General features: G+C 41.8%; 1 protein-coding gene across 10 annotated transcripts; it reads left to right on the plus strand.

The window, feature by feature from the left end:
* Positions 1-109,378: 109,378 nt before the first annotated feature.
* BCOR (BCL6 corepressor) lies at positions 109,379-243,397 on the plus strand. 10 transcript variants are annotated; one of them, XM_070750542.1, is made up of 15 exons: positions 109,379-109,497; positions 175,518-175,649; positions 177,165-177,249; positions 183,414-186,236; positions 186,852-186,905; positions 187,293-187,476; positions 191,798-192,076; positions 192,390-192,743; positions 203,397-203,722; positions 204,150-204,287; positions 215,136-215,302; positions 238,312-238,457; positions 240,690-240,767; positions 240,951-241,101; positions 241,659-243,397. In XM_070750542.1, the coding sequence occupies exons 2-15, from the start codon at positions 175,564-175,566 to the stop codon at positions 241,945-241,947; spliced, it is 5,160 nt and encodes a 1,719-aa protein (XP_070606643.1). In that variant the 5' UTR covers positions 109,379-109,497; positions 175,518-175,563; the 3' UTR covers positions 241,948-243,397. The 10 variants fall into 10 exon arrangements, with proteins under 10 accessions (XP_070606643.1, XP_070606645.1, XP_070606641.1 ...); XM_070750544.1 differs by lacking the exon at positions 109,379-109,497 and adding an exon at positions 123,465-123,547; XM_070750540.1 differs by lacking the exon at positions 109,379-109,497 and adding an exon at positions 124,649-125,145.
* The last annotated feature ends 31,700 nt before the right edge of the window (positions 243,398-275,097 follow it).

Here is a 275,097-nt window from a genome sequence, read left to right on the forward strand (position 1 = left end):
GGGGGGGGAAGGCGCTGGAGCAGAGGGGGCGCAGGGACGGGGACAGGGGGGGGAATTGTCTGAACGCGGTTCCGAGTTGCTGGAAAGCCCCCCAGGCCGGCTGCGATCTTTTAAAACAGCCGCGCCGCTTCCCAACTGACTCCTGAAGCCAAAAGCCAAAGGCGAACTTCCGTGCTTCAGGAGTCAGCTGAGAAGCGGCGCGGCTGTTTTAAAAGATCGCAGCCGGCCTGGGGGCTTCCCAGCACCCCCCCGAACCCGCTTCCCAGCTGTTAAGTTATTCTGTTATTGTAATAAATATTTTAGCCCACTTTTTGGCTCAAAATATTTTTTTTCTATTTTCCTCCTCTAAAATCTAGGTGCGTCTTATCAGCAGGTGCGTCTTATAGAGCGAAAATACGGTACTTTGTTTCTTCTTGCATAGCTTGAGTTGACTCTGTAACTCTGACTACTCTTCTATCTCGTCTTTCCAGTGCTCTGGCCAGAAGATTTGTAAATTGCAAATTTGAATTCCCCATCTATCTTCTTGTCCAAATCATTGATGAAGATGTTGAAGAGTACTGGGCCTAAAACAGAGCCTTCAGATACCTCACTGCATACTTCCCTCCATGTAGATGCAGTTCCATTGAGCACTAGATGTTGAGTGTGGTTGGTCATCCATTTACAAATCCATCTGGTGGTGATGCTGTCTAACTCACATTTTTCTATCTTATCAAGTACAGTACTAGTTTATGGTCTATTTGATCAACTATAGGTTGGGCTACAGTTCTTTTTAACTCAAAGAATGAATTAAATAGATCTGCTTAAAATTAGCTCTGCTAATTAATGTATCCCCTTTTCTGACCATTAAGAGTTATGTGTGGTTGTGACTGTATTGTATTGATTGTTTTTTTTTTAAGATAGCGGGTTTTTAGTCATAGTTTTTTAATGATTAGATTTGTATTGTATTGTTTTATTGCTGTTGTGAGCCACCTCGAGTCTTCGGAGAGGGGCAGCATACAAGTCTAATAAATTATTACTATTATTTCCCTCTGCTGCCTGTTATTTCCTTGCCATCTTCTTTCTTTAATGGACTATTTCCTTAATATGTTGGAAGAAACTTTTTTATTATCTTGGACTTTAGTTGCAACTTTAGTTGAATGAACTTTAGTTCATTCGGAGCCTTTGCTTTCCTGACTTAATCTTTGCAGATTCTGGCTATCTGCTAATATTCTGCTTTAGTTATGTCTCCCTCTTTAAACTTTTTGTACTTGTCCTTTTTGTTTTATCAGAGAGACCTTTATGCAGCTGTTTTTTTTGGGGGGGGGTGTTGGATTTCTTGTTTTTTATTTTCAATAGAACTGTGCTGGGGTAGGCTTTTATGGTCATATTTTTCCGAGTTTCCCAAGCTTCTTGAATAGTTTTCCCCTTTAGGATTTTGATCTAAAATGCCACCAAGGGCCCAGCTCACCAGCATGGGAGCAGTTGCTGTGGCTAGCCAGTTATTTCTGCCACTGCTGCACCAACTGGGAAGCAGTCATGGGAAGAAGTGGTGGAAAGGGGTTGCACAGGGGCTGGCTGGCTCTTCTAGGGTGCCCGAGCCAGCCAGGCACTTCAGACCACAGATTCACATCCACAGGTTGGAGGGCTGGGGCTGTGCAAAAAGCCTCCTTGGGTGGGGAGGGAGGCCCACCTGTCCTGGATGACATTTCTGCTTCCCCAAGAAGTGACCACTGGAATCCCCTCTCTGCATCTTTTGGCATACATACCCATTGGTCTTCTGATTTCTGATGCGCTCGCACGCATGGGCCAGTTGGTTTTTGCACAGAAACCAGAAGACCAGGTGGCTGGCATGAATGCACAGGCCTGAAATAGGAGAATTATTGTCTCAACATGTACATGCGCACTGACAGCTGCTCTTCTGCTTTCCAGCACTCCCACATGCATGAAAACCCCAAGCACCTTCACACTAGCATTTAGATATCACCTGGCAAACCAACATAATGTACATATGTATTCTATATGTACATATCTGTATGCATCACTCTTTCACACAGAGATATGTGCATGTACACATGCCCTACCTACACACAGGGAACCTTTCTTTCAATGCCAAATATAAGACCACCCTATCATTAGCATTTAGATAAGAGGATGCTAGAAAAGTAATGACTTTACAATTGGAGTGTGGTTCAATATAATTTGAGATCACCCAGATTTTATTTCAAGTCTTTCTAACAGAGAGCCTTTGAGTCAGTTTACACTTGGGTTTTTGGCTAGAGAATAAATCACTTAGCCTACACAACTTTGGTGAAGCTTTAACTAGATGACAAGAGATTTGTGGGTGCATAGCCACACAAGCGGCAGGAGGGAGTTTCACCATACAACCATTCTTCTCCACTCCCCCTTTCTACCTCCATGGAAACCTGCTGTGCGATTTGCTTGCTAAAGGGACAGCTTTGAGAAAAGCAGGCTGCCTTGCAAAGCGAGTGAGCAAGCGGGGCCGTCCTCCCTTGACAAGGACAGTTGGCATGTGTGACAGCTGCACAGTGGCCGGGGATTATCTCTCTGGCGCACACAGCCGCCTTTGCGTGGCAGGCAGGAAGGAAGCCAAAGGCGGTATCTCCCGGGACTCGCACTGCAATTTTCGGCGCGCCCGAGAGAGGCCGCCTGAGCAAACCAAAGCCTCCGCTTTTTCTATCCGTAGCTCGGACGAGGTTTCGCACAAAGACGTTTTTCCTTGCCGTTTGACCCAGCTACCTCCGCCTGCACTGAACTTCTTGCGATCCTAACCGCGTACGCGCGCAGCAGCTGGTCACATTTGCTTCAAAAATCGAGAAGCAGAGTGTCCTGTGCCTCTCGATTGCGTTGTGGCTGGTTGACCGGCCGGCTTTTCACAGTTCGCTCACCCCAATTTGCCTGGCGCTGCCAGTCAGCAGAACTAACAACGGCAAACTCCCATTTGAAGGTCTTGGCAGAGAAGAAAGAGCCAGTGTGTGGCCGGACCCCACGGTGGCTGAACGCCAGCAATTATGGGTTCCAGCTCTGGCGCTTCCCTCTCCAGCTGGAGGTGGAGTTGGAAAGCGAGCTCGTCGATTGCAAGCGGCTTGCGTGATCGCGCGCAGGATTAGGGCGAGTGGCTGAGTGAGGAAAAAGACTGAGGCGCCATTTGCTGCCGCAACACTCCACCTCTGTGATGTACGAAAGCGAGTGGCAGTCACAGGGCGCACTGAGTTGGGGAGTGGGAGGGGCGGAGCGGGCTGTTCACAATCTGCTAGGTAGAAACTTACTAGCTCCCGGCCAAGTGGGAAATGCGGGTAGTTTCCAGTTTCCAGACATAGTAATAGGAAACCACATGGCGGAAAGTCCTCCCTTAGCCCTATTTGAGCTGCAGGCTAGCGCAATATTTAAAGGACGAGACGACCGCTTGCATTTCTTAATGGAGACGTTGGTTTAAAAATGAAAGGAGGTGGAGGAAAAATGCACCTAATCTCCCCAAAGAGACTGACAGGACGGTAGATGGGACGGTAATATATATTCAATAAAAGCCGCTTCCCATAAACTTCAATTCTTCTCAGTTTAAAGCAAATGGGGTGGTGGTTAAGGAATCGGCTAGCGCTAGGCTGTTCCCAAGCCTGTAGTGTTAAATCGAGACCGACTTAGTCAACCTCTCCGCTAATCTCCCATACGCTAATTGAGGGAATGTCTATGAATGAATGCGCCCGACTATGCCCTTGAGGCAATTGGCGTTGCCTACCTCTGAGAGGGGAACTAGTAAGGAGTCAGGCACATTACGTCAGGCTGAGTTTTTTTCTAAAGAAAAAAGTGTGGAAATAAAGCTTGAGGCTTTGGTTCCTGATGAGCGACCGTGGGTTCGAAAGGATGGGGGAGTGTGCTTCACAAAGACAGTCCACCCCCCGTCCTTCCCTTTCCCGCGGATTGTGTTGAACTGCCTTTTGTTTTAGTTGGACAGGATGCAGATTATTAATACTCCGGCTGCATGAGTGCTTTGCCGGTGGATCCCTGAGATGATACACTGAACTAACAATACACTGGCAAAAGTTAAGAGGCTTTCCTCTGCAAACCTCCCTATTGTTGATACCAGGTTTCTGTGCTCAATAAACAGGAAAAGCTTCAAACTTGAACCTGCCCACCCACCAATTTATCACTGGTAGGCCAAATGTTTTTCACAATGGTGACTTCCTCTGAAAATCTAGCCCTTGAAAGCCACACTTTCCACCCTTCTGCTTTGGATTGGGTTTTGTTTTTGTTTTGCCAAGAATAAGCTCTCATGTGAATGTTGTTTACCATTTGCAAACAACACAACAACAGTAATAGCCTCTGACCGAAAGACTAAACAAGGTTGAAGTGACAGGTGCCGGGATGTACTCACTGCTGCTCTCTTGAAGGAGCAGACGATTTAAGAGTGCAGTTTTTCCTGCTTTCACAGTGGGATTTGCCCTTGAATTTGTACAGCAGCTTGACTGTAGGTTCAACCTACAAACATTTCTTGGCAAGACAAAATATGGTTGATTACTTATGTCTGTTTTTGAATTGTGTTGATGGAACTGGGTGGCCGAAAAGAAAGATTTCACATTTGGAGTTTTACTTGCCAGGCCTCTTCAGTCTGAGTCATATTTGGTGAACTTCTTAACAAGGCATGCTGGTATTTTGTTTGGTTTTTCTGTGGTTTTTCACTAGCAATAGGATTTTCTATAAGCAATAATTAAAAAGCATTATGCTTTGGAACATCTCATCAAATTTTGAGAAGAAATCCATTTCAGTATTAATCCTGCAAAAAAAAAAAATCAATGTGAATTTTAAAAAAAATATTTAATTTATATGCCAGTCTAGCATTCAGTTCTCCAGTTTAAGAAATAATGATATGCTTCCTGGGTTGAGTAAAATAAATTAAATATTATTTTCCATGAAGTTAGAGATAGAACCTATTTAAAAACATAAAATGTAGCAGACTTTAAGATTACCTGGTGTCTTGAGAAATGTAAATGGGATAATTATTAATTTTGACTGTTACTTGTGTCTGAATCTTACTTACAGATTATATCCAGTTTAACTGGATGCTATTTATTTAATAATTTGATCAAATGACAAATTCCTTTGAGACAGCTTTTGGTCCACATAATTTTATTTTCCTTACAATACATCTGAATAAAGTACATTAATACTCTTCTCTTTCTCTTTCCACTTCTAGTCAGAAGGGGGATGAGAAACCCACACATCACCAGCAAGGCAGAGTTTCAGAGTAATCCTTAGGGACCTGATTGTTAATGAGGTAAGTAGATTTGACCTGTAATAAAACATTGTGCTGTCCTGCGTGATATATTGGAATCACTGTAACATTAAAAAGAGCAGTAAGCAGCCCTTTCAAACTACTCAAGCCAAGAGATTCTGATAAATGAATGCAACAATGCTTTAACAATTTCTGTGTAAAAAATCTGATAGGCCAAATCTTTCAAAATTTTGATTCTCACTATTTAAAAAAAATTGGGAATGAGTACACTGTATTCAATATATCTATATACAAACAATAAAAAACCTAATTTTTTTTCCAGGGTCAGAGTGAGTGGTTTCCACTGCAAGATACATTACCAAAGAATCAATATAAATAAGCAGATTTTTCTAATTGAAATAGGTAAGGTCTTCATATATAAGCAAAATAAGGAACATCTGAAAGATAGTAGACCAGCATAAGTTCAACTGAATACAATTTATAACTACATACTGTATAGGCAAAGAATGGCTCCATAGCTACATCATACAATCTAATCCACCCTAATTCTTAAGAACCAATGCCAAAGATTTATTTCCAAGCAAATGCTTGATTGGCTTAGAATTGCAGTCCAGTCTCAATTGAGTTCTTTCTGATGAAGACTTTGATGAGAATTGGAAGCTTACATCACTTTTAGAAATTTTACTTTCTTTTAAATTAATATCCCGTGGGTCAAACCAAACAATAGTCCATATAAGTAATAAGATTGGCGCTCAGATTTTCTAATTGTAAAATCAGGCCAAGAATAAGAAGTCTGGCATGGAGACAATGTAGCTTTCATTCGGGAGAACAAACACGGTGGTGCAACGTTAATAACCGGGCCTTGCCTGTCTTTTAATAGCTGTTAACGTCAGTGAAGGCGCGTGAATAAAGGTGTTAAAAAGAAGTGGAGTTTTTTTGGGGGAGGGCTTTTTTCTTTTTCTCATATGCACCCCCGCGCCCCCCCTCCCCCCACCAAGCAGGGCAGCATCTGCTGTATATTGCATAACGATCTTTCGGTTAGTCCTTTCAATGCAACCTTATTTGCATCAAGGAAGAAAGGCGAATGTTTTTCGGCTCTCTTCGCGAGCCCTCCCCCACCCTGCCTCTGAGCCCTGATTTGCAAACTCCTCTGGCGGGAGAGCTCTCCCTAATTACAAGATCTTTTCCAACAGGGGGCGTGTAAACCCAGCAGCAGTTTGACTTCAATTCTGCCTTGGCGACATTTAATAGATTCTGGCACCGTTTTCACTTACAGCCCTTCGTTAGGAGGGGGAATCGGGAATAATTACCCGGCAATAAAATATCTCTCGTGCACAGAACCTCGTGGCGCGTCGTCTTCGCTAGGAGGCTATTACTCTTGTCAATATTTTTTAGAGAAATATATTTGATTGTGGTTCCCCTCCCCCTCCTTCCAGTCCTTACACGCCTAACAATTAGAAGAACCGGTGCGCATACACAGGCACTCCTGCTGATTCGCACTTATTTCTGTGGAACGTGTTTATTCTGCCATTTGCATCGGAAGCGGATGATAAATTTCATGTCCAGTTAAAAGGGGCTTTACAGAATGAGGATGAGTAGGGCATTCTTTTAAATTGTCCTAAGTATTAAATGCATTATGTCTGACTTCCAGAAAAACTCAGGTGAATGGTGATTTGATTGAAGGACTGTGGCCTTTGCTCTAGGCTGGGATAATTGGAATAAGAATATTTCGAGATCTCTTTTGCCGGGGTGTTATTTCTTTTATTAGGCCCACAAATTATTGGTAGTTGTTGTATTCAGGGTTCTAGGAAAATTGCTTTCAGTACTTTCAGCCTTAACCTCAGCCTTCCCAGTGACTGGACAGTTTGTCAACAACAACAACAACAACAAACCTGTAAACCTCCTCCCCAATTGGAGAATTCTTCCTGATTTAATGTGTGCATTTTATTTCATAAAGGAGAGCCAGGGAACATGTTAATCTGGAGGGGTCAGAGTGCTTGTTTGTTTTAAATGGCCTCCCTGATAGAATGGAAGGAAACCCCCCCCCCCTTCTCAAGAAGGGCTTTTTGCTTTTTTCTATCTCATAATTCATAAAGGGGCACCTAAAGAGAAATAAAATGTGATGTATTTAATTTTGATTTATGTTATATGAATCCAATTGCTTGTTATATTATGAATCAAGTTAAGAAAGTGGTGTTTTAGTATATGTTATTGATCCAAACTTAGTCTTACAACCTTGAGGTAGAAATTGTAACTTTCCAGTTGGCTTGAAATCTGGCATTTTTGTCTATATGATTAATGGTTACCTAAAAGTCTGTAACAAACATTGCAAACAACTCTCTGCCCCACCTCTGCCCAAGAGATTGGAATGGGTGACCCATTCTAATCTGTTCCTGGTACCGGTATCTGTATCTCTGCTGCCTGCTTTCCCATCTTCTCCTAGAATAATGCTGGTTCTCCTGAGGCCCAATGCAAAACTACATTGCTCAGATTACTCACCAGAATCTAGCTAGCAGCCTGATGAATGTAAGAAGAAAAGCATAGGCCAGCACTGCTGCACATACCAGATAGGACACATTCAGCATGTCGAAAAATATAAATGTATGCATTCATTCACATCATTTATGGGAACTGGAGTGGCTCAGGAAACCTGAGCAGCAAAAGAACTGCCTTCCACTGAAGTATCTGGGCCAATTTGGGATCAGCTACCATATAGTTGCTTCCCCCTTTCCTCTGGTCATGCTGCTCTAGACCGGGAATCCGATTACCTCACCCTCCTTACATTGACATGCTGGTAGTAGCTGCAGGCCACTGGCAGACCTTGTTCTGTCAGCAGCAGTAGCCTCTCAGTGGGCTCCCTGCAAATGCCGAAGGCTGACACTCTTCCTCTCCCCTTCCCACCCGGCCATGAAGTTGATCGATCAAACAAATTATATTCAATAAAAGCTAGCAGGAGGCAGGAAGCTGAATCCAGGCAGCGCAGCAGCTGCCTACACATTTTGGAAAGGCTGCCAGACAAGTAAATAAGAGGAAAGGAGGCTTCCCACACAAGCAAACTGATTTGTTCTGACTCCCAAAGAAAGTGGCAATAATGGAAGTGATCTGTAAGACTGGCTCTCTAGTTAGAATCAGCCATCATACTTTCTTGAGCTAAATGGAATGAGCTGCTCTGGATGCCAGGTTGTCAATGGACTCACACAATCATAGCACACCAGCCCTGGGAGCACATTTATTTGGGAAAAATATTACTTCATCAAGTTCAGAAAGAATATTTTTCCCAAGTTAAAATATTTCAAGTTAAGTTATTGACAGCTACAGATATATTAAGTTAAATTTTATGACCATTATTTTCTTCAGATTTTGCACCTAGTCAACTATGATTGATGTTTTAAAAAAACTAAACAATCAAATGAGAGATACTCAGATAGGAGATTCCTAGGAACATCACCTATGGACTAGACTAAAAAGTCTGAAGGAAGTGCTTGCAGAGGTATACACACACCGATACACATCAGAAGAAGCCAATGACAAATCCTTTTGTATCGTTGCCAAGAAAATTACAAGGCTATAAGGTTGTAGTCACCAGAAGTCAAGCTCAGCTGGAGGAGTCTTACCACTGCATTTGTGCTGTTTTCCATTCAAAAACCCTTTTATTTCCTACTGTGTGGATTATTAGAAGTTGTATTTATGTAAATACTGAGTACTTGCAACATGAAAACAAATTCCTTGTCCTGTCAGAATGGAATAATGTGAATTGCAAAAGGAAATGTTATGGAAAAATGTGAGATATGCTGGTCAGAATCTGCTCAGTCCCTCAGAGTCAGTCTTTTCACAATCCTTGTTCCAAAAAGGCAGCCTAAGAACAGGCCTTCTCCTTCAATATTAAGCCTTCTGATTTTACCTTAAGCCCTGTCCTCATTTGCACCAAAGCCTGACATCTTTCTTGCTTTAACCCCAGAATGTCAATCTTAGTTTCTCCCAAGCCCCTCAACAAAGCAGCCTTAAGTCACTATTAGCAACCATGGTATGGAAGAAGATTTCCCCCCTTACTCTTCTTAAAGTATCTGAAGCCTGTTTTGCTTCAACACATGTTATTTCAAAGTAGGTGTAATCAAAGGTGTGTTTTGCTTTGTATTTTTGGAGTTTCTTTTCTTTCTCCTCACCACACCACTCCCCTGGTCCCCTACCTACAATTCTGAAAACAACTTTCCTCTAGGCTTTCAACAAAGTTGAGAACAGCAAAATGAACTTTACTTATTTCATGGGGTATGGTGGGGGAAGAGAAAATGATACTAAGCCATCTGAATCCTATTCACAAATGAATCTTTAATTGGAGGCTAGGGTTAAAATGCAGGCAGATCTGCTTTTCCTTGGTGCTTCCACTGGCGCTACCTAATAATGACAGAAGGTTTTGCTTCCATTCTCTCTGAGGTTATTTTTCCCCTAGTATAGGGGTAGGCAAAGTTGGCTCTTCTATGACTGTTTAGTACAGTGATGGCGAACCTTTATTTCGTCATGTGCCAAAAGAGCATGTGCGCACACTACTGTGTATGCGCGAGTGCCCACATCCATAATTCAATGCCTGGGGAAGGCAAAAACAGCTTCCCCCACCTCCTGGGAGGCCCTTTGGAGGCCAGAAGTGGACTGGTGGGCCCAGTAGGCTCATGTTTTGTCCTCCCCAGATTTCCAAGGCTTCCCTGGAGCCAGAGGAGGGTTAAAAAGTCCTCCCAGAAGATAAGAAAAGAGATTTATAAAGTACAAGCATTTGCAGATGATGTGGTCCTAATCCTAGAAGATCCCATAAAATCTATTTCAAGGCTAATAAATTTAATTGAAGAATATGGGAAAGTCGCAGGATTAAAAATAAATAAAGATAAGACACAGATTCTAACAAAAAATATGACAGAGATACAAAAAAAACATCTAGAAGATCTATCAAATATGAAAACCACAAAAAAGGTGAAATATTTAGGGATTTGGATGACCTCTAAAGCCCTATCTTTAAAAAATGATAATTATTTGAAATTATTAGGACAGATTAAAAAAGACTTAGAAGTTTGAAACAATTTGCAATTAACATTGGTGGGAAGAATATCTACAATTAAGATGAATATCCTCCCTAAAATTTTGTTTCTTTTTTCAAGTTATCCCAATAAACCCAGGATCGAATTTTTTTTTAGAATTAAATAAGACAATAAAAAAATTTATATGGCAAGGTAAGAAACCAAGAATAAAGTAAAATGCGTAAAATGTTAGAAGATCGCAAAGAAAGAGGAGGACTTGGCCTCCCAAATTGGAAATTATATTATTATGCCACCACCCTAACATGGATAAAAGAGTGGTTAACCTTGGATAATCAAAGATTACTTAATTTAGAAGGCCATGATTTAATGCTAGGCTGGCATGCCTTTATATGGTATGACAAGATTAAAACACATTCATATTTTAAAAATAATATAATTAGAAAAGCACTGATTGATGTATGGATTGAAATAAAGAAAAATCACTTCTTAGTAATGCCAGAATGGATCTCACCTATAGAAGCCATTACATATCCAAACTTAGTAAAGGAAGGTAAGATTTGGAAATATAGGGATTTACTGGACAATCAATTAAACTTAGAACAAAACAAGAGTTACAAGAATTAGGTATTGAGTTAGATTGGTGGCAATACATACAGATTAGCTCCAGATATCAAATGGATGTAAAAACTTATATCTTTAGAAAAGAAAACAATATATTAAGTAAATTATTCCTTCAAAATCAAGTAAAGATAATTGGAAATGTATATAAATATTTAATAAATCATAGAACAATAGGGTGGATATTGAAAGATAACATGATGAATTGGTGCAAAAATTTTGGCAAAGAGATAGACTTAGAAACATGGGAAAAGATTTGGGTATATAATTGGAAAATAACAAAATCAATTTCCTTTAAAGAAAATCAAATTAAGATGTTCTAGAAACATAGAAACATAGAAGTCTGACGGCAGAAAAAGACCTCATGGCCCATCGAGTCTGCCCTTATACTATTTTCTGTATTTTATCTTAGGATGGATATATGTTTATCCCAGGCATGTTTAAATTCAGTTACTGTGGATTTATCTACCACGTCTGCTGGAAGTTTGTTCCAAGGATCTACTACTCTTTCAGTAAAATAATATTTTCTCATGTTGCTCTTGGTCTTTCCCCCAACTAACTTCAGATTGTGTCCCCTTGTTCTTGTGTTCACTTTCCTATTAAAAACACTTCCCTCCTGGACCTTATTTAACCCTTTAATATATTTAAATGTTTCGATCATGTTCCCCCTTTTCCTTCTGTCCTCCAGACTATACAGATTGAGTTCATTAAGTCTTTCCTGATACGTTTTATGCTTAAAACCTTCCACCATTCTTGTAGCCCGTCTTTGGACCCGTTCAATTTTGTCAATATCTTTTTGCAGGTGAGGTCTCCAGAACTGAACACAGTATTCCAAATGTGGTCTCACCAGCATTCTATATAGCGGGATCATAATCTCCCTCTTCTTGCTTGTTATACCTCTAGCTATGCAGCCAAGCTTCCTACTTGCTTTCCCTACCGCCTGACTGCACTGTTCACCCATTTTGAGACTGTCAGAAATCACTACCCCTAAATCCTTCTCTTCTGAAGTTTTTGCTAACACAGAACTGCCAATACAATACTCCGATTGAGGATTCCTTTTCCCCAAGTGCATTATTTTACATTTGGAAACATGAAACTGCAGTTTCCATTGCTTTGACCATTTATCTAGTAAAGCTAAATCATTTACCATATTACAGACGCCTCCAGGAATATCAACCCTATTGTACACTTTAGAGTCATCGGCAAATAGGCAAACCTTCCCTACCAAACCTTCCCCTATGTCACTCACAAACATATAAAAAAGAATAGGACCCAGAACAGACCCTTGTGGCACACCGCTTGTAACCTGACTCTGCTCAGAATACTCACCATTAACAATAACTCTTTGATGTCTACGCTTCAGCCAGCTGCAAATCCATTGAACTATCCAGGGATTAAGTCCAATCTTCACTAATTTATCAGCTCTTTATGTGGAACCGTATCAAAGGCTTTGCTGAAGTCCAGGTAGGCAATATCCACGGCACCACCTTCATCCAACACTTTTGTGACATAGTCAAAGAAATCAATGAGATTAGTCTGACATGATTTGCCTTCAGTAAAGCCATGCTGATTTGGGTCCAATAAGTTATTGTTTTTTAGGTGCTGATTTATCCTCTTTTTGAGTAGAGTCTCCATTATTTTAACTACAACTGATGTCAAGCTAACTGGCCTGTAGTTACCAGCTTCTTCTCTACTGCCCTTCTTGTGAATAGGCACAACACTGGCCATTCTCCAATCCTCAGGAACTTCTCCTGTTAACAAGGATTGGTTAAACAAATCAGTCAGGGGGGTAGTAATGACAGATCTGAGTTCTTTAAGAACTCTGGGGTGGATGCCATCTGGACCCATTGCCTTATTTATCTTTAATCGTTCAAGTGCTTCTAAGACATCGGCTTCTAAGATCACTGGAGCTGAATCCGTACTGCTGGAAGCAATGCTATATCCCTCTATAGTATTATTTTGTAAGGTGTCTTTTGAGAAAACTGAACAGAAGTAGCTATTGAAATGGTCAGCGATCTCCTTATTCCCATTAATGCATGTATTATTCCCAGTACTAAGCTTCATGATGCCGCAGTTTTTCTTCTTCTTATCACTAATATATCTGAAGAAGGTTTTATCCCCCTTCTTTACAGATTTGGCAATTTCTTCCTCTTTTGAGGCTTTAGCAGGTGCCTTCCACCATATAGAATTTCCAAAATGTTTCCAACAGTCTCACCTATATGTTGGAAATGTAAAAAAAGAAATTGGCACATATTACCATGTATGGTGGAGATGTTTAGAGGCAAAAGAATTTAGAACTTCTTGAACTCATAGTTTTGAAATTTTATAAGTTAGAGTTTAATAGTTTAAAAATGTTTATAGTAGAATAAACTTAGATATGCTATTCATTATATTATATTTTTTGAATAAGTATTTTATAGATAAAGTAATTAAATTAACATATAGAGTTAAATTTAACAAATACCAAATATAAATGTATGCTATTTTTGTATTGATCTGATTATATTTAGGTTTTTATTTTTTGTAGTAGTTAGACTTAAGATAAGCGGAGCAATGGCAACTCCTTGAGTGTTTAATGTTGTCTGTCTTTGTTTGTCCTTTAAAAAAAAAAAGTCCTCCCAGAGCCTCTGTGCAAGCCAAAAATCAGCTGCCAGCACACATATGCATATTGGAGCTGAGCTAGGACAATGGCTCATGTGCCAGCAGATTATGGCTCCACGTGCCATCTGTGGCACCCATGCCATAGGTTTGCCATAGTACGTTCCTATACACCATTTTGTTTAAAATCACATGATTTTAACTTGGGAGATAACCAAGGATATGTGGAAAGTAGAGTAGGTTCACCAATTTAGAGAATTCCAGATAGAGCCTTAAGGTTAGACTTTTTCCATTCCTTCTGCAGTGCCCTCCTTAGTGGGTGTTTTACCATTCGGTGGTGATAGCCTGAAAAGTGCAGGCAACACAACCAGAAGAGAAAAATAATTGTCTTGTTTATAACTATTGCCACATTCTCCATCTATGACAAGACCGTTTGGCTTCATCTTGGGACAGATACACTAGAGCAGGGATGTCAAACTCAATTTCATTGCGGGCTACATCAGGATTGTGTTTGACCTCAGGTGGCCAAGGAGGGTGTGGCCAGCTCGACATCACTCATGTTGGGGGCACCTGTGGTGGCCCAAGCACTCTGCCAGTGAAAATAGGCTCCTGAACTCCATTTTCACCTGCTATTTTCTCCTGCAACCCTTTGTCAGCAAAAAAATGGAGCTGGGGAGGGCCACCCATGGGGGCCATCTACTTTTGCTGGCAGAGGCACTGCAAGCTGGTCCTTCACTATTTCCAGGGCAGCCCCGTGGGCCAGTTCTAAGCAACCCATGGACCAGATCTCCCCACCCCCCCTCACCCCCCCACCCCGAGCCTTGAGTTTGACACTGCTGCACTAGAGGCAGCATAGATTTTAACAATGGAAACAGCAACTGTTATATTGGCATTGTTTGTGCTGATTCAAGGAACAATAGGAAGCACTTCAAGTCTTCCTTATTTTCTTGTTTTCCCCCTCTTTTAGAATGTTCTTTAGTGACTCTCAATTAAATGGACTTTTCTGCAATGCTCTTGCTACAAATAAACAGCTGCAAGGTAAAGCATAATAAAAACTGTAGGATCACATTGCTTTTGGAGTGCAACAGTGCCACTGATCACTCATCATGTATTTTCCCCCTACTCATTTAAAACAATGGGCCTCCCTCAGTGTCTATCTTAGATGTAAGGTAAATGAGATAGCATTCTTCACATTACAAGGATTATTTAAAATAAAGTTTAACTTTCTGAATCTCTTAAATATGCTGGGTAATCTTTACTGAATGGCAAAATTGACTTGTTATTGAAGATAATGCATGTAACTTTATAACAATCAAAATAGTAACTTGCCAGCTCAAAAAATAAAAAAAACCATTTAATATTTTTCTTTAAAAAGTAATATTTCTTGTGAATTTATAGTGACTACCATTTCTTATGAATATATTTGGAAAGTGTTGCTGAGATAAGGGACATTGGAAAGGCTTCCAGACTGATCTTCCTCTATCTAGTCCTTTGTCTTTGTTGATAAAATGCAGATATTAGCCAACTAGACTTGAGAATAAAAAAATGCAAAAATGAAGGTGGACGTTCTGTGGTTCACAAAGATTGGTGGTCTGCATAAATCATCTTAATTAGTCATGCTGTTTAACGCTGTTACAAGTTGGAATTCAGCAAGTTCTGGAGGGCACAATTTATCCACCCCTGTTTTAAATAAGGCTTCATCAGCTGTTGTCTACAGAAATCTTAGCCAAAACTCTGGTTATCTTCATTTGCCATTCTGACTGGAGGATTATGGAAGTTGAAACCTATTACATCTGGAAGTCATAAATATATAGTACAAAATTTGAAAGAATAGAATTACAAAGCTTATTATTGTTCTGCCGGGCTCTCTGATAGGAGCCTCCCGAAAATTCAAGGATACAAATTTCAGACATACACACAAGTTTGAAAATTCAAAACAATGTTCTTTATCACAAAAGTCAAAATAAACTAAGCACTCTTTTTGTACTGCAAAGAGTACTCTTGCCAACACAATCAGGTAGTCTGTACAATTTCCCTTAAGCAGTCATTAAGTACTTAGCCAGCAGCTGTGGAGAAACTTCACACCCCTTCTTCTTCCAAGGAAGGGTCACACACACACACACACACTGCTCTGCTTTGGTTTCAAAGGGTGAAAAAGGGTGAAAAAGCAACAAAGTCCAGCACACAAGATTCCTGACCATACTGCAACAGATATTCTTCCACAATGGCCAAACCCACATGCTGCTATTTATAGCAGCAGCCCTAATTACTGGAGCCCCACCCAAACACAGGTGGCCTCCCTTATTTCCTGTAATATGTTCTTACTTGGTCTCTTCTATGCATAATTCTGCACTTGCGTGGGTCCAACATGTCATCATCTGAAGCTATAGAAGATAAGGAAGATTGACTGCCTTGGCTGTGTGCCAAGCCCTCCTCTGCCGAGTCACTCCCACCTTCTTCTTCGTCCGAGGAAACTAAACTCTGATCTGATTCTGTCGACAATAACACAGGCCTGTGACATGTTGAAGTTTCCCCTGCATCCTCCTCTCCATTCCCCGGGGCAGGAGCTGGGCCAGAGCCAACCACAACAATTATAGATGGATTCTTAGTGTGTGTGGGAGGGGAACATTTTCCTAACCTGAATATTAATAACTGCCTAGAAAATGTTAAATATTAGCCTAGCTTTACCAGCAACATTTTGCCCGTAGATTAGATTAAATCCAACTCCTCAATGAGTTAAATAAGAGTTGTGTGCATATGCATAATTTCCACTAAAGTTCATGTGCATGTTCAGAACTGTGGCTTTAATCAATAGTACCCTCATTACAAAAGAGTAGTTTCCCTTAAACATTTATGCCAATTTCTTGTAATGAGGCACTTGCGCACACGCATATACACACACAAGCTTTTTGAAACAAACTTGAAAGATTAAATACTTTACATCTCAGGTATAAATATATTTCCCAGTGCAGATAAGTCACCTTTTTGCCTTCCACTTATATGCCACACAGTAGATATGGTGCTTAAATAGCTATTAGGAAATGTGTTTATTCAAGGTATGTGGAGGGTGAGACCTGAGGATTTTAATACAGTATACTTGAATGATATCCATTTGAATATATCCTTATTAGGTATCTATAAACAAAAAAAGTATGGCCACCTCCTGGGCTAGAACCACCTTTTCTTGAATATAGATTCCTTATTTATTGATATTTTATATCTAATACCCTTCCTTCCTCCTATTTTCCTCACATCATCTCTGTGAGGTGGTTTAAGCTGTCAGAATATGACTTGTCCAAAGTCACCCAGCCAGCTTTCATGCCTAAAGCAGGATTAGAATTCTCAGTCTCCTAGTTTCCAGCCTGGTGGCTTAATCACTAGACCAAACTCGCTTTCATGCCAAGTACAAGAATCCCAGTTGATCAGATGTGAACTTCATATGGCAATGAATAATGTAATCTGCTTCTTCCCTTTCAGCCTAGTGCATAAGGAACGCATTGGAAATGCAAAATACAGAAGCATGTATTGAAAGATTCACACAACCTGGGAGGGTGCATATGAAATGTTCATGCTTGCCTAAAGAGGAGTATAGAATGTGATCAGTATATTGCAGTTGAATGTTTAGCATTGAAGCCAGCCTCTGAAGGGGTAATTAATAGGAAGGCCCAGAGTGACAGAGACTTTGCCTTGGGGACACAATGTCTGGAAAAAGACAGGAAGATTCCCTCTTTTATTTTCCTTAAAGGGCTGTGAAGCTGATTAGCCTGTCCGGGAGAAATGTGCTGGATATCTCATCAAATCTTCTTTGGAAGGATTTCAAATAATGCAATAGGATCTCTCAAATAGCTTCCAGGATATGTGGCCTTGCTGTTAACAAGTTTCAATTTGAGGTGGAAGCTGTCAATTACCTGCTGTGCTGTGAGTCAGCCTCCCCCCTCCCCCAGACTGAAAAGAGTGCTGTTGACCTCCCAAGCCTGGCTCCAGCCCCTTTCATTTCCTCCTCCTTTCTTGTGACATATTCTCTCTGCCCCACCCTCTAGCGAGCAACCCCTGTCCCTCCCACACCAAGAGAGTGTGCTTGCATAGGATTAGTCAGATATTTTATCTTGTGAATTATCACTATGTATATATTTGAACCATTGCAATAGGTCATCCTTTGCTAAGGAAAGAGGCTGTCTTCCTCCCACCTTCAATCTGGCTACTTTCTCTGTTTTCTAAAACCAAACTGGGAAAATATTATTTCCAAAAAAAAAGAGAGAAAAGGATAAATCTCAACACCCCTCAGTCTGAAACAGTGAAGTGTTGGTGTGTTGGTTCATCTACAAATATTCAAGCCTTAAATACAGAAATACAAATTTTAGGTTTGCCAATGACTTGGGGTTTTTTCTTTGTAAACAACCGGCCTATGTCATTTAAATGTGCCATTTATTCTCCAGAGTCAAAGCAGAGTCAAATGGAGAAATATCACCAAGCTCATTTTCTTGCAAATTGTCTAAATATTCCAAAATAAAGCAATTTATCTGTAATTTACCTGGAAACAAAATCTATTAATCTCCTTGGGAATGAACTTTCTGAAATGTCACAATCAATACAAGAATTTAAAGCAGACTCTTGTTATGGGTGCTGGATCGAGCTCACTGTCATTTGAAAGGTAAGGAGTTCAGAGAAAAAAAATTAGTGGATATATTTTGGAGAGCCATTTATTTCGTCATGCCTATCTGCCTTCCACATATAAAGCAACAGATTTGCAAAGGACCTCCTGTTTGTTCGTTCCAGGTGAAATTTCACGGCCAGCTTCTCTCCAGCAAGTCGCCTGCTATTCCGGACCCGTTCCGCGGGAGATGCGTTTTCTCTCTCGACACGCCGCCACCGCTACTTGCCTTCAGGCTCTTTCGACAATGCTTTGGAGATCTCGCCGGATCTGAACCCTCCGCGTCTCCTCTTCACCCATCGCTTCGCCCGCCTCCCCATCGACCACCCCGATGCTTCTCTGACGGTGAACGCCACGTAGGCGGCAGCCTATAAATAATTTCCATTATGTTCAGCTGACAGCGCGAGGCGATTAATTTTAATAGCTGTATATTTGCCTGGGTCGCTTAATGCCCGGTAATGAGATGAGAAGCCACCTAGCCCCAGATGGTTCCCTCTTTTGAGGGGGACGGGGAAGAGGAAAGGACAAGCAGGCCGGGCTGTCGTGGATACCGATCCTTCTTAGCAGGAGCAATTCAGCCGCCGGGCCTTGCAGCGTCCTGGGCTTTTGAATCCCACCCCCTTTCTCAGTGCCCGGCCCATTTTCTGCCCTCGGCGTGTGAGGTCTCGGCGGTCGGGAAACCCGGCTCCTTCCTCCGCTTGGAAACCTTGGAAGAAATGGTGGATGGCTGCGCGCTCGCGCTTTTTCTTCTGGGTGCGATTTAACTTTTGCGCTGCGGTCGACGAGGCTTTGAAACACGATCCCGAATCTCGTGGTTAGGAGCGGGAAGGGATCGCGAATCCCAGGCCCTCCGATTAACCTAAATATCCCGACCTCCGGGGCTAAGAGGCGAGAGATTTTTGCCTCCTCTAGCGCGCGGTGTCTGCGCGCGGTGGCGGAAAGGCTGCAAGGAGCGGTCGCTTCTTGGAGGAGGTGCTGCTGCTGCCCTTGTTTCGGAGCGTGCAACGGGCGCGCGCGAGGGGGCGCGCGCTTTGGTGGAGCGGGAGCTGGGAATAAACAGCCGCGGCCGTTCCTGGGGCGGCTGAAGGGGGAGGGGGAGTTCCTCGCTTCCTCTCTCGCTCCCGCGCTTGACAAAAGCCGAACTGAAGAGGGAAGCTCGCTGGATCAGCACGCCTGGAAGGAGGGCGGTGGGGGAGGGGGAAAGAGAAGGCAGAGATTGGAAATGGCTGGGACGAGCAAGCGCGCCGCGAGGAGCGACTTCTAGCTCCGCGGTGGGTGGGTGGGTGGGGAGGGGGGCGGACTTCCTGATCTCCAGCCCCAAGCAGGCTGTTCCTAGCTTTGCCTCCGGAGCCAGGGGGGCTGGTTCTGCGGCGGAAGCGAGAGAGCACCTGTGCCTTTTTCTCTGCCCGTCTCCTTCCCCCTCCCGAAAGACACAATACTAATTGCCGCAGGTAATTGCGTTTCTCTGGAAGATCATTTGAAGTTCTAGGCTGCGCGTGTGCTCCATTCTTTGCTTTCTCTTTCATCCTGGCAAAAGACCTCAGCCGGCGCTTTCGCGTCCTCCTTCCCCCACTCACCAAGCTCTTGCTGTGTTTTAAATATAAATGGGCGGTGGGGGTGGAGGGGTCTCTCTATAAGGCTACGGTCGGCGCGGAAGAGCTGTAACCTTTTTTTTTTCTCTGCCAATTTTGAGGTAGACCCGAAGGGAAAACGCAATAAATAAATCTCCGACCAGCGCATTCTGTCCTAATTCTCAGGAAGAGAAGAAAGTAAAGAGAAAGGCGCGCGGGGGGTGGGGGTGGGAATAGAGTTTGAGAAATGGGTGCTAGAAAATGCGAAGAGATGGATGTGTGCTTTAGAGCAGCGTTTCCCAATCGTGGCAACTTGAAGATATTTGGACTTCAACTCCCAGAATTCCCCAGCCAGCGAAAATGAGCCCCAACGGGACGCTGCACCCCCTCCCATGCTCCAATTCACGCGCAATTCTCACGCATATGCATCTCCCGCATGTGTCCCACCCCCATGCATGAGCAGCAAAGACCTGAAAATCAGCTGGCTTGTGGTAGGCGCATGCACGGTGGAGCTGAGCTGGGGTGACAACTCGCATGCCCACAGAGAAGGCTCTGTGTGCCATCTGTGGCACATGTGCCATAGGTTCACCAATACAGCTTTAGGGTCTTCATTTGCATATTTCTATTTCATCTGAAATATGCATGCATGCAAGTTTGGCAGTACAAACTTTTACTTTCGATTAAACATGCATAAAATTTCTACCAGCCTCTTTTATTACCTAAGTCCACAAGAGTGTTTCCTTCTATTTTTTAGGTGTTTCAAAGTTTAGGGGAATGAGAAAAGGCCTTTCCCATTCCCACTGTCTCGTATAGCATCTCATTCTACAACAGACTGGTTCAACAATCTTAATAATCTAAAAAAAAACAACCTTAAAGAATGAAATTGACAAAGATGATAAATGAGGGAAGGAAGCACTCTCAAACAGGAAGTGGATTAAAGATGCAGTTCTGACTGTACCTGATCTATAACAATACAGCAATCAATCCTGGCATACATATGATGGTTTAGAGTACTATAGAGTAAGAAGGCTTCTGGGCAACTAGATCTTTAGCTTCATCTGGGGCAGAAAGGGTCAATTTGGATTAAGCAGGGATAAACTGGGGTTGACCTTGTTTTGACTGGGAGTAAAAGAATAAGGTCCCCTTTTGTTTCTATATTCATTTTCTCCACACCAAAGTTATTAATAATCCATAAATTAATTCAGATAAATCATTTTGTGATTCATTGCCTGAGATTATTTTCAAACCAAGTAAAGAAAGGATTTTATACCACTATACTTTTAGTTACTTCTCATTAAAAATAATTTAACTCAAGATCAGGGAAACATATTGAGCTAATTTTAAATATGTCTTCATTCACAAAAATACTTTGCATTACAAATGAGTTCATTTGCACCTCTCTATCTGTGATATTCAAATCAGTTTAATGACTATAGGGGTGAATTTTGATCAACCCCTCAGCAGAGGCCCCAGATTAATGGAATTGCTTTTGGTCCACTGTTTGTAGGAGTTTACAAAAGGCTCTTCAAGTTGCTGCCTATTTTCCTTTTCTGAAGATTAAGTCACATAGGAGATATGATGTATCTTAGTTTTGTGTTTATACCAAAACCAGACCACTTTCTTGCCTATTCTATTTTGTTGTCCTTTGTATTATATTATTACTAACCTTACTATTATAGGGTCCATAAATGATAGATGGAATAGTATGGTATGCTTCTTTAGCTGAAGCCAGTGGAAGGAAAACCAGTGGAAGGAAATGTTGTGAACATAATATACTTAGACTTCAGCAAGCAATTCAACAAAGTAGACCACAGCCTACTTCTTCCTAAACTAGAAAAAAGTGGGACAGATAGCATCACCACCTCATTATCAGTGGAAGATAGAGAGATTGATAGTAATTGGCTGAATTAGTAACTGGCTGACAAACCATACTCAAGGAGTAGTCCTTAATGGGTCCACATCTAGTGGAAGGAAAGTAAGCAATGGGGTACCACAAGGCTCCATTTTAGGCCCAGTAGTCTTCAAAATAATAATAATAATAATAATAATAATAATAATAATAATAATAATAATAATAATAATTATTATTATTATTATTATTATTATTATTATTATTATTATTATTATTTATTGGATTTGTATGCCGCCCCTCTCCATAGACTCAGGGCGGCTAACAACAATGATATCTTCATAAATGATTTAGATGAGGGAATAGAAAGGGAACTTTGCAAATTTGTGGATGATAATAGGTTGGTAGGAATAGCTAACACCCTAAATCCATGATAGTGAAATATGTATTTATTTATTATTATCATTATTATTATTATTATTATTAATAATAAATAATGGTGCCAGAGATGGCATACAGAGCCCTCTCTATGGGCACATGCACCATTGCCAGCTGCTATTCTGGGTCCTGTCATGTGCATGTGCTCTGGACAGCTGCTCTGGCATGCATGCACACTGGCCAACTGGCCCAGTGTGCATGCACACTGGCCAACTGCTCTCTTCCAGGTTCCAATGCATGCATGTGCATACCAGAACCCCAAAGGGAGCAACTGGCCAATGTGCTTGCATGGCAGACCAGTTGGCTGGCATGCATGCACACATTGGAACCCTGAAGAGCAGCTAGCCGCCATGTGCATGCGCATAAGCCAGCTGCTCTCCTTCAGGTTCTGGTGCAAACCTGTGCACATGTGCATGTGCTCCAGTTTGGGCAGTTGGTGCCAAAAAGGTTATCTATCACTGGTCTAGATCAGTGTTTCCCAACCTTGGCAAGTTGTAGATATTTGGACTTCAACTTCCAGAATTCCCCAGCCAGCGAATGCTGGCTGGGGAATTCTGGGAGTTGAAGTCCAGATATCTCCAAGTTGCCAAGGTTGGGAAACACTGATCTAGATGATAGGCTCAAGATCCAGATGGGACTTGACAGACCTGAATACTGGGCCCTATCTAACAAAATGAAATTCAATGTAGAGAAATATAAAGTCTTACATCTAGGCAAGAAAAACCAAAAGTGCACATATAGACAAGGTAAAACCAGGCTTAATAGCAGTAAGTATGAGAGGGAGTCTTAGTGGACAATCAGTTAAATATGAGCCAGCAGTGTGTGGCAGTAGCCAAAATCCCCAAATCGATGTTAAATTGCATTAACACAAGGATACAATCAAGATCAAGTGAGGTACTAATACCAGTTTATGAAACCTTAGTAAGACCACAACTAGAATACTGCATCCAGCTTTGGTCACCACACTATAAAAAAATAAGTTGAGATTCTAAAAAGAATGCAGAGAAGACTAACCAAGATGATTAGGAGATGGAAACTGAAAGGAAGAACAGTTACAGGAACTGGGCATGGTTAGTCTAGTGAAAAGAAGGACCAGGGGAGACATGATAGTAGTTTAATTTGAGGGGCTGTGACAGAGAGTAGGGGGTCAAGATATTTTCCAAGGCACCCAAAGCCCAGACAAGGAACAATGGATGGAAACTGATAAAGGAGAGATCCAACCTAGAAATAAGAATAAATTTTCTAACAGAAAAATCAGGCAGTGGAAGAGCTTGCCTTCAGAAATTGTGGGAACTATAGCCAGCAGTTAGCAGAAGCAGCTTGCAGTACTGCACTCTAACCACTGTGCCACCAAGTGGTTGTAGCTAGTCTAGTGAAGAGAAGGACAGGGGAGACATGGTAGCAGTGTTCCAGTATTTGAGGAGCTCACAGGAGGAGGAGGAGGGGGTCAATCTATTTTTCCAAGGTCAGGCAAGGAATAATGGATGGAAGCTGATCAAGGAGAGATTCAAGCTAGAAGTAAGGATAAAGTTTCTCCAACAATCAACCAATGCAACATCTTACCTTCAGAAGTTGTGGGAGCTTCATCACTGGAAACTTTCAAAAAGAAATTAACTTGGTTTAAACAAGGCTCCAATTGTCCCCATTAAAAATCAAATTGCCCCCTGGGGGTGTGGGCCCCACATTGGGAACACTGGTGGAGGGTCTCCTGCTTGGATGGGTGGGTGGGGGTTGGACTAGATGACCTACAAAATCCCTTCCAACTCTTTAATCTGTAATCTGAACTCCTAAGAGTGTTCCAGAATCTTTACTTCTTTATATTTAGGAAATCAGCCTCACTTCCTTGGTTAAAGTGCTGATACAACACTTCAGTCAGATTATAATTCTGAAAAGAAAATATTGAGAATTGAATTTCCTTTCAGTAGGGTTGGAACATGAACTAAAGGAACCTCAAAAGCAAAATTCACAACTCTGGTAACAGATATACCACAGTTGCAAATTTTTCTGTTGAAATTCATTCAGTTCATGTTCCAACCCAACTAGTTTTGAAAAGTTAGTGCGGTATTGAAAAAGTGCTACTAGATTGCATTCTCTTTTAGAGTTACTGTACTTCTACTTTTAACTTAATCAAAGCAGTATCAATCTCTCTATCTTCTACTGATAATGAGGAATAGAAATAGAATATACCCCAGTAGGAATTTGGAAAAGACACTATTCTAAGCAAACTCTCTTCCTTATGACTCACATAAATACCGCAGCTAGAATATCGCTAGCGCAAATGTGGAAAAACGAACAGACTCCATCAGAAAGCTTAATTATTGACAAAATATATAGATGTGTAGAGATGGATGAAATCACAAACTCAATTAAGGGAACTAAAATCAAAGAATCAAAATGATCATGGTACAAATGGCATGAATGGATTCAAAAGAAAAACTAAAAATGATATAATACAAAGTATCAGTATATATACAAATACCTTACAGATGTCAATAGAAACGAAGTACAAACATTTTCCCTCTTTCCTTTTATTTCAAAGATGTGTTATACCAATGATATATATAATTGAATGTATACTATTAAATAAAAGATATAAAGAAATGAAAGATATATACAAAAGGTAATAGAGATGGAATAAGATCTGTAAAACCTAAACAAAACATGTGAGAAATATTTTTGAAAACAATAAAGAAATTTTTAAAAAAGAAATAATTCCAACCAATTTATTAGAATATAAGGATAATTTCATATGTGCATGTGATTCTAGCTGAACAAGATCGAATAAAATAATTGTCTATGAAGAATGAGAGACCATATGAAGACTTGTGAAGACATTTCATGTATAGATTTGGTGATTTATATTTTGACTTGTGAAAGGCACCCCAGTTTCCCAACTCTTAGTGTCATTCCATAGGCATTTCCTGATACTCACATAGATGTTTCTGTGATTTTGGCGTTTGCTTTTAGCAGCATGCAATTTTACTTCCATAGGAAAGGCTTCATATAAGGATATCAGTCTTTTGCCTTTACTTTGGGACAGTTGGGATTACATATCCCCTGAATGCATTTAGGTCCTTCTACCAGCAGGTCAGCTAGAGTGCTCTACTATTGAGAAAAGATGTGCTTGGTCTCCTCTTCTTTACTCATCAACTTGGTCTGTACAGTATTTTGCTTTTAAGACTGTTGCCCTGCCTCAAAGTCTTATTTCCTGCCTTGGTGTAGTGGTTAGAGTGCAGTACTGCCATCTACTTGTCAGTTCAAATCTCACCAGGCTCAATGTTGATTCAGCCTTCCAGCCTTCCAAGGTCCCAAAATGAGGACAGAAATGGTTGGGGGCAATATGATGACTCTGTAAACTGCTTAGAAAGCACTCTAAAACATTGTGGAGTAGTATTATAAGTCTAAGTGCTATTGCTATTGCTGTAGAACATTACTCCTAGAAAATCTCCTTCATTGGTGGTACAACAATAAAAAGCAATGTGAGATTACTTAAAAGAAGGATCAAAGTGGAGATGATGGTAAGCCAATTATTTCCACTTTCCTAAATAAATAAAACTGGGAAGAGGAAAGGTCTTCTAAGAAAATAAGCTATTGCTCAGAGTAGACCCATAACCTGTGGTGAAAACCCAAAGCAAATAAACAAAAAGGTGCTTTTTACAACAACATTATTGAAGCAGTTTTCAGAGAAAACCCAGCCTGGAAATGGAAATAGTGGTGAATAAATCATAAACTCCAAATGGTAATTAGGAAAGGGAATGAGCAAGACCAGGGAACATTTTGCCTGGGATGGACACCTGCGATTGACTAAGCAAGAAAGGAGGAAAGAAGGTGGGATAGGCTGAAATGAAGCAAACCGGAGTCACCACTATTCACACTGCCATCCATTCACTCAGTTTGTCATGGATCAGAGAACAGTTTAAAAAAATACAGAAACCTCTTCGTAGAGATCCCGAGAAGAGATGGGTCTTCTTAAAAGTAATATATGGGCTGCAGAGGTGTTGCGAGAGATGTCTTTGTAAGAGGTGGATCCTCCTAGAAAGCTACCATTTTATCCTAATAAGCCGTTTGTATCCTTCGGGGAGTCTCCTGACGCCTTCCTTTTACTTGGACACCCGCTCGTTCCCTGGAAACCCTCCCTCTCCCCACCCTCCACTTCCACATTGTGACCCTGCTGTCGTAGCGAGGCCTGCTCGGAGTGTCAGCCAGAGCACTCTGCCTGCAGCACCCTCTGCAAAGAGAGGGAGGGAGCCGGATAAACACCTTCTGCCGGGTGAAAGGCAGCAGGAGTCCGAGGGAAGCTGGGTGATAGCGAGGATCCTAAGCAAAAACCCGCTCGCTTTGCCCCTCCTGGGGCTTAAGGATTTACAACACCGAGTCCCGCCTAATAGGCAGCAAGTAGAAAAGACAGTCTGCCCCCTCCCCGCCGGAAGAGCTGGTGGTCCTGCGAGGGCCTTAAGATCTTGTACAGGAGACCTTCCCGCTCTTCCCGCTCCTGGCCAGCTCAGCCCGGCCCAGCACTTCGGCTCGCTCTTGCGCCCGCAGCCCGCCTCTTGTTACCCTGAGGCAGCCGAGCGCGAGGTGGACGTGGCGGGGGCCCTGCCCGGCTCCGCTTTCAGCGCACTCGAGCGTTGCTGGAGAGGGAGCGTCTGCCCGGGAGGATAAGCCAGGCTTCACGCGGCCCTTATTCGCCGAGCAGGCAGCTCTTGGCCAGATGCCAGAAGCTCCCTCCTCCCCGCCGTGCCCTGAAGTGCCCTGAAGTGCAGTGAAACTCCCGAGAATTCAGACCCGGATGTGGCAGGCGCGATCCAGCCAAGTCTGCCTTTTCTGAAGGGAGCAATCCACTCACTATTCTAGCTCCTCGTTCAAGGGCATTAAACGCTTATACGAGCACAAGGGAGCAACTTAATGACAGTTAATGTTTGGGGGTTTTGCTATCCGTAACTGGGTGGGTGGGTGATGAAGGAAATCCTCCCAGAACCTGGCCTAGTCCTCTTTTACTCCAAAGAAAGCCAATTCCGCGGAGTTCAGCGAGGCTTTTGCTTCAGGCAAAATCTACAATCTGGAAAGACGAATGCATGCCGAAGTACAGTTACGAGGGAGTAATTCCCAGTGCTCAAAAAGGAACTTGGCTGGGCATATTCAGGGGAACGGAATAGATCTGAATTAAAATCGGCTAAACTTATGAGTAGCGATGATTAGCAATTAGGGTTGGTTTCGCCTATATTCAATGGCCAGGCTCCAACATGGGGCAGCTCCTGTACATTTGCCAGTTCGCTCCCTAGGCGGGCCGGTCGTGGGCCTGGCATTGTATTTATGGAAGCAGCAGACAAGACCACAAGAACATGGTTGACTCTCGTTGTGCGTCCTAGGCTTGGCTGGGACCCAGAACCCTAGCTAGCTCGCCAGCTCGGGATCCCAGCCAAAGCAGCCAGCTGAGGGGTACTGCTGCAGCTTTCCTACTGGTGTGTGCTTTGCCGCCGCCACCGCTGCTGCTTCCCGCTCCCCCCTTCCTTCCCCGGCAATGCAGAAGCGCCTCCGCTCCGAGCCCCCTCGCTTCGCATGGGATGATGGATCGTGCCTGGCGGGGGTGATTTGGTGTTGATCGCACATTATCGCTGGCAGGTTGGACTGGTTGCTGATGGACTGCTTCCACCAGCGACGCCTGCCCGCACAACCCTAAAGAGAAGAATAGAGAGAAAGCTGCTCTCGCTGTTTTTCTGTTGTCGCTCTTTCTCGTGAACGAGAGTTAGCACATCTAGGAGAGAGACGGGTACCGCATTCAATCCCCTAGTCAAGAGAAAGTTGCATCGGGGTCTGCCAGGATTCGGGATCTGCGGAAGCTCCCGTATTTATCGCTTTCCCTTTCCACCATGGAATCGATACCGTCGATTCTAATGTGTCTCCAACACCTTCCTAGGAGATCAATCGTTTGACATTAGCCCCGAGTTGACGTCGACTTGTCTTCTCCGCCCACGTCCCAATGCTGGATTTCTTCGGGCAGCATCAAGAATCTCTCGGCGTCCTTCGCTGTCAGGGTCTGCCGCTGACGCTGTGGAAATTCCCAACACTGTATCTTTCTCCCAGATCCCTGGTATGATTTCACCGTCCTCGCTGGTGTCACTGAAAAATGAGCAGGATTAGAGATTGGCAGCCTGGCACCTCTGCTGCCTGCTAGACGGAAAACCCAGTCTTGCCAATGGCACGTTTCTAGTCAGACTGGAAAATAAACAGTCCAAACATATCCAAGACCTAGAAGCAATGTTTATTGTGATCGAAGGCTCCCTGGCAGGGATCCCACTCACCAGATGCTCCCAACACATTGGAAGGAAAATTAGCTACTGCCTTGCAAGGTACCTTGCACTGGTTTGTATGAATGTAGTTCAGAAGCAGACCAGTTTCTGTGGAATGAAAAACAAGGCTTATGACTCATCCCCGAGAAACAATTGGATTTTGGTCAAGAATCCGAAGTTGAACAAATTATGGCTCAGCACAAGATGTGAATTCAAAAAATGGCCCTTTCCTTTCTTCCGGTATAAACAAACAACCGAATACCATAGCAATCCCTTTCTTTCACTCTAGTCACAGAATACCGTCCCTCCCTTATTTTTAGCCTGTGCTTTAAATAATATCTGATCCAGCCTTCTTAAAATAGCTACATTTTTCCTGCTCAATATGAGGGATAGTATGTGTGTACATTTTCTTCTCCTTTATCCCATCCGTTCTGGGTAGACCAACCAGAGCTGTCTTATAGAGATCTGGACATTGGCAAAGAGAGATAAACTTCAGTTTCTTTGCTGGGGACCCAGTAGTCGTGGTCCGGAGTTTTAATTCATCATGACTGTTGAGTCTAAGAGGAAGTGTCTCCATGGTGTGAAAGAGGCAGGAATTCATCAGCAAATCACGCCCTTAAAATACCCATTCACCTGGGGGGGGGGGTTACCCACAGACAGACAGACAAGGGCAGAACAGTTTACTAGCTAAAATCTCAGTGGATCTTTCTACAGGCAAGAAGTTAAGCAGGAATTTCTAGGGCCAAGTTACGAGGAAGATCCCTGTTTCCTCAGTCTTTGCTGTCTTATGAAGGCAGCACGGATTCAAACGATCACTGCTCTTTTTACTACTAGTTCAAATATAGTTTTCCCGAATTGTTTGCACATAATATGAAAACAGAGAGGTTCGAATATTTTCTAAGTTCCACCTAGGCAACCCTCTCCCCAAGGATTCCCCACCCCTATCAGATTTCAGCTTCCCGTTTGTGGTGAATCTGATGGCTTATGTATGGAAATTACGTGGACTGTGCGAAAGAGCAGCATCCCCTGCGAAGATGAATGTTTCGCTTATCAATCCTCAAAGGTGCCTTTTCCAAACCCTATTTGGAGGCACCCGCGCCTTGTTTGGCAACCAATCCGGCGGACATCCCCGGGATTTGGGCTTGGAAGATGGAGAGAAGTTCTTGGATTTCAGCACGAGTGCGATGACCCCACAGGACTGCGCAGGCGCTGGCAGTTGCCCTGAGCCTCCGCTCTTCGAAAAGCCCTTTAGAATGAATGGCGGTGGCGGGAGCGGTGCTGGGCGTACTGGACCCTCTCGGAGCAGGTTAGTGGATGCAGAGGAGGCGTGAGTCTGCCAGAAGCAGGCGGATCGAAGCAGGGAAGGTTAACCCCTGAGCTGCCGAGCATCGCCAATCCGCCAGCTCGCTCAACCACGAGCTTTCTCCCCTCAGTCCAGGCCGTCCTCTTGGGCTGCTGATGTCAAACGGGGGGGCGGGGGGGCTGTGGAATAGGGGGAGACCTTCCACCATTCTTCTTGGCTAGGAGAGGGTGCCGGACGAGCATGGTTTCCCAGCTCTCTGGGGTTAACTCCTCCCTGCAGGTTCAATTCGCTAAGGATTATTTTCTGTTTAGAAATCGGAGAAGCGGGGACTGTTGACAGGGTAGCTTTTCCTCTGGAGAGCTCAACAGCTGCTCTCGGGCAGGCAGCGCCTTGAAATCTATTTAAAGGGAGAGAAAGGGGAGGAGAACAAAGCGGAGATGGAAGAAGCCGGGAAGACGAGCTGGGGGTGAGGATGGGGGTGGGGAGCAGAGAGCAGCCACGAAGCGTAGCTTAGCTGTGAGCCCCGAGCTCTCACATCTGTACATGCGATCGATGGCGAGGATAATCCCGGTGAACTGCAGACCTTCGCCTTCTTTGCCTCACCTTCTCATTCCAAGGAATAAAAGACGGCGGTGATAGTAATAAAGGCTTTCTGCCTCACAACCACGTCCTCTCTGTTTAATAGTACTAATAAAATTATTTTTTTTTAAAGAAAAGAAAAAGGGGGAAATCCTCTACCTCGTTCACAAGTGAAGTGAAATCCAAAATCTTAAATTGAAGCAATCTGTCCTGGCTTGGTAACTGGCAGCTTGTGATTATGGCTTTGATTATAGAACATATTTTCCAAAGGAGTGAATTTAGGGTGTGTTTTGTAACACTAAGACGATTGACCTCGGACCAGTCTGATGGACAAAAACAAATGCATGCTTAATGCAAAGCCCTCTAGATTGGAGAGCCCCCCCTCGCTAGTTTTTACTAGATGTGCATAGAGCTGTGCTATTAAGGATAAAACCGAACTGCCTCATCCTTTTCAAGGCATAATTTTTAATGTGGTTTTTGTGGGAAACCCTGGTATTGAGCCCCAAGCCTTGAGGTAATCAGCATAAATCTATTATTTCGATCCAATTGGTCTATGAATCTTTTCCAACAGAATGCACAATACTGTCGACATTTATCACAATTTATACAAGGCCTACCCTTTACTCTTGAAATAAACATGGGGAGAGAAGGGAAACGATTTCTAAATTGGTGTCACACAATATGAATAGTGCAGTCTTGTCTTGGGTAGGATTGCAGCCTTATCCGTGAAGCTCACCCCTTTTCCACATCAGCAAGAAAATTCTCAAATGCATCTAAACCTGGTCAGGCAGACCTTTTCGCATGCTTCCTGGTATTAAGAGTTAGGTTTCTTAATTCCTAGTGGACTGGTGAAGACCTTCGACTACTCTCTAGGATGGGCATCCTTGTCCCACGCGACTGGTCTCAACTCCAACTCTCTAAACAATGCCGTTTGGCGGGACCCAGGGGAAGAGCCTTCTCTGTGGCGGCCCCGACCCTCTGGAATCAGTTCCCCCCGGAGATTAGAACTGCCCCCACTCTCCTCACCTTTCCTAAACTCCTTAAAACCCACCTTTGCCGTCAGGCATGGGGGAATTGAAACATCTCCCCCGGGCCTATACAGTTTATGCATGGTATGCTTGTGTGTATGTTTGCTTTTAATAATGGGGCTTTTAGTGTTTCTTTTAAATTATTAGATTTATTATATATTGTTTATTATTGCTGTGAGCCGCCCCGAGTCTACGGAGAGGGGCGGCATACAAATCTAATAAATAAATAAACTCACCCAGCTGCGTAATTGGGTTACAGGGCAGATTACTGGGTCCTATCATGCACACCCCAGCCAGCCCTTGGCCTCCCAAAGAATAGTTCACGCACGTGGTCCGCATTTGCAGAGGTCTGTTTCCTTTCGCTGCAGGCAAGCAGGCAGGAAGGCAGAGAGGGAGAGGGAGGGAGGGAGCAATGAGGCTCCGGATCAGAGGAGGCCGAACTCGAGCCCCAAGGGCCTTGTGCACACACCACTGCCTTCACCACAAGCGGATCTCGGTCTCTCCGTTGGGCTGCGTCTCGGGCAACCTGCTCTGTCAACGCAGGAAGCAGATGTCCCTGCACGTTTCAAAGACCCTGCTGCCGCGGCTGCGAACTAATCGGAGATCCTCCATTAGTTCGCGTCGGCCCCTCCGAAGGAATGGCGGAGGGAGGAAGTGGGAGCGTCTGTGCCTCCCTCTTCGCTGTATTGAAGGAAGGTGAGCCCTGCTCTGGGAGAGGAAAGGAGAATCAAAGCTTGCGTTGATCAGCCAAAATAGAGGCTTTTCAGGTGAGCACGAAGAGAGCAAGAAAGATCGTAATTGGTCCTATCCGCTGGACCTAGAGTCGAGCTAATTTTAAAATATAATCTCCCTTCCCCCTCCATAAAATATTAGCTGCAAGTTTGCTTTCAGCCAACAGTGATTGGAAGCTGCAGTTCAGAACATAGGAAAATCCCCCCCCCCATTTCCAAGCCAGCACACTGAACGGTGCTATCTCAACAGTAGAGTGGGTTAGCAGGATTGATAATACCAGGTTGTATATCTGGTACTATATTATATGGAATGCAAGTTGTATGGAATAATTCGAATGCAGGGACATTGGGCTCATTTTTCTGAACTAAGGTCCATGGAAATCAATGAGATATGAGTTCCTCCTAGCTAGCAGATTTGCACTGAGTGAGTAAAAGAAAACTCATGATCATGTGCTTGTTCTTCTGAATCATACATTAATGGCATGCATCCATCCAATAAAAAGACATTTAATTTCCAATAAAGTGGCACTTTTTCTTTAAAAAGAAATTAATTTCAAATTAATATTGCTACTTTTTTCAAAATGAAGAACTATGTTTCCCAGTTTGTCACCCAATATTACACAGAACTTTTCATTTCACCAGTGACCATGAAACAATATTGATCAAGGCTTAGATTAAGATCTGAGCAAAGATTATGGGCCAGTCCAGAATAGAATCACACCTTCTTTTTCCTGCTGCAGAGGCCTGTTTCCTGCATATAGGAAAATGCCAGCATAAACAATCTGGACTACTAGTCTTGAATTTAGAATATTTTTCCCAGCACCGAAGCTGCCAGCCAGGAACTCTCAATTCAGATTTGCCCTGAATTGGCTGGTTGTTTGCATAAACTGTTTTACAAGAGAAGAATGGCATCAGGGGGTAAAATTGCTGTTTAAGCACAATCATTCTACTGCAAAGATTTTTCTGTCAGCCAGGGCCCAAATGCAACACCCATTGAAGATTCCTGAAAGTAGCAAGTTGTTTCTGAAACAGAAGTCACAATCACAGCTGAAAAACTGAGAAGGTATAACCAACTGGGTGTCATATTATTGTCATCACCACTGTGACAAATTACCCATAAATGAAGTTGCCATTTGCCTATTTGTGCTTGGTATCTAGAACAACAAAGACAATTTGATGGAAAAGACAATAACAGCAACAGTGGTGCTGCAGCAAAGCCATGTTGCATTTCATGTATTCACAGAATTTATTTAGTGTCCTTTTAAGAACAGCCCCACCCCCCAGCAGTTCTGTAATATTAGATGAGGGATATGTGCTCTGCAGATATTAACTACTGCTTCTCCACTATATAATTTGTTGAAGGAGAGAGGATGCAGGATCTCAAAAACCCCACTCCTCCGGCAGGACTAGTCCAGTGATTGTGTTGCCTAGAGCAGCCTATTTGTTGGTACCTCTTCGAAGCCAGAGGCCTTCCTCAAAAGTTCTGCACTTTGCCTTCTCTTGGCCTAGTCTTGCCATGCTGATTGCCCTTTTCTTTTCTGACCACTGATTAGTCAGGGGAGCCCCATCCCACCCCATCTCTTCAGCTCGCCTTCTCTGCTCTCTTAAGAAACCCCCTTTGAACCAGTTCTGCTCTGCTTTCCTATGAAACCCCCTTTTTTCTACTCTGGCTTTTTAAAAGAGAAGGCTTGTTGTATTCTCCCATACAGAAGCCCAAGGTTTTCCCTCACAAACAATGCTTACATTCAGCCTATACAGCTCCCTTCTGTGGGACTCTGGCAAAGAGAAGTACCATTCTTTATAGTTTGTGACAAAGAAATTGAAGCCCAATGGGACTAAGAGAGGCTTGCAAATTGGGCTTTTGCAGAATCAGAGGCTGAGATCTGCAAGCCACTGTCTTAAACACAATGGGCTCTGCTTGGAAAAAGAGGGCTCTTGAAATCACTTAAGCTGGCCTATCTGATGGGAATGCCTCTAACAGCATGAACCACCCAACCGCCTAAGAGGAAATGCACCCATGTGGAGTGGTTCGATCATGCAGTCCTTGAAATCCATGGGTCTTTTCCCCAAGATTTTGATTGTGATGGGAATATCTTAGTTCAAACCACCTTATTGTATAGTAAAACACAAGGATTCTGTAGTTAATCAGACCAGTAGGAAGGGGTCTAAAATTGCCAGTGGATCATTAAGATGCAAAGTATCTTGGTTTGTTGTTGATTTTTTTCCAGTTATCTGGGGCTTATTTCTACATTGCTTACTTTGTTTTGAGGGAGGAAAAAGGGCACATTAGTTTTTGGATGGAATGTTTTTTTCTCAAATAATAAAATTATTTATCATTTCATGGACCTGCATGCTTTATACATATTACCCAGTTTAAGATAAAGGAAAACCTAACTGTATAGAATTTATTTGTGAAGTTTGAATGTGACAATGGAGCTGATTTTATTAATTCTGGTGGTAAGGATATTATTAATATTGCTAATCTTATATTGTTCAGTACAAATAATAGTTATGGAGTTATAGTAGGTCATGAGACATATTCCATTAGGTCATTCTTCAATGTGTTTCGGGAAAATGTGTTTTCCCCCATATCTTCCTGTATCCCATTCACCATCTGACTGTATGTGTGTGATATTTTCAGAACTACCACTTATAACAACTGACTTGTGAATTTAGGTCTTTCTACCAAGAACCCATGGATTGCACTAATCACCTTTTGGGGTCACCTGGGGCAACTGTGGCTGGCCCTGAGTGCCTCCTGTTATGCTGAGGGCTCAGGGTAAGCGAGCTTGGAGGCCAAAGGTCAAAGGTCTTGGCCTTTGACTGGATGTATTGAGGCAGATATTGGAGGATTTAACACTTGGGTCACTGACTTGCAGCAGAGCAGCAGCAACAAGGTGGTAAGAAGGAGCTTGGAAATGTCTTTAGTTAGTTCATTAGGAAAAAGCCCTCCCTCCCCATACCCACCCACACCCTTAAAGTGGGCACATTGGAAAGAGAAAGCATTTGATGGACTGGTTGAATGGGAACTGTTCCCCTCTCAGGGGCACAGGGGAGGTGAGTATGTGCCTCTTTATCAAATGTACTCCAGATATGAGCAGAGCCCAAGGAATGGACATGCCATGAGAAATGATCTTGTAGGGATTGATAGGGCTGGGGGGGTCGTTACTTTGATTCTCCTGCTTAAGTAAAATGCTAATCCACAGGAAGTGGTCTTGGGCTCCAAATGGCCTGGGCTAGCAAGACCACATGGTAGTACAGTATTCTAATCATAGTTCCCTCTAAGCTGAGCAGTGAGCAAGCGCTCACTTAAAAATCATCATCAACTCAGAGTTTTCCAAACCTGCCCAGAAGCCGAGAGGGAAAGAGTGAGAGGGAAGGAGAGAGAGAGAGGAAGAGAGAGAAACAGATAGAAAAAAGAGAGGAAGAAAAAGAAAAAGAATGGGAGTAAGGAAGAGAGAAAGAAAATCAAAATCTAGTTTGAAACTAGCTCAACTATTTAAGTGGCATTTTGATATTGATAGAGTTGCCCTATTATGAGCTCACTGTTATAGACACACAGTACAGTATTTTATTTTGAAATTCTCTGAGGCAAAACAGGGTGGGTTTTTAATTTGCTTGTTTGTTTGTTTGTTTGTTTGTTTGTTTGTTTGTTTGTTTATTATTTCTGTGCCGCCCAGTCCCGAAGGGACTGCCACTCAGACACTATACTTTTCTGCCCACCCCAAAAACAAATTAGAGGGAACACTGATTCTAATCCAAGAGTCAGCAGAAGGTTAATATGTCCAGATAAAATGTGCCTTTTGTCAGAGGTTGTTCTGTGCTGCACTCCTAAAGCTCAGGTCATTTAGCCGGTATCTCTCTTAGCCAGTCAGGAAGTTCTTCTCTTTCTCAGCAGACTGTGTTTGACCTTGAAGCTGAAACACCCAGAACATTTTTTCTTCCTCTCCCCTGCCTCACAATTCCTCTTTCTGCTGCTCCTCCAGCAACTGGTCTTGGGGCATTATTTCTATCTTTTGAGAAGACTCCATTTCTCTGTGTGGCAATCCCTTTCCCTCTTGTCCATAAAGAGATGTGAACCAAGCTTGTAGAGAAGCGTACTGCGGAGAAGCAGAAAAAGCAAGGTCTAAGGAGGATCCTCTGCTGCAGACTTTTAATCTCTCCCCCATCCCAAAGACATTGCCACACAAATCATAACTATGTTACATTCTCACCCAAAAGTGCTCAAGCTTGGATTTAAATATGTGTAAAATGGAAGCCTCTTCCACTGCGCTGTTACACCAACCGTATTCTGGCGTAATATCTTTGGGTAGGCCATGGGGACATTAAAGAATAACAATAAAGGAGAGGCACCACCATTGCTTGGGAGAGACTTCTAGGAAATGGTAGGTGAGGGCGGGGTCCGTGGGTGTCCATGAGTTGGCGTCTCGGGAATAAGATTTTTTCCCCTTTCCCCTTCTTTCTTCTCTGTTTTTCTCTTAAGCTCTCATGACGACACGCACGGACCGCGTGCTTGCTGGCTGTTACGTGCAAGGCATAGCTGTAAAAGCCGAGAATGTAAATAGTTGCCTACGCATTGAAATGTTAATATAAAGGCAGAGCGCCGTGCGTTTGACAGCCTTTGGCAACTGAACTAAGAAAATGCAGCACGACATTTGGAGAGCGAATGGATTCGAAATGGAAAAGTTGATTGCCTGCGAATCGCAGTCAAGCCTCTGATTTAAACCAGCGGCTATGTGGTTGGGACTACGGTTCTCAATCGATTTTAAAAGTCTCTCCTTGTGGGAGATGGGCGGTCTTGAAACATTAAATAGAAACAAGTAAAATATTTGAAAGAGGGGAGTTTGTTGCATCCTCGGATTTCAGAAAGGCATGGAGCGGGCATGGCCAAGCGTGACTTAGCTCAGATCTTTGCGAGTAGAAGTTCGGAGAGATTACAGAATTCATCTTCTGCTTCCCGGCTGCCTGTTTGCCCGGAACATAGAGCGCCTGCGCACAGATCCCCTGAGGAACGCCTGTTCAGGAAGCGTGCCCTGAGCTTTCCCTGCCGCCCTAAGCAGCCTCTCCGGCATCTCGTTCCAGCAAGGCATAATGCCACATTAATATGAAACGGCTTGCTACACAAAAAGGCGTTGCTAATTAGGAAATTGATGGGAAGGGGGTAGGGGGTTGCGCTTTGTATGAGCTGCCTGTCGGGAAGATGGAACAGACGATTCCCCTTGTTCTGAGGCTTCGCAGCTTTACAAAGTTTTAGAGGCTTTAAAAAAAAGCACCAAGAATTTGGACGTGCAGATGGAAGACCCAAGGCCGTTCTAACAGCTGTTATGCTCTGCAGTTGGCCAGCTCTGCTCCTTTTGAGTCTCCCTACTTGGATCTGAGCGGGTATCATTCTAGCCACTGCAGCAAAATTCCAAGGCCTAGTTCTTGCTGAGCTGGAAAAAACATTGCCAAGGAAGGTCTTACATTGTTGAACACCTTACCCTGGCCATTAAGACAAAATATTCATATTCACTGAAGATGGAAATCTCATGGGCCACAGAACACCCTTCTTTGGATAGAATTTTTGCTGTACAGTAATCATGTCTCTGACTCTCTCTGTTTCTCCCTCTCCCTCTCCCCCCTCCCTCTGATATTCCCTCCCCCCAAAGTTCTGTAGCCTAAAGTCAGGTTTTCTGTCTTAGTGAGGAAGGGTGTTTATCAGATTCTCTGGTCATTTTGGAAAAAAAAATGTCCATTCCATTTGCTTAACATGTTGCATGTCAGATTCTGTTATGTTTTCTTTCTGCCACTTTCATCTGACCTTCTCCCTTGACCTCAACTTGCAAAATAAATAGAAGAGATGTCACTCTTGTATTTGAAGAACAATTTACTGCATAGTCCTCACATCTATAGGGATAGTATGCTTGAATTTTAATTGGTTGTATGTCATTGATTTCTGCAACTATAAATTGGCTTGAGTAAAAGCACATTCCTGTCTGTGGATTGGTTTAAATCACTACAGTTATAATCAAAATCTTAGAATAATGCAAGAATATGTTAAAAGAAATACAAAACACAAAAACATTCAAAGTTGAATAGAACTAGACTTTGAAACCTCTCAGGGTTCAGCTTCAGCTAGTATATTTATATACAGTATTTCACAACTTTTTATATGCCAATGTGTACAGGCAGTTCATTTAATGATCATTGAAAGTTACAACAGCATTGAAAAAAGCAACTTATGACAATTTTTCATAGTTACGACCTTTGCAACATCCCCATGATCATGTGATCAGATGCTTGGCAACTGGTTCATATTTATTACTGTGTCCTAAGGTCATGTGATCAACTTTCACAACTTTCTGACTAATAAAGTCAATGGGGAAACCAGATTTACTTAATAACCGAGTTACTAACTTATCAACTGCAGTGATTCCCTTAACAATTGTGGCAAGAAAGTTCATAAAATGGGGTAGAACTCAACAAATATCTCACTTAGCAACAGACATTTGGTACTCAGTTGTAATCATAAGTTAAAGACTACCTGTATATGCATACTAAATATATGTCATATTGGTTCTATAGAGCTTTCTCCAAAGAAGGTGGCAGAAGACTGCAAGCTTAATTTTTCATTATATCTGTCAGGACAAATTTTGGTTAAACTTTTTAGAAGGAAGTCATGATAACAGTGGAATAACTGTTAATTACATTGTTTAGAAAATATTCAGTTTCAGCTGATCTACAAAAACAGTTCAACAAAATATCAAATATTAGGTACTTAATTATTAAGAGTCCCTTATACCAATGGTTTTCATTTATTGACTGCCTTGTTTAGCAATTGTTTGAAGTTACAACAGTGTAACAAAACCTGACCATTTATGACCATTGCAAAGTTCTATGGTTACATAATTACAATTTGTCTGATTCACAACTGATCTGCATTTGTGACAAATATAATTAACAAAGCAGGTAGAATTAAATCATGGTCATGTGAGGTTTTGCTTAATAACCAAAGGACAAGTGAGATTGCAAGCCCATTGTAATTACATGATTTTCCATTTGGCAGCCATGGTTTTAGTGATGGGCTGGCTGGCTCTAGTTGTGGTTGTTAAGCAAGGACTATCTGTGTTATGAAATTAGTACATGTAAGTATTAAAATTTGCTATGAGAATTCTTGATACCTTTTGCCTGTAAAATGTTTTATAATGTGCATTATTGTTGTTTTGGTATTATGATTTAATTTCCATTGGGGATCCATCTAGAGGGGACAGGTCACATAGAAAAATATATGTGTATATAAAAAAAATCTGTGCATTTCTTTATAAGGAAAGTTATTTTTCATGTTTGAAGTATTTATCATCAGAATTTTGTTTTAGCAAAGTGTTTATCCTCTAAAGCCTAAATAATTGCTTCTGCACAAATGTGTGTTTGTGTGTGTGTGTGTGTCTTTATAAATATATTAACTGATACCCATGCATAGCTATGAAACTATGTGATGGGGCTTGATAACGGGCTTGATAAATTGACAGTAAAGCTTGAAAATGAATGAGTAGTTAAAATGTGGTTAGAGATGGTAAGCTAAGTTTCTATTACAGATGAAGACATTACAGTAATATCTCATGATACGAACTTAATTGGTGCAAGGAGATTGTTCGTAAGACGAAAGGTTCGTAAGACGAAACATTGTTTCCCATAGGAAACAATGTAAAGTCAATTAATCCGTGCAACCAAAAAAACCCCCACAAAAAAAACGGCTTTCCGCGACTGCTGGGAAGCCGCGCGGCTGTTTTAAAAGGTGACAGCCGGCCTGGGGGGCTTCCCAGCACCCCCCGAACCCGGGTTCGGGATTGGGGGGGGTGCTGGCAAGCCCCGCAGGCTGGCTGCGACCTTTTAAAACAGCCGCACCGCTTCGCAACTGTCTCCCGAAGCCGAACGCGGAAGTTCGGCTTTAGCGTTCGGCTTCAGGAGACAGCTGCGAAGCGGCGCGGGTGTTTTAAAAGGTTGCAGCCAGCCTGGGGGGCTTGCCAGCACCCCCCGAACCCCAAACCCGGGTTCGGGGGGTGCTGGCAAGCCCCCCAGGCCGGCTGCGACTTTTTAAAACACCCACGCCGCTTCGCAGCTGTCTCCTGAAGCCGAACGCGGAAGTTTGGCTTTATCGTTCGGCTTCAGGAGACAGCCGCGAAGCGGCACGGGTGTTTTAAAAGGTCGCAGCTGGCCTGGGGGACTTGCCAGTACCCCCCGAACACACACACACACACACACACACACACACACACACACATATATATATATATATATATATATATAGAGAGAGAGAGAGAGAGAGAGGGATGGATGGATAGATAGATAGGATAGATAGATAGAGATAGATAGATAGATAGATAGATAGATATAGATATAGTGATAGATAGATATAGATAGATATTTGTTTTCATAGATTTCGTAGATATATAGATATATATAGATATACCAGGGTGATCCCACATAAAAAAACATATAGCCTCTCCCTGGTACAGAGCTGAAGGGATCAGGTCTGGTGGCTCAGCTGCTAATTCTCTGCCTTACAAGGCAGAAGCTGCCAGATCAAATCCCAATAAGGGTGTGGCTAGCTGATGAGGCCAGAACAAGGCCGAAATTGTGCCATCCTAGTCTCCCTTAATTTTAAAATTTCAGCAAAAAATATGTGATACATATAGATATATATAGATATAAATATATTTTCTAAAACTCATGGCAATGAAGAGATCTAATAGTCCTGCCTCCTATTTTCAGCTCAATAGCAATCCTGTTTAAAAAAAGAGTTGGACAATAAACATTCAGTGAAAGAAGGTTCCAATTTGTATAACTGTATATAACATGCTCAATATGAGATACTGTATTGGCAAATGTAGGTATACAGCTTTGAGAATACCCTATATACCTTTTCAGATATTATAAACCATTGTTTTATTTCATCATAATAACTTTATGCTTCCCTTTATCAGTGCAAAACAGGTGTTCCAAATGCACACACTACATAGATTGGACAAAAACTAGTGAAAATAGATTTTTAAAGAGTAGCATAAGATTGTCCTCTGAGTACCAATAGGAGATATAGAAAATGGTAGACTATTAACCACAAATACCTGGAAACCTGAATGAGACATGGGCTCAATAATTTCTGTAGAGGTAATCTGAATGAATCTAATTTGACTTTTTTGACCTGAATTTGAGCCAGACAAACAACCATTTGACAAACTAGTTTTCTTCCACAGCTGTTTTGGTTCAGGTTCTCACCCACCTCTTTTAGTCCTCCTTATTCATCCCATAGCCCTTGATAACTTTCTCCTGCCCTCCAAGAATCATTTTCTTTGTCCTGGCTACCATTCTGCTCAGCTAGATTGAATAAAGTCCTTAACATGTAGGCCGCAAGGTATTCCTTCCTTGGATTGATTATCCAGATCAGATCAATGAAGACTTTGGGCTGGCAAAAACCCTATTATGAATCCACTAATAGATGTGCATATGTCCTATTTTGAGAGCTTGTGCTTTACACTTTACATTTGCAATCTGTCTGGCAATTTTCTAAGACTCATTTTGAATGTTGAGGAACGTTTGAGGAAAATTCACATGAAGTTGAGTTGGGTGCAGCAATTCTTCCTTCCCCACATCCCAGTTTGTTCAGCCTTGAGTATTAAAGCTGTCAAATAGTAATTCCAACAGCAGAATGTGATGGTATTAAGATGGGAAAGAGGGGGGGGGGGAACCCTTCCTCGGATAAGGCTAAAAACAAGAAGACAATGGACCATTTAAAGAGTCCAGGCTTCAGTAATGTGATTCCTTCGGCAGACAGATCGTAATCTACAATGTGGCATCTTAGTTCCTTTCTTCCCAGACAACACCTCAGCAGGTGGCAGCACCTGGCTGAAGTTGTCTAAGTTCAAATGCTAAGAAGAGTCCAGCTGCTTTAAAACTCGGACGGGATTCCTTCAGAGAATAACAGGGCTGAAGTCAAAAAAGAAGAAGGCGGCGGCAAGTAACCTCCGAGCCTCGCTGCCAAAGAAACTCTACCGATCTTTCACGAAAGAGTCAGCGATTGAAACTTTGTTAACCCTAAAACCCTTCTTTATACAGCAGAGCTCCTTTAAAAGCGCACCTGCTGCCTGGTGATCTTAAGCCACCTTTGTTTACTTAGCCAGAGAAGCATTTAATGTGTGTTGACTTAACCGAAACCGCTTTCCAAATTTGCTCGCTTTGAATCGGGAGCTGTGCCCTGCCGAGAGGAGTCTGAGCTCGCTCGGTGTTTTCATTCCCCGGCCCTCCATGTTGGCTGCCCCCTCCCCCCACCCGCCCGAGGGTGGCGGCGCTTCTCGGCTGCCTTGGCTTTCGCCTCCCCCGCCGACGCAGCGCCTCCCGGCTTGGCCAGTTGGGCCCTGGAGCGAAGGCGGCCGGCGGTATTGAGAGTCACCACAAAGACAGAGCTACTGTCGCGCTTCGCCTGTTGTCAGTTTCATTCCGCGGCCACCAGCGGAGGCGGTGCGGCAGGGAAACACAAAGAGGGGAGGAGGGGAAGGGAGGGAGCAAGCGAGCGGCGAGGCAGGCAGAGAGCGAGCGAGGAAACAACAGTGGCGGCGGGGGTGGGGGAAGAGAAGAAAGGAAGGAAAACCCGGGCGCGGGGAGGAGGGAGCGATCTGGCAGCTTCTAGAGAAGGGGGAAGGGTTGGATTCCAGCCGGGAGGTTTATCACCTCGTCCTTGGTTGCATCGCACACTCGGCTGAGAGTCCGCTTTTAGCGAGCTGCGGGCTGGCGATCCTCCGGCACGAAACGACTGGCTGCTGCCTCTTCTGCTGAGAATAGCGCTTAGCTGTTCATGCATCATGTGTGTCAAATAAATGCCTGATTGAGGCCCTCAGCGGAGGAATTAGCTCGCCTCGCGCTGTAAATGAACAAGAGGCGGGGAGGCAGAGGAGAAAGTGCTGAGGCATCCTTCTTTCGCCGTTTATCCTCGCACACACCGGGCTTTTGGATTGCTCCGGTGCGGTTGCCTTCTCTGCTTCCCACTCCTCCCGGTGCATTCCTCTCCGCTCTTCCCCCACAAACAGGGGGGAGGGAAGAGAAAGACAGCTGGGTCACAGGAGCCTCAAACGAGGCTGAACGACAAGCTCCGTCAGAGCGCTCAGTTTAATTAAACCTAACAGCATTCCCGCGGTGCACGCTCGGAGGCGGAACGTTTCGGCCCGGCTCCATTCACCAACACCCGTTCCCTGTTCCTTGCGCCTAGTCCTTGAATCCAGACAAGATTTGGATTCTTGGGATCCTTGTCACATCGCTCTCATCTCATCCCAGGCCATGAAAGAGCCGGGTTAACGTGTCCTGAAGTCGTGTTTTCCACTTATTCGGAACCCGTCAAGGGCAGCCTGTAAAATCTATTAAGCTTCGGATCCTTCCCTGTTGCTGAGGTGGTGCTTTCAACTTCAGCTGGCAGAAAATTCTGCCTCGACTTCCTTTCAGGGTAATGGGTGACAAAGGCTAACAAATCTCTCCTTCCTTGGAGCTGATCTAGCATGTTGCCAGAAAAAGAGGGAACCCCTACTTTTTAAAAAAACACTAGTATAGCTAAGCATGACTTAAGCCTTAGAGTCCTTCCCCGCTGCTGAGCTGATGTGGTGTCCACTAAGCATTAGGGCACCTTGGATTCAAAGACAAAAATTGCTTGGTAACAGAAAAGATTCCCTGGAATATGTGGCCGAATATCATGCCATGTAGAAGACCTTGTCAAAACGCAAACTCAAGGGTTGTGCTTGTGTGTTCAGAGACTAGTTAGCAGCTGATCTGCTAACATATTTGGCTTCTTCGGGTCAGATAGAAGAAAAGCACTTTGCCATGCCAGCACTCCGGATGTGAAGAGCGGCATCCGGAGCTTATGCCCTTGCAGCTATCTGAAGTTGCTCTTCCCATTCCCCCTGTAAGAATACCACATTTTATTTATTTTCTTTTTTCAAGTACGTATTCGTATTGTACATAGATATAACATAAGATGGATACTGATCAGAGGGAACAATTGGACAGGGACGGTAGGTACCCTAATGCGCTTATGCACGCCCCTTACTGACATCTTAGAAATCCGGTGAGGTCAACAGTGGACAGTCTAAAGGTGAAGTTTAGGGGTTTGGCGATTTCTAAGACAACTCTCCAGCGATCTGTTTTCTTTTCGGAATGCGGACAAATCACCACGCCAAACCCTAAGTTAACTTATTTGATAAATAGGGGATGGGGGAGACGGAGAGGAAGGATAAAGGAAAAAGGCGAGGAGGTGGAACCAGGCAATTGCTTTAGGCTACTATCTGTGTTTCAGATTTCAGCCTTGGCTGATATATCTGGCTGAACGCCAGAGTCCTGCAAATGGAAAATCAGATGGTGCTGAGACTGAAAGGGAGGAGGAAGTGGAGCGCGGGTATGCAGGCGCTGTACTCTGTTGGCAAAAGGACCAGACCACTGCCAAATTCTCGCTTGTCTCCATCTCCTCAGCACAGCGGCGGCGGCTAGTCCGTCTCACCATGCAACAGATAGACTTATCTTATAGCGTGGGCATCTTCTACAATCTGCTTGGGGCAGACATTGGAGCTTCCGAAAAGCTTCTGATCGCTGCCATCATCTTCAACTGTACGTTGGCGGAAGCTCCCAGGTCGGTGTAGCTCTCTCTATTGTGCTCAGCAGTTGCTCGGCACCTGGGTCAGATCCCCTTCCCTCTGCTTTCCTCTCCGCCTCCACTGCCTAGAGTAGGATTGCCGCGGTTGCATTTTTAGGCTCGGTGCATATCTCAGAAACTGGACTGATTTTTGCCCACCTTGTTAAAGCTTAAGTTTTTGCGAAGCCTTGAAGCCCTAAAGACACAAACCCCGATCTTTGCAGTTCTCAATAGCCTGGAGAAAATGAGTTCAGCCGCTCCTGTTCTCGAGCGCCTTAACACAGAATGCCATACAGCAAGTAAAGGATACATACCCTTGCTCCTTGCTATTGTGTTGCAATAAATGCGTCTTTTGAAAGGTCTGGCATTAAACCTGTAGACATAGAGGTAAGACAAGAAAAGATAGTGCAACCTTCGGCTTGTCGGGGGTGGGGGGGAAGCAGAGCGGATTTACTTTCAAGCAGGTGGGCGTCAAGTTGCAGTCTTAACCGGGGGCGTGCAGTAGGCCCTACTAGCGATTCGATTGCTGAAGACCTTTGAAATGACCCCAGGCAGTGAAGATACACTGGCCAGGAATATTCACCAATCTCCGGGGCTTAACTGCAGCTGAAATCCGGAGCTCTACGCGGTGCCAATGAAAATTGATCGCCTTCTTGAAGGTGCAAGGCTGTAAGCTGTGCCTCTCACAGGAGAGAACAGCTGTTTCCTGAAGGTCTCCAGTGGGCAGCTTTCCTGTCATGACCAACCTTCCACACTCTTTCAGTTTAGGTGGAGCCATATGGGTAGAAAGGGACAACATCTCCTTACCCAAGTGATGTCAGACTATTAGATGAAAGCAATCTCTTAGGGATTTAAATTACAATCACCCATCAACTGGGCTAAAATAAGTTAAGAGTATTTATTATCAATTTTATCATAGTTAGCTTAACTCTAGAAAATAGCTTGTTCTTCTGGTAATTTTACTGCTACCATAGTTCATTTCCAAGCCAGGTTTAACCACACATTGTCCCTGGCTTCTTCTGAGAAATAAGTTTGAAAATTCACCCATTAATTGACTTTTCTCTTTTTCTGAAGGAGCAAGCTTCTTTGACTGCTTTCCTGAGACGTAATTCAAATCCACTCCCACAAGACTGAAAGAAATGCTAATTTCTGCTGCTCAAGGAAGAAGCAAAGCTTGTTTTGCACCTGGCAGCCATTAGACTTAAAGGGTGTTCCCATTTGCACTTAATTTTAATATAAACGTGCCCTGCAAACCTTCTTTGCTGTGTCCCCATGACACTATTTTATGATGACTTCAGCCCAACAAGTCAGAGAAGCTTAAGTTATTTTTAGCTGTGCAAGTGTTGAAGTATTGTTTATTCTGTAAGCAAACGGCAGCCAATGATAATTGCAATGTGGGTAAAATAACATGCTTCACCATTCATTGCATCAGAGATGATGACAAATAGTGGGTGGGATCAAAGTGACACTTCTTGGACATTCCTGGCTGTGCAAACCTGTTCCTTTCCTCCAGGCCCACTTGATCTACTTGCTGTCATTCTACTGTCCTCTTCCTAAACTGCTGGATCCAGTGTCACACAATATGTAAATAAAATTCCCTTTCAGAGCTTGAAATCAGCTAACAGAGCATGTTCAGCCTAGGAGGCTGAAATAATGTATTATTAAACAACCCAACCAATTCCATCCTGTACTGGTGGAGAAAATAAACCTAGCAAACAAAATGGAGGTTGCACACCTTTCCTCCTTTTGATGTAACCAGGGTCAGACCTAGTCCATCTTTTTGTCTAATCCCACCAGAAATAATTGTTCCTATCTGATCCAGACAAGACCCTGCAAGACCATCTAACTGGGGAATAGAAGCTGCCCTACCAGTTTGCAGTACAGCCAAAGGATACCCCTTAGAAAGGAATGGTTTGACCCTGGTTACATCAAATGTTCATCTTCCACCAGCTCCTAATCCCAGCATTCCATTTTCCCCACCTCTGCTGCCTTCCTGAAAGGCCGTTTTGCCCAAAGTAGCAGAGATCTGCCTCAGTTAGTTTCCCCTAACTGACCACCAATCAAATCCCTAAGATTTCCCTTCTTGTAGCCTTCAAAGTCTATAATAATATTTTTCATTGCTTGGGAGCTCTCTTTCTTGTCAAATAGATACTGGGGGCCCTTGCAATAAAGCTTGATTCAATATTGTGTTCCTACTTCAGACAATCAACAGCACCCTCTTAGTTGTTAGTCCCAATAGAATAATGCGGTCAGTGGTTGTACTCAGTATAAGGAATGGAAAAGGAAACAAACTCTGCTGAAAAGTGCTGCTTGTGACTCACCTTCTTTAGCTTCAATATGACTTTGTTTTGCTTTCTAAATTTTATTCAACTCAGGTAATGAAATAATATTGTGTAGGAGGAAGAAGAAGTAATAGGTAGAATCCTATAACCAGACCTACTCCACTCCTGCTGCAGCACCCTCAGGATTGGCGGATATATTTTCTGCTGATTTTCTGCTGCTGATGTGCAGAAAAGGGAGGGTAGCAAAACTGAAGGACTTAACCAGTTGCTTTGCTTACTGCATGGTGAACACCCAGAGCACCAAGACAACAGTATTCAGTAATTAGTCTGAACAGAGACAGAATAGGGACAGTAGATGGAATCCTGAAGTTGTTTTCTGCTTCCCAAGGCTGAATAGCTAATACTCAGGAAAGGTCCTAAGAGTGACAAAAGAGTATAAGCTCAGGCCCTGTTGATGCTTGAGTATATCATGCTCTGACAACCTATCTTCACCCTTGATTACATGACAGATTGTGTGATAATGACCCAACAGTATCCCCATTATCCCACAAAAACTTTAAGATGTGGATGATATATACTGCTCAAAAAAATAAAGGGAACACTCAAATTACACATCCTAGATCTGAATGAATGAAATATTCTCATTGAATACTTTGTTCTGTACAAAGTTGAATGTGCACAACAGCATGTGAAATCGATTGTCAATCAGTGTTGCTTCCTAAATGGACAGTTTGATTTCACAGAAGTTTGATTTACTTGTAGATATATTGTGTCTTATTTATTTATTATTAGAGTTGAAAGGGACCTTACAGGTCATCAAGTTCAACCCCCTGCCTGAGCAGGAAATCCTACAGCACCCCAGCCCAATGGCAGTCCAATCTCCTCTTGAAAATGTCCAAAGTTGGGGAGTCCACAACCTCCGCTGGCAGGCTGTTCCACTGGTTGATCGCTCTCACTGTCAGGAAATTCTTTCTTATCTCCAGGTTGAATCTTTCCTTGGTCAGTTTCCAACCGTTGTTCCTTGTCAGGCCCTCTGGTGCCCTGGAAAACAGTGTGTCCCCCTCCTCTCTGTGGCAATCCCTTAAATACCTGTATACAGCTATCATGTCCCCCCTAGCCCTTCTTTTTACTAGACTATCCATACCCAGTTCCAGCAACCTTTCCTCGTATGACCTGGTCTCTAGTCCCCTTATTATTTTAGTTGCTCTTTTCTGCACCCTCTCTAGAGTCTCTATATCTTTTTTGAAGTGTGGTGACCAGAACTGGATGCAATACTCCAGGTGCGGTCTGACCAGGGCCTTATAGAGTGGTATTATTACCTCTCTGGTCTTGGAGTGTATTCCCCTGTTCATGCAGCTTAGGATTGTGTTGGCTTTTTTAGCCGCTGCTGCACATTGCTGGCCCATGTTTAGCTAGTTATCCACTAAGACTCCAAGATCCCTTTCACAGTCACTCATGGTGAGTGTGGTTTCGCCTAATTTGTATGCATGCTTTGGGTTTTTTTTTGCCTAGGTGCAGATTTTACTCTTCTCTACATTGAACTTCATTTTGTTCACTTCAGCCCACTGTACAAGTCTGTCTAGATATTTCTGAATTCTGTGTCTATCCTCTGGGGTGTTGGCCATTCATGCCAGCTTGGTGTCATCTGCGAATTTAATTAATTCCCTTTCTATTCTCTCGTCTAGGTCATTGATAAATATGTTGAAGAGTACTGGTTGCTTAAGTGTGCCCTTTATTTCTTTGAGCAGTGTATAATGCCTTGTTACCCTTATCCTGAAAATCAGAAAATGTATTGTAGGATGACCAGATGTGTATTTTCAGAGTTGGGAAAACAGAGGACAGTGTTGGTGAATCTTTTTGGCACTGAGTACTGAAACGGAGTGTGTATGTGTGGGGGGGAGTACTGGAAGAGCAGCTCCCTGTCATGCATATGCGCACTGGGAAGCTGAGCTTCCAAGTTCCCTGCATATTCATGCGTGCAAATCACCTGGTTTTCTGGTTTCTGGCGTGCATGCATATGCAAAGACCAGCTGGCCAATGCACACATGCACACCGGAAACTGGAAGAGCAACAGGTGATGGCTGGCATGCCTGGAGAGATAGCTCTGCTTGCCACTTCCTGCATGCGTGCCATACGTTCACCATCACAGACATAGGGCATTACTAGTTTTGTCATCATTGGCCAAGCATAGCCCTCTAAAGTAGCATTTTACACATCACTTCCATCACTTCCCTCTCACTATTTGTTTTTTAAGTTTTATTCCCAATTGTCAATAACATAGAGGCAAGCAGATTACAAGCATCCAGTGAAGGCTACCAAAATGTTTACTACCACACTGTGGGCGTGGCTTATTTTGTGAGTGTGGCTTGCCAGCCATGTGACCAAGTGGGAGTGGCTTGACAATCATGTGACTACCAAGGATTTTCCAAGAACCTCAAAACAATACTCATATCAATGGACTCAAAACAAGCAGGTTATTGAATTCACCCACATTCTAGAATTGAGCAGCTGTAGAACAATGAAATGACAAAAACATCTCACTTAGAATTTCGAAAGCACATTTTGAACATTGTCATAAAAGTGCCTTCATGATTAAAATGGCCATTCACAAAATAATCACTTACTCAAAGGCAACAATCTAAATTGTTCATTGCTAGTTTCATAGCCCAAGTGAATATTCCAAAATGCTTCATTCCACATAACAGTCTTAAACCTCCTTCCTGTGGACTAGCAAACAAAATCAAGGTTTCTGGCAAAACATTAGGTTTCAAGCATTGTTCATTTTATTTTCTGGAGTAGGGGGTCCCCAAACTTGGCAACTTTAAGAGTTGTGAATTCATCTCCCAGAATTCTCCAGCCAGCTATGAAGATTTCTGTTCTAGAGAATACTATAGATATTTGGAAAGGAAGGGGAGGCAGAAACCCAGATCACATAGAATTAATTCCAGATCTTATCTCCTTATACTTTTACTAGACACTTTTGCTTGTAGCAGAATTGCCACTTTTTAAACGCTTTTGGAAAGAATGCAGAGGCTGCCCAAAGAGGATGTCCTCAATTTCTTTCAACATCTTTCAGTACAAATTGGGTGCTCTGGGGTGGAGCTCCATTTTCAGTACCCCACTGATTTCCCCCACATCCGGGCAGTAGCCCACTCCTGCAAGCATCTTATATAGATGAAGGGCAGTTTTATTAGTGCTATTCCAATTTAATGGTGATCTGAAATTTATTTTTATATGCAGCAATTCCATTTTTTTCTTATTGCAATGGCAAGAAAATAAGGAGAATGTTGAACTAAGCCTATTTTGCTTACCCTTTTTGCCAGTTTCTCTGTATTTGTCAGTTTCAATCACTTTCTTCTCTCTGCATGTAGAGAAATGGTTATCCAGCAGCCAATCCTTATCAAGTCTCCTGTCTTATAGAACTGAGCTAATTACATAGTTATAGAAATGTCTGCCTGCCTTTCTGTACTCTGAGGCTATGTCTGTTCTAGGGTTTTCCCTTAAATTTATTTATGTCACCTTACTGTATTTTAGTTTGGAAAGTCTGAAATTAGGGTAGGAGGAAGAATCCATAGACAACTTTGAAAACCATTGCAACATTCTGAAGTGAAACCCATCTCATTCTTTTTTGTGTCCTAATTAGACAATTCTGTTCCCTACTGGGTTGCAATGTGCTGAAAGGGGATAGCAGCCAAGCCAAAGGAGGAAACAAATTACCTTGAATCTAATTATTGGTGCAGTCTCAAATAGGACAATTGGATTCTGCAGTAACTCAGAACACACACAATAAAGGCAAGATAGGTCTCTGGGGGAGGGACGGCAAATAGTATGCTCACATTCTCCCAGAGAACTTCCGATAACAAGGAAACGTCTGGAAATTGGGGAGCTCTGATCAGAATGGAACCCTCTAGGGAGGCTAGGTGGATGGGTGGCAGATAAATGTAATAATAACAGTAGTCAAAGACAATCTTCTTGTTTCAGGACAGTCTCACAAACTAAAACCCTATACACATCTAGTTTGGTATAAAATCATGTAGGGATATTTCTTTTTTTAAGCATGTCTGATTCTCAAAGACTGCCTGGACAAGTCCTACAGTTTACTTGGCAAGATTTTTCAGAAGTGTTTTGCCATTCCTTCCTTCTTAGGGCTGAAAGAAGTGACTAGCCCAAAGACACCCAGATAAATTTATGCTGAAGTTAGAATTAATAGTTTGCTGGTTTCTATTCTGAGCCTCAAACACTATACCAGATTGGTTCTCACACCATACTTTGATTCCAAGCATATGTACCCAAAATGTGCCAAAGGAAGGTAAAAAATGTATGTCATGAGCAAGTGAATGGTATTCGGGTGTTTGTTTGCTTTTTCTTTTTCTTAATTACTGTTCCATTCCTGGTAGTCTTTTTGTCTGGTCAAAGATTAACCAAACAGGAGGCTCCTGGAAAAACCATTCTTGCCCTAGGCTTTTCCTGTTGAGGGAACTTGGAGGAGCTCAGGGAAGCCTAGTTTGCAGAAGAGGCTAGCAAAAGGAGAGCAGTGGAATATTTTAAGGAAATCACCTTTTGAATGTGGTATCATTGCCTCCTGGGGAAGTGAGGCCAGAAGATTAGCTATTCCAATGAGTGATACTTTTCAACCCCAGGCTGAAAATGTAGAAAGGAACCTTGTCATTTTGCCTGATCTGTCATGTAAATGAAACCCTGCAAGTTAGCCATGCTTAGACTTAAGATGTCTGATTCCTACAAGTCTTAAGACCATTTCCTCAGGAATGATTTATAACATCATCCAACCATCACTGCAATAAGATAAGTTTGTGCCAGTCCACAAATGGGGTGGTGGGGATGGGGACCCCTGATTCGGTGGATTCAGTGAGTTACCAGAACTAAGTTTAAAAGAACTTACATTTCAGAACTGAAGGAAATGGGGAACTGGCAACATAGTTTTAGCTGAGGAGTGAGTTATTCAATTGCTAAAGTTTTGAAATGCTAGTTTGGTCAGGTCAGTAATCCATTCCAAGCAGGCCAATGTGAGACTTCTGTTCCATTCCCTTCTACCACCATTCTGCAAAATATATTTTATGCTGTAGTCATCTTAAGAGCTTTAGAATTTCACCTTTTTAAAACCAAGAAGTAAAACCTTTACCTTGTTTGTAAGAATCAAAGGATGCCTTCTGGGTTTTTTGGAGGATTGTTTACTGTGCAGAGCTGCATCACCACTAGCACTGATTAAGTTACCTAGTTTGAGTAATGAAACATGCCCCCCCAAAATAAGCAACTCCAGAGAGTACCAAGGACCCCTCATTGTCTATTAATCTCTAAAATGCAAATTATTGGTCACTCCTTGAGTAAAACCTTGACTTCGGTATGGGCAAAACATCCACAGGAAGAAGAGGGAGGATTTTAGAAAGGGAAAAAAATAGCCTTTCCCCCCTCTCTGTGAATTAAATTTAAGTAAAGTAACTACTCTTTGCTCAGATGGAACATATGCCCAGGAGAACAGAAGCTGTCTGTTTCTTTCACTTGCAGGGGAAGGTTCAAGAGACTAAGTCTTCAGCCCCAGGAAGCCTGAAAGCTGCTTTGGACAACCATGAGGTGTCTGCCCAGACAGAGAAAATGCAAGCACTGTTTGAGTGTTGCTGTGCAGTCACATTTATTGTGCTTTTAGGGGATTGATTTTCCACCCCCTACTTTTCTGCACTGGTGTGTTTCAAGCTAGTCTTGTAAACTGCTAATGATTTATTACTTAAGCTAAGTGCTTAATTTGTGAATATGAAATAGATTAAAAGGCGATCGGCATATTTTAGCAGGCAGACCATGGCAAGGCCAGCAGCTGTTTCAAATTTGGAAGAACATACAGCCTTTTGGAGAATGTGAGCCAAATCCATGAGGAATGGAGATGGAGTGCTCCTTCTTAGGATTTGATCCTATGAAAAGACCATACTCACCTTCCACTGCTTGGTTGGCTAGGCCAAAATCCCCCCCTCCCACACACACATTGACTTTCCTCCACTAAATCCACCTAAAGGGATAGCTTGAACTCATCCTAGGCATGCCTACATGGAAGTAAGTCTCATTAAATTTAGTAGGTTCTGCTCCAATAACAGGGTGTGAAAAACAATTCTTCAGGGTTCAGAGACACTATAAAATGTTGGGGCAGTGGTGTCACAGATTATTTGGCATTGTAAAACTGCCAGTGAGTAATTTATTACAGAAGTTTGGGGACAAAATTTGGGGACAGTAAGCAATTTAGTAGGCATGAACACTAATGGCTGTATCTGTAATAACCCAGATTTACCATTCAGTTATCAACCAATTTAAACTACCTTGCTGGAAGAGCAAGCATCTTCTATATTTCAATAAGAATTACTATTGAGATTTTTTAAAAAGCAGGGAATTCTGCATTTTCAGCATACCACCATTCTACAAAGTCTGAATATGGACTACATTTTACACCTTGATTCTAGGGTTAAAAATAAGGGGCATTTATCACTGCATGCATTAACTGTATGCTTATTAATGAAGATGAAATTACAAACTTGAATCTAGAAGTATTTAGTCAGGATATATCAGCAGTAACTACTAATAGCGAGACTGGATTTATACATATGGCTTTAAAACACAAATTGTTCTGTTATGGGCTTTCCCTACAACTCTAGATCATAAGACATAGGAAAAATGTATGATAGAATTATGCTTAAGCTTGCTGATGTGAACCTGGGCCAACAGAAAGGCTGCCTAACTGTAAGATCAGGAAAACCTGAAATGATCAAATATAGAAAAAAAAAACCACACACACACACACACAAAACCACAGGACTGATCTTTAAAGAGTTAACCAAATAAGTGCAATTCCTCCTCCCCTTCCTGGCCCCCTTCCTTTTCCAGGATTAACTCCAAATCAAGGCAGTGCAGTCAGGACTGGTGGTCCCAGCAAAAAAACACATGATTCTAAGAACAAGGTAAACATCCAGTGGAGAACAAAGGTAAACCCTTACAGTCAGTTCTGCAGGCAAAACATAAGAAGTGAGGAAGGAGGAAAGTTCTTGCCAAAAATAGCCAGGAGATAATCAAAATAAATGCTTTGATCTTGCCCTGCTCAGGCTGGCAGCCACTTTGTGTGGAATTCCCTGCAGCTCTCTCCCCAGAGGAGGAACCTGCACAATTAAGCATTTTCCTTTGAAAGGAGGCCTAGCAGAGAAGAAAGCTTGGCTTTTGTCACTTCCAGGCAGCACCTTACATCAAAGGGGAGTGGCTGCTCCTTTAAGGTTCCTTGAGCTGGGCACTCCATTGAAGCCACAGACTTAGCCAACAACTTCCCTCCCCAGGCTTAAATAGTTTGGTTAAGAGCAATCATGACCACACTGAAGTTACTGGGAATCTGGAGAAGACCCACAGAAAAACAAAAGGGAGGAATAAATTAGCACTTGGATAGAGTTCAGTGATGGAGCTCCATCCCTAGGACCTTATGTTGTCTCAGGGGTGATAACCTTTGAAAAAAATATAACTCTGCATAGCTGGCTATACTTAGTTTTATTAACTTCAACATGGTTTATTCAATTTTACCCAATGTTGGAGGAAAACCTTATTAATCTATGATGGAATAAATGAATGAATAAATAAATAAATAAATATAAACAAACAAATAAATAAACAAACAAAGGAATGATTCCATTGCTACTTTACCAGGAAATCCTTACTTACTGCATCTCCAATACCTGATTAATTGAAAGTTGGTGGGAAAAGATGGACAAGTCCCCTTCAGCCAGAAATGTCTTGCATGGAATACACCAACATAGCTGTGGATGTATTGTGTGGTATGTTGGCAAATCATATTAGTGACAGCGCTGGCTGAAGTAGGGGAGGTCCATTTCGACCAGTCCATTAGATCACTCAACTATCCAGCTGCCAACATAGGTATTAATAAAATGGGGGGGGGGGAGTGAAATGACTGTAATAGAAAATTCCTCTGGCTTTAATCAGTGCCACCATCAAGAATAACACCTGTGTCAACTTTTTTGGGGGGGGTGTCTGGGGAGGGGGAGGGAAATCCCTTGCTAGCATGGCAGAAGATAGGTAGTGCTGTCTGACTAAAGAGGCCATCTGAAAGAGCAGGGTAAATAAGCTTTCAAAGAGTCCTGTTTTCTCATACATGAAGTAACTAAAAGCTGTCAATATGATTTGGAAGTATCACACCCTCTGCAGCATCACAGAGTAGCTGTAGCCAGTGTTCCCTCTAATTTTTTTGTGGGGTGGGCGGAAATGTATAGTGTCTGAGCGGCAGTCCCTTCGGGACTGGGTGGCACAGAAATAATAAACAAACAAACAAACAAACAAACAAACAAAAACCCCACCCTGTTTTGCCTCAGAGAATTTCAAAATAAAATACTGTACTGTGTGTCTATAACAGTGAGCTCATAATAGGGCAACTCTATCAATATCAAAATGCCACTTAAATAGTTGAGCTAGTTTCAAACTAGATTTGATTTTCTTTCTCTCTTCCTTACTCTCATTCTTTTTCTTTTTCTTTTCCTTCCTCTCTTTTTTATATCTGTTTCTCTCTCTTCCTCTCTTCCTCTCTCTCTCCTTCCCTCTCACTCTTTCCCTCTCGGCTTCTGGGCAGTTTTGGAAAACTCTGAGTTGATTATGATTTTTAAGTGAGCGATTGCTCACTGCTCAGCTTAGAGGGAACTATGGCTGTAGCAGCTCCAGATATCATTCAAATAGATTTGTGTGTGTAAATTTATATGCTGCTCATCTCACTCTACAATGTGGGCTTCTCTAAAGATGGGAACTAACTTTATAGAAACATAGAAACATAGAAGACTGACAGCAGAAAAAGACCTCATGATCCATCTAGTCTGCCCTTATACTATTTCCTGTATTTTATCTTTGGATGGATATATGTTTATCCCAGGCATGTTTAAATTCAGTTACTGTGGATTTACCAACCACGTCTGCTGGAGGTTTGTTCCAAGGATCTACTACTCTTTCAGTAAAATAATATTTTCTCATGTTGCTTTTGATCTTTCCCCCAACTAACTTGAGATTGTGTCCCCTTGTTATTGTGTTCACTTTCCTATTAAAAACACTTCCCTCCTGAACCTTATTTAACCCTTTAGCATATTTAAATGTTTTGATCATGTCCACCCTTTTCCTGCTGTCCTCCAGACTATACAGATTGAGTTCATTAAGTCTTTCCTGATATGTTTTATGCTTAAGACTTTCCACCATTCTTGTAGCCCGTTTTTGGACCCGTTCAATTTTGTCAATATCTTTTTGTAGGTGAGGTCTCCAGAACTGAACACAGTATTCCAAATGTGGTCTCACCAGCGCTCTATATAGCGGGATCACAATCTCCCTCTTCCTGTTTGTTATACCTCTAGCTATGCAGCCAAGCATCCTACTTGCTTTTCCTACTGCCTGACCACACTGCTCACCCATTTTGAGACTGTCAGAAATCACTACCCCTAAATCCTTCTCTTCTGAAGTTTTTGCTAACACAGAACTGCCAATACAATACTCCGATTGAGGATTCCTTTTCCCCAAGTACATTATTTTACATTTGGAAACATTAAACTGCAGTTTCCATTGCTTTGACCATTTATCTAGTAAAGCTAAATCATTTACCATATTACAGACGCCTCCAGGAATATCAACCCTATTGCACACTTTAGAGTCATCTGCAAATAGGCAAACCTTCCCTACCAAACCTTCCCCTATGTCATTCATAAACATATTAAAAAGAATAGGACCCAGAACAGACCCTTGTGGCACACCGCTAGGTAACTTGTCTCTGCTCAGAATACTCCCCATTAACAATAACTCTCTGATGTCTACGCTTCAGCCAGCTGCAAATCCACTGAACTATCCAGGGATTAAGTCCAATCTTCACTAATTTATCTATCAGCTCTTTATGTGGAACCGTATCAAAGGCTTTGCTGAAGTCCAGATAGGCAATATGCATGGCACCACTTCATCCAACACATTTGTGACATAGTCAAAGAAATCAGTGAGATTAGTCTGACATGATTTGCCTTCAGTAAAGCCATGCTGATTTGGGTCCAATAAGTTATTGTTTTTTAGGTGCTGATTTATCCTCTTTTTGAGTAGAGTCTCCATCATTTTAACTATAACTGATGTCAAGCTAACTGGCCTGTAGTTACCAGCTTCTTCTCAACTGCCCTTCTTTATGGGCTAGGAATGCATTACAGGAAGGTGTCCTTCAGAAAGGTAAAGGGGCAAAGTTAGGGAAGTATGTGTGTGCTCAGAAGTCTTTACAAAAGAAGCAATATGAGGATGGCACAGTCATTTGCAAGTAAAAGTACCTCAAAGTGTTTATATGTACAAGCAGTTCAACTGATCTATTTTTTTTTTTAAAAGAGGGAGCAGTTTCCTTACATGCTCTCATTTTTCCCCTGGGATGTAGTCAGGTCTGACTTTAAGAATCTCTAGAAAGTGGTAGTTGCAATTAATCCTCCTGCTTATCTCCTCATCTCCATCCTCCTCCATTTTCTTCACAATACTTTTGTTTTTTTAAATCTCTTGAGGAAGACAACACAACTCATGCTAATTACAGGTGAAATTGGAATATTGTGCAAACGTTCATTTATTTCACTAATGCAACTTAAAAGGTGAAATGTAATATATGAGAGAGACTCATAGATGCAAAGCAAAATAGTTCAAGCCATGATTTGTCATGATTGTGATGATTATGGGGTACAGCTCATGAAAACTCCAAATCCACCATCTCAGAAAATTAGAATATTACATGTAATTAATAAAACAAAGATTGTACATAGAATAATATTGAATCTCTGAAAAGTATAAACATGCATTTGTACTCAGTACTTGGTTTGAGTCCCTTTTGCAGCAATTACTGCCTCAATGCTACATGGCATGGAAGCTATCAGCCTGTGGCACTGCTGAGGTGTTATGGAAGACCAGGATGCTTCAATAGAGGCCTTCAGCTCTTCTCCATTGTTCAGTCTCATCTCCCTCATCTTTCTCTTGGCAATGCCCCATATACTGTATTCTCTATGGGGTTCAGGTCAGGTGTGTTTGCTAGCCAATCCAGGACAGTAATCCCAAGGTCATTGAACCAGGTTTTGATGCTTTTGGCAGTGTGAGCAGGTGCCAAGTCCTGCTGGAAAATTGAAGTCAGCATCCTCATAAAGCTTGTTTGCAGAAGGAAGCATGCAGTGCTCCAAAATCTCCTGATAGATGACTGCTGCATTGACCCTGGAATTAATGAAGCACAGTGGACCAACATCAGCAAATGACATGGCTTCCTAAATCAACATAGACCAGACCTGGGCAAGATGTGGCCCGAGGGCCGGATGTGGCCAGCCCGCTGTCTTTGATCGGCCCTTGGAGGTCAGTCCAACTTTTTTAGATAAGAACCGAGTGTTCAAGATATAATATATAATAATATAGAATATATAATAATATAGAATATAGAATATATAGAATATATAGAATAGAATATAATTTTATTGGCCAAGTGTGATTGGACACACAAGGAATTTGTCTTGGTGCATATGCTCTCAGCGTACATAAAAGAAAAAGATACATTTGTCAAGAATCACGTGGTACAACGCTTAATGATTGTCATAGGGGTCAAATAAGCAACAAAGAAACAATCAGTATTAATAAAAATCTTAGGATACAAGCAACAAGTTACAGTCATACAGTCCTAAGTGGGAGGAAAAGGATGATGGAATGATGAGAAAACTAGTAGAATAGAAGTGCAGATTTAGTAAAAAAAAGTCTGACAGTGTTGAGAGAATTATAATATATAATGTATAATGTATGATACATTATATATACAATATTGGGTAGAACTGAGTTAATTATATTAATCCAGCCCTCTAAAACCATCCCAATTTCTTATGCCGCCCTATGGCAAAATTAATTGCCCACCCCAACATAGACTGTGGAAACTTTTGCATCTCATTTGGAAACCAAGGATGAATGGAGAGGCACACACAGCAAGATGCTTGAAGTCCAGCGAAGTTTCCATAGTCTGTGTTGATTTGGGGAGTCATGTCATCTGCTGGTTTCGGTGTAATATTCTAATTTTCTGAGAAGGTGGATTTGGGGTTTTCATGAGCTATACCCCATAGTCATCACAATTATGACAAATCTATATTACACTTCACCTTTTAAGCTGCATTACTGAAATAAATGAACTTTTGCACAATATTCTAATTTTTCGAGTTTCACCTGTATATCTCGTTTGCTAATGTGTTATCCTTTTATGGAATCGCGCTTTCTATATGCTTGATGTAGACAGGGCCAATTTCTTTGTTAAAATCCTTCCGAGGTCTGTTTCCTCTCCCCCTCCCCCAGCCGAGTGTCGGATGCTAAATGCCTTCCTTCTACTCTATTTAAAAGAAGGAGTATCCCTCTGAAAGTAGATTTAAGGTTATTATTTGTCAACCAGATTAAACAGTCAAAATGCCTAGCTGCAGCCCAAAGGGAACTCTGGACTCCGGGACTCGCTTCTCTGCATTGATCAGCTCCTAGATCATTGGGGACCACAGTGGAAGAAGAGACAGTGCCTCTTAAATCAGCCAGGCTTCTATCCATTTGAAGATACAGCAGCATTTACCTCTCTCATATTCAGGGTGTTCAAGGTACTCCATGGGCAACTTTAGAAGAGACTCTGAAACACACACATCCTCCTTTTAGCCATGTTACTATATAGCAGCGGTCCCCAAACTACGGCCCGGGGGCCACATGTGGCCCGCTGAGGCCATTTATCTGGCTTGCAGGTGATGACAGGAGCACAGGATGCATCCGTATCCTGTGCTCCTGGCCACTGTTCCCTCTAGCCTGTGAGGTTGCATGGCTGCGCAGGCAAAAAACAAACTCCTAGAGACAGCGCCATTTCTCCCGCCCAACAGCTGATCTGCTGTCAGCCGGGAGAAACTCCCGTAGGCTCTGAGCCCCGCCCAGCTTCTCCGGCTGTTTCTGGGGACCACGCCCTGCCCACTCCTACCAATATTCTTCCCACCACCGGGAAGAAACAGGAAGCAACCCCCCCCCAGGAAACCAGAGGCAGCGGTTGGATGGCCTTGCCACCTGTGCGCAGAAGCAGCGCCCTGGGGTAAAAGTGGCATAGACTTGTGCCTACACCAGAGCTGTCGCCTCGCCCTCTCTCCACCTTTCCCATAAGTTGACTTGTGGTGAGTCTCATTTTTTCAGCAGGGAGAGAGACGCACCCCGTCAAGTTCATGGCCAGGCACAGCAGTTTTGTGTGAGAGAGGGAAAAGAGAGAGAGAAAGAAAGAAGGGAAAGAGAGTGAGGGAAATAGAAGTGGAGAGGAATGAAGGAGGGAAGGAAGGAAGGATGGATGGATGAAATGAATGGAGGGACAGAGGAAGGAAGGACTGTTTGGGGGGGGTAATTTTTTTTAAATTTCTCTTAGCATACATTCAAACAACACAGTGTACCATCTAATTTTCAATGAAAAAATGCGGTATTGGTAACTAATATCAATCATCAAAAAAGTTATTTTTGTAATTTTGTCACCCAGTTACATTCATTTTCTTTTAATTAAATTCCCTCCTTAATGTTCCTTCAAAAAGTACAACACCAATTATATTTCTAACTTATTACCCATTATGCCAAAGTGCTTCCTTCTTTCTTTATACATTTTTCTATAAGCCAAGAAAACCTTTTATAGCCAATGAGATGTTAATAAAAGAAAATTAAAAACAAAACATAAACATATATGAATTTCAGACTTCTTCCCCCTCTCTAAATAGTATGTTCCCATTTTGTTTTTACTTTAAAATAAGGTATGTGCAGTGTGCATAGGGAATTGTTCATAGGGGGTTTTTTATAGTCCGGTCCTCCAACAGTCCGAGGGACAGTGAACTGTCCCCCTGTGTAAAAAGTTTGGGGACCCCTGCTATATAGTTTTGGTTCCTCACTAAACACAGGTTCGGATCAAGTTTGACATTTTATTTTATTTTATTTTATTATTTTATTTGTTTGTTTGTTTGTTTGTTTGTTTGTTTATTTATTTATTTATTTATTCATTCATTCATTCATTCATTCATTCATTCATTCATTTATTTATTTATTTATTTATTTTGTATGCCGCCCCTCTCCGCCCCTCTGATGTTTACACATTGACAAGGAAAGAAGGCAAATATACATGTCTCAGGATAGCGTTGCAGGATTCAGTCTGAGTCGGTCACCGGGACCAGACATTTAATGTTCCGAGCTTTCAGACTCATGCTGGACACCATCTTCAGGAAACTTCTCTCTAGAAGACTCTCTGATAGAGGTTCCCTGAGCATGGGCTTCAGCACGACTCCAAAAGTTCGCAAGATTAAATGTCTGGTCCCGGTGACCGATCCAGATTGGATGCTACAATACATTGGCAAGTTCCTCTAACTGACCTTGGACAGAAGCCAGATACGTTCAAGTTGTTGTCTTGGCAACAATCCCGGGTTGCCAGTCTTATTCCAGGAGATAGCTAGACCGATTCTCATTCTCTCCCTCCGTATCCGGTCGCTTTAGCTTTTGCCATAAATCACTCCCTGTGGACTGCCAGATACCACCATTTGCCAAATACTTCTAGTTCGAATTTTTAAATATTTGTTCGATTTCCTCCCTGCTAAAGTTCTTTTTCTTTTTTGGAAACTTAGCTCCCTGATATACTAGTCTAATTGGAGACTAGAAGGTCGCCTTTGGTCTGGTTGGTCTAGCTGAATTTTGCGCCAGTTCTCTCGGCTGTGCCGCTGGGTAATCAGGCCACCCTCTCCGAGCCCCGTGGAAGACTATCAGATATGAATAGTCTAAGCTCGTTTCCTCCCGGTATCCCATCGGTCAGACGTGCATGGCGAATGAGAGGAAGATTTTTGCCAAGCTCCGAGACCTTGGGGAAAGGAGCATCAAGCGGAGAGTGGGAAAAAGCTTTGCGTGGTAGAGGGGAAGCGGGTTTATAACTGCGAGCTGACCAAGCAACCGCAGTATTTATATACAACATCGCCCTTTCTGTACTGAGGAGAAAGGGCGTCGGCGGAGGGCGCTCCCCAAGAGGCCCTGCTTTCCTTGTTTTGGACATTGCTTCACTACGCCGAGAAAAGCTTCGTGTCGTGATCAACGGTTGGGAACAGACCGTGCTGGCGTAAGACAAATGGTCGCAATGCCCTTGTTGCGCCCAAAGTTATTGCTCTTGTGAGCCGCGGACGCGCTTGGTGCCGGTGCGGCATAAATAGTTGGAATGGGATGAGAGAGGATGCGCAGACCAGGTGTGTCATGTCACTGAACAGATTGCAAGCAACGGCTGATCCCTTGTCAGATGTTGCTGCCAATTACCAGGAGAGAGATGACAGAGAACCGAACAGCCTTTGCTTAAAGGAACCAAGATTGGGAGTGGGGTGATGGTGGTGTTTAGGAACTTGGGGCTAGAGTTGACTACGTAATCGTATTTGGAAACGAACCTATGAACCAAGATATAAAAAAGGGGAGGCTTTATTAAAATTAAGTTAAAATTAAGGTTGAATGCAATCTAGAAATACGACTTCATTTCATTTCCCCCTGAAGTTTGTTTCTGTATTTGTAGCTTCAAAAAGAACAAAGTAATATTGCTCTGCTCAGCACAGTAGGCAATTCACATCTAAATCCTCATCTAGCAATGTAATAAGCCTGAGGAAGCAATTCTACCTAGAAATAATTTCTATAGAAATTTATATTTTATTTCTGAATAAATATATTGTTAAAAGTCTATCTGCAACTAAATAACTATACATAGGATCTGGTCGCAAGTAGAAATATTCTTGCAATACAAGTTGTCTTTAAATTGCTACAACACACATTTAAATTCTTAGACTTAGGAATGTGTCTGAAATTGTGTCTGAAATGGAAGAACACTCTTTCAGCTAGGTAGTAACAGGTGTGCAATAGAAGGAAGTTTCCTGGGAAAGTCACTTGAATTTGTCAAGGCCTCTTAAATAGAACTGGACACTGTAGTAGGAGAAGTATTGTTAGTCTATGGTAACCAAAAACCAGCAGGAGTCTGGTAGCACCTTTTCAGACTAACACATTTTAAGGCATAAGCTTTTGAAAGCTTTTGATAGCCTGAAAAGGTGCTATGAGACTCCTGCTGGTCTTAATTTTTTTCATTAGTGACACAGGCATACATGCTGACCCCTTTAAAGGGATTTTTTTTTGGTCCTAAGTGTTGATAACTCATTCCCAGATTCCCAGATATCTGGAGATGCAACTGAGAAAGGGACAAATTAAAGATGGAAATACAATATATATATATATATATATATATATATATATATATATATATATATATATTAAAAAGTATGTTAAGATGTGTGAACAAATATACTTTGTGTGCCCCTTGCCATGCATAAATGCATTTTTGGTATTCATGACATTTTCTCAACTCAGGTATAAACCTTTGATCATTCTGGCAAGTTGCTGAAATGTTCTGTTTTGTATAAAAGAGTTTACTTAAGCTAAGATTTATATTGAAGCAATATCCAAAACAAAGCTAAAGCACACAGTCAAAGATTGTGTTTCTTTTAGAATTAAATTGAATATGTGTTTGTGTGTATATGAAAGAGTAAACTGTCATAATCACTTAAACAAATTGCTGGCTGATATGGAAGCTTTATTGACAGCAGGGTATTTATGATATACAAATATAAAAGCCCAATCAGCACCAATAATATTTTTCTCAAAAATGTATTGGATTAATTATAAAATATTTTTCCTAACTGTGGGCAAACACTAGAGCCCAAACAAATTAAGGATAGTGTCTAAATGCTCTCAGTTGGGGGGGGGGGGAAGAAAAGCAACATTCTATTTACAACAGTTTACAATATAAGGAAATATTTCTCAGCCTTGACCACTTTTAAGATGTGTGGACTTTGACTTACAGAATTTTGGGAGTCTAAATTTACACATATTAAAGTGCCCAAGGCTGCAAAATACTAATGTAAGGTACAGTATTCCGTTTTAAAATTCACTGCTAAGATTTGATAGTGCAGGACATACCTTCCAACATCAACTGGCTGCAGTTTCTAAGCAATGCCCAGTGTTGCTAGAATGATTGCCATTGTGCTATAAGGATTCATGAGAGCACTAAGCAGGGCTAGAGATATAGCAGCCCTAGATCATACTAGTGTGCTTGTGCACTGCCAGTGGAACAGAGGTTTGCCTGGTTGATTTGCTCATTAGAATATGAGTGATGTGAAAACTCAAGTCATATAATACCTATTTTGGTTATATAGTAATAATTGTGTGTGAATTTCCTTTTCTAAAAAAAGTAAGATAACGGTCCAATTTTAAGTCTATGCAAACTCTTACCAATATAATGGCAATCAAATGAAGGCAAATATACATGTCCAAGGATAATGTTGCAGAATCCAATATCTGTCAGTCAATAGGATTAAAAGTTTAGTCTTTCAAGCTTTCAAATTTGTTCTGGATCCCATCTTCAGGGAACTTCTCTCTAGTGGAATGTGTGGCAATCTAATGTCAAAAAAACCATCTATAATACTTTACCAGTAGGGTAAATCATTCCTGCTTCCTTGAGATCTGACAAGACTTTGGGACAAGCCTAAAACAAGTATTCTTAGTGTTCATGTAATTGAAATTGCTTCAGATTTTTGAGGAATGAATCCAGATTGGATGATTTTATGAGCCTATTGTCTAGTACCTAAGCAAGCAACCTCTTAGCATTAACATTCTTTTCTGTTTGTCCTTCAGTGTTCATCTGTATAAATAGAAGTACTCATGAGATTTATAAACCATCTAGAGCAGGCTGAGAATTTTTTAACTGAAAAGATTTTTGAAAAGTCAGCAGGCTGAACCACACAATGTGTAACTGGAGCCAGATTAAACAACCTTCATTAGTTTGATAAAAAAAATGAAACAATATCTTTTGTAAATGTGTAATTTTTAATATTTGCAAAAAAATATACCTGCCAATCTTCTCATTGGAATGTTTCTTGACTCAGTACTTCTTAGGGGTTTATCCTGCCATGCACTGTAATGAAATTGGCATTTGACACTGTTTTTCAGTGCTGGCTGACTAGTGCTTTGTTTACCTGAAATTTCAACTGGAAAAGAGTAGAATAGGGAAATGAGTTTGAAAAGTAACTTCTAAATGGGACAATCTTAAAGCACTTATTTTCATTGCTTCACTTATTTACCTGTACTATACTGTACTTAAAAAAACGGATGTCTTTCTGGAAACTGACAATCAATGTGAATAATAAATCTGCCTCACATCTTTCCCTAAAGTGAAAACAAATTTATAGAGGAGAAAATTATACTGAACTTGGTAGGGTACACATCTCTAATACAAAGGACACTACTATCAATTCCAAATGTTAGTTAATATGCTTCCTAACCATGTTTATATAGTACTGTTATAATCAGTATTTCAGTGATCCATTAAAAAAACGGTGCAACAGACACTCTGTTACAAGTGGATCACAACTAAAATAGCAAATGATGATGCCTGAGAAGTTAACCTTGAAATCAGAATCACCTATTGGCCCTAAATAAAATGCTAGCTACTTTCAAAATAAACTAGCATTTCAAAAGCTGTCTGTCAAATATTACGGTGTGTCTTTATCTGCAGTTAGAAAATAGAGAGATTGGCATATCACCTACATATGCACATTTTGGCATTCCTAAAGTAGCATTATGGATCGTATAGATCAGCAAATGCTGGCTGGGGAATTCTGGAAGCTGAAGTCCAAATATCTTCAAGTTGCCAAGGTTGGGAAACACTGGTATAGATAATATACCTTACAAAATTACTGTAAACTTCATGTCATCAGCCTGTAATGTTTGACTACTCTTCCTATAGAACTATAAATGACAGGTGAAAAAAATGAGTTTTGCCCTAATTCTAGATTTGCTTTATATTGTGTGTGAATATGTGTTTTTTATCTCTTTTCACCCAGTGTTTCCAACTGGTAGATGCCATAAACGTAGATGACATTTATGGCACCTACCAGTTAGCAAGATTTTGTCCAGCTTGACTTCTGATGTTAACATGGACATGTCTGTATGAGTTTTTTTGACAACTCTAGAGAAATAGCTTGTCACTGTTTTCTTCCTGGATGCTTAAAAAAAAAACTTCATACTTTTGATGTGCAGCCTTGATGGTTTCCTACCAGAGTACTAACCAGATTTGATCCCATTTGGCTATTTTTGAAATCTGCAGGGTCAGGTAGACATAGCCCCACTGCATGGAGAAGTTAGCATATTGAGAGGGTTTGCTGTGGGAAAGAGGCTCTAACTTTCCTTTCTAGTGATTGTGCCCTCAATCTGCCCAAAAGCTTGATCAATGTGAAAGCTGGTGTTGCAGTTCGTTTTTGGGCCTGAAAAGTTTTCTATTTTGTCCTAAATCAAAAGAAGAGTTGCAAGCCCCCCCCCCACAAATAATGTGTTAATCAGAATCCCAGTTTCCCCAAAAACATTTTGAGGACCAATATATGTTTCTCTTAGACCAGAATTATTTAAAGATTGATATAATTCTTAGATGATTTGAAAGTCTTTTCCTTAAATATAGCTACATTTTGTTCCAAGAATTAAACTAAGATAGGTGAAGTCAGGACTGACTTGGTGGATTATAACAACTGTAACAACATTTTCAAAGAAGAGAAGATAGAAGCAAAGCATTTAATTTTGGTCATTAGTGAAAAAGTGTTATTCTCCAGACAGGTACAATGGAGTTGTCCCATTCCAGCTCAGACTGATTCACTTTGAGATTAAATGGGGAAAAACTCCTTTAAGGAACAACTGGGTTGTTTGCAAATTACAAGCAAATTGGAATGTTCCAAAAATATCACAGATAAGTAATTATCCAAGGCAAAAATATATATTCTGCATCAGCTGAAAATTGGACTAATGGCGATTTTGTATGTACTGTATGTATGCCTTGGAGTCAATATTGATTAGTAGTGATGACCTGTACATTTGCCAGTAGTATACATGGCAAGATTTTCAGAAGTGGCTTGCCCTTGATTTCTTCCTAGGGCTAAGAGAGAAAGAATGATGGGTTTAAGGTCTTTGCTGGTTTTTTTTATTTAAGGTGGGATTAGAACCCATGTTCTCCTGGTTTCTAAGACTTAACTACTACAGCAAATTATCTAAGGGAGGGAGGGGGGAAGGAGGGAGGGAGGTGTTATGTGGTTCCCTGACAAAAAGATATATAATCTGCTCTGCTTCTGTTACAAAGATTTCTTCAAATTCCATTTCTAAACACGAAAATTGGAAAGAGAATACATGAGAGTTTTACATTTTGATGATTCCACTCAACATATCTAAGGAGGGATATAATGCCTACAAATCACTGGATTGCATCAACAGTTTCAAAAATCCACAGGTACTTCCTGTAACAAAACAAAACAAAACAAAACAAAACAAAACAAAACAAAACAAAACAAAACAAAACAAAACAAAACAAAACAAAACAAAACAAAACAAAACAAAACAAAACAAAACAAAACAAAACAAAACAAAACAAACAAAACAAAACAAAACAAAACAAAACAAAACAAAACAAAACAAAACAAAACAAAACAAAACAAAACAAAACATATAATGAATTGATTGTGCCAAAAATTGATATTCTATCAGTAAGTTACTTTGGCAAAATTTAAAATGAAGTAAATAAGAATTGTTGTTTTCATTATGGTATATATAATCCAGTTTGTAAACATTTATTGTTTATTTATTTCTTCAATTTCTATGCCGCCCAACTCCCTAAGGACTCTAGGCAGTTCACTGTGAATATACAAAACATCAATAATAGTACTAAAACCTTTAAAATAGTTTTAAAACAATTTCAATACAACAATTAAACCCCTGCATATAAAACATTTTGGGGGGGGGTGAAACTGATAAAATTGTATTAATTGTGTAATTAATCTATGTAGCTGTTACATTTGTGCTTCTTTTCCTTCGCTATTCTTACATGACTCTTGGAAATGTCAGTGTTATGTATGTGAAATGGGCAACAATATACATTGATTAAATAAATAGATGTATATATGGCAGACGATGATTTTGAATGAAGATTAAAAACAAAGTTCTTATTTTCTACAAAGCAAAATAGTGTTGGAGAAATCAGTCAACAATTATAATGAAAAAGAATATGAAAAATGGCATAGACATTGAACATGGGAATAGAAAATAATGTCAATATAGAAGGGAGTGAGAAATACATCCAGGGTCTATTTCATTTCAGCAGGGTCTTTTGTTTATATGTTATACAAACATATAAACATTAAAATCACTCTTCAGTATATATATTGGAAAATAGAAATGATAGCAGTAATTTGATGCCTATTCAATAGTTAGCTCATTTAATTATCCTCAGTGGAAATAAGACTAGTATTTACCAATACGTTCATCTGGCTGAGAGATCAGTTTCATTTCCCATATAGTGTTCTAAATGTGATCTTTTAATTTGAACCTAGGTTAACAGTTGAACTCAACCACTAGAAATCATTTTCTGCTGGGAAGAAAGATAGTGCTATTTCTTGGTGATTCCATTTTCCCTCTCTTCTCTTGGGACAAATGTTGAGATAATTCTATCTACCCAATCATAACTGGAGCTACTGCATAATTCTAAATAAAGATTTTGTTGAATCCCGACTCCAGAGGTTGGTTGAATCAAACAGGCATTTATTGAGTAATCAAGACAGAAACGTTCACCAACAAAGTAACTCCCGAATCAGGGCAACGGCTAATCTGTTGCCCTATTTATACTCTCTAAAACGGCGGGCTTTTTCCAACTGACAACTTTTTAACTTTCGCGGCTATTTTCCCAATAGCCGCGTCTTAACCAATCAGTGAATTTCCTGCAATATTTTAAACAAACACAACACCCCTCCCTTTTTAGCAAAGACTACTGACTACGTATTTATCCACGTGACGTAGTCCTGCAACCGGATTGGTGGCTTCACAGTTCTTTGAGACCTGCGCAGTTCATTTTCTTGGGAGCTGCCTGCCTGGACAGCCGGCGTTGTTACTGCTCCGCTAAGGCTAGTTTCTGACGGGCCTGTCTGCGATATTGCAATCGGATCTCCGCCGGCCTCCAGGGGCAACAGGTAGCCATCGCTGGAGTCCTGAACTGGTTCGGGTAAGCTTTCTGTTGATTTTTCTACAGTGGGTAAAATGTTTATGTTAGCTTTAATTCGTTTGCGTAGTTGGTCAATATGACGGTGCCAACTACGCCCATCTGTTAATAATATTAAATATGTTTTTGAACCCGTTTTTTCCACTATCATTCCTTCTTTCCAATTGTCATTTGAGTCATAGTCTTTTGCATAAACTAAGTCCCCATTGATAAATTGTCTTTCAGTTTGCATTTTGATTTCTTTTTGTTCATTTTGGTAATTTGGGTGAATACGGTCTAGTTTGGAGCGAATGTTTCTGCCCATTAACAATTCTGTTGGGCTTTTGTGTGTTGAAGCTGATGGTGTTATGTGTTGAATGGTTAAAAATTCATTAATTTGTTGTTGCCAATCTCCTTGTGGTGCCTTGTTCAATGCCTCCTTTGTTGATCTAACCATTTGTTCGGCTTGTCCATTAGCTTGAGGAAAATGAGGGGGGGTGAGCACATGTTTTATGCCTTGGTCTGCAAAAAACAGCTCCATTTGTCGGGCTGTCAATTGAGGCCCGTTATCAGAAACCACAATGTCCAGGATGCCATGTGTGGCAAACATTTTCCTTAAGGCTTTTATGGTTGCACTGGTAGTAGTAGATGCCATCAGTTCAATTTCCAACCATTTAGAATATGCATCTACTACTAGTAGAAAGGATTGGCCCCTGATTGGTCCTGCAAAGTCAATATGTATTCTAGACCAGGGCCCTCTTGGTGTTGGCCACTCTGATGGTGTGGTCTTTGGTGGATTGGGCCTTGATTTCTGGCAGGGTACACAACCACCCACCCACAACTCTATGTCTTTGTCCAATCCAGGCCACCAGAGATGACTTCTGGCTAGTGTTTTCATTTTAACTATTCCTGGGTGTCCTACATGTAACAGTTGTAGAGCTCGTTTTTGTAATGCCTTCGGAATTACTACTCTGTCCCCCCATAAAATACATTCCTTTAACACACTAAGTTCAAGTTGTCTGTTTTTAAATGGCTGGAATTCCTCTGGTGGTTTTTCATCTGGCCAACCTTTTAATACCCATTGTTTAATGTTTTTTAAAATTGGGTCTACCTGTGTTTGTTCAGCTATGTCTAATGCTGTCAAAAGTGATTGATTGTTTGTTTCGATTAGGAGAATGCTAGAGGCTGGAGCAGGGTCAATGACTAGTTCTTTTTGTGGGCACCTGCTCAGTGCATCGGCGTTTCCTATGTCCTTCCCCCCCCTGTGGATTAAAGTATAATTGTAACCAGCTAAAAAAATAGTCCATCTAGTCATGCGAGGGGATAAAAAGGCGGGAGTTTGTTTGTTCCCCGCCAAGATGCCTAGGAGAGGCTTGTGGTCCGTAATTAAGGTAAAGGAACGGCCACAAAGGTAATAATGGAATCTTTTGACGCCGGCCACAGCTGCAAGTGCCTCTTTATCTAATTGGGAATAATTTCTTTCTGCCGAAGAAAGGGTTTTAGAATAGTAGGCAATTGGGGCTTCTGTGCCGTCTGGAAAATTATGGCTAAGAACGGCGCCTATGCCGAACGGCGACGCATCGCATGTTAATGTTAAGGGCATGGCGATATTGTATTGAACCAAAACGCTATTGGATGAAAGTAAATTTTTTACTGCAGTAAAGGCGGCATGTTCTTTCAGTCCCCACATCCAGGCAGTGTCTTTCTTTAGAAGATTATGGAGCGGCTCTGCCACCGGCGCTTTCTGTTTAAGAAAGACGGAATAGAAGTTAAGAAGTCCAAGGAAAGCCTGCAAGTCTGTTTTGTTAGTGGGGGTTGGGGCGTTCTTAATTGCCTCAACTTTATCGTTGGTGGGGTGAATGCCAAATTTATCTATGTTAAAACCCAAAAATTCAACATTGGGAACCGCCCAGGAACATTTATCTGCCTTTAAATGGAGCCCTGTCTCTTTAAATTTTGTTAAAACAGTCCTGATTCTGTCCCAGAGTTCAGACTTTGATGTGGTCGAAATTAATACGTCGTCAAAATATGGGACGACCCCGGGAATGTTGTTTAAAATGCGTTCCATGAGGCCTTGAAAGATCCCTGGGGCAGTAGAAACTCCAAATTGGAGTCTAGAGCATTTAAAGGCGCCCCTATGAGTGACAATCGTTTGGGCTTCTGCGGTGTTGTGATCGACGGGGAGCTGCTGATAAGCCTGTGCGAGGTCCAATTTCGCAAAGATGGACCCGTTTCCCAAAGTGAGCAGGAGTTGTTGCACAACTGGTATTGGATAAGCATTGTGTTGCAATGCTTTGTTAATGGTGGCCTTGTAGTCCGCGCAAATTCTAATAGAGCCATCTGGCTTGATGGGGGTAACTATAGGTGTTTCCCATTTGGCATGGTCCGTTGGGATCAATATGCCTTGAGCTATCAGCTTATCTAATTGTTCGTCTACTTTTGGCAATAGTGGTATGGGAATTCTATGGGGTTTTAAACGGATAGGAGAAACGTTTGGATCTAGATTAAAAGAAATAGGGCTGCCTGTATATTTGCCCAGTTCACTAGAAAACACTTCAGGAAATTCCCGCAATAAGTTGTTTGGGTCATACATTTCACATACATTATGGACTCCTGAAATCGAGATGCCTAAAGGTTGTAGCCATTTAAGTCCCAATAATGTGTGTCTGGGACCATCTACCACAATAAGAGGTAAACGACCTCGAAATTCCTCAAATGCAATTGGTACATTTAAAGTTCCTAACACAGGAATTTTCCAACCTTGAAAATCACTCAAACCCGCATCCCAAGGTTTTAAATCGGCTTTTGTTACACGGGGCAAATAGAGAATAAGTTTTTGCCAAGGCATTATGGAATGTCTCGAGCCCATGTCCAACTCCATTTCACAGGGAAGATTGTTTAGGAAAAGAGAAACAATTAATTTGTCCTCCGCGGGGGGAGAATTGAAGTTGACAGGAGAGGGGCAATTACCTCTTTGGTTGAAAGAGCGCGAGTCGTCGGCTGGTCGGGAAGCGTTGCGAGAAAATGGAGGTCATCTATTTCTAGGTGAAGAGAAAGGTTTTGGGTTTTGTGGGTTTGCTGAAATGGGACACACGGCGCGGCAAACCTCTGCGATGTGTCCACGACGCTGGCAATAGCGACAGTAGGCATCTTTGAAGTGGCATCGGTAGCGTGGATGACTTCCGTTGCATCCGGCACACTTGTCTTGGTGAGGTGGCTCTTTGGTGTCACGATCGGATGGTCTGCGGATCTGAAGGAAGGCGTCCTCTGGCATGCTGGATTCCAGATGTTTGTCATCGTTTGGGCAGCTGGGCCATTCGGAGTCGTCTGGAATGTGGTGGACGGTAGATGTTGTGCGCTTGATTTCAGCGACAGAAGTTTCAGATATCTCGGAAGCTTTTGCGGCTTTAAGGATGTCTTGAAGGGAAGCTTCTTCGTCCACCAGGTATTTCTTCTGTAGTGTAATGTTGGTTAACCCAAAGATGAGGCGGTCAACCAATTGTTCCTCCGGATCCTTAAATCTGCATTTCGGGAGAACGGCACGGAGGCGGATGATGAAGTCGTTGGTGGATTCCCCCTCTGATTGCCGCATCTGGGCGAATTGGTGACGGTGTACACAAACGGGAGTCGTGGGTTGGAAATGTGCAGTGATCTTGGTTTGTAGAGTTGACCATGCGACAGTTTCCAATGTGTCTGGGTCAACGAGAGTTGAAGCCAAGCTGTAGATAGCTGGTCCACAGTAGCTCAAGAATATGGCTCTTTTCCTTTTGTCCTCTGCATCGTGCAGGTTGCTTGCTTGGAGAAAAATTCTGAATTTGGACATATATGAGGTCCAAGATTCTGAGTCAGAATTGAAGAAAGGCGGTGGTGGAGCCATGGCTGAGCTCATGGTTGCGTTCGCGGGAGTTCGACCTCCTCGTCGCCACTGTTGAATCATGACTCCAGAGGTTGGTTGAATCAAACAGGCATTTATTGAGTAATCAAGACAGAAACGTTCACCAACAAAGTAACTCCCGAATCAGGGCAACGGCTAATCCGTTGCCCTATTTATACTCTCTAAAACGGCGGGCTTTTTCCAACTGACAACTTTTTAACTTTCGCGACTATTTTCCCAATCGGTGAATTTCCTGCAATATTTTAAACAAACACAACAGATTTCTTCATCCAAGCTTACATATATCCATCCAAGCTCACATATATCTGTCCTGATTGAAATTGCAGAGATCAACATAAACAAATACCTATCACTTTATAAACAAATTTTTTTGAAGTTGTAACCATGAAAGAGTTTAATACACTGCTCTGGCTCAATGTAGATATGCTGTTGAAATGGGAGCAAAAATTAAATAATTTTACTAAAACTCTTTTGAAAATTTGTTAGCATATCTCTCCTTTCACTGCTGTTGAAACAATTCAGGCCATTCCATTTCTGAAAGGATATTGATATGTTGGAAAGGGTAAGGCAAATGATATAGAGACTTGCAGACAGTTTTTATCTGCAAGGCCAATACAGATGCAAATGCATATCTGGATATCTATAAACATATGCTAGGATAGAGTGTACACAGCATTTAAATGCTAAGAAACAAATGAAATAGAGTTGAAAGAAATGGACAGTTGGAGATGATTAAATTCATCAATAGCAAGTTACTACTTTTTCTGTTTTACTAAAAGAAAATTCTGTTTGATCTCCATGAAAATGATTGGGATTCCTACGTGTAACTTCCAACTCAGTTCTTTTTCTGGCTGATGGAAATAATTATATAATTTTTACACATGTTGTGGATGCCCTTGCAGAAGTGTTCATGGGGTAAGGGCAGGATAGTTATAAAACCAGGTGCCATTATGGGCAGGACCAATCCTAAAAAAAACCCAATTTATCACTCGTTGATTTTCTTTCCCATTCCTTCTTTCCTCCCAAGATATTTGTTTTTGCCCAGCTTCCTTATGCTTTTTCCATGTAAAATGTGTACATTTTCAAAAAAAGTATTTTGTTCCTATAACTTTTATTGCCTAAGAATTGGGGTTTTTCTGGGGGGGGGGCTGTTATTTAAAAGCAGTGCCATACCTAAATTATAATATTAGTGGGCAGAACTTTGTTTTTCAACTTGCCAGATTCTTTTTTTATGATGAAGAGAATATAAATAAAAATAAAAATGAGATAAGACAGGGAGCCTAACAGATGCAAGTGAGCTATTGCTGGGCACAATGAGCTGATTTGTCCCAGCATGCTCTAGTTAACATAAATATTAATAGTAAATGATAAACTTGAATCAGATATACATACATACATACATACATACATACATACATACATACATACATACATAATCTGCCAGCGTGTACCAACTGCCTGTAATTACAGAGTAATTGGTCCAAAAAAGACATACACCACACAATAGAAGGAAAATCAAAACTCTTTATCAACAGAAAAGCAGAAAAAACTCCCTTTTTAAATGTCAAAGGAATTTTCTGGTACACACAAGGCACAGGTTAAATGCAATCCAATTTCTCACCCAGTAACTGGGAAATTGAGTCCAATTCCAAAGTCCAGAAAGTCCACACACAATCTTGAACAGGGAAACAGCAAAACCATGATCTTGACAAAACTATGAATCAGATAAACTTCCACGAGGTTAAATCAGCACGCTGCTCTTTTTATTTGTAGCACTAATTACAGCAGCCCCACCCAACAACAGGTGGCCTCACTTATCTCATGTAATAATCCTTCAGTTGTTCTGTCCTGTGCATCACTCTATGCATGTGTGGGTCTGTCATACGTTCTTGTTCAGAATCCAGGGATAATAAGGATGATTGATCTCCTTCTGGGCTGTCTGCCAAACTCCCCTCTTCCCTGCTACTCACGCTTCCTTTGTCAGAGGAGCCTTCGTCAGGAGACTTTATGGGGAGCAAAACTGGCCTGTGGCATGTGGATGTTTCCCCCACATCCACCTCCACATTCCTTGGGGCAGGAGCTGGGCCAGAGCCAACCACAACATATATATATATATATACACACACACGATTATTATATATATATTTCACATGTTTTTTTGCTGAATTCGAAAATGAAGGGAGACTAGGATAGATCTATTTCAGCCTTATTTTGACCTCATCAGCTAGCCATACCCACTGGGACTTGAACCCATATTATTTATATGTGTGTGTGTGTGTGTGTGTGTGTGTGTGTGTGTGTGTGACATGTTTTTTTTGCTGAATTTGAAAATTAAGGGAGACTAGGATAGATATATATGTGTGTGTGTTCGTGTTGTGGTTGGCTCTGGCCCAGCTCCTGCCCCAGGGAATGTGGAGGTGCATGCAGGGGAAACTCCAACCTGTCATAGGCCTGTGTTATTGCCGACAGAGTCAGTTCAGAGTTTAGTTTCCTCGGACAAAGAAGAAGGTGGGAGTGATTTGGAAGAGGAGGGCTTGGCACACAGCCCAGGCAGTCAATCTCCTTTATTTTCCATTGATTCGAATGAAGACGTCTTGGACCCACGCAAGCACAGAATTATGCATAGAAGAGACCAAGTAAGGACATATTACCGGAGATAAGAGAGGCCACCTGTGTTTGGGTGGGGCTCCAGTAATTAGGGCTGCTGCTATAAATAGCAGCGTGTGGGTTTGGCTGTTCTGGAAGAGTATCTGGTCGCAGTTCTTCAGGAATCGTGCCTTGACTTTGTTGATTTTTCACATCTTTGAAACCAACGCAGAGCAAAGTATGTGGGTGTTTCACTTTGTGGAAGAAGGGGTGTGAAGTTTCTTCACAGCTGCTAGCTAAGTAAAGACTGATTAAGGGAAATTATACAGACTACCCGGTTGTTTTGGGATGAGTGCTCTTTGCTCAGTTTATTGTGAATTTTATGATAAAGAACATTGTTTTGAATTTTCAAACGTGTGTGTCTGAAATTTGTATCCTTGAATTTTCAGGAGGCTCCTACCAGAGAGCCTGGCAGAACAGTATACTCTTCTACTCCAGACACACACCATTCCAGAGTGAAGTGTTTTGGATTGTTTGCTTCTCTTTTTTCTGGCATTTATCTGATCATGGCTGCTGGTATGGCAGAAATCCACACAGTCTTCGATGCTCTGAAGTTGGAAATCCAAGGGTTGACGCAGATAGTGTAGATACATTATCTCAGCAGCCTGTCATTCCACCGGTGCAGCCAGCAGCTCCTGCCCCACAGCCCCTACCAAGGAGGAAATACTTTGAGGCTCTGCCTGAAAAATTCTGGGGTGACAGACGCATGTTTGCAGCTTTCCTCAATTAGGTGCAGTTGTTTATTAATGCACAACTGCCCCATTTTCCAAGAGATGCAGAGAAGGTGGCGTTCCTCTGCAGTTTGTTGGCAGGCCCCGCTGCTTCCTGGGTGCCCCATTGCTGGACAGAGATGATCCGATACTGAAGGATTACACCACCTTTTGTGCCCAGTTGCGCTGGCAGTTTTCGGATCTGGTGCGGGAGCAGACGGTCACGAGGGCGTTGAAACAGCTGAAACAAGGTTCGCACCCATGAGTGGAATATTTAAGTGAGTTTCGTAGCCTCAGTGAACAGGTGCAGTGGAATGAGGCTGCCTTGATGGAGGCATTTCAGGATGGCTTGTCAGAGATTATGCTTGATGAGCTGGTGCACGAGGCCCTGCTGGGCACCCTGGATGAGCTGGAGCAGCATTGTTTGGCCATTGAGGCTCGGCTGCTGGCTCGAGAGGTGCGCCGGGCTGGGCGGTCCTCCCCCCATGTTTCAGGTGTCACGCCAGTGTCTGCTCCACAGTGGGGGGTGTCTGCTATGCCTGTGCTGACCCCGCTTCCTGTACCCTGTCGCTTCCTGCCTGCCCTGCCTCCTCATCTAGCGGATCGTGCCCCTGCCGGGGAGCCTATGAAGGTGAACTTCATGTGACCCCGTTTGTCTCTGGAGGAGAGAGTGCAGTGACGTGCGCAAGGCCGGTGCTTCTATTGCCACGGGGCAGGTCATTTCACGAATGCCTGTCCCAGCAAACGAAGGAGCACGGTTGTTGCCACGGTGTTGAATCCTCCCAGTCCTCCTGTTGCCACGCCGACTCTTGCAGGACAGCTCCCAGAGTCATCAACTCCTGTTCCCACCATGGTTCTGGATACCTCGATGGCTGTCCCCATGCCCCTGGTTTCCCCGCCAGAGGTGCAGTCGGGAAACAAGGGCAGCCCGGCTTGGTGGCAACGCTAGGTCAGGCTGGCATTTCATGGGTTAAGGATTCTTTGGCTAATGACCCCAGAACGTACCGTCACCTCACAATTAATGTCAAGCTCCTGGTGGATTGGCGTATGCAATTGATTTCTGCTCTTGCCCTCGTGGATTCGGGGGCCACCACGAATTTCCTAAATGAGGAGTTTGCACAGAGACATTCGTTGCCCTTGTGTCCTGTGAACCCTCCATTGACTGTAGAGACCATTGATGGGCGGGTGTTGTTGTCTGGGCCCATCTGTTGTCAGACCTTGACGGTGCGGATCAGCATCGGGACTCATGTGGAGGCATTACAGTTTTATGTCACGTGGGGCCTCCATTTCCCTCTTGTCTTGGGGTTGTCATGGTTAAGGGTGCATGATCCTCAGGTGGGGTGGTTGCAGAACAGCGTCACATTTCCCAGTTTACAATGTGTAGACCACCATCATCACGTTTGTGCCTCGCAAGGGCCCGTTATCCCCGCAGCAGTATTACCAGAAGACCTTGCTGACTTTGCGGATGTCTTTAATGAAAAAGGTGGAACGCATGCCACCGCATCGCCCTGATGATTGTGCCATAGACATGTTACCCGAGGCCACGTTGTCGGCTGGTCATTTGTACTCTATGTTGGAACCTGAATTAGTGGCCCTCAAGGACTTCATAGATAAAAATCTGGCCAAAGGGTTCATCAGGCCATCGACCTCTCTGTTATCAGCACCCGTCTTGTTTGTCAAGAAAAACACTGGAGACTTACGTTTGTGCTGTGATTACCAATGCCTGAATGCCATTATGGTGTGCAATCAGTATCCTTTGCCACTAATCCCAGAATTAATGGAACATTTATGAGCTGCCACTGTTTTTTCCAAGTTAGACCTCCGCAGCGCTTATAATTTGGTACGTATAAGGCCAGGGGATGAGTGGAAAACAGCATTTGGCACCCGATACGGGCATTTTAAGTATACAGTGATGCCCTCTGGACTCACCAATGCTCCAGCTGTTTTCCAGCATTTGATGAACGATGTATTCAGGGACATGTTAGACCATTTTGTGGTCATATATCTGGATGACATTTTGGTGTACTCCCCCTCCAAGTCCAGCCATTTGGGACATTTGCGCCGGGTTCTGCTCCGGTTGAGAGAGCATTGTTTATATGCTAAGCTGGAGAAGTGTCAGTTTCTGCAGACCACCATAGAATTTTTAGGTCATGTCATTTCTCCAGGGGCATAGCCATGGACCCGGGCAAGATGTCAGCATTAAAAACCTGGCAACCCCCAAAGAGAGTCAAGGATGTGCAGAGGTTGTTGGGGTTTGCAAACTACTATTGCACATTCATAGCAGGGTTTGCCCAGTTGACCGCGCTTCTCACCCGGTTGTTGCAAAAACAGGTCTTGTTCCATTGGGGTGAGGAGGAGGAGCGGGTTTTTGTAGCTCTTAAGGACACTTTCATGAAAGAGACCTTGTTGCAACATCCAGATCCGTGCCGGCCGTTTGTCATTGAGACTGATACCTCTGATGTTGCCGTCAGTGCTGTACTTCTACAGGCCCGTCCCAAAGGTGGCACCTTGTTTCCGTGTGCCTACCACTCCAGAAAACTCACACCCTTGTACAGAAACTACACGATCTGAGAAAAGGAACTTTTGGCAGTCAAGTCAGTGTTTGAGACATGGAGACATCATCTCGAGGGCGCCCGGCATCAGGTAGAGGTCAGGACCAACCATAAAAACTTGGAGTATCTGCAAACGGCCCGAAGGTTGAACCAACAACAGATATGTTGGTTGTTCTTTTTCGCAAGGTTCAACTTTCAGATCCAGTACACACCCAGCTTCCAGAATCCCAGAGCGGATGCTTTGTCTAGGAAACCAGAGTTTCGGCATCCGAAAGAGCTGGCCCCATTACAGACCATCTTGCCAGCGGAAGCGATGGCTGCTACCCAGGACCCCGTCGACTTGCGGAGGTGTATCCATGAGATGCAGCAGGGGGATGGGTTTGTGGCACAGCGGGTGAGGGAGATGGTGCCCAATTCTCCCTGGACATTTGCTGAGGGACTGCTCCGGTACCAGGGGCAGTTGTACGTACCAGCAGGGCTGCTTTGCGGATTGCCATGACAATCCTGCGGCAGGTCATTTTGGTTTGTTCAAAACCTTGGACTTAGTGACTTGATCATTTTGGTGGCCGCGAATCCAAGATGACGTTCACTCGTATGTTGCCACATGTGACCGGTGTTGTGCGGCCAAGTCAGCCACAGGGGCCCCACCATTATTATTAGAACCATTGCCAATGCCCACAGGCTGTGGGGCTCTGTGTCCATGGACTTTGTCACACACTTGCCCCCCTTATCGTGGTTCACCACAGTCATGGTGGTGATGGACATGTTGACAAAAATGGTCCATTTCATCCCCTGTCACCAGGTACCCACATCCCATGACATCGCTAAATTGTTTTTGCAACATGTCTTCTGGATCCATGGACTTCCAGATCGTGTCGGACCAAGGAACTCAGTTCATGGCACGGTTCTGGAAAGAGCTTATGTCTGCTTTACAGGTCCAAGTGTGTCTTGCTTCGACACAGCACCCTCAAACTGATGGGGGAACAGAAAAAACCATTGGAAATTTGGAACAATACCTGCGGTGCTTTGTGTCAGACCAACAGGCTGATTGGTCACATTTCCTCCCAGTAGCGGAGTTTGCGTTTAATAACTCCCGGCATACCTCCATAAGACTCACGCCATTTTATGCAAATTATGGCTTCCATCCCCAGTTTTTCCCGTTAACCCTGTTAGATTCCCTGGTCCCCGCAGCAGAGGACTTCTTATCAGAACTGCAAGCAGTTCATGAGATGGTGAAGCGGTATTTGATTAAGGCCAAAGAGGACTACAAACGGGTGGCGGATCGGTCCCGGCGAGACGTCCCCCCGTTGGGTGTTGGTGACCAGGTGTGGTTATCCACCAAACACATTGCTTCGGAATTACCTTTGGCACAGACAAAAAAGAGCCAACATCCTAAGAAACCCGAAAGACAATATCCAGCTAGAAAACCAGGGAGTTTATCAAATATCGTGTAAAATCTGCCCAGTCACATATATTGGACAAACTAACAGGAGAGTAAATGCACGTGTTGCAGAACATAAGAATGCATTAAGGAAAAAAGAAAAAACCTCCTCTCTTTTCCAACACTTCAAAACTACAGGACATGAAATTGATTTTGACAGTACAGTGACCCCTCGAGTTTCGCGTGTTCAAGTATCGCGAAAGGGCTATTTCGCGAGTTTTCAACCAGGAAGTAAACTCCACCATCTGCGCATGCGTGCCCTTCCACGCATGCATAGATGGTGGAGTTTCCCCGCCGGGCAGAGGCTTCCCTGGGTCTTCCCCCTCTTGCCCCCGTAAGACCCCAGCGGCGGCGCGAGCAACGGCGTGGGCGGGCGGGCGGCACGCGCTTGGGGACATCCCAGCTCCGCTCCCCAGCTGGGGAAAGCGCGCGCGTTTGGGGACTCCCTAGATCCGCTCCCCAGCTGGGGAGCGGATATAGGGAGTCCCCAAACGCGCCCGCTTTCCCCAGCAACGCGCGCGCGTTTGGGGACTCCCTAGATCCGCTCCCCAGCTGGGGAGCAGATATAGGGAGTCCCCAAACGCGCCCGCTTTCCCCAGCAACGCGCGCGGGGTGGGGACTCCCTAGATCCGCTCCCCAGCTGGGGAGCGGATCTAGGGAGTCCCCAAACGCGCGCGCTTTCCCCAGCAATGCGCGCGCGGTGGGGACTCCCTAGATCCGCTCCCCAGCTGGGGAGCGGATCTAGGGAGTCCCCAAACACGCGCGCTTTCCCCAGCAACGCGCGCGCTTTCCCCAGCAACGCGCGCGCGGTGGGGACTCCCTAGATCCGCTCCCCAGCTGGGGAGCGGATATAGGGAGTCCCCAAATGCGCGCGCTTTCCCCAGCAACGTGCGCGCATTTGGGGACTCCCTAGATCCGCTCCCCAGCTGGGGAGCGGATCTAGGGAGTCCCCAAACGCGCGCGCTTTCCCCAGCAACGCGCGCGCGGTGGGGACTCCCTAGATCCGCTCCCCAGCTGGGGAGCGGATCTAGGGAGTCCCCAAACGCGCGCGCTTTCCCCAGCAACGCGCGCGCTTTCCCCAGCAACGCGCGCGCGGTGGGGACTCCCTAGATCCGCTCCCCAGCTGGGGAGCGGATCTAGGGAGTCCCCAAACGCGCGCGCTTTCCCCAGCAACGCGCGCGCTTTCCCCAGCAACGCGCGCGCTTTCCCCAGCAACGCGCGCGCGGTGGGGACTCCCTAGATCCGCTCCCCAGCTGGGGAGCGGATCTAGGGAGTCCCCAAACGCGCGCGCACCCCAGGCGCGAGCAACGGGGTGGGCGGGCGAAGGGCGGGCGGCAGTGGAAGCAAAAACACCATCTGCGCACGCGCAGATGGTGTTTTTACTTCCGCACCGCTACTTCGCTAAAAATCGATCATCGCGTGGGGTCCTGGAACGGAACCCTCGCGATGATCGAGGGTTCACTGTACTAAATTAATTTCCAAAACAGAACACTACAGCAAAAGAATAATCATGGAAGCCATCAAGATAGAAAAACATCCCCAAAATATGAACAAGCGGGATGATACCTCCCGCCTACCAGACATCTGGAAACCAGGCCTCAAACATAACCCAGCCATAAAAACTGAAACTAGACTCAAAACACACATTGCAAAACAATCAAGTAGCCTGCAAGCTCCAACTACTCAGGATATCATGCCTAATCAACAACCATTAACTAATCAGCATACTTCAGCTACATCAACAACCCCAGATGTTACCCCACTGACTCACCAGGAAGTTTCTACACAGCAGGCAATTGCTGAGCCATCAAACCACACCCAGCCACCAGAATTTATAGAAGGAAGGCAGCTCAGGTCTCGCAGTGTTCTCCTTAGGACAAGGACAGAAACACCAGCCTGAAGATGACAAGTGGGACCTCGTCGAAACGTCACCAGAAATTTCCAGATCCTACATGGGAAGAAACCCGAATATGCCAAGACCATCATACCTGTACCCGTGAAAATCTACGAATATATATATATATATATATATATATATATATATATATATATATATATACACACACACACACACACATATATATATATATATATATATATATATACACACACACACACACACACACACACACATACACACCGTATTTTTCGCTCCATAAGACGCAGGTTTTTTCCTCCCAAAGTAGGATGAAAAATCAGCCCCGTCTTATGGAGCGAAGATGCAGGCAGGGAGGGGGGGGAGGCGCTGGAGCAGAGGGGGGCGGCGATATCCCAGCAGCCAGCTTCCAAGCCGCATTCGCCTTCCTCCGCCGCCGCCAGCCGGAGCAAGCTGCTGGGCTGCGCGTGGCGGGAGAAGCCCGGACAATGGCGGAGCGCTGGGCAGCACTACCGCCGCCGCCGCGGGGAAAGGCAGGCATGTGAGCTGGCGGCATTGGGCTTGGTGGAAAGTCCAGGGGCAGCTCCAGCGACTCCCCTCCCGTGGCTGCTGTTGAGGCGGCAGCGGCATCCGCCTCCGGCGCACGGCTCTCTCTCCATTCTTCTCTTTCCCCCTCTCGGGCTCCGAATGCGGCGGCGGGAAGAGGAAATGAGGCGCAAGGCAGCGCATCTGCAGGAACGGGTGGTGGGGCGCCGTTGTTGTCCTCACGGCGCAAAGCCACACAGTCCCGGATCGCTTGCTTCCCCGGCCAGCAAGCCGGCTGCCTGGGAAAGCGTTTTTCAAATGCGCTGTTATTGTAATAAATATTTTAGCCCACTTTTTGGCTCAAAATATTTTTTTTCTATTTTCCTCCTCTAAAATCTAGGTGCGTCTTATCAGCAGGTGCGTCTTATAGAGCGAAAAATACGGTGTATATATATATATATATATATATATATATGTATATATATATATGTAGATTGTTCTGAGTTCGGGTTTTGCCCTGTGTAATATTTTGCATGTCTATGCGACGTTTCGGTGAAATCACATTCACCATCATCAGGCTGAAGTTCCAAGCTTCGTGTTGTTGTAAAATGGAATAAAATATATATATAAAATATATATATACAGTAATACCTCATGATACGAACTTAATTGGTGCAAGGAGGAGGTTCGTAAGACGAAAGGTTCGTAAGACGAAACATTGTTTCCCATAGGAAACAATGTAAAGTCAATTAATCCGTGCAACCCAAAAAAACCTCGCAAAAAAATGGCTTTCGGCGACTGCTGGGAAGTGGCGCGGCTGTTTTAAAAGGTGACAGCCGGCCTGGGGGGCTTCCCAGCATCCCCCCGAACCCGGGTTCGGGGTTCGGGGGGTGCTGGCAAGCCCCCCAGGCCGGCTACGACCTTTTAAAACAGCCGCGCCGCTTCCCAGCTGTCTCCAAAGCCGAACGCAGAAGTTCGGCTTTGGCGTTCGGCTTCAGGAGATATTTACAGCAACATGAAGCTTAAAACTTATACATTAATGTATTTATTTTGATATTGATATCATGGAATTTGAAGAATTTTGATAAGTTTTTGAGAAGATGAAAGGTGTAACAGCAGTTCCTGCTTCCAAAGTAATACATTGTTAGAAGTGTATCACAATTTGATAGTAGCACCCAGCTGACCTTTGTTTATCCCAAAGATAAGGAGAATTTGATTGAATTAGTATGTGATGGGGAGACTACAAGGAGGTTACAAGACTGTGGGCTAAATTAGGAAGTTGAAAAAACATGACAGAAATGCCTTCCACATTGTTGTTAAGAAAACTACATAGATATGTCATTAGAATTTCAACTCAACTCAGAGACATTGCCTTTTGACTCATATGTCAACAAGCTTAAAAAAATAGCTGTGGATTCTTTCCATTCCCCTAGAGCACGCACGCGTACACACACACACAGAAAAAAAATACTGATATGAGATTTTTTATTTTGTTTTATTTATTTTGTCAATCTCGTATTAGATAATACATAGAAGTATATAGATAATTTGAACACATAAAATGAATAAAAGTAAAAAGGAACATTGGATAGGGATAGTAGGCACATAGATGCACTTATGCATGCCCCTTATGGACCTGTTAGGAATGGGATGATGGTTAGACAGTCTAAGGTTAAAATTTTGGAGTTTGGGGATGAAACCAGAGTTGGGTAGTGTATTCCAGGCATTGATCACTCTTATGCTGAAGTCGTGGTATTTTCTGCAATCGAGTTTGGAGCAATTCACTCCAGTTTGTATCTACTGTGTGCTCTAGTATTGTGGTGGTTGAAGCTGAAGTAGTAATTGACAGAACATTGTAGTGGATAATTTTATCTACCATGCTTAGGTCACACTGAAGGCGGTGAAGTTCTAAATTGTCTAAGCCCAGAATTTCAAGTCTGGTGGTATAAGGTATTCTGTTGTGAGCAGAGAAGCGTAGGACTCTTCTCATGAAATATCTCTGGACACATTCAGTTGCATTAATGTCCAATATACAGTGCAGGTTCCAGACAGATGAGCTATATTCAAAATTGGCCTAGCAAATGTTTTGTATTCTCTGGTTAGTAGTGCAATATTACTGGAGAAGAACTATGCAGGATTAGGTTTAGAACTCCTAATGCCTTTTTGGTGATGTTGTTACAGTGGGCTTGGCACTTAAATCATTAGATATGAATACTCCAAGGTCCTTGACATATGAGGTCTGTTAGAAAAGTATCCAACCTATGGCCAGGGGAAAAAATCTGGCATACCTGGATGAAAACCTAATCACCCTCAAAGTAGTCTCCTTGGCACTCCACACACTTCTCCCAGCGGTGTCACCATTGGTTGAAGCATTTTGAGAAAGCCTCTTTCAGAATGGAGTTTAGCTTGGCTGTCATTGCATCCATAATGTCCTCTCTTGTCTGAAATTGCATTCCTTTCAATGGCCTCTTGAGTTTGGAGAATAGCCAGAAGTTGCAGGGGGCCATATCAGGAGAGTAAGGAGCCTGTTGAACCACAGGAGCAATGTTCCCTCTAAGGTGTGTGCCCGCACACCCGTGTGCCCAAAAACTACCCCCGCACAGCCTTTCCCAAGGTCACACAATGGAGCCGGGCATTGGAGTTGGGGGCGGGGAGTGATGAAAGTGCGGAGGCTGGCAAAGTTTTTTTCTTATTTTGAATATCAGGCGCACATGCGCGCGCACTCCCCATCCCCCTGCCAGCCCGCCGGGGGGCAGGGAGGCCACAACTGAGAGGCTTGGCACTGGCCCATCTGTAGCGGGAAGGGGTGGCCGCGGCTGCAGCTCTCTTTCCTTCTCCCACCATCTATGTCTACCGCTGGCGGCCATCGCCGGCAGTAGACATAGGCAGTGGGAGAAGGAAAGTGAGCCGTGGGCACCCCCACCAGGTGCCTCTGGCTCTCTCGTGTGCCTGGCTTCTCACCGCTGCCCCCCCGCCCCCCCCGATCCGCCCCTCTCTCTGGCTTTCTCCTCCTCCGCCTCCTGCCTTGGGGCATGGCTCCTCCTGCAGTGGTGGCTGCAGCTGCGGTGGCGGCTGCGGTTTCTCCTCCTCCTCATCCATGCTTCCAGTGAGGGTGCTGTGAGAGGGGTGGAGCAGGCATTCCTGAAGCGCTCGGCGAAAGCGCTCCCAGCGAAGGGGCTGTGAGAGAGTTTTCTCCGAGCACTTTGGGAACGCCCATCCTGCCTCTCTCGCAGCCCCTTTGCTGGGAGTGCTTTCGTCGTTTTCATCCTGGGCTGTCAGCAAAGGGGCTGCAGGAGAGGTGGGGCAGACGTTCCCAAAGTGCTCGGAGAAAGCGCTCTCGCAGTCGCTTTGCTGGGAGCTCTTTCACCGAGTGCTTCCAGAACGCCCTCCCGGAACATTCAAAATAAGAAAAACCTTCGCTGGCCTCCACAGAGAAGAAAGGAAGAGAGAAAGAAAGAAAACAAGAGAGAGAGAGAACAAGAGAGAAAGAGAGCAACAGACAGAGCAAGATAGAAAGAAAGAGAGGAAGAGAGGAAGTAAGAAAAACAGAGAGAGCAAGAGGGGGAGAGAGAAAGAGAGAGAGAGAGAAATGATAGAAAAAAGGGGACAAAAAAAGAGAAATGAGAAAATGATTGAAGCAGAGAATGAGAGGAAAGAGAGAAACAGAGAGAGAAGTGACTCTTGGTTTAAAGCATATGGTAAAAAGCACCCAAATAATAACAGAGGAAAACAAAACCCAGCCCTCACCTGTTTTTGGAAATGGTTCAAGAGTTCACACACACACAAGGGGAAGGAGACAGGAATGGAAAAAGAGAGAAGTGAGAGGGGAATGAATGAGAGAAAAAGGGAGGGAGAAATGAGAAACAAATGAGAGAGAAAAGGGGGAGAGACAGGAGAGGTACCCAGAAATTAGAACAGTGGTAGAAATTTGAGGGATGATTGATTATTAAATATGGATTGACTATGGAATATTGGTAAAATATATATTTAGGTGTTGTTTAATATTAGGATGTATTAATTTAAAATTTTGGATTAGAATTTTAGAACTATATAGAATTACATAAGTAAAATTAATGGAACATACATATGATAAATAAGGGGTTTATGATATGTACTGTATGATTTTATGACTTTGCATTATGAATTTAAAATATACTTGGAAATGTAGAAGATTGATGAAAGTTAATAATGGTAAATGCTAAGTGCCTGAAAATTAATTGAGCTTGGAAATATTGAATGAAATTATAGAAAAGTATAATTTATGGAAATATATTCATTGATGCACCTGTGTTCAGGTAGATTTTCATAGTATTACTAGATTACTATAATACTATGATAAATATTTAAGAAATGAAGGTTTTAAAGCATGGATTTATTAATAGTTGTGTTTTTAGTTTTGCTGGTTGTTTTAGTTTTAATACTAATAGATTTTGGTTTTATTTTATTATTAATTTATTTTAATAAAAAAGAAGGGAATGTATTTATTTATTTATTTATTCATTCATTCATTCATTCATTTAATTATACATACAGTGGTACCTCAAGATACGAACTTAATTGGTGCCGGGAGGAGGTTCGTAAGGTGAAAAGTTCGTAAGATGAAACATTGTTTCCCATAGGAATCAATGGAAAAGCAATTAATGCGTGCAAGCCCAAAACTCAGAAACCGGGAAGCCGGCCACCACCACCAAAGGAGGCTTGAGCCTCCCTTTGCCCCACGCTGCTTCGCCCTGCCTGTTGTCCTGGGAGAAGTGCTGGGGGGAGGGAGTCAGGAAGGTCCTCCTGCTCCCCTCCCCAGCCAAAAACACAAAGACAGGCAGGGCGGAGAGCGTGGAGCAAAGGGAGGCTGAAACCGCCGGTGGCTTCAGCTTCCCATTGCTCCACGGGAGCGGCAGACCGCCTTTGTATTTTTGGCTGGGGGGGGGAAGTAGGAGGCGCAGGATCGGGCCGGCGGCGGGTGCGCCGCGAGGTAGCAGGTCAGCATCCTGGGCGGCTGGGCGGCGGGCAAGGAGGCGTGGCCGAGCGGACCTGGCTCCGGCTCCGGCTAGACCTCCAGCGAGAATGGGGCGGGCAGTGGGCGCGGCGGCAGCGGTAGCAGCGAGGGTGCATCCGATTCGGGGCTGGCGGACCCCGACGCAGTGGGTAACATCAGCGCGGGAGGCAGGAGAGGACCGGGCGACTGGAGCAGCAGCGCGGCTTCTTTTTGCCTGGGAGGGAAGGTGAAATGCTGGTGGCTCTAGCAGCTGCTACAAGCGGCATTTCACCTTCCCTCCCAGGCAAAAAGATGCCGGGGAGAGGGGCACGCCTTCCGCCTGGGAAGTCCGGCCCCATCATCCCAGAATGCCGGCATCTTTTTGCCTGGGAGAGAAAGTGAAATGCCGCTCGTAGCAGCTGCTACGAGCGGCATTTCACCTTCCCTCCCAGGCAAAAAGATGCCGGGGAGAGGGGCACGCCTTCCGCCTGGGAAGTCCGGCCCCATCATCCCAGAATGCCGGCAACTTTTTGCCTGGGAGAGAAAGTGAAATGCCGCTCGTAGCAGCTGCTACGAGCGGCATTTCACCTTCTCTCCCAGGCAAAAAGATGCCGGGGAGAGGGGCACGCCTTCCGCCTGGGAAGTCCGGCCCCATCATCCCAGAATGCCGGCAACTTTTTGCCTGGGAGATAAAGTTCCGGGTTCGGGGTTGGGGGGTGCTGGCAAGCCCCCCAGGCTGGCTGCGACCTTTTAAAACACCCGCGCCGCTTCGCTGCTGTCTCCTGAAGCCGAACGCTAAAGATGAACTTCCGCGTTCGGCTTCGGGAGACAGCTGCGAAGCGGCGCGGGTGTTTTAAAAGGTCGCAGCCGGCCTGGGGGGCTTGCCACACCCCCCCCAAACCCAGGTTCGGGGTTCAGAGGGTGCTGGCAAGCCCCCCAGGCCGGCTGCGACCTTTAAAAACACCCGCGCCGCTTCACAGCTGTCTCCTGAAGCCGAACGCTAAAGCCGAACTTCCGCGTTCGGCTTGGGGAGACAGTTGCGAAGCAGTGCGGGTGTTTTAAAAGGTCGCAGCCGGCCTGGGGGGCTTGCCAGCACCCCCCCGAACCGAACCCGGGGTTCAGCAAAATTTTGCCTCTTCTTACGAACTTTGTTCGAGTTACGAACCGGCATTCGGGAGGCTTCTGGGAAGCCCCGCCGCCCGGCTGTTACATTTAAAACAGCCGCGTGGCTTCCCAGCAGTCTCCGAACGCCAGTTCGTAACTCGAAAAAAGTTCATAAGAAGAGGCAAAATTTTTCTGAACCCCGGGTTCGTATCATGAGTTGTTCGTAAGACGAGGGGTTCGTATCTTGAGGTACCACTGTACTTCTATACCACCCAGTTGTTGTGATTCAGCCTGAGGCTCCTCAGGGACCGGCTGGAGCTCTGCCGGATCCATGCCCAGAGGAGGAGGACAGTGACCAGGAGGGGGAGGACCAGGCAGACGGGGGAGAGGAACGTCAGGAGGAGGAGGAGGGAGAGCAGCCTGAGACCCCCAGGGGGGCCTCTCCCCAGCTAGTAGCCTGGATTCATTGGATGAAGACGCACAGGCTATAATAGACATGAGGCAGAGACGTGCAGCTCAAAGAAGGGGCCAATTAGAAAGGTATTTCCATCCCTGAATTGGCAACAGCTGGGTTTGGGTGTGGTTCTCCTCAGCAGGGTTGAAAAGGCAGGCCCGCCCTTACAGTGTTGTGGACAGTTATCAACTGGGAGTCCTGTGACCTTGCTTCGATTCTTGGCGTCTCTGATCTTGGCTTGTGGCCTAGAAGTCTGAAAGACTTGGGGGAGGCATGGGTTTTATTATCTCCAGTGTTGTTTTTGCCAGCAAGAATCCTGTTTTATTGCCTGGCCTTCGTGAAACCTCTGTGAAGCTTCATAGTGTTCCTGTCTGTAAGAACAGTTTTTGTTACCTGTGTTTGCTTTCCAGTATATAAACTGCCTTTGCTTTTTACCAATGTGTCTGGATACTCTTTTTGGTTGGTGTTGGCGTCTGGGGGAGACCCAGACAGAACACCAGTCATGAAGGGACTGCTGCTCAGACACTATACTTTTCCGCCTACACTGAAAAAAAATTAGAGGGAACATTGCACAGGAGTCTGGTTTTTCATCAAAAAAATCTGAACCAAGTGTGAGGAATGTGCTGGAGTATTGTCATGATGGAGGCACCAATCTTCTGTTGACCACAACTCTGGTCTCTCACAACTCTGTTGGTGACAGAGGACATCCCTGTAGTACTCTTTGGTGATTGTTTGACCCTGTGGTGTGTACTCGTGGTGTATCACACCACGGGAGTCAAAGAAAGCAGTCAGCAACACTTTGACATTGATGCACACTTGACAGGCCTTCTTTGGTCTTGGTGATGTGGAATGCTTCCACTGTGATGACTTGGATTTTGTTTCCGGGTCATACCTGTACACCCAGGACTCATCACCAGTGATTATGGTGCTCATGAAGTCGGGGTAACTGTTTGTGGAGTTCAGCATGTCCTGTGAGACTTCAACACGACATTGCTTTTGCTATGCTGTCAGCAGCTTTGGCACAAATTTCGTCACCACTCTTTCATGGCCAAATGTTCAGTCATAATGGAATGTGCCAAAAAAGTGCTGATGCCTTCCTCTTCCACAATTTCTCAGATAGTCACACAATGGTCCTGCATCATCACAACATTCACTTTGGCAATGACCTGGTCATTTCAGCATGTTGATGGGCAACCGGAGCGTGGTTTGCTCTCCACCAACGTGCAGCCATTTTTAAATAAGTTGTACCACTCCTTAGTTTAAGTGATGCCCATAGCATCATCACCGAAGCCATATGAATCTTCCGAATGGTTTCCACCTGGCTGTTGCCCAGTTTCTGGCAAAATTTGATGCAGTAGTGCTCATTCTGTCATTTTCCCTGAAATGAAAAACTGACGAGAGCACTACACACTATCTCACTCAAATGCTCACTGCGATCAGCAGTGGTGAAAAAGTTCACACATGCGCACAAAGGTTCAACATCGGCTCATGCAGTTGCGCTTGATTCAAATCCAACAGGTTTTCACAAAATAAAAAAAATAAGGTTGGATACTTTTCTAACAGACCTCATAGTAAGGTTTGTCTACAAGTGTCCACTCAGTATGCATTTTGTGTTCTGATTCTTTTTTGCCAATGTGTAATACAGAACATTTGTTGGTTGAGATTTGGAGGTGCCAGTTGTTTGACCATTCTGATGGAAAGTCAAGGTTTTTGAAGGGTATCAGTAAATAGTTTTAAGTCATCAGCAAAAGGGATGCAATTGCTTATAATATGATTGCAAAAGTCATTTACATAGATTATAAAGAGTGTTAGTCCTAGAATGCTGCCTTGGAAAATACTGCGGTTAAAAGGTACAGGATTTGATAGGGTGCTCCCTATTTTGATCATTTGTCTGTTTGACAGGAATGTAGTTATCCAATTATGTAGGGGTCTAGAGATGCCATAGGATTTTAGTTTTGGTAGTAATTTGTTGTGTACAACTGAATCAAACGCTTTACAAATGTCTATGTAAATTGTGTCTATTGCTTTACCCTGATCAAGCTTTGTAGCCCATATGTTTTTGCAGTGTAAAAGTTGTAGATTATAGGATTTTTTTTAAAACCAAATTGCTTATTAGAGAGTAGGCTGTTTGTTTTTAAGTGGAGGGTAATGGATTAGTTAATAATTGATTCCATGACTTTGCAGGTGACACTGCATAGAGAGATTGGTCTGTAATTTTCAACTAGGCTGGGGTCTCCCTTTTTGAAGATAGGATTGACCTTGGCTAGTGAGTTGGTCCTGAAAGATTTTTCAACAATTATATTTAGAGGTTTAGCTATAGCAGTGGAAAGCTTTTTAAAGAAGTATGGACATAGTCCATCAGTTCCAATAGATAGAGATGGGTTTAGGTTGCTTAGTGCCTTTTTAACATTATCTTCTGTGAAATCTATTTGTGTTAGATCATTGTAATTATTTGTGGTAGGACTAGGGAATGTTGGGCAAGAACCTTTGCTCTTTACAAAGACTGAGCTGAAGAATGTGTATAAGAAGTTGGTTTTAACTGCTTCATCATTACATTCTTTACTATTAGATACTTTTAAAGGTAGAATGGATCTAGAGTCTTTAAGCTTATTGTCCACAAAATTATAGAAAGCGTGGTTTCATAGGTTTTTCTCTTGTTTGATGTGATAATTGGTGCATTCAGTCTTTTATCTGTTGGCATATATTTTTGTAGTGTAATGTAGTGGCTTTTAAAGTTTGCTAAGTAGCCAGTTTTGTTTTTTTCTCCAGAGTTTTTTTTTTAATTGGAGCTTCCTTATTGATATAGATAAATTGTTTTTCCTGATTTTGGTGATTATTAGTTTAATAAGTCTTTTGACTTTGAGCAACAAAATGTTATAATGGTCTTTGGCAGTGTTACAGCCAGAGAATAGAATTCACCAATCAAAAGATGAAAGTTGGTATCTATGAGATCATAGTTAGCTTTTTTGAAGTTGTAGTTGGGTAATCCTATCATTTTGATGATTGAAATGGAATGGGGCTTTAGAACATCCAGACCCAGTATTTATTATGAATGTACTGAAAACAAAACACTCTTAATCAGCAAAGAGGTAACACTATTGTGATGAATAGAATAGAGTAGAGTAGAGTAGAGTAGAGTAGAGTAGAGTAGAGTAGAATAGAATAGAATAGAATAGAATTCTTTACTGAGCAACTGTGATTGAACACACAAGGAATTTGTCTTTGGTGCATATGTTCTCAGTGTACATTAAAGAAAATATACATTTGTCAAGAATCATGAGGTACAACACTTAATGATTGTCATAGAGATCAAATAATTTATTTATTTTATTTATTTATTTATTGTTTATTATTTAGATTTGTATGCCGCCCCTCTCCGCAGACTCGGGGCAGCTCACAGCAAAGTGAAAAACAATTTACAACAAATCTAAATTACTATTTAAAAATATTTTTAAAACCCCATTTTCTAAACAAACATACATACAGACATACCATTCATAAATTGTAAATGCCCGGGGGAGATGTCTCAGTTCCCCCATGCCTGACGACAAAGGTGGGTCTTAAGGAGCTTACGAAAGGCAAGGAGAGTAGGGGCAGTTCTAATCTCTGGGGGGAGTTGGTTCCAGAGGGCCGGGGCCACCACAGAGAAGGCTCTTCCCCTGGGGCCCACCAACCGACATTGTTTAGTTGACGGGACCCGGAGAAGGCCCACTCTGTGGGACCTAATCGGTCACTGGGATTCGTGCGGCAGCAGGCGGTCTCGGAGATATTCTGGTCCAGTGCCATGAAGGGCTTTAAAGGTCATAACCAACACTTTGAATTGTGACCGGAAATTGATTGGCAACCAATGCAGACTGCGGAGTGTTGGTGAAACATGGGCATACCTAGGTAAGCCCATGACTGCTCTCGCAGCTGCATTCTGCACGATCTGGAGTTTCCGAATACTTTTCAAAGGTAGCCCCATGTAGAGAGCACTACAGTAGTCGAACCTCGAGGTGATGAGGGCATGAGTGACTGTGAGCAGTGAGTCCCGGTCCAGATAGGGCCGCAACTGGTGCACCAGGCGAACCTGGGCAAACGCCCTCCTCGCCACAGCTGAAAGATGGTTCTCTAATGTGAGCTGTGGATCGAGGAGGACGCCCAAGTTGCGGACCCTCTCCGAGGGGGTCAATAATTCCCCCCCCAGGGTAATGGAAGGACAGATGGAATTGTCCTCGGGAGGCAAAACCCACAGCCACTCCATCTTATCCGGGTTGAGTTTGAATCTGTTGACACCCATCCAGGCCCCAACAGCCTCCAGACACTGGTACATCATTTCCAACTAAATAATAGGGGAAAATGGTATGGGGCAATCCAGTGATAATACTACTTCAAAGTTCATGTAAGCTGCAATTAAACAATGTTAGCTTGTACATTGTTTTGCAACAGTAGTTAGTCAATACATATGAGAAATTCTGATGATATGGACATCTTAACAAAAGTACTCTCCCCATTTCATAAATTGGCAAAAAACTAACCCAATGTAAGATTTACCCATGGCCAATTTCAGATTGAATAAATCTAAATAATATGGTGTTAATTGGTTAATGGCTATTATCCTGACTCACAAAAAAATTAGTATATGAACGCCAGCCATTATAATATTAATTTTACTGTTTTGTACATCATATCCCCCATTCATCTCATATTATTTACCGTAATACACAATGTTGCCTATTACTACAGTACTTAGTAGATTACTGAATGTACAGATCATGAAATAGTCTTCTAAATTAGGGCAATCTATCAAAATTTTCAAATCTGGCAGCTTCCAGGTGGAATCTGGATGCTACCTGAGAATTTTGTGAGTTTTCACCTTAACAGAAATTAAGGAAAAAGTGTCCTATTGTGTAAACTACTTGAATAAGTTTCAGTAAAAGTTAATTTGCTTTTCATCTGTTTTGTGGTAATTCATGAGACATTATAAAACCATTCTGGATGAAATGTTTTCATAATGGATGGGAGTGGAATTTTAAAGATGAAGAAACCAAATCTAACTTATATAAGCATATTAATTTGTTCTAAAATGCTTATATACATCTAGTCAGAAAAATGAACACACAAGATATAATGTTCCATATTCAACATAAAAATACATTCTAAAATATTTAAAGGATCTCAAACCTTTAGGAAGTAGAAGATACCTATGAATGGGTATTCATTATATTATTTAAACTGCTTTTCTAGCACCTATGATAATTTTATTAACAAAGCATCATAATTCTTATATGACGGGGAGGACTACAGTACAGTGCAGATGTTTCTGATAATCTAACTGGAAGGGGGAAGAATGTTAGATTTGTAAATATTTTTTCCTTTTAATAAATGCTACTGACTGTTAACAGTCATGTTTCTTATTCTGTCCCTGAGATGAGAACTATCTTAAGGCAAGATGTTACATGTTGTAAGCCGTCCTGAGTCTAAGGAGAAGGGTGGCATAAAAAAACGAATAAATATATAATAAATAAATAAGACAGACTTCTCCAACCTGATATCTTTAAAATGTTTTGGGATTAAAATTCACAGAATGATAAACCAGTAGTTGGCTAGGAATTATCAGAATTATAATCTAACGCATCTAGGAGGCATCACATTAGAAAAAGATGAAGTAGGGGGACTTCCGGTGGCAGCCAAGCTGCATTGGGAGGCTGGAGATGGGGCTCCGTCAAGAGACCTCCGTTTTTGCCCTGGCGGTCGCTCCTTAGCGATCCGATGGGACCCAGAGGGTTCAATCCAGAACAGGGGGCCTCTGGACATCGAGGGGGTACCCGCCGATACCCCCGGGGTGTAGGATTGCCCCGCAGCGCCAGGTGTAAAGATCCGGGGGTGGCAATAGCCGGCACCCGGCCATAGCGACACCTCCACACGAGAGGAAGAACAAAGGAAAAAGATTTGAGAAGTCTAACTGAGCGTTTCAACCAACAGAGAAGAAAGAAGAATGAAGGTAAAGTGACTTTTATCCCTATAAACATAACCTACATATACCGAAATTAAATAAGGCAAAAAAGAAGAAAGCAAAAATTTTGCTGATGTGAGCGGATTTAAACAAGTCGGAACACTTATAGCTCACACAACCATAGATACTACAAAATAGAGCTTCAGCTCGAATTTACCTTAATTTTTATTATTCCTGGAAGGTTTACTCAATATATCGAAACCGAGGGGATAAGAACTCTGATCAATTGAACTTCATTCCAGCAATTAAACTTAAAACGATTGGCTTTTTTACTTCCTGTGTGGAGTTTGTTTGGTGTCTTTGCCCGCAATAGCAGTAGCAGGGAAATATTATTCAAGATGGAGGCTTAATATTTTACGAAGAATAAAGCATTGATTTTGGATTTGCTGAACTATTTTTTTCTTTTGGATTATAGTCTACTCTTTTTTCATTATTTTTTTTCTTTTTTTGGACAAAATTGAACTTTGCATAGAACTTTTCTGGATTTTATTTGGCTTTTAAACTGGGACTATAAATGTAGAATATTCTGACTTTAATTAGTTGGATTAAATTCTTTTAATTGGACAACAAGGACTTGTTAGCTATCCTGATATTGGATTCAAAATATTATATGGATTTCAGACTTTGATATACCCTTAATTTGGACTCTGATCTATTTTGATTTTCTTTTTAATTGGACAACAAAGAATTTTTAATTATATTGATATTGAATTTGAAATATTAATTAGAACTTGGACATTGACTTATTTTTAAATTGGACTTCGACTTATTTTAAATAACAACAAGATTGATTGATCTATCCTAATTCTGAGAAGAAGAAGAATTTAAGAACACCTTGAATATTATTGATAATTGGACTTAAGTATTTTAAGTATTTTTTTATTCTTATTTTTATTTTTAAAAATTTTTAAAATTGTACTTAACAGAAATGAATTGCTAAATCTTATTTCTTCCTCCCCTTTGTTTGGCAGTCCCTCACCTCCCTGTCTCTTTCCTTATTTAACCTAAATGTAAGTGTTTTTTGTGTTTTGTTTACTCCCAGGACTGTTTGGGTTTGTTTAAAGCTATATAGATCTTTCTTTTCAAATTCTTTTTTTTACTTTTATAGCATAAATAGATTTGTAGCCAAAACAGACTTATAAATAATTGAATGAATTTAACAATTCCTTTCCTCCCTTGTTTGAAAATAATTTCTTAAATGAATTAAGTAAATGCTTGAGTAGTGATATTTCTCAACAATTAATATTTTATATTGTTCAATTAACTGACATTTTTGAATATCTCACTATTATATAATTACATTAACTGACTTAATGAGCTGATATTATATTTTTATATGTTATATTGAAGATTTAAATTGCACAGCTTTGGAAATTTTTTCTCTTTATATATATAAATCATATAAGTATTTTTGAACTTCCCTTCTCTCTCTCTGCCTCTTCCCTTTTTTCTTTTCATCCTTTTTTTTCTTCAGCCCTTTCTTTTTTGTCTTTAGACATTGTAAGTTTGTTAAATTGATGCCATTTTGGAAATAGTTAAATTTCACAGGTCCTAGAAGACCCAGAAAAACAACTAAGATGTCCACTACATCTACCATTATAAAAACCTCAAAGAAACAGACTACAACTCCAACAGCAGCTACACAAGGGTCCCCTTCACCATTGCCATCTCCTTTACCACAAAGAACAATAACAAGCATGTTGGGCAAGGAGAAAGAGAAAGAAAAAGAAAAGATCCCAGCACAACCAACCTTGCAGACTATCCAGGACACCCTGGCCCTACTCCAGATCTCAATGAATGCTAATAGAGATGATGCACATGAAGAAGTCCAAAAACATTATGAACCTATAAAAGCAGACATAAAAATGGAAACGAGTGATCTGAAGGCCAAGCTAGGGAATGTGAAAGGAAGTGTACAAACACTGGATGGGAAGATTGATGTGATACAACAAACTTTAAAAGAGAATGAACAATGGAAGAAAAGGGTTGAAGACAAAATGGAAAAATCGGATCAGAGAATGAATTAATTTGAAGACCACAGTAATGTGAGAAGCAGAGGAGTCGACAAAGCCATTACTAATATAGAATTACAATGAGCCTCACATGGTCTGACATTCCAAAATGTCCACGAAGAAAAGGATGAAAACTTGGGCTCGAAAATGGTGGAAATGATAGGAGAGATCTTACAGATGGACCCACAGGAAGCAATAAAGGAGATCGATGAAATTTACAGAGTCCAAACTAGCTATGCTAGAAAACACAACTTACCAAGAGAAGTTCATATTAAATTTATCAGAAGGACGGTAAGAGATGATATTTTGAAATGGTCAAGAGATGAAGAGTTAAAATACAAAGAAAAAAATGTCATTATATTAAAACAAGTGCCAAGAAGAGTACGAGAAAGCCGGAAGGAATATTACTTTTTAACAAGAATATTAATCAAAGAAAAAATAATTTTCCGTTGGCTGATCCCTGAAGGCCTTTTTTTTTATTGGCAAAAATCTAGAGTAAAGATAGAGACTGTGGACAAAGCCAGAGTCTTTTACGAACAATCCGGCTTGTTTAAACATGATTTATGCTACAAAGAAATCAGAGAGGGAGGGGGGAGAGGAGGGCTACCTCCAGGGGGGGAGGAAGTCGCCCAGGACATGAGGGGAAAACAAGCACAACCACCACAAGATTTGGTGCTCAGCACTAGATTTCGAGAACCTCGAGAAACAAAACAATATTACAAATAGAAATGTACTCAGATGTCAAAATCTTTTCAGTAAATGTAAATGGATTGAACCATCCAAGAAAAAGAAAACAGATATTTTCTAAACTTAAAAAACAAAGAGCGCAAATTATTATTTTACAAGAAGTTCATATCAAAAACTCAGATAAAGAGCTATTACACAATTCAAAATTAGGTAATTTGTTTACTAATCTAACTGAAAAAAAGAAGAGGGATAGCTGTTTATATAAATGAAATGATTGAGGTTAAACAACTTTATAGTGACAATGATGGTAGAATTTTAATGTTGCAAGTAAACTTAGAAATGGGACCTCTTGTTATTATATCAATCTATGCTCCAAATGAAAACCGAAAAATATTTTATAAAGAATTGCATGAAAAAATAGTAGAATTGTCTATTGAAAATATGATCATAATTGGAGATTTTAAAGCTATAGCTGACAGTCAAATGGATTATTCTGGTAAAAAAGACAAGAAAAAGAAAACAATTTTACCAACAACATTTTGGAATTTGACTTCAGAATTAGCTTTGCAAGACATATGGCGAGATCGCCATCTTACAAATAAGCAATATACCTTTTACTCAAATCCACATAAAATTTGGACTAGAATAGACATGGCATGGATTTCAACTCAGACATGGCATGGATTTCAACTCAGATTTCTGATAATGTTGCAAACATTGAAATTGAAACAAACAATTGGGCTGACCACAATCCACTAACAATTATTTGGAAGGGAAAAAACAGAGGTATTGGCGAATGAATAGAAATATTTTGCAAGACCCCCAATACAAAGATTGGATAGAAAAAGAATTAGAATTTTTTTAAATCTAAATAACAATACAGATACTTCCTCACAAAATTTATGGGACGCAACTAAAGCATACATTCGCTTATACTGCAAAAAAGAACAAAGAGAAGAAAAATCAATTCCAAAAATTACAAGCAGAATTAAAAGCCTTAGAAGTACCATCACAAAGTAGCCAGAGCGAAGATGAGAATAAAAAGAAAAGGGAATTAATTAAACATAAAATAAACTTAATAGAACAAGAACAATTGGCCGAAAAAATTAAACAGGCTAAACAGGAATATTTTGAACATGCCAACAAACCAGGTTGATGGCTAGCATATAAATTAAGGAACCAAAAACTGACTAGAATAATTAAAAATTTAGAAGATAGTAAAGGCATATGCAGACATGGAATTGTTGAGAAAAAAGAGATAGCTTTAGAATTTTATAAAAACCTATACCACAAAGAAGATACAAAGGAAGACAAGGTCTTTGATTTTTTATGCTCTATTGACCTACCTTCTTTAACAGATGAACAACAACAGAAACTCAATGCCCCATTTACTATGACTGAATTACAGCAAGCACTTAAAAATAAAAAAAACAAAGCCGCTATACCTGCCGAATTTTACAAGTTAAATACTAACATACTCTCAACAAACATGTTAGAGATTTTTAATAACATAATTTTAGATGGTAATATTCCCAAAACTTGGTCTGAAGCCCTAATAACCTTAATACATAAACCTGATACAGAAAAAGAAAAAAAATCAAAATTATAGACCAATTTCATTACTGAATGTAGATTATAAAATCTTTATTTCAATTTTTGCTTATAGATTAAAAAATATTATGATCAAAATAATACACAAAGATCAAAATGGATTTTTGCCAGATAGACAGATTAAAAATAATTTGAGGACAATTATAAATACATTAGAATATTATTAACAACATCCAGAAAAGCAAGGGTTTTAATATTCTTAGATGCAAAAAAGCATTTGATAATGTAGATTGGTCTTTTATGAAAATACAACTTAACAAAATGAACTTTGGAACCAAATTTTTTAACATTATTTGATGCTATTTACTCCACCCAAACAGCTAAAATTATTATTAATAATGACCAAACAGAAAAGTTTGAGATACAAAGAGGAGTTAGACAAGGCTGCCCAATTTCCCAATTATTATTTATTTTAACATTAGAAACTCTACTGATAAAGGTAAGAAAAAAAGAAAATATTAAAGGCTTAGAAATCAAAAAAGAAATATATAAATTACAAGCCTTTGCAGATGATGTTGTCTTCATATTAGAAGACCCAACAGCTTCTATCTCAAAGTTAATAGGTTTATTAGAAGAATATGGGAAAGTAGCTGGTTTGAAAGTCAATAAAAATAAGACACAAATATTAACTAAAAATATGACAGACTCCCAGATAAAACAATTAGAAATTAAATCAAATATGAAAATAACTAAGAAAGTAAAATATTTAGGTATTTGGATACCAGCAAAATCCATGTCATTAAAAGAAGACAATTACAATAAGCTCCTAAAGCAAATTAAAAAAGATTTAGCAACTTGGAAGAACTTGCAATTATCATTCTTAGGTAGAATCTCCACAATTAAGATGAATATTTTGCCTAAAGTTCTGTTTTTATTTCAAGTAATTTCAATAAATCCTGGAAAAGAATTTTTTACAGAATTAACAAGAATAACAAAAAAAATGATATGGCAAGATAAAAAACCTAGAATAAAACAGTGCGCAATAGAGGACATAAAAGAAAGAGGGGGCCTCACCTTCCCGAATTGGAAGATATACTACCAAGCCGCTTCTTTAACTTGGATCAAAGAATGGCTTACTCTACCAAACAGAAGATTATTGAACCTAGAAGGCCATGACTTAAAGTTAGGATGGCATGCTTTCGGATGGTATGAAAAGTATAGAACACATTCCTATTTTAAGAGACATATAATTAGGAAGGCAGTTATAGATGTTTGGATCAATATAAAGAAAGATTATTTTTTAGTTTTGCCAGAATGGATATCTCCTATAGAGGCCATAAGCCACCCAAATTTAATACAAGAGGGCAAGATCTGGAAATACAAGGACCTAGTAGATAATCAGTGGAATTTAAAAACGAACCAGGACTTGTTGGAGACAGGTATTGTTATAGATTGGTGGCAATATGCACAGATAAACCTTCACCTCCTGCTGTCTGCCCAGAGGTTTTGCTTTTTAGGCTTTTGTCTGCTTTCCTGGAGGCCATCAGGCACCAGTCTATAAAAATAAAATAACATATATACTTAGAAAGGACAATAACATTTTAGGTAAATTATTAACAACAAATCAAAGAAGTTGATTAGAAAAACATATAAATTTTTAATTAATTGTAAAAATACAGAATGGACATTAAAGGACAACATGATTAGCTGGTGCAGAAACCTAAACAAAGAGATAGCCTTAAATACTTGGGAAAAGGTATGGACATATAATTGGAGAATAACAAAGTCAACCTCCTTTAAAGAAAACCAAATTAAAATGTTTTATAGATGGCATCTGCCGCCAAATAGAATCTCAAAAATGTTCCAAACTAAGTCACCCAACTGCTGGAAATGTAAGGTAGAAATGGGTACTTATTACCATGCTTGGTGGACATGCCCAAAAGCAAAAGAATATTGGAATCTAATAGAAAAATGGTTAAAAGAAATAACCCAGCAAGAAATTAAGAAAACACCAGAATTCTTTTTATTAGGTATTTCAAATAAGAAATATAAAAAGATATATATTATTTAATAATCCATATATTAGTAGCAAAAAAGAAAGAAAGAAAAAGATGAAGTAGGGATATACAGTAATAAGAGACTCAGCCTACCAAGACAATGAATGTTATCCATCCTTCCTGCTTTGCAATCTCTGCCTATAGCATCATTTACACATCACATGATAACTATCTCTCAATATAAATGCAAAACATACATTTGTTTCTTTCTATATTCTCTCCTTAGTGAATCAACCACATTCATACATGACAAAGAAATCCACTGGGTGGATTGCCTCAAGGCATTTTTAAAATTAAGGCAGTGAAGTAGTATCTAAATAAATAGTCTGTGGTAGCAAAAATAGTGAAAAGGTCTGGTCCCACTCTAAAGAAAAGGAGGCAGACCACAGTATAACAATAATAGCCACAAGGATAGGCATCAAATAAAATAAAATAAAGTAAATAAATAAACAAACAAACAAACAATCTACAGAATTTATAACACAATAAAAAGTAAAAGAGTCCTTGTCAATTTTATCCTGCTAGTCATCATTGACTAGAGGGCTTATTTTTTATTCACTGTATTATTTATTTATACCACAATTACACTACTACTTTTACTATATTATGAAAATGGTATGGTTTGGTGTGGTACAGTACGGTACACTACAGTATATTTACTATATTATGAGAAATCTCAGTGTTGATCTTTGTCAATAATACTACTCAAGTACTCTAGGTTTCAGTCAGATGGTTTTCAATTTTTTCTTTTCTTGTTTCCAAAGTTTGTATCATCTGTAGAAGGATTTCAGTTGTGACTCTACCCAACTAATACTTCATTTTATTTTCCTTTTGTTGTTGTGAGAATGCTACTTTTTATTGCAGTCAATATTCACATTTAAATATACACCTTCAAGTATCAAGCAAGAAATAACTCCAATCAAATCTAGTGCATAATAGAATATACTTGTGGCTACTATTCACTTTTATATTTATATTATCCTGTTTTGCTCATGGTTTTTATGCATACACTAAACCAGTATTCTTTCTTAGAAAGAGACAACTAAGTTACACTTATTGGCAGTGTAACAAGGTTGCCTTTGAAGAGCATTTAGAAACTTCAGCTGATACTACTAAACAGACTGGCCAAACTATAGACTCTTTACATAACAGATCATATTAAACATTTAAAACTTTATGGAAAGCAGGGAGAGTGGGGGCAGTTCAGATCTCTGGGGGGAGCTTGTTCCATAGGTCTGGGGCTGCCACAGAAGGCTCTTCCCCTAGGCCCCACCAGACGACATTGTCTCGCTGACAGGACCTGGAGAAGGTAGACTCTGTTGGACATGACAGTTACACTTTAATTTATAGCAAATCAAACAATTATAGCAAATCAATGCATTGGGCAATGACGGGAACAGAAGTACAGAGGATTTGTGTTTGCATGCCACTCAGAGTTGCCTTTGGTGAGATGGACAAAAGAAGTGGGAAATAAAATAAAAATTCAGATTTTCTCTGAAATCAACTACTGTATTCATATAAAAAAGTAACAAAGCAATGTTTAAAGGAGCAACCATCCTTCGCATGTGTGATTACAATGCAACAACAACAACAACAACAACAACAACAACAACAACAACAGAGTTGGAACGGACCTTGGAGGTCTTCTAGTCCAACCCCTGCTTAGGCAGGAAACCCTACACTACTTCAGATAGATCATATTAAAAACTTCCAGTGTTGGAGCATTCACAACTTCTGGAGGCAAGTTGTTCCACAATAATTTCCAACACAATTAATACAACATATCTGGAAGGTATCGGTTAAATTCCATTGGGCAAATCTTCTTTTTACTCTTTCCCCTATCTTACATGTCAGTGATGGTGAACCTACAGCTTTGGGCAGTTGCACCCAGGCCTCTCACATCTTGGCCCAGAGCTCTGTTATCAGCTACAGACGTCTTCAGGGAAACCTTTCCGGATGCAGAAAAAATGGGCTGTGGTGTTCAAGGCCTGGTTGCAGCTATCTGAAGTAGTAGGGCAGCTCCATTTCCTTTCCTTTCTTAACTTACAATTGGCCTATTGGGGCACTTTTTGCCATCCCCAGGCTTCAGGAGGCTTTCTTGAACCCCGGGAAGAGCAAAAAACAGGTCTATTGGAAGTCAGGAGGATTCTGTGAGGCTTGTGCACATGCACAAGGGGGGGGGGGAAGCAGCAGGGGAGGGTTGTGTGCATGCATTGTGTACACCCATAGGCACTGCACTATGGGTGTGGGCATGCACGAACACGCTATCACACACACACTCACCTTTTTGACACTTGAGCCAAAAAAGGTTTGCCTTTTCTAATATGTTTTCTATATTATTAACCTGTTGCCCCTTTCTAATCTTCCTTGATTTCTTTCTTCATTTTCTGTTTTCATTTCTATTTTTTTTCTTTCAGATTTCTGTTTTTACCTTATTCCCTAAATATATATAGCTACAAAAGGACCACCCTCTCAATTTCACACTGCTCTTTGATTATACATCAAATCAGTGATTTCACTTCTACATCACCATCCCGTAACACATTGAAATATATGAGTAATAGATCATGTTCCTATTAGTGCCCATATCCATGCTAGCTAGAGATTCTGTGTGTTCTCAATACTATCAGGGCACTTGATTAAGAAAAGTTGAAAGGCAAGATATTTGAGTAAATCAGTAGACAGCATAATTTCTGGTCAAGTCCATATACACCAGGAACTGCTTCCAGAACCTCTAGGAAAATTATCAAATACAACTTTTATTGACTAGCACAAAAGGTTTGCATACATGTTAGGACTGCACTCCAAAAGCACAACTTCCATCAAATAAATTATTTCCCCAATCCGAAGGGCTTTGGCAGCCACAAAAAGAGCACTGGCAAAGCCATACTTTTTCTATTGCTGTTTTAGCAGATGCATTGGTTTCAATGGTTTTTACAATTTCTGTTTTATTTCCTTAAACAGCATGCATGCCTCATACATAAAGCTTTATATATTAAAAATTAAAACCAGAAAACTTCTTCTAGATCAAGGTAAATTACCAATAGCTTTAAAAGACCACTTTACATCTATCAGTGAGTTATTCAAAATTATAAAGCAATATCATTTATTTTTTGGAAATAGATGGAAGGGGCTGAAAGCCCTAAACCATCTTTGCTGTAAGGTGAAGACCTGATTTAAAGGGGGACAGTGACTTTTCTTTTAAAAATGTTTTTAAGTCCTTTTCAACATTTACATTCATAAAACTTGGGGATGAATGACTTGAGAAATAAAATATTATAAGATGGAAATATTATAAGGTGGAAATTATAAGACATAAGATGTTGAAGCATGAAACCCCAAACTCCATTAAGTATATGATTCTTTTTCCTACATCAAATTTTGTGATAAGGGTATAAACTTACTGACATGCTTCTTCAGAGGCCAGAGAGGAAATTTGGAGATGTGGTAGCTACAAAAATAGCATAGGCCTCCTGTGACAAAAAGAAAGTCTATTAAAAATAGACTTGCTTAGCAAGCTGTTTCTAACTCTGGAGCACTCACAGTCTGATGGTAAGAAATTTGGTCATTAGGCAATGAATGGCTTTGCCTATAAATGAAGAATATGCTAGAAGACTAAACCTTTGGTATCTTAAGGAGACACACTGTTTTCCTGAAGGAGCAGCTGCTTTTGTTAACAATGCAAGGGAAGGTTAAGCTATAAACAATATTTTAAACAAAAAGAACATGCTTCAGATCAAAGGCACATACCCCAAACACACACTAGTACCTTTTTGTACCAAAAAGTGTTGAGAGTGGGGAAATCTGCAAATTGCTGACTCTGGGGATTTTCCATTTCAATAACACTTTTCCAAAACAATAGCTTTGAGAACTAGGCAGTAATCAGCACTATCTGATTTAAGAGGAAATGAAACAGGTCACTGTCCCCCCCCCCCCAATAATTGCTTCATGCCAAGTATATTATGATTAACAATTATCCTGTACAAACTGCTAACAGTTTATGATATAGTTCACTTGGTTTACAAAAGTCCACCAAGATTGCTGCTATACTAAAACAGACAAGAGGTCATATTACATGTCTACATACAATATTATTCTCACAGTATTTGGTAGAGAATTGGCATTCTTTCTCCTCACCAGCATTTATTGTGAATTATCTTATACTCTTATTATGTGACAGGAAGACACAGCAAATAGAACCCATGTTACTTTCATTCCAAGCTAAAGCAATTCCATGAAGCACCTTGTTAATTGGGCTAAATGACACAACCACACATTAGTACTGAGAGTTCTTCATCACTATATCTCTGCTCCAAAGCTGATATTAAATTAAACAGTTCTATGAATAATCTTAAAATAGCTCCCCCTTTCCTATATAATACAAGAATACATAAAGTAGCTTTTTGCTGGCTGAGGAAATGGTCATAATATCACAAAGTAACAATTATGAAAAATGTCAAAGCAATATCAAACTCTTTGACAAAAATAGTATTTTCAAGAGTTTAGGAGTACTTTAGACCTTTTGTCTATGTCGTAATTATTTCTACAAAGTGTAGATATTTATTATTTTGAAAAATATTCTGACATTCCAAGCTAACAATCAAAGCAAATAGAACACGAAATTGATTATTTTGTAATATCTTGGTGAGATTTTGTAATTCGGTGTTGTTGTTTTTCAAGGAAGATTGAAGCAAAAGTATCCATTAAATTTCAAGTTGTTCTTACAACATCCTTCTGTATAATTTTCCACAGGACATAAATGCAGAACTTTGATCTGTATTTACTTATCTATTGTACTTGATTACATTTATTTCAGCATGCATTTATCCCAATAGCTGATTTATGACCTGAGCTTTACCATTTCATATTAAGGATATCCACCAGGTGAGATACTGATAAAATTTTAACAGAAAGTATTACCATAAAATATGGTCTCCCTGTGTCCCCCGCCCTCATCTGCCCCCTCCCCCAGTTTCTCTCTCCGTTTCTTATTCCTAACAATCACAGGCTTCTTCAAGGCAGGTTAGCAGCTAAGATTAGAGAATCGGAGGGGAGGGAGTGCTGTTAAAAATTAACGTGTACTTTTTTGTGTGTGGGGGGGGTCGTATTAGGCTAGCCTGGTTCTTGGCCTTCTACCAGAATTTATCCAAGCGTCTCCTCGCTCCGAGCCCATAAAGTGGTGGGGGAGGAGATTCTTCCCCCTTTCGCTGCCTTCGCAGACTTGCAGGGAAGCCTGATCACGTGCTTGAGTTCTGTTTGTCTGGCCTTGGAGACTCTCGTCTACGCGTGGAGCCGGAGCTCGTTTTCCTATTTACATTCTGCCTGCCCTGGGCCTAAGCGGGAGGCCAAGCCGAGCTCACTTGCTTCTGTAGCATTTGCTTGTAGTTGTAGCTCCCCACCGGCTCCCTCCCCCAATCCTCGCCGTCTTTCGAGCCGTGGGAAGAAGGAGCGAGTGAAAAAGATAAAAGGGAGCTGCGTGCGGAACAAATGTGCTCGAGGGTGGCTTTCGGTGACGGAGCAGAACCTTGTAAATGAGAGATTTCCGTTCACAAGACTCTGCTTGCACGGTTCCTGTCCTGCCCTTGAACTGCCAAGCGAAAGCTTTGCGTCCTAACAAGAATGTAAATCAAATCGAGCCTGCCTGCCTGGCTCCGGGAGAAAAAACTGCGAACAACGCTTGGCTCGGTTGCTAAGTGCTGAGAAGTGGAAGGTTTCTGCTCACAGCCACAGCCAAGCCGGTGGTCTGCCAGGCACTGTTTAGTCGGCGCGCCTGCATAAATGCGCTCCCTGTTTACCAGGCTGAGCTGGCCGGAGGCTCTCGTTTTCACCCGAAGAAGTTGAGAGGCCTTTGCGAGATTGGCAGGGGTCCATGCTCAGCCACGATCTTTTAGATTAATCCATTGTTCCTTCAAATTGCTCGGACTGTTTGGAATTGCTTGCCATACATTTCAGCCAAAAAAAGAACATAAAAATTCAAAAATGGTCAGGATTCTGCTCACTAGTACAATGGAGAGGAGGAACAAAGTGGTGTGTGCTTTTAACATGTAGCTAGCTGCTGAGGGCTCTTAAGAATCAAGCCCTCTGACCCCAAAGTGTTGCTGCATAATTCCAGCCAAGTTTGGACAGGTAGGTAGACTTGAGTAAAGGAAAAGCACTCCACAGCAATTGAAAAACACTTTTCTTTAAAAGACTGGCTGGTTGTTTTATTTAAGAGCTCACCCCACCTTCATTTGTTCTGTCCTTTTATGACCTCCGGTCAATCAGGTTTGCAGGACTATAACAGTAAAACCTGAAAACCTTGTTAAGCTGTTGCAAGGCTGTGGCATGGAGGAGGGGAAGTCATGAGCGAAGCTTTATCACACTATTTCCAGCTCTCAGAAGGAGAAGAAAAACATCTGTCTAGCTTACACACACCAGATCTCAGCCCTCATATTGAAAACATGTGCTGGCATTTTCCAGTACTAACTCAAATAAAGAGATCTCGATTCTATGAACTATCCTCCTATTTTATGAAATTAATGGTTAAGAAAGGTGTTTTCAGACACCCATTTTACAGCTTCCCTTGACATTTATTTGATAGTACCCATTTCTGTACAGTTCAGTAAGACTAAAGTACTGTGACACATCATTGTTGAATATGCAGGAAAAGAAAAGTTTATTCTATTTCTTATTCCTGTTTAGAAGATTGCATTCAGCTTTCTCCAAATATGTTTTTGCCAACCCAGTGTTTCTATCATGATGAATGTCAGTCATTATGTGCAACTAATAAACCAGAGGATCAAGACAATTCATAATCTTGCTTGGCTAGCAATTCCACTTAGCTCTGCTTACCTATCAAGGTATTTAAAGCTGCAAGAATGTCAGTAAGGAGGCTCAGTTAGGACTTGGCGGACATCCTTTCTGAGGAGGAAGTCAAAGCAAGCCCCTTAGAAAAGGAAATTAGCATCATCAGGCAAACCATTGGCCCACATAGGTCATTCTTTAGGTGCTGTGGCCTCAGGACCCCTAGACTCATATACTGTATTTATTTTTTTTTTAAAAAATCAAAATGGGTTAGTCCTCTACTCTGTCAGCTCTCACAGTAATCCGATTAACCTCAATGCCTTTAAAGAAGAAAGTGCCTGGTGCCTGATGGCCTCCAGGAAAGCAGACAAAAGCCTAAAAAGCAAAACCTCTGGGCAGACAGCAGGAGGTGAAGGTTTGTTAATATTCAATCCGGAGCTGGATAACAGGTATTGAAAGGTGCTTCCCATTGTGGAAAATCACCATATACAGTGAAATTTGCCACTCAGTCCATTTGAAAAGCAAAAGCAATGAAGGACACAAAGCTTCCCCACTGGTGCTTCCCCACTGGTGGAAGAGACCATTGGATTTTTTTCTGGATGGGTTTTTGAGAACCTCCAAATGTTGACTGTAGATGATGGAATCTATAAAACTAGCACTTCTCAAGGGAATTGAGTTGAAAAAAGGATCTAAAATGGCAGAAATAGATTATTCTCTGAGTCCCATGCTTAATTTTTTAGTTTTCTCTGTTCCAATATTATATTACCAACTTTTAGACTTCAAGTGTACCAAACCCAGCACAGGATGCAAGAGGTTGCACGAAATAATTTCTGCCTAGACCACAATCTTGAGATTAACAAATGCTGCAACTAGAAATGGTTCTTGTTGTTTATCCGGAGATGAAAGAGCAACTCTTTGCACAGAGCTCCCTGGCAGCACAAATCAATGGTCTTAAAATGGACAAGTAGAGAGCTTCTGAATTTCCCCAGTATTTTCTAACAACTAATAAAAGGGTAGTGCCATTGCAAAATGTTAACATGCAAGCCAGCAACATCACTCATGGGCCTCCAGAGTGCAGCAGATCAGAGGTCAGAATTTTTTTGACCTGACCAGTCACAAACAACCTGGTGGGACACTTCACTTTCATAAGACCATAACCAAGCCTCCACTTAACCAGCTATTAGACTTAGCAGCAACAATAAAGAAATGGACAACAAGCAAGAATATGGATGTTTACTTGCTGGTGATGGGTGGGGATGGATGGGGATGGAAGAAGAAACCGCACTGCAACGTAAGTACACCTTTCTTAGCAAATTTTTTGTAGAAATCTATACTTGAAAATTGCTTCAATTTCTATTTATGATATGATTCTAGAGAAAGTCGCTCATTTCCCCTTCCTTAAAGGGAAATATCCACTACTTTAAAGCAGATTGCAACAAAGGCCTTGCAGGGGAGACTGAGTGATAACAATATTGTAATTTATACACCCACATTCGTACAAACAGGCACCCGCAAACAGACAGCTCTGTACTTTAGTGTTACTAACAATCTAAGGTATTTTGTTTGTGCTTCAACTACGGGATATATAGAAACCAAGACGGGGGGGGAGGGGCAAACCGTAGCGACAGCTCCTCTCGCTTTCTGAAGGGCTGGTAAAGAACCGGAGACGCTTTCTCGCCTCTCTACCCAAGCAGCATCGCATGTCACGACATTCAATTAACAGCTTCTAAAACAGGGAACCGCAGCGCTGAAAGTCACTTGCAGACTTCACCCCCCAAAAGAAACCCCTCCAACTTCTTAGCACTTAGGACCAACGACTATCTGCCTTGTGTACACCGGGGCGGGGGATTTCTGGCATCGCACCGGAGGGGGTAGGTAATTTGGAACTGACTCAAAGAACTGCTGGCTCTTTTGTGACCGAATTTCCAGGCAGTTAAACTTATCTGACCACTGTGACATCTGTAGCTTTGCCAGTCACACAGAAACTTTCCCTTCCTTCCAGCCCATCCCCCTCCATCCATCAGTAAAGGTGCTGGGCGGGGAGGAAGCAAAAACAACATCAAAGAATCAGAATGTGGGGGAGGGAACGAGAGCAGCGCAGTGGCGAGAAAGAAGGGGAAAAAGGGGCCGAGACACAATCGGGCAAGACGATCGGGCTGGGAGGCCTCGCTTTCTTCTCTTTTCGGGAAGACCCGGATTCACATCGGCCTTGACCAAAGGGACAAAAAGGTCGCAGTCCGAAGGGTAAATGGGACTCTGAAGGGAAAGAGGCGTGTGGATCTGCCGATTCCCAAGTAGAGACAGACAGGGAGAATCGATAACTAAATTAAAGGGACACTGGATCGTAGGTCTTTTTTTTTTTTTTTGCAATGGGTAACTGGAAGCCCAACGAGATCGGAACGATTGGGTCGTCAGTGTCAGAAATTCGGTCAAACTCTGGCGCGGCTTCCTTCCTCCTCCCCGGGAGTCTGCAGCTTCTCCGCCCCTCCTTGGCCTTCCCGCCCTGCTGGCTCCGGGGGCGGAGGGAGGAAATTGAGGGTGGGGAGCGGAGAGGACAGCCGCGAGGGAACTTTTCATTCCGCCCTTCTGGTTCGTTCACCCGTTCCCCTCCCCCATCACAAGCTGTCTGACAGGAAAATAAAAGGAAAGAAAAAAGAAAACAGGAAAGTTAACCAGTCCACGGAGGTGGGGGAGGGAGTGACAGGCGGAGCGGGAGGAAGGAGAAAAGGCAGAAAACCACAGAGCTAATAATGGTGTCCGGCTGCAGAAGGGGGAGCCTTGAAACGGGCCTGGCGAAGCTGTTGGGGAGGAAGAGGAAGCCGCGAGCGGAGGAGGCTGCTGGAGGGAAAGGGGGAGGGGAAGCGAGGCAGCGCCATCTTTTCGTGTCACAGTCCCAGAGACTGACTGCCTCCGAGTCCAGGCGCCGTCGCCGCGCTCCAGCTTATCGTTCGCTCGCTGGCTTTCTTCTAAATCACTGGGAACAAGTACCTTTGAGTAGCCTCGTAGTCCCATAGCCCTGCAGGGAACAGAGAAGGGCAGACACATAGTCCCCTCCTGTACCGACCCTCGTCGCTGGTGGGAAGCAGCAACCAACCCGTTTTCAGGGCTTCCCTTCTCGAGCGCCGGCCCTGGGCTTGGCCAGTTCACAGCACTGTTGCAAAGAAGGCAGGCCATTTCAAGCCTAGAGCTGCATAGCTTTGCTTCCCTACGCAGTAACGGACGGGCGTGTGGCGCACACTGGTTTTTCTGCTCTCTTCTCCCACCGTCCACAGCCCCCGCTCCCTCTCCAAGGCCGCCATTTGGCTCCCTTGGGGTCTCTCAGCCTCTGGCGGAAGAAACCTTGGGCTTCAGATCCGGAGCTGACAAGAGTAGTCAAGTGGCAACTTCCCGTCCGAGAGATGGCTCCTCGCACCCTTTTTGCATCGCCTTTCTATACCTGCGAGAATCCAGCTGCCCGCAGTGCACCGCTAAAGCCCGGCTGAGTTGGGGTTGATGACCGGGTGGTTTATTCTTGCGGTTTTTCCTTCACACTTTCCGCCCACCCACACCCATCTTGGGTTCGCTGGGTTGGCAGGGGTTGCCAACTTGCAGCCCTCTTTTCACCCTCCGGGCAGATTTCGCTGCATTTCTTCCTCTGGGGCCTGTGCCAAGGAAGAGTCGGCAGCGCCGGTTCGCCCAGCAAAGAGCTGCTCGCTTTCCTTGCCACAAAGATCGTAGCTAAGATATGGGTGGTATCACAGCTTGCCTCGGAAGATTTTATCTTATGTTCTCTCCCCCACCCCCGCTCTTCCCGGTAGCTTTATCCCAGCGCCGTTTAAAGGATGAAGGACGCTTTTCATTGTCTTTGGCAGGGTGACCTGCCCGCCCGTTCTGAGCTGTTGCTGAATGGCGCTTCGCGCTGCACAGCTCTGCCCTTCCTTGGCACCGAGAAACTCCTTTGAGCCTGGCGTGCTCGAGAGGCCGAAGCACAGGCAAGGAGCCCGCTGGCATGCAAACCCCTGGTTCTCTCGGCAGAAACGCTCGGGGAAGCCGATCCTAGACTGCGCTCGCTCAGTCTGGTAGCTCTGGCTACCACACTGGAGCACCCGCGCTGCCGTCTCTCGGACTTGCTGATGTGGGAGCGAAGAGGGAGCGGGAGCAGTGCTTGGTGAAGGGGGAGATTTGATGGGTGGTTGGCTCCGCTTGAGGAGGGGAGGGAGGTTGGCTGCGCCTGTTAAAGGGGGATGTGTGAGAGAGGGAAGGGTGGGCTGTTTGCGCCTGAGAAGGGAAGGGCCGCCTTCATTAGGGGTGGGAAATCTGAAGGGGGGGGGGAATGAGCCAGAGGAGGTTTTTTGTTTTGTTTTTGTTTTTCTTCCAAGCGTCTTTGCGGGGGGGGGGGTTGTTTCATTCCGGAGAGGAGGGAGGCGTGCCTTCTGTTTCTAATAAAGGAAAGCGACTTTTCCCGAAGGAAAAGGGAAGGTGCAGCTGTGGGGGAATTGCTTAAGATGATGGAGGTGTTGGTTGCCTTCCGGGGAGATGTGTGCGTGTGTGCACTGTAGTCTTAGAAATGCAAAGAATGGCAACACCTATGCAAAGGGATGGAGGAAAGGAAGAGCATTTCGGTGATTTGGGGAGGGAATGTTAAAAGCAGTGGCCCCAGGGAAGGCTGGGTTTTCTGCTGATTGTTGGCTGCCCCTATGGGAAAAGGATTAATAGATTTCAGATTGATACTTGCTGCTCCTCAGAAAAAGGGTTTTCTGGAGAGACATTGACTACCCTCGTAATAAACGGGTGTGCGCGGGTTTTAGCTACCTGTCCTGGGGAAAGGAGATTGGGGAAGATTCTTTGTGCGCTGCTGGATGGCCCCGTTGGAAGAAAGGCAGCCACCGGCGTCGGGAATGTTTGGCAGAGACTTGTCAGAGGGGATTTGATGCGCGTTATGTGGGGGAGGTGTCGGGCTGCGCTTCGCCTGTTGGGATTTCAGAGTGGAGGTAGGAGAGGCATCTCCTGTTCCTAATAAAGGAATCGGCTTTTATGTTAGGATAAACGCAGGCAACCGAAGACGTGTGGGGCTGCAGCGCGGAACTTCGTTAGCTGCTAACCTTGCTGCCAAGATGAAAACCTTTTCCGATCATTTGAAAGAGGACCGAAGCCTGACATACACAGTGGCGGCAGCCTCAGAAACACACGTTCTTCTGTTCCGTATCTAGAACATCTCTCATGCCTTCCCACTTCTGAGGGGATCAAATAAGCAAATGGAAACAAGGACGCAACCTCTCCCAACACTTCCGGCTTTGGGGGATTGCCAAGTTTTCTTTGACTAAGGGGAACTCTGGGGATGACTCATCACGAGCCATGATGATGCTTGTAAGGGCTTTCTTTTCTTGTCACCTGCAGTTGTTGACCCTAGGAAAGAGCTGAGACGGGCGGCTTCTGAGAAGGCCTAGCTAGATCCACAGGCAGGTGGGAAATTCCCCAGTTAGTACTAAGAGAAAGCCTTCCAGGGCCAAGAAAGCTGAGGAGTTGAGAGGGGTAGGGAGATTATCTCCCAGTTTGTGGATTTATAATCCAGGATTGTAAATGTATCTGCTGTGCCTTTTGTGGATGAATGTCCATGTGTCTGAAGTCTTCTCCTGTGAGACTTTTTAATAATTCACACAGAAGTTTGGCTACTTTTGCTTCTCTGTTCCTGTAAACTGCGGTGTCAGCACCTCCAGTATAGGATAAAAAAAATAACTTGCACACTGATAAATGGTTTTAGGATGCATCTCTAGGCAAGCTACAGTCTGGCCAATAGATCTAACTCAGTAGTACATTCCATGGATTTACCAATGGAATACCACCAATGGAATACTACAATGATACCAATATCATTGTGGCTCTGTCCAGGTGCCTAGGCAAGCACACTGAAACTACTCTGTCCAGGTGCTTAAGTATGAATTTAAAATATATTAAATGTGACCTATGTCCAAGTAAGTATATCAAGATTTTCTTCAGTGTCAATGTGCCTCTATATCTGCCTGCGAAAGGCTTGCCATTTCTGACCTCTCTTTTATTATTTGGTTTTTGGAAGGAAGGGTGCATCTCTCAGTTGTCTTACTTGCAAATGTGCTGGGTTCAGAATTTCAGTTATTGTGCAGCTTGCAAGCTTGAAGTTTTTCACTCTATTTCATGAAAGAGACATGATTCCTAATAAGGGCATTGTTGTAATGGGCTGTGTTACAGAAGCAATGCTTCTACCGCTATAAATATATTTATTTGGAGATGCTGTGTTTTTATTTGCCTCTCATACTTGTTACTTATAGAATGTCAAAGGAAATAAATGTGATTATATAAAATTTAGAAACTTGAACATTTTGAACTAAGGAATGCCATATCATACACAACCTTTGGTGGCTATGCTAACATGACATACTGAACCATAAAATAGTAAAAAAACATTTAGCTAGCATGCACTTGACTTGAAGTTTAAGAACATTCTGCAAACTCAGCTAGTTGAACTAACTGTATTTAACTTATCTATGAGTACACCTGCAAATACAGATTGTGAATTGATTTTTCCTGCATAGGATGGTAGGGTATAGTTCTTAGTAGCCTTATAAATTGCCTGAAAGGGTTGCACTATATCGGGAACCACAGTGTCAGCTCTGAAAACTGATGAATTTAATTGATATCATTAACTCCATCAAGAAGCATTTTCTCCAATAGGTGATCAAACAATTTAACAATCTATGTTGGGGAAACCTACTCTATAATTACTTCTATCTTTTGAAGCAAGCAAGGATTATACATTTATGTTTACACCTTGGTTCCTGCTCACAGTTGCAACCATCAGACTGTAGAATTAGAACCCAAGGGGGCTTTCCTTCAAAATGATTTAGTCTCATCTAGCAAGTTAGTAAAGTTGAAAAGTGCCTCAGGATGGACCTCTGAGCTTTGCTGCAGTTATTCCTCTTACTTTGTCACAAGTTTAGGTTTTCTTCTCTCTTCTTTGCTTGAAATTTAAGCAAAAGAATATAAGTGAGTAGTTGCTGTTCTTTGAAGGGTAGCATATCAAATTTATTACCCCAGTACAGATGAAGGAAAACAAAGAGGAGTCCTAGTGCTATAGTTTGCATTTCTTTTGGACATTTTTCCTTTGCAAGTGGTCCTGACAACAGAATTACCTGCCTAGTTCCAGTGAAGCCATCACATATGTGAGAAGGGCGGCTATATAAATTGAACAAATGAACATATAAATAAGCCAGCAAGACAGCTACCCTTCCCCACTTTCTTGCAGCTGCTGCAGTAGGAGAGAGGCTAATATGCCTCTCTGTATTGCAGAGATCTGGAGCCTGGATTAACAAATCCTTGTAATTTCATTACTGTCTAAGATGAACAATTAAAACCGTAATAGATGAGCAGAGAGGAAATGGGTGCTATTTGGCTTGGGTGACCAAAGCCCAGGCAAAAAAGAAATTAGCAGATTTAAACAATCTCTTCTGCATTTTTGAGACTAATGCTTTCTTGAAAAACAAGAATGTTTGTAAACTGATCTGTTAAATTTATAGTTCCAATTAGATCAGATAAAAACTGAGTTTAGCTGTGTATGCACCTAGACTTATCCACTGGAGTTCAACTAGATTCCCAGTTTAATTATTTGCATATTGAAGCAGCCTGTTTCCAGACTGACATAGAATTAAAATCTCAGAAACAAACTTGTTGGTTTTACTTAAAAAAACAGGGAACCAGGCAGTCTTCTGGATATTTTCATTTTCTAGGCCTTACAAACCAGGTTTTCTTTTTTAAATGCTGAGCCCATTTCCCATTTTGTTTTTTGAAGTATTGTCATTATAGGGCATTCCTGGTGTTAGAAAGTTTTCAATGACAGGTTCTGTGCTTTGCCAGAAACTCTGGCTTGTAATCTGAGTACCTTCAAGAAACCAGGGAATCCCTTGCTGGATGCCTCTCAGTCATCAAAGAAAATTTTCTCTTTTCCCCTTTTTGGTGAAAAACACATGCTTTAAGACTCATGTCTTTCCTCAATTAACAGAATTTCTCCATCCCAGCTCTAAGAATTTGCATTGTCATTTCCTCTGCTCTCCTCTGAATGCTCTTCAGCCTGAATGGAAAAATAGCTGCCTCATACTAGTTATTGGGCCATAATAATTTTCCAGCATTGTATGATCTACCTCAAAGTGGGGTTCTGGCATAGTCTCTTATGTGGTTCTGGTTTTCAATAGGGAGGAATCCATGGTGGCTTTGAGAAGGCCACTAAAATGACTCCAAAGCCTCAGCCCTGGGGAAGAGAGGATTGCTGCCTTATTTGAAATAGAAAGAGAGGCCAAAAAAAAATATGACTCACCACTTGTATCCAATCACTAAAGCAGAAGCTGTGTTGTCTGGAAGATTGTGGGTTTTTCTCTTTTATCAGCATTATAATGCAGTTCAGCAGAGAAACAGCTCAATGGTTAATAACCATTGGGCTCTCTGTTCAAAATTAAGTGACTAGCCTGTACTTGGACTGTACCAACTTGGATACTGAATAGGAGGGGGGCACTTTTTCAGATGACTAAAAGAGAACCCATGTCTCTTATTTGCATTATTCTCAGGGTGCAAGAAAGGAAATCTATCGTTTCTGCCCCTCAGGTGATCTGCATTTTTGCAGGGTTGGGTGGGATTTATAGCTAAAAGGCATTCAAGCTTGCTTGGATAAATGGTTTGATGAGAATGTCTGAGCCTTAACAAGGTAGTAACCAAGTTACTACTCTCCTACTCTCCCTTCCCCAATCAAGTGCCATTTGAATGTCTTTGGGATATAGTGCTCTAATAGTTTTGATATGAGGAAGGAACTAGATAGATGAATGATTTTAATTTAGTCAGTTATCAATAAATACTGGAAACACAAGGCAAGCATATCATAATATGAGGTGAAATGATTGTCCATATGACTGTTGAAATGACATCAAGACTCCAAATTACTGTTATTTTGGCCCAGCAATAGCTGTATGACTAGATGCTATAAATCACTAATGCAAAAAACAACGGAATTCCCACCTAAAGTTTCGAGTCTGAATGAGCTCAACTTACTTCTCTTTAAGTCATTCCTTTCTTTATTCAAACATGTAGCTAAATAACCTAGAAAATGTTTGGATCCTGAATCTAGCTTTGCTAAATTGGATGGGAGAAAGACCAGAGGAAAAAAATGATGAAAATTACTGGACAAATTATTCAAAAATACCATTCTTGAGAATGTTATGTTTCAATGTTGAAACACATTTTCAAAGAATTTGGGAAGTATTCTTTCCTAACTGATCATTGCATAGTGTAAATGGGTTACAAAAGGTCATATGACTGGATGGGAATGGCTTACCACCCAAAATAAGTTTTCAAATAGGTGCTTGGACTTTTTTTCCCAGTTGATTAAGTAACATTATTTGAATAGCCACAAAAAGGACAAACGATAGACAGCATTATTTGTTGGAGTACAGTAACATTTTAAGGTTTGGTACTGAACCCACAAGGTTCAGTATGATAACAGATTAGGCAGGTAGCTCAATTTTCTTTAATTGCTATAAAAGTTCAGTTGTAGATGATTAAAATAATTAAAGCATTTGTGGGTAAAAACATACTATTTAATTATTTCCTATTTCTTACTATCATACTAAGAAGAAGGACAATAAAAAACTATTAATTATTCAATAAATAGTGCACAAACCTACTACCCCCACTGCATCCCCCCCCCATGGGAGCAGCAGCCCATTACTGGGTTGGTCAGTGGAAACTAAATCTGTCCTCTCTTGCTGGCTTGCCTCAATAAGCAGTTCTCCCTTACAAATAGCCATCTCTTCTGAAAGCTAAGAGGACTGAACAAGGTTGTAGAGCATAGCACTTCCAGAGTTTGTTACCAATGCTTTGTGATTGGTTGTCAGAACAGTAAGAGGTTAGATTTCCCCTTTCATGCCATCAAGCATGTCACTGGCTTCCCATTTCCTGCTGTACCCCAGGAATGACAGGCAGCTCAACCTTCTGCTCTGTGGCAAAGGGCATTCTTGGAAACTCTCCCAGGATTTCCTGGCCTAACGTGCAAACACCCAGTTGCAATAGTTCAATTGCAATAGTTCTGGCAGGGTTTGATATAGGTGCTTAACATAATATTTTCTTCTGAATGATAGTCTTTTCAGTTAACCAAATTAAGTTCATTATTGGTTTTCAAATTGGCATTCTGAAAACATTTGTATGCTACATACAGACAGATAATTTTAAAATGGTCTAAAACAGTAGTAAACACTTTTCACTACATTATGATGCATTGCATTAGGATCATTTCCTTAATTTCACTCAATGTTCACCTCCTATGCAGTCACTGGATAAATTCCTGACTTCTGCACAAAACCTTGTCTTGAATATACAACCAGGCTCTCATTCAAAGCATGTTTTCTCTGAAAGAGAAATAAGGAATCTGGGTCTTTTCCACAATTTTAGATGTAATTGATTATATCTCTCAGCCATAGATCCAGAACTTGGTGGGTCAAAGTTTCCTTACCCGTGTTTTAAAATAAGTAGTATTGATTTTTCAAGTATACACTATTTTTATTTATTTTTCATATTTTGGAACCGCATAGCTTCATATTTTTTGGGGGGAATTTGCATTTATTCATTCATTATGTATTATAGGTTGGTTTATACTGTAATTGTGTTGATAAAACATGTTAAATTAACTTAAATAACATAATACATCACCAGTGGCAGATGATCTTCCTTTTTCCTATTTTATTTAATAGGTTTAGTATTAATATACTAATGTCAATAATAACACTTTATATTACAGGTGGAGTTCCATGTATTTATCCTAACAATAACTATTTAATGAAGGCTGCTTTTTGCAATCCTTTCAACATTTAATTATTTATTTTGTTTGGGATTATTAGTTTGAAATGGGAAGAGGCAGTCTGTCAAATATTGTCTGATGTGACATTGTCAGGAGAGTGCTATACCTCATCTACTGTTTATACAACTGGACCAGAGATAGGAAGGATAACTGGAGGCAAGGACTATAGTACCATACTCCCATCTAGATAGAGTAGACCACTATTGTTAATTACTACTTTCCAAATAGTAAACCATGGAGCAGAAGAATGGAAGGCACCTTTATGTGGTGCAAAATAGTAACAGGTTTCCAGAGATTTTTGGGAAGATTTTGGAAGTGATTTGCCATTGTCTTCTTGGATTGAGAAAGTGACTGGGCTAAGGTCACTTGGTTGGTTTTGTCTCTAAGATGGGAATGGAATTCAGTCTCTCAGTTTCTAGTCTGATACCTGCTTAACCAATACACCACACTGGTTCTTTTACATGAACAATATCCACTGATTTCCATGTCCTTTACTGGAATGAAAGAAGGAGAAGCAACAAAGAAAAAAACTGCTTTCTCTAAGTCTACCACCCCTCTCAGAAAATAGAGGGTTGAGCAGAACTATACTGGTAAATTCTATAAATTATATAGACATATTCACCAAACCAGAACTTTTTGGGGGGGAAGGGGAGAGGGGGAACAGGCTGACTCAATTATTTTTGTTTTTCCAGTGTTAAGGTTTCAGAGATAGGAAGGCATTGTGAGTTATCTCTCACTTGTTTGTGTGTATGTGGGTATCACATGCCTAAAACAAGTTATTTTTCCTGTCTAGTAACTATAGGAGTGCTTTATGTGACTGTAGATGCCAACTGATTATCCAGTAGAATTTCAGCCAATGAGTTTTGAATCCCTTCTGCTGTATTCTTAATTGGGTCTACTCAGAAGTAACAACCATTAATTAAGCAGGAAGCTGCTTCCAAGTCATTTCATTTAGAATTACAGTTTAAGCATTTGACTTTCTAAAATAAAGCACAATATCTACTAAAACATGGTTCTGCATTGGATCCCTGTGTTATAGTTGTAATACAAAATGCTAACACAAAATTTGGTTACTTTTGTGCAGCAAAGGCATATCATAAGAAATCAGGAGAGGGTGGTTGGGAAAATAAATGGAATTCTAGATCGCCACATAAGAAATTATATCTATTGTAGCCAGGGTTTGGGGTGCGCGCGCGCATGTCTCTGTGTGTTAAATAAACATCAATTTCCACGTCTTTTATTTTCCTGATGGTGAAATCAGGCGTGCAAGACTGATCATATCTTCTGTATAAGGCCAAGGCAAGGTGGCCTTGTTTTGCTATTCAGATTTCTACATTCGGATTAATCTAGGCTCACAAGAAGCGATAGCAGCAACAGCTTGATTTAAGGCACTCTCAAGGAAGGCCATTCAGAGCTCGGAATTGCGTTATTTGTAGCCCCTCCCCCCATGCATTCGTAGCTGAGCAAAGCGCTAATGAATTTAATCTGAGCGGCATCCTTAGGAAGGAGAAAAGGACTGAATCGAGGGCGGAGGGTGAGCAGACCATGGGCCTCCAGCACGCAAGGCCGTTTTGATTGATAATATGCCTTGGTAAAGACCAACCTCCTGCTTTTCTGGGAAGAAAGCATTGTTGCCCGGAAAAAGGGGAGCGAACAACCACGTGGAGTTAAGAAATAGGAGCGCAGTGAATAGTTGCCTGGCCAGAAAAGTTAGGGGAAGCCAGGCAGAAACAGCCAGCGGCACCAAGATTCCATTCTCCTTTTGGCCAGCCATTAACAGCAGCAGCGACTTCAGGAGTAATTCACGAGGTAGGTAGGCAGGACACCTACCCAGGACTGGGCGTGAAGTTCTCGTTAGCTTTCGATAAACACCATCTGGAGCGCCGCTGTCTCCAGCTAACTCTCGAGGTTTTCTTTCCCGAGTGCAGCACAACTGACTGACCTCTAAGTCAGCTCCCCGAAGACAGGCGAGTGTGGTCTGGGTGATGGCGATTTCAGTTCCTTCCACGGCGTATCCCTCGGCAGAGATTACGCTCACCAGACATCACGGGGAAGGAGTGAGGGAGCGAAACACCACCAAGGCCGCGGCTGGGCCGCTGGGGATGCCTAGGATTTGCAGTCTCAGGAAATCCTGAAGGAAAAAAATGAGGGGAGGGGAAAAGCCAAGCACACGCAAAGGAGGGGCAGAAAACCAACTAGTCGAGGTTTCCACGAAGAATGTGGCTGCAAGGACCTCCGTGCCATGAGGGACTGACGGAAGAATGCAGTCTCAGAGAACCCGGTTAAGCAAGGGTGTAATTGGAATCAGGCAGTCTGAGTTCAGCCAGGAGCGTGGCACGGATTGCCAGGGGAGTTTATCTTTAAGAGGGTCGGATCATAGTCCTCTGACAGCTCTAGTTCGTTCAAGGCTACAGCCTCACTCTAGATCATGATAAAATATGCTTCAGAAAGTTTGAAAAAAAACCAAAACTACTTGAAGAACTTAAATTAGTAAATAATTAACTTTACCAGTTAAATCTGGTAACTCCGAAAAGGAAGGTGAAGTAAAACATCTTCACATCTATTTAGTTCAACCCTCAGTTTTCAGCTGTATATCTCATGTGGGTTCAGCCAATAAATGTTCATGCCTACATTAGTTCTAAAATGCATATTTTATAAATAGAATTGCAGCATAGTAGGGTGAGTCCTTGTGCTCCCTATGGAGGTGGGGGAGGGGATGAGTGCAATGATTTCAGACATATAAACTCATGAACAGAAATCAAGACTGAATCCCCCCACAAACGGATTTAAGTTCTCCTTCCAGTCACTTCTGAGGAAAATCTTTCCAAAGCATTTCCAGTGCGGGGGAGACACTTCAATGTAAAACTTGTTCCCTTCCCCTTTAAGAGCATTTACTGACTGCTTTGGAAATCGAGGTCTTTTTGTTGTTTCCATCAGCTGTTTAGAAATCTGAAGAGTTTGGGTGTACACCCAAGGTTTCAGGTTACAAACGTAGGTATTTTTCACACCTCTTTTGTGAGGGGAAAAAGGAGGTAGGCCCACCCCTTCTTTTCTACGATATAAGGGAACTGTATAAAATGCTTTCGGAACAGAAAGTTGTTCAAAGGAACTCCTATTTATTTTCCTTTAAACATAAGAGATTTGCATAAATAGAAAACAACTTCAGAAGTGTTCTGGCATATCGAGTAAGCCACATATTAGACTAGGAAAATGTAGCTAGGATTCAAATTTAAACGTGCTTTCTTTCCCCCCCACAGATTCCTGGACTTCTTGGTGACAAACAGGCAGATCATAGTTTTTCTGGAGTTCTGTGTATTGGATCTTTTTTTCTCTACCCCCTCCCCCATATGAATATCTTATACGCGCTTTTAAAGACTGGGGTAAAAGGGGGTGGGATATAATTACCACTCTAGTGGGTGATAATAAAATTTCATTCATTTTCACCGGGCTGCTTTATGGTCCCTTTCCGAACTTGCTACTTTCCATGGTCAGTAACAAGACCTGTCCAATTAGAAGGTCCCAACGGACTTCCTGAAAAGCATGTTTAGATCCACAGTTCTTTTTTTTATACAGTTGGAAGTTTTTCGAACAAGGATCGGAAGTAAGAATTGGAGATGACTGCCCAATAACTGCTCAGGTTTCTTACAAAGCCAGACCCATAATGCTCAGTGAGGCTTGCTCCAAGGCATATACCTATAGACTGCTGACATACTAAGCAATCCCTACTTGTGCCTTTCTTCACTAGAGATGTATCTCATCATCCAGCTATAGTCGTCGCGATATAAAGCCTGTAATGAAATGAAGCCTGTCCTCACTGCTAATGTATCGGCCAAGCACCGGTTGGTTGACACGATAGATAAATCTCTGTAATGAGGAACGGTACTACCCTACTCCTGTGATAAATGGCCATGGAATGCGCGCGCACCCCCCACTTCTTGAGGTACAGAGTTATTTCCTGTAGATTGCGTCTTGTGAATTCCAGCCACCGCTGAATGCAGTAAAGAACCACGAGTCGCGAGCGGAAGAACCAAATAAGCGAGTATCAGTCAAGATGGGCGTCGCAAACCCGACATTCACCAGCTGACCTACTAAGTCAAAAATGCCACTCTCGCAGCCGATAAGCCAAAAGACCGGCGTCCCAGCGATCCCAATTGTACTGAGGGAAGCCGGTGTGCGAAGCGCTCCCCGCGATTTCCACGACACATAGAAACGTGTTTGGAAATTTCAGAGACTACAGTCTCTTACTACCGAGCGTTGCCTTTCAGAAATCAAACGAAGGGAAGCCGTTTGTTATTCCGGAAAGTAGCTGCTGAAAAACGAATGTTTCTCATTACAACAGAAAGGCTCGGGGCAACGGGGCGGGGGCGGAAGGACAGAGCATCCCACGGTGGGACAAAAATAGCGAATAGGGAAGACGAGCCAAATGAAGAGCTGTGGGCGCAGAGCCGATTAACAAAACGCGGGAGGAGAGAGACGCTCGAGGAGAACGACGGTTTGTATATTTCTGGAGAAGCGAGATAATGGGAAACGGTTCGTTTGAGGGAGACTTAAGTATAGGTTGGAAGGAAGGCAGAGCCCATGCCGTACTCTTTTGAAAAAAAAAAAAGGAGGCCCCGAGAGGCCTTTCCGCGGAGAGAGGGGAGCGCCTTGGTCAGAGAAGATGGAAAGTGCAAGGGGGGCATGTGGGAAAGGGGTACACTGTGCGTGACAATGGAGCGCGTGGAAGGGGAGGGGGAGACAAAGAAACGGTCCTTCTGGGGCTCTCGGGGATAGGAGAGCAGAAGGAAAAACGTGGCGGCCAGAGAATGGTCTCACCTGGAGGGGAGGGGAAACGCCAGGAGGCTAGGAGGCATCTGCTCCCTTAGCAAGGAGGACTTCTGTGGCACGGACACTTTTCCCTCGCCCTCATGAAGGCCCAGGAACAGCCACGAGCGGCACAGAAAGGGGCCGCGAGAAGGCGGGGGACGGATCCGGAGGCAAGGAGCAGCCGCACTACTGGGGCGAAAAGGCAAGGCAGCCCGGGCGGCGAGCGCAGCGGTCTATCGCTGGTGTCTGGCTGCGCCTGCTGCTGGAGCTTTGACAGCTTGGCTAAGCGGAGGGAGAGGAGCTTTATGGTAATTGCAGCTCTCCACTGGCCTTCTGGGTAGCGAGCCGAGCCGAGCAGGGAGCCTGGAAGGGGGCGGGAGACTTTCCTTTTCAACCTCTCTTGGTCAAAGGGGGAGCGGAGTCTCCTCCGGACGCCCTCAGGCGAAGAAGCAGGCAGGGCATGTGGAAAAGGGGGGCTGGCTGAGAGCGGATCAGCCAAGAGAGAAAGAACGAAAAGCCAGGAAACGGAGGTGGGTGGGGGGATAGAAGTGGAGGAGAAATCAGTTTAGAAGAGAAAACGAAGAGCGTTAGAACAAAAAAAAAAAGGGGGGGGGAGAAAAGCGAGGCACTAGGGAGCGAGTGGGGAGAGCTTCGGCGGCGGCGGCATTGCTTCTGCTGGCGGCGGCTCCCTGAGTGCTAAGCCCGCGGGGGGAGGAGAGAGGGAAGGGGGCGGGGAGGGGGAGGAGGCCGTGCGCGCGCGCGGGGGGGAGGGGTGGCAGCGTACGGCAGACGGAGCCCGGTCTCCCAGCGGCAAGGTGAGGAAGAACGGCTTTCCCGGTGGATTAAATCCCCAGAGTCAGCCCGGCCCAGCCCAGCCCCACACACGCACACTCACAGTCGCCACCAGGACCCGGGCTCTCCGAAGGGAGGGGGAAAGGAGCCTGGAGGCGCCGCCGAGATCAGTCCCGAGAAGCTACGGCGGCAACATGGCGTTACTAAAGCGGAGCCGGAGAACAACCGGAGGGAACCCGGCGGGCTGTTGAACTCAGCCAAGGGAAACGCTGGCATTCGGCCTCCCACCGCCCACCCGGCCCCACCTGCCTCCGGCGAGTTGAGCCGGGGCCAGTTTGTCAGTCTCTGGGGCAACTCCGGCCTCTCGCCTCCGAGGTCGTCAAACTTTTCTCGCTCGTCTAGAAAACGGACGCGGCTCGCTCGCAAAGGGACGGGCGACGGCAGCGCTGGACTCCGTGTGTCCCCGGCAGCGTCTCTGGAGCGGAGGCTAAGGTCAGTGATCTTCGCACTGGGTGCTCCTCGCGTTTCGCGGAAGCGCCGCGGCGGGTCAGCCACCTGAGGGACCCCAAGCCGGACTCGCCCGAAGAATCTGTCTCTTCGTTTAGACTTAGGAAGATCGAGGCTAGGCGTTCTTTCCCTTCCACGCCAGGTGTGGCTGGGATGCGGGTGAAGGTGCGCATGAGAAAGGGGAAGGGGAAAAAAAAAAAAGACAGCTCGCGCCTTGCTCGAAGCCTGCCTTTCTAGGGCTGGGATGGTTGCCAGAATTCATTTCAACTTGAAAGGACTTGGAATCCCGGGAGGGCGACAGAATAGAGAAGGCAGGGAGATTAGCAAATCCAGCGGTCACAGCCTAGAGCAGTGTTTCCCAACCTTGGCAACTTGAAGATATCTGGACTTCAACTCCCAGAATTCCCCAGCCGCTGGCTGGGGAATTCTGGGAGTTGAAGTCCAAATATCTTCAAGTTGCCAAGGTTGGGAAACACTGGCCTAGAGGTCCCCTGGCTGAGAGGAGCGGGTGGGGTACTCCGGGGACTGTTGCCTCGTGCGGGCTGGCTAGCAGTTTGGAAGCAGTTGGGCTGTGAAGTGGGGGTGGAGGTGGAGGTGGAGGGTGGCGATGGAGAGACGAGAAAAGAGACGCTGCCGCTCGCGGTCTGTCTGCTCCAGCAGGAAAGTGGGGGCAGGGAGGGAGAGCTTACGGCGTCTCCTTCTCTTTTATCTCTCTGATTTGGAAAGGCCCGTAAAAGCCCCACCTCTGGCGGCCGCCGCTTTTCGGCTCCCAGGGGGAAAGGGGAGAGAGCGCGGAGGGGGAAAATGCTCGGAGCTCCATCAAGGAAGCTCAGCTCGGAAATGCTCTTTGGTTCGCTGAGCAGCGGACTAAAAAAGATGAGTGCTCGGAACTGAAGAGTGTGGCCGAGGAAAATGACTTCTGTATCTCAGTGGGCGTGCTTGTTTTCCTAGGGACTCTTTGAAAAAGCCTATGGGGGCAGAGACTGTTTTTTTTCACCCGTGGTTTTTGAGGCCACCTGAGACTCGATTTGGCGGCGGGTGGGGGGGTGTAGGGGGGCAGGGGATATTCCAGTGATAGCATTCCGATTCAAAGAATGGATGTGAAGAGCGTGGGGCCCAATATAACAATTGTGAATCTCGTAGGTCCGTCACATCTTTCTTATCGCCACGGGTAGCTTAAAAAGTTGCCTGGTAGTCCCCGGGGCAGAGAAAGGGGCCAGCAAGATGGTTGGCAACCCCTCTGCCCGCTTTTCTGTCGACTCCAGGGAGGCCAGAGCCCCGTGTCTGAGGCACGTAGCTCCTTTTTGTCTCGCCCAGCTGCTTCGGGGGCGATCTTTCGCGTGTGACGCTCCGCTCTCCTTCCGTGCTGGCATGCTGGCCGCATCTCAAACTCACAAGAGCGAGGTACGTCGGCGGCTTCGGATAGAGGGCTGGGTCGAGAGGAATGCCTTGCCACCGCAGTAGGCTGTTGTTGTTTTTTTAAGTAAAATATACGTTTTATTTTAATGGCGATCGCCCAGGAGCCTGTTTCCGCATTATTCGTCTAACGATCCTCCTTCTGGGGTTTCCGTCTGTTCCGAGGAAGCCTGTGGCTTTGTGTTTCCTTTCTCTGAAAAGGACGCTGGCGGAAGGACGACCTTTGCCGAATCCAGATCTGTCAAGGTTTTCTGAACTTTTGCCTGCTTGAAGCTTCATGTAAAGGAGGCCCAGGGCAAAGGGATCCCTGAGCGGGCCCCTCGAAGTCTATCTGGCGACCAAGATAAGAAGTGGGATTTCACCTCCACTCCCCTTACGTAAGAAGGCGCCAAACGCCCTTACAGCCTCTCTCTGGGGCATTGGGGACAGAGCCTTGAGGTCAGAACCAACTGCATTAAGGCTTTTATCCTTGGCAAATGGGTCCTTTCCCTCATGCGCCTATTTTCATGCTGTTAAGCCCCATTTCTAACCATTATTTGTTCGCTCGCTGTCTATAGCAATTTTGTTTTGGAAATACTGTAATCGCACCAACAGGCTTGTCCCGCGACCCTCAAAGTAGGGATAACAGTTTTCAAACCATTTCCCTTATACCAAAGCAGTAGAACTGCTCTAGAACCAGGACAATTGTGCTTATTATCAGGTCTCTTTTTAAACCCACTTTTACAAGTCGCGTAGGTGTATCCGTGGACAGTGATAGGTTTGTTTTCATGCGAACAAGGGAACAAAACCGTTACTTGATTCTAAGATGGCTGTAAAGAAGAGGGTTAATCTTTTTCCTCCCCCACTCTCCCTCGAGCTGGGCTTAAACTCAGGAGAGTTCTCAGAATTAGTAGTTGCTCGTTTCTCCAAAGCATCCTTGACAAAGAGTAGTGCAAGGCACAGTGTGCTCCCTACCCATGGCAGAATTTGCCATCTACTTCACACCATGCAAGCTACCTTGTTTCGAAATATGGATGATGGTTCCAAGAAACTGGATCTGTGGGCTAAGCCCCTTCGAGGCACAGTTAAATTTGGGGATTCCTGGGAGGCTTAGATTCTAATCTATTCTTAACCCACTCATTTAATTTATTATATTTGAATGAGCCCAACCTTCTTCCCGTTCGGTTACAAAATAGGAACAGAAAAGAGTGGCGAGTCTCTGGCGACTGTTTTTAAAAAGCATGCAATACCCCATTTGTCTCGCACGAAGGTGGACATTTTCTAAGCATTCTGAATGGCCTTTGGGGCTGGTAGGGCAGACAATTTCTTTATCCTCCTCCCTCTTTCGAAGGTGAGGTAGAACAATCCAGAGGGAAAAAGGCTTTCCCCCGGTATTGTTTCGGTCGCCTATGATAGATCGGTCTAGACAGCCGTTCAGGCTCCTTCCCAGCGAAAGAACCGGAGCCTGAATAAGCGGCTGTGGGGGAGACGCAGAGGAAAAGGTCAGCACGTTATTCGGTGCTTGAGAATGGGTGTTGTTACCCCTTCACGGGTCAGGGCCCTAACTCAATTTTTGTGCATTAAAGGAATAGACCAGGTTAGTCAGTGGCTATGGTCATGTGAAGATCATAGTAACCCCTAAGTTGCTCATCCTTGTTATCTAAATGCCTCGTGAATATCATTTTCTCACCTCCTTTTCAAGACGAGTGCCAAAGCCGCCTGTTCCCAAAAGTTTCCTCTTGTTTAGAAACTTCTGAGCCCGCTTAACCCCATGTCCTGGTGGTGCAGAGCCAGACAAATACCGAGGAGCACTAGACAACCCAGACGTGGAGGAGGGAGGCTCGAACTTGAGAAGGACAGATCGCTTTTCCCCAGGATGGAGAGGGGGAGAGAGAGGGAAGGAAAGAAGAGAGGGGGAGAGGGAGAGAATCTCTCTCCCCCGCCCCCCTCTCTCTGTGACATAAAAGGACAAAGCTCAGCCAGAGAGGAACTCTCTGGTCAAAGATCTCTCGGCAAACACACTACGGAGCAGAATCCAGTTTCCTTCTTCAACGGCGGTGGTGGGTGGGGTTTGGAAAGTAGGGAAACGCGTCGGTCAGGACTGCTGACTTTGTTTCACACTGCTGCTGGGTTGGCTGGCTTTTTAAATAGTTGTTTCATACAAACGGACCAACCCAGGAATAAACTCACCCACCGCTGCCTTGAGGCGCTTTAGACTTGCCTGGAGACTCAGAGAGTAAATATTAGTAGTTCTGATTTCGCGAGCACCCCGATTCATGCTTTATTTTGTGAGATCGGGAAAGGGGGGGGATGAGGAGATTACGGTAACGCCAAGCCACTCGGAGGAATACAAACGCTCATCCTCTCCGTTGAACTGTCTCCCCGCCCTGCCTCGGGTCGCAGACCCTTTCTCAGCCCCCGGGAAAGCTGATTTGCTTTGGATTTGTCCTGCAGCGCGGATCAGCTCCCTCCCCCCTCTTTGTTTGGAGCTCAGACTCCCGGAGCTCCAGCCCTCTCTGGAAAGGTTCCCGATGAGGAATCCACGCAGAGCCAAGCAGGCAGCTCGGCAGTTCTTTGCACGTCGCATCTAAATACATCGGTAATTAGATAGAAGCACCGCCGGAAATGATAGATTGGCTGCATAGCTAATAGGGACGAGGACAAATAAAGCTTACAGCGCCTCTTCCCCCTCCCCCGAAAAAGTGGGCCCCTGGAAATCAAGCCCAAGATTTGGAGCGAGAACTGAAATTACATGTCTTCTGTTTTACGGCTGTAATCAACCGAACAGATGAGAGCCTTAGTTGCTCCCCTGCTGCAAGCAGTTCTTGAACGTGTTTGCTGCAGGGAGGTGGGAACTCGGGAGTCTTTTCAAAATCCTCTGGGTGTCTGCTAGCTAAATATATACACCCAGGAGGAAGACGGGAGTGGCGAGTGCACGAGAAAGAATCCGATCAATCAATAGAACCTCAGACCTGTGTCTTCTTTGCCCAAACTCGCCGAGGTTAAGTGCCCTTACGGAAATTAGTGGGTGCCGTTGCAGAGGCGTCAAGGAAGATTATTCTAGTTTTGAGGCGCGGGACTAAAATACTAGCATTTTTTGGGGGGGGGGGGCAGCAATTCAAAGTTACGGGTGCCTCATTTTAAACGGCATCGACTTCAGGGAGCTGGAGGAGTCTGGTGTTCTGTTAGCTCCTTGTTACTTCGGGCTGTTCGATCCGGTTCCCTTTATTTCAATCATGGTTCTTTGCATTTATATAGCGCTTGACATGCCTTTTACTCTAGAGAAATGTGGGCGCTTAAGCAGACTCTTGTTAACTACCAGCATTCAATGGTTTTGTGCTTAAAATAGTTCTTCCCTGCCCCCACTCCTTTCTGCTTCTGATGTAAAACCCACTGTTGACATTACTGCAGGCTTCCTAGACCCTATTCCCTCTTCCTATTCCAAAGCAGAAGGGTTGAAAGAAACTCTGAGCATTAAGTCGCAGGAGTGTTTTTAAAAAGATTTTTAATTGCATCTTTATTTTTTATTTTTATAAATAACTCAAAGTGGTAAACTTAATATTTCTTCCTATTTCTTTACAACATCATCCCTTAGGCTGACAGAGTGTGACTGGCTCTATGGAAGAATTAGAACTCACAATTTTTGAAGGGATTATCTGTTTCAGAAAATGTGGACAAAAGCCATTTGAATACTAATACCTTTTTGAGAGATAGTACCTATCAATTGCTATGTTTTTGTGTCAGTCCTTAAAATCAATCAGAACAATGAATTATTCTACAAATATATGTAAAACAAGATAGTTGATCCTCCTCTTTCAGAATTTCTGGTTGAATTATTATCACAGAGAACTAATACACAGTCCAGCACAAGTAATTTGGAAAAGGGCATTCTTCAGGAAGGTTGTCTGCAATGAGGACAAATTAGACCAGTGTTATGCTCTGCCTAAGTTTAGAGGGAGGATGGAGTATGAAAGTGACAAATTAATTTGTCTTGTAAGATTGCTTATCAGTTCTAAAGTGCACACCTCATTGCTGAAGTAAAAGGGTGTGTGTATGAAGTAAAAAACTACAGGAACTCCCCAATCCCCCCCACACACACGTGGTGCATTATGTCATCTAACCAAACATTAGGCTGTTCATTTATTCTTTCTGTTCTGGCCAGGGTTTCTAAGCTTTCAAGTTGTACTCAAGTTTATTAACTGGTATAAAAGGAAGGAAACATCATAAACTTATTTTCCTTTGATGAAGTTCCTACTTTACCTTGCAACAGTGGCAAAATTTATAAGACATTAACACACACTCATTCAGCTTTTTTGGGGTGGGTGGGGGCTCTGAGTTTAATGAAGCTTACTTCCAGATGACTTGTGGATTGTTCCTGAGGATTCCCTTATGCAAGCTGCAAGTATCTAACTGGGTGTTGTATCTTAACATTATGGAATCCCAGTCAATTGTGTTTATTTGTGAAAGCCTGGCATGATTTAGTCCAATATGATTAAGAAAATTCTCAGTTATCCACGCAGAGTTGTCTGGAAGTTGAGTCATGGCAACTGGTCTTCTGATTGGTTTAAAATGTCTCTTATTGGTTCAATACATTTAGCTGGTTATCTAAGTAACTTCTTCTGTCTGAACAAATACCCCAATTTAGTCCAATATGTAAATCCAGTTTGTGTGTACCTGCTAGGATTATGCACTCAAAAAAGGACCCTCTTTGTTAAAAGCTGATTTCAAGAACATTTTTAAAAATTCTGTAATAATTGATTTGTGTTAAGTATTTATTTATTTAATTAGATTTGTATGCCAACCAATCGGAGGGAAATAGTTTTGCCTAGTTGGTCATTAATTTCTTCATATTGGATGCTAGCTAGTGGTGATTTTCTGGATTACTTTTATGCACAGCAATCCTACAGGAACTACTATGTATCTCCGGTGTAAGTCACTTCACCTTCTGTCTTTCCTTTCCAGACAGGCTACACAATAGCAATGCACACATTCATCTTCAGTGCTTCATGTGCATAGGGAAAGGAAAAGAATGGGTATTTTTCTTCCCAACTCACCCCCTTCAGCAATCTAACCATTTAAATAGATCAAGTAAATTCTTTCCTGAGAGCCTGATTAACATCCTCTTGCTGTCTCAATGGATGGCTGCAGTGTGTGTGTGTGTCAAATGCAAGGATCCTCTATTTTGGAGTATGGAGCAGAGTCCTCATTTGCAGATGGGGGGGATTTCCTATCTCCTCAGTGCTGACTTAATTTAATCCTCCTGTCCTTCCACCAAACAAGGCCCTAGCCCTGAACCTTGAGCAAGCTATGGAAGTGATCTTTCTAGGCAGAAGTTAATGAATGTTTCACAAGGGTTCCTCTGGCATGTACAGTGCCTGTCTTAATGGATGAGCTAACTTACCAGCAGAAAGCAAAAAGGCCAACTCTGAAAACCTTCCCTTGAAGGAGTTCCCTCCCCCTCATGTATTAGCATTTTTACCCTCTTTCTTTAAAATATATATACTGTATATATATATAAAATTCTAATCACAGAGAAACTTATACACAAGATTTTTTGCCTTAAATGTATAAAGTACTGTACTGAATGTCAGGGTACAAGGATAATATCTTATTTCTTAATCTTTATGTTTACAGTATACCAAAATAAATACACTTTTTGTCCATTATATCCAATGTGATGCAATGTGATAGGAAAAGGTTGCATATATGATGATCCTCCAATAGCATGAAATATAATTTTGTGATATACAAGACAAATTTGAGCATAATTTTACTGTGGGCCACAAGCTCCTGATATTATTTTGTAGAAGATGGACAATGATCAATTTACATTGACATGGGGCTTGATAAGCTTTTAGATGGTAATTGCCATATTGATTTGCATGCCAAAAAGAGGGAAATCTGCTAAAATTAAATACTGCAAGCTACATTAAACTAGATTTAATGTTGAGATACAAATGTTAAAAGACTTGTTAACTGAATCTGCTAATCTTTAGTTTTCAGAACTATAAAACTTGGAAGTGGTGGTGGGTGGCTCCCCCATTGCCTTGAGCATTATCTGGCACAGCCCTATAAAGATTAGAAATCTATGGTGATTCCATAATCACTGTCCAGTGTTTGTAACTGTGTATTAATTCAAAGGAAATGCTAAGACGCTCTGGTTTCCAGAAGACAAATGCTGGGTTTTAATTTAATAAGGGAATTAAAAAAAGAAAAACACAGATTCTGGCAGCATCAGCAGCCCTGGAAACCAGTACAGAGAGTTGAGTGAAGTTAGAAGACCATTTGGAGAGAGTTATGGGTTTTGCACCATACCATATTTCCTCAAAAGAAAACCTTCTGCACATTTTGAATTTATCTAATTTAAGAGTGGTCAAAAAATTTACAGAAAGAAACTCATTTTCTCCTAACCTGTTTAAAAGTCATGCAAAGTAATCTCTTGCAAGAAATGTTTCTGTTGAAACATATTATGAAAATTAGCTCCTATTCTAGATTGACATTTCCTCCAAACAAACTGTGCACAGGATTGCACCCTTTGTGTCTAATTGTCCAGCTATCATCCTATGCAGAACTGTTTGAACAAACATGAGTGAATACAAAATGACTGCTTTTGAGTAAATGTTTTCCAGGATGGTACAGAATCTCTTCCCCATCGAAGAAAGGCTAACATTTTACATGCAGTACCAGATCTTAAAACACATTTCTTGGAAATAAAGTTAGAAGCTTCTATTCAAGTACAATATGTTGATTTTTCCTTGATTTCCTTGACACCTTGATTTTAACTAACTAACTAACTAACTAACTAACTAACTAACTAACTAACTAACTAACTAACTAACTAACTAACTAACTTGTATGCCGTCCAACTCTCAGAGGATTCTGGCCGGCTCACAATAAAGATGAAAACATTGTAAATATCGAAACCATCAAAACATCTATTAAAAACAATTAAGAAACATATACACCATTCATTTCTGATTGGATCTTATAAGGATATAATCTTGAGATCAATGACTCCAGGCCTTCTGGAAGAGCCAGGTCTTCACTGCTTTGCGAAAGGCCAATTGGGTAGTGGTAGTCAGGTGAAAAACAGGTACATTTTTGCAAAATGTGGGCTACACAGAGGGTTTGGGAGGCTTGCTGAGTACTCCTGGGGGTTGGGGGAAGGGAAAAACACCCCAATTTTTGTGAAAAATGGCTCACACAGAGTGCTCTTGAAGGCCAGGGAGGACAAACACTTTTCTTCTTACTTACCTCTTTGAAATCTTGGTGCGTCTTATACATCGGTGTGTCTTATAGTCTGAAAAATACAGTACATTTATTTTTTGAAAAAACCAACAGATTTTAATTAGGACACAGTTTCTGTGATTATGAATAAAATCAAATTTCTCACAGAGAATTGAATAGCTGAGTTTTAGATTTAGTTTGTAGAAATTCTTGAAAATGAGAAAAGTTGTTTTTTTTCATTAGATAAAGTGTCCCCAACCCTGGGGACTGCTTGCCCACTGTTCAGAACTGGACCGCACAACTGATAGATTAGCATATGTCTATAAGCATAGCTCCACTTGCACAAGCGACAGGCACTCATACTCATGCACACAGCTCCATTTGTGTGAACAGTGTGTCTGTGCACTACTGTTTGTGCATATGGAGATATGCATATGTGCCTGCTACTCACACAAAACCATCCTGTCTCCCTCTCCTCCAGGCTGCCAAGCTGGATAGGTTGGGGACTGCTGCATTAGACTACACCGTTTCATTAAATATATTGTATACAGGTAGTTCTTGACTTAGGACAGTTCATCAATGACCATTGGTAATTAAAATGGTGTTGAGGAAAATGACTTATGACCCTTGTCCAAAGTTACTCCTGCTGCAGCACCTCCATAATCACAAAACAAAATCTGAACTTTTGGCAATATGCCCACTCTTACGATACAGAGACCGCATGGACACAGTAGTGTCCCCTACCTCCCATCCCCAATCCTGTTCTGCTGGGTCTGCTTTCCACCCTGCTGGGTTCCATACCATCCTCCCTATCACTCATCATGGCTTGATCACTTATCATTTCCTTAGATTTTCTGTCACATGGCCTTTCTTCATGGATATTGAACCTGGGAAGGAGAGCTGGCTGATTTATTCTTCAGTCTCTCTATGCAGTATGGAGGCTATGTAGCACATCTTGGAAGTTGGCCAGGATGTCATTCAAAATAGCCACAATTTTGCTCTCAAACTGGGGTTCACTTCTGGGACAGAGCCGTTTGACCTCTGTGTAGAAAGCCATGTGGCAGATTGGCTGCTTTCCAAAGGAGATATATAAAAAAGACAAGTGACCAAGCTATGACAGGAGGTGGAGATGGGGGAGTAAGACCCAGTGGGGTGGTAAGCAGATACAAGGCCTCAATAAGACTCAGTGGGGTGGAAAGTGGAGTCCCAGGCCTGTCTGCAGCACTTTCCCAGCTCACATTGGCCTGCCCAAGGGCTCCCAAGGCCTTCCTCACCCAGAGGCACTCTGTGCTCTGCTTAACCACCTGCATTGTCTCTTAACAACCACAATAGGGAAAGCATATTTTGTGATCATTAAGCAAAGCAATCACATGGGTGCCTCCCTTAATAACCACCATTATTTAGAACCATAATAGACATACTCATTTACATCTGTAAGTCAAGCACCTCCTGTAATAAGATAGAGTCTAGAGAGAAACATGCTTTTCTGGAAATAAGCTGTACCTGCAACCTAATGTTTTCTTCCTTAGGTAAGTTCAATTAAAATTCTAGGAGACACTTAGGAAAATCAGCTTGAAATGTGTTTTTAAAAACATGATCACTATAATAATCTGAATAGGTAACACTGAAGTTATTGAAAGTACATGACCTAGATTTATGGAACTACAAGTAGTCCTTGACTTGCGACAATAATTTAGCCCAGAATTTATTTTGCTAGATGAGACAGTTGTTAAGTGGTTTGGTCTCATTTTATGACCTTTCTTGCCACAATTGTTAACTGAATTACTGCAGTTGTTAAATTAGTAACATGGTTGTAAAGTGGATCTGGTTTCCCCATTGACTTTGCTTGTCAGAATGTCACATAAGGTGACATGGTCCCAGGCCACTGTAGCAGTCATAAATAAGAGTCAGTTGCCTAGCATCTGAATTTTGATTATGTCATCATGAAGATGCTGCAATGGTTGCAAGTGTGAAAAATTGTCATGTTGCTTTTTTCAGTGCTTTCGAACTGTCACTAAATGAATTGTTGTAAGTTGAAGACTATCTGTAGTGTTTTTCTTCACATTGCAAGAATTCTAATCTGGAGACAATTAGAATTTGAACATTCTACAACAATACAAAGACAAGATATTATATACACTACTTGTGTCAAGATTATAGTTTAATTCCCAATGTGCAGACTCAGGACTTAAATTTCATACAATACTCTTTTTTCTGGAAATCAACAGATTGTTGCCCTGAAAAAAATCTAGAAAGAGATTTTTAGTGCTTCCAGTTTCTCAAGCATCTGGTGTTTAGTAGAATCTTTTAAAAAGCAATTTAAACAAGTTGCTTCCACACATTAACTACATGTCTTATGAAATATGGCAAAAAAACTTTACACATTTCAGAGTAATGGTTTTCACACAATTAAAATCCTAGGCAATTGAGACTTCTGCAAATACAACTGTATTAATGGAGGATTCTCATGAGAATGATGCTGTACATGTGAATGGTAGGAAAGTGGATCAACTGGTACATCAGGAGTGAAGCTCCATAGAATGATATTGTTCCACATGTATACAATGTGTTAGCCATTTTAAATAGTACTTACAGTATACTGAAGTGATCATACCAGTATATCATTTTCCAAATAAAGCGAAATCATGAATTGTATGCATGAAATCAAAGTGATTTTGGACACTGTATGACTTTGCTTTATTACTGAATTGTCTGCTATGATCCTAATATCTCTTTCCTTCTTGATTGTCAGATTGATTTCATTATATTCAATTATGATTTTTATTCTAAGTGTTTAGCATTTACTTGTAAATTTATTGATTTGTATTGAATTTTGTTTGCCATTTTGTTACCTATTGATGTCCATGGGACAGGTTCCTCATGATTATTAGAATAGGTGATGGTTACAGCATTATTTATCCTAGGCTTCATATAAAGTATGAATATTTTAAAATAAGCTCCATCTCTTACCACTTTCATCTAAGAATGTTTAATCTCAGATAAGATTTCACCAACTATTAATCCTACAAAATATTTATATTTTTATCTGAGGATTTGTTAAATTTATTTTAAGGGTCATTGGTGTGTTAGTTCATCAAATAGCATATAATCTTTATACCCGTTTATTTCTATTAACTTAATAAATGTTCAAAGAAATGCTTGACAGGATAGAACTTCTCATTGCAAAAATCATGCCAGCCTGTCACCAGCAGTACATTTTCTTCAGCGAGTCTTGTCTGATTGTCCTAAGTTGGTATAAGCTTCTTACCAAAAATTTGAAAGAGATTTCTAATTTAATACAATTTCAAGGGATCAGGGTCAATCCAAAGAATTGTATCTTTGTAATTATTGTAACAATGTCCTTTATAAAGTTAATAGCAAAGTTATATTCTTTGGATTGCACAATCCCTTAGAATGGGATTAGATTAGAAATCTCTTTCCACCTTTTGGTAAGAAATACACCTAGATCCTCATAAGAGCTTGTGAAATTGGATGAACTTGCTAAAGCAGCTCAAGCATTTCATTTTAAACTCTTTTGAGAACACATCATCAAGGACAGTCCATTTTAATGTAAGTATAAACATGAAATTGTACAGCTATAAAAATGACACAAGTAGTAACATTAAAAATTAACAAAAAAATAAAACCAAAATTTACTTCTTCCTCTTCCATCCAAAATCAGAGATGGATATTTATTAAATATTTTCCAAGTTGAACTTATTTAGGCTACCTTCACATAATATGCTAAGCTACAATGCAGTTCAATTTTGGCTTGTCATTTTTTTATGAGCCCATTTGGTTTTACAAATGATAAGCCAATACAATAGCATGTTAATTCTTTATTAAACATATCAGAGATAAGCAAACCATGATTGAGTGCAATGCGTAGATTCGATCATATACTCTATAACAATGATTTTCAACCTTTTTTGAGCCGCGGCACATTTTTTACATTTACAAAATCCTGGGGCACACCACCAACCAAAATTACACAAAATGACACTCTAACACAGTACATATTATACATATAGTTAATAATATAGTTTCTAAGTGTATTTATACTCACTTAGAAATTGGGACCATGGGGAGGAGTAGCAGCTTCAACTACTCACCGCAGCCACACAATGACAAGTGCGCGACAGCCCGAGAGGAGACCTTCCTGGGTGTGGATGAGAAGCGGCCTGCTATTGGTTCATTGCTAGTGGTCGGGGTGAATCCTAGAAGGTGATTGGTCAGTGAGCGTTCCCTGTGCCTCCACTCTTCCTGTTGCTGATAGCTGGAGGGATTGTGAGGGGAATGTTTATGTTTGGATGGCCATATCCGGCACGCGGGCCGTAGTTTGGGGAACCATGTTTAATTTCCCTATGGCACACCTGACCATGTCTCACGGCACACTAGTGTGCCACGGCACACTGGTTGAAAAACACTGCTCTATAAGATTTATCATAGTTTTTTCTTTTGCATTTTTGCTATTCTAAGTCAGTGAACTGAAGACACCTCATTTACCCCAGGAAGACTTCCCAGTAAAAATACATTGAATTGCACTCCCAATCCCCTAATATCCAACATATAGTGGGGGGGTAAAGTATTTAGTCAGATATCAATTGTGCAAGTTCTCCCACTTAAAAAGATGAGAGAGGCCTGTAATTGACATCATAGGTAGACCTCAACCATGAGAGACAACATTAGAAAATACATCCAGAAAATCACATTCTCTGATTTTTAACTAATTTATTTCCAAATTATGGGGGGAAATAAGTATTTGGTCAATAACAAAAGTTCATCTCAATACTTAGTTATATATTCTTTGTTGGCAATGACAGAGGTCAAATATTTTCTATAAGTTCTCACAAGGTTGGCACACACTGTTGCTGGTATGTTGGCCCATTCCTCCATGCAGATCTCCTCAAGAGCAGTGATGTTTTGGGTCTGTCGCTGGACAGCACAGACTTTCAACTCCCTCCAAAAGTTTTTTATAAGGTTGAGATCTGGAGACTGTCTAGGCCACTCCGGGACCTTAAAAATTACTTCTTACAAAGCCACTCCTTCTTGTCCTGGCGGTGTATTTGGGATCATTGTCATGCTGAAATATCCAGCCATGTTTTATCTTCAGTGCCCTTGCTGATGGAAGGTGGTTTGCACTCAAAATCTCACAATACATTTATTCTTTCATGTACGTGGATCAGTTGTTCTGGTCCCTTTGCAGAGAAACTGCCCCAAAACATGATGTTGCCATCCCCATGCTTCACAATGCAACCTAGCATTCTTCCTCCTCCAAACACGACAAGTTATGTTTCTACCAAACAGTTCTACTTTGGTTTCATCTGACCATATGACATTCTCCCAATACTCTTCTGGATCATCCAAATGCTCTCTAGAAAACTTCACATGGGCCCGGACATGTACTGGCTTAAGCAGGGGGACATCTCTGGCACTGCAGAATCTTGAGTCCCTGGCGGCATAGTGTGTTACTGATGGTAGCCTTTGTTACGTTGGTCTCAGCTCTCTGCAGGTCATTCGCTAGGTTCCCTCTTGTGGGTCTGGGATTTTTGTTCACCGTTCTTGTGATCATTTTGACCCCATGGGATGAGATCTTGCATGTAGTCCCAGATCAAGGGAGATTATCAGTGGTCTTCTATGTCTTCCATTTTCTAATTATTGCTCCTAGAGTTGATTTCTTCACACCAAGCTGCTTGCCTATTGCAGATTCAGTCTTCCCAGCCTGGTGCAGGGCTACAATTTTGTTTCTGGTGTCCTTAGACAGATCTTTGGTCTTCACCATAGTGGAATTTGGAGCGTGATGGTTTGAGGTTCTGGTGTCTTTTATACTGATAACAAGTTCAAACAGGTGACATTATTACAGGTAATGAGTGGAGGACAGAGGAACCTCTTAAAGAAGAAGTTACAGGTCTGTGAGAGCCAGAAATCTGGCTTGTTTGTAGGTGACCAAATACTTATTTTCCACCATAATTTGCAAAGAAATTCGTTAAAAATCAGACAATGTGATTTTCTGGATGTGTTTTCTCATGTTGTCTCTCATGGTTGAGGTCTACCTATGATGTCAATTACAGGCCCCTCTCATCTTTTTAACTGGGAGAACTTGCACAATTGGTGTCTGACTAAATACCCCCCCCCCCCACTGTATGTAATGCACCTAGTGCACTAATATATGCTGGATTACTTTTACATTTTTAGACATTTGCTTCTGAGTAACTGTTTTTGCTTGCCTTAAATGCATTTTGATTTGAATTGTTAGTTTTATATTACAGATTAGGACAAATTATTTTTTTAAATACAATTTCATCTTTCTTTCCCTGCTGTTTAATAAACTGAGATTTCCTTAGATGTTTGGAATTCTTTCACCTGAGGTAAAGGAAGGCCTGCTGAAAGCCGAGCCCGGCACAACACACACACATACATGCACACACCTGTTGCCTCCTCCTCTTTGAGTTGTGGGCTCCCGTTTTCTGAATGGGGATTGAATGGGAGTCCTGGGTTGGAGGGTGGAGGTTTGTCGGGGGAGTCCTGCATAGGGAGAGAAGAGGGAGGGTGAAAGAGGGAAAAGAGAGAGAGAGAAGTAGAGAGAAAGAAAGAAAAGGGAAAGAGAAGGGAAAAAGAGGGAGGGAAAGAGAAGTGGAGAAAAAGGAAGGAGGGAGGGAAGGAAGGAAGGGGGAGAAAGAGAGGGAGAGAGAAAGAGAGGGAGGGAGGGGGAGAGATAGCAAAAGAGAGAGTGAGAGAGAGAGAGCAAGAGAGAAAGAAAGCAAGAGAGAGAGAAAAGGAGAGGAAGGAGGGAGGGAAGGAAGGAGAAATATAGGGAGAAGGAAGGAAGGAAGAAGAAATGGAGGGAACAAGGAAGGAAGGAAGGAAGGAAGAATGAAATGAATGGAGGGATGGAGGAAGGAAGGACTTTTGGTGTGTGTGTGTAAATTTTTTAAAATTTTTCTCTCAACATACATTCAAACAATACAGTGTAACATCTAATTTTCTATGAATAAAATGCAGTATTTTGTTAGTAACTAATATCAATCATCAAAAAAGTTGCAAAAGTTTTTTCCCCTAATGTTGTCATCCAGGTACACACTTTTCTTTTAATTAAATTCCCTCAATGTTCCTTCAAAAAGTATACCAATTATATTTCTAACTTATTAACCTTCTTTCTTTATACATTTTTCTATAAACCAAGAAAACCTTGTATAGCCAATCAGATGTTAACAAAAGAAAATTAAAAACAAAAGATAAACAAATACGAATTTCAGACTTCTTCCCCCCCTCTAAATAGTACTTTCCCATTTTGTTTTTTACTTTAAAATAAGGTATGTGCAGTGTGCATAGGGATTTGTTCATAGTTTTTTTAATAGTCCAGCCCTCCAACAGTCCAAGAGACAGTGAACTGGCCTCCTGTGTAAAAAGTTTGGGGACCCCTGCTGTAGGGTAATGTGCTGTGTATCAGCGTGGCAGACATATGTTAGCTCAGTATGGCCAGAAAATCAATTTAAATTTAGTTCACCACAAGTGCCTTGTGCCAATGTAAAAATGAGTTGGTAACCTTGTAGATCAAACTAAGTACAATTTATTCTAGATTTTAAAAAAAAATTCCATTAGAAGCTTGTCTACAATTTTCTTTGTCCATACTTGAAAATATGCCTCTATAAACTCAGGATTTACTTTCAGGCTGAATAATCTTATATTTAAAAAGTGGAAGGGAAAATAGAAAAAATAAATGTAATGAAATGTATTTGGTAGAGAAAGAGGAAGATAGGCTTTTTAATATATATATATATATATATATATATATATATATATATATATATATATATATATACACACACACACACACACATACATACATACATACATACATACATACATACATACATACATACATACATACATACAGTGTTCCCTCACTTTTCGCGGGGGATGTGTTCCGAGACCGCCCGCGAAAGTCGAATTTCCGCGAAGTAGAGATGCGGAAGTAAATACACTATTTTTGGCTATGAACAGTATCACAAGCCTTCCCTTAACACTTTAAACCCCTAAATTGCGATTTCCCATTCCCTTAGCAACCATTTAGATTATTACTCACCATGTTTATTTATTAAAGTTTATTTAAAAACATATTTATTAAAGGCGGACGAATGTTTGGCGATGACATATGATGTCATCGGGCAGCAAAAACCGTGGTATAGGGGGGAAATCCGCGAAGTATTTTTTAATTAATATTTTTGAAAAACCGTGGTATAGACTTTTCGCAAAGTTTGAACCCGCGAAAATCGAGGGAACACTGTGTGTGTGTGTGTGTGTGTGTGTATATATATATATATATGATGGCTCAGCTGTTAATTCTCTGCCTTACAAGGCAGAAGCTGCCAGATGGAATCCCAGTAAGGAAGGGTGTGGCTAGCTGATGAGGCCAGAACAAGGCCGAAATGGTACCATCCTAGTCTCCCTTAATTTTAAAATTTCAGCTAAAAACATTTGATACACACACACACACACACACACACACACACACACACACACACACACACACGTTTGCAGTGAAATATATTTTTTTAAATAAGAATTTGAAACATTAAGAGTAAATGGCTAATTTAAAAGTCACAATTGGGTGATTAAGCTCCCCTGAAATGCAGAATATATAGTTGCAATGAAAAACCAAATGCAGGAGCTTAACAGTGCTTAAGTAACTGGCAAAGCTTTCTTTTTCAAATCCAAGTTTCCTTAGTACTTTCAGTGAGCCTAGGGCGAAAATTCTGTTGAACTAGGGATTGTTAAATTTGGAAACACATTAAAACAGCAAAACAAAAAACAGAGGAATTATAAGTCTGGCTATAGGCATCCCTTCAAGTTTAGAAATCCTCAGAGCAAGAAGTGAATGTCTCCATTCCCACTTTCAGTCCCGGTTCCTATGATCTCAATCTTGTTTTCTTCTGGTTGCTTCTTGGCCCAATGCATTGTATGGCTGTGGGTTCTGCTTGGCCTTATCTAAGAACCTGCATCTCTACCTGCCAGCTCCTTCCTAATCATTTCTAGAGACACAGCAGACATGCTCTTGAAGGAACAAAACATTGCTTTGGAGTAAGATGATACTTGGACAATCTTGCTAGCTTTGCTTTGGGCTCAATACAGAATTGAATCATGTTTGTGTCTGTGCCACTTGTATTGTGGGGAAAAAGCAGATGACCAATTCATTCAGTTACTCTAATGATGGGGAATTGATCTGAGTGAATCAAATTGTACGTATTTCTTATAGATCCTATGCATTTCTGATTCCAGATGCTATAAAATATTGAGTGTCCCCAATTTAGGAGTATCTGATTCTAACACATTGAAAAGTACTGAGCTCAAAGAGGCTTCTTATCAAGGAAGCATAGCATTTACTCTTAAGAGACAGCTTCTTTGCAAATGAACAAATTATGAAATAGTTGTGTCTTCTTTGAATACTGCTTTAGTCATTCTGAGAAGCAAGAACCTTGAGAAACTGTGCCTGGTATAGCTATTTCAAAGTGGTTGTTGTTGTTTTTTTACCAAGAATATATCCCCAAGCAGATTTGGTTCTTTTCTAATCAGGCAATATTATACCTTTTTATATACATATTGTTGATAACAATGTTGGGAAAGAGACTGATGGAGGCAGGTATAAACTTTGTGAGCTCAGATTTCCTACTGAGCTCCAGAAGGGAAAAATCAGCATTTGATTGAAGCTACACTTGGTTCTTGGTTCCCAGGGGGACAACAGACCAAAAATACAAGTGTGTTCTGTCTGTCTCTCTCTCTCTGTCTCTCCTTCCTTCCCCCCTCTCTCTTTCTCTTCCTTAAATCCTTTGTGCAGAAAGATAAGAGATTTGCAAAGCATGAATTGCTATTCCATCTTAAAAGAATGTGTTGTGGCCTTTGCTAACTTAGTTAGCAAGAGGTGGGGTTTTTTTGGTTTTTTTAGTACTCATGTAGACAGAACTTCTCTGGTAGAGGTATTTGCCAGCTTGGTTGAAACAATGGTTATGACTGACAACAGGAGGCTCAACTGCATGAATATCTGGACTCTTTTACTGGAGAATTTGGCTAAAATTTTGAGATAAATGCAGCCTGTTAGTTAGAAAGTCTACAGGTGGAAATTACAAAATATTTTATCTTTCTTGTTAATTGGATTATTAGAGCTGCTTGCCTCAAGTCATCTAATGCTACTGTTTCAAGTGGTAGCCATGTTATTTTTTTTTGGTGTGTTATTTACCTGGAAGTAAGTTCTCTTAAACACATAAGTTTGGTCCCTTGGGAAATGAGATATTGCTGACAATAGGATATTTAGCAGAATTTTTGCTTGCTTTGAATGTCCTCTAGGTTTTTACAGGTATTGATAAATGTGACATTGTGGACACATAAATAGCCTGTGCATAGCTACTCAAATATAAATCTTAACTTCTAGATAAATATAGCAATATTCTGTCCTTTCTGCTATACCAGTTATATGGAAATAACTAGAATAGTCTTATTCAACCTGGTATATAGGGCATCCATTCTCATAGTCAGCAACAGGATAATGGCAGTTGGAGTATACTTTAGTTTGAAGGGGCACTAGGTTGAGGAAGAGTGAACAGAACCAAACTATTTGTTCCTAAGATATTATTTGATGGTAATCCTATATTACACAGTAGTATTTAACTTAGCAATCATTTTACATAACTCAGTACAATCTTATTCATATATAAGATTTACTTTCAATTTTTTTTGTTTCCATGTGTACCTTTCCTTTTAACCTTTCCTTTTAATAGGCTTTTTAAAGAACACATGAATATAAACAAAATACCAGTGTAATAAAAGGGCTACTTACAGTTTAGGTATTAGCAGTTCTGGAACTGGACCTGCCAATGCAAAAGTACAAAAATTAAGTCTTTTTGTATAGATAACTAAATTTGCACACTGAAGTCACATAATGTGGATTTGGGGTGACAAATTAAATTTTGAGTCTTGGCTTCATTGTTCTACCACCTGGCCTCCCTTCTAGTCCAGTTGTATTACAGTCAACCTAAAGGCAGGTTTAAAAAATGCCAACCTTAAACAATGCCAAAGAGCCATTTGGACCCATTTCCCACAGAAAACAATGGGGGCCACAAAACCTTGATGGGAATGGCCAACTCCCACCCAGTCACATGACCCCCTAGCCATGTCTACCCAACCAGTCATTAGGGCAGACAACTGGTTGTTAAAAAGAGCCACAAAACCCCATTGACCCCTCTCTCTCTTTTCCTACTCCCTCTCATTCTGTATCTCAGTGTATCTTTGTCTCTCACCCCCCATCTGTCTCTCTCTCCCCACCTCTCTCCCCCTCTATCTCTCTGTGTGTGTATGTCTCCTCCTTTCCCCTATCTCCCCACTCTGTATCTCTCTTCCATCTTTCCTCCCTCTGTCTCTCCCTCCTCTCTCTGTATCTCCTTCTGTCTCTGTCACTCTATGTAACTCTCTCTTGTTTGTCCCTCCCCTCCTCTCTGTAGCTCTCTCTTTTTATGTCTCTCACCCCCTGTCATCCCCTATGATTCTGATATGAAGCCTCAAGCAGGCCATGAAGCACTCTCACAGTGCCTTGCGCAGCATTGAACTTTACTGTGTTTCATAAAAGGGGAGATAGCGTCCCCCTCCTCCTGGAGCCCATTATAAAATGGAGCCACAATGTGATCCTGTCCCATTCGTCCCTAGCAACAGGATGTGGCTTACAGCTCCAAGCTCAAATTGGTGGAAGGCAACAGCTGCCTTGAGCCAAATGTGGCCCGAAGGCAAATATAGGGCTGCTTCACTCCTGCACTAAGGCTCCGGACATTGCCTTGCCATGTCCCCTCCCCCCACAGCATCTCTTCAGCCGAGTGCGGCGGGCATGAACTCCAGCTTGAAGCAGCAAGAGGCAAAGGTTGCCTTGAGCACAAATGTTGCAGGAAGGCATTTACAGGGCCAGTTCACTCCTACGCTAAGGCTCCATCGACCCTCCTCTGCCCCTTCTTTACCCTCTCACAACCCACCCCTTCTTTACCCTCTCACAACCCCCTTGCCGACTGTGACAAGGCTGGGAGGATGCATACCAGTAGGATGTTCCTCAAGTGAGCGGCTGGGCTCAGCAAAAGTGCAGAAAAGGCGCACACAGGGTGGGCGGGCACTTGCTTGAGGACACACACCCTCTTGTGCACACACACCCTCCCGGCCTCACCACAGCCAGCCAGGGGATCGGGAGAGGAGGAGGTGGGGAGGAGGGTCAACCAAAGGGAAGCCTCCACTGTGGCCTACGTTTGTTTCTCAGCCAGCCCAGATTTCTAAAAAGTTCCCAAGAAGAAAGAAAAGGAGTAACAAAGAGCCCCAAGGAGAATTTCACCTGGTTTTCAAGAGAGAAGAGCGACAGAGACACACACTCGCAACTTTAATTAAAAAGCGTCCTCTGGGCGGCAAAAGTTCCTCATGCATGTTTGAAAGCTGCAGCTGGGCCCTGTAGACCCATCCCTCTTTCTGTCATCCCTTCCTCCCTGATCCCATTCCCATTATGCCAGCCCACGCAATAGTGAGGCTGCAATAGTGATGCCGGCATCAGTCATGGCTGGAAGAAACTCCAGTAAGAATGAGAAGAATCAGCCCTAGTTGCTTCTCCATCCCCCATAGTTGCCCTTACTTTCTTAGGCTAGGCAAGATGTTACTGGGAGGTAAGGGCGAGGGGTGGGGCCAGTCAGTGATGGGATCACCTGACAGGGAGTCATAGCAGAGGGCCCAAAGAGCCACATGCCGGCCTAGTGAAAGGACCACTTTAACTAAATTTGCAAATGTTGCATGGAGCATACAAAAGGCAGGCTTAGCAGAATTGATATTTGTGTCCAAAGGCATCTATCTAGTGCTCCCTTCCTTGCTTCCCATGTGTGGCAAATGAATTTTATTTTTCCATGCCCCAAAAGGAGGAGTGGGAATAAATTTTACAGTTAAAGTAAATCCTACTTAAATCATCCTTGTGAGATGGAATGCTCCTGATTTGATCCAAGCCACCACAGCTATCCTGCATGGATATAAGAAATCTTATTATGTCTTCTGTTACTATAATGTCTGAGAAATCATAAGAATCATAGACCTAGAGGTCTAACCTCCTGTCCAAGGAAGGAGTCCTTATACCACCCCAGAAAAATGATTGTCCAATCTTTTCTTGAAAATCTCCAACAATGGAGCATCCACAATTCTGGGAGGTAATCTGTCCCATTCATTAATTGCATTCACCTTCAGAAAATTTATTCTTAGTTTCAGATAGCATCTCTCTTTAACAAGTTTCTACTCATGCTTCTTGTTCTGCCTTCAGGTGCTTTGGAGAATAAGTCAACCCCCTCATCTCTATGATTGCCCCTCAAGTCCTGGAAGACAGCTATTTTCACTCCCAAACTTAGCCTAAATGCACTTAGTTACCTTGCCTATCATTGTATGCTTTTGTCTACAGGCCTATTATCATCTTCATTGATCTTCTCTACACTTTCAAGGGACTCAGCATCATTTTGTATTGTGGCAACCAGAACTGGGCAAAGTATTCCAAGCTTGGCCCCAGAAGTGTAGTATAGAACAGTGTTTTTCAACCAGTGTGCCGCGAGACATGGTCAGGTGTGCCGCGAAGCTGAGCAAGAGAGAGAAAGAGAGAATGAAAGAAAGCAAGAGAGAGAGAGGAGAAAGAAAGAAAGAGAGAGAAAGAGAGAAAGAAAGAAAGCAAGAGAGAGAGAGAAAGAGAGGGAGGGAAGGAGGGAGAGAGAAAGAGCAAAAAAGAGAGGAAGGAAGGAAGAGAGAGAGAGAGAGAGAGAAAGAAAGATGGATGGAGAGAGGAAGGAAGGGAGAGAAAGAGGGAGAGAAATAGAGCAAAAGGGAGGAAGAGAAAGAGAATTTTTTTGTCCAAACTTTTTTTATCCCCCCCATTCCCCCCCCTGCTCAATGTGCCCCATGATTTTGTATATGTAAAAAATGTGCCGCAGCTCAAAAAAGGTTGAAAATCACTGGTATAGAACACTGCTATCATTTCTCTGAGCTTGATACTGTCCCTCTGTTGATACAATCAAAGACTGTACTGTATTGGGGTTTTTTTGGGGCACTGCAGCACACTGAGCCTAGTTCATACTTAAATGGTGGTCAAGTAGGAGACTTACAGTAGATCTTATGGTTACCACAAAGAAGAAGGAATCAATCTATTCTCCAAAGCACCTAAGGGTAGAACAAGAAGCAATGGGTGGAAACTAAAAAGGAGAGAAGTAACTTAGAACTAAGGAGAAATTTCCTGACAGTCAGAAAGTTTGATCAGTGCAACAGCTTGCCTCCAGAAGTTGTGAATGCCCCAATACTGAAAGTTTTAAAGCAGATGTCGGATAACATTTGTCTGAAGTAGTATAGGGTTTCTTGCCTAAGCAGGCTGTTGGACTAGAAGACCTCCAAGGTCCCTTCCAATTCTGTTGTTGTTGTTGTTGTTGTTGTTGTTGTTATTTTACTATTGTTGAACTAGGTACATCAATTGATATATTAATATACAGGTAGCAGTATTAAGTTACATAAAAATGGTATTAATCAAGGACCTGGAGCTTGGGGATAGCTTAAATTCTAGTGGTGAAAAGATTCCAGTGAACTCTTTCAAAAAAACACTGCATGAGATGTCACACTTAAGAGTGTAGAGGGAACTACATTACAAGATAGCATCTAAATTGGATGAATTCCCAGCGAGCACAACCAAGGCCACTAAGGCTCATTAATCCAGCCCCTTTGTTTAGCAAGGTGGAGCTACCTTATTGCAGGTAGAATTATACGGGCAAACGACTTTCCCCCTTGCTCCGTGTTCGGGCTATGCTCATTCTCTTAGGCCATAAGTAGTTTATGAAGTAAAAGCAGGATTTCTGCAACTCGCTAAGTCCAACCTACCACCTTCAACTGTAGTGTGTTGTGACATCAACAATCCCTCCGTCTGAAGAGAACGGAAAATTGCTTTCGAAAAGGAATTTGGCCATACACGGCAGCTCCTTTTCTCAGCTCTGGCGAACCGGCTTTCTGCGGAGTCCGGCAAACGACTTGAGCTGGAAGATCGTCAAATTGCCGCCTGATCTCCACAGTGGGAGCGTTGGCGAAGATTTTTTCATTCCAGCTTCAGGCGCAGCGAGGACGCGGGCCCATCAGTGGTCAAAGCCCTTATCGTTCTGGCAGCTTTCTCGAAACCCCTCGGGAGTCTCAGCTGTCTTATCGCTGGTAAACGGGGGAGACCTTGAGGACCAGTAGCAACGGCCAAGCGGGAAGGGGCTGCGCAGCCCAGCTCTCCTTCCTTGCTTCGTTCTCTCCTCCGCCAGCGCGCCGCTCGCAACCGTTACTAGCGGTGAAACATCTCCTGAACAAGAAGCCTGGGCTTCTTGGGGCCCCGAGGTCGGAGCACGACCTTGTCAGCTTCTCTGGCTGAGATTGAACCCACGAGAGGTGAAACTAACACAGCTGGCGGGAGGGGGGCGCACTGGATGGCGGATTTGCCCCGGCTTTTCCAGGAGGAAAGGTCCTAGTGCGGGCGGAGCGAGTGGGCGGACGGCCTCCCTCTGCGTGGAAGTTGTTTTTTTAAAAAAAAAATTAACCCCCCCCCCCTCCTAGATTGACAGGGAGGGTTCCTGGAATGATAGGTCAGCTGACACAAACAGCTCCCTGGCTTCTCGGGCGAGAAGCGAAGAGAGGGGGCTTCTTGTTTTGAGTAAACCAGCTGCGAGAGATGCTAAAACGACCGAGGCAGACACAATGCTGCTGTTGTTGGCTTGATCTCTAACTGGGGATTGTTAGTCTGGATTTAACTATGTGGTGTGGGGAGGGGGGCGAAGGAAGGGGGGCGCGAAGGCTGTTTACAGCTAGTGCAAATAATGTGACAGCTGTTGGGAGCGCGAGCAGCCAGCGCCTCTTCGGCTTTTACACAAAGCTCTCACTATGGCGAGAGGGAGGAGGGAGAGAGGAAGCTAAATGGGGGGTGGTGGCAGGGGACGACGGCTTCGTTCCGGTTCTTGCAGAGAGCACACCCGACAAAGGCGGCGTCCTCTTCCTGCTTCGTTAGGGCAGGCTCAACAATTTGAAAGATTCCTTGGAAGTCTTGGTGGGATGGGTTTTCTTTTTATCAAGGGTGAAGAGGGAGAAGAAAACCATGTCTCCTCCATTCTTTGAGTCTGAAGCTTGCAGAATAGGTTGAGAAGAAATTGCACAGAAATTATGTGAACTTTATTTCCCAGTTACCTGGGTTTTAGGACAGAAGATTTAAATTAGGAAATGTCTTCTTACAGTGTATAAAAGAGCTTAGGTATATTATTTTAAAATTCTTCTGCAAGTTATCAGACATCTGCATGTTACTTAATTTTATGAAGATCTACACAATAGTATAACATGCATACACATCCTAGCTTATCTCATCACTGAGGAATATTCATTTAATGTGTACACAGATTCCATTGAGAGGTTTATGACTCCTAAATTCTTTGATTGTAATGCTGGAATTGTTTGATGTTACATTTGAACATAAGACATTAAATAATTCTTGGGCAACTAGTGGGATTTTGCTGCTTGGGAGGTTATTATCAGTATGCACTGTAACCTCAGTTGAAAGTTGCTCTTGCCCATTGGAAAGTTAAGAACGTGGGCTGGTTCCTAACCAGAATCAAAAAAACATTTTAACTAGCCCTTTGAGATTATTTATCCTGTATAACCCGGACAAATGCTTGAACTAGAATCTACATCTCATATTTTTTTCCTTTAAAAACAATTCGTAATAAAATTATATCAAATTAATATAATTTGCTTTTTATGTAACTCAGTTTCAGCATTTAAGATTTTTAAAACTGACTAGTGACTTTTCAATAATATATAAAACCTAAATCATTCATAAGATTATATTATTCTTTACATAGAACGTGTAAGACAACAAAACAACAATCTGAAAATATTAAAAGGAAATATTGAGAAAATAAGTGTGTCTGGTCTTTAGTGGATGCTAGGGATTAAAACGCCAGGGAAATATTACGCATCTTAAAATATACCATAGCTGATGAGGCAAATGTCTCTTAAGGGCTTGTTCCCATATGCAAAGTCTATGGTGAAACCTATGGATCAGGGATCTGTTCCAAAAATTACTGAACCCTAGCCAATGAGAAGCATGGAGGTTGCAGTCCACAGCCATCCAAAAAACTACAGGTTTTTATGTAAAATACTTTGCATACTGCTTTTCACATCTCCATTAAATACAGTCAATCAGAAAAAATGTAAATGTTTGCCTGTTCTTCATTCAAGAGGTAGGTAAATGGACATTTCCCCCTGCAAATTGACTGGAGAAGATAAAAGATTTCCCTCTTGTTTCTGTATAAGCAGGAATCAGTGCTGGAAATCTTGGATTACCAGTTTATTTAGCAGCAGATACCAGAGCAACTAGCTCTCAATATAATTCACATATCAGGGAATTAATTGCCATATCAAATGATATATCTTATCTCAGATAAATAACAGCAAAGAACATTAAAATATTTCTCATCTAACTCTGCTTAAATGGGTATATTAAGGGAGAAATTAATGTATGAAAACCAGCTAAAAGTAAATTTCTAGATTAAATATTTTTTTATTCCAGGCCAAGAGCCTGTTATAAGCCAGCTTCAACTTGCAAAGATACCCTTAAGTTAAATGTAAATGGCCTTTACCTAAAAGTAGAACATTAAGAGTTTTCACAAAGTAAAACTTAACCAAGAGGCTTGGATCTAAAGCAAGGCTATCAAACTTGCGCCCTCCTACCCTGCGGGCCAGATGTGTCACTCGCTGACCATGGCTTTGATGATGAGAGTTTGACACTGCAGTCTAAGGCAATTATATGAACACCACATTGAATAAATTGAGCTCTGATCATTCTCAAACATTTAGTCTGGTTGTGGGGGATGATTGGGAAAGCTCACTTCTGTTCATAGTGGAAAAGAAACTTCCTTTGACTCAAAACTGGCTGTCATGAAAAAAAAATACTGTATTTAGCCTTTCAAAAATGAAGGAGAAAGGGAGAAATTAATGCATAAAATGTTCACATATTTTGATATGTACAATGTAAGAATTCCAAACAAAAATACATGAGCATATGATAAGGTTAGAACATTGTTGCAGTATCTATCAAATTAATTAGCTTGCATGTTTTTAAAACATTAAATTATGACATTATCAAAATAAATTAATTCTGAAACAATAGGTTGCTATTCTTATTTTCTTTATGTTACAACAGAACCAGTTTCACAATAGCATTCATTATGTGTTACTGAAAATACTTTGATGTACAATTATTCCTTTTTATTAATATAAATATATAAGGGGAAAGCTCTCATTTTGTAAAGTTCACATGATTTCCTGCAATTTAACCTATTTTTAATTTTTTTGGCAAAAAATTGTTGAGGTAAAAATAGCAGATTTTGACTTATCACTTATTCCTACTTTCCTCCAAAGTTTTACAATACACTTCATAATTACTTTTCAACCATTTTAAGAGAAAAATGCTGCTGATAATTTGTTATGAACCAGATTCAATCCTAACCAGGTTTACAAGGGAGAATCTTATGCTAAATTCAGTAAAATAAATATGCACAATACCAGCGGTGGGTTGCTACCGGTTTTGTGGAACGGTTGCAGGTGTGGTGGGAGGCTCCACCCACCCGGGACGCTTCTGTACATGCCAAGACGTGTTGCATGTGCGAACTGGTAATGACAGGATTTAGAACCCACTACTGCATGGTACTCCAAATTAAAGCATAGATTTGGTCCTGTCTGGATGAATTGAGAACCCAACTATTGTTTTTAGAGCAAGACTGAAGCAGCAAAAGAAAATTAATTCACAGCTTGCATTTTACACTGGTGCCAGCTTTGGAACTAAGAGCCTTGGAACCATTTGAAAACTAGCAAACCTTTTACCATATACATCCCTTCATCTAATCAGTTTTTATTATTTGTGCCTTTTCTGTCTGGTTTCTTCAGACAGATAGTGTAGCTGCAGCAGTGTTTTGAAATGGCTTCTGTAAGTGATGTACGTTACAAGAAGTGTTGTCGTCACTGAATTTCTCACTGCGGAGAAAGAAACTGTTTGGAAACATTCACAAGTGTTTGTGTACAATTTATGGAAAATCTGCAGTTGACTGAAGTACAGTTAGTCGCGGAAGACATTTTGAGGATGACGATGAAGTGATTCGCACAGTGCAGAAATGGCTTCGTGACCAGAACAAGGAGTGGTACTGACAGGGCATACACACCCTTCTCTCTTGCTGGAGGAAGGCCATAGAACGGAATGGAGATTACGTGGAATAGGGAGTATAGAAGAACCATCATTCTTTCTTGTGTGTAAATTTCATTGTGTTCAATAAATAATTGTTGAAAGAAAAAAATGTGGTGCATTACTGTACTTTCTGGGCAACCTTCGTAGTTTCATTTCTTTTAATAATTAGGTCCCACTTGGGAATCTGCAATGCAGATCTATTCCTTGCTTATGTGTAGCGAAAAATACCCTATGTTGAACAACATATAGTCGTGGGTATAATATTTTTCTGGAGGTAGTAAAACTGAATTGGGTTGAAAGCAGCCTGGATAGGGTGGTGACTGTATTCAAGTAAAAGTGTAGTTGAAAAAGTTGAGTTTGGTTAGCCTGAAGACTTGATGTACAGTACTCTTTAAACATTTGTTACACAAATAACTAGATGTTTTCTGGTGTTCCAGAGGATAAAATCGAATAAACAAAGTTTTAGGAAAGCAAATTTTGATTAAATGTTGGGAGCAACTTTTAACAGTGAGAGATATTTGACAGTAAGTAAAGACACTCTCATGGTAGTGGGTTCTGTTTCACTGGTACATCCAAAACTATGGTCCCACAACAAATTCATAGATTATGTAATTATCTCAACTGCAAGAGATATCACTACAAGTGAATGCATATCTTGCATTCAAATATGGGGCACTTCTTGCCTTGGTACTCAAAGAGAGAGTATTACTTCTTCCAGCATTAAAATGCAAGAACTCTTCTCATATGTATTTCTTGGGATCCTACTTTGGAAGTCTATTTGTCTTGTTTCTCTTAGGTTTGAAATCATGGAATGGGGAGAGGAAATTTTTGTGTGTGATGTTCATGACATTGGAATCTCAATTTTATATAGAGAGACTTTATAATACTATTTAAATAAATAAAAGATGCTACTTTTCTATATATGACAAAGACTTGTAAGGGGCCACAATGTCACAAATAACTGAATATGATAAAAAGGAAACTTGTCATGTTTCACTGAACCTCTATTTTGGCTTCCCTAGGTGGTTCTGCATTTGAATTACAGATGTAGAAAATGCAAAAATGGAGATTTGAATTAACAGGAAACCTGTTTTTAGGGGAGTTAATTGCTCAAAATTAATGGAATAGGCTTTGGGGCTGCAGGCCTAATAGTGCCTTTGGAGGAAATAAGCTTCACTGAATGTAAGGAAACTTATTTCTGAAAAGCACACTTAGGACCAAAAAAAAAAAAAGGGGGGGGGGAGGCACCTAAGAACAGCAACATTTTATTTTGGCTTGTAGAATCAGTCATTTCAAACAAATTTCATTTGGCTTGCAATATGAATCTTTTATTGGGCAAGAGCTGATTGTTCAAGGGTGACTCACATTTGTACATAGAATTTATAACTCATACAGCATATTTGTCAGCCTCCGGCTTTCGTGCAAAAAGCGTTTTTGATAGAAGATCCCTTCTTCTTCAGCAGTTCGGCGCAATAAATTGGATTTTAACATGACGCTTGCAATTTTTTTCTAGGAATATTGTGACACTACTTTTGTCTTGGAGCAAAGGTACAAGATAAACATAACTGGCTCACTAACATGTTGGTAAATTTTGTCTGTGTTTCCACAATTCTCTCACCCAGCATTTTATTATTTCCCAGGATTACACTGCTGCCTTTGATAGTGGACTGCCATTGGTTTATTTAGTTTGCTGTTAAGGAGAAAAAAGCTAATGCAAATTAGAGGAAAATAATTTTCTTTCAGTGATATGCAATGTATTAGTCACTTGTTATCGTGCTTGGAGGCAAACCTCATTTGCGCGTCTGCCAACTTGCTCACATCTGCTCAGAGCTGTTCTGGGCGTTTTAACCTTGGCGCTATCGAATCCTAGTCCCAAGGATCAAGAGCCAGTAATTAAGGCTCTAAGCAGCAACAAAAAATTCATAGCCGCCCATCTGCAATGTTGCTATCCTGCCCAGTCTCATCCCTCCACCTGGATGTGAGGCTGAGTTCAAGATGGCAAAGATGGCTCTGCTGAGACTCTTGGGGCTGCTGAGAGCTGACTTTAACACACTGAGAGAAAAAGCCTTATGCTGCATCATAAAGCTTCACTTGCAAAGTCTGAGTTTTGCTCCAGATCCTTTCTTGTTGTCCAGGGGCTGTTGCTTCTGGTTTATAAAAAAGGCAGACTGTCCAGGTCTGCTCTTAAGGCTGCTTTGAAATGGGGGCCCATTGTAAGACAGGAGGCTGGAGTTCTATTGTGTTGACTTGCATCCTTGTGCATGTTGGTTGTGTTTGGGCTCAGAGTCCCATTACCAGATTTTCCCATGCAATCCAACTCTTGGAAGAGCATTTTAGCACATGATCCAACCTAAGTGACCTTCAGCTCTGACCTGAATCATAGAAGAGACCCCCTTGTTTAAGGCTATGCGTTGCCCCCATCACCCCAATTAGGTTTATGTCTAGACTAGTCTTAGACCCTTTAAGAGTTCACAACACAGTTTAATGGAGTGACCATTTCTTGAAAAGGCAAATGTGGAGATCAGAGAAAAATAAAGGAGTAATAGGAAAAGTCTCTTATTTGTTGGGCTCCTTTAAGATAGAAGCTACGGATTTCATATTAACCAAGATTCCCTATCCAGTGGCTTGCAGGTTACCATCTGGCTCCGTTTCTGATATACTCTCGATTTAAATATACAAATAGTAGGAATTTTCAAATAAATAACGAAGCATTCCCATTTGGGGGGTTGTGGGGTTGTAGCCAAATAAGCATACACTTGCAAATCCCCCTCCCAATGATGCAGGTAGTTTCGATAAGGAGACTTCGTGTGTTGGATCGGGCGCCTACCTGCTTAGGCGTCTGGAAAGGGTTGGCCTGGCGCGCTCCCTCCACCCCTATCTATATACAGTGGAACCCCGACATAAGAGCTGCTCTACTTAAGAGCAACTCGAGATAAGAGCTGGGAGGGGAGAGATATTTTTGTTCTACTTACAAGCCCAAATTCGAGATACAAGCGCCAAGGAGCTGTCTCCTGAAGCCAAACGCTAACTTCCGCGTTCGGCTTCAGGAGACAGCTGCGAAGCGGCGCGCGTGTTTTAAAAGGTTGCAGCCGGCCTGGGGGGCTCGGGGGGGTGCTTGCAGCTTTCTTTCTTGCTCTTTTTCTTTCTCTCTTTTACCTTCCCTTCCTCTATTTCTTCTTTTCTTTCTCCTTCCCACCTTCTTCCCTCCCTCCCTCCCTTCACTCATTCCTCTCTTACTCTCCCCTTTCATAAATTTCCTTGCTTCCTTCCTCTGTTCCTGTCCCTTCCCCCTTTCTTTCTTTCTTTCTTTCTTTCTTGCTCTTTTTCTTTCTCTCTTTTACCTTCCCTTCCTCTATTTCTTCTTTTCTTTCTCCTTCCCACCTTCTTCCCTCCCTCCCTCCCTTCACTCATTCCTCTCTTACTCTCCCCTTTCATAAGTTTCCTTGCTTCCTTCCTCTGTTCCTGTCCCTTCCCTCTTTCCTTTCTTCCTTCCCACCCTCCGTCCATTCATTCACCCATTCCTCTCTTGATCGCTTAAAGCCGGTCCCTGGTGCAAAAAGGGTTGGGGACCTCTGTCCTACAGGATTGGGTGGCAGAGAAGTTGAACATATGTAAATTTAAAAGTTTAAGAAAGTTTACAAGTTAAGTGAAAGAAACTTCATTATTCATTTATATGTACATGTACATTTCTTCATTAAAAACATGTCTTTCTGCATAATTTAGACTAACTTTGTGAGTTTTTTGAGGGCTGGAACCAATTAAAATTATTTACATTAATTCCTATGGGGAAAAGTCGTTCGAGATAAGAGCTGCTCGACTTAAGAGCACAGGTCCCGAACGAATTAAACTCGTATCTCGAGGTACCACTGTATAAAATAAAAATTGGGTTTCCCCATCAGGAGCAAGGGGCCTTCAGTTTAAGTGCTTTTCAAGAAGCGACGATCATTCCGCGTTGCCTCCCCCTCCTGTCTCGATTTTGCGAGTGCTTAACTCCCGGACCAATCTGGTGGCGGGAGGGAAGGTGGAGGCGGTGGGGCCGACGACGCAGGCAAAGGCAGGCAGGCGGGCCTGAAGCTAGAGGATTTAAGGCTAGTTAAACTCAGCAGAGCATTCGACAGCGAACCAACCAAGCTGAATCTCTCGCTGCTGGCGCGCCGGCCATTTGCTGAATAATGAGAAGCGGCTTCTTTTCACCTCCCGGGGGATTCGCCTTCACGCAGAGTTCTCTCGGAGGTGGCGGCTGAGTGTGTGTCTGCCGGGGAAAAGGGGGTGGAGGTGCTGCGCTCCCAATCAATCAGGCCCCTCAATGCTGTTGCTCCGTAAATGAGGAAACCACAGGTACTGTCAGCCACAATTAAGCAAAATCAACTCGCCCGTGATTCAATAACTGCTGGCTTCACCGGTGAACGCGGGAGGCGCCTCTGCCCTCCAGGGACGTACAGCTCGGTTATCGGCCCAACACTGTAATGCGGCGCAAGCGAATTGAGGCAGCCATGGATTCAAAAAAACGACGAACTCATGAATCACAGAGGTGCGAGGTTAAATGGGAAAAGGAACCAGCGTATTCGATCTTTGGGGTAAACATTAAGATTTGATGCTTACAGAAGCCAGGATATGGATCAATCGAGCCTCTTTTCAGTGCTCGTAGGCCGTGGATCTATTTATACAGCACAGAAGCATACAAGTTACGGCCCCACGTTTGCGGATGTGGGATCTGCTTTCTTAAACCGAACTTCCTTATTACTCCTGTACATTAAGTTAAAAAAAAACCCGGAACATTCTTACCAAACTATAAATGTGCACATCGAATCCCTCTCCCCCAATACCTGGTTCTTAGGTTCCAGTGGTCTGTATGTTAGAGTCCAGCATCCACCACGGATTTTTCTGGCCTTCCAGTAAGACACCAAAAGACCATTGGGGCCGGGGCACAGGAAATCCGCCTCAGGCCGATTCTGGCAAAAGGAACGCTTTGCTTCCGCCTGGGCCTAAGAGGCCTTCAAAAGGTTAATAGGGTTGTGGCTGCAGCCGGCAGCGGAAGCCAGCGCGGCTTCTTCCGCCTTTTCCCCAAGCTCTGGTTCGGCCGACCCAAAAAGAGAAATACTGTACTGTATTTGCTTAATTACCTGACGGGTTTGTTGGTGCCAAACAGATTGGCTCGGTGGATGCATCGCTCCCTGCTCTAGCGCGATCTCCGCGGTTGCTACTATTCCTCGTCTTTCGTCACTACTAAGACTCTGTCGCTGCCTGCTTGTTTCTTAACGCAGCAACTTCGCCGCTGATCCTGCATTTGTCTAAAATGGCGCGCCTGGTCCGGGAGTCTTAAGACAAAAAGATCTAATGGGGTGTTTAAATGCAAGTGGGAGCAAAGGGAAAGGCCGAGGACTGTTCTTTAGACGGAAATGAGCGTCTTCCATAGCTGGGTTGCACTCCGTCGCTCTAAGGTTGTCCAGAAAGAGCGAGCATGCGTATGTTCGCCTGTTTGATTTTGCTCCGCTTCAGGAACGGTTGTTGGGAACGGATTCTTCCCACAGAACGTTTCAGTGGTAATGGAGAAAAAGTTGTTTTATTTGAGCTCTGGGAATTCTGCCTTAAAATTAAAAATGGGGGTTGCTTCCCTACTCTTATCCTCCGTATATAGAAAGCAGGAAGTGTAGCGCAATAGGTGAGATCGTCGTGCCGTACTCCCTCTTCAAGTAGCAGTTTTAAAGGCCATCTTTTGTGATAGCCTTAAAGGCTCTAAATCTAGTTCCTGAGCTTGTGACCGAGCACCCTTTCCAAGGGAGCAGCCCCCTGAAATGGTAACTCCCTGCCCAGTCTCCCTTCACACATGCATTTAGTTCTGTGAAGGAAATGTACTGCGCAAGCTGACATTTGGGGAGGGCGCTGTTTCTCCATTCTATAAGCCTCTGGTAGAAATGAGGTGAGAAAGACGGGCAGCAAGGTTATTTGAAACTCAATGGCTCACCAGCCATTTTACCCTTTCCTTATTGACGGCGTCTCCTCCCTCCCTCTCTCCGCACCACTTATTCTCAAGTTTTGCTGGCAAATAGCGTCAAAAGGCAGAAATCATACCGCTTTTTTCACGACTTATGGAAATACGAAACTGGAAAAAAATGAGGCGAGACGCTGGTGCTGCGGATGCGGTCTAAAGCTCAGTGTGTAATAGAGGCAACCACAGAGAGGATTGGGTGGCGGTAATGAGAAAGTAGAATTGATGAGCTGCCGATTGTACCCCACTCGGGGAAACAAAACGAAGGCTAAAGCCTCGGGTTCTTTCAAAGCAGGGACTCCCCGAGTCTACTGAGACAGCAGGAAAGCCCCTGGCCACGGATGCTACCTTTTTCTAACATCGCTGCTTCCTCTTGTCACACCAACGCAGCACTCCTCGATTTGCAAGGAGTTATGCTCCAGCTCCTAAAACAGCTTTTTCTGTGCCCAAAGGTGCAAGATCGATGCTTCCTCCTTCCTCTACACTCTATGTCGGGACTTGAATCGCTTGCTTAATAGCGGCGTCTGTCCTGTCAATCCACAGTCGCCCTGACGAACAGCATTGTGGTTACTGGAAAGTCCGGATCGCTTCTCTGTTCTCTGTACGTGACAGTCTTAGGAGAGCCTCGAGGGAACCGAAAGAGAGCGCAGAAAAGAGGAAGTGTAATACTCTTCCCGCACCCCTCCCTCGACATTTGACCGGGCGTGCTATTTTGTCAAACTAAGCAGCTTTCTGCAGAGCTTCGATACGTATTTTTATTTTGTAAGAACTTGCAGGCGCACTGCTCAATTTTATGTTCAGACGAAATGCCACACATCTCTGCTAAAGGTCAGTTTTTTCCTGCCGCCCCATCCGTGCGGCAGCCACTTCGCCCTTTCCCATCTCGTTGCCTCGCAAACATCACTGTTTATATAATAAAATATTCTTCTTTCGCCTCCGTTAACAACTTGCGCGTTCAAATGTATGCAATCGCATTTATTAAGCATTCAGTAACTGCTAGCAAAAGAACTAAAACGTCTATATTCGAGCATTAGGGAGTGATTAATACACTACGGAAGAACTTGGTCGCACTTAAACTGCAATGCTTACTTGTAAGAAAACCTTTCAACTTATAAATACCGTATTCGATCAGAATCTGTTTGTTCTAAGCGTATAGATCGGTTTTAACTACACTAGGTTAACTGGTGGGCTTCATGTATCATAAACCGGCGTGGCACAATAACGGAATCTGACTAGGGCCCCGATTGAAGCGCAACTTGACTAGATGTTTTCGGGCCAGCCACTATCTCTTTTAACCTTGTTCTTGTAGGAACAACAGGAGTGTAGCATCTATGCACTTTGTGCCTCTGGAGGAAAAATGAAATATAAGGTAAGTACAACTCGTATTAAGGGCAATGTATGAACTCAGCCAGTGTGTATCACGACTTCATTACTGTACTGTATTTCCCAGTCTAATTTATCTCGTGCTTATCTAGTCCCTCCTAAATGTTTATGACGGATGTATGTAAGAATAAACGGTTTCGACTAAGAGTTCAAAAGTATCAGGGAGACTGGCGTCTTCTATAACTCACTTGATTCTTCGCATTCGGAGAGATCAGTCGCGGTTTTACCGGCGATTCTTCTTTTCGCTTACATCGGAGAAAACTGAGAGCTGTTACGAGGCGTGCGCCGGTCAAAGCTTTCTTTTTTGAGAAAGGTCTTACGTGTTTCGCTGGGCTCCCGCTATTACTCGCCAACACTATCGCTGTAGCTCACTAGAGCCGCCTGCAGTTCAGCTGACGGCGGCTGTGGTTTATGCAGTGGAAACTGGCGAACTGCCAAGAGGAGCTGGCGGTGGAAAGAGTAAAGGCGCCAAAAGGGAACTCATGTGCTCGGTGCATTCTCTTTTCTTCCTCACTCGCTAGAGCTGCCCGAAGCCCCGTGGGACCCTTGTGGATTATTTTGATTTCACCTTTGCAGTGCATTCGCTAAGCAATAAAGGCATCCTCGCCAGGAGAATCGCGGGAAAGCGTAGGCGATGGGGGTAGGGAGATGAGAGGCTTGACATGCTGAATGGCTTCCCCTGACCCCTCCCCTCCTTTCTAGGAGGCGAGAGCAAAGCGCCGCCGCCGCTTCCCTTGGCCGCGGGCATCAGGTTTTTCTAGTTTGTGAAGGCAGGAACGTGCTAACAAAACTTTGCTGCTGTGCCCGCAGCCGTTGGCGTCAGAAGCTGCCAAAAGTCTGTTGTTGCGAAGGAGATGCAAACGTTTCCCTTTTGAAGAAAGAAACGGGGGGGGGGGACACGAAATGAAGATCAAACGGCTAAGCCAGGCTCTGCATGTACGCGTTTGTCTGCCTCACAACGGCTCGGTGTTTCGGCGGCCAATGGTGCCCGGAGAACTGGGTGTTCAGCCAGCGAGGCCAAGTGCCGGGATTCCTTCCCCGCCCCCCTGTCTGCATTGTAACCCGAGCGTCGTTGACTAGAGGGGGAAGGGAGATTCAGCTGGGAGAGAACCGAGAAGCAGGTTGCCGCTTGCACGCGCTTATTTATGCATTTATTGGACGCCACTCCCTTCGCAGCGAAATCCTCTCCTGCAAATCAGCGTTCTAGCTCTGTTTGGGAGATACCGCTGGGAAGGAAATTCCGTAGCCTACGCGGCGGTTAGACCCTGACTTTTGCCTTTTGGGTCACCGTCACTCAACAAGGGATTGGGCGGGCCAGCGCGGCCAGTTCTTGAGGTGCGGCGCGGTTCCTTTCTTTCCCCTAAAGGGGCAGCTCTTAGCTTCTGACACGGAATGAACCTGAATCTATTATTGCTGTTCTTTCATCGGGCAACTCAAGTAGCGCTGCCCAGCATGCGTGAGTTGCAACTAAGCAGTCGGGTGCTTTCCACACCATTAAATATGGGAAAGTGGTGCGCATGTTTAAAAGTTTTCTATAATTGAGTGAACAAAACAGTTTCTACTCTAGGACATGGTTACGTTTCCCCACCCGTCTTTCCCCCCATTTCTTTTTCAAATTCACTGATCTATATTACCATGCCACAAAAGAGAGAACTGGTGTGTAACAATGGATTCCTAGAGATATCTGGATTAGTTCTTGCAGTTTTCTTGGCAAGATTTTTCAAAAGTGGTTTGCCCTTGCTTGTTTCTTGGGGTTGAGAGAGGGTGACTGGAAGAAAGTAACCTAATTAACATCTGATCAGGGCCAGAATCCTGGTTTAATAAAGCCTAATAGAGCCAAGGTGATGCAGTGGCTAGAGTGCAGTACTGCAGGCAACTTCAGCTGACTGCTAGCTGCAGTACTGCAGTTCAAATCTCATCCTGGTCAAGATTGACTCAGCCTTCCATTCAGAGGTGAAATGCTACAAGTTCAGGTGTACCAGTAGTGACGGCTGCCGGTGGAGAATCAGTAGCAGCAGCAGCAGCATGAGGCTCCACCCATCTGCCTGGATGTCGCCATTTTCTTGTTTTTAACCCTCTGTACATGCACAAAGCCTTCTGGGCATGCACAGAGAGTAAAAAGGCACACACTTCCGAACCAGTAGGAAAGGTAAGTAGATTTCACTGCTGCTTTCATCCTTCTGAGGACCCAGATTGTTGGGGGCAATATGCTGACTCTGTACAACTGCTTAGAGAGGGCTGTAAAAGCACTATGAAGTGTATAAGTCTAATTGCTATTGCTATTCTAGCCTGATGCTTTAATTACCATTACAACCTAGCTCTAGAAACTGCAGAGGCTTGGCCAGGCAGTTGCCAGGAATCATATAATGTTTACTCATAGACACACATGAATATACATACAATACTTCAAATGTGTTTAACTTCTGTAATTCTTAGTTAGAAGGTCCTGCTGACAAGTGGGTCCTAAAAACCAATAGAAACTACCTAAATTTAAGGTTGAATCAAGTAGGCCAAGAGTTTCTAAGAATTAACCATAGGCATTACTTTTAAATAAAATAAATTTATTTTGAAACAGAAAATGAAAATGCTACCCAGCTAACTTCCCTGAAAAGTTAGTTATGCAAAATAAACAGGGTTGATCTAAACATTTCTGCCAACAGGGTTGATCTGTAGCCTAAACATTTTAAACTTTTATTACTATAGGTCCATCTCTTGACATCACTCTTGACGCTCCTTACTACCTAAGGCAGAAGTAGGCAAAGTTAGCTCTTCTATGACATGGACTTCAACTCCCAGAATTCCTAAGCTAGCATGATTGGCTCAGGAATTCTGGGAGTTGAGGTCCACAAGTCATAGAAGACTCAACTTTGCCTACACCTGACCTAAGGTCAATTCAGTTATAAAAAAGCATGCTTTTATATACTAGTGACTAAGAATCAGCTTCGCTGAAATTGATTGGACTTGTTTCTGAGAAATTGTGAGTGGTTATTTATTTAGGTTAGTGTAGTTAGTGTAACTGGAGATTGAATGTCAGCAAGTAAGTGATTTCACTAGGATTTTCAAGTATAAAACCTGCATTAGTCACTAATTCTAAATGTTCTTGTTGTAGTGAGTAATGGACTGCTTTGTTTAGAAAAAGTTATAGATCAAGGACACAAGCAGCGTTTACTCCTTCCTCTTGCCCCCATCTTTTCTCCATTCTATAAGGCTTAGTGATGGGAATCTGAAGAGTTAAAGTCTGTTGCTTGTTGCAATGAAATTATGGCTGGCAGTGGCGCCGCTGTTTGTTCAACAGACCTCCACTTTTAAACAGTTCACAAAAAGTTCATCAGGGCAGTGGTGATTATAAATAATGTATGTACGTATCCAACTGCAAAGCATGACCCTGAAAATGAGCAAGAACTAGCAAACTTGTCATCCCACCCACCGCCCAAAAGGAACACACAGTTATCATAGTGCTTGGCTGTATTTTGCACAATCTCCAAGAATTGGCTCAGCCACTGCACTGCATACACCCAGAACAACCTCTAATCCTGAAAAAATGTTCACTCTTAGTTCAGTGGCTTCATCTCACTTACCGGCATACAGTTGCGGTTCTCAAAGAGAAGCTGGCTCTGGAGGCCACAAGCAGGGCCTCTGCAAACACCTCTGCTTGAGGCAGTTTTGCAGAGTGGAATAGCAGAGAGATGCTTGCCTTGCAGATGGCAAAATAGTTTTCTTTTTCTCAGTGCGTTCTTAAGATTCTTAAGATTATTGCAGTGTCATGGAAGGTAGACTATCATACTTACATTGATTATTATTGTACAATTTACTTAAAAGTTTTCATATTATTTCTAAAATTAAGGATTCTTGGAAGTGAGTGCTTCCATTCATTGGAACTTCCAAAACAGCATATTTGGGGATTTCATGTTTTTTTTTTTTTTTTGTTCCAAAATATGAACATCTTAACCAGGCAGGTGTACAGCTGATAGCAGCAATGCATTAATATCAAAAATATCAAAAGCTCAATAAGTTAGCTCCCTGCCATGTTTTATTTTCATAAAGAGGCATGGGAATGAGTGGTGCCCTTCCTTCCTCACACAACTTTCTCTATTTGGATTTTGTGTCTATTCCTTATAGATGAGGCAGCATACTGGGCGACTACTAGCTATATAAAACTCTAAATCACTCTCCAGGCAGTGACTGCTCTGTTTGAAAACGTTAAGAGTGGTACATCTGGAAAACAGTAAATCTGTTCAGCAAGCACATCTTTCCAGCAGAATAACTCATTCTGAATGATAGCACAATAATTTCTTCTAGCCACTATATGGTAATAGTGGAAGGGGTTGGGGTGGGGAGGGGAAGGAGGAAAAGGAAAGGTATAATTTGGTTTCCTATTAGTGATTTGGAAGCTAGTCACCCTGGAAGGTATTAGGGGAGCATGTCATTTTATTAAAATCAATTTGTTCTGTGCATTGGATTCTGTGACTGTTCCATTTAAACTAATAACAGTACACAAGGAACATGTCTTTTCAGTATTTGTTGCTGTGCAGCACCACACCTATGAGCCATAGTGGTGCAGTGGTTAATAGTGCAATATTGCAGGCTAATTCTGCTGACTGCCAAGGGTTCGATCCTCACCCGCTCAAGGTTTAGCTTAGTCTTTTATCCTTCCGAGATCGGTAAAATGAAGACCCAAAGAGAAACACTGGGTCCTAAGTGCTATTGTTATACACAAAATATTTTACCTCCAATTAATCCAATGTCGGCTCAATGCCATGGTCTCCTTTGAACATACATAGGATTGCATAGTGTGTAATATAAGACAATTCATATTGGTGTTTGCCTGCATTTTTCTTTCTTTTCTGATGAGAGGAAAACCTGAAGGGAGTATCCTGTGTGTTAAAATCCTTTCCCATTAACCCAGCATCTAACAGCAGGATGTAGGCTGAACCTCAATCAAAATAATCGACTGAGCCTCCAAAGAACAATTAAAATCTGGCACTGGAATAAATCATGCGTTGGGATAATCGGGTTAATAAAATGCAGCTTGTCCTGACACTTCACTCATGCAGCAAAGTAGAATTTAATGCTGGTGAAGATAGCTTGTTCTGGAAGGAATGAAGGCAACCAAAGTTGTTCTGTTTCTGGGCATAAAAACCTGGTTGCTTTTCACCTTTCTTCCTATTGCATGCAGCGCTGATCTTTTTGGACTACTAATGCTTTTCCAGTGAGCCTGCTAATGATTTCTTTCCCTGGAGTGAACAGACGTCATTGAATTACTGAAAGCACTCAAAGCAGCAGCAGCTCAGCAACAACTCCAATGGTAAAAGCCACTAGGGTTTGGTTACTTAATCAAATCAAGTGAGGAGTTTACTAACTATTTTTTAACACCTTTCTGGGCTGAGATGCAAATTCTTATTTCAGGAAAATTAAAATGTTACCATTCTAAAATTAAAACCTCCTGTTTATCTATGACAGTCCAACTTTCATAGTCTATAGCAGTGATTTTCAACCTTTTTTGAGCTGCGGCAGGCACATTTTTTACATATCCAAAATCATGGGACACATTGAGCGGGGGGGAGTGGGGGGGCTAAAAAAAGTTTGGACAAAAACATTTCTCTCTCTCTTCCTTTCGCTCTATTTCTCTCCCTCTTTCTCTTCCTTCCTCTCCCCATCCCTCTTTCTTTCTCTCTTCCTCTCTTTTTTGCTCTTTCTGTCTCTCCCTTCCCTGCCTATCTTTCTCTCTCTTGCTTTCTTTCTCTCTCTCTTGCCTTCTTTCTCTTTCTTGCTTTATTTCTCTCTTTTTCTTTCTCTCTTGCTTTCTTTCTCTCTCTCTTGCTTTCTCTCTTGCTTGCTTTCTCTCTTGCTTGCTTTCTCTCTTTCTCTTTCTTGCTTTCTCTCTCTCTCTTGCTTTCTCTCTTGCTTTCTTTCTCTTTCTTTCTCTCTCTCTCTCTTTTTCTCTCTTGCTTTCTTTCTCTCTCTTGCTTTCTTTCTCTCTTGCTTTCTTTCTCTCTTTCTCTTTCTTGCTTTCTTTCTCTGCTTTCTCTCTTGCTTTCTTTCTCTCTCTCTCTCTCTCTTTTTCTCTCTTGCTTTCTTTCTCTCTTTCTCTTTCTCTCTTGCTTTCTTTCTTTCTCTTTCTTTCTCTCTTTCTCTTGCTTTCTTTCTCTCTCTCTTGCTTTCTTTCTCTCTTTCTCTCTTTTTCTCTCTTGCTTTCTTTCTCTTGCTTTCTTTCTCTCTTGCTTTCTTTCTCTCTTTCTTTCTTGCTTTCTTTCTCTGCTTTCTCTTGCTTTCTTGCTCTTGCTTTCTTTCTCTCTTTCTCTCGCTTTCTTTCTCTCTCTCTTGCTTTCTCTCTCTCTCTTTTTCTCTCTCTCGCTTTCTTTCTCTCTTGCTTTCTTTCTCTCTTGCTTTCTTTCTCTCTTTCTCTTTCTCTCTTGCTTTCTTTCTCTCTTGCTTTCTTTCTCTCTTTCTCTTTCTTGCTTTCTTTCTCTCTTTCTTTCTCTCTTGCTTTCTTGCTCTTGCTTTCTTTCTCTCTTTCTCTTTCTCTCTTGCTTTCTTTCTTTCTCTTTCTTTCTCTCTTTCTCTTGCTTTCTTTCTCTCTCTCTTGCTTTCTTTCTCTCTTTCTCTCTTTTTCTCTCTTGCTTTCTTTCTCTTGCTTTCTTTCTCTCTTGCTTTCTTTCTCTCTTTCTTTCTTGCTTTCTTTCTCTGCTTTCTCTTGCTTTCTTGCTCTTGCTTTCTTTCTCTCTTTCTCTCGCTTTCTTTCTCTCTCTCTTGCTTTCTCTCTCTCTCTCTCTTTTTCTCTCTCTCGCTTTCTTTCTCTCTTGCTTTCTTTCTCTCTTGCTTTCTTTCTCTCTTTCTCTTTCTCTCTTGCTTTCTCTCTTGCTTTCTTTCTCTCTTTCTTTCTCTCGCTTTCTTTCTCTCTCTCTTGCTTTCTTTCTCTCTTTCTCTCTTTTTCTCTCTTGCTTTCTTTCTCTCTTGCTGAGCTTCGGGGCACACCTGACCATGTCTCGCGGCACACTGGTTGAAAAACACTGGTCTATAGCCCCTTCAGCTTTTTCTTGGAGATTGGGATCTTAGAAACTTCATTTAAAATAGAAACAGACATGCTGTTTATTATGAAGTGATGAATAGCAATGAATAGGATTTCTGCCTGAAATAAATGTTCAAAGATTCACTCTCCCTCTGCTTCCATACCAGGGCATCTCTTTAGACCAGGGGTGGGCAATTAATTTTGCCATAGGGTTGCATGAGAAATTGGGATGGTTTAGAGGGTCGAACTAATATAATTAACTCAGTTCTATCCAATTCTGTATATTATTGTGTAGAACTGAGTTAATTATATTATAATTATATATTATATTATATATAATATATATATATATATAATTATATATTATATCTTAAACACCCGGTTCTTATCTAGAAAAGTTATATATTATAATTATAATTATAATTATAAATTAATTGCCCACCCCTGGTATATAGTATACATATGCTGGTGACAGATGCTAAATGAAAAAAGCTGAAATCATTTGGTCATTATCACTTCCCTATAATTCCAAATTATGATCCTGGAAAGTTCCTTTATCCAATTTTAAGTTAATAATTCATTCAATTCATATAACGCTACCTGATTATTTCATTTTTTTTTAAAATCCTAAAGTTGTCTAGTTTCTTTCTACTTCTATTTTTATCTATCAAGGAACTTGTTTGCTTTCCATAAAAGGGGAGAGATTCATATTTAATAGTTTTATATTTCCAGAGATTTATTTATTTATTATTCAGACTTGTATGCCGCCCCTCTCCTTGGCATACAAGTAATACCATTTCGCCTTCCTTCCTCCCTCTATTTCTCCTTCCTTCCTCCTTTCATTTCTCCTTCCTTCCTTCCTTTCTGCCTCCCTCCATTTCTCCTTCCTTCCTTCCTCCATTTCTCCTCCCTCCCTCCCTCCCCTTCTTCCTTCCTTCCCTCCATTCTCAGTCTTCCAATTCTCTCCCTGCTCCCCAACCTGATTTTCCCCCACTGGAGGTGGGAGAGGCTCCGCCACGAATTCCCAAAGAAGGTTAAGTCAACTTACGGGAAAGGTGGAGAGGGCGAGGCGAGAGAGATGTAGGCAGCGGCGTCAGCCGAGCAACAGGCACAATGTGACTGCCGCTTTTTTGCTTTTTGCTTCGGCGTGCAGGTGGTGAGGCCATCCGACTCCACTGCGCGGCTTTTGGAAATGCTGTGCGGCTTTTGGTTTTTGCCTGCGTGCGCACACGGACAGGTTGGACCAACCTCTGCGGGCTGGTCACAGACAGCGGGCGGGCTGCATCCAGCCCCCGGGCCGCATCTTGCCCAGGTCTGCTTTAGACTCAGTTTAATGACTTATTTCATTTTTGAGTGGGTAACTTCCTTTATAAATTATCTGACTACTACAAATTAAATATATCTTGACTTCAACAAAACATTTCACAGTGAATCCAAGAGTGCTTTTTCAAGAAGCAACTGGGCTTTCTTGATTTTCTTTGAAGACCTTTTGCTTCTCATCCACAAAGCTTCTTCAGAAAGTCCAGTTGCCTCTTGAAAAAGCACATTTGGGACAACTATGATCTGGATTACTGAGAATCTCCATATACATTTAGTGATTTCACAGAGAAGCCCATAACATTGTGATTAGCAAACATGTTAAATTATGCTGGTTGGCAAGTCTGTTAGATGGACCAACAGTTAATTTAAAAAATGGCATTCAAAAAAGTGTTTCCTTAACAAGTTGAAGGTAGGCATTAAGTTAGGTGTCATAAAGTGCGGTTTTGACCCTGGTTTTCTTCAACATTTTAAAAAATGAAATAGGTGAGGATTTTAGATTTGTAGATGACACCGAACTGTATAGGATAGCTAATGCTGCTGAAAACGCACACAGATACACAAAATCTTAATGGGTTAAGGAAATGGGCTAAAAAGAACAGAAATAAATTTAATCAAGTTATATGTGAAATATTTCAATCAGATAAAAGAAATAAAATGCTCAGGTTAGAAAGGAGGACACCAAACTTTAATAATAAATGGTACTGTCTCCTCTTGGCTCTTTGTTACAGATAAATTTGTCTTGTCTTGTTGGTAATAGTATGGAACTAGTTTTCTATGTTAACCTATTCCAGGAATATTCTTTTTAAATGTTAGCCTAGTTTATATTCCTGGAAATTTCTGGTGATTTGCCATCAATATAATAACCTGGTTCAATTCTGCTTAATTATTCTGATTTCAGCCAACTAGAAAAGGTGTTGCCATCTATTTTGAATTATATACAGGGAGCGAAGATCTTGGAATTGTACCAGATTGCAAAGTAAATATGAGTTAGCGGTGTGACATATTTACTAAGAAGAAAAATGTAGGTTTACACTACATCAATAAAAGTGTAGCTTCCAAATCACAGGAAGTAGTTTTGCATTAGTTGGACACCATGTTACATGTTGCATCCAATTCTGGGCATGGCAGTGGGCCCAGTTCTAGGTATCATACAAAGAGTCAGAAACTGGTTTGGAGAAAATAAAGATGCTGAAGGAACTAGAAGCTAAATCTTACAAAGAGAGCTGAGGGCAACTGAGTATTTTAGATCAGGGGTCTCCAAGGTCTGAAAGGTCTAAATGGCTCCTTTCAGTGCTGTGTTGATATGAAATGTATTGGGCTTTGAAGTACAGAACTCTTGATTTCTGTTTGGATTTCAAGATTCCCAGAAATTTGCTATAAAGTGCGCAAGAGACAACAAATAATAAGAATGTTTCATTTCAGTGGGGTTCTGGACTTTTATGAATTCTGATAAGAGTTATTTGTTGCATGATTTTATTTATGCTTTCTTATGTGACTCAGGCTTAAAATATATGAAAAAGAATTATCGTATTTTTCGGAGTATAAGACGCACCTAGATTTTAGAGGAGAAAAACAAGAAAAAAAGTATTCTGAACCGAATGGTGTAGTATAATATGTTATTCAATAAAATACCAGTGTAGCAGAATACTGTTTACAACCATGTACACTTTTTACAAACTTCAAACTTGACAGTTTTAAGAATTGTGGACTTCAATGCCTCCTCCAGTCATGCTAGCTCAGGAATGGGAGTTGAAGTCCACAAATCTTAAACTTGCCGAATTTGAAGACCCTTGTGTCCCTAATCCAGGGTTTTCAAACTTGACGGCTTTAAGACTAGTGGACTTCAACTCCTATAATTCCTCCTCCTGTCATGCTAGATAGGATAATTAGAGGGCAAAACCACAACTGTTTTTGTGAAAAACGGACTGTTTCCCCCCCACAAAAATGGGGTGGGCAAAGGGTAGGAAGCCTACAGAGAGCTCCTGGGGACTGGGGAATGGCAAAAATGCCCCAGTTTTTGCAAAAACCTAAGCCATTTTTTGCCCATTTTTTCCCATAAAAAACGGGGACGTTTTGCCTTCCCCCAGTCCCCAGGAGCTCTGTAGGCTTCCCAGATCCTCTGTCCACCCCATTTTTGTGCAAAACAGGCTCATTTTTTTGTAAAAATGGGATGCAAACGTGGGGTTTCAGGAGGCCAAAAATGGCTGTATTTGGTGTATAAGACGCACCGACATTTCCACCATCTTTTTTTGGGGGGAAGTGCATCTTATACTCCAGAAATATGGCATATTAATAAGATTAATAACTCTTACATTCTGTAAAGAGCTATCCAAGCCTAACCCATTTAAGAAAAGGTAAGCAACATACATGGGTGGTCAAATATTGGATATGGTCCGTGTATTGGGGTAAATATGAAGGAATCTGAGGATAAAGAACATTAATACCTATCTTTTGCCATATTAATACTACTTTCTGATTTCTTTGGTGATTTTTAGTCCTGCTCCCCACTATATAAAAATTACTATTACTATCTCCATTGTATAAAATTACTATTACTATTAAATTAGCCATTCCCTTATACCATTTGATACCCAGATTTTGCTTGGGGAGTTTTCTGAATTTTTTTCTGAAATGGCTTTAGATGGGATTGCATCTGAATGACTTTGGTTATGATTCTGTTGGCCCTCTTGGGCTTTTGGAGGAGTGTCAATAAATAGTCAGAAGAGACACACAGAGCTGGAGAAATAAGAAGGAGTCTAAACATTTGCATAAGTTTATATTTTGAGCAACGTGGTGATAAGGGCAAAATGCCATCCAATGCCTCTTTTAACAATCTGTTAATTTGTGGCTAGAGAGCCATGATGAACATTAAAAGAGCTGTTGTAAGGAATCTGCTAGGCATCTAACATTGAATTCATTCAGTGGATTCTGGTTGGACATGTTCTGGGGAACTGACTGAACAGGAGCCCTGCTCTATTATCTGGAGAGGATTTTGAACCTGCAGGAAGGAAGTGGACAGAGTTCTTCAGAATCTCAGCATTGCTATGTATTGGTCACTTGTTTCTTTTGGTTATTGAGACCTATCAAAGATAAGGTCTTTTTTAATACCCCCCCTCCTTTTTTTTTTGTACGGCTGAATATAATAATTACAGGGCACTAATTGCCCTTGTGGAATGCCTCTGTCAAGATTGAAATAGAAATAGTACAACTTCACTAGTCTGATCTGCCAGTGGCATTTAAAACCTTCAATCATAGTATTGTTATGGACAATCCCCAAAGAATGAAAATGATGTCATAATGGTTCTCCTCTTCCTTTGCACTGTTCCAATCAGTGTTAGTAGGTGAGGAAATACCTGGTTTGAAACCTTTGCTGTATGGGGTTCCAAATGGCTTACTACTTTTCCTGCTTCTTATTCAATGGCCACATAACAGTATTAGATGATATCTATACATCAGTAAATAATCAACCATCTCTGGCATGTAGTTGATATGCAACTTTACACTTTGATCCCTAGCCAAGCAGTTAGTGTTGGGGAGATCTATAAAATGTCTGGAATGGGACTAGTTTCAAAAACTTTCCAGTTATAGAAATTTAGTTCTTCCAGATAAAAGTTGTACATAATTTGGGAATTCTTATAGCCCTCAATTTATGTACAATGGACTAGGTGGCATTTGTAGCCATGAACACTTTTCCAAAAAGCCATGTTATGCACTAATTACATTCTTTCCTGGATCAGGAAGTCCTTTTCATAGTCACCTCAAGTTTCGACTATTGAAGTGCATAGGAATCAATGTAAAAGCAAATAAATGCGTGCAACCCCATTAGGAAAGAAATAAAAGCTCGAAATAAAAGCTCAGAATTTGGGTGGGAGTAGAAGGAGGAAGAAGGGGAAGAGGAGAGTCACTGCCAAAGGAAGAAGGTGAGGTGAGATGAATAAAAAAAATATCCAAAAATTTAAGGCTAAAAAAAAAGAGGAATTCTGAGGTGGCGAGGAGGAGCACGTGCCTCCAATACATCCGGTGCAAGGCTGCCTCCCATACACTGCCTCCCATACACTGGCTGAAGGGCTCCCCTCTCCTCCCTCGCTTTGTAGCCGGCGCCTTTTCTTCGCTGTGGTGACTCCTCGGCTGCTCAGAGCGAAGGGAACATTTATTTTCTCTGGGCGCTGGCAGAGGTTTATTCCCTCTCCAACGCCCAGAGAAAAGAAAATGCTTTGTTCGCTCTGGACTGCCAAAGCCTCCTTAAGTGCCACCAAAAGGCTCCTCTGGTAGCCCAGAAAAGCCTGAGATGGCTGGGATTAAAGGGGGAATGGCAGGAAACTGGCCGGGCCTTCGTGCCGCTCTCAAATTTGCTGGAAAATTTTTCTGGGGTCGGGTTCTTAAGTAGAAAATGGTTCTTAAGAAGAGGCAAAAAATTTTGAACAAGAAAAGTTTTTAAGTAGAAGCGTTTTTAAGTAGAGGTACCACTGTACTACCATCTTTTTCTTGTTATTTCCCCCCCAACCACAAAGATTTGGTAAAGTGGCATGTTCTAGGTCCCAGCATTACAAGAAACCTGCCTTCTCTATAATTATCTTGCGGAACATTGTTCCCTCAAAATCTCCATAGCCCTGTCATTAAATTCTGAAAACCTGGCTCTTTCAGAAGGTTGCCCAATAAAGAATTCTAGTCCTAGTCCTATCTTAGCCCTGCCCAGCCAAGGCGTGTCCAGTTGTGATTGACTTTGGTTTATAGTTTTTCCAATGCGTTAAAATATTGTTTTCTTGGTTCTAGTTTATTATTCTTGTTCTGCTGTTTTAAATGCTAACATATTAATTGTCTATTCTAGTGATTGAAGCAGTATATTAGATAGATAGATAATAGTTTACTGCTGGAACAGTTTGTTTAATATGTTTTATGGTTCTATTGGTTGTGGCCACTTACATTGTACAGTGATCCCCCGTTTATTGCGTCCCCAACCATTGCGAACAGGGTACTTCGCTATTTTTCAACCCGGAAGTCAAAATACCATCTACGCATGCGTGCCCGTGGGCACGCATGCGTAGATGGCAACCGGGAGATCAGCTGCTGGGCGGCTTCCCTGAGTCTTCCCCCTCTTGCTGGCGTCAGCGAGGAGTTTCCCCACCGCCCACGCAAACTCCTCGCTGCCGCCCGCCCTTCGCCCGCCCACGCCGTTCATTCTCGCCGCTTTCGAGCTGAATCCGGGAGCAAATTCGCTCCTGGATTCAGCTCGAAAGCGGCGAGAATGAACGGCGTGGAAAAGGCGTTCCTTGCCGTTCGTTCTCGCCGCTTTCGAGCTGAATCCGGGAGCGAATTCGCTCCCGGATTCAGCTCGAAAGCGGCGAGAATGAACGGCGTGGAAAAGGCGTTCCTTGCCGTTCGTTCTCGCCGCTTTCGAGCTGAATCCGGGAGCGAATTCGCTCCCGGATTCAGCTCGAAAGCGGCGAGAATGAACGGCGTGGAAAAGGCGTTCCTTGCCGTTCGTTCTCGCCGCTTTCGAGCTGAATCCGGGAGCGAATTCGCTCCCGGATTCAGCTCGAAAGCGGCGAGAATGAACGGCGTGGAAAAGGCGTTCCTTGCCGTTCGTTCTCGCCGCTTTCGAGCTGAATCCGGGAGCGAATTCGCTCCTGGATTCAGCTCGAAATCGGCGAGAATGAACGGCGTGGAAAAGGCGTTCCTTGCCGTTCGTTCTCGCCGCTTTCGAGCTGAATCCAGGAGCGAATTCGCTCCCGGATTCAGCTCGAAAGCGGCGAGAACGAACGGCAAGGAACGCCTTTTCCACGCCGTTCATTCTCGCCGCTTTCGAGCTGAATCCAGGAGCGAATTCGCTCCCGGATTCAGCTCGAAATCGGCGAGAATGAACGGCGTGGAAAAGGCGTTCCTTGCCGTTCGTTCTCGCCGCTTTCGAGCTGAATCCGGGAGCGAATTCGCTCCCGGATTCAGCTCGAAAGCGGCGAGAGCCAGCGCCCCCCGGACCCCCAACCCGGGTTTGGGGGGCTGCTAGGAAGCCCTCCATGCCGGCGGCAAACAGCCGCGCCGCCCCCAATCTTCGGCTCCTCGCTAGTGCTTTGGGAATAAAAACACAATCTGCACATGCGCAGAAGGTGTTTTTACTTCCGCATCGCTACTTCGCGAAAACCCGCTCGTTGCGGGGGCTCCTGGAACGGAACCCTCGCAACGAGCGGGGGATCACTGTACTACAATTTCTATTCCTTTAGTTATTAGCCATCTAGGAACACATACAATAAATGATACAATTACTGTAATTAGTGTTAGTTGGATTTCCTATGATAGCTTATTCATTCTAGAGCCTAGTTCCAGTATGTTTTCAAAGTAATATTGCAGAAGAATGAAATAGACATAGATATACTTTGCAGGAATATTAAATAGTTGTCTCTCTACGTAGTACAAGCCAGGTGTATTTTGTTCATAAGTATAGAATGATTTTAGTTTTCTAAATTTGAACGAAACTCTTAAAAGTGTTAGACTTGTCAAAGGTATGGAATAAATCTTAATCCTCAGAAAGTGTACGAAGAGAAAATTTCTATCTTATCTGATCTATAAATTTCTTCAGTACACTGTGTGTGTGTGCGTGTGCGTGTGCGTGTGTGTGTAAACTGTGCACTTTTATTCTCTTCCAAAACCACATTCAGAATTAATTATCAAAAAAGTCTGGTGACTCTGCTGTGATATTTGCATTTCCTTCTAGGATAGGTTTCTCAATTCCATATGTTCTTGTTTTTAAATAGATTGTAAACACTTGTGAAGAAAGAGTCTCTTCTAAGTGACGACGTCATGCTTTCTGCAACTCCCCTGTATGGCAATGTTCATAGCTGGATGAGCAGTGAAAGGGTCCGCATGTGTGGAATTAATGAAGACAGGTAAATATTTATGTATTGGAAATCTTAAACTACAGTGTTCCCTCAATTTTTGCGGGGGATGCGTTCCGAGACCACCCGTGAAAGTCGAATTTCCGCGAAGTAGAGATGCGGAAGTAAATACACCATTTTTGGCTATGAACAGTATCACAAGTCATCCCTTAACACTTTAAACCCCTAAATTACCATTTGCCATTCCCTTAACAACCATTTACTTGCCATTATTACTGGTACCATTGAATAAGACACTTAGTGATCCGGATATTTATAAACATAATTATTTATTAACAATATGACATCATCGGGCGGGAAAAACCGTGGTATTTTTTAAGTAATATTTTTTGAAAAACTGTGGTATAGGCTATTCGCAAAGTTCAGACCCACGAAATTCAAGGGAACACTGATAGTTTCTATTGCCATAGTAGAGAACATTGCATTCATCTGTTCATTTTACAAAAAAAGTTTTCAGAGTAAGTTTTATGGGAAACTTGATAAAATGATTGTCAGTACAATATTTTTTCAATGTTACAACATTGTTCTGTTGAGTGTATTTCCTCAATGGTTTTCTGTTTGAAAGTGCACATAATAACTGATTCTCTTTTTAACACCCCACTTTTTTTCTTTCTAAAGCCCACTTTGTTGACACTCTGAAATGATATAACAAACAATTATTACCTGATTTCTCTCCTAGAGGTTATGCTAAATGCCAAAGACTGCTAACCTTGCTGAAGATATATAGTTTTTTTCTTTTTAGTTTAAAGTGATGTGGAAAACAAACAAACAAATAAAAATTACAAAGCATGGCAGATGAAGACTTTTGGCATTACGTTATCAAGGCACCCAATGAAAGGATACATAATAAAAATTTATTAAAGTGCTTGGCTAGCGTATTTATTTATTTATTAGATTTGTATGCCAACCCTCTCCGTATAATATTGTATAAAAGCTGTGCTTTTATACAATATTTGATCAAAACTGTAAAAAATATGGGCGTTGCTCTATCTTATATATTGATTGTTTCACTTTAACTATCAAGATTAGAATTGGCTCTTCTGGGTAATGATGAAACTTTCCTTCTGCTATATGTCAGCAATTGTGTCCCTGGGATTTGAAAGTTGGCACCAAGGAGCTTTTTTATTGGCATTTTCTGTGATAACAAGTCCCTGGGCCTCAGCACTGCTGAGGCACAGATGTGTGGCTTCCTCTTTGTCACTGAACAGCTCATTTTTTTGTATGATATTAGGAGGGTGTGATAATTTTCTACTTTCTTCATTTAAAAAAAAAGATAAACCAACTAGGAATGTTAACTAAACTTCATTTTATAGAAAAAAAAACTTTTGAAACTGAATGAATGCCTTTAGATGTTATTTTCATGCTCCTTTATACTCCACTGCAGTCTTTTGCTTACAATCTGGAATACTGTGTATCCTTAGTATTCATAAATGCATGTTAATGTACAATCAAGATATACATTTCATAATTTTATCCCTAAACCTGTTTTTAAACGTTTCTTTAAAGCAGGAAAATCCCTGTAAATGATGGAAATGATGTCTTGAAAAACAGGCTGGAATTAAGGGAAGAAAATCATCTGAACCACAGTGTGGTAAGAAAGAGTTAATATGGATTAAAGATACAATTGTTGTTGTTAACCTGTTATGTGTTGTTTCATTTACAAATAAGTACAGTTAGAGGTGATGAAGCATTTAGTTCACTACTGTTCACATGTGATATTTAGCCATCTTTTTTGTGGCATGAATAAGACTTCATGGTAAAACTTCCCCGTGCTATATTTTGTTTAGAATGAGTCCTAAGACCTCTTATTCTATGATATACAGCGGTACCACTACCTAAGAACACCTCTACTTAAGAACTTTTCTAGATAAGAACCGGGTGTTCCAGATTTTTTTGCCTCTTCTTAAGAACCATTTTCTATTTAAGAACTTGAGCCTAGAAAAAATTCCCAGGAAATTTGAGAGCGGCATGAAGGCCCGGCCAGTTTCTTGCCATTCCCCCTTTAATCCCGGACATCTCGGGTTTTTCTGGGCTTCCAGGGGAGCCTTTCAGTGGCGCTTAAGGAGGCTTTGGCAGTACCGAGCGAACAAAGCATTTTCCTTTCTCTGGCCGCTTGGAGAGGGAATAAATCTCTGCCAGTGCCCAGAGAAAAGAAATGCTCCCTTCGCTCTGGGCAGCCCAAAGCGAACGGAGCATTTTCCTTTCTCTGGGCGCTTGGAGAAGGAATAAACCACTTCACTGTGGTGACTCCCTCACGCTGCGTCCCATACACCCGGTGTGAGGTTGCCTCCCGGAGCGTCTGGGCGTGGAAAGGCAAAAGGGGGCAGTTTCATCCAAACCAAGGAGTCACCACAGTGAAGGAAAGGCACCAGCTACAAAGCGAGCAAGACAAGCCCTTCAGCATGGGAAGGAGGAGGAAGCAGGTAGCAGCTGCAGCCGCCGCCACCACCTTTTGGTCAAAGGAGCAGGAGGTTCCCCTCCCTCGCCCGCCTGGGTTTCTCTCTCTGGCTCATTTTAGGGGAGGCAGCCTCGCGCCGGGTGTATGGGAGGCACGTGCTCATCCTCGCCGCCTCAGGGTCCCTCTTTTTTTTTTAAGCCTTAAAGTTTTGGATTTTTTTGATTCCCCTCATCTCACCTTCTTCCTTCTGTAGCAACTGTCCTTCTCCTCTTCCTCCTCCTCCCACCCAAATTCCGAGCTTTTAGTTCTTTCTTAGTGGGTTTGCACACATTATTTGCTTTTACATTGATTCCTATAGAAAAATAGCTTCTACTTACAAACTTTTCTACTTAAGAACCTGGTCACAGAACGAATTAAGTTCTTAAGTAGAGATACCACTGTACCTAGTTCATGAAGAGTTACAGAAGTTCCAAATAATATTACAATTATCCATTCCATACCCAGAGGAATTCTGTGATTGATATTTGTACAAGTTTGGATTTGTACTCTTACTATAGTGTAAGTGTCTTGAGAATGCTTAGCTAGCTTCATCTTCCTCAAAAAAAATATAGTCCAGCTTATTTTTTTTTAAAAAAGGACAACATCCTATTAGGAATCAGTAGGCTTTAAAAGTTATACAGTGATCCCTCGAGTTTCGCGATCTCGATCTTCGCGAAACGCTATATCACGATTTTAAAAAAAAAATTAATTAAAAAAACCCACTTCCAGGTTTGGTTTCGGGAGTCAGCTGGGAAGCGGCGCGGCTGTTTTAAAAGGTCGCAGCCGGCCTGGGGGGCTTCCCAGCACCCCCCCCGAAGCCCCAACCCGGGTTCGGGGGGGTGCTGGGAAGCCCCCCAGGCCGGCTGCGACCTTTTAAAACAGCCACGCCGCTTCCCAGCTGAGTCCTGAAGCCAAACGCCAAAGGCGAACTTCCGCGTTTGGCTTCAGGACTCAGCTGGGAAGCGGCGCGGCTGTTTTAAAAGGTCGCAGCCGGCCTGGGGGGCTTCCCAGCACCCCCCCGAACCCCCAACCTGGGTCTTCCCGGCCGCCCACGCAAAGGGGAAACCCCGGCTCCTCGCTGATGCCCGCCGCTCGCCCGCCCGCCAGCAAGAGGGGGAAGACCCAGGGAAGGTTCCTTCGGCCGCCCAGCAGCTGCTCTGCTCGGTAGCGCAGCAGCAGCGAGGAGCCGAATCTGGGTTTCCCCTTTGCGTGGGCGGCGGGGAACGTAAACTCCACCATCTACGCATGCGCGGCCATAGAAAAAAGGGCGCGCATGCGCAGATGGTGTTTTTACTTCCGCAACCCTACATCGCGAAAAATCGATTATCGCGAGGGGTCTTGGAACGGAACCCTCGCGATAATAGAGGGATCACTGTAATTGCTATACTACTTTATACTTATTCACTATTGAGTTCATGGGATTTTTTGTTAAGTGTTTGTATACAGTTGGAATCTAGTCTAGCTAATAAGGAGAATTTTTAAAAGTATTATTTGAATATTTTCTCTCATTTGTTACTTTAGATAGATGGATATGTATATCAGTACAGTAGTACTTCTAGATACGAGCAGCTCCACATGCGAGTATTCCAAGTTACGAGCCACGACGGGAGCGAAATTTCTGTTCGACACCCGAGCTCAAATTCGGGATACGAGCCGAGCTTCCACTAGGTGGCGCAAGAATCCTTGCTTCTGGTTATCTCAGCGGGGGAAAAACAAAGTCTAAAGCCATTTCTTCCAGATACGACTTGATCGACATACGAGCTCCGTTCTGGAACGAATTAAACTACTGTACTTTGAAACTTGTTCTATAATGATCCTCCTAAAAAAGGACCATAAATGATAAAGATAACGTTTGAAATCTATTTCTTTTTATGAATGTGTCATTTCAGTAGAAAAAAGTTTGAGAAATTGTTGTTTAAAGGTAGTATCTACATAGATGTTTGCCAAATAGGAAAGGATCTGGATGTCAAATTATTCTTAATTAAAAATATCAAATTTAGTTGATAAAAAACAGATTTCTTTCACTCCTGTGTGAAACACTTTACAATTTTTAAATACCGTATATACTCGAGTATAAGTCGCTCCGACTATAAGTCGAGGCGCCTACTTTTGCCACAAAAACTGGGAAAATTTATAAACCCCTGTATAAGTCGAGGGTGGAAATTGCAGCGGCTACTGGTAACTTATAAAAATGGAAACCAATAAAATTACATCAATTGAGGCATCAGTAGATTAAATATTTTAGAATATTTATTTCAAAGAAAGCCAGTAAACTAGCTCTGTAAGTTTAAAAGAGGGTAAACAGGTATATATCCCCCAAGGCAGGTATAGGCAAAAAAAATGCAAGTACCTAGGTACTTACCTTAATCCCCTGCTCCTGCTGGTTTGGGTTAGGGTTAGGATACTTGACCTCTCCTTGCCTCAAAGAGATACAATTTCCCTCTATATTTACAATTACTGAACATCCAAAATATACTTAATTCTATGTATATATGCCATATGTGTAAATAAATATTACACACAGGCACACAAAAATATACTGTACATTATCTACTATATAAACTGTATGTGTATATACAGAGAGAGAAAGAGAGAGAGCTCTTGTAAAATTATATATGGTACATTCAACCTCACTGTAATAGGAAAACAAACCCAGAGTCCACTTTCTGTCACACAGTTAACCATAACTAGAACATTACACATGTCTTCAGATGTACCGGTACTTCCCTAGCTTGCACATCACTGTTAGAGCTAGGAAATGTCATGGATTGAGTAAAATGTGGTGATTTTCACTTAACAATGCTTTTGCTTAACAACAAATTTTGAGCTCAATTGTGGTCATAGGTCTCTGTCTGTCTGTCTGTCTGTCTGTCTTCCTTTCCTGTCTGTCTGCGCCCCCCTCCTGTCCCCTCCCCGGGTAAATTACAGAGTCAATACTGTATTGTTTTTTTATTTAAGGTTACAAAGCAAATGAAGAATCATTTTGAGTATTCTTTAAAATTTCTTCAGTGAGATCCATAGCTAATCTGGCAAAAAAAAAATTCACCTGGCAAAAATTTTTATTGTTGACATTAGGCACAGCCAGAGAGATGTCTTAAAAGGCAAACAAACTGTCAAAAAAGTATGTTTTTTAAAAATATAATATTTTGGTTGTTGAATTTAATTCTGCCTTGGCGCGGGGCAGCCCCCGCAGATGGGTGGCTGGCAAGGACCACGCATTCCCATCTTTGTGTCCGCTGGGGTTAAAGGAAAGTTTAGGGACCCCCGCCCCTTGGAGAAATGCCTCGTTGGTGACATTCTGAGCGTTTTTGCCTCCCCACTCCGAAAACCCCACTTCTCGGCAGCTTGCCGAGGCTGAGAGGAGAGTGATTTTAAAAGGCACTCTCAGCTTGGGGTTTTCTCCCCGCTGAAATGTTGCTCGCCCGCTGCCCTCAACACCCGCTTTGTCCTCGACCCGGCAGAAGAAAACCGCGTCCTTTCCTGTCGCTCTCTTCCCGAGAGGTGGGGTGAGGGGGTGTTGAGAAGACAGAAGCAAGAATCCACCCCCCCCCCACACACACACCTCATCGGCTTTCCCCCCCTCTAGCGCGGCATTGGAGTGTTTGGCTGGCTCCTTTTCTTGCGGGGAGAGGGGGGGAAAGCTGGGGGGGGTGGATTCTTGCTTCTATCTTCTCGCCACCCCCCCCACCACACCTCACCGGCTTAGGAATGTCGTTGCCTCCCACAGCCACTTCCCCACGCGCTTCGGATGTGCCTGCCTTTCCTACAGCGAAGACAGGCGGCACCTTCCCGAAGGGCTCAGCTAAGCGGGTGGGGGAAGGGCTGGCCATTTGCCGCCTCTCTCCGCTGTAGGAGGGGCAGGCGCAAGCAAAGCAACGTTCCAAAGCGGTCTCCGGGAAGCGACCGAGGGAAAGGCAATCGTCTGCCTTTCCTTCAGCTCAAAAGAGAAGGCAAATGCCCTGCCTTCCCCCAGCCGGTTAACCCAGCGCTTCAAGTTAACCGGCTGGGGGAAGGCGGGGCATTTGCCTCCTCTTTCGGGCTGAAGGAAAGGCAGACGATTGCCTTTCCCTCGGTCGCTTCCCGGAGACCGCTTTGGGACATCGCTTTGGGAGAGGGGGCAACCCCTCCCGGTTTAAGAAGCAAGAATCCCCCCCCCCAGCGAAACGGCTTTTTTCTTGTTTAGCGCGGCGTTCGAGTGGTTGGCAGGTTCCTTTGCTTGCACGCAAGAGCCAACCACTCGAACGCCGCGCTAAACAAGAAAAAAGCCGTTTGGCTAGGGGGGAGGGATTCTTGCTTCTTAACTGGGAGCAGTTGCCCCCTCTCCCAAAGCGATGTCCCAAAGCGGTCTCCGGGAAGCGACCGAGGGAAAGGCAATTGTCTGCCTTTCCTTCAGCCCGAAAGAGGAGGCAAATGCCCCGCCTTCCCCCAGCCGGTTAACTTGAAGCGCTCGGTTAACTGGCTGGGGGAAGGCGGGGCATTTGCCTCCTCTTTCGGGCTGAAGGAAAGGCAGACGATTGCCTTTCCCTCGGTCGCTTCCCGGAGACCGCTTTGGGACATCGCTTTGGGAGAGGGGGCAACTGCTCCCGGTTTAAGAAGCAAGAATTCCCCCCCCCCAGCGAAACGGCTTTTTTCTTGTTTAGCGTGGCGTTCGAGTGGTTGGCAGGTTCCTTTGCTTGCACGCAAGAGCCAACCACTCGAACGCCGCGCTAAACAAGAAAAAAGCCGTTTGGCTGGGGGGGGGGGAATTCTTGCTTCTTAACCGGGCAGTTGCCCCCTCTCCCAGAGCGATATCTTTAGCGGTCTCCAGGAAGCGGCTTAGGGAAAGACAGCCGTCTGCCTTTGCTTCAGCTCCAAAGAAGTTCTGGGAGAGGGGGCAACTGCCCGGTTAAGAAGCAAGAATCTACCCCCTAGCCAAACGGCTTTTTTCTTGTTTAGCGTGGCGTTCGAGTGGTTGGCTCTTGCGTGCAAGCAAAGGAACCTGCCAACCACTTGAACGCCGCGCTAAACAAGAAAAAAGCCGTTTGGCTAGGTGGATTCTTGCTTCTTGACCGGGCAGTTGCCGCTTCTTTCTAGCTGAAGCAAAGGCAGACGGCTGTCTTTCCCTCAGCCGCTTGTGCCCTCTTGTGGTGACATGTCAGTCACCCGAGTATAAGTCGAGGTCGGGTTTTTCAGCCCATTTTTGGGCTAAAAAAACCCGACTTATACTCGAGTATATACGGTAGTTAAATTCCTTTACATTTATTGTTTCTATTTCAACTATAGTCTTTATTATCATTTTCATTAGAAGCTAAAGTAACATCATTTTTTATTCCTCGAAGGTAAATACAACGGCTGTGCATCACATTGACAGCCTTGCAGCTCTGACTATGGATCGTTCTGGACTTATGCGGGAAGGACTTAGAGTTCCCAGTAGTATTGTCTATTCCAATTTATGTGGACTTGGCTCAGACAAGACCCAGGATGCTACAAGTGCTATTGCTGGCCTTGGATTTGGTCCTGAAAGGAACTCAGATATACAGTTCAAGTCTAATCCCACTGAAGCAATTGAAAGTGGAGCTGGAAAGAACCCAAATGGCTTCAGTGCTCTTTACAAAACACCACCTGGAGTACGAAAGAGTTCTGTTCCAACTGGGGAGACCTTAGGCTTGGACAGAAATTCAAGTGACAAACAAAGTCCTCTCAGCGTCAATGGTGCTAGTTACCTAAGGCTACCCTGGGTAAATCCTTATATGGAAGGTGCTATTTATCCTTTTCTTGACTCACCAAATAAGTATTCATTGAATATGTATAAGGCTTTGCTACCTCAGCAATCCAATTTTAGCTTGCCACAGCATGTGACTTATTCACCTGTATGTACAAATGGTGAACGTTTTTTATACTTGCCACCTTCTCACTATGTTGCTCCCCACATTCCATCATCGTTAGCTTCATCGATGAGGATCTCGGCTACATCAGCATCACCTGCAATTCCCCCTTTGGGACACTGTCCAGATAAAGGCTTATCTTGGAAGATGGGAGTGAGTCCAGCAAATTCTATAGACTCTCATACCTATCCACATATTCAGAATAGTAAACCACCCAGAATTCCTTCTGGTAAACCAGCTGCTAACAATATACCAACTGATCCTTCTATTTTGCTGTCACATTCACCCAGGCCGTCACCTAGAATGCATCTCCCAACACAAGTTGGAGATACTTACTCAGAGTTCCATAAACACTTTTCTAGAATTTCAACCTCTCCTTCTTCAATTGCACTCCCCAAGCCATACATGAATGTAAGCAGTGAATTTTCTTCCAGAGTCTCAAATGGGAAAGCTCCCAAAACACATGATCCAAATGAATTTTCTCAGCAACCTACAGTACATGCAAGGAAAACAGGTCATGACAGGAAAGATAGCAGATCACCTCCATTATTAGAAAAGCAGCAAACTATTACCAAAGATATCATTGACAAACCCCTGGATTTGTCATCAAAAGTTGTTGATGCAGAAATAACTAAGTCTGATCATGTTAAGAAAATGATACCAACTGTGCTTGTTCATAACAGGACTGGAGGAGGATTGGTTTTACCTGGAGGTGATCTTCCAAAAGAAACCATTTCACCTGGAAATGGTTGTCCTGTCTATAGACCTGAGATAATTAGCACTGCACCTTCCTCCTGGGTGGTACCTGGTCCAGCTCCTAATGAAGATAACAGTAGCAAAAACATTCTGTTGAAAAACAAAGCCCCTGGCTGGGTAACGCCTCAACAACGAAGTTCTTCTTGCCCTAGGATGGGAGGTACTGAAACAGTAATTAATAATACTTCAGGATCTTTATCAACTGAAGGTCGCCCAGCATCTGCTTCTCCAGCTCCAAATGCTAATGTAGATTGTCCAAAAACTAACATTTCTGTAGAAACCACTGCATCTGTCATACAGCACATAGGACAACCTTCAGTATCATTATCATCATCATTGTCATTATCACCACCATCAAAGCATAGTAATAAGGCAGCTAAAGGCAATAATCAAGAACCTATGTTCAAAACAAATGAAAACACTCTTGCTCCAGGTTCCATATTTTTTTCTCCAAATGATGCATTCCGATCACCATTGCCCTATCCAAGAAGCTATCTCCCGTATCCAATTCCAGATGGTTTAGCATTAGGGCCTTTGTCTCTACATGGAAAAGGACCTGTGTATCCTCATCCGGTTCTGTTACCTAGTGGCAGTCTTTTCCCTGGGCATTTGGTTCCTAAACCTACTATTCCATACAGTTTACCCAATAGCAGTGGTGACTTTATGACATATCAAGATGCACTGGGTATGGGAATGGTACATCCAATGTTGTTATCCCATGCAGCTCTTGAGCTAAAAGATGATAAATCAGAAAGGAGATCTAGATCACAAGAGAGGCTCCGTTATGAAGACCCTGCTCTGAGAAACAGATTGCCAGAGATGCTAGAAACCAGCACAAAGTTACACTTTGAAATTCCTGCAGAGAGAAATGTGAAATCACACCAAAATTCAAGTAATAATAAAAATAGTACCAAAAGTGATAAACTTGTGTTTGCAGAATTGAGAGATGAGCAAGGTGCAAAAGGTGAAACTGATCTGACAAATCCGAGTTTTCCTATTGAAAATGGTAATCAAACAAATGACCCTACAAAGCACAAGGTGGAACAAGCCTTTCAGCATAGAGATTTTATTGTAATGAGAGAAGAATGTGGGAGAAATAATTTCCATGAAGCATACAACTTTAAGCACATTCAGAATCCAAACCCATCAATCTTCAACTTAAGGAAAGATGAACTCTCAGCAAGCCATAATAGAGAGAGATTGACAATTCCCCCTTCTGTTTTTCTGGAGACTGCTCATGGGAATGATGGCTTGGCTATGTCTTTTTGTAAAATGCCAAATGATGCCAAACAGCTTGGTATGGGAAATACACAGTCAAGTGTTGAAATCAACCAGACATATGCCAAAGATGGGACTGAGGGTATGGAATCTAACGATGGCAAACTCGTGAAACCTAAGCCATCTAAGCTGGCAAAGAGAATAGCAAACTCTGCTGGTTACGTAGGTGACCGATTCAAGTGTGTTACAACTGAACTGTATGCAGATTCTAGTCAACTGAGTCGAGAACAACGAGCCTTGCAGGTGAGTCTCTGGGAATAACTTACCAAAAACAATATTTGCTTTATAAAATTGCAGTTGAGAATGAAAGTTGATGTTTTGTGGGTTGGGAGAATGTATGTATATATTACAAATTTAAGTTTGTTGACAAAATTAATGATACGTTTGCATATATGAGGGTACTGCTATGAGAAGAGAGGAAGTTAAGCATTAATAGATACAAATCAAATGTAAATAATAATAATTTTATCTCAATAAATATATAATAATGAATAATTGAAAAATATGTGTTTCTTATTTGCATAGGTAGTATTTTTTTATAGCTTGCTAGCTTGTTTGGCCAACATTATACAATAATGGCAAAGATTCTAATTAATATTCTAAATGTGGCATTTGATAAAGGAGCTGCGTTTTAGTAAATTAATGCAACTTCTTTACTAAGCAAAACAGCATAGAATAATAAAAGCTGTAATGAATTTAATGTTGAATGATAGCAAATATTGTAGGTTAAGTTTACAATTTATGACAAGATGAGTTAAGCCAAATTATTTGCATTGTTAAGAAAAGAATTGGTTGATGCTTATAAAAATGGATGAAATTATCCAAATGATCCATTGAGTGCCCATTTTAATTACATAGATGGAAGGATTACAAGAGGACAGTATTTTATGTCTACCTGCTGCTTACTGTGAGGTCAGTTCTTCAAATTTTTATTATTAGATTCTTAAAAGTTTGAGTTAAAATTTCATTTCAAAACACAAAGGGAAGTTGTGGGCCATGATCGTCTTTACTCATTGTTCTGTTTTTCTTTTTGCTTGTTATATTTCTCAAAATGTGTGTTTGCTTGCCTATATTATATACAAACGTCTCCATAGCATCTCTCTATATGTTTATGTATAAATACAGTATCATTTGCATACTGATATTTTATAATTTTGTAATTATACATAGCTCAAATAATTGTATGTATCACAATTTTTATGCATTACATATTTCATTTTGAATGTACTTTTATTTAAGGTAAGGTAAATAAAGTAGCTCTTATTGTGAGTCCAATTTTCATATTGTTTCTCTTTCTAGCGTGCAATGATGCGCTTCTCAGAATTGGAGATGAAAGACAGAGAAGGCAATGTAGCAACCAAAGATTCAGAGGTCTGCCGATTCAACCAAGTAGAGTGGGAAAACTTGAAAGGAAATAATGAGAAAAAGCCTAACTCTGTTCCTTCGGAAGATGTCATTGCTGGGCCAAAGGACAAAAGCAGATGTAAGCATACATTAGTCTTATGAGAACTAATTTACTTGCTGAAAAGGGAGATGTTCTAATTTGAATAGTTGGGGAACTTAATATATATCTTTTTTATTTGGTGCATTTCAATATCTGAACGGATAGGAAATTCAATTATAGTTTACTGGTTTATTTCCTTAACTTTTTGATATGTTGCTTATGATTCATATACTCACCTACCAATAAAAAAAATATTTTGAAACACTCTTAACCTCTGTTTGTGTAATATCAGTGAATTTTTTCTTGGAAAATATTTTGCTGTACCTGAAGTTGCTACGCAGGGCTTGTTTCTATTGTCTTTTCTATCTGTGTCTCTTGTTGTGACTGCTTTTGGTTTCAGCTAAGTTTTCTGTGAGTGTAGAAAACTCAAAGGTAATTCGTAAGTTAAAAGAAAAGCAGCTACGTTTTCTCCTCTCATGCATTTGGGCAGGCCATAACAAGTGACAGGATTGAGTGAAGAACTAGCCCCTATCAAATGTAGCAAAGTTCAAATAATAAGGATATTGAATAAAAGGCACTCATGTCATCAAGTTTAAGATACATATAATGCATATCAGTTGACTGAAATGTGTATTTAGTCAAGGAATATTTGGAAATAATTCTAAGAAGCAGTGCATGCATGAAAAAAACATGGTGGAATAGGATTATCCAGTTAATTTTACTGTATTACATATTTTCTTCTGAATTTAACAGCTTTGTTTCTAGAAAATATAGTTATCAAATATATGTTCAGGCTGATCCTATGGCTTGAAACCTCAAAATTACCCAGTAAATAGAAATGATCAAAATTAAAAATCACACATCCATTTCCACCTATCCCTTGATAGCAAATCTTATTTTGAATGCTATATAGAATAAAAAGCAAATTATTGAGGGATGAGGGATGTGTACACACACACACAAACACACTGCATTGGCATCCTTCAGTCTCGAAAGATATACAATGTTCCCTTGACTTTCACGGGTCCGACATTCGTGAAAAGTCTATACCACGGTTTTTCAAAAAATATTAATTAAAAAATACTTCGCGGGTTTTTTTCTACACCACGATTTTTCCCACCCGTGACGTCATACGTCATCGCCAAATTATTGTTAATAAATAATTATGTTAATAAATATCGGGATCATTAAGTATCTTCTTCAATGGTGAGTACCAGTAATAATGGTGTGTAATAATCTAAAGGTTGTTAAGGGAATGGGAAATTGTAATTTAGCGATTTAAAGTGTATGGGGATGTCCTGCGATACTGTGTAATGTAGTATAGTATAAATTACTTCCTCATCTCTACTTCGCGCAAATTTGACTTTCCCGTGTGGTCTTGGAACGCATCCCCTGTGAAAGTCAAGGGAACACTGTACACACACACACACACACACACACACACACACACATAGACATAAAAACATAAAGTGAACATTAAACATCTTAAAAATACACATATAGATCTTGTCAGATTCCATGTTTTAGGGTTGTATCCAAAGCTTTCCATGAACTGATAATAAATGGTAAAACCTTAAAATACAGTCTTTTAAATGATACATGTATACAGAGATCAACTAAGAGAGAAGCTGTTAAAGTGCTAACTATACCATTTGTTTCATAGAAAAAGAAGTTCCAAAGATTTGCAGACATTATCTTGGAGTTATTTCTTACTGCCTTTATTATGACTTGGAGAAAACAAAAAAACAAAAAACAGCTTTATCTTAAAATACATACTGTACAGTATTTATTTCTTAGACCCTAAGCCAGTTTTTGTTTAAAAGCTTTAGATGATGTACATAATACTTCTTGTTCCCATTATTCCCATAATAAATATGAAGTTTAAAACTTTCCTTTTCTAAAATACCCTCTCTCCTGAAGTTTCTAAATTTCTGCAAGATTACAGTCTTAAAACATCTGCTACAGACCATACGTTTTAGAGCATAGTTTTGCAACCTTTTGGCTTGCTTGGGCTGCATTGAGTGAAGAGGAATTGTATTAGGTGGCAGATGAAATATATGCAGGGTGTCCAGCAAACCTGGAAAACGGAATTATCAGGATAATCGGGGGTTTGGGAAATATCAGGGAATTAAAAAAGGGAATAAATCAGGGGGAAAACCCAAACTATTAAAATGTTCAAAAGTCAGGGAAAAAACGTGGGGAAAAAAATGGATTGCACTGTCTGGCAGAGTCAAGCAAAAATGAGCATAACTGTGGCAACGATTTGCTTCCTGAACTACCAATATTTCTCCATGGCTTAGCCGTTTGGTATGACATCATTATGACCGCACCTTAACTAGATTGCAAGTTACAAGGAAATATCAGGGAATTTCAAAATGGTTTCCTCCTAGACACCCTGTATTTGATATAGTTAATGTATATAATAATAAACTCCCTTTATTTTTTTATATTTTCTATTATCTTGTAGGGCCACATTACCAGCTGCTCAGGGCCACATGTGGTCTATGGGCCATGGATTGGACATGTCTGCTTTACAGTAAATAGTAATAACCTTTACACTTATAAATTGCTTCACAATGCTCACATCCCTGTCTAAATGACAGAGTCAGCAAGTATATTTCCCCCAACAATATGGGTCCACAGATAAATTAAAGGAAGAATATGGGAGATGGGACAAACAAGACAAGGCAGAAATAGGAGAGAGTATTTTTAAAAACATCACTCAATACCTGGAACCACAAAAATATAAAAAAGACACATGAACCTAAGAGACGTGCCTAATTTTTCTTCCCTAGATGAAGAAAGGAAAGGGGAAAATAAAATTGTAGTTTCAAGGTTCATATTTGTATTTTTCTCCCACAGAATTTGGTTTGCTTAGACCAATTTCTGCAATATGAAATATCCGATATGTCAAAGTGAGTTTTGCTATATTGTATATAGCATTGCCTTTAAGGTTTAGGGCTATGTTAAGGATACAAAATATCAAATCAATTTTCATGGCCTTGTATGTTTGCCATAGTTGGGTAAAATAATATTACTATTACTAGTTACTATTATTAGATTTTTATCCTGTTTTTATTTAGATATAAATCAAGGTGGCAAACATTTCTAATATTCTTGCTTCCTGTTTTTCCTACAACAACACTGATATTGTTTGGGCTGAGAAAGAAAGACTGGCAAAATTCTGGAAGAAAGATAGTAATGATATATGGGTGCTGTATTGTATTGCATTTTTAAAATATTTTAGTTACTCAATTATTACACTTATATGATATTAAAATAATTCAGAGAATTGTAGGCTGACAAAGTACAGAGCTAAATACCTTTTTGCAGTCACTCTGCCTTGCTCTTTTCATTGGTAAATTAATGGCTAGATATTAGAGAAAAGAAAACAAGGTATGTAATTTCCTAACCCTCTGAATGGCATAGTATGGGAGTAGTGGGAAGAGTTAATACATAACAGGAGAGACTGCTAGGTCACATTCTGTCTACGGACCATCTCCATTCCTGATCTAGATTATGCTTAAGAAAAAGGATGCTGAGTTTTTCCAACCCAAGGACTGTATTGCATATTTGAAGAATGGGATTCAAACTTTTATTGTCAATGCACACTGTACAATGAGGTTGGATGAGCTTCCCTTAGTGAAGCCCTCCCAGACACAAAATGCATCTCAATAACTCTGTAAAGAAAGAAAATCCCAACCCAGTAAATCAACCCTCCAGACACATGATTCTACATACATATATGTGCATAATATTACATTATGTTATATAATGCCAGTGTGAATATGTTGCACATTGTGCTGGCCCTGCAAGTCTATCATACTAAATAGTTATGGTGTTATGTTGCATTCAGAAGTCTGACAGCCCATATGGATATACAATATCATGAATAACTTGCCAGTTATATATTATCTTGCCAGTTGTGTATTTAATAATTTCCTCCTGTTACATTATTGCATTACAGATTTCAATTTGGTAGCAAGAGTTAAGAACCATATCTAAGGTTTGGGGGACTTTATTCAAAATCTTTGCACGCTGCCTGGAACCTCAGATTATGGATCTATTTTATAAGTTACATTTTTGTCTCCATTTTTGTTACAGGCAGACAGTATTGTTGTAGCCACTTCTTTTTGTTGTAAAATAATAGTTTCATGAAGTATTTGTAAAGTTTTTATAAACTTGGTTTTCTTATTGGTTTTTGTACAGGTCTCTTAGTATTCAGCTTGAAAAAGATTTGTGTTTTAGATGAGAGAAAGGGAAGGAGGAAAATAATCACTAAACTAGATTTTCTTTGAAGAGATCAAATGCATTCTTTCACAATAAACTAACCAAATTAATAATGTGGCTTTATTTAAAGGTTATTTTCATGACACAGACAATATCCATGATCAGAGTTCTGAAATTCCTGAAGACAAAAGTTCTCCTGCAGATATTTGCTTGGAGAGATTTACTGTGTATGAAAAGACAAATGACCAATGTTTAGAAGATGTAAGCCAGGTTCTGTGCCCACATCAAGACCAAAAGCGTAAACATTCTGGTGAGAACATGCAGAATGATGGAACCCCTAAAGAAAACTTTGTAGAAGAACTGGAAGAAGAATTTGCACCAAAAGCAAAAAAGAAGAAGACCTCTAAAGGTAATCAACCCTGGTTGATCTGTTTTAAGGCATGGTTTGTGAAATGAATTACATGCCCCTTTATGGCCTTAATTATGCCAATCCAAAATTCTCCCTGAATGATATTTGGAAATTTGAAAGGTTAAAAACTAGTCATTGGACAATGTAATCATTGGACAATGCAAAGAGCTGTATGCATGTAACCCCTTCCTAAACTAAATGTTTAAAATGCAAGTGTAATGGTGAAGCTGAAAGAATCTGCCCCACAAGTGAACTACAGCTTTTGTTTCAAGTTCAGGGCCTTTTGATTAATTTTTAGTTATTTTTCCATTAGATGACTGGCCTGAGAGGGAAATGACAAACAATTCCTCTAACCACTTAGAAGAGCCCAATTGTAATGAGGTGACCAACCTGAAGGTGTGCATTGAATTAACAGGGCTTCATCCAAAAAAGCAGCGTCATCTGCAGCATCTTAGGGAACTATGGGAGCAGCAGGTATCACCAGAGAGACCCCCACCCGGCAAGTTGGGCCGGCAAAGCAGGAAAGATTTAGCTGAGGCTGTTCAGCCAGAGGCCACTGCAAAGGTCAAAGACTGCACAGAAGAAAGGCACACCAAGAAAAGGTCAGAGGTCAAAAGCAATAGAAGTTGGTCTGAAGAGTCCCTCAAAACAAGTGACACTGAACCAGGTATGCAGAGATTACTAGGGAAATCTAGCATTATTTAGTGACGCATGCTGCCACCAATGCTAAGAAGTTATCAGCAGTGATTTTGGGGGGATAGAATATTATTATATTATAATATATTATAATAATATATTTAATGTAATATATTTCATTGTATATTATAATATCAGTTGTTGCTATGTGAAAGATTTTAAAAACACTATTAAATGAAGTTGTGTTTGTTTTGCCAAATTTATAAAATATAGTGTTAATTATTTTAAAAACAATATCATAGAAACAATCCTGAACAATTTTTATATAATGATTACAAGGATGATAATACTCATTTGAAAATGCTTGATTTTATTGTGGAGTTCTTAGTTATCTGAGCTAATGATGATCATGATCTTACCTAGTTGGGTAATGAAATGTCCGCAAGAAAAACAACTAAGGACTCCACAATTCAACATATATTTTCTTCTATTGGTTGATATGACTAATATGACTGCATCAAATGGGCTAAAATTAAGCCAAGTATAAAATGTTCTGAATTTTTGATCACTCATGGGAATAGGCTGCTCCATTAGGTTTTGAACTTCTGAGCTAAATCTTCATGTTTAGGGAGCTGGGAGATAGATAGACATCAGCTTTTATCTGATTTATGTTAGGAGAAGTGACAGATGATGTCCTGAATCTCTTGTTCTTTGTTTATCATTTGTACTAGTAAGGTCCCTTACCACATCTTTCTTTTCTTTCCTATTTAGTCAGTTAGTTTACTTGTGAACTTCATTTTCCAGAAATACAAGGTGTTCCAAAGCAGTTTAGATAAAAAAGGTGATAATTTAAATACTGTAAGTAACAACAATAATATACCACTGAAATGCTTTATCACTGGTATTGTATCCTTGGGGTGAAATAGACCTGTTTTCTTAGGAATCTCCTATCATAAGAGTCCAAAGCAATTTTATACCTGACTTATTATTCCAAGTTCCTATCACTTGGACAACTATACTGCTGCAGTCAAAAAAATTTCCTTGGGGCTTATTTATGAGCTTATCTACTAGCACTGAACGAGTTAGTTGGCTTGACTCCATTTGACAGTGGGCACTTTCTGAGCCTCCCTTCAGACCACCTTAAACTACTATCACTCCACAGTTGGTAGCCTGAATGCGGCTCAGTGGATCTAGACCCTTATCATAAAAATAATTTGAATTAAATACCTTAATGTAGAGGAAAGCAATATTTCCTTATCATATTATTACTAGGTATTTGAGATGGGCAACAGAGAAAACTATAATGTAATCCCTAGTTACATTTGTGACATAATTTAATCATCTCCAACTAATCCTGGCCTTGCCGTTCATTTAACCCATTCTCTGTACTGTAGGAGCAGGTCCAGCAGTCACATGGGGTTGCTCACTGTCCAATCCGCGTAGGACTGAGCCTGTCTTTAAAAAGATTGCTGGATCCGCCCCTTCCCAAGAATTTGCTCAGTCCTCCTACCGGCAGGATGTGTGGTGGCTCAGCTCCTATCTAAACAAATACATTCCCTTCTTCTTCTACGAGATTCACAACAAAAAGATAAGTAATTAGCCTTCCTATCCACGATCGAAGCAATTTAGCTTTCCAGCCAGCCCTCGGGGCTCAGCTCCGAGCAAGAAGCAGCGATAAGGCTTCCAGTTAATTACATAATTGCTTTGCCTTAACGTTTCAGTCGGACGTATTTCTTCTGCTAAATCTGCCCAGCTGGGAGGTTTTTTATTACTTTTATTACTTTATTTCGGCATCTCCTGCGGAGTGGGACGCTTTACAAGGGCGCTTGTTCTGTCCCCCGGACTTAGTTAACTCTTTATTGAGTTTTTCTTGACGCGAAGGCTCTCAGCGTCCAGTAAATCACCGGCGCCAACCGCCCGCCCATGCACAGGCCGTCTGGTGCCATAAAGTCCGCCGTGTGGCCCAGAGTAGGCTATGAGAGTCTCAGACTTGTACTCCGTGCTAGGCCTTTCAACCAGAGTGCCCTGCCGGTCCCATTGACACGAAGTCTGGATTTATCCAGGCTTGCCTTTGAGGGCAGACGCTCCTGGGCCTAGGAGCTTGGGCCCCCTTCCTCTTGGGATTTAAATTGTTCACCCTATTGCTTCTCCAAAAAAATTTTGGCTCCAGAACTTGTCCCTGTAAATTGTTCAGGCCACGGCTTCTGCTATTCCCAAGGACAGGCACTTCTTCCAGAAACAATCAGGACCCCAGGCCTACTGGTGATGAGATTGAAACCATTCCCCAGGCCTCGTCCTTCTCTTTCGCAGCTCCTGCAGTGGCTAGGCCCACCAGAGCTGAAAAGAGAAGAGATAAAGCACTCCAAAAAATTCAGGAACAATCAGCTAAACGCTTAAGAGTGCAGGCCCAAGTGCATGTTAGCTCACCTGAACCCCCAGACTCCTTTGAGCTGCCTCCCTCAGGTGTACCTGTCTTGTCTCTGGATGAGCCAAACCTAAACATACCCCAGCCTAACTTATGGGGCTTAGGTCCAGAGATACCAGACCATTTGAATCAGGGCCCTTCAGAACCTGAATCTTCCAGAGCCAACAGGGTTCCCTCTGAATTTCCTGCTTCTATTACTAACCTTGCTCCTGAACTGCAATTTATGTTTTCTACCTTAACTCAAGCCATTGATGCCAAATTCAAGGCCGTCAATGCGCAGCCCCATCCTCGTAGTCAAACCCGTCTTAGACCCCGACTTCCTTCTCAGCCTACAGAGTACCTCAAGAACCAGACTCTGATTTCTCTGAGCAGGAATACGAGGATGGTGATGATCCTGAAGACAGGGATGACCCTTTCCAAGGCCTCTCTGAGGATGAAGAATCTCAAATCAAGATCCCTCCATCCTCTACTATTTTTCCCTTTCAGCTGTTTAAGTCTCTACTATTTAAGGCAAGAGCAGCCACAGGCATTTCAAGTCAGGACAAGCCTGCACCTACTTCTGATACTCCACAGGCAGAGAATCTCCCCTTCTTCATGCAGGAGCAGGAAGATACCGAGGTCATTCCCATGCCTAAACTATTTAAAGACGCTTTGCTAAAACAGTGGGATCATCCATCTCTATGTTCCAATCCCTCCTCTAAAGATAAGAAGCTTTATAAAGTCTCACCTTCTTATGAAGATCTTCTGATTTGTCCCAAAGCAGATGAACCGGTCAAGACCCTGCATTCTGCAGCAGCTATGGCTGGCAAGGCAGAAGAAGTCTAAAAACCAGAGGGCAAACGTCTGGAGCAAATGCTCAAGAAATGTTTCCTGGCAGACACCTGGGAAATCAAATGCGCAGCGTCAGCATCCTTCTTTACTAGAGCCATGCTTCTGTGGTTGCAGCAACTTCAACAGCATATTCCTCCCAATGACTTAAGGGGCCAACAAGACCTCAACAAGGTCTTTGCAGCAGCCCAGTATGTTGCGGATGCCACCCTACAGTCCTTAAGATTTGCGGCAAAGTCGGTGGCTGCGTCGACAGTGGCCAGGCGGCTTCTCTGGTTCCACCCTTGGCAAGTGGGAGTGAGGCAGAAGTGGCAACTTTCACTGGGCCCTCTAAAACGTAAGCTATTATTTGGTAACTCACTTGATCCTCTACTTACAGAAACCACTGATAAGAAGAAAATCCTGGGGCCTACTACCAAGAAGTCTGTTAAAACACTTCAGTCCTTTCGGCGGTCCAGACGCCAACAAGATCAGGGGTTCGCGTTTCAAAGAAACTCAGGTCAGTATAATTCCCGGTTTCGTTCCCAATCAGATAGAATCCCCAGGGGCAGAGGCTCTTCCGCCTCGAGGGCCTCAAAAAGGTCCAGGTGGTAATGACCACTCTATCCCCATTGGAGGGCGCCTGGCCTGGTTCATTTCCAGCTGGCACCGCTCCTGTAAGGATCCCTGGGTTATTTCCACAGTGGCACGGGGACTTCAATTGGAGTTTATCTCCATTCCCCTCAAACATTTCATTTTGTGCCCTTCTCCTAGATCCCCATCCTCCCGTCTCCGTATGGAGGAAGTGATCCATCATCTCCTCTCCATTAGGGCGATTCAGCCAATTCCTTCCTTGCAAAGAGGACTTGGTTTCTATTCCATCCTCTTTATGATCCCTAAGACCTCTGGAGGATGGAGAGCCATTTTGGATCTTAAAAGATTAAACCAGTATATCAAATACAGAAAGTTTAAGATGCATTCCTTGTCCTCTATCCTGGCATCTATTCACCCTGGGGACTTCATGTCCTCTTTAGACCTTACGGGGGCCTATCTCCACATTCCCATTTTAAAAGGCCATAGACAATTTCTCTGCTTTGCCTTTCAGGGCAAACACTATCAGTACAGGGCCATGCCCTTCGGCCTGTCCTCGGCCCCCCGAGTCTTTACTAAGTTCCTGGGCACCCTGGCAGCTCATATCCGGGCTACCCCCATTCATATATTGTGCTATTTGGATGACATTTTATTTCACGGTCCCTCCAAAGAGGGCACCTGTACAGATCTTCAGTTATCCATGTTTCTCCTACAGGAGCATGGTTTTTCCATTAATATCAAAAAAAGTGAGTTTCATCCTTCCACCTCCCTTCAGCACCTGGGGGCAATCATAGATTCCAACCTATCTCAGGTTTTCCTTTCTCCTGAAAGGAAGATTAGTATCAAAGAGCTTATCGCTCAAGTCAGATCCCAAAGAAAGGTCTCCATTTCCACGCTGTCTTCCCTACTGGGAAATATGGTGTCCTGCATTGGTATCATTCCCTGGGCACGCCTCCATCCTAGGGAACTCCAATGGCTTTTATTGCCATTCCAGAGATCAGGAACCAGCAACTCAGCATGCTCCATTCTGATCCCTTCTGTCGTCCTGAGATCCCTCTCGTGGTGGACTTCCTCCGCTCTGAACAAAGGATCCCTTTTCAGGATTCCAGACCAGTTTACCATCACCACGGATGCCAGTCTCCTGAGCTGGTGAGCCCATGCTCTGGGCCTGATATCCAAGGCACGTGGTCATCGGAGGAGTCAACCAAGCCAATCAATTGGCTGGAACTGAGAGCAGTGTCGCTAGCCCTCAAGAGATTCAAACCACACATCCTCAACCGACATGTCCTAATCCTAACAGACATTATGGCTACAAAGAGCCACATCTTCAGACAAGGAGGCACCCAGTCCAAGGCCCTGATGCAGGAAGCCCTGAAGCAGGGCCTTTGGGCAGAGAGACTCCTACAGTCTCTGTTGGCCGACCACATATCGGGAATTCTCAATGTGCAGGCGGACTGGCTCTCCCAATCGACGCTGGATACAGAGGAGTGGAGTCTCCATCCAGACTTATTCCAGCAAATCTGCCTCAGATTCAGTCACCTGTCGCTAGACCTGTTCATGACCGCAACCAACGCTCAGCTCCTTCGGTTCTATTCCAGATTCCCATCCCCGGGAGCAGAAGCAACCAACGCACTCAGAACCCCTTGGCCTCCAGGCCTCCTATATGCCTTCCCACCGATTCCAATCCTGCCAGACATGATCCACAAGATCCTCCTCGAGCAGGCCCAGGTAATACTGATAGCCCCTCACTAGCCTCGACAACCCTGGTTCGCAGACCTCTAGCAGCTATCTGTCCAGGCCCCCTGGTGACTCCCCGCTTTGGAGGATATGTTGCAGGAGGGGGTCTCTCACCATCCAGACCCAGAGTGGTTCCACCACACCGCTTGGCTGTTATCTGGCGCGACCTAGACCTTCGAGGTTATGATCCAGACGCCGTGGAAGTGATCCTAAAGTCTAGAAGAATATCTACCAACAGGATCTTTGACCATACCTGGTCTTAGTTTCACCAGTGGTGTTCCCAGGAAGGCCTCTCTCCCTTGGGTATTCCCATTCACAGAATCATTTCCTTCCTCATGAAAGGCTTCCACCTAGGTCTCTCAGCCAACACTATCCAGCGACACCTAGCATCCTTATCCTCAGTCCTGGCAGGACCCTGAAGATAACCGCTTCGCACCTTTCCTGAAATACAAGAACTGTTAAGAGGCATCTCGAACCTCAGGCCTCCCACTGTTCACAGATATCCATCCTGGGACTTACCTCGGGTTCTGCATTCTCTTAACCAAGCTCCATACGAACCGCTAAATTCTGCCTCCCTCAGACACCTGTCCTACAAAGTAGCATTCCTGGTGGCAATCACCTCCTCCAGATGCATTTCTGAGTTGGCGGCGCTCTCTATTCGCCAGGCCTTATGTCAATTTCATACTGACAAAGTAGTCCTTTGATTGGACCCCACCTTTCCTCCAAAGGTCAGCTCCATGTTTCACAGATCCCAGGACATTGTATTACCTTCTTTCTGCTGTAACCAAAACCACCATCTCTCTGTCAGATGGCACACTTTGGACCGTACTAGATCTTTTCGTAGGTCAGAAGTATTAGGCCGTTGGATTCGAGGGACAATCTCCAAAGCTTACAAGTCAGCATCCCTCAATGTCCCACAAGGCATCACGGCACATTCTACAAGAAGTGTAGCCACATCAGCAGCCTGGGCAACTCAAGCGCCCTTGGAGGAAGTTTGCAAGGCAGCCACATGGGCCTCTCCCAATTCTTTTATAAGGCACTATAAAATTGACTCTTGTGCTTCAGTGGATGCTGCCTTTGGCAGGAGAGTCCTCCAATCCGTTATCTTTCATGATAGCCAACTAATCCCTCTCTAGGGACACATCTATTGGGTATGTCCCACGTGACTGCTGGACCCGCTCCTACAGTACAGAGAATAGGTGTTGATTGCTTATCTCAGTGTTTCCCAACCTTTTTTGAGCCGCGGCACATTATTCGTATTTTCAAAATCCTGGGGAACACTGAAAGGGGGGGGGGGGGGCTAAAGAAAAGTTTGGACAAAAAAAACCTCTCTCTTCCTCCCTTTCGCTCTATTTCTCCCTCTTTCTCTCTTTTCCTTCCTTCCCTTCATTCTCTCTCTCCATCCCTCTTTCTTTCTTTCTTCCTCTCTTTCTTCCTCTCTTTCTCTCTCCCTCCTTCCCTTCCTCTATGTCTTTCTCTCTCCCTTGCTCTCTCTCTCTCTGTCTCTCTTGCTATCTCTTTCTTGCTTTTTTCTCTCTCTCTCTCTTTCACTGTCTTGCTATATGTCTCTTTCTTTCTCTTTGCCTCTCTTGCTATCTCTCTGTCTCTCTTGCTATGTCTCTCTTTCTTTCTCTTTCTCTCTCTCTGTGCCTCTCTTGCTAAGTCTCTCTTTTACTCTTGCTATGCCTCTCTTTTTCTCTCTCTCTGTCTCTCTTGCTGTCTCTCTTTCTCTCTCTCTCTGCCTCTTATATGTCTCTCTTTCTTTCTCTCTCTCTCTCAGCTGACTGCAAGCGGGAGCCCTGACGGCGGGAGCCCTGACGGCGGCAGCTGGACGTGGTGCTGGACACTGTATATGCCAGGCACGCAGCGCCAGCATGTACGACGTCCAGCAGCACGTCCAACCGCCACCGTCAGGGCTCCCACTTGCAGTCAGCTGAGAGAGAGAGAGAGAGCGATCCCTCTCGCCTCCGCCATCTCCCCGTGACTGCCTGCGGCCGCTGCGGCCACCCCCCCCCGCTCCCATCGGACACTTGCCGTCGACGCCAGAGGAGCTCCAGCTGGGCGGGGCGCTGCCGGTACTTCCGTCCTGGGGCTCCCGCTCGCAGCTGTCCCCCGCCTCCTGCTCGATGCCGCGGTTTTCGGCGCTCTCCTGCTGGGCCCCAAAGAAGGAAGGCGGGAAAAAGGTGCGAAGAATGGAGCTCTCCTTCTGCCTCCTTCTGCCTGCTGAAGCTTGGCGGCACACCTGGCCATGTCTCGCGGCACACCAGTGTGCCGCGGCACACCGGTTGGGAAACGCTGGCTTATCTGAACGCCTCTTCTCGTACGCTGAGTGGATACAGCAGTCACTTCCCTCCCTATGTCTTTCTGACTATGTGCCTTTATTCCTTCCTTTATTATCAATGAGAGTAGAGCACTATTCGAGCCACCACTTTTTGAGCCTAAGTCTACGGATTCACGAATTCTGGGGAAGGGGCAGATCCAGCAATCTTTTTAATGACAGGCTCAGTCCTATGTGGATTGGACAGTTAGCAACCCCACATGACTGCTGTACCCGCTCAGCATACGAGAAGAGGCGTTCAGGTAAACAATCAACGCCTATTCCTATCTATTTTGTATAGTTTTTTGCAGCTGTCATCCCTACCCAGATGTTAAATGTAACCTATACAGAGGGCAAACTCAATAAGGTTCTTTTATTACCCTTCCAAACATGAGTCTACTTCTATGCTATTTGTGAAAAATGCCTTTTTCATCAAGCTAAGAAGTAAAAGGGATGCAGTGGCATGTTGATCAAGTGAGCTTGTTGATCAGAAAGGTTGGCAGTTTGTTGGTTTTAATCCCTAGCTCTGCATAGCAGAGTGAGCTCCCATTACTTGTCCCAGCTTCTGCCAGCCTAGCAGTTTGAAAACATGTAAAAAGTAGTAAAATAGGGACCACCTTTGATGGAAAGGTAATGGTGTTTTGTGCACTTTCAGCATTTAGTTATGGTGGCCCCATGACGACAGAGACGTCTTCGGACAGCGCTGGCTTTTCAGCTTGGAAATAGAGATGAGCACTGTTCCCTAGAGTCGGGAATGACTAGCACATATGCACATATACCTTTAGAAAGTGAAAGAATCCTGTTCTTGCTAGGAGATAAGCAGATTGTGTTATATTCTTCCTGCCTATTTCAGAGAATCAGGGCATTGGACATAATGCTTTCTCCAGTGAAGTTAGAATTTTGCTTTTCAGAACAATGTATATGTTGAGAAGGCTGATTTGCTTTGTATTCCTAAGTTTTAACATCAGGCTATATCTTGTGAAAATATGTAAAATTGTAGGCCTATTTTGTAGGGTACTGAGTAGATTCAGCTGTGCTATTTCAAATTACTGTGATTTTTCCTTTACATATGTCAGTGTTTCTCCATTCAAATAAAATTTATGGAAAATGAACACATGGAAAACAGATAATTTTCCCAATACAGGTAGTCCTTGGTTTATGACCAATTGTTTAGTGACCAAAGTCATGACCTATCTGAAAAGAGGAGGATTTACAGAAATGCTGCTGTTTGCTGTGTCCCAAGGATACATGATGCATTATGATGGTTTTACAGGGGTTAAAAAAAAGAGTAATGGACGCTATCATGCTTCAAATAGATAGGAGGGTATGGGATAGTGGAAGAACAGATAAAAAAAGCAAGAAAGATAGGATGAATTATAAGAAAAGGCAAACTATGGTTAGAATAGAATGGGCTGTAGAGGATTTGTGAGGGAGGGAGGTTGTATGTAAAAAAATATTTTGAGAAAAATGAATTATTGGAATGCACAGATTATGTTCCAGGTGTGAAAAAGAACAATTGGTTGTACTTGAAGAAAATTGTAGGTCATTAGCAATGTGTTTTAGAGGCTCAGACCATTATGTTGTAATAGGGTTCCTGGGAAAATCACTTGCTTTTTAGGTTTACCTGTTTTTCATTTTTGTAAAGAGAATTTCTGGTGGAACAAAACCTGGATTCATCAGAATGGGGCTTACCTTTGGGTTTAATTAAGATCCCAGCTCTTCTCCACATTATATTTCTTTACAGAACTTGCATGTCTGAGTTATGGCAGTCATTGTGTGATGGCGCTGTGCCACTTTCAAAATTCTAGATGTGCCCAGTGTCTTAAATGTCTTTGAAATATGCATATGAATATTTCTAAAAGAAACATTCATTTAGTTCAGAGATTAGTAGCAGTAATGAATTGTTTTATATTGAAAATATGGCTATAGGACATATTTCCTTGTCACATTTTTCTCATGTATCAGGCAACCAGGTTTTCAGGCATCGATAGAAGACTATTGCAATACATAGAAAGAACTGTGGGATTTTTTCCTTGAGAAGTTATTAATGGGACATTGTATTATATTGATTCCAGTTGGATTAAGTACATAGCATGCTTACAAAACCTTGATGTTCTAAGAAAAGGTTAGGTGCTTTCTATTGTTTAAGCAGAAAAAGTAGCTATTTATTTATAGTAATGTTATATAGATACATGGATCCATTAAACCATTTCAAAAAGCTGCAAGAAATTGACACCAGTCATCTTCATATGCAAAGGGATAATTTTCAAAGGCAAGAATGAGAAGTGGATATTTAAGTGCCATTTCTGCTTTTGGAAATCATCTGCATCTGTTTACATATTCATAACAAAGCAAGTGTCCTTTGAAGTGTCCTTAAAAAGAAACCCCCAAGGTATAAGGTTCAGCAGTTCTATACCTAAAAGAGCAATATATTCCCATTATAGCATCATGAAGTTACAGGTAAGGAAGCATCTTCTCCCATTTGTATCCAAACAGTAACTTGAGAAGGTAGAATGGCGTCATATTAATTTGTCACTATTTCTGTGATGTGGTATCTAAATTGTGGGATTGTTTATTGTCCTTTATCTAAGGCAAATTAGAAAACATTGCTTAGAACAATTCACTGTATATAATATTTGTTTTAACAATTGCAGTTAAAATTTGTATTTGTTTAAAAATAGTAGTGTAATACATATATAAATATTGGTGCTTTTAAACAACGCAAGTACTTGTATTGAATGTTAAATATGTATTTATCTTCTTATTCAACATGCTGTACAGTGCGCAATGCCTTTCGTTCCATGTAGGTATCCCTCTGTTGCCAGTGTCCTCACATATGAAGAATCTCTCCATTAATATAAACAACAAAAGGCAAACTCAACCAAGCTATACTTTGACTTCAAGGTTGGCTGCCAAGCAGCAGAAAATTAAAGAAAACTGGAAGACAGATGGGCTGTGCATGGGTGAAGAAGAGGATTTTCAGGCTGCATCCCTGTTGCAGAAACACATCGAGTGTGAGAAGCCGCCAGGGAAACGTCAGTGTAAAACAAAACATTTGGCACTGCAGGAGAGGAGAACAAGGTCATCCTTGACTGGAGATGACATAACAGATATTGAAAGCATTGAGGAGAAGGTATCTTTTTATCATGACTCAATTGCCATTACTATCAGATTGATAAAATCACCCAGATTAAATTCTTAAACATCTCCTTTTTGCATTAACTCTAGGTTCATTCAACTCTAGTTCAGCTTTCTCTTAGACATATTACATGATTTCATGGAAATCTTGTACATTGATATAGAACTTTTAAGAAGTAATACTGTAATTGAGAAGATGGCACTACCATACATTTTTAAAGGAAAGATTTTCAATGAATTATAGAGGATAGATGGAATGAGGTATGGAATTCAGTGAAGATTTTGACAGATTAAAGTAAATGAGAATCTGAAATCAACTAGAGGCTCCTCCAGATTGAGATTCTTCATCACTCAAATCACTTAGGTGCATCTGTATGATTGCCTGCAGCAGCAGCAGACTCCTCATTATTGCCTTTTTTCAGCCCTCACAGCTGCAGATTGCAAGTACACCTCAGGAGATTGCCCCAAGTCGTCCTATGCCCCCAGAAGCTCGAAGACTTATTGTCAATAAGAATGCTGGAGAAACACTTCTGCAAAGGGCAGCAAGACTGGGATATGAGGCAAGCATTGTTTCTGAAGATAACTATTTTGAATTAGAATATAGCGGTAGAAGATGTTTGGTGTCACATATGCTCATATATTTAAGAATCTGTATTCCCTCTTAATAACTTAATAAGCAATAGCTTTGGTTTTTCATTCAAGCATACAATTAATGCATTTTGTGAGTGGGTTTAGGACAAAAAACATATAAACCCATGTAATTTAATAACCTGCAACTTGAATTAGGTGTCTGTCATTGCCATTAAGAACTACGGTAAGAGTATGGTGTGCATTGTAAGATTGGAATTTTTTATCAAGTAAGATAAAAGTTGGGATAGAGTTAAGAGATCTATATATTTTTGCTGCATTTATAAAGGATTAATGATTTGCCTTATTTTTGGTGTGAGAATCTAAGCATGCTGCATTTTAAGGTTGCTTTAAACATTGCATTATTGGTATACTATATAAATACATTTTGGGAGTCATTTAACAAATATAGAGTCCTTGGAGCCAGTTGGTCTTCGGAGATATACATTGCAGAGGACTAGGGATTCCACTCATAACGTGAAAATATAATATCAGAAGTGTGTTTGTCTCTCTCTGTAACTTTTCTCTGTTTTAAGGCATTGGTCATGTTTTGTGAAAACGATACAGTGGTACCTCGAGATACGAGTTTAATTCGTTCCGGACCTAGGCTCTTAAGTCGAGCAGCTCTTATCTCGAACGACTTTTCCCCATAGGAATTAATGTAAATAATTTTAATTGGTTCCAGCCCTCAAAAAACTCACAAAGTTAGTCTAAATTATGCAGAAAGACATGTTTTTAATGAAGAAATGTACATGTACATATAAATGAATAATGAAGTTTCTTTCACTTAACTTGTAAACTTTCTTAAACTTTTAAATTTACATATGTTCAACTTCTCTGCCACCCAATCCTGTAGGACAGAGGTCCCCAACCCTTTTTGCACCAGGGACCGGCTTTAAGCGATCAAGAGAGGAATGGGTGAATGAATGGACGGAGGGTGGGAAGGAAGGAAGGAAAGAGGGAAGGGACAGGAACAGAGGAAGGAAGCAAGGAAACTTATGAAAGGGGAGAGTAAGAGAGGAATGAGTGAAGGGAGGGAGGGAGGGAGGGAAGAAGGTGGGAAGGAGAAAGAAAAGAAGAAATAGAGGAAGGGAAGGTAAAAGAGAGAAAGAAAAAGAGCAAGCAAGCAAGAAAGAAAGAAAAAGAAAAAAAGAAAAAAAGAAAGAAAGGGGGAAGGGACAGGAACAGAGGAAGGAAGCAAGGAAACTTATGAAAGGGGAGAGTAAGAGAGGAATGAGTGGAGGGAGGGAGGGAAGAAGGTGGGAAGGAGAAAGAAAAGAAGAAATAGAGGAAGGGAAGGTAAAAGAGAGAAAGAAAAAGAGCAAGAAAGAAAGAAAGGGGGAAGGGACAGGAACAGAGGAAGGAAGCAAGGAAACTTATGAAAGGGGAGAGTAAGAGAGGAATGAGTGGAGGGAGGGAGGGAGGGAAGAAGGTGGGAAGGAGAAAGAAAAGAAGAAATAGAAGGGAAGGTAAAAGAGAGAAAGAAAAAGAGCAAGAAAGAAAGCTGCAAGCACCCCCCCGAGCCCCCCAGGCCGGCTGCAACCTTTTAAAACACGCGCGCCGCTTCGCAGCTGTCTCCTGAAGCCGAACGCGGAAGTTAGGGTTCGGCTTCAGGAGACAGCTCCTTGGCGCTTGTATCTCGAATTTGGGTTTGTAAGTAGAACAAAAATATCTCTCCCCTCCCAGCTCTTATCTCGAGTTGCTCTTAAGTAGAGCAGCTCTTATGTCGGGGTTCCACTGTATATGTTAAATGTCAAGTTAAAAGTCCTGATATTGCTTATTTATTTAAAGTTTTAATTGAAGCTTTAATACGCAGCCAAAAAAAGGCAAAGAACAGAAAAGAGATTATATACATCTTAATGAGAAGCAAGAAACCAAAATGTTCCTTAATAGGTGAATCTAATTTCATACCTAGGATTTTAATTGTAAAAAATGACTCTGAGGGAAATATCAGGGAAATTCACAATCCTTTCCCCCTGGACCCCCTGGTAATGTAGCAAACCAAGATCCAAATATTTTGTGACATACAAAATATCCCGCTTCCTATGTGGCAAGGTGATCTGACACCTTATCAATGCAGAGGTTGCATGAAAAATAGGTTTCTGGTTTTAGATTTATTGGGTTGGGCAGCAACTTAGTCATTTTTCTTAGCTATAAGAAAATGTTATTGTATAGTTAAATACAATATTAAATGTTATTGTATAGTTCATTTTATCAAAAAGAGAAAAAGGGAAATTTGAAAAGGAGGGAGAGGAATATAAACTGATCCTTTTAACACATACTAGCACAGGCTGCAATCTTAGTAATGATTTCACTTTACCCTAGTAAGACAATATATCCTAAATATCGAAATTTTAGAAATTTGTCTGTTAAATCAAGCAGAATTACTAAGCAGTTCAAGAAGACTCAGTGATCTACCTAATTGACTGATTACCAAATTGATAAAGGTTAATTTCAGGAACTGTGGAAAAGGACTTGGAATTGAAAAATGGTTAAGAATGCCATCTTTCATATTTTTTGTTTTATTAGCATTGAGGTTAGTCATGGAAAACCAGCTCTGGTTGTTCACATCAAAGTGGTAGACTAGTCAGCAAGTATTGGTATATAGTATTGCAAATGCTTTTAATTCCAGACAAGAGTATCAGTTTGGCAGAGGTGCTAAGGGCTGCTAAGGTGGAACGGTGACGTGTGCTTGCCCCCATGGCTCTGAGTGCTAGCGGAGTCTAGCGCAATTATGCTACTGCACCTGTACAAGAAACATGGACGCACCTGCATCTCCGTGCGCGATTCTGCTACCTGCACAGGTGCAGTAGCAGAATTGTGCTGGACTCCGCTAGCACTCAGCCACAGGCGTGAGCACACATCACCATTCCACCTTAGCAGCCCGCCTCTGCAGTCTGGAATCCTACTGCTTAGGAAGTACAGTGGTACCTCTACTTAAGAACTTAATTCATTCCATGATCTTAAGTAGAAAAGTTTGTAAATAGAAGCTATTTTCCCATAGGAATCAATGTAAAAGCAAATAATGCATGCAAACCCATTAGGAAAGAAATAAAAGCTCCGCATTTGGGTGGGAGGAGGAGGAAGAAGAGGAGGACAGTTGCTGCAGAAGGAAAAAGGTGAGATGAGGGGAATCAAAAAAATCCAAAACTTTAAGGCTTAAAAAAAAGGGGGGGGACCCTGAGGCAGCGAGGAGGAGCATGCGCCTCCCCTACACCTGGCGCGAGGCTGCCTCCCATACACTGCCAGAGAGAGAAACTCGGGGGAATGGCAATACTGCCCGGATGGGGGGAATGCAGTGGCATAGCAAAAATGGAGCTCCACCTCAGAGCACCCAATTTGCATTGAAAATGTTGAAAGAAAATGCAAGGCGTCCTGCATAAGCCACACCCACAGTGTGGTAGTAAAATTTTTGGTAGCCCTTCACTGAAAAAATGGTTCTTAAGAAGAGGCAAAAAAATGTTGAACACCTGGTTCTTATCTATAAAAGTTCTTAAGTAGAGGCATTTTAAGTAGAGGTACCACTGTAATATAAAAAATAACTGAAAATTAGGTGGGGAGAAAAAAAAGAAATTTCCATATTGGGAGTATGGTGCCAGTTTTGGTAAGACCCATGAATATAATTCCTCACTTTTATCCTCAACTGGTAATTCATCTAATTGTGCCTAGCTGCCAACAAAAAAAGGAAATTCTTTTCTCACTACTTGGAATAAGGGTTGAAGAGTGAGAAATGGGAAAGGAGTGGAATAATCTGGGTAATGGGGAAAGAAAAAATAGGTTAGCAGTGTAGAACTAGGGAGAGTGAGAATTTGCAAAGAAATCCCTCACAGACTCTCAAAAGTGACAGTGCTTTTGCTTGCAAGAATGTATGAGATATCATAAGAAGGCAAAAAAAAAAAGGGCAGGGAGGACTTAGTCTTTAATTGTATATTTTTGCATCCAGTGTTTATCAATGTGATGTTAATGAAGAGGCATTGCAAAACCCATTTTCTAAGCCTGCTTTGGTCCTTGTTTTTGAACCTCCCTTTGGGTTTTTTTGCCAAAGGTGGCAAAAATCAACAAGCAAATGCAAAGTTGTATGGATTTTTTTTTTAAAAAAATATTTGATTGAAGACTTGCAATGTGATTGCTGCAGAGGGAAGAGGACTTGATTGAATGGGACCAATTGTTACAGGTCTTCCTGTCTAATAGAACACTGAGATGCCAGGTATTAGATAAGCTAATTCTGAACTTCTATTCCCTTTTAACATCATAATGGAACAATAAGAATTTAATATCTTCTTATTCATGCATGTGATGCCATTTTAAACAAAAAACTATTTGAACTATTGATTACTGCAGTGCAAAACTGCTGCAAGTAAAAATCTTGCCTGATTTCCTAAGATCTAGGTAGCTTAATTAATTCAAAATATATTCTGTGATGTTTAAATGAAAATAAAGGACAGTGCTGAAGGTCTTTAGTGAATAAACAGTAACAAATATCAGATTAAAATTCCCTATGAAGCAGATGTACTTGAATGCACAGTTTGAAGGAAGAGAGGAATTTGAAGGTGGTGACTAGATGATAACACATTTGGATCTGCTAAATCTGCCTCAGTTTGCACTTCTTCTCTTCCTCTATGTATATCAAAAACCAACAGGCTTGTGGCAATAAAGGTCAATTTTTTTAAAAAAAAAAAACCAAAAATATATTGAGGTAACTTGACTGTTGCTTAACGTCATTGTTTATCTTGCCATGACTAGAACTCTGTTCTGCTGAAAAGAGACCACTGGATACACTATGGAAAACATACATACCTTTTTCTGTATAAACTGACCAGCTGTCAAACCTGCAGTTGAACCTCATATCATATTAGTGTGCAGATGCAGCCTTTTCAGTGGCCTTTCACAATGTTACATGGCAAATGCTTAATAAAATACAGTCATACCTCGTCTTACGAACCTAATTGGTTCTGAAAGGAGGTTCGTAAGGCGAAAAGTTCGTAACTCGAAACAATGTTTCCCATTGGAAACAATGTAAAAATGATTAATGCGTGCAAGGGGGGGGAAATCCCAAAATGGCGCTCTGCTGGGCACCGCCACCCAGCTGTCACCTTTTAAAACAGCCGGGGGGCTTCTCAGCATTCACCCGAACTTTTCAGGTCCAGCCTCCAGATCGACCAAAAACGCCGCCGCCGATCGCAAAAACGGCGCTCCGCCGAGCGGCACCGCCCTGCTTCTGAAACAGCCGGGCACTTCTCGGCAGCCTCCCGAACCCGAACTTCCGGGTTCGGATTCGGGAGAAAGCTGAGAAGCCCCCCGGCTGTTTTAGAAGGTGACAGCCGGGCGGCAGCGCCCAGCAGAGCGCCATTTTGCGATCTGCGGTGGGTTCGTAAGGCGAAGAAAGTTCGTAAGGAGAGGCAAAAATTTTCTGAACCCTGGGTTCATATCTCAAAGTGTTTGTATTACAAGGGGTTCGTATCACGAGGTACCACTGTATATAAAATTAATAATAAAACAATAAAACACTTGATAATGCATCAACCAGAAAGAATACAACCAATTTTTTAGATTGCTGACAAACTCATTTTCTTCATCTCTTGAATAAGTTAAGGAAGTTTGAAAAATTTTATGCTATAAGAAGTTGAACGTTTTAATTAAAGAAATATTCTTGTAACTGTTTTTTTAGCATTCCCTGCTGTACAATACAAGAACATGCTAGCAAAGACAGTGAATTGTAAATATATAGGTTAATGGATAGCTTGTAGAAACAAAATTGGAGGAGACTTCCTTTGTGGTCTTCCCCAAGAATTGGATTTACCTTCTGGAATACAGTACTGTATATTGTAATGTTTGGTCTGCAGAGTCTGTACACCACCAGGAAACTCTGGCAGCAAAGACTTGGTATTTTTCTTTGTGGATACTGTTTTAGGAAACACCCCACCCCCCTTTTAGAACTTTTCTTTCCTACCACTTCCTCACTTTAAAGGAGAATTTCCAGAATGAAAAATTCCCCTTCCCCTCCTATTTTCTTTAAGTGAAAAACCTCTGATTTTAAAGGTGTCTCCATAGTAACAAACAGGTTTGTTTTTTTCTCCCCACCCTTTCCATCTTTCCCCAGGAAGTGATTCGGTATTGTGTGAAAGACAAGGTCTGTGATGTAAATCACTGTGACAAGTCTGGTTGTTATATTGTAAAGAGTCTTTAGTCACGTTTATTCTTTTAGTGATTTTCTTTGCTTGTTTAAACTGAGAATGTACACATTATACTGTGCAGAACCATATTGGAACTGCTTGTGTGTCTGTTGATATTTCTCTTATTTCACTTTATTTTTGAAGCAATATTTTAAATACATTGAAATACATTTTGTTTGTATTACATATGTTTTGAAAATGAAGAAAGAATGCATATTTAAAGAAAACATAAACCTGACTTATTAAATACTAAATATTACATTTGTTGTATTCCATTTAGCTTGTTCTAGAATGACCTCTTTGGGCCCTCTATCAGATTGAGTGTTTATTAACATAAAAACACATATTACAAAATAATTATTTATATTTCTTACTGATTTTGACACAGGCATGTACTTTATATGATAAGTATTTCGTAACTTTTGGATTATAAAAATTCTGATGAAAATATAAATAGGTCAGAAAGGTACAATAATTGTAATTTCTATGCAAGATTTTGACATTTTGTTCAAAGCTCCTATTTTTATATTCAAACTAATCATGTGCTATCAATCACATTTTTGAAATTCAGACAAGGCTAAAATCTCTATGAATCATAATTAAATATTATATTTAATTAATTAATCAAACACTATATTGCTGTGTTTTGTGTTGAATGACATTGGACTTGACAGGAACATTGAGAGAAGCTACAGTGGGAAAAAAGTATTTAGTCAGGCACCAATTGTGCAAGTTCTCCCACTTAAAAAGATGAGAGATGCCTGTAATTGACATCATAGGTAGACAACTATGTGAGACAACATGAGAAAACACATCCAGAAAATCACATTGTCTGTCTGATTTTTAATGGATTTATTTGCAATTTCTGGTGGAAAATAAGTATTGGGTCAATAAAAAAAGTTATTCTCAATACTTTGCTATATATCCTTTGTTCGCAATGACAGAGGTCAAATGTTTTCTGTAACTGCTCACAAAGTTGGCACACACTGTTGCTGGTATGTTGGCCCACTCCTCCATGCAGATCTCCTCAAGAGCTGTGATGTTTTGAGACAGTCGCTGGGCAAGAGGGACTTTTGGAACCCTCCAAAAGGTTTTCTACAGGGTTGAGATCTGGAGACTGGCTAGGCCACTCCAGGACCTTGAAATGTTTCTTACAAAGCCGTTCCTTCGTTTTCCTGGCAGTGTGCTTGGGATCATTGTCGTGCTGAAAGACTCAGCCATATTTCATCTCCAATGCCCTTGCTGACGGAAGGAGGTTGGCACTTAAAATTTCACGATACATGGCCCCATTCATTCTTTCATGTACACAGATCAGTCGTTCTGGTTCCTTTGCAGAGAAAAAGCCCCAAAGCATGATGTTGCCACCCCCATCCTTCACAGTAGGTATAGTGTTCTTTGGATGCAATTCAGCATTCTTTCTCCTCCAAACATGACAAGTTATATGTTTCTACCAAACAGTTCTACTTTGGTTTCATCTGACCGCATGACATTCTCCCAATACTCTTCTGGATCATCCAAATGCTCTCTAGCAAACTTCAGACAGGCCCGGCCATGGCTTAAGCAGTGGGACACATCTGGCACTGCAGGATCTGAGTCCCTGGCGGCATAGAGTGTTACTGATGGTTGCCTTTGTTACATTGATCCCAACTCTACAGGTCATTCACTAGGTTCCCCCATGTAGTTCTGGGATGTTTGCTCACTGTTCTTGTGATCATTCTAACCCCATGGTGAGATCTTGTGTGGAGCTCCAAATCGAGAGAGATTTGTATGTCTTCCATTTTCTAATTATTACTCCCAGAGTTGATTTCTTCACACCAAGCTGCTTGCCTATTGCAAATTCAGTCTTCCCAGTCTGGTGCAGGGCTACAATTTTGTTTCTGGTGTCCTTTGACAGCTCTTTGGTCTTCACCATAGTGGAATTTGGAGTGTGACTGTTGAGGTTGTGGACAGGTGTCTTTTACATTGATAACAAGTTCAAACAGGTGACATTACTACAGATAATGAGTAATGAGTGGACAGAGGAGTTTCTTAAAGAAGAAGTTAAACGTCTGTGAGGCCGAGAAATCTTACTTGTTGTAGGTGGCCAAATATTATTTTCCACCATAATTTGCAAATAAATTTGTTAAAAATCAGACAATGTGATTTTCTGGATGTGTTTTCTCATGTTGTCTCTCATAGTTGAGATCTACCTATGATGTCAATCACAGGCATCTCTCATCTTTTTAAATGGGAGAACTTGCACAATTGGTGTCTTACTAAATACTTTCTCCCCACTATATGCAGAATGGATGCTGTCTTTCAGGAACTATTGTGCAGATTAAATGAATGAATTTAAACAAGAGAGAAAAATCTGACAAATTTCTTCTTTACCCATACTTACTTACTATGTATTTATTAATATGTATACTGTTCAAATATCACACTGTTCATTGATTAATAACAACTAGTTCTAAGTAAACTAGTTTTAAAATAATGTATGCTTTATGCCAGTGGAGAAATCCAAAAATTTTTACTACTGTTTTTATGGGCGTGGCTTGGTGGGCATGGTTTGACTTGGGTGTGGCTTGCTGAGTGTGACAGGGGAAGGATGCTGCAAAATCTCCATTCCCACCCCACTCTGGGGCCAGCCAAAGGTGGTATCTGTCAGTTCTCCAAACTACTCAAAATTTCCACTACCAGTTCCCCGAACTACTCAAAAATAAATTTATTTATTTATTTATTTATTTATTTATTTATTTATTTATTTATTTATTTATTTATTTATTTATTCAATTTTTATGCCGCCCTTCTCCTTAGACTCAGGGCGGCTTACAACATGTTAGCAATAGCACTTATTAACAGAGCTAGGCTATTGCCCCCACAATCTGGGTCCTCATTTTACCGACCTCGGAAGGATGGAAGGCTGAGTCAACCTTGAGCCGGTGATGAGATTTGAACCGCTGACCTTCAGATCTTCAGTCAGCTTCAGTGGCCTGCAGTACAGCACTCTACCTGCTGCGCCACCCCGTTCTCTGAACTTGTCAGAATCTGCTGGATTTCACCTCTGCTTTATGCATAAGATATCAAATTTAAGGACTCTCTACTAAATTATCTCAGAAAAATTGTAAATGTTTTCCTGAAACCTTTAAAAATACTGAACGTGGTAGCCTTCTATGTCTTAAGTTCTACTATTTGTTTTGTCCTGTATGCCTCCATATTGTGATCAGTTATTGGGAATGAGGAGCTTGTAGGCCAAGCCATAGGAGTGAACCAGTTTGTGAAAGGTTATTGGAGCAAATGTAGGGAGAGATGTTCCAATTCTATTTTAGATCAGTACACAATTAGCTATTGTCATATATAAAACCTTCCTTCCTTCCTTCCTTCCTTCCTTCCTTCCTTCCTTCCTTCCTTCCTTCCTTCTTTATTTATTTGTTGGATTTGTATGCCGCCCCTCTCTGTGGACTCTGTATGCCACAATAATATCATTTCAAATTAGAGGAAATGTTGAAGTTAGCAGTGATCTTTACAAATTTGATGGCATTACACCAGAGTTTTTCACTAGAGATTTTTAAACCATTATAGCCAAATTGAGGAGGTTGTACTACAAGTGTTCTGATCTTTGAGCTAGGCCATGGATGTCAAACTCGCATTGTCACAAGCGATATCATGTGATATATTGGAACTTCCCCCCCTTCGCAAAACCAGAGGTAGGCATGGTCAGTATATGACACATCCAGCCCATGTGCTGGAGTTTGACAGCTCTGAGCTAGGCGATGCTCATTGGCTGAAATTTCCATACTAGCCAAGAATTGTAACCAAATGAAACCTTGCAAACAATTGATTGTTGTGCAAAATCTTTCTTTCAAAATACAGTAGTATAAAGATTTTCTATTCACTGATCTTCCATTCAGCAGTGATTTTTATCTCCATGAAATCTCTCAAGTCAATAATAAAATATTAAGGGAAATCCCAATAGATGGTCTACATGTTATTTCACAGTGGATTTCAATTTAGTTCTAATAGGCCCAGAGGAATGGTGATGCACCTTACTGTATCTGTAGTCTTAGGAATGCAATAGAAGCAGGGGGGGGGGGGAACGACCCAAAATGATGGTTCTCTGCCTTATTTTTTGATATGTGACACAAAAGTAAAATACAGAATATTTTGCATGTCATTAACATATGATGCAATGGAAGAGGTTTGCATAAATAGAAATGAAACTAAATATACTCTTAGAAGTCTGAAGAGATTTTTGTCCCAGAGAAAATTTCACTATATTAAAAAACCTGCATGCATGTTGTTTCTTCTGTTAAAATGAAAAACAGGTTTTCCTTGTAAATTAATTTACCCCACTATCCTTCTACATTTATTTGAATGGTAACTCTTTTGAAATTCTTAATTATCTTGAGCCCCAGTTTTGTTTGAAATATGTCAGTCTTCCTTCTAATTAATCCCTGGCTTTCTTATTCAATCATTTGACTTTATTTGAGATCAGAACTGTGTAGTAGCTTCCTTCTTCCCTTTGTAACTTGCTAATAGTCCAATCAGAGAAGTATTCTCAGAATATTAAAAGTAAATGATATGTATATTTTCACAACAAACAATTTACTCTGTTTTCTTCTTTTTCAGGAAGTGGTTCTATATTGTTTGGAAAACAAAGTCTGTGATGCAAATCATCGTGACAATGCTGGTTATTGTGCCCTACATGAGGCCTGTGCCAGAGGCTGGCTGAGCATTGTGCGACATCTCCTAGAATATGGAGCAGACGTCAACTGCAGTGCTCAGGATGGAACTAGGTTAGCAATTGTAGCTAAGCTAAATTTAAATCTTCTGTGCTTCAGTATTGCATTAATATATATGGGATTACTATTAAACCTAAATTGTAATCTTGTTTAGAGAAATGGCATATTTCTCCCAAAATGCTCTATACATTAGTTGCTTTGGTCCTTATATAGAATCATAGAAACATAGAAGACTGACGGCAGAAAAAGACCTCATGATCCATCTAATCAGCCCTTATGCAGTACTATTTTTTGTATTTTATCTTAGGATGGATATATGTTTATCCCAGGCATGTTTAAATTCAGTTACTGTGGATTTACCAACCACGTGTGCTGGAAGTTTATTCCAAGGATCTACTACTCTTTCAGTAAAATAATATTTTCTTATGTTGCTTTTGATCTTTCTCCCAACTATCTTCAGATTGTGTCCCCTTGTTCTTGTGTTCACTTTCCTATTAAAAACACTTCCCTCCTGAATCTTATTTAACCCTTTGACATATTTAAATGTTTCGATCATGTTCCCCCTTTTCCTTCTGTCCTCCAGATTATACAGATTGAGTTCATTAAGTCTTTCCTGATACGTTTTATGCTTAAGACCTTCCACCATTCTTGTAGCCCGTCTTTGGACCCGTTCAATTTTGTCAATATCTTTTTGTAGGTGAGGTCTCCAGAACTGAACACAGTATTCCAAATGTGGTCTCACCAGCGCCCTGTTTAGCGGGATCACAATCTCCCTCTTCCTGCTTGTTATACCTCTAGCTATGCAGCCAAGCATCCTACTTGCTTTTCCTACCGCCAGACCACACTGCTCACCCATTTTGAGACTGTCAGAAATCACTACCCCTAAATCCTTCTCTTCTAAAGTTTTTGCTAACATAGAACTGCCAATACAATACTCCGATTGAGGATTCCTTTTCCCCAAGTGCATTATTTTACATTTGGAAACATTAAACTGCAGTTTCCGTTGCTTTGACCATTTATCTAGTAAAGCTAAATCATTTACCATATTACAGATGCCTCCAGGAATATCAACCCTATTGCAAACTTTAGAGTCATCAGCAGTCTGCGGAGAGGGGCGGCATATAAATCCAATCAATCAATAAACAAACAAACAAACAAACCTTCCCTACCAAACCTTCCCCAATGTCACTCACAAACATTAAAAAGAATAGGACCCAGAACAGACCCTTGTGGCACACTGCTTGTAACCTGTCTGTGCTCAGAATACTCGCCATTAACAATAACTCTGATGTCTACGCTTCAGCCAGCTGCAAATCCACTGAACTATCCAGGGATTAAGTCCAATCTTCACTAATTTATCTATCAACTCTTATATTATTCAAAAGTTGATATGACAACTTGGTGTCACTATTTGGTACATTTTGGCTAAAAGTCTGTATCATAGACAATCATTTGGTGGTGGTGGTTGTTTCTTCAAGTCTGTGTTGATTCCTAGTAACTGCCTGGACAAGCTTCTGTAGTTTTTCTTGGCTAGATTCAGAAATGGTTTGCCATTGCATGCTTCCTATGGTTGAGAGAGAGAATGACTAGAATTCACTATTTCCAAGTTTCTAGCCTGAGGCCTTAACTACTGCATCAAGCTGGCTCTTATTACTCCCTTAAATTCAATACTAATAAAAATACAAAGTTTAGACAACAGTAAAATTCAAGTTTTTACTAATCATAAGGAAACAGGCAGTAAAAATGCTTTCTCATAGAAGATTTTTAAAAAATTTAAAAATTCTTTTTATATTACTATTCACTAAACTTCATATTTTGTTATGTAAAGTTCATCTTTTCTAAAGCAGTTTAGTTGTGTTTATTTTTTAAAAGTACTGTAAGGATGATGGGTATATTCTTTGAGTTCTGTTTGAATGTTTTGTCACTTATCATCTTATCTGGTAACTCAGCTCTAAATTAGCATGTCTGAAAGCCACTGGCATTTGAATAGAACTTGCAAAGATTTCAGGAAAGAACCAACTCTTTTTAAAAAGTCTAAGCAGACTTTGTCACCTCATTGATTCTGTAGAGACATTTTGAATATTTGTTACTTCCATTAATTAAGTGAAAAAAGAAAATAATAAGAAAAGGTACACATACCTCCACATAGTGATTTTTTTTAACCAAACAATCAAACCTTTATTTTAATAAGATCACTTTACTCAATAAGCCATATATATTTTTGTAGCATGTGGTATGAACACAAAATCATGGCTCAAAAAGTATTTTTTTTTTGTTGATTGAATTTCCCCCCCCATTCCTTGAATTCATAATGTGCAAAATTCCTATCATCAATTTCTTTTATTAAGGATGTTACTGTTAAATCTATGGGGATTATTTGTATGGTCAAACATTGAAGTTTCTCCTGTAATGAATAGCAGATTCTGCTGTAGTTTACCTTTATCTGCCCTTTGTAATGTACAGAGAGCAGCCAGTGGATTAAAAACAGATTGTACAATTTCTGTATGATTCTGCTATTTTTCACTATTTCTTGTGCTCTCTTTCCCTCGCAATCTAGACTAGTGAAATCCATAATATTATTTATATACCACATAGGTACAGGTGTACAAATATTTTCTATATTCAAAGCTATCCTTGAAGTGTATTTGGAAATGATAACTGGGACAAAATATATCAGTGCGGACAGTTATAAAGGCCCCTCTGATGGCACATAGGATATCACTGTTGTATGAGCCACACTGGCTACCAGTTTGTTTCTGGGTCCAGTTCAAGATGTTCAGTATTACCTTTAAATCCCTTTATGGCATGGGTACAGGGTATCTGAGAAACCATCTCATCTGAATGGGAATTCACCTCACTTATTCAGAAAGTGCCTACTTTCGGATTCTGTTGCCCAAAGAATTTCAGTTGATGGAATCCAAGAAAAGATTCTCACTCCTGGGTCTCCCATCATCTTGGTCTTTAACTTTTTAATTTATTAATTCAATTTTTTCCAATTTTCACTTTTTTTAAAGAACATGATTTTTTATTCAGATTATAAATTGCCCAGAATCACTGTATCAGTGAGATGGTCAGCATAGCATTGTAACAAACAAAACAATGCTTGGACACAGTATAGATTGAACACAGAATCCATAGGTGTTGCCACAATAGAAGATACAAATTAAGACCCTGGAAATAGGCTGCAAATAGAGTTATAATAATTGATAGAAGGCAATATATGTAAGGTCTGTTTTTGTGAAGTTAATATTAAATGCACTTAATACAACAAAAATAATTTTGACAATAACTTTAAGCAACTCCTGGCTTAACTATTGTTTCTAAAACATTTTAGCATTCTCACCTGATATCTCAGTGTCTACCTTTCCTTTTTTTTTGTAACCTCAAATCTTGATAATTTTTCATAGATACTTTTCAATGAAATTGGCTTTAAATAGTGAGGGGGAAGAAATTATACACAACATACCTACTACAATGGTGGTGCTAAGCATGTTTTAAACATGTTTAACAATATATTCCTAGGAAAGTCCACAGATGCAAATGTTTGTATCTCATATGATTAATTAATTTTCATGAGAGGTATGTTAGTAGTTTTCATAGGAAATCATGTTCCTATTGTGTACATCAATATTTACATCCTCTCTAGCACCATATAACCAAAGACGAACCAACGAGATAACTTGAGGATATGGACACAGTCAGAATAGCACCTTAGGTTTGTGATCTCCAGTAAGTAATGTCATTGAAAATAAAGAAACCTACATACATACATACAAGTCAGTTATAAAATCTGGTAGCAAGTCTTATTCATATTCTCCATGAATTTATCTAATCTTCAAAAGTCATCCAAGTAGCAAGTTGTCATTTAATTTAGAATCAGTAAATTCTACATTTCAAGCATCAGCTTAATCAAGTAGTGCTTAACTATTTCCTCATTGGCACTGGGTTCTAGTATTAAAAAAACCAAGGAAAATATTCTCACTATATATTTTACTGCACATAATTTTATATACACCTCTATGAAGTCCTTCTTTAATTTCTTTTTCTAAGCTAAGAAACCCGAAATTTCAAAGAAGGAAATTTTGCTTTAGCCTACTACTTATTTTTCCTTTCCTTTTCTACATTTTCTTCACCTCTGCAATTTCCACATAAAAAAAGTACAGAGGTATCTCGTCTTACAAACTTAGTTCATTCCGTGACGAGGTTCGTAAGAAGAAAAGTTTTTAAGATGAAACAACGTTTCCCATAGGAATCAATATAAAAGCAAATAATGCGTGCAAGCCCATTAGGAAAATCCAAAACATTAAGGCACTTAAAAAAAAAAGAAGAAGCAGCGGGCGGACAAAGCTGAGGCGAATGGAGTGGGAGAAGGGACAGCGAGAGGTGGCAAGAGGTGGCAGCCCCAACAAAGCAAGGCAAAAAGAGCCTCTCTTGAGATCCATGAATATTGCCTGTCCACCCCTCTGTGCTCATTTCCCCCACACCTTTCTCCTTTCTTGAGCTCCATGAGTCTTTGCCTCCCGTTTCTGTCCACCCCACTCAGTTCATTTCCCCCACAACTTTCTCCTCTCTTGAGCTCCATGAGTCCCTGCCTCCCATTTGTCTGGGCGCTGGGAGAGACTTTCCCCTCAGCGCCCAGAGAACACAAAACGCTCCCTTGATTCCAGGCTGCCCAGATGGAAGGGAGGGCTTCTTTTCTCTGGGTTGCTGGGAGAGACTTCCTCCCTTCTTGACAGCCCCGCTTTGGCTTGTGCCCTCCTTGACAGCACTGCTGCCTCGTTCTCCTTTTCCTCCCCCTTTTTTTCACCTCCTCCTCGTCCTCCTTCTCTTCCTTTCCTCCTCTTCCTTCTCCTCTTCCTCCCCCTTGTCCTCCTCCTTTCTTTCTCTTCCTCCTCCACTGGCATCCAAATAACTGCCCCCTCTTCCTGTCCCTCCGCTGTCCCCCCCCCCCCAGGTCGCTCACTCGTTCGCTGGCATGCAGGGCTGGGAAGGCAATCGCTCTTCCCCGGCTATGTCTTCTGCAGTGCCGGCACAGCTTGGGGAAGGAAGGAAGGGGCTTTAAGAGGGAGTGAAGAGGTTGGTTATGGGATTATTTTCCTTCTCTTCCTTCTCCTTTTCCTCTCCCTCCTCCTTTCTTTCTCTTCCTCACTGGCATCCAAACGACCTCCCCCGTGTTCCTGGATCTGTGCTCTCCACTGCCAGTATATCCCCTTTGCTTGCCTTAAATCCTGCTATTATAGTGCCTCCGAAGCCGGGGGGGGGGGGGGGGGGGGAAGAGACTTGGCCATGCAGTTTGGAAGGGGGGAGTTTGTCACTGGGATTCAAAGGCAATCCCAGTGAAGGGAGCCTCAGGGAAATCCCAACACTGCAAGAACAGACGCTTTGGCTGGCAACGGTAGTCCAGAGGCGGGGATTCCCAGTGAGGGGAGGCTCAGGGAAATCCCAGCGCTTCAGGGCATCCCAGCGGCAGTGGCTCGGGTTCGTAAGATGAAAATAGTTTGGAAGAAGAGGTAAAAAAATCTTAAACACCAGGTTCGTATCACGAAAAGTTTGCATGAAGAGGGGTTCGTAACACCAGGTACCACTGTATTGTACAAATCTATATTTTCAGTTGACACATACTGTTTCATTCTACAGACTAAACTTTCACAAGACTGAAACATTTAGCTCCTTCTGACTAAGGAGTAAGCAGTAGCAGAGGGCAAATTAGACTGATTGAATTTTTTCTGACAAGTTACTGCAGGAATTTTTCCTGCCCCTTCTGTATCTTTGATTAAAAGTACAGAATTATATTTCTCACAGAAAATTTGTCAATCTCTTACCATTTCTTGATTGAGGAAGAAAATCTAGAACTCATACGTCTTCAAAAAATGCCTATCAATAATCTATCTGAAAATCTTCAGGAGATCTTCCTAAATTGTAGATTGTTCTCATTCAATTGTTCAGACTTGTAATTTGTAGCCCAGATATGATACTTAAGTAAAAAAAACAAAAAACAGTGTGTACTAGACAATGCTTACCTTAATAATATGCTTTTTTTTCTTTAAATTGAGAAAGGCAATTCTAGATAGTAAGACAAGGAAGGAATTATTGAGTAATTCAGATAATCTTATGGATTATTTTGTCATCTATAATCAAAACAGAATTAGGGATATAAAAGTTGATTTTCAATTCCAGCATTGAGCCTACATTTTATTTTGTGACATTTCTTCAGTATTATCTCCACTTAGCATACTTTATTATTTTAATTGCTAGTAGAAATACTTTTATGTTTTCTTGTGCTCACATTATAGAATCTTAGTTAGCGTATGTTTCTGGTAATATAACAGAGAATGGTAAAATGGCTAAAACTGAAATTCTGCCTCATTAATTTTTTTCTATCCACTTTTTGTTATGTGACTTGTTTGTATTCTATTCTTTTTTGGTTGAATGTTATTGCTTGTTACTTCATTTGTTCAACATTTCTATTTAAGAAAGGAGTATGCTGAAATCTACTTTTAGAGTTTTACTTTGCAGCATTCTGTTTCATGACAATATCCTAAACTGCTAATGTTTGTGAGATAAATTATTAGCTGGCATGGATTTCTGTGACTGTGTTTCATCTAATATATTGCAAGGGAAAAAAATCACTTGAGTCATTTAAACCAGGGATTACCAACCTTTCGGACATCAGGGACCACTGAATTCATAATTTTAAATCCTGTGGACTACTAATATGATTCAGCGTGCTGCTCACTGAAGTGCCTGGAATGGGGTCCTTCAGGCACAAATCTAATAAACTATAAACTAAACTATAGCTTATCCACCTATTTCTACAACCTTAGACATTCAAAGAGCCACTTGGATCCGTTTATCACAGAAAACAAAACAGCAGGAACCACAAAACCTGGGTGGGCATGGTCAATTCGATGTCACTCCCACCCAGTTACATGACACCCCCCTCCCAGCAATGCCTATCCAGATTTTGTAGCTCCCTGTGTTTTTTTCTCTCTCTTTCTCCCCCCTCTCTCTGCATCTCTCTGTTTCTTTCTCACCTCTCTCGCTTTCTCTGCCTCTGCCTCTGTATCTTTTTCTCTCATCTCTCTGTTTTGCTTTCCCACTCTCTCTGTCTCTGTCTCACTGTCTCTCTCTCATCTCTCTCTCATTCTGATTCTCTGGCACTCTCTGGGTCTTGTGGGTGCTTCTTTGGCCTTTGTTGGTGCTGGATGCACCTCAGTCTTTCATGGAGATGCACAACCTGCTCTGTGCCCTGAGACACTCACCCAACCTAGTTGCAGCTGATGCTCCATCATCTCCCCCATTGTGAAGCATGTTGTTCTGCACAAGGTGCTGTAAGAGCAGTGGGTAGGCCATGGAGACACCAACAGCACTGGCGGAAAGAAATGGCTGTGCCAGTGTCTCAGGGTGGAGAGGAATTTATACATCCCTAAGTGACCTAGGTGCACGCACCACCAAAAAGGGCCAAAAGAAGCACCCGCAAGACCCAGCAAGAGATGAAGCAAGTACAGGGGAGTTTCGCTCCCACTTTGGAATATGGAGCGAGTCTCCATCCCCCTCCTTATCTTCTCAGGCCAGGCAGGGAATGACTGGGAGGGGAGGGTGAAGTGTGGGACCAGCTCCCGGTGGGTTTAGCCAACACGGAACCACAACAAGCAGATGCCTATTGCTTTGGCTCGCCTGCACTGCCATCGCCCCTTGCCACAACAGCACCATTACCTCATCCAGCTGGTGAAGGCGTGGTGTGCTACTCATTATGCCACCTGCAAATTTGCAAGTTGCATGTACCTTCCTCTATGTCAAAGGTTTACACAAGCTGCCTGGCCAGTCCCATATTCCAGAGCTGTAGTCACTGGACTGGCCCGTTGGTCATCCACCTGGGTGCACTGCAGACCATCAAAATTTTCTCATAGACCACAAGTGGACCACTGGTTAGTGACACCTGATTTAAACTACCTTATCTGTTAACTAGCTCATTCATTGAGTACAGTGGTGCCTCTACTTAAGAACTTAATTCGTTCCGTGACCAGGTTCTTAAGTAGAAACGTTCTTAAGCAGAAGCAATTTTCCCATAGGAATCAATGTAAAAGCAAATGCATGCAAACGCATTACAAAAGAAATAAAAGCTCAGAATTTGGGTGGGAGGAGGAAGAGGAGGAAGAATAGGAGGAGGAGAGTTGCTGCCAAAGGAAGAAGATGAGGTGAGGGGAATCAAAAAAATCCAAAACTTTAAGGCTGGGGGAAAAAAAAAGGACTCTGAGGCAGCGAAGAGGAGCATGTGCCTCCAATACTCCCGGCGTGAGGCTGCCTCCCATACATGGCAGCTGCTGCTGCTACCTGCTGCCTCTTCCTTCCCATGCTGAAGGGTTCCCCTCTCCTCTCGCTCGCTCGCTTTGTAGTTGTTCTGCTGGGCTCTCTGGTAGGAGCCTCCCGAAAATTCAAGGATGCAAATTTCAGACACACTGCACCTGTCCACTGAGGCTATGAAAGTCACTTAAATATTCCACTAATGGGCGTGAAACCTGTTTCAGCTGCCGTCGCAACTGGGCGCAAAAGGCGGTGTAATCGTGCAGTTTCAGATCATCTCTGTCCAGCAATGGAGACACCCAGGAAGCAGCAGGGCCAGCCAAAAAACTGCAGAGGAACGCTACCTTCTCTGCATCTCTTGGAAAATGGGACAGTTGTGCATTAATAAACAACTGCACCTGACTGAGGAAAGCTGCAAACATGTGTCTGTCACCCCAGAATTTTTCAGGCAGAGCCACAAAGCATTTCCTCCTTGGTAGGGGCTGTGGGGCAGGAGCTGCTGGCTACACCGGTGGAATGACAGGCTGCTGAGATAATGTATCCACCTGGTTCTGTAATTGCAGCACTATCTGCGTCAACCCTTGGATTTCCAACTTCAGAGCATTGAAGACTGCTTGGATTTCTGCCATACCAGCAGCCATGATCAGATAAATGCCAGAAAAAAGAGAAGGAAACAATCCAAAACACTTCACTCTGGAACGGTGTGTGTCTGGGGTAGAAGATTATACTGTTCTGCCGGGCTCTCTGGTAGGCGCCTCCCGAAAATTCATGGATACAAATTTCAGACACACACACGTTTGAAAATTCAAAACAATGTTCTTTATCATAAAATTCAAAATAAACTGAGCACTCTTTTTGTATTGCAAAGAGCACTCGTCTCAAAACAACCGGGTAGTCTGTTCAATTTCCCTTAATCAGTCTTTAAGTACTTAGTTAGCAGCTGTGAAGAAACTTCATACTCCTTCTTCTTCCACAAAGTGAAACACCCACACACTTTGCTCTGCATTGGTTTCAAAGACATGAAAAATCAACAAAGTCAAGGCACGATTCCTGAAGAACTGTGATCAGATACTCTTCCACAATGGCCAAACCCACACGCTGCTATTTATAGCTGCAGCCCTGATTACTGGAGCCCCACCCAAACACAGGTAGCCTCTCTTATCTCTGTTAATATGTCCTTGGTCTCTTCTATGCATAATTCTGCGCTTGTGTGGGTCCAAGACGTCTTTATCCAAATCAATGGAAGATAATCAAGATTGACCGCCTGGGCTGTGTGCCAAGCCCCCCTCTTCCAAGTCACTCCCACCTTCTTCTTCGTCCAAGGAAACTAAACTCTGAACTGACTCTGTTGGCAATAACACAGGCCTATGACATGTTGAAGTTTTCCCTGCATCCACCTCCACATTCCCTGGGGCAGGAGCTGGGCCAGAGCCAACCACAACAGTAGCCAGCGCCTTTCCTTTGCTGTGGTGACTACTCGGCTGCCCAGAGCGAAGGGAGCATTTCTTTTCCCTGGGCGCTGGCAGAGGTTTATTCCCTCTCCAAGCACCCAGAGAAAGGAGCTCGGGTTCTTAAGTAGAAAATGGTTTTTAAGGAGAGGCAAAAAAATCTTGAACACCCGGTTCTTATCTAGAAAATTTCTTAAGTAGAGGCGTTCTTAAATAGTGGTACCACTGTATTGTGCCCTTTAAGTCAAGGGCACAATACTGGATACCTGGTTTAAATGACATTGCACAGTTTATGAAGACAACAGTAAGTCGGAAAGCATCTGATTATGCACCATGTCTTTCCTTGATCTCTTGAGTTTAATATAGTGTTTGCAAAGAGATTGGGTAATGAGCACTATAGAAAAAACTGGATGCCTGCAGCAGCTGAGAAAGAATGCAGTTTTGTAGGTTTTAGGATGAGTGAAGGTGCTGCTGAAAAGAGACAGCCACTTTCAAAAGTGATGTGATTTCTGCAGGCAGGGAGCCAAGAAGAGATTAAAACTGACTATCAGGTTCCATAATCTTAAATATAGCTCTCCTAAAGTCTTCCCCTGGAAGGAGAAAAATGAACACAGTAAGGTATTTAGCATTTTTTTTCTATGTTTAAGTAGAGCTGGTGTGTGTATTTTGTAGTGCTAATTTATTCAGAACTAAACCAGGGAAATCTATGTTTTTGTTTAAAGATGGGGATTTGGGCATATACAACCGGAGTTGTACAGTTTTTTTCTATGAGTCTTTTATTGGAAGAGACATAACTAGAATGGCTAAATGCCTTGTTTTCCCTCTATTCCTTTCAACATTGATAACAATATTAAATTTGTTTTCAAGTAAGATTTCCAAGATGACCCAATTCTAAGGGACCAGTTAACTTTTAGAATAAATACCAAAAGGTATAACACAACAAGCAGAAGAGAGAGAAATGTTTGTTTTTGTAGTAGAATAAAACAAACACAAGCAATCAATAAAACCCCACATGTAGAAAATCTGTGTCCCACTTGTAGCCCAAAGTTTGAGGAAAAAGTCATATTCAAAGCATACGTAGAGGAAAGCAGGCCAGACCATTTAAATCTCTGGTGGTATTCAAGGAAAACCAGCTGAAGATGTTCTATCGTTGGCACCTCCTACCAGCAAAACTGGCAAAGATGTATCCAAAGCTTCACCAACATGTTGGAAATGCAAAAAATCGTATGGTACATATTATCATTTATGGTGGACCTGTCATGAAGCTAAAAATGTTTGGATTAAAATTAGGAAATGGTTAGAAGAAATAATGGAACAACATATATATCTGAGGCTGGAGATATTCTTATTGAGATTATTGAATAGAAAATATACTGAGGAAACACAATACCTCTTTCTACATATAATTACAGCTGCAAGAATAGCATATACCCAAAAATGGAAAAATGATAAAACACCATCTGAGGAAGAATCTACGGAGTCTACTGAAAGGGGCGGCATACAAATCTAATTAATAATAATAAAACATAATAATAATAATAATAATAATAATAATAATAATAATAATAATAATGTCCCACAGAGCAAGCAAACCTACTGTGGGACTTCCGACTTCCGACTGACCGAATTCTGAACCATAACACATCAGACATCCTGATAGTGGAGAAAAAGAAAGTATGGATCATCAACATTGCAATCCCAGGGGACAGCAGAATTGAGGAGAAGCAGCTAGAGAAATTAGTGAAATACGAAGATCTAAAAATCAAGCTGCAACGACTCTGGCAGAAGCCAGTGAAAGTGGTCCCAGTGGTACTTGGCATACTGGGCGCAGTGCCAAAGGATCTCAGCAGACATTTGAAAACCATCAGAATTGACAAAATCTCCATCTGTCAATTGCAAAAGGCCACTTTACTGGGATCAGCAAACATAATTTGCCGCTACATCACATAGTCCTAGGTGCTTGGGAAGCGCCTGACTGGTGATGAAATACGAAATCCAGCATAGTGATCTCATTTGCTGTGTTGTATTGACATAATAATAATGAGAAGGAGGAGGAGGAGCAAACCAGAGTTTGCTGATTGTATCTGATCTTAGGGGCAGGCAGAAACAATGGAAAAAGATGCTCCATGCATGCATTTTTTTCTGGAGTTATAATTTCTCAATTTCTTTTATTACAATAGGGGCTGTAGTTAGGGGATCTTCGATAATGAATGCCATATCATCAGCAAAGGCAAGAAGTTTGTATTCTCCCTGACCCTTGGTCCTCTAATTATTGAATTATTTCTTATGTTTCTCAATAATATTTCTAGTCCCAGAATATAAATTAATGGAGCTTGTGGGCATCATTAGCCTGTCTGTAAGGTCCCTATTTATAATAGTTTTAGTGGTCTGGTGTGTGTAAGTATTTTTGATTATTCTGATAAAGTTATTTCCAAAGTCCATCACTTCTAGTTGTTTAATAAAAAAGTGCCAATTTAGATTGTCGAACGCTTTTTGTGGGTCAATAAAGATAAATGCAGTCTGCTTATCAATATGAGTGTCATAGAATTCTAATGCTGGACGCATTAGAATTAGCATTAAAGTTCTCATATTTTTTCTAATATGGTGATTTGCTAAAAGACCATTTTGGTAGTGGTGGATAAATTTGTTTAGTATTTTTTAAAGTCTTTCTACAAAAATAGCTGCGAAAATTTTGTAATCTGTATTTAAAAGTGAGATGGGTCTGTATTTCTGTTTTTATTTTGAATATCTTTCGGGATGAGTGTTATATAGCCTTCTTTCCAGGATTCAAGTATGATTCCATATTCCAAAATTTCATTGAACAAGTCAAGCATGATTGAATCGAGTGGGTTTTGAATCTTTTTATATAGTTCAAAAGGTATGCCATCTGGACCAGGAGTCTTATTTTCTTTTTGTTTATTGTGCTGCTTAATTCTGTTATGGTAATCTTTTGGTTTAGCATTTTTTGTTCTTCCTCTGATATGCTTGGTAAATTACTTTGGATCAAATAATCCTTAAGTAAATCTTCCTCTGTATCTTCCTGGTTATATAGTTCAGTGTAGTATTTATAAACTACGTATTTCTTGTTTTTATTCATGTATTGAGTTTCTCCTTTAGAATCTATTAAGACATCTATATTCCTATCTAACTGTTTTGGAACAATTTTATGTGCCAACCACCTTCCTGGTTTATTTGCTGATTCAAAGTATATCTGTTTCATTCCCTTTAGTTTTTTCGCTAATTCTTCCTGTGTAAACAAGTTAATTTTGTGTTTCAATGTATTTACACTTTCTGTTATTTTTTTATCAGAGGGATTTTCTTGTACTTTACTTTCTAATTTGCATAAGTCCCGAGCCAGGTTATCTATTTTTGTCTGTTTTTCTTTATTCCGTTTTGCAGAATAGGCAATTGATAGTCCTCTTATTTATTTATTTATTTATTCATTCATTCATTCATTCATTCATTCATTTATTAGATTTGCATGCCGCCCCTTTCCGTAGACTCGGGGTGTATATGCTTTTGTGGTGTCCCAAAACTTTTGGATGTTTGTTGAGTCATTGTAATTGTTCTGAAAAAATATTTCTAAATCCTTCTTCATATTGATAATGTTCAAAGAATGTTTCTTTGAACATTAGTTGATTAATTGACCATCTTTTGCATATGGGACTGTCTTGGTCTCTCCATTTTAATTGAAGTGCGCTATGATCAGCCCATGTGTTGCATAAAGTTTCAGTTTCTAAATGTTGGGATTAAAATTCAGGGTTGGCATTTGATGTCGCACTGAAGCAAGATAGCCTCTGTGGTTCACTTGGGGTTGTTTCTGTATTTTGGGACCTTTCTGGTAGCAGAACTAGCTATCATAGCTTGAAGGGACAGAGATTTAAAGTGGAACTTCCGTAAAACCCCCAAAGGAAAGGCAATCCCTGGGGGGCAAGGGAAAACCTCTGCCAGAATCCATTCCGAAGGCGCAGTAGCCCGACTTGACAGGAAGGTGAATGAAGACAGCCATAGAGAGAAACGAGTGGATTTCTTACAAAGTGGACTACAGAGAGAGAGAGAGACGTTTTGATTACCTGGTTTTTGACATCGTTAGAAAGTTTTAAGAAAGTGCCCTGTTCGGCTCCAATTGACTCTTTGTTGTGGATTAAACTGAGGCTCCATGGATTGAGTGGCGGCCATTGAAATCTTATCAGAAAGAGATTGGAAGGAGTGTGAAGATCATCTGAAAACTTTTGACTCTGGAACAAAAATATTGTTTATAAGAAAAGAGAGATCTGGACTGGAGCTTTGGCGACGATGGGCAAGAGGGCTTTTGAAAGTGTGGATTGTAAGTGGAAGTTATGGAAAAGACATTGGTGGGTGAAATCGGCCCCTGAATCAGCAAACTGGAAGGACTCCAAAGAACGAAAGAACATTAATAATTTTATTCTATCAATTTCGAGGCTTTCCTTTTCATCACCCTCACTATCTTTCTATTACCCTTTCCCTACTGCATTACTCTTCTTTATTTAAAAACTTTTTGTAAAGTTCTTCAAAGACTGGGATTGTTGTGGACTGGTTACAAAAGAACGAATCTCCAAGAATGAAAAGGTAAATCTGAAACTTGAAATCTGAAACAATATAACAAAGTGTTATAAACTGGACTCACAATACATTGTGTAGAGATACTTCATTTACTATTGTATTCCAGGAGTTTGGCAGTTTCAAATTATGTTCCTGTACTTATATCTAACTATTAATATTTAAATTTAACTTAATATTTAATCCTAATTTCATGTTGTTCCTTGTTATTATCTCTTAAAGTAATATATTATTAATTGTCTTAATAGATCTAATTTTATAATCAAAGATACTGACAATTATTTTATAGATTCTGATACATTTAGATTTCTCATTGTTCTTTATTGATTTTTAGTTTACTGATTTCTGATTAATTTTATTGTAGATTTTATAGTATGTAGATTTCTTAATTTGATTGAGATTAATTTGATTGGCTGACTAACTTAGAATTTAAGATTCATTAAGATATAATTACTCTTTCTAATTAATTCATCCTCTCTATCTACTTTCCCTTCCCTTCTTTTTAACTCTTTTGTTTGATGAATTAGATATCTCCTTTATTGAAATCGGTTCTCTTTTAGAAATACAGTGATACCTCATCTTACGAACTTAATTCGTTCCGTGACCAGGTACGTAAGTAGAAAAGTTCGTAAGAAGAAACAATTTTTCCCATAGAAATCAATGTAAAAGCAAATAATGCGTGCAAACCCATCCCGAAACTCACCCCTCTTGCCTTATTACCTCCGGCATTCTGATCCATGTTCGGGGTGGGTGGAGGGGGGGTTGGAAAGACAGCGGAGGCTGCCCGGAGGAAGAGATGGGTGAGGAAGAAGAGGAAAATGAAAATGAAAAATAAAAAGAAGCGATATAAAAAGATGGGAGAGACAGATATTAAATATAGACAAGGAAAAGGATTTTTTGAAAATGGTTGATTGTATTTAGAATATTTTAGAATATTTTAAAATACTTTAATAAGCTTTTTTTAATTTGTGTATTTATTTTTTTATTTATTTAGTAGTAGTAGATTTATGAATTTTGATAAAATTTATAAGTAAATGAAGTAAATAAGTAAATGAAATATATTAAGGTGACTTAAGTAGGTTTAATTTAGACTTCTAAGGTTTATTCAATTAGGATTAGTGTGTTAAATGGGGTTTACAGATTTGAAAATCAAAGTACAGTGATCCCTCGATTTTCGCGGGTTCAAACTTCGCGAAACGGCTATACCACGGTTTTTCAAAAAATATTAATTAAAAAATACTCCGCGGGTTTTTTTTCTATACCACGGTTTTCCCCACCCGATGACGCCATACGACATCACCAAACCTTCATCTGCCATTGCTGATTGGCCAAAATCTCGGCCAATCAGCGTTGTCACCGCAAAAATTTCGCATGTCATTGCTGATGCACCGAAATCACAGTCAATCAGCGTTGTCATCGCAAAAATTTTGCCCCACAATGCTGATGGACAGAAATCTCGGCCAATCAGTGGTGTTATCCCAGCGTGCATTGGTACTTTTACAACTTATTAAAAATTATGGGAAGATGGCTCCTAAACGTTGCACGCGGAGCGGTGGCAGCGACACTAAAAAGAGCAGGAAGATGCTGACAAGGAGAAAATTGAACTTTTGGACATGCTGAAAGAGGGACGCTCTTATGCAGACGTTGGTCGGCATTATGGGATCAACGAATTGAGTGTGCGATACATTTGGAAAGATGAAAAGAAGATAAGGCAAACATCTATGATAACATTCAACAAGGCAGCAAAAAGGATGGTGACGCCTAGAAACAAACGGCTTATGAAAATGGAAGCTGCTTTGTCCGTATGGGTACAAGACTGCCGTAAAAAGAGCATTGCTTTGGATACCAATACCATACGGACAAAGGCACAGCAACTCTACACCCGTCTTGCAAACAAAGAAGGAGGTGATGCAGATGAGGGAAAAGAAGATGTTGATGAAGGTGCTGATGACTCAGAAGACCCCCAGCCATCAACATCCACTGCTTCTCCGGCCCCATCCACATTCACAGCAAGTAAAGGGTGGTTTGATAAATTTCAATGGCGCTATGGCCTGAGGAGTGTGTCATTGCACGGAGAAGCTGCCTCAGCAGATACAGGTGCAGCCAAGCAGTACGTCCATGGCACGTTTAAAGACATAATTGAAGAAGGGGCCTACCTTCCAGAACAGGTGTTCAACATGGACAAAACAGGCCTGTTCTGGAAGAGGATGCCTTCACGGACTTTCTTAATGCAAGATGAAGCCAAAGCCCCTGGTTTTAAGGCCCAGAGTTTCCGGAGAGGGGCGGCATATAAATCCAATAAATCTAATCTAATCTAATCCAGAAAGATCGGGTAACTTTGATCATGTGTGGAAATGCAGCAGGCTTCATGATGAAGCCAGGGCTAATTTTTAAGTCCCGAAATCCAAGAGCCCTCAAGAACAGAAATAAGAATGCATTGCCAGTGTACTGGATGCATAATCCTAAAGCATGGATTACAAAAGCCCTCACGCGGGACTGGTTTCATCAGTGCTTCATCCCACAGGTGAAGGATTATTTGGCTGGCAAAGGACTCAATTTCAAAGTGCTTCTCCTAATGGACAATGCTGGAGGCCATGATGACCTGGCACATGAACATGATGGGGTACAAGTCGAATTCTTGCCACCAAACACCACATCGCTTATCCAGCCGATGGATCAAGGTGTTATCTGCGCATTTAAGGCACTGTACACGCGCAATTCCCTTGGAAGCCTCGTGGAAGCAATGGACGCTGATGAAAACTTCACATTGAAGAGCTACTGGCGTCAGTACATGATCACATTGTGTCTGAAGAACATTCAGAATGCCTTAATGGATATGAAGTCACAGACAATGAATGCCTGCTGGAAGAAATTGTGGCCAGAAGTGGTGCATGATTACAAGGGATTTGCTCCCGAAGAAATTCAACATGCTGCAGTCCAGAAATCTGTGAAGCTGGCACAGGCACTGGGTGGAGAAGGCTTCAGTGACATGACACCAGATGAAGTCCATGGGTTGCTTCATGAGCATGGCCTACCACTGACAGACAAAGATCTGGAGGAGCTGACCAGGTCAGCGAGTGAAGAAGAGGAAGAAGAGGAAGCTGAACAAGCTGAGGATGAAGAAGAGGTTGGCCTAACGCTTGAGCGGCTTGCAGAAGTGCACAGAACTGCTGCACATCTCCAACAGATTGTGGAACTTTGGGATCCCAACATGACTCGCTCTATACACTTTAAGGCCTCCCTTGACAACATCACTGCACCATACAGAGCCATGTTAGCCCAGAAAAAGAAACTGCGCCAACAACTGTTAACATGAAATGTTAACGGCCTTAACTCACCAAACAAAAGGAAAAAGATATACCATAAAATTCAAAGACTTAATCCTACAATTTTCTGCCTACAAGAAACTCATGTTAAAAAAGACCACTGCCGGATTTTGGAATATTCTAAACTAGGAAGATTCTTTGTCTCCTCAGCACTAATCAAAAAGCAGGGTATAGCTTTTTACATCAAATCAACTAAAACTAATGCAGGATCAGAGGTGGACTGGGACTTCCGCATTGGGAAATATATTATAAAGCAACAGCCCTAACTTGGTTGAGGGAATGGGTCCTTCTTAGAGACACAAGAATATTAACCCTTGAAGGCTCTGATTTACATATGGGTTGCCATGCTTTTCTTTTTGAGGATAAGGACAAAAAATATTCACATTTCAGACAACACTATTTCAGAAGAAGCTTACTTAGAGGTATAGACCCAAATAAGAAAGAACCACTACGTCCATATACTCAGATGGTTCGTCCCAACAGAAGCCGTATTGCACCCAAATACAGTAGTACCTCTAGATACGAGTATAATTTATTCCAGAAGGGAGCTTGTATGTTGAACAACTCTGGAACAAATGGCTTTAGACTTTGTTTTTCCCCTCCGAGATAACCAAAAGCAAGGATTCTTGCGCCACCTAGTGGACGCTCGGCTCGTATCCCGAATTTGAGCTCGGGTCTGGAACAGAAATTTCTCTCCCCTCGTGGCTCATATCTTGGAATACAGTGATCCCCCGAGTTTCGCGCTCTTGATCATTGCTAATCGCTATATCGCGATTTTTCCACCCGGAAGTAAAAACACCATCTGCGCATGCGCGCCACTTTTTTCTATGGCCACGCATGCGTAGATGGTGGAGTTTGCGTTCCCCGGGCAGATCAGCTGCTGGGCGGCTTCCCTGGGTCTTCCCCCTCTTGCTGGCAGGAGGGCGAGCGGCGGGCATCAGCGAGGAGCCGGGGTTTCCCCTTTGCATGGGCGGCCAGTAAGACCCCAGTGCCGCTTCCCAGCTGAGTCCCGAAGCCAAACGTGGAAGTTCGCCTTTTCCGTCTGGCTTCAGGACTCAGCTGGGAAGCGGCGCGAGCGAACGGCGTGGGCGGGCGAGCGGCAGCGAGGAGTTTGCGTGGGCGGTGGGGAAACCCCAGCGCTGCTTCCCAGCTGAGTCCCGAAGCCAAACGCAGAAGTTCGCCTTTGCCGTCTGGCTTCAGGACTCAGCTGCTGCAAGCGAGCAGCCGGGCGGGCGGGCGAATGGGCAAGCGGCAAGCGATCTTGGGGTTTCCCCGTTGCCCAGGCAAAGGGGAAACCCCAAGATCGCTTGCCGCTTGCCCGTTCGCCCGCCCGCCCGGCTGCTCACTTGCAGCGCCGCAGCAGCGAGGAGCCGGGCGGGCGGGCGAACGGGCAAGCGGCAAGCGATCTTGGGGTTTCCCCGTTGCCTGGGCAACGGGGAAACCCCATCTTTGGCTCCTCGCTGCTGCTGCGCTGCGGAGCAGATCAGCTGTTGGGCAGCCGAAGGGGTCTCCCCCGCCGCCCACACGCAAACTCCACCATCTGCGCATGTGCGGCCATGGAAAACAGGACGCGCATGCGCAGATGGTGTTTTTACTTCCATGCCGCTACATCGCGAGTTTACGATTATCGCAAGGGGTCTTGGAACGGAACCCTCGCGATAATCGGGGGATCACTGTACTCGCATGTGGAGCAGCTCGTATCTAGAGGTACTACTGTACCTTAGATCCAACCAAAATCATAACATACGATTTATTAATGGATGAAAAAAAGCAACTAATTTCAAAAGAAATAATTTCCCAAAAATGCTATAAACTTAGATTTACAGATTCAATTGAGATACAATAAAGATAAGGTGAAATACAGTTTCCAAAAAATAAACATGCTAGATAAAATTATAATGGGTGCATCAATTCAAGCATCAAATTATAAAGAAAATCTTTATAAAATGTTTTATAGATGGCATCTTCCCCCAGCCTGCCTTGCTGGGGGACTCATCTATACCACCAACTTGCTGGAAATGCAAGCATGACGTAGGATCTTACCTATGGTGGACCTGTCCCAAATCAAAAACCTTTTGGCTAAAAAAAGAAAAAAATATATATGGAGCAAATTATTCAAAAACCCATCCCATTTAACCCAGAACTCTTCCTTTTAGGTATAATCAGGCACCAAATTGACAAAGAAGACAGATACCCTTTAATAAATATGCTAACTGTGGCAAGAATAGCCTTTGTCCGAAATTGGGAAGCATGATTATATCTCCACCACTTTACATTTTATCAACAAGACAATGGAATGTGCTGAGCTGACAAAGATGACCCTGGAATTGCAAGATAAAGAAGAATCATAATTTTACAAAGCATGGGAGAAATGGTTCACTTGGCTAGACAAAAAAAAAAGACTCAAAGAGCTTGATTGAACTACAAAAGAACCTACTATCTAAACTTCCATACCTCATGAAAAATAAAGATCGAACAGTAGGATAGAAATTTCTATTTACAATGTTGAAACCATACACAACATCAGTTTTAGAAATTGAAATTCTTCCTATATAAACCAATGACCACAAAAATACAGGTAATTAACAGAAATGTAGCGTCTATAAAGGCTGTGAGACACAATAGTCAACAAAGAGGTTGACTTGTCTCTGTTATATATATGTACACTTTCCTTCTCTTTTTCTTCTTTTCTTTTTTCTTTTACCTCTTCTCTTCTTTAACTCTTCTTTACTTTTTTCTTTTATTATATTCTATACTGTTCTCTCCTTATTCAATTAAGACATTAACTACCTATTATGATAAAGGTTCAATGCAAAAATTATATATTTGTATTTGTTTTTATATTCCTTATGCTCAAATTTCTCTTTTGTGATTTGTACATATATATTGTGGAGTTGTTCTTCCTTTAATAAAGAAAAATTAAATTAAAAAAAAGAAAATCAAGGTTGAATAGAATTTTTGTGAACGAGAAAAAAAATGTATAGACTTTGGTATGTTGGATGTGCCAGACATCCTTCAATTGGAATTTGTTCACCATTGCATTAAAAGACTTTGGTAGGAATTTTCTCATATTTTTATTTTGGCCCTTATAATCAAGGTTTCTATCTGTAATTGAATTAAAATCTCCAATTAATAGTAGTTTTTCACTTTTTGTATCTAATAGTTTATGAAGTTTTGTAAAGAATGATAATTGATTCGTATTTGGGGCATAAATGTTTACAATAATTGCAGATTTACGTCCTATAGTGATTAGAGTTATGAGAAATCTACCATCTTCATTGTTGTAAATCAGTTTGGGGTTGACCTGCAGTTTTATATAAGTCACTACTCCCCCTTTTTAATTGAGACTTTGCTGAAGAAACATGCATCCAAGTTTGGACATTGTAACAGATGGCTTTGGTCTTTTATAATATGGGTTTCTTGTAAGCATGTAATAAGTTTAATAAGTTTGTGGAATATTTTTTTCCTCTTCACCGGAGATTTCAATCCATTCATATTTACTGATATTAGTCTTATTTCTTCTGTTGGGTTTGTCTTGAAGTATTTTCCTTTAGTTTCCCTTCTTTGCCCCAGTTTTAGATGTCGTTGTTGCGCCTTGTCTTCCATCGTCCTCGGTTCGTTTGGTCTCTTGAATTTGGCCTGTCTCTGTTTGAGAGAAGTTCCTCTGAGCTTAATTCATCACAGTTAGTTCCTTCTATCTAGTTCTTCCTTTGAGTCTAGGTCTTCTATTTCTTTAATATGGAGGTTAAAGAATTCTCTAGCCTCCTGTTGTGAGTTTATCCTGTGTTTTTTTTCGACTAATGTAATGAGAATTCCCTCTGGTATTAACTAGTGAAATGGTATTCTATGTATATTAAATCTGGCTGTTAGGAATGGATAGGGTTTTCTTTTTTTCCCCTCATCCATCTCGAAATTTGTTTTGAGGACCGTTATTTCTTTTTCTCTATATGTTATCATGTTCTCCCATGCCAAGTTAAATGCCTTGTCCCTTGCTATCTTTTTAGTAAAGTGAACGTGTACTTCCCATGGAACTTTGTGTCTGCAGGCATAGCTTGTTGAGACTCAATACATTTCATCAATTTCCCTCAGAGCTCTCTGAGAGGTTGAATTTGTTATGCCTGCAATAATTTGAGACACATTTTGGAAGCATAAGAAAAATGCTGATTCCTCTAATTCTAACAGCTTCTTCGAGGTCTTTATTGTTGTTTGTATTTCTGTTTTCTGAAGTGTTAAGTTTAGCTTTAATCTTATCAGGCTTTTCTTCTATTTCCTTTATTTTTTGTTCATGTTTTGTTAGTGTGCCTTGAATTAGATCAAACTAAACTAAAAGTTTGCCTACTCTTTCGTCTAGCTTGCATACCCCTTCGTCCATTTTTTTAATGTCCTCTTTCATTTCCCCTAGATTTCCTGTCATTGCTTTGTAGTTTCTTATTGATTGACTGCTGCATCTTGATCATATCTTGAAGTGATGCTAGTGAAATCTGGGGTGATTGCTGGTTTGGGGGTGCTGTCTCTGTCTTCCGTTGGCTCGATGGTGTTACTGGTAAGGGGGTAGTTGGAGCTTTTTTGGTGTACTTTGATTAGGGTAGCTTGAGTGAAAGTTTACATTTTGTATTCTTTCCACACCAATTAACCAGAAATATCTTAATTTGTTTTCGGTAATATACCGTAGTCTATTTCTTATTGAGTAAATTCAGTTCACACTAATAATACTGAATTCTTCTTCAGATAAAGTAAATTAAAATAATTCTAACAAACACTATTTGCTTTTAGTTTCTTTGTCCTCTATAATTCCATTGAGTGAAAATCTGTTTTTTTAATCCACAGTCCTAAACATGTGTGATATTTTTAATCATTCAGACATATTTTAAGAAATTATTCAGCAAAACCTGATAGCCTAATTTTATGTTTATTTCTAAGGGTTCAAACCAATAATTGTTCATTTTACCTATGTAATTTTTACTTTTTTCTTGATTCATAAATAAGCTAGAGGTTATTGTACATTTTGAATGAAACTAAGTTTGTATAAAATTGGAAAATATTAAGGCAGCCATTTGAAGACTTAAATTTTACAAAACAAAACTATGATGTAAATGCTCAATATATTGTTTATACATACATAAAATCTTATAGATCAATATGCTTAATACTATGGGATTTGATTGTTGCTCAAAGTGATGTCTATTTAACATTCTCCAAGGAGCTTGCTGTTTAATAGAGTATATGTATATTAGTTACAGTTACTGAAATGTATAATATATTTTAAAATGTGCAACAAGCCCTTTGTGCAGTAATCATTTTTCTCATCAAGTACTAATAATGCTCATACTCCTTGCTTTAAATGGAGACAGAACATAAACTTATTAAGTTGTATGAATATAAGTTTTTTTCTTCCATTCCTAAGGCCTATCCATGATGCAGTAGAAAATGATCACCTAGAAATTGTCCGATTGCTCCTTTCTTATGGCGCTGACCCTACGCTTGCTACATACTCAGGTAGAACAATTGTGAAAATGACACACAGTGAACTAATGGAGACTTTTCTAACAGGTGTGTATACTTTTGATTGTGCTAATGCTTGTCCATTTGTAATTTGAAATTGTACAAAATTTGATATTGAATAAGGAGATCGCTGACCATTTCAATAGCTACTTCTGTTCAGTTTTCTCAAAAGACACCTTACAAAATAATACTATAGAGGGATATAGCATTGCTTCCAGCTGTACGGATTCATCTCCAGTGATCTTAGAAGAACTTGAACGATTAAAGATAAATAAGGCAATGGGTCCAGATGGCATCCACCCCAGAGTTCTTAAAGAACTCAAATCTGTCATTGCTACCCCCCTGACTGATTTGTTTAACCAATCCCTGTTAACAGGAGATGTTCCTGAGGATTGGAGAATGGCCAGTGTTGTACCTATCCACAAGAAGGGCAGTAGAGAAGAAGCTGGTAACTACAGGCCAGTTAGCTTGACATCAGTTATAGTTAAAATGATGGAGACTCTACTCAAAAAGAGGATAAATCAGCACCTAAAAAACAATAACTTATTGGACCCAAATCAGCATGGCTTTACTGAAGGCAAATCATGTCAGACTAATCTCATTGATTTCTTTGACTATGTCACAAAGGTGTTGAATCAAGGTGGTGCCGTGGATATTGCCTATCTGGACTTCAGCAAAGCCTTTGATACGGTTCCACATAAAGAGCTGATAGATAAATTAGTGAAGATTGGGCTTAATCCCTGGATAGTTCAATGGATTTGCAGCTGGCTGAAACGTAGACATCAGAGAGTTATTGTTAATGGCGAGTATTCTGAGCAGAGACAGGTTCTGGGTCCTATTCTTTTTAATATGTTTGTGAGTGACATAGGGGAAGGTTTGGTAGGGAAGGTTTACCTATTTGCAGATGACTCTAAAGTGTGCAATAAAGTTGATATTCCTGGAGGCGTCTATAATATGGTAAATGATTTAGCTTTACTAGATAAATGGTCAAAGCAATGGAAACTGCAGTTTAATGTATGCCAGCCAATCTGTAAGTCATGTCATTCTAATATTAAAAGTCTCTTGTTTCTGAGAAAAATCCATTCCTTTATCCATATCATTGCTGTTGCCTGATAATACAGCTCCTAGTTATGGAGCCAAAGCTGCCTTTGGTTCTTGCATCTTGTAGCATCTTCAAGCTTATCCTCGGTCTTGTCCCTTGCCAAATAAATTTCAGTATAGTTTTGTTAACACCGTTAAAGAAAGTTTTGTCTATTTTTATTGGTATTGTCAAAAATAAAATAGGCATAGTAGTATATTCATCTTGATTAAGGCAATCCTGCCCATAAATGATAGCTGAAGATTTTTCTATTTTTCTAGATCTTTTTCTATCTCCTTTTTAAGTCTTACATAATTGTCTTCTTTAAGTATTGTACATCTCATTGACAGTCGAATCCCCAAATACTTTACTTTTTTTTGTTATTTGTATATCTAAAGTCTCTGTTAGCTCCATCTTTTGCTTTTCTGTCATGTTTTTTTTACTGTCATTTTTGTCTTATCCTCATTTATTTTCAATCCTGTGACTTCTCTGTATTTTTCAATTTGGTATAATAATTTTGGTCCTGAATTTAATGGATCTTCAAGTAGAAACACCAAATCATCAGCAAATGGCTTAGTTTATATTCTTCTTTTTAAATTTTTATTCCCATAATATCCTTATCTTCCTGTATACTTCTATTTAATAATTCTAAAGTCAAGATGAATAACAATGTTGATTGATAGTGGTCATCCTTGTCTTGTTCCTTTTGTAATTTCTTCTTAGTCATTTCTCCATTTATTATTATTCTTGCTGCTTGCTTATTATAAATTGCTTTTATTACACCAACAAATTTTGACCCAAAGTCCATATATTGTAGCTGTCGATTCATAAAATTCCAATTTAATTATCAAATGCTTTCTGTGTATCCAAAAACATTAACACCACTTGTTTCTCTTACTAAGTTGCTCATAGTACTCTAAAGTGTTAAAAATTGTACGCATATTGTCTCTTATCTGTCTTTTGGGGGAGAAACCTGTTTTGATTGGTTTACTCCACAATCAGTTTGAAGCATACAAAACTGAATACTAAAAATAGGATTTGAAGGTTGTTGAAAAGTAAATGAAAATAAAATAATTATATTTGAAAAGAAATAAGATATTATCTGATATTACTTCATTTAGAGTTTTGCTGTATTCTGATTGATACTGGTGTATCCCAACTTTTGGGGTGTTTTTCAATGTTATGTTGTTATATCTTTCTAGAGTATTTAATTGATCTCCAAGGTCGTGATGTTGATGACCCTGGCTTGTCCTGGGACTTCTATGGCAGCTCTGTGTGTGGTAAGAAGACATGTTTTTTGGGGGAGGGGAGCAGGTTTCTATTATTTCAAATGTGTGCATGTATATGTATGAGGAGGGGGCAGAATTCACAGAAGCAAGAGCAAATTAAGAAAGAAAAGGAAGGGGGAGGGGAAGCCATTGTTTTACAAAAGATCTTCAATTATTTTTTGTTTGTTTAAATAGAGCCAAAGAGTGAATCAGGATTTGATATTCTGTCTAATCCACCTGGCCCAAATGATGAAGATGAAGATGGATTTAGTGATGTCTTTGAATTTGAATTCTCAGATGTGCCTCTCTTGCCATGTTATAACATCCAAGTGTCTCTTTCTCAAGGGTAAGCACTATTATTGTTTATACTGGAGGGGAAGATAAATTGTTTCCCCAGTGTGTGTTAATATACAAATATCTGAGTTATTATTGACATATTCAAGATAATCTTTTTGTCTTACTGAATACAGTGAACTTTTTGTTATTCATTCTGTTAGAAATAGGTTTTATATCCTATGTTTTTTGAATATAAAACCTCCCCATACATTGGCATCTTTAAAACAAGAATTGTTTATATATTCCGTGTAAATGTATGTGTGTGAATATATGCTGATATTGCAGACATATTCACAGGGAAAAACTTGTGGCTTAGTGAAGCTTTTGAATCCAGATCAAGATTGGTGTGGGAGCAGGGGATAGAGAAAAATACTTTCTTGTTTAAAGCTAGATTTCGTTCATGAGTTTCCTGGAGGAGGGAAGAGGAAGAGTACGGAAGAGTACGGAGACTAACCTATTTTTAAAATCTCTTTGCCTTAAATATAAATGTATATAAAATTATTACTAGCAGAACCATGTTGATTGAAACATCTTAGCATCTTGTCAATATTTTACTTTTGTCTCTAGACCACGGAACTGGTTTTTGCTCTCTGATGTAGCCAAGAGGCTGAAAATGTCACCCAAGATATTTTGCTGCAGTTTCCCAAGTTTGGAAGTTGTCAGTGTTACAGAAGCAGAATTTTTCAAACAGGTATCTTTGAGTCAGTTGTTTGCTTGCCAAAAGGATCTTGAAGTTTTCAACCCAGAAGGCAAGGAACTGTTGGACTTGGTAGAATTTACTAATGAATTACAATCTTTGCTTGGAGCCTCACTTGAATGGTTGCATCCAGAGGAAGAAATTGATATTCATTGGTGAATCTCACAGCTTCTTAATGTACAGTTCTGTGTAAAATATTTCTTTATGTATATGTGTTACTGCAGTTATTTCTATAAAGAAAAGGATACTGTTAAATAAAAGAGCTTTCCTCTAATACACATACGCGTGCGCACGCACACCTACACCCACATACAAACAGAATTTTTGTAAGATTTTTTTTTAAAGAGACCACTCCGTTTGTACAAACTATAAAATTGGTAAAAGGTGTGTGCACGTTCCTTTAAGTGCAGACAAACTTTGGTATAGATTTGTTTTTACATGGAACTTTTTAAAAAATGGCTTTGCTGCAAACAAAGCACTGGTTATATAAATAAACCTATGTGATGTGATCAATATTGTTAGCTTGGGGAAGTTTATTGTGGGAGGCACTTCATTATATTTTTGTTTTTGTTTACAAAAATTTCTGCTTTGACCAGGTACACTATTGAATACAATTCAGTAGACTGTAATACAAATTAAAACACCTACTAATTGTGTTTTGGCCTCATCAGCTAGCCATACCCACTGGGACTTGAACCTGCAACCTTTGCCTTGTAAGGCAGAGAATTATCCTCTAGGCTACAGTATCCAATCCCTTCAGCTCTGCACCAGGGAAGGGTTACATATTTTTATGTCAAATCACCCTGGTGTATTGAAGGAACATCACAGCTCCTTATTTGCCTCTTGGCCCAACCCAGGGCCATTTCCAAGGCAGTTAATTTTATTGATAGCCGACAATTCTATCTGTATGTGTCACATGTTTTTTTGCTGAATTTGAAAATTAAGGGAGACTAGGATAGATCTATTTCGGCCTTCTTTTGTCCTCATATATATACAGTATATATATATGAGGCCAAAATAAGGCCGAAATAGAGCTATCCTAGTCTCCCTTAATTTTCAAATTCAGCAAAAAAAACCCATATATATGTTGTTGTTTTTCTGTTTTTTTTTCTCTGCCCTACAAGGCAGAAGCCCCAGGATCAAATCCCAGTAAGGGTATGGCTAGTTGATGAGGCCAGAACAAGGCCGAAATAGCGCTATCCTAAACTCCCTTAATTTTAAAAATTCAGCAAAAACGTGTGATATATATATGTATCACATGTTTTTGACAAAACACAAAAAAACCCATATATATATATATATATACACACACACACACACACACAGATACATACATACATACATACATGAATGCATACACTTTATATGTGTGTGATTAAACATTTGATGCTCTTTATTTAAAAGAAAACTTTGAACTATTTTTCTGTAAAATACTGAAAACTAACCTATGTTGAAGTTGTTTAAAACTGTACAGAAGCTAAATCTTTTTTCTGAATTGTGTGTTTATGTTTGAGATTTGTGTTTGAACTTTGTACGTAAATTCTTCTGCCTTTGTATTTATATTTTACAAAAAAAGATGCCAAAGGCAATAAAACTGTTGAAAAAGCAATGCTGAAATAGTTTTTGGTATGACCTTTGAGTGAACTGATGATAGCCCAAATGGTATCTCTTTCTTCCCATGAGTAGAATTGTGTGTACTCCTTACCCAGAAAGAAAGAAAATTCAGTTTTCAGTCATATACAATCCCTCTTCATTCAAAACTACACCCACCCACCCAAATTGTGGGTACTCCTTTATACCATAGGACAAGATTTGGCTGTAGATGTCTGCAGATGGGATGGGAGGATGGGATTGGTAATGACAATGAAATTGTAACACAAATTTTAACCTTTGCATACATACATATGACATTGCAGTTTTTTTTAAAAAAAAGAATGATTTTTGTACCAAACACATTTTGTAATTTTCTATCTTAATGGTTGATGTATGTGTTTGTCATCATGTTAACTCCAATATTAAATAATTATTCATGATTATTGCACATAAACAGCAGTGTTATATGCACTATATAATATAGATATTAGATTTGTTTAACAGGATTAATAGGCAAGTAATTTTTAAAAAAACATTGTGGAAATATTTTTAGGAGTATCTATTTTCCTGTCTCACATTTAATATTCGGCATGATTGGCTGGTGATAGAATTTGTTAGAGAAAACTGCTTGTGTCAACAATTATTCAGCAGAAAGAAGATAAATCTGGACAATCTGTTGTACCTCATGATTCTTGATAAATGTATATTTTCTTTTATGTACACTGAGAGCATATGCACCAAAGACAAATTCCTTGTGTGTTCAATCACACTTGACCAATAAAGAATTCTATTCAAATTTGGTTGGTGAATATAAGGATTCAGTTGTTCTGTGGAGAATTTTCTGTGATAGCTCTAAGCTGTTGAATGAAGTCTTGTAATCCTTCAGCAGCTAAGTATTTCTTCACTGGCTGTACTGTGTATTCTTCATCATCTTCTGTTGCTTACTGGAGATGAGAGGGATACTTAGGTAGGGTCTCCCTCTATAAAAGCACTATAATTGGTAAAGCATGATTTGTTCTGGAACAACATAATTCTCCAGTGCGCTGACTGGAGAATCCAAGGATGGTTGACTGTGGCCTTTCTGTACAGAGACTGAGTTGTCAAAGTTTAGCCACACCTCCTGTACTTGACTGATCCTACTTTAGGACTCAGTCTTGCCGTAGAGAGATGTGGAAAATTTTAACTCTGTTAATCAGTTCTGGATTGAAAACTTCTTTGTCTTGGATTCTTTCAGCACAGTAGGTTTCTGGAAGCCTGTCTTCATAATGGAAAATGGAAAAAGTGGCAGCATTGCTGCCACGTGGAGCTCAGCTTCTGAATTTCAGAATTGCCATTTCATCAGAGCTTGGACTTCTTGTTGTCATCTTGCACCTAAGGCATCTAGCCATTGGTGAATGCGCTGGTTCCCCCGGTCTATCCAGCATGACTGTCACCACTCTGGACTGTCTTACGTTTTGAGTAGCGACTTCAGAGTCAACACCCGATTAGTCAGTGCATGTTCTGCATATTGCGGCTGGCTTGATTCTTCCTGAGGGGCTTCTAGTCACTGGTGAGTGTGCTGCACTATCTGGCATAACCGCCACCACTCTGGACTGTCCTACATTTTGAGTAGCGGCTTGGGGCTTAATACCTGATTAGTCGGGACATACTCCACAGATTGCAGCTGACAATACCTGAGGACAAAACCAAGGACAAAGATGCCAGAAGACACCAAAAGGCACTGGAAAAGCATTTCTCCAAAGCTGAAAGATAGGCAGAAGGGAGACAAACAGCAATCTCACAGGAGGAGCCTGTCATTTCCCACTCTCCACAGCCTGAAGGTTTACTTCATGCTAATGATGCAAGGCAGCAAGCCTGGTCACAAGATGGCGCCAGAGTGCTGCAGCTGTGAGCTCTCAGGCAGCTATGAGGAAGATTTTGCTCCCTTTTCCTTCCAGGCAACATCAGGTTTGGAGTCAACATTTGCTGTCAGAGGCCCTGGTTCTGAGGTTACATTTACCCCCACAACAGTGGGGCTCCACCCATGGGAGGGCCATGGACCTGAACTATCTCAAAAAATAAAAAAAAACCTTATTTCAGAGGCCATATTACAAGATAGAGGTAGGACTGCAGCAGAAATGCCAACCTTATTTGTTGCCACCTGATTCTCTTCTACAGATGTGCCTGCATCCTCAGATAAATCTTACAGCTCTCCAGGGGCCTCCTTCCCCACATCCCTATATACACAGTGAGGATTCGCTCATGGAGATGATGATCAAGGGGACCAGGCACTATTAGAAGATGAAGGGCTGCTGCCAGACCCCCCTTTTGCCACACTTTATTTAAATCTCTCCTCTACAAAGCCAAGAGCATGGCTCGCATGGTAGTGGAGGCAAATTCAGTAGAGACAGTCTTGGGCCTGCAGGACCCAAGTGTGTGATTCTTCTTGCAACTGACTGCAGAACAGGAAGTGATTCCTTCTAAGCTGTTCTTAGATGCAGTCCAGAAACAATGGATTCAACCTGAGTCCCTTCCCATTCCAAATGGGAATGACAAGAAACACTGTAATGTGGGCCCAGATCTCACAGAGCTTCTCCAATGACCAACAATGGCTGCTCCAGTGGCATGCTTAACTTCCTTCACCATTTTACCTACCAACATAGTGGAGGGCCTGAAGGCGGAGTATAGAAAGACAGAGATGACCTTCCACAAGAAGGTCTGGGTAATCAGACAGTGATGGCCATCTCATTTTTTAATAGGATCTCCTTTCTATGGCTTCACCAGATGTAAGTGAGAGTGCCACCCGAGGAGATCCAGCACCACCAGGACATAAACAAGATGACGGTGGCAACAGAGTTTTCAGCCAATGCCACTCTTAATACAGCTAAGTTTGCCTCCAGGACCATGGCCTCTTTCATAACATAGCCTCTTACATAACTACTGTGGCTCCTCCACTGGTAAGCTAAAATGAGGTCCAAGTGGAGGCTAGCCTTGGCTCCCTTTTAAGAGTAGCAACCTATTTGGAGAGGCACTGGATCCCATCCTCATAGAAAACAAGGATAGGAAGAAGGTTCCACCTTCCATGCATGTTGGCCCTCATCTTACTTTCATAGACTATCTGTTTGGTCTACAGACATCAGATTTAATGCCCCTCAATATCAGGAGGCTTATTTCTAAAGAACCGACCATCAACTAGACAGGTCTAGTTTTTGTGACAGAGGTAGGCAGCAATTTCAGCCCAAGCAGCCATTTTATGGGTCCATCAGTCTGCCTTTTTGCTGCCCTAAGTGACTGCCAATTCAATCCTCCTATTGGCAGTCTATTATATTCACGACCCAATGGGAGATGACCACAACAGATGCTTAGGTTCTAAATACAGTGAGTCTAGGCCTCACACTGGAATTCCTCTCATAAAGCAGTATAGAATCAGAATCACAAAGTCAAGAAGAGAAGGAAGTAGAAGAAGAAATAGAAAAGAGACTAAAAGACAAGACAATATAGAAGAACAAGTTAAGGGATGTATGATTGCATGGGTACAAAATTTTGGATACATAATAAATCTCTAAGAGTGGGAAAAAAATATACACAATTAATTATAAAATGACCCTCACGATATCCTACAAAGAGAACTTATTCAAAATGATCTACAGGTGGCACCTTCCACCGGCTAGATTCTCAAAGATGTACCCCAACATATCTCCTCTCTGCTGGAAATGTAAAAAAAAACAAGGAACCTACTATCATTTATGGTGGACATGCACATATGCCCAAAAATTTTGGATAGATGTCAAAAAAATTATAGACCAAGCCATATCAATAACGATTAAACTCAAACCTGAACTATTCTTGTTAGGCATCTTCCGACAGAAAATTACAAAAGAAGATAGATATCTTATCATACAAATACTGACTGCTGCCAGAATAACTTATGCTCAACAGTGGAAACAGGAAAACATCCCGACTACCCTGACTATTATCACCAAAATCATGGAATGTGCTGAACTATCTAAATTGACAATGGAGATACAAAACAAAAGTGACACAGAGTTCTACAGGGCCTGGGAGAAGTGATACCAATGGTTATCCAACGGCAACAATAATATAAAAAGAAAGTAACACAAACTCACAAACACAACTTTCCATCTCACGTTAGAACATACGGTAATTAAAAACCATTTAAAAACAACAACAAACCATCCACATACAATTTAAAATGCTAAAAAAAAACCTCATTAGTTACATATACTGTCTGAATTCAATTCTCTTGATATACACTTATAAATACTAACAACTCAATCTATACCTATCTTAAACATATACACTTACCATACACAACAAACTAACAAGTCGTCAAACTACTAACACCTGCTATATAGCAGGTACTATCTCCCCCTTTTCCCTATTCCCCCACTCAAACTTTACTTCACCTTTCCACATATCTCTCAGTTCTCACACTACCTTAATAAAACACTTTTGAATCTATGTAAGTAATAGATATGAATATATATAACTTACTGCTACTTTATTGTCATTTCATTTTGTACAGCTCAATATTTAGAATTGATATACAATGACTCCTATATGTTACCCATATTATGTAAATATGTGGTCTATGTCCCTTCCCTTTCTCTTTTGTATCCCCTTTCCCCCACCCCTTTTCCCCCTCTTTCCAATAAAACAATAAACTATTTTTTTTAAAAGGGGGGGGGAAAGAGACTAAAAGAAGGAAAAGAAGACAGAACAGGAAGCACTAAAAGAGTGAAATAATGAATAAATAATAAAACGCAACACTCAATAAAACTATTTTCATTAAACATCACAACAGAATCATACAAAATTCATACAAAAGAAGAGGACAAGTTTATAATAAATTACAAGAATAAAATGCCGACATTATCTGCATGCAAGAGGTCCATGTGGAAAAGGATGATGTTAGAATTCTAGAAAAACCAAAGCTAGTAAACTTTACATCTCTAGTAGAAAAGAAAAAAAGAGGGATTGCAACATATATTAAAAGCTGGTTAAATCCAAAACAAATATGTGCAGATGAAGAGGGAAGAATATTAATAATAGAAATTACAATAAGGAAAAAAGCTAACCCTTATTATAATTTATGCACCACATACTGAACAGAAAAAAACATATAAAGAACTTTATGAACAAATTATCAAACTCAAGAAAGAAAATTTGCATATGGGAGATTTCAATACCCTAATAGACATTTTAAAAGACTATACTGTAAAGGAAAAGCAAAAAATGAAAACAGAAAATGACTACCCCAGAATTTTTAAGTATGATAAATAAATTTAAATTAAAAGACATGGAGGAAGAGACATCCAGAAGAGGAAAAATATACATACTTTTCCAATCCTCACAAATCATGGTCCAGACTTGATATGGTCTGGACTGATGTAGAATTAGAAAAAGACATACTAACAGTTGAAATAGAACCCGATACATGGGCTGGCCATAATCCTATAACATTAGTGATTAAAGGAGAATAGAAAATAAATAAATAAATGGATAATGAATTCAAAGGTGATCGAGGAAACAGAGTATAAACAATAAATGGAAAAAGAATTAGCCTTCTTCCTAAAAATAAACTGGAATAAAGATACTACTATTCACAACATATGGGATATAACTAAAGCATATATAAAGGGATTAACAATTGCATATACAACAAAAAATAGGATTAGATGTAATCAAATGAAAGAAATTCAGAATAAAATAGGAGAATTAGAAATCAAAATGCAAAAAGATCCCAATAATTAGAGAATCAAAGAAGAAAGAGAATTACTCAAACACAAAATGAACTTGACATAGAAACATAGAAGATTAATGGCAGAAAAAGACCTCATGGTCCATCAAGTCTGCCCTTATACTATTTCCAGTATTTTATCTTAGGATGGATATATGTTTATCCCAGGCATGTTTAAATACAAGAGGCATGACATCCCAGGCATGACAATACAAGATGAAACAGCTACAAAGATTAAAATAGTGAAACAAAACTATTTTGAAGAGGGCAAACACATTGAAAATTGAAAAAAGGAAAAGGAAAAAGTATATGCAACAATTAGAGGATAAATCAGGAACTAAACAATTTAAGATGGAGGAGAAAAAAGAAATAGCAAGGGAATACTTCCAGAAATTATATAAAAAAGATGAAATAGAGGAACAAAACATACAGATATATTTAAATCAATCTAAAATTCTAGAAATATCAGAAATTAACATAGATAGAATGGAAGAAGACATAACATTACTAGAGCTAGAAAATGCAATTTTAAAAAAAACAATAAAACCCCTGGACCAGACGGATCCCAGCTGAACTTATATCTGTAAAATCTACAAAATCTGCCCTTGAATCTATAAAAAAAAATTCTCTTGGCAACATTCAATGAGGTACTAAATGAAGGTAAAATGTGACAAACATGGAAGAATGGACTAATTACCTTGATTCCCAAAGATATTTCAAAGAGACATATGATAAGTACTATAGATCAATTTCATCACTTAATACAGATTATAAAATGCTACAATAATTGCAGACTGTTTAAAAAACATAATCTATGAGACAATACATGTAGACCAAAATGGCTTCTTACCAAACAGAAATATTAGAAATAAAGTGAGAAATATATTAAATTGTTGTGGTTGGCTCTGGCCCAGCTCCTGCCCCAAGGAATGTGGAGGTGGATGCAGGGGAAACATCAACATGTCATAGGCCTGTTTTATTGCCGACAGAGGCAGGTAGTGCAGTTTCCTTGGACGAAGAAGAAGGTGGGAGTGACTTGGAAGAGGGGGGCTTGGCACACAGCTCAGGAAGCCAATCTCCATTATCTTCGGTCGATTCAGATGCGGAAGTCTTGGACCCACTCAGGCGCAGAGTTATGCATAGAAGAGACCAATTCAGGACATATTACAGGAGATAAGAGAGGCCACCTGTGTTTGGGTGGGGCTCTAGTAATTAGAGCTGCTGATACAAATAGCAGCGTGTTGGTTTGGCCGTTGTGGAAGATTATCTGATCGCAGTTCTTCAGGACCGTGCTTTGCTGTTTTCCGGACTTTGTTGATTTTTCACACCTTTGAAACCAAAGCAGAGCAAAGTGTGTGTGTCTCACTTTGTTGGAAGAAGGAGGGCTGTAACGTTTCTTCACAGCTGCTAGCTAAGTACTTAAGGACTGATTAAGGGAATTGTACAGCCTACAAGGTTATTTTGGGACGAGTGCTCTTTGCTTTGTTTCTTTTGAATTTTGTGATAAAAAACATTGTTTTGAATTTTCAAATGTGTTTGTGTCTGAAATTTGTACACTTGAATTTTTGAGAGGCTCATACCAGAGAGCCTGGCAGAACAGTATAATCTTCCACCCCCCAGACACACACCATTCCAGAGTGAAGTGTTTTGGATTGTTTGCTTCTCTTTTTTCTGGCATTTATCTGATCATGGCTGCTGGTATGGCAGAAATCCAAGCAGTCTTCGATGCTCTGAGGTTGGAAATCCAAGGGTTAATGCAGATAGTGCTGCAATTACAGAACCAGATGGATGCAATTCAATTCAATTCAATTTATTAGATTTGTATGCCGCCCGTCTCCGAAGACTCAGGGCGGCTCACAACAGTAATAAAAACAGCATAACAATGGAACAAAACTAATAATAAAATATATAAAAAACATTATATATTATCTCAGCAGCCTGTCATTCCACAGGTGCAGCCAGCAGCTCCTGCCCCACAGCCCCTACCAAGGAGGAAAAGCTTTGTGGCTCTGCCTGAAAAATTCTGGGGTGACAGACGCATGTTTGCAGCTTTCCTCAGTCAAGTGCAGTTGTTTATTACTGCACAACTGCCCCATTTTCCAAGAGATGCAGAGAAGGTGGCGTTCCTCTGCAGTTTGTTGGCCAGCCCCGCTGCTTTTTAGGTGTCTTCATTTTTGGACAGAGATGATCTGATACTGCAGGATTACACTGCCTTTTGCGCCCAGTTGTGATGGCAGTTTTCGGATCCGGTGTGGGAGCAGACGGCCACGAGGGCATTGAAACAGCTGAAACAAGGTTTGCGCCCATTGGTGGAATATTTAAGTGACTTTCGTAGCCTCAGTGGACAGGTGCAGTGGAATGAGGCCGCCTTGATGGAGGCATTTCAGGATGGCTTGTCAGAGACTATGCTTGATGAACTGGTGCACGAGGCTCTGCCCGGCACCCTGGATGAGCTGGAGCAGCATTGTTTGGCCATTGAGGCTTGGCTGCTGGCTCAAGTGGTGCGTCAGGCTGGGCGGTTGTCTCCCCACATTTCGGGCATCATGCCAGTGACTGCTCCACGGTGGGGGGGTGTCTGCTATGCCTGTGCTGACCCCGCTTCCTGTACCCCGTCACTTCCTGCCTGCCCTGCCTCCTTGTCTAGCGGATTGTACCCTGCCAGGTGAACTTCGTGCGACCCCGTTTGTCTCCGGAGGAGAGAGCGCAGCGACGTGCGACAGGCCGGTGCTTCTATTGTGGGGAGGCAGGTCATTTCGTGAATGCCTATCCCTGCAAACGAAGGAGCACAGTTGCTGCCACGGTTTCGAATCCTCCCAGTCCTCCTGTTGTCACGCCGACTCTTGCAGGACAACTCCCAGAGTCGTCAACTCATGTTCCCACCATAGTTACGGATTCCTCGATGGCTGTTCCCATGCCCCTGGTTTCCCTGCCGGATGTTTCATCGGTTAAGGTTTCTTCGGATAATGACCCTGGAACATACCGTCACTTCATGATTAATGTCAAGCTCCTGGTGGATCGGCGTACTCAATCGATTTCTGCTCTTGCCCTCGTGGATTCAGGGGCCACCAGGAATTTCCTGGATGAGGAGTTTGCATACAGACATTCGTTGTGTCCTGGAACCCTCCATTGACTGTAGAAACCATTGATGGGCGGGTGTTGTTGTCTGGGCCCATCCGTTTTCAGACCTTGCCAGTGCGGATCAGCATCGGGACTCATGAAGAGGCTTTACAATTTTATTTCACGTGGGGCCTCCATTTCCCTCTTGTCTTGGGATTGTCATGGTTAAGGGCGCATGATCCTCAGGTGGTGTGGTCACAGAACATCGTCACGTTTCCCAGTTTACAATGTGTAGACCACCATCGTCACGTTTGTGCCTCGCAAGAGCCCGTTATCCCCACAGTAGTGTTACCAGAGGGCCTCTCTGAGTTTTCGGATGTCTTTAAGGAAAAAGATGCGGAACACATGCCATCGCATCGCCTGTATGATTGTGCCATAGAACTGTTACCCGATACCAAGTTGTCGGCTGGTTGTTTGTACTCTATGTCCGAACCTGAATTAGTGGCCCTCAAGGAGTTCATAGATAAAAATATGGCCAAAGGGTTCATCAGGCCATCGACCTTCCTGTTGTCGGCGCCCGTCTTGTTTGTTAACATAGACTTACATCTATGTTGTGATTACTGGCGCCTGAACGCCATCACGGTGCGCAATCGCTATCCCTTGCCCCTGATTCCGGAATTAATGGAACGTTCAAGAGCTGCCACTGTTTTTTCCAAGATAGACCTACGCAGTGCTTACAGTTTGGTTCATATAAGGCCAGGCGATGAGTGAAAAACAGCATTTGGCACCCGATATGGGCATCTTGAGTATACAATGATGCCTTTCGGCCTCACTAGTGCCCCGGCTGTTTTCCAGCATTTCATGAATGATGTATTCAGGCCATATTAGACCATTTTGTGGTCATATATCTGGATGACATTTTAGTGTACTCCCCCTCCAATTCTAGTCATTTGGGACATTTGCGCCGGGTTCTGCTCCAGTTGAGAGAGCATAGTTTATATGCTAAGCTGGAGAAGTGTCAGTTTCTGCAGACCACCATAGAATTTTTAGGTCATGTCATTTCTCCAAGGGGCATAGCCATGGACCCAGGCAAGGTGTCAGCACTAAAAACCTGGCAACCCCCAAAGAGAGTCAAGGATGTGCAGAGGTTGTTGGGGTTTGCAAACTACTATCGCACATTCATACTAGGGTTTGCCCAGTTGACCACGCCTCTCACCCAGTTGTTGCAAAAACAGGTCTCGTTCCATTGGGGTGAGGAGGAGCAGCGGGCTTTTGAAGCTCTAAGGGATGCTTTCATGAAAGAGCCCTTGTTGCAGCATCCAGATCCGTGTCGGCCATTTGTCGTTGAGACCGACGCCTCTGATGTTGCCATCAGAGCTGTCCTTCTACAGGCACGTTCTGAAGGTGGCACCTTGTTTCTGTGGACTTACCACTTCAGAAAACTCACGCCCTTGGAACGAAACTACACGATCTGGGAAAAGGAACTTTCGGCAGTCAAGTCGGCGTTCGAGACATGGAGACATCATCTCGAGGGCATCCAGCATCAGGTAGAGGTCAGGACCGACCATAAAAATTTGGAGTATCTGCAAACAGCTCGAAAGTTGAACCAACGACAGATACGTCGGTCGTTATTTTTCGCAAGGTTCAACTTTCAGGTCCGGTACACACCCAGCTTCCAGAATCCCAGAGCGGATGCTTTGTCTAGGAAACCAGAGTTTCTGCATCTGAAAGAGCTGGCCATATTACAGACCATCTTGCCAGCGGAAGCGCTGCCTGCTACCCAGGACCCCGTTGACTTGCGGATGCGTATCCATGAGATGCAGCGGAGGGATGGGTTTGTGGCACAGCGGGTAATGGTGCTGGTGCCCAATTCTCCCTGAACATTTGCTGAGGGACTGCTCCAGTACCGGGGGCAATTGTATGTCCCAGCAGGGCCGCTTCACAGATTGATTCTTTCCCAATGCCATGACAATCCTGCCGCGGGTCATTTTGGCTTGTTTAAAACCTTGGAGTTAGTGACTCAAACATTTTGGTGGCCACGAATCCAAGATGACGTTCACTCATATGTTGCCACATGTGAATGGTGTCGTGCGGCAGTCAGCCACAGGGGCCCCACCAGGATTATTACAGCCATTGCCAACACCCACGATGCCGTGGGGGGGCTGTGTCCATGTACTTTGTCACACATTTGCCCCCCTCATCGCGGTTCACCACAGTCATGGTGGTGATGGACATGTTGACAAAAATGGTTCATTTCATCCCCTGTCACCGGGTACCCACATCCCATGACACCACTAAATTGTTTTTGCAACATATCTTCCGGATCCATGGACTTCCAGATCCAGTTGTGTTGGACCGAGGAACTCAGTTCACGGCACGGTTCTGGAAAGAGCTTATGTCTGCGTTACAGGTCCAAGTGTGTCTTGCTTCGACCCAGCACCCTCAGACTGATGGGGGAACAGAAAAAACAATTGGAATTTTGGAACAATACCTGCGGTGCTTTGTGTCAGACCAGCAGACTGATTGGTCACGTTTCGTCCCAGTAGTGGAGTTTGCATTTAATAACTCCCGGCATACGTCCATAAGACTCATGCCATTTTATGCAAACTATGGCTTCCGGCCCCGGTTTTTCCCGTTAACCCTGTTAGTTCCCCAGTCCCCGCAGCAGAGGACTTCTTATTGGAACTTCAAGCAGTCCACGAGATGGTGAAGCGGTATTTGATTAAGGCCAAAGAGGACTAGAAACGGGTGGCGGACCGGTCCCGGCGAGACGTCCCCCCATTGGCTGTTGGTGACCAGGTGTGGTTATCCACCAAACACATCACGTCGGAATTACCTCGACGGAAACTGGATCCACGCTTCATGGGCCCTTTCATGATTGAGAAGTTCATCAATCTGGTGGCCTATCGGCTTACTTTGCCTGCCAACCTGTGTGTTCACCCTGTTTTCCACCATTCCCTTTTGGTACCTGTTTCTCCCGAGTGCCCACTTCGTCCCTGTGTCCCTTTGTTTCCTGCCCCCTGTATTTGAGATCATCTGCCCGAGGTCATGATCCACACCATCCAGGACTCCCGTTGGGTGAACAATTGTTTGCACTATCTTGTGTAATGGGCGGAGGGTGAGCCTGATGATTGTTTGTGGGTGGAGGCTGCCCTGGTTGATGCTCCCATCCTTGTTCGAGCGTTTCATGCACAATTTCCACAGAAGCATCGTCCCTTGCATTGGAGCCAGGGGAGGGGCCTTCCGGGGGGGATGGTGTTGTGGTTGGCTCTGGCCCAGCTCCTTCCCCAAGGAAAGTGGAGGTGGATTCAGGGGAAACATCAACACGTCATAGACCTGCTTTATTGCCGACAGAGTCAGGTAGTGCAGTTTCCTTGGACGAAGAAGAAGGTGGGAGTGACTTGGAAGAGGGGGGCTTGGCACACAGCCCAGGAAGCCAATCTCCATTATCTTCGGTCAATTCGGATGCGGAAGTCTTGGACCCACGCAGGTGCAGAGCTATGCGTAGAAGAGACCTATTGAGGACATATTACAGGAGATAAGAGAGGCCGCCTGTGTTTGGGTTGGGCTCTAGTAATTAGAGCTGCTGATACAAATAGCAGCGTGTTGGTTTGGCCGTTGTGGAAGATTATCTGATTGCAGTTCTTCAGGACCATGCTTTGCTGTTTTCCGGACTTTGTTGATTTTTCACGCCTTTGAAACCAAAGCAGAGCAAAGTGTGTGTGTCTCACTTTGTTGGAAGAAGGAGCGCTGTGACATTTCTTCACAACTGCTAGCTAAGTACTTAAGGACTGATTAAGGGAATTGTACAGCCTACAAGGTTGTTTTGGGATGAGTGCTCTTTGCAATACAAAAAGGGTGCTTTGTTTCTTTTGAATTTTGTGATAAAGAACATTGTTTTGAATTTTCAAACATGTGTGTGTCTGAAATTTGTACCCTTGAATTTTTGGGAGGCTCATACCAGAGAGCCCGGCAGAACATTAAATATTCTTGAATATTACGAAGTACACCCCGAAAAATCAGTTGCCTTTGTTTTCCTCGATGCAGAGAAGGGTTTCAATAATTTATATTGGAATTTTTTTCTAAGCCAACTAATAATGAATTGTAAAGAAAAATTTATAAAACTACACAAACAATTTATACTAAACAAACAGCCAAGATCATTGTTAATGGAGATATCACAGAAAATATACATAGAAAATGGAGTTCGCCAGGAGGTGTGGCTAATATTTATTTTAGCAATAGAGATTTTGTTGATACAAATACACTTGAATAAACATATTAAAGGACTTAAAATCAAAGGACAGGAATATAAGCTTCAAGCATTTGCGGATGATTTAGTATTTAATATTGAAGAACCGCTAGAAAGAGGAGAAAAAATAGTTGAAGAAATTAACAAATTTGGAAAAGTAGCAGGTTTAAGAATATACAAACAAAAAACTAAAATAATATGAAAAAACCTAACAAAGAAAACCAAAATTTAGAAGAAAAAATAGGAATATAGATAGGAAAAAAAGTTAAATACCTAGTATTTATAAATTTATAAATTTATAAGGTATAAATTTAACAGCAAAATGTATTTCAATTAAAGATGATAATTATACAGAGCTATTTAAAAAATTGAGAGGAAATTAGAAAAATGGAATAAACTGCCTATTTCATTAATTGGAAGAGTATCGACAATAAAATGATGACTCTACTGCAAATGCTCTCTTTCAAATAATCCCAATTACTTTAAGATATTTTTTTTTTAATCGAATAAGATTTTAACAAAATTTATTTGGGCAGGTAAAAGACCAAAAATTAGACTACAGTATCTGCAAGACAATAGAAAACAGGGAGGCTTTGGACTCCTTGACTTTGAAGTCTATTATCAAGCATCAATAATAAATTGGCTGAGGGATTGGATCATGATAAAATATAAAAGATTACTCTTGCTAGAGGGACATGATTTACTTGTGGGGTGGCATGCATTCCTTTGGGATGGGAAAAATAAAACTCATTCATGCTTCAGAAAATATATACTGGTAATTAGAAATGCAATTTATGAGATTTGAACTAAAATTAAAAAACATCACTATCCCCAAGTCCCAGGATGGTTTTCCAGCATGGAAGCTATGATGCACCCTAATACAATTGATCTCAAGAAAATGGTTACATATTACGAATTACTAGATGAAAGAGGGGAATTGAAAACAAACACACAATTAGAAAAAGAAGGAATAAAGGTAGACTGGTGGCCATACATGCAAAGAAAAACAAGATTTGATGAAGATAAAAGGAAAATAGGAATACAAAAGGGAAAATTGGAACTTGACAAAATAATATTAGGACAAGATAAAAAAATAATTTCTAGATTATATAACTTTCTTTTAAAATATAAAATGGAGGACCACATTGTAAAACAGAATATCCATATATGGTGGACATGTCCACACATTAAAAAATTCTGGAATAAAATACAAAATTGGCTAACATAAATGACTAAATTGGAAATAAACCAAAAACCAGAAATTTTCTTATTAGGAATAATAGATCAAAAAATTGAACAAAAACTACTATTTAACTTTACATTTATTAACTGCAGCTAGAATCATAATAGCACAAAATTGGAAACAAAACAAATATTGATTAAGAAAATCATGGATTATGCAGAAACAGATATATTAACATTGAAACTAAAAAACCAAGACTCAGAATATTATAAAACTTGGAACTCATCAATAGTTAGAAATAATGAAACAAAAATAAAATTACAATCTAATTATTCATCAGATATAAAAGCAACAGTCTACACCAGCTATGCTCAAAGAAACAGACTCCCAAAAGAGGTAAATGTGTGATTTACAAAAAAAAAATAGCCAGAGACGAAGTACAGTGGTACCTGATGATATGAACCCATCGCCATACGAACAACCCAAGATACGAACTCGGGGTTCGGAAATTTTTTGCCTCTTCTTCCGAACTTTTTCCGTCTTACGAACCCGCCGCCGCAAAGCCCCACCGCCCAGCTATCGCTTTTTGAAACAGCCAGGGCGCTTCTCAGCATCCTCCTGAACCTGAACGCCAAACCCGAACTTCCGGGTTCGGCGTTCGGGAGGCCGCCGAGAAGCCCCCCAGCTGTTTCAAAAGATGACAGCCAGGCGGCAGGGCTTCTTGGCAGCCTCCCGAAGGCCAAACCCGGAAGTTTGGCAGAAGTTCGGGTTCGGGAGGCCGCCGAGAAGCCCCGCTACCTGGCTGTCGCTTTTTGAAACAGCCGGGGGGCTTCTCAGCATCCTCCTGAACCCGAACGCCAAACCTGAACTTCTGGGTTCGGCATTCGGGAGGTCACCGAGAAGCCCCCTGGCTGTTTCAAAAGACGACAGCTAAGCGACAGGGCTTCTCGGCGGCCTCCCGAATGCCGAACCCAGAGGTTTGGCAAAAGTTCGGGTTTGGGAGGCTGCTGAGAAGCCCCGCCGCCGGGCTGTCACCTTTTGAAACAGCCGGGGGGCTTCTCAGCGTCCTCCTGTACCCAAACGCCAAACCTGAACTTCTGGGTTCAGCATTCGGGAGGCCGCCGAGAAGCCCCCCAGCTGTTTCAAAAGGTGACAGCCGGGCAGCGGGGCTTCTTAGCGGCCCCCCAAACCCAAAGTTTTGCCGAACTTCCGGGTTCAGCATTGGGAGAACGCTGAGAAGCGCCCAGCTGTTTCAAATGGTGACAGCCGGGCGGCAGCGGTTTTTTGCATTTTTTTTTCATTGCATGCATTAATTCATTTTACATTGTTTCCTATGGGAAACAATGTTTCGTCTTACGAACTTTTCACCTTACGAACCTCCCCCGGGAACCAATTAGGTTCGTAAGATGAGGTATTACTGTATACAATCATGCACAGGACAACACAATTACTTACCAAGGCGGCGAGATCATAGTTTTAACACACTCCAAGGAGAATAAGAGAAAAGCGCCAACCATGCCACTTTCTGACTTCCAAATTAAACACAGGATTTCATTCAGATAGCTAATTCCTTTTTTTAAAAAAAATATTTTTATTAATATTCAAAATAAAAGACATAACAAAATGAACAAACATTAAATTGACAAGACACTACATTTTTTTAATATAATTTTTTTAAATTAATTTTTAACAAATTTATATTACACACTACATAAAACAGTGCATAGTGAAATGTGCCCACCACCCAGACACACACACATTCCCCACCACCAAATCGGGGGTGTTCCTTGTATAGTCCACTTGACCCAAGAGCAATATATCTATTTACATATTATAGAGTGATTCCAATTTATTTCTTGTAGCTTGGTCTCGGATTCTGCTCATCATATATTGTCTTACCTTGTCCCACCGTCCCATCAGTTGTCCCAACTCAGTTTCATTATCCGAATTTATCCTTTTATCCATTATTTCAAATTGAATATGGTCCACCATGTACCTATACCAATTTTGCATTGTCCATTTTGTCGCATCCTTCCAACCCAAAACTATTACTGCCTGAGCGCTTTCTATTGCTGCTTTTTTTATTTCTCTAAATTCTCCCATCGCCTTGCTTTTAACTAGTACTGCCATTTCCTTAGTGATTGTCCATTGTATATTTAGCATTCTATTGATATCCTCTTTCACCTTTTGCCAAAATTCCTGCACTATCGGGCATTCCCAAAACATATGCATAAACACTCCTTTATCGTGACACCCATGCCAACAATTCCTCCTGACATTCTGCTGAAAGTGTGCGAGTTGAACGGGAGTAAAATACCATTTATGTAATATTTTCCTTCTCATTTCCCTGATTCTTGTATTTTTAATTTTTCTTATACTTTCTACTATATTTTCCATCTTTTGTACCTCTACTTGTATCTCATTTTGCCACCATTTAGTCAATCCTTCAATCATGTCCCCATCTGACTGCACTAGCAATTTATATATATTGGTTGCTTGCGCCTTTATACCCTCACTTTTTTCTCTTATTATTTTCTCTAATTCTGTCTCCTCCCTCAATAGTACTTCTTTATTCTCCCTTTCGTTAATATATTTACATATTGCATTTATTTGTAGCCACCTTCCCTTACCTAACCACCATTCTATATGGTTTCTACTTGGCCTACCATCCTTCTCATATAACTGTTCTATCCTAGTTATCCCTCTTCCCTTCAACTCTCCTATAACCCTATTTTAATTCGTTTCCATTTGTTTTCACATAATTGCAACTCCATTAACCTTTCCATTTGAAAAGCTTCCCTATACAGTGCCAAATAAGGAACTCCCCATCCCCCCTCTTTTTCATTCGCAATTAACCACTTTTTTCTTACTCTTGGTCTCTTATCTTCTTCAATCCAATAATTAAGTTTTTTGTCCCACTCTTTAACCTTACATGCCGATAGCCCCCCCGACAGCACCTGAAATAGGTACATCATTTTGGGAGCTATCATCATTTTTAAAGCTCTTATTTTAGAGAGTCTCCTTAGCTTTTTCTTTTTCCAGCTCCTCATCTGTTTCAACATTTTCCTCCATATTAATCTATAATTCATCTCCTCAATTTTCACTGGGCTTTTCAATAACCAAATTCCCAAATGTTTTATTTTTTTAAGTCCTAATTTTAACCCTGATTCTTTCCTGATTTCTATCTGCTTTCTCAGACCTGTATTTAAACACATAATCTCTGATTTTTCCATAATCCGATTCCTGTTTAAACTCTTGTAAAATATTTGTTATACCTTTAATCATCTCCACCGGGGTCTGGGTCAATATAATTGCATCATCTGCAAATAAATTTATTTTCATTTCTAATTCCCCTATTCTATATCCTGCCCAGGTGTTATCTTGTCTTATTAGCTAAGATCTCTATTGCTATTACAAATAATTTTGGAGATAAAGGACATCCCTGCTTGGTGCCATTTAATATTTTAATACTCTGCGTTCTTTGTCCATTCACTCTTATATACGCTTCATTCCCTTTATAAATCTCTTTTATAATTTCACAAAATCCCCCCCCCATATTTAGTTCATTACATAATTTATATAAATAGCTATGGTTAACTTTATCGAATGCTTTATACACATCTAATTTCAAAATTCCCAATTTCCTTTTAGTAACGGTAGCATGGTGCATCACATTTATTACATTTCTAATTGGTTCGCTTATTTTCCTTCCCTTCATGAATCCATATTGATCCTCTTCAATTATTTTTGGTAAAATATTTTCTAATCTATTTGCCAATATTTTCATAAATATTTTATAATCCTGATTTGCCAAACTGATTGGATGGTAAGACCCATGCTCTTTTAAATCTCGACCCATCTTCGGAATAGTAACAATTTCTGAAAGCTTCCATGTCTGCGAGATATCACGATTTAACAATATATTATTGAACAGTTTCCCAAAATGTGGCAACAATACATTCACATAAGTTTTATAAAATTCCCCTGTAAACCCACCTGGGCTCGGTGCTTTGGCTTGTTTTAACCCTTTAATTACTCTAGCAATTTCATCTTGTGTAATTTCTGCATTCAAAATTTGTTTATCTTCTACACTTACTATTTTCCCAACCTTGAGGACTCCTATCTTCACTTGCTCCTCTTTATACAAATCTTCATAATATTTCCCCATTATCTTCTCTAACTGCTCATTACCATATCTAACCACTCCACTAGTATCTCTCAATGCTTAAAATACATGATTTTTCTTTCCTCTTTTTCAGATATCTCGCCATTTGCTGCATTGATCTTGTCCCCCAGCTCTTTTTTGTCGCATCATCTTTCTCATCTTGTTCCATTTGATCTCACTTCCACTGCTTCGCTGACTGGACATGGGGTGGAGATGTACAGCCTGGTATCATCAGTGTACTGATGATACCTCACCCCATGCCCTAGGATGATCTCACCCAGTGGTTTCATGTAGATATTAAATAGCAGGGGGGGAGAGGACCGATCCCTGAGGCACCCTACAAGGGAGAAACCTAGGGTCGACCTCTGCCCCCCCACTAACACCGACTGCGACTGACCAGAGAGGTAGGAGGAGAACCACTGAAGAACAGTGCCTCCCACTCCCAACCCCTCCAGCTGGCGCAGAAGGATACTATGGTCGATGGTATCGAAAGCCGCTGAGAGATCAAGAAGCACCAGGACAGGGGACAAGCCCCTATCCCGGGCCCACCAGAGATCATCCATCAGCGCGACCAAAGCAGTTTCTGTGCTGCAGCAGGGCCTGAATCCTGACTGTGGAGGGCCTAGATAATCAGCTTCTTCCAAGGACTGCTGGAGTTGGAGTGACACCACCTTCTCAACAACCTTCCCCATAAAGGGAAGGTTGGAGACTGGACGGTAGTTATTAAACATGGCTGGGTCCAGGGAGGGCTTCTTAAGGAGGGGTGCACAAGTGTTTCCTTGCAAGGAGCCGGGAAGGACCCGCTCCCCAAAGAAGCATTGACAATCTCCTCGACCCAGCTTCATGTCACCTCTCGGCTGGCAGAAACCAACCAAGAAGGACACGGATCCAGTAAGCAGGTGGTGGAAGTCACAGCTCCAATGGTCTTGTCCACTTCATCAGGTGTCACCAAGTCAAACTCCTCCCAGACAGGTGGACAAGGACGGGCCCAGTCACCTCGACTGACTTATTGTCAGCCGACACTGCTATACAATTGGAGCCCAGATCCGAACGACTTTATCAGCGAAAAATGAGTTAAACTCCTCGGCACTGCTCTTCAAGGGCTCCCCAACTCCCCCCTGATTCAGAAGGGAGCGGGTCACGCTAAACAGAGCGGCCGCCTTGAGCGCCACTTTGTAAGTCTTAATGTGATTCTTACAAGTGTTCGGTTGTATTTGGATTTACTCTTCCTTCATCGCTTCTCTAGACGTCTCTTCACAGCTTAATGTCGTTTCAGATAGGAAAAAGGACTATAAAGGAAATAGTAAGAAAAAAGCAAGGAAAACCCTACTTGTCTCTTTTCATCAGATGGCAGAGGAACTGCAATTAAAAGACTCATGGTGATCCCAGCATCCAAATAAAAAATATTATACATTTTCTCTATCCCCCATAAATCTTGGTCCAGGATTGATATGGCATGGACCAACATAGAACTATTAAATAATATTATAGATTCAGAAATACTCCCTAATATGTGGACCGACCACAACCCTCAATGTTTAGAATAGAGGGAATCCAGTAATAACTATCAAAAAAGGTGGACACTTAACCAATTAATAATCAAAGAAAAAGAATACATTGCAATGATAGAAAAGAACTGTTGAACTTACCTGAATGGTCTTCTTGATGCACTGCAAGGAGAGTCCAACATGGGTAATACTCTAGTCTGATTGGAAGGGACTGAGTTTAATTTAAATATCAGGCAGGCACCGCCCCCTAGCTCTCCAGTCAATAATAAAATGAAGGAGCAGTAAACAAATGGAAAAATTGATTGAACAACTGGAAGGCAAAGATGTTAACTTTATGAACCATTAATAACTTGACTGAATACAGTGACCCTGGTCCCAGAGCCGGGTGGGTTTGAACTCTCCGTGCAGTGCATCGAGAAGACCGTTCAGGTAAGTTCAACAGTAATCTCCAATGCACTTGCAAGGAGAGTCCAACGTGGGATGTACCCAAGCCTTAAATTAGATAGAGGGAGAAGGCTGGACCAGGGGTGCTGGAGTTGAGCACACCCTTTGTAACACACGCCTCCCAAATGCTGCTTCTGATGAAATGAAAGAGTCTATACGATAGTGTTTAATGAATGTAGATGGAGCCGCCCACATGGCTGCCCTGCAGATGTCTTCAAGAGATGCTTGCGTGGCCCAAGCTGCAGAGGTGGCTGCGCTATGAGTAGAGTGCCCAGTCACTCCCTGTGGAATCTGATGACCCCCTGCTCTATATGCCTCTGCAATACAGTCACGCAGCCAGTGGCTAACAGTTTGAGATGAAACTTTAGCTGCCATAGAATGATGAGAAAATGACACAGACAATGCTTCTGAAGTCCTGAATGACTGTATCCTTCGGACATAGATTTTGAAAGCTCGGTGCACATCCAACTTGTGCCATCTCAGTTCGGAGAGATGAGTTCCATGTGCACAAAAGTCTGGTAAAACTACCTCCTGGGCCCTGTGGAACCAGGAATTTACTTTTGGAACAAACGCCAGGTCCAGTCTTAAGACAAGCCGGTCTGGGTGGAATTGACAGACAGCTGATATTTCCAAAATGCATCTGGCCGAGGTGATCACGACCAAAAATGCAGTCTTGATGGACAGGAATCATAATGAAATTGTCTGGATTGGCTCAAAGGGAGGACCCATTAAGGCTTGCAAAACTAGCAGCAGGTCCCATGTCGGATATCTATGAACCGTTTGTCACGCTGAGTATTGACAGCCCCAGAGACATTCAGAGACTTTCAGAGTTATTCAGTAATTAAATAGTTAACAGTGTGTGTGTTTTTATTAGCTCCTCCTATTATGATGTAAAATCTTGCCACATCATTCATGCATCACTTCCGTCCCCTCTAGATCCTCCATATTGTATCTTTATATTTTTTGTTAACTGCCATGATGTAAGACGTATTTTATATGCCTCTTAAGGCATTCCTTATTTTTTTACTTTTGTAATAAAAAGAAACTTCATTTGAAAGCAGATTCTTTCTTAAATCCATCGATCTCCAGAAATGATTTATTATAGTCCACACGGGCTGTAATTTATCGCTATATTTCTGTCACCGCTGGTGGTCGAATGTTAGAGGCCCCTCTCAGAAAGTCCTTAATCCATGAGTGACATGTTAGGAGGCGGCAGCAGTCCTGAACAAGTATGGTGGATAAGGCCGCTACGTGCCTGCGCAAAGTATTGGGGAAAAGACCCTTATCCATTCCTGCTTGAAGGAAGGTTAAGACTAGGAGTGGCGATGCTGTCTGTGGATCCACTCCCTGAGGTTTACAAAAGTCATAAAAGGCCAACCAGATGGCCTGATAAATGCGCCTAGTTGATTATCTGCGCGCAGCTTGCATGGTGGCAATGACTGTGTCAGGCAGGTGTTGACGCCTCAGGCGATCCTCCTCAAGTGCCACATAGTCAGTTGCCACCACTGTGGCTCCGGGTGTACAATGCACCCTTGGCTGAGGGAGATCAGGTGGTCTGGGATCCTCCAACATGGAGAAATGGAAAGGTCCTTCAGATCTGTGAACCATGCCCGACGTGGCCAGTATAGGGCCAGCAGTAGAATCTTGGCCTGTTCTGTCAGGATCTTTCTGATCACCTTCTGTATGATGCAAGTTGGTGGAAATGCAAAAAGTAAGCCCTGGGGCAATGGGTGGCATAGTGCATTCACCCCTTCTGCTCCTGGAGAGGGGAAGTGGAAGAAGAAACACAGGAGCTGCCTGTTGTGGTGTGTGGCAAAGAGGTCGATCACCGGATAGCCAAACCGACCGGCTATTTCCTGGAAAATTCTGGGCTCCAGTCGCCATTCCGCTGGGTCTATGATCGTGCGACTTAGCCAATCCGCCTGGACATTCTTTTGCCCCGATATGTATTCTGCCATGAACTTCGGCACACCAAAAAAGCCCCTCTATTTCCTTCATCAACCTTCGGGACCTCGTTCCCCCCTGGTGGTTGATGTGGGAGCGGGTTGAGACATTGTCCATAAGAATTAGGACGTGTTGTCCTTACACTAGGTGAACAAAGCTGTGCAGGGCTAGAGATACTGCCTTGAGTTTTAAATAATTGATGTTCACATCTTGCAGGTCCTGTGGCTCCCAAAGACCTTGAGCCATCTGAGAGGAGGAATGGGCCCCCCAGCCTGTCAGACTACCATCTGTTGTTATCATTATAGGGGCATGTCCACAGAAAGACGAACCCTGTTGAATCTTTGGGGAAGCCCACCATTGAAGAGATCTTCTGAGCTGGCGGCTGAGGGTCAACTTTTTGTGTATGTGGCTGGATTTCATCTTTTGAAAGGGCAGTAAGAACCATTGGAGTGGTCGCAGATAGTGTCGAGCCCATGGTACAATATCTATACAGGACACCAGGGTACCTAGTAATTTTGACAGAAACGATAGCAGAGTCGGTTTGTGAATCCTCAATGTGTCCAATAGTACTGAAATATTGGTTTGTCTTTCCAGGGATAGGTAAACCATGCATAGTTCGGTGTCTACAATTGTGCCTAGATGTGCCTAGATCCTAGCAGTGGAGCAAAAACAGCAATTTTGGTCTCTCTGTATCAAATTCCTATAATGTTCTTGCGGATTTAAATGGTAAGGGTGTTGTAGATATTAACGAGGCCCCTCAGGCGGAGAATGAGGGGATGTTCCAAGGGGAAGTTGTTGTAAGTGAGGTGCATAGTGTCAACAAACCATCAAGTGCAGTTAGTAGAAATAAAAAGAGGACACATTTTCTTGTGGATGACTCGACTGTTAGAGGTGTTGATTTGAGACACAGTAAGGATGTGGTGAAGCTGATGAGGTGTCTCCCAGGGGCCACTGCCAGCAGGGACAGGAGGCGGATTACAAATATTGTAAAGGCTCTGAGTAAAGGTAATAACATTGATGTGGTGGTGCATCTTGGCACAAATGATTTGTCCTAGAGAAATGTTAATGTAGTAAAAAGAGATTTCCAATGTCTAAGCGTGGAGCTGGGCAAAATAACTGATTCAGTGACTTTCTCAGAGGTGTTACCGGTTTGTGGCCAGGAGTGTAAAACAACTTGTATGAGAGAGTTTAATGTGTGGTTAAGGCAGTGGTGTAAAGCTGAAGGTTTTGGCTATGTAAGTCATGATGTCAGTAGGTGGTCTAATAGGGAGTTGTTTAAGAAGGATGGTTTGCATCCATCATACAGAGGTACCCAGGCGCTCGGTGAGGAGTTCAGAACTTTTTTGGACAGACATTTAAACTAGGTAAAGGGGACAGAGATGTAACAGATGTGGAGGATTTCTGTCCCCGACCAATGAGGATAAATCAGTTTCTGGAAGCTTATGAAAAGGGAGCTGCAAATAAAATAGATGTAGTTGTTGATGATAAGGGGCAAACTAATAATGAAAATAATGTTCTTCTGGTAATGTGCACGAATGCTGGAAGCTTGAGCAACAAGCTCTGTGAGTTAATGGCCATAATATCTAGAGATAATTTGGATCTGGTTGCCATAACTGAGACATGGTTTAAGGACTTCAATGATTGGGAAATATCCATACCAGGATATACACTGTATAGGAAGGATAGAATAGAGAGAAGGGGAGGTGGAGTAGCCATTTATGTTAAGGAAAGTCTAAAAACAACACTAATTCAAAATACATGTAAAGATCTGGAGATTCTCTGGGTTTGCATGCAAAATAAAGAAGGTTCTGTCATTAGAATTGGGGTGATCTATAGGCCTCCAGGGCAATCTGAGGAATATGACAACAAGATGGTGGATGAAATTACCCAAATGGCAGTAAAGGGAGATATTGTGGTTATGGGTGATTTCAACATGCCTGATGTTGACTGGAATAACCCCAGTGCCCTTACATGCAAAAGTAAGAATATAATAGAGGTCATTACAGGAGCAGCTCTGGCACAGCTGGTTAAGACACCGACTAGAGGGGAGAATATTCTAGATTTAGTCTTTACGAATGGGAATTGTGTTTCAGAGGTTAAGGTGGGAGAAAATGTAGGTTGCAGTGACCATCTATGTTTGTGGTTTGATGTAAAAACTGATAGTGAGCAATCCTATACTGCAACCAAAGTATTGGATTTCAGAAAAACAAATTTTAATACAATGGGGGAATATTTAAATATTGAATTAAAGGGGAGGAATAAAATGGCAGGAGCCAGCACCCAGTAGACTGTATTAAAAAAGGCCATCTTAAAATCCACTGGACTGTATGTAAGGCAAATAACTAAAGGTAAAAGAACGAAGAAACCGCTATGGTTTAGCAATGACGTAAGGCAGGGGTTCCCAAACTTTTCACACAGGGGGCCAGTTCACTGTCCCTCGGACTGTTGGAGGGCCGTACTATTAAAAAATCTATGAACAAATCCCTATGCACACTGCACATACCTTATTTTAAAGTTAAAAAAACAAAATGGAAACGTACTATTTAGAGGGGGGGAAGAAGTTTGAATGTTGGGCCTGACACTGAAATTCATATATGTTTATGTTTTGTTTTTAATTTTATTTTGTTAATATCTGATTGGCTATACAAGGTTTTCTTGGTTTATAGAAAAATGTATAAAGAAAGAAGGAAGCACTTTGGCATAATGGTTAATAAGTTAGAAATATAATTGGTGTTGTACTCTTTGAAGGAACATTAAGGAGGGAATTTAATTAAAAGAAAAGTATGTATCTGGATGACAACATTAGAAAAAAAAACTTTTGCAACTTTTTAAATGATTGTTATTAGTTACTTACAAAATACCGCATTTTATTATTATTTTAGATGGTACACTGTATTGTTTGAATGTATGCTGACAGAAAAAATTTAAAAAATTTACACCACCCTCCCCAAAAGTCCTTCCTTCTTCCATCCCTCCATTCATTTCATTCTTCCTTCCTTCCTTGTTCCCTCCATTTCTTCTTCCTTCCCTCCCTCCCTCCTTCCTTCCTCTCCTTTTCTTTCTCTCTCTCTTGCTTTCTTTCTCTCTCTCTTGCTCTCTCTTTCTCACTCTCTTTCTTGCTATCTCTTCCTCCCTCTCTTTCTCTCTCCCTCTCTTTTTCTCCCTTCCTTCCTTCCCTCCCTCCTTCCCTTCTCTTCACTTCTCTTTCCCTCCCTCTTTTTCCCTTCTCTTTCCCTTTTCTTTCTTTCTCTCCACTTCTCTCTCTCTTTTCCCTCTTTTACCCTCCCTCTTCTCTCCCCATTGAGGACTTGCCCGACAAGCCTCCACCCTCTAACCCCAGACTCCCATTCAATCCCCATTCAGCAAATGGGAGCCGGCAACTCAAAGAGGAGTGTATGTGTGTGCAGGGCTGCCATAAGGAATTTTGGGGCCCCATACAGCCTAAGTGTCTGGACCCCCAAACTACTGCCCCCAAATCCCGTGCCATGCCCACCATGGCCACACACCCTGGGCAAGCCCTCCCCCGGCCCTCTGAGATCAATCACAGCCCTGATGTGGCCCTCAATGAAATTGAGTTTGACACCCCTGGCCTAGAGGCTAAATCCTATGAACAAGGGCTAAGAGAACGAGTATGTTTAGCTCAACAAATAGAAAACTGAGGGGGAATATAATAGTAGTTTCCCAATCCTTAAAGGGCTGCCACAGAGCAGATGGCATCTATTTATTCTCCATGCCACCTGAAGGTAGTACAAGAAGCAATGGGTGGAACCACACCAAGAGGAAATGCAATCTGGAAATCAGGAAAAACTTGGGACTGGGCAGCATATATATATAAATATATAAATAAATATATAAATAAATAAATCCCTTCTTTTTTTATTAAAATAAATTAATAATTTTAAAAAGCCAAAATCCATTACTATTAAAACTAAAACAACCAGCAAAACTATTAATAAAAATAGGTGAGGGCTGGGGGGGGGGGGGTTTCTGTTATTATTTAAGTGCTTTTACCATATGCTTTAAATCAAGTCACCTCTCTCTTTCCTGTCATTCTCTGCCTCAATGATTTTCTCATTTCTCTTTTTTCTCCCCTTTATTCTATCATTTCTCTCTCTCTCTTCCTTCCTCTCTTCTCTCTCTCTCTTTCTTCCTCTCTCTCTTCCTTCCTCTCATCTCTCTCTTTCTTTTTCTTTCTCTATCTTGCTTTCTTCCTCTCTCTCACTCTCTTCCTTCCTCTCTCATCTCTTTCTTTCTCTTTCTCTTTCTCTATCTTGCTTTCTTCCTCTCTCTCACTCTCTTCCTTCCTCTCTCATCTCTCTCTTTCTTTCTTTCTCTTTTTCTATCTTTCTTTCTTCCTCTCTCTCACTATCTTCCTTCCTCTCTCATCTCTTTCTTTCTTTCTTTCTTTCTTTCTCTCTCTTTCTCTCTTGCTTTCTTCCTCTCTCACACTCTCTTCCTTCCTCTCTCATCTTTCACTCTTTCTTTCTCTCTCTTTCTCTATCTTGCTTTCTTCCTCTCTCTCACTCTTTTCCTTCCTCTCTCATCTCTCTCTCTTTTTCTTTCTTTCTTTCTCTTTCTCTCTCTCCCCCTCTTTCTCTATCTCTCCCCCTCTTGCTCTCTCTTTTTCTCACTTTCTCTCTCTTGTTTTCTTTCACTCTTTCTCACTTTCTCTCTATCTTGCTCTGTCCCTCTCACTCTCTCTCGTTCTCTGGACGCTGGTGAAAGTGATTTTCAATGTCCCTGCCAGCCCACCCGGAACATTCAAATTAAGGGGGGAAAAAAGCCGGCAAAGGTTTTCTTTCTTTTTCGGCAAGAAAAACCTTGGCCGGCGGAGGAGAAAGAGAGGCGGATCGGGTGGGCGGGTGGGCATGCCGGGGGCAGCAGCGAGTAGCCAGGGCACAAGGGGGCTAGAGGTGCGGGGGGGCTGGGGGCTGGGGGCGGCCACGGCGCGCGCGCCCTTGGAAAAGGGTGTGCGGAGCTGGGGGGCATTTTGGGGTACACTGGCTAAGGCATGCGCAGCCTACAGCTACAGGGAATGCCCCGGCCGCCCAAGCCTCGTTCCCCAATGCCCGCCACCCCAAGGGGCTCCTACCTTTGCCGCGCGCTTCAAGAGAGGGCCGGTACTGCGCCTGTGCGAGCGAGGAGCTGGAGCTCGGTGTTGGCGCTTCTCACTGGGTACAAATTGCTGTGGGCGCCAGGGGGCTGGCAAAACCGTCTGGGCCCCCCCCATTTGTCAATTTGGCTGGGCCCCTAACGCCACTACCAGTAGTACCGGCCTATCGGCGGCCCTGTGTGTGTGTATTGTGCCTGGCTCGGCTTTTGGCAGGCCTTTCTTTACCTCGGGTGAGATGAGATCAAGGGTGATATTCTCACCGCTGTTGCTCTGGCTTCGGATGTGAAGGTGCCTCAGCGAGTGGGCACAGAGACTCACCGCCTCCTCCGGGTGCAATCAACGCCTTGGCGGGAGGCACTAGCAATAGACACAGGCGGTGGGGAAGGAGAGGGAGCCGCTTCCATGCCCGGCACCGCTTGCCATGGATGGGCTGGTGCCAAGCCTCTTTGAAGTTCATGGCGGAGTGCTCAGCCTCCCCACCCCCCCAGGCGTATGGTGGGCTGGCAGTTGAATAGGGAACAGGGAGCTTTTTGGAACCTTCGCTGGTGCAAGACTTTCCGGCACTTTCCTTGCCACTCCCTGCCCCAACTCTGACACTGGGGTTTGACCGCACGGGCTAGAGGGAACAGTGGCCAGGAGCACAGGATGCAGACACATCCTGTGCTCCTGTCAGTCACCCATGGGCTAGATAAATGGCCTCAGCGGGCCGCATGCAGCTCACAGGCCGTAGCTTGGGGACCGCTGATGTAAGGGCTATAGTCAATGAAAAAAAGGCTACCTATAGGAGGTATAAAGTGTCTGGAAGTATAGCTGATAGAGAGGTGTATAAAATGAGACAGAAGGAGGCGAAACAGATAATATATGCTTCTAAAGCCTCAAAAGAGGAAGAAATTGCCAAATGTGTAAAGAAGGGGTATAAAACCTTCTTCAGATATATTAGTGATAGGAAGAAGAAAAACTGCAGCATCACAAAGCTTAGTACCGGGAATAATACATGCATTGATGGGAATAAGGAGATCGCTGACTATTTCAATAGCTACTTCTGTTCAGTTTTCTCAAAAGACACCTTACAATATAATACTACAGATGGATATAGCATTGCTTCCAGCTGTACAGATTCAGCTCCAGTGATCTTAGAAGCCGATGTCTTAGAAAAACTTGAACAATTAAAGATAAATAAGGCAATGGGGCCAGATGGCATCCACCCCAGAGTTATTCAAGAACTCAGATTTGTCATTGCTGCCCCCCTGACTGATTTGTTTAACCAATCCCTGTTAACAGGAGATGTTCCTGAGAATTGGATAATGGCCAGTGTTGTGCTTATCCACAAGAAGGGCAGTAGAGTAGAAGCTGGTAACTACAGGCCAGTTAGCTTGACATCAGTTATAGTTAAAATGATGGAGACTCTACTCAAAAAGAGGATAAATCAGCACCAAAAACCAATAACTTATTGGACCCAAACCAGCATGGCTTTACTTAGGGCAAATCATGTCAGACGAATCTCATTGATTTCTTTGACTATGTCACAAAGGTGTTGGATGAAGGTGGTGCCGTGGATATTGCCTATCTGGACTTCAGCAAAGCCTTTGATACGGTTCCACATAAAGAGCTGATAGATAAATTACTGAAGATTGGACTATATCCCTGCATAGTTCAGTGGATTTGCAGCTGTCTGAAGCGTAGACATCAGAGAGTTATTGTTAATAGCGAGTATTCTGAGCAGAGACAGGTTACAAGTGGTGTGTCACAAGGGTCTGTTCTGGGTCCTATTCTTTTTAATATGTTTGTGAATGACATAGGGGAAGGTTTGGTAGGGAAGGTTTGCCTATTTGCCGATGACTCTAAAGTGTGCAATAGGGTTGATATTCCTGGAGGCATCTGTAATATGGTAAATGATTTAGCTTTACTAGATAAATGGTCAAAGCAATGGAAACTGCAGTTTAATGTTTCCAAATGTAAAAAAATGCACTTGGGGAAAAGGAATCCTCAATCTGAGTATTGTATTGGCAGTTCTGTGTTAGCAAAAACTTCAGAAGAAAAGGATTTAGGGGTAGTAATTTCTGACAGTCTCAAAATGGGTGAGCAGTGTGGTCTGGCGGTAGGAAAAGCAAGTAGGATGCTTGGCTGCATAGCTAGAGGTATAATAAGTAGGAAGAGGGAGATTGTGATCACGCTATATAGAGTGTTGGTGAGACCACATTTGGAATACTGTGTTCAGTTCTGGAGACCTCACCTACAAAAAGATATTGACAAAATTGAATGGGTCCAAAGACGGGGTACAAGTATGGTGGAAGGTCTTAAGCATAAAACGTATCAGGAAAGACTTAATGAACTCAATCTTTATAGTCTGGAGAACAGAAGGAAAAGGGGGAACATGATCGAAACATTTCAATATGTCAAAGGGTTAAATAAGGTTCAGGAGGCAAGTATTTTTAATAGGAAAGTGAACACAAGAACAAGGGGACACAATCTGAAGTTAGTTGGGGGAAAGATCAAAAGCAATGTGAGAAAATACTATTTTACTGACAGAGTAGTAGATCCTTGGAACAAACTTCCAGCAGACGTGGTTGGTAAATCCACAGTAACTGAATTTAAACATGCCTGAGATAAACATATATCCATCCTAAGATAAAATACAAAAATAGTATAAGGGCAGAGTAGATGGATAATGAGGTCTTTTTCTGCCATCAGTCTTCTATGTTTCTATGTTTCTAGATGGGCTAGATGTGTTGGACTCAAGTGGCTCTTATCAACGTTCACCATGAAACCGTGTGATTGAAGTGTTTGGATGCCAGGTCCCGACGAGCCTGTTCTGGTTACTTTGTGAGAACTACAATATTGTCAATGTACGCCATAAGGCGTAATGACTGATGTCTGAGGCTGGCCGTGAGGATGTCCAACAGTTTTGTGAATGTCGTTGGCACTGATGATAGGCCAAACGGCATTGCCTTGTATTGGTAATGTACCCTGTCGAGCCAAAATCATAGAAATTGTTTGTGAGATGGATGGGCAGGTACATGAAGATAGGCTTCTTTGAGGTTGATGGAAGTGAGAAAGTCCTTGTGACGTATGGAGGAAAGAATTGAACGGAGCGAATGCATTTTGAACCTCTTGTATTGCACATAGAGGTTCAGTTGCCGCAGGTTCAGAATTAATCGACATCCCTCTGAGGCTTTGGGAGCCGCCCCTAGTTTACAGAGAGGGTCGGCATACAAATCTAATAAATAAACCAAAAATATGACCGAATAGAAGCCCTTGCCTCGTCGGTAATGAGGGACCTCCTCGATTGCCTCTATCTCTAGTAGATGAGTTGAGAAGGTGATGGTGCTCCAACTCCAGCGGTCCTTGGAAGAAGCCGATTATCTAGGCCCTCAGCAGTCTGGATTCAGGCCCGGCTACAGCATGGAAACTGCTTTGGTCATGTTGATGGATGATCTCTGGCGGGCCGGGGACAGGGGCTTGTCCTCTGTCCTGGTGCTTCTTGACCTCTCAGCAGCTTTCGATACTGGATGGGTGTCAACAAGCTCAAACTCAACCCAGACAAGACGGAGTGGCTGTGGGTCTTGCCTCCCAAGGACAATTCCATCTGTCCGTCCATTACCTGGGGGGGATTATTGACCCCCTCAGAGAAAGTTCGCAACTTGGGCGTCCTCCTCGATCCACAGCTAACATTGGAACACCATCTTTCGGCTGTGGCGAGGAGGGCGTTTGCCCAGGTTCACCTGGTGCACCAGTTGCGGCCCTATTTGGACAGGGAGTCATTGCTCACAGTCGCTCATGCCCTCATCACCTTGAGGTTTGATTACTGCAACTCTCTCTACCTGGGGCTACCTTTGAAAAGTGTTCAGAAACTTCAGATCGTGCAGAATGCGGCCGTGAGAGCCATCGTGGGGCTTCCCAGATTCGCCCACTTTTCTACAACACTCCATGGCCTGCACTGGCTGCCGATCAGTTTCCGGTCACAATTCAAAGTGTTGGTTATGACCTTTAAAGCCCTACATGGCACCAGACCAGAGTACCTCCGGAACCACCTGCTACTCTGTGGTGGCCCGGCCCTCTGGAATCAACTCCCCCCAGAGATTAGAACTGCCCCACCCTCCTTGTCTTTCGCAAATTATTCAAGACCCACCTATATCGCCAGGCATGGGGGAACTGAGACACCTTCCCCAGGCTTTTATATTTTATGTTTGGTATGTATGTGTTGTTTGGTTTTAAATTTATTTTTATTTATTTATTTTATTTTATTAGATTTGTATGCCGCCCCTCTCCGTAGACTCGGGGTGGCTCACAACATACAATAGAACAATTCA

This window comes from Erythrolamprus reginae, chromosome 4, assembly GCF_031021105.1.
Source record: "Erythrolamprus reginae isolate rEryReg1 chromosome 4, rEryReg1.hap1, whole genome shotgun sequence".
NCBI lineage: Eukaryota > Metazoa > Chordata > Lepidosauria > Squamata > Dipsadidae > Erythrolamprus > Erythrolamprus reginae.

What these genes read in the sequence shown, in the direction of transcription:
- BCOR (XM_070750542.1), top strand. Translation starts at nt 175,564, where the DNA reads ATGCTTTCTGCAACTCCCCTGTATGGCAATGTTCATAGCTGGATGAGC. An exon ending in TGTGGAATTAATGAAGACAG is followed by an intron (nt 175,650 to 177,164) that starts GTAAATATTTAT and finishes GTTTCTTTAAAG; the next exon opens with CAGGAAAATCCCTGTAAATG. An exon ending in AACAAGTGACACTGAACCAG is followed by an intron (nt 192,744 to 203,396) that starts GTATGCAGAGAT and finishes CGTTCCATGTAG; the next exon opens with GTATCCCTCTGTTGCCAGTG.